At 40.9% G+C, this 288,358-nt stretch overlaps 1 protein-coding gene across 1 annotated transcript; it reads right to left on the reverse strand.

The window, feature by feature from the left end:
• Positions 1 to 28,155: 28,155 nt before the first annotated feature.
• LOC124788455 (sodium-dependent neutral amino acid transporter B(0)AT3) lies at positions 28,156 to 185,195 on the reverse strand. The gene is made up of 12 exons (XM_047255726.1): positions 184,959 to 185,195; positions 157,923 to 158,085; positions 154,376 to 154,599; positions 142,860 to 142,943; positions 137,072 to 137,233; positions 120,739 to 120,849; positions 120,209 to 120,410; positions 116,258 to 116,418; positions 115,800 to 116,001; positions 100,136 to 100,295; positions 60,386 to 60,649; positions 28,156 to 28,345 (listed from the first exon to the last, which is right to left on the reverse strand). The coding sequence occupies exons 1-12, from the start codon at positions 185,193 to 185,195 to the stop codon at positions 28,156 to 28,158; spliced, it is 2,160 nt and encodes a 719-aa protein (XP_047111682.1).
• Between the last annotated feature and the right edge of the window lie 103,163 nt (positions 185,196 to 288,358).

Genomic DNA, 288,358 nt, shown 5'->3' on the forward strand with positions numbered 1-288,358 from the left:
CAGTTACTAATCTAATTCTCTCATCCTTGCATGATTTATTTCAGCCACATTCCATTTTCTTTGTTTTTCTTTCATTGGTGTTTATCTTATAGTCTCCTTTCAAGATACTGTCCATTTTTTCAGTCACTCTTCCAAGTCCTTTTCTGTCTCTGACGGAATTACAATACCATTGGCAAACCTCAAAGTTTTTCTTTCTTCTTCCTTCTCCAAATTTTTCTTTGCATTTCTTTACTACTTGCTCAATGAGCAGACTGAATAACATCAGGGATAGGCTACAACTTTCTCACAGTCACTTCTCTTCCACTACTTCTCTTTTGTGTCACTTGACTCTTGTAACTGCCATCTAGTGTCTATAGAAGTTGTAAATAGCCTTTTGCTCCCTGATTTTAACACTGCTTCCTTCATAATTTCAACAAATGTGTTCCAATCAACAATGCAAATGTTGTCTACAAATGTTATAAATATAGGTTTGCCTTTCTTAACCTATCTTCTAAATTAAATTTTTGTGTCAGTATTGCCTCACGTGTTCCACCATTTTTCCAGAACGAAACTGATTTTCCCAATGTTGGATTCTACCAGTTCATCCATTCTTCCATAAATAATTTGTATTAGCATTTTGAAACCATGACTCTTTAAAACGGTAGTTCAGTAGTATTCACACATCAGCATTTGGTATCTTTGGAATTGGAATTATTACATTCTTCTTGAAATCTTGGGTATTTCACCTGTCTTGTACTTCTTCCATACCAGGTGGAATTGTTTTATTCTGGTTGCTCTCCCAAGGACATAAGTAGTATTGAGGGAATGTGGTCTAATCCAGGGGTCATGTTTGGACTAGATCTTTCAGTGTTCTATCAAATTCTTCTCACAATATCATATCTCCTACCTAGTCTTTATCTATGTCCTCTTCTATTTCTATAATATTGGCTTCAAGAATATTTTCCTTTCATATTGCCTTCACGAATATTTCCCTTCTATATACTCCTTCCACCTTTCAGCTTTCCCTTCTTTGTTTGGGCCTGGTTTTCCATCTGAGAGCTTGATATTTGTACAGCTGCTTTTCTCTTCTCCAAATGTCTCTATTATTTTCTTGTAGTTAGTTTCTATCTAACCCTAGTTACATATGCTTCTAAATCCTTATATTTGTCTTCTAGATGTTCCTGCTTAGCTATTTTGAATTTCCTGAAAAATCTCATTTTTTTAATGTTTGTATTTCCTTTCATCATCTTTATTTGCTGCTTTTTTATATTTTCTCATCTTCTCAAATGAACCATGAACAATGAACCATGGACCTTGCCATTGGTGGGGAGGCTTGCCTGCCTCAATGACACAGATAGCCGTACTGTAGGTGCAACCACAACGGAGGGGTATCTGTTGGGAGGCAAGACAAATGTGTGGTTCCTGAAGAGGGGCAGCAACCTTTTCAGAAGTTGTAGGGGCAACAGTCTGGATGATTGACCGATCTGGCCGTGTAACACTAACCAAAACAGCCTTGCTGTACTGGTACTGCGAACGGCTGAAAGCAAGGGGAAACTACAGCCGTAATTTTTCCCGAGGGCATGCAGCTTTACTGTATGGTTAAATGATGATGGTGTCCTTTTTGATAAAATATTCCGGAGGAAAAATAGTCCCCCATTCCGATCTCCAGGCGGGGACTACTCAGGAGAAAGAAAACTGGCGTTCTACGGATCGGAGCGTGGAATGTCAGATCCATTAATCGGGCAGGTAGGTTAGAAAATTTAAAAAGGGAAATGGATAGGTTAAAGTTAGATATAGTGGAAATTAGTGAAGTTCTGTGGCAGGAGGAACAAGACTTTTGGTCAGGTGAATACAGGGTTATAAATACAAAATCAAATAGGGGTAATGCAGGAGTAGGTTTAATAATGAATAAAAAAATAGGAGTACGGGTAAGCAACTACAAACAGCATAGTGAACACATTATTGTGGCCAAGATAGACATGAAGCCCATGCCTACTACAGTAGTACAAGTTTATATGCCAACTAGCTCTGCAGATGATGAAGAAATTGATGAAATATATGATGAGATAAAAGAAATTATACAGGTAGTGAAGGGAGATGAAAATTTAATAGTCATGGGTGACTGGAGTTTGACAGTAGGAAAAGGAAGAGAAGGAAACATAGTAGGTGAATATGGATTGGGGCTAAGAAATGAAAGAGGAAGCCACCTGGTAGAATTTTTTACAGAGCATAAATTAATCATAGCTAACACTTGGTTCAAGAATCATGAAAGAAGGTTGTATACATGGAAGAACCCTGGAAATACTAAAAGGTAAGAAAGATTATATAATGATAAGACAGAGATTTAGGAACCAGGTTTTAACTTGTAAGACATTTCCAGGGGCAGATGTGGACTCTGACCACAATCTATTGGTTATTAACTGTAGATTAAAACTGAAGAAACTGCAAAAAGGTGGGAATTTAAGGAGATGGGACCTGGATAAACTGACTAAACCAGAGGTTGTACAGAGTTTCAGGGAGAGCATAAGGGAACAATTGACAGGAATTGGGGAAAAAAATACAGTAGAAGAAGAATGGGTAGCTCTGAGGGATGAAGTAGTGAAGGCAGCAGAGGATCAAGTAGGTAAAAAGACGAGGGCTAGTAGAAATCCTTGGGTAACAGAAGAAATATTGATTTTAATTGATGAAAGGAGAAAATATATAAATGCAGTAAATGAAGCAGGCAAAAGGGAATACAAACGTCTCAAAAATGAGATCGACAGGAAGTGGAAAATGGCTAAGCAGGGATGGCTAGAGGACAAATGTAAGGATGTAGAGGCTTATCTCATGAGGGGTAAGATAGATACTGCCTACAGGAAAATTAAATAGACCTTTGGAGAAAAGAGAACCACTTGCATGAATATCAAGAGCTCAGATGGAAACCCAGTTCTAAGCAAAGAAGGGAAAGCAGAAAGGTGGAAGAAGTATATAGAGGGTCTATACAGGGGCAATGTTCTTGAGGACAATATCATGGAAATGGAAGTGGATGTAGATGAAGATGAAATGGGAGATATGATACTGCGTGAAGAGTTTGAAAGAGCACTGAAAGACCTAAGTCGAAAGAAGGCCCCAGGAGTAGACAACATTCCATTAGAACTACTGACAGCCTTGGGAGAGCCAGTCCTGACAAAACTCTACCATCTGGTGAGCAAGATGTATGAGACAGACGAAATACCCACAGAGTTCAAGAAGAATATAATAATTCCAATCCCAAAGAAAGCAGGTGTTGACAGATGTGAAAATTACCAAACTATCAGTTTAATAAATCACAGCTGCAAAATACTAATGCAACTTCTTTACAGACGAATGGAAAAACTGGTAGAAGCCAACCTCGGGGAAGATCAATTTGCATTCCGTAAAAATGTTGGAATGTGAGGCAATACTGACCCTACGACTTATCTTAGAAGAAAGATTAAGGAAAGGCAAACCTACGTTTCTAGCATTTGTAGACTTGGAGAAAGCTTTTGACAATGTTGACTGGAATATTCTCTTTCAAATTCTGGGGTGACAGGGGTAAAATACAGGGAGCAAAAGGCTATTTACAATTTGTACAGAAACCAGATGGCGGTTATAAGAGTCGAGGGGCATGAAAGGGAAGCAGTGGTTGGGAAGGGAGTGAGACAGGATTGTAGCCTCTGCCCGATGTTATTCAATCTGTATATTGAGCAAGCAGTAAAGGAAACAAAAGAAAAGTTTGGAGTAGGTATTAAAATCCATGGAGAAGAAATAAAAACTTTGAGGTTCGCCGATGACATTGTAATTCTGTCAGAAACAGCAAAGGACTTGGAAGAGCAGTTGAACGGAATGGACAGTGTCTTGAAAGGAGGGTATAAGATGAACATCAACAAAAGCAAAACAAGGATAATGGAATGTAGTCGAATTAAGTCGGGTGATGCTGGAGGAATTAGATTAGGAAATAAGACACTTAAAGTAGTAAAGGAGTTTTGCTATTTGGGGAGCAAAATAACCGATGATGGTCGAAGGAGAGAGGATATGGCAAGGAAAGCGTTTCTGAAGAAGAGAAATTTGTTAACATCGAGTATTGATTGAAGTGTTAGGAAGTCATTTCTGAAAGTATTTGTATGGAGTGTAGCCATGTATGGAAGTGAAACGTGGACGATAAATAGTTTAGACAAGAAGAGAATAGAAGCTTTCGAAATGTGGTGCTACAGAAGAATGCTGAAGATTAGATGGGTAGATCACATAACTAATGAGGAGGTATTGAATAGAATTGGGGAGAAGAGGAGTTTGTGGCACAACTTGACTAGAAGAAGGGATCGGTTGGTAGGACATGTTCTGAGGCATCAAGGGATCACCAATTTAGTACTGGAAGGCAGCGTGGAGGGTAAAAGTTGTAGAGGGGGACCAAGAGATGAATACACTAAGCAGATTCAGAAGGATGTAGGCTGCAGTAGGTACTGGGAGATGAAGAAGTTTGCACAGGATAGAGTAGCATGCATAGCTGCATCAAACCAGTCTCAGGAATGAAGACCACAACAACAACATCAAATGAATTCAGTATATCCTGTGATGTCCTAGGTTTTCTATGGACCTTTGTAGCTTTACCTATGTGACGCTTTGCTGCCTCCCCGGCTTCATCTCTCAGCACTTTCCACTTGTCTTCTTTTTTATCCCTTTTCCTTGTTTCAGTCAATCACTGCCTAGTACTTGCTGTGAAACTCTCAACAATTCTGGTTCTCTCAACTTATTCAGGTCCCATCTCCTCAATTTCCTGCCTGTTTGTAATTTCATCAGTTTCAGTGTACAGTTCATAAACAGAAAATTACAGTCTGTATCCACATATGCCCTTGGAAAGTAGTTTAAACTCTGGTTCCAAAATCTCTGTCTTACAATTATGTAATCAATGTGAAAACTTCTGGTGTCATCAAGTATCTTCCATGTATACAACCCTCTTTCGTGCTTCTTAAACAAAGTATTAGCAAAGATTAAATTATGCACTGTGCAAAATTCTAACATGTGCCTTGCTTTTTCATTCCTTCCCCCCCCCCTAGTCAATGTTCATCTACTGTTTTTCATTCTATTCCTTTTCCTACTATCAAATTCCAGTACCCCATCACAACTAAATTTTCCTTTGTCTTAACTGTATGAATAATTTTGTTTATTTCATCATATATTTTTTTCATTTTCTTCACCATTGTGGAGCCAGTTAGCATACAAACATGTACTGCTGTGGTGGGTGTTGGATTTATGTCTATCTTGGCTACTAGCTTACCCACATTTCTAGTTTCTTATTCAGTATTAGACCCACTCCTGCATTACCCCTATTTGAGTTTGTATTTACAACCCTGTATTCACCAGAACAGAAGTCCTGTTCATCCTGCCAATGAACTTCACTAGCCCCTGCTACATCTAACTTCAACTGATTCATTCACCTTCTTAAATTTTCTAACCTACCTGTCCAATTAATGGGTCTAAATTCCACACTCTGACCCACAGATTGCCAGATTTGTTTTTCCTGATGAGAGCATCTTCCTGAGTAGTGCCCATATTTTTTTCCAAGAGAATGCCATCACCATTTAACCATACAGTAGGGCTGCACACTCTCAAGAAAAATAATGGCTGTACTTCCATATGCTTTAAGCTATTTGCATTGCCAGCACAGCAAGCCATGTTGGTTGATTACAACGCCAGACCAGTCAATCATCCAGACTGATTCACCTGCAGCTTGTGAAAAGGCTGCTGCCCTTCTTCAGGAACCACACATTTGTCTGGCTTCTCAACAGATACCGTACCTCTCTTATGGTTGCACCTGCAACCTTAGTGTCAGTTAGACTGTCATTGAGAGAGTGCCATGAGTTTCTGCTGCTAATCAGGTGAGTACACTGTTCATTTATTATATATTTTTACAAACTTCCAATAGGAGCAACTTATTTACATTTACCTGTGTAGTTACTAGTTTATTTTTGTAATTTCTTGAAAGTTCAAGAATTTACTAAGCTCAACCTTTTATTTTAATAACAGTGTAGCATACAGTACCGCCGTTGTTATCAACCCTTGTATCGTACAGGCTTTTGTTTGTTTTGGTTATTGTAGCTCAGTGTCCCTTAGATCATCAGTTAAAGAGCACTTTGAGTTCCTGCTTCTAATAAGTTGAGTACACCATTCGTTTGTTACATATTTTTACGAGCTTCAAATAGGAGGGATCTCAGTAATGGATAGTAACTGTGATTGCTGTGTATGGTTGAGAGCTGAGTTGGCGACCCTTCACACACAGCTCCAGGTTGTGTTGGCTTCCATCACACAACTTGAGGCTGCTGCCAAAGGGCATCAATGTGGGGGGTTGGACATGGGGATGCGAGGGATGTCGAGCATGTCCCACATGTCGCCGATTGCTCCACTGCTATGGCCGTCCAGGGTACTGCCTGCACTGAGGTTGAGGTTGACCGCTCACTCGTGGTCAAGTGGGAGGTCATTCCAAAGTTTGGCATGCAGTGAAAGACATTCTGAGGAGCCGATCGTAGGGCCTCCCTGGTTTGTTTGACGAACAGGTTTTGGGAGTGATCTGTGGCTGAGGAAGTCCCTAAGCCGGATGCAGTTGTTCACCCTCTTCCAGAGGAAGCTTCTCAGGCTGCAAGGTCTGGGCATTCAGAGGGTGGGTTTTCTGGTAGTTGAGAGCTCCAATGTTAGGCACGCAATAGGACCCCTTAGGAGAATGGCCGCCGAGGAAGGGAAGGAAGCAAGTGTGCACTCCATGTGCATACTGAGGGGAGCCATTCTGGATCTAAACGGTGCTTCCAGATGCCTTGAAGAGTACAGGATGCAGCCAACTGTAGATGGTGCCTCATGTTGATACCAATTACTTGTGTCACTTTGGATCAGAGGAGTTTGTCTCTGGTTTCGAGTGACTAGTGCAAATGGTAAAGATTGTGTCTTGCTTGCGAGTTTAAGGTGGAGCTCACCATCTGCAGCATCATCGATAGAACCGACTGTGGTCCTTTGGTGCAGAGCCAAGTGGAGGGTCTGAATCAGAGGCTCAGGCAGTTCTGTGACCATGTAGGCTGCAGATTCCTTGACTTGTGGCATCGGGTGGTGGGTCTGAATCAGAGGCTCAGGCAGTTCTGTGACCATGTAGGCTGCAGATTCCTTGACTTGTGGCATCGGGTGGTGGGTTTCCGGGTTATGCTAAATAGGTCAGAAGTTCACTACACACAAGAAGCAGCTACATGGGTAGTGGGGACTGTGTGGAAGGGACTAGGGGTTTTTTTAGATTAGAGGGTCTCAGGAAACCACAGAAAGTGCATCATCTGAAAGGGGGCAGGTAAAACGCAATAAGATAGTTGTGGTAAAGATCAATATTGTAGTTGTAAACTGTCGTAGCTGTGCTGGGAAAGAACCAGAGCTCCAAGCCCTAACAGAAAGCACTGAGGCTCAAATAGTTATAGGTATGGAAAGCTGGCTAAAGCAAGAAATAAGTTCAGCTGAAATTTTTTCAGACGATCTAACAGTGTTCAAAATGATAGATTAAATGCATTTGGTGGCGGAGTATTTATTGCTGTCAGAAGTAGTTTACCTTGTATTGAAATTGCAGTAGATAGCTCCTGCACAATAGTATGGGTAGAGGTTATACTTGACAGTCAGACTAAACTATTAATTGGATCATTTTACCGACCCTCTGACTCAGAAGATATAATTGCTGAGCAGTTCAAAGAAAACTTGAGTCTCATTTCAAATAGGTACCCCACTCATACAATTACAGTCGATGGTGACTCCAATCTACACTTGATATTCAAGAAAAATTATATGTTTAAAGCCAGGGGTAGGCATAAAACGTCATCTGAAATTGTACTGAATGCTTTCTTTGAAAATTATTTTGAACAATTAGTTCATGAGCCCACTCAAAGTGTAAATGATTGTGAAAGCATACTTGACATCTTAGCAACAAATAAACCTGGACAAATAGGGAGTATCATGACACATTCAGGGATTAGCAACAATACAGCAGTTGCTGCTAGGCTGAATGTCCTAACACCTACAACAATAAAAAAACACACAAAGTATATGTATTTAAAAAAGCTGATAAAAATGCTCTTAAAACCTTGGCTAAGTTTTGCAGAAGTTCGAAATATTTCAAAGAAGGGCAACTTTTAATAATTTCCACAATGAAACTCTGTCCCACAGTCTGGCAGGACCCAAAGAGATTCTAGTCATATACAAAGCACACGAGTAACAAGACACAATCAATACCTCCACTGTGCGATATCAATGGTGAAGTCACTGATGACAGTGCCACTAAAGCAGAGTTATTAAACACAGTTTTCCAAGACTTCTTCACCAAAGAAGACAAAGTAAATATTCCTGGATTCCAATCCAGAACAACTGCCAAGAGGAGAAACATAGAAGTTGATATCCTTGGTGTAGCAAAGCAGCTTGAATCACTTAATAAAAACAAGGCCTATAGTCCAGATTGTATACCACTCAAGTTCCTTTCAGAGTATGCTGATACAATAGCACCATATTTAGCAATTATATACAACCACTCACTTGCAGAAAGGTCTGTACCTAAGGACTGGAAAATTGCTCGAGTCACACCAATACCCAAAAAGGGAAGTAGGAGTAATCTACTGAATTACAGGCCCATATCACTAAAGTCAATTAGCAGGAGGGTTTTGGAACATATACTGTGTTCCAACATTATGAATTACCTTGAAGAAAATGATCTATTGACACATAGTCAGCATGGATTCAGAAAATATCATGCTTATGAAACATAATTAGCTCTGTATACTCATGAAGTAATGACTGCTATCAACAGGGGATGTCAAATTGATTCCATATTTTTAGATTTCCAGAAGGCTTTCAACACTGTTCCTCACAGGCATCTTATAACCATGTACTAAAAGAAATCTGCTAAATTTCGATTATGAGATAAGTCACACAAATCTTAAGGCTGTAAATTCAACTAAATACTTAAGGGATTACAATTACAAATAACCTAAATTGGAACAATCGCATAGATAATGTTGTGGGTAGAGGAAACCAAAAGTGCTATTCATTGGCAGAACACACAGAAGGCGCAACAGGTCTACTAAAGAGACTGCTTACACCATCATTGTCCACCCTATCTGGAGTATTGCTGTTTGGTGTGGGATCCGCATCGGATGGGACTGACGGATGGCATCAAAAAAGTTCAAAGAAGGGCAGCTCATTTTGTACTATTGCAAAATAGGGGAGATAGTGCCACAGACATGATTCATGAATTGGAGTGGCAATCATTAAAAAAAGCCCATTTTTCATTGTGACAGGACCTTCTCATGAAATTTCAGCCACCAGTTTTCTCCTCTGATTGGGAAAACATTCTGCTGGCACCCACCTACATAGGCAGAAATGATCATCACGATAAAAAATTTAACTGCTTGTTTTTCAGGTGTGCCATTTGAGAGTGGAACAGCTGAGAGACAGCTTGAAGGTGGTTCATTGAACCCTCTGCCAGGCACTTTATTGTGTATAACAGAGTAATCATGTAGATGTAGATGTGAATACAGCTGTCCATATTGTTGAGACATGCAAGACACCCCACAACAAAGTCAATGGTTCTTGGACCATGATAAAACTGAAATATCTCCAGCGTACTCTAAGCCAAGTATATACTGAAACTGACAAAGTGGTCAGTGTTTTATCACTCTTATTTTCACTATGTGAGAGGAGTAAGTTAACCACACCTCCAAATCTCCTTCCATCAGCCCACACAGCTCTCTGCTGTTGCAAGCACTGTCTTGTACAGACCATCTCAAAATTGGTTATACATTATAATAGCTCATGTTTAGAAGTAGGCTGCATTGTATTAAAACTTATCAAGTATAGACCTGTGGACAGAACAAAACTTTCATGAAATACACCAAAGGCCACGTCACACATTAGCATGTCATGAATTGCTGTTTGGGAACTAGAGGAGGAGGTTGGAAGCCTAACACTGTGACATTCAGTGGGACAGAAAGTGTATATACACCAAACGCCAAGTCAAACATTAGCATGTCATGAGTTGCTGTTTGGGAACTAGAGGAGGGGGTTGGAAACTAACAGTGTGACATTCAGTGGGACAGAAAGTGCATACTGGAATATATGTGTGGGTTAAATATAAAAACATGTATGGAAACCATACAGAAACATGTTGAAACTTGTTAGACAAAGAATTTTTAATGGAACACTGTGACTGAACTTCAAATAAGTTAAATGAATGTAAAACAGAATTGAAAAGATATCAGTCAGTGAACTGGATTTCCACTGTAACTCAGACCAACAGTCGTAACACCCTAATAGTATTATGACAGTATTGCTGTGCTAGTTTATAGTAATGCACATCATATCATAATGAAACAGAAAAAGTAAGTAGAAATCCTATGCCAATTTGTAAGATGTAGAATGTGTTTTAATAAAGTAGATTTTCAATTAAGAATGCATATGACTTTATGTCAAAGATCAATTATTTCTAGAGCAATAAAATACTGCACAATCATACAAACAGTATTATTATTTTCAATTAAAAATTGTTAACAGTTAATTTGCTTTTAAAAACTGAGCAATTCAGTTGTGTGGCCACTTGAGAGCAACTGGCATGTAACATCTGCTACATGAATGAATCACATCCATGGGGTTCTAAGACTGCCATCACAGTGCAGTAATTTTCAGAGTGTAGCTCTGATATAGGCTGTAATAGTCTGTATTGCAAAAGAAAATGAAAATTTAACATGCAACTCTGTACACAAGAGCTTTGCCGTACAATCATCATTCCTTCCATAACTTCCCCACCTACCTCTCATATAGCAACACAGTACCAATAACAACATGCTAAATACCCTTGTTTTTCATCTTATATGTGTGATATGAGAAATCCTAGTTTGACAGCTCAAAATGTCTTATTTTTCTGATTAGCAATATTATTTCAAAACATTCTTTAATGATTTGAGATTTATTTTTGACCATTGTTTCTCAGCTTGAAGCTAATATTTGGCTATTCTATCTTTAGTCATTTGTCACTTGAGGAGTAAAGGAGAACACTCACCAAACAGTAGAAGCACTGAATATAAAACACACACACCTGTGCCCCTATGTTGTGTCAGGACTGTATTCCAGCAAATGGACTAGGGTGGGGTGGGCGCTGTGTCTTGTGGAGTGAGTAGAGGGAGAGAGACAGGAGGCAGAAGAGGGGACCAGAGTAGGTAATAGCTAGTGGATGCTGAGAGGAAAGCAGCATGTTCATTGTTTAGAATTGCAGGGGGAAGTGGTGGCAGGTGCACAGCCTATGCATGCATGGATATCTGAAATGGTGGGCGCAGTACACAGTGATGAGGAGACGTACATTGGGAGGGGGTCACAGGACAGAGGGAGAGGAAACTGTTGAGTTAAGGGTGTGGACACAGTGAGTTAACAGGGGTTAATGGCAGTGTTGCAAGGATAACTCCCATCTGCTTCGTGCAGAAAAGCTGGTGTTGTAAGGATGGGTACAGATGCCTAGGTTGAGAAACAGTAATTGATATTGAGCTTGTAGTGCTCAGCTGCTTGTTGTGCCACTGAGTGGTCAGATTTGTTCTTGACCACAATTTGGCAATGACCATTCATTCTGGTAGTTGTCATATGGACATAAAAAGCTGTGCACTCATGGCAGCAGAGCTGGTCTATGACAGTGATGCTTTCACGGGTGGCCCTGCCTCTGATAGGGTAGAATAAGCCTGTGGCAGGACTGGAATAGTGGGATATTATTCCTGTGGCTAGGGGTTGACAGTGACAGCAGCATGTTGTGTGGGTGACAGACTACCACTTTACGAGGGCTGGGAAGGACCTTGGGTACAGTGTCCCTGATTTGCGGGCATGACAATAGATAATAATCAAAGCCCTACTGAAGGATATAGTTCAGCTGTTCCAGTCCAGGGTGATGAAGGGGGCGCTCCTTTGTAACTGATTCTTGGGTGGCGGTGGGAGAATTAGGGATGTGTGAGGATATGAAATGGAAAAACTGTTTGTAGACTAGGTTCAGGAGGGCCATGCATATCTGTGAAGGCCCTCATGAGATCTTTAGCATACTGGGCAAGTGAGTTCTTGTTACTGCAGATACACAGTTCACAGACAGCCACACACTATGGCAACAATCTTTTGGCATGTAAAGGATGACAGTTGTCAAAATGAAAGCCACTGTTGGTGGTTGTGGGTTTAATATGAACAGACGTGTGGATTGAGGTATCAGAAAGGTGGAGGTCAATGTCACATGTGGTTGAGGAGAACCAAGTGAAGCAAATGGGAGAGAAAGTGTTAAGGTTGTGGAGGAACAAAGACATGGTGGCTTGCCCCTGAGTCCAGACCATGAAGATATCATCAATGAACCTGAACCTGAACCTGAACCTGAACCTGAACCAGGCAAGAGGTTCACAGTTTTTGGAGGCTAGGAGGTTTTCCTCTAGAAGGCCCATGAAAAGATGGGCAGAGGATGGCGCCATGATGGTTTCATAATTGTGATGTGGATCTTTTTATATATCTTACCCTCAAAGGAGAATAAGTTGTGTGTCATGACATAGTGGTAAGGTGCATAAAGAGTGAGATATTGGGTCTGGAGTCAGAAGGATGTCAGGAGACGTAGGTTTCAATAGTGGTAAGGCCATAATCATAGGGGTTGTTGATGCAAATTATTTTTTGTGGGGACTTCAATGTTGATTCACTGAAAGAGTGTAATAGGAAAAATGACCTAGAAGTCTTGCTCCATTCTTCCAATTTGACATCTGTCATTAATTTTCCTACTCGGGTAGTAAAGGACAGCAGCACATTGATAGATAACACTTTTATAGACCAAGATAAGTTTAAAAACATAAATTCTTGTCCTGTTGAGAATGGCCTTTCTGATCATTGTGCTCAGTTAGTTACAGTATATGACATAGCTCCATTCAGTAATTCAAAACTACACTTCAAAGTTGTGTGTTCAGTTACTGACTCAACAATTAGAAATTTCAGGGAAAATCTTCAGCAGTTAGACTGGGATGAGCTGTACAAGGAACTCAATGCTAATTTAAAATATAACTTATTTCATGACACACTTGTAAGAAAATTTGAAAACTGTTTCGCCAAGAAAGTAGTTAAATCTAATTATAAGAAACCGTGCAAAAAGCCTTGGCTAACTAAAGGAATAAAAATATCTTGTAACCACAAAAGGGAACTGTATCTAACAGAAAGAAAGAGTAATGACCCAGAAACAGCCAAATATTATAAAAACTACTCTGCTACATTAAGAAAGGTTGTTAAAAAGTCCAGAAGCATGTGCATCATGTCTGAGATTAATACCTCTGATAGCAAAATCAAAACAATTTGGAATATTATTGCAAGGGAGACAGACAGGGCAACCAAGAGTACAGGATGATGGCATTACCATCACAGCGAATGGAGACTTGACAAACAACAAGCCGGACATCAAAAACATTTTAAATAATCATTTTTTAAATGTTGTAGAGAAAATAGGATCTAAATGTTCATTAGAAGAAGCAAGGCAGTTAATGGAAGAGACCTTACCCACATCAAACTACAGACCGATTTCACTTTTGCCAGCATTCTCAAAAATTTTAGAAAAAGTAATGTACAGGCAGCTTCTCAACCATCTGACCACAAATAACATATTATCAAGAACACAGTTAGGATTTCTGGAGGGTTCTGATATCGAGAAGGCTATTTACACCAACAGTGAAAATGTACTTAATTCATTAAATAACAAATTACAAGCAGCAGGTATTTTCTGTGATTTGTCAAAGGCATTTGATTGTGTGAACCACAACATCCTTTTAAATAAATTAGAATTCTATGGTGTCATGGGCAGTGCTGCAAAATGGTTCAAGTCATATCTAGCTAACAGAAAACAAAGGGTGTCAGTAAAAGGGACTAGTGAATTAAGTCATCAGTCATCATCAGAATGGGAAGAAATTACATATGGTGTCCCAGAAGGATCCATCTTAGGGCCATTGCTTTTTCTTGTGTACATTAATGATCTCTCATCAGTTACACTGCCAGATGCAGAGTTTGTTTTGTTTGCAGATGATACAAGTATTGCAATAAATAGTATGTCGAGTGTAGTTCTAGAAAGATCTGCTAATGATATTTTCATGGGTATTAATAAGTGGTTTAAAGCCAACTCATTGACATTAAACTTTGAAAAGACTCACAACATGCAATTCAGAACCTGTAAGAGGTTTCCACCCAGCATATGAACAAAGTATGAAGAAGAGCAGACAGATGAGGTTGACAGTCTTAAATTCCTGGGATTACAACTTGATAATAAATTCATTTGGGAGGAGCACACCACAGAACTGCAGAAACGCCATAACAAATCTGTATTTGCAATTCGAGTGTTAGCAGACATAGGCGACATAAAAATGAAAAAGATTGCATACTTTGCCTACTTTCATTCCATAATGTCATATGGTATAATATTTTGGGGTAACTCTTCAAGTCAAACAAAAGTTTTCAGAGTTCAAAAGCGTGTAATACGTATTATTTGTGGAGTAAATTCATGGACGTCATGTAGAAACCTCTTCAAAGAACTGGGTATACTAACCACTGCCTCTCAGTACATTTACTCCTTAATGAAATTTGTCCTAAATAATATATCTCTTTTTCCAACAAACAGCTCAGTTCATACATGCAATACCAGGAACAAAAATGATCTGCACAAAGACTTAAAAGCACTTACTTTAGTTCAAAAAGGGGTGCACTACTCAGGAACACTCATCTTCAATAATTTGCCAGCAAACATAAAAAATTTAGTTACAAGAAAAAATCAATTTAAAAGGACCCCGAAAGACTTACTAGTGGCCAACTCCTTCTACTCCATTGACGAATTTTTTATGGCATTTACAGCAGGATAATAAAAGCTTGTTCCTAAGAGATAAGTGGGATTCTTAACCACATATGTAATAGCTCTCTGAAGCAGGGTATTTTCCCAGCTGGACTGAAGTATGCTATTGTTAAACCACTGCATAAAAAAGGGGATACATCTGATGTCAACAACTACTGCCCATTCTCTCTTCTGACTGCCTTATCGAAAATTCTTGAAAAAGTGTTGTAGAGTAGCTTCACACCTTTATAAAAATAAAGTTTTAATAAAATGTCAGTTTGGTTTCCAGAAAGGTTTTTCAATGGAAAATGCTATCTATACTTTCACTAATGAAATATTAAATGCTCTGAGTAACCGGAAGTCACCCGTTGGGATTTTTTGTGATCTCTCAAAGGCTTTTGATTGTGTAAATCATGGAATACTTCTAGATAAGCTCAAGTACTGTGGTATGAATGGGGCAGCACTCAAATGGTTTAAATACCTAACTGGAAGAGTGCAGAAAGTTGAAATAAGCATTTCACATAATATACAAAAAACTGGTGATTTTTCAAACTGGACAACAATCAAGAAAGAAAAGGGTGCTGCAAGGTTCGGTCTTGGGTCCTCTGCTGTTCTTCATACATATCAATGACTTGCCATTCTATATTCACGAAGATGCAAAGCTGGTACTTTTTGCTGATGATACAAGTATAGTTATCACACACAACAGACAAGAATTAACTGGTGAAATTGTAAACAATGTTTTTCAGAAAATCATTAAGTGGTTCTCTGCAAATGGGATCTCATTAAATTTTGACAAAACACAGTATATACAGTTCCACACAGAAAATGGAATGACACCATTAATAAATATAGACTTTGATCAGAAATCAGTAGCTGAGGTAGAATATTCAAAATTTCTAGGTGTATGCAATGATGAGGGGTTGAACTGGAAAAAACACATGGAAGATCTGCGGAAACATTTGATTTATTAGGGTCATTGCAAATTTTGCTGACATACATCTCAGTAAATTAGCTTACCATGCCTATTTTCATTCTCTGCTTTTGTATAGCATCATATTCTGGGGTAACTCATCATTGAGTAAAAGAGTGTTCATTGCACAAAAGCATGTAATCAAAATAATCGCTGGAACTCATCCAAGATCATCCTGCAGACACTTATTTAGAGGGCTAGGGATCTTCACTGTATCCTCACAATATATATATATTCACTTATGAAAATTGTTATTAACAATCCGAACGAATTCAAAAGTAATAGCAGTGTACATGGCTACAACACTAGGAGAAAGGATGATCTTCACTACTCAAGGTTAAATCTAACTTTGGCTCAGAAGGGGGTAAATAATGCCGCCACAAAAGTCTTTGGTCACTTACCTAAGCATCAAAAGTCTGACAGATAGCCACATAGCATTTAAAAGGAAATTAAAAGAATTTCTTAATGGCAACTCCTTCTACTCATTAGATGAATTGTTGGACATAGTGAATGGGTAACTCCACCTCCCCCCCCCCCCCCCCCCCCCAAAAAAAAATTAAGTGTCATGTAATATATTGTGCAATGTAATATCTTGTATAGACACCTTTTGTTAACCTCACACGTTCCTCGTCATTACAAAGTGTCATATTCATGATCTATGGAACAAGTAATCATCTAATCTAATCTAATCTGTATAGGGAGGTGGCATGAACAGTGACAAGTAGGGATTCTGGAGGTAATGGGGTGAGCATGGTGGAGAGCAGTGAAAGAAGTGGTTTGATCTTTGATGTGAGGCTAGGTTTCAGACAATTAGCCAGAGGTGTTAGCCAGCAGGAGCACAATAACTAGCAGCAATGGAGCATCCAGGATTGTTGAGTTTGTAGATTTTGTGGAGCATGTAGAAAGTGAGTGTGCACTGTGTTGTTGTGTTGAGGAGGCAGATGGACTCAGCGGAAAGTTCTGGGGTGGGCCTAAGGATTTCAGTAGGGACTGGAGATTATGCTGGACTTATTGGATGGGATCAATATGGCAGGGCTTGTAGGTGGAGGAATATGACAGTTGGAAGAAGCCTTCTGTCAGGTAGTGACTGCAGTTCTTCTAGATAGGGGTGGAACCTTTATCTGCAGGGAGGATGATTATGCCAGGATCTGTTTTGAGGTTATGAATGGCAATCTTTCTTCTGTTGAAAGATTAGTGTCACTAGGAAGAGATCTGGGGAAGGATGGTGAGGCCTAGTTGGAGGTAAGGAATTCCTGGAAGGTAATCAGGGGTAGTTAACTGGGATGGGTGGGTGTGAATCACAGTTGGATGGTAGTATGAAGTGAGAGATGCAAGACTCAATTTTGGGATTAGGTTGGCTTTGGTCAGACAGACCGGTAGCAAAGAAGTGTTTTCACTGCATGGATCAGCCGCACAGCCAATTTTAACCATGTGAGACTTTGGATAGGAATGAGAGTTCTTTAAGGTTGAGGTTTTTGGTGGAAAGGTTAACAGTTTTGTTTGTGTCTGTCTGGATTCTGGATTTCTTGGAAGAGGTCAGCTAGGTAGGGTCTGGATGCTATGAAGCAGTGACAAGGGTGTTCACTTTGGGTAGGAAAGGTGATGGTGGAGTGTGGTGCTCCTTGGCAGAAGTAGCATAACTGGTTGGACAATTTATAGAGGTGATGCCTGGAATGGTCTTCCAGATGTTGGGGGGGGAGGGGGGGGGTGTTTTGAACCCTAGCAAGTTTTCTTTCTATTTTTTGTTTGCCTGTCAATGACTCGATGTTAATGCTGTTGGTAAGTGACAAGGGTGTTCACTTTGGGTAGGAAAGGTGATGGTGGAGAGTGGTGCTCCTTGGCAGAAGTAGCATAACTGGTTGGACAATTTATAGAGGTGATGCCTGGAATGGTCTTCCAGATGTTGGGGGGGGGGGGGGTGTTTTGAACCCTAGCAAGTTTTCTTTCTATTTTTTGTTTGCCTGTAAATGACTCGATGTTAATGCTGTTGGTAAGTGACAAGGGTGTTCACTTTGGGTAGGAAAGGTGACGGTGGAGAGTGGTGCTCCTTGGCAGAAGTAGCATAACTGGTTGGACAATTTATAGAGGTGATGCCTGGAATGGTCTTCCAGATGTTGGGGGGGGGGGGGGTGTTTTGAACCCTAGCAAGTTTTCTTTCTATTTTTTGTTTGCCTGTCAATGACTCGATGTTAATGCTGTTGGTAAGTGGTCTCCCTTATGCCTAAATTGTTTATATTCTATTAGAACTTTCCTAATACATTTAAATTATTTATTTCTTTGCTGGAAGTGTTCTGATGGTTTTTAAATCTAATGTCCATTAATAAGTATTGAGAATACGCACATGTGAATGAAGAGTAAGTCACCCTGCCTCATCTGAAATATTGAAGGACACTGAACATCTAAATGATGACAGAGATTTAGATGAGGCACTCAGTATTTCCAATTATAAATCTGGTAACTGATCTACCACAAACTCACTTGGCACATGAATTTATTAGTCATATAAAGAAAACGTGATCAATCATTTAACAGTTTATTTCAGACACTGATTTAACAACAACACATATATATATAGTATTTACAAGTATAGCTGTAACAGTTTCTCACAGAATGCATTCATCTTTCCACATAAAACATGTAGCTGGATATATGAACATCACAGTAGAAACAACAAGAAACATTGTATTGCAGGATATGTACATATACAAATTTTACTTTAAAATATGTAGGTGTTGACCTGTGCCATAACTTTTGGGACAGAATTGAATTACAGGATCACAGTTTTCCTTGAACACTAGTGACATAAATGTTGGTGCTCATTTTGTTTACATACATTGTAAAGTTTTCTCTTCTTAAAGAGTTATTTATACATGAAATATTTTTGAAGGTAGGTCCATATTTTGTAAGTCAACATGTCCTGCTTTCATTTTTCTGTTTAGCTTAAAAGAATCTGCTCTTCATAAAATGACTGGTTACCAGCAGCACACATTCAGACGTCATAAGTACTATCAAGAACTAAGGTATATGGTTTCTAAGTTTCTTGAACAAGTTAAGCGAATATTTCTTTATAAAGTTCAGTGCTACAAATTATGTGGTATTGTGGCATTGCAGTCATTGTACACATGTACTGATAAAAGGTCTGAGAGTGTAGTATCATATAATGGAAATAAATGTGTGTGATCTTATTATCCCATGATCATCACTCATAGCTGAATGGCAGTTTTTATCCATGCTACCCAATAGTACTTCTAACTGCAGCTACCAGAAGGTGATGGTTACTTCATTAACTATGGGAACAGAAATACAAAATATTTTAAAACTAAAACATGCCATACTATAGTTATATATCTAAAAACAAAGATGATGTGACTTACTAAACGAAAATGCTTGCAGGTCGATAGACACACAAACAAACACAAACATACACACAAAATTCAAGCGTTCACAACAAACAGTTGCTTCATCAGGAAAGAGGGAAGGAGAGCGAAAGATGAAAGGATGTGGGTTTTAAGGGAGAGGGTAAGGAGTCATTCCAATCCCGGAAGCGGAAAGACTTACCTTAGGGGGAAAATAGGACAGGTATACACTCGCACACACACACACACACACACACACACACACACACACACACACACACACACACACACACACACACACACACCCATATCCATCCGCACATACACAGACACAACCAGACATTTGTAAAGGCAAAGAGTTTGGGCCTTTACAAATGTCTGGTTGTGTCTGTGTATGTACGGATGGATATGTGTGTGTGTGTGTGTGTGTGTGTGTGTGTGTGCGCGCGCGCGAGTGTATACCTGTCCTTTTTTCCCCCTAAGGTAAGTCTTTCCGCTCCCGGGATTGGAATGACTCCTTACCCTCTCCCTTAAAACCCACATCCTTTCGTCTTTCCCTCTCCTTCCCTCTTTCCTGATGAAGCAACTGTTTGTTGCGAAAGCTTGAATTTTGTGTGTATGTTTGTGTGTCTATCGACCTGCCAGCACTCTCGTTTGGTAAGTAACATCATCTTTGTTTTTAGATATATTTTTCCCATGTGGAATGTTTCCCTCTATTATATCCATACTGTAGTTATATTTATTTGCTGAAGCTTGTATACAATTTTAATCCCACTGCAAGTTGAAATAAAATAAACCGTTTCACAGTGGTGAAGATATGTTGAAGTTGGAGACATCTTCACAAATGTAGAAATAAATTAAAAACATCATCAAAATAACAAAGTTGAAAAGCATTTGAAACTACAATGGAGAAAAATGTGTAGCTAAGAATTTCACCCCAACAGAGATAACACTGGAGGGACAGGCATCAAATCACAATGCGGGAACAACAAGGAAGAAACAATGTTATTTACTCTATCTGTTCTCCGCTGAATCTACTGCAGCTTTCTTGTACCCATTCCTCTTTTAAAGTTTGTCAAATTTTTCTATTCTTTCATTGCATTCACATCTCCATGTACTGAAATCTTCATTCCCGAGGCATGAATTTATTACAGATTATTTTTATCCTACCATGGACTTACACTGTGTGTGTGTGTGTGTGTGTGTGTGTGTGTGTGTGTGTGTGTGTGTGAAGTCCATATTTTGTGCAACTATGTTATTCACATTACATTGAGCATTATTGTTTGGAAGGGAAGTTATTGAGTTGGACAGACATTATGGTGAAATGAGAGCATGCTACTGGCTAACCTACAGCCAGCTCAGCTCACAAGCATATGTTGAGTCACTCTGTTGCAAGGATTCTATTTTTTAGAAGTAGAGATTATTTTTGTGTGTAAGTTTTACAAAACAAGTTAATTTAGGTTCTAAAAGAAATTGATCACTTCAGAAAGTAAGGAGCTAAATGATTTAACCATGTAGTTAATTTTTTTTATTAATCTTGGGATTTATTGAAAGTACTGTTTTTCTAAAAAGATATTACTTTTTGAATTTGTGTTTTTGCAGGTAGTGTGTTTCTGAAGAGAATATTTCAGTGTTGATGGCAGTGAGTAGATATGATTTCTTTTTTAAAAAAATAGTAAATAAATAAAATCAACTGGTGCCTGCTATATTTTACTAATCAAGTTTCATTTTTAAGAGCCTGTTGATTTAGCAGTGATGAATCACAATAGTTAGTTAATGTGATGTGCTGAAATTATATTTTTGCTCTTTTTTATCTGTCACTGTTTTCAGTGTTCAAACTGGATGTTACATACATAGCTGCCTTTTGTGTGGACAACAAACATTTTACAATTGATTTGATCTGTCCTTTACACTTTTGCTATCATATACATTTGTTGCTGCCTTAAGCACAGAACTTTTTAATCCTTTAAATCGTCCTAGTGGTGCCACCATCTTGTACACTAAACTGTCTGCTGTTCTTTACTATGCAGCAACTGGTTGACACACCTGTGCAGAACATAATAGAACACTCTAAGACATTGGATACATCCTTCCTTTGGCATTTTTTATGGATGAAAGAACCCCTGGTATCAAAATTTAATGCTTATGTTCTGTTTTATATATGTCTCCACACAATTGCCATGTTGCAAATAGAGTTCTACTGTGGGGCCACATGTTAGATGCATCACTTCACCATTACCATTTTTCAGCAGTAATTCTGACATGAATTAATTATGGATTGGCATATTGATCAGTGGTATCAATACCACAGGACAGAGTATGACCATGGTGTTGGTAGCTATTTTCTGTATTTATCAACTAATTTTATTTGGTTTTCATACTACACATTGAATCTCACTGCACTGCAGTGATTCACTCAGTTGTCAGAAGTATTATAGTGAGATACTGGAATAAATGTTACTGTTCCTAACTTTGAGATTTGACACATGCAATGCCCAGATATGCTGTACCCATTCTGTCAGTACCTAACATTTTGTTGAAATTAATAAGCAATTGGAACACATTATGAAAAAAAATATTGAACAGAAATGTATTTAAGCTGAAAATTGGTACATATAAACATTATAGCATCTTTTAATTATTTTTTTAGTATGAGATTTTATCGAAAAATAATCCCACATTGTATTTGTAGCTCCATAAGCATCTAAAGTTAACATGGTTTCAAAGCTATTCCTCTTTTGCATGAATGAACAATTTACATGCAACATTTTAATATGAATATAGATTAAAATGAAAGCAGAAATGCTGACTTGTTCTAGTAAAATGAAATAACACACCAGGAATTTGATAATTTCAGAATCACTTTTCCAAATTTTAAACATTCCAAGTAAACAGTAATACACATCATGGTAGATGCTACTGATATGATTAACGCTACACATACTTCAGCTGTTTCTCAATCCCAATGGAAATATTTAGCACACTTCTCAAATCAGATCACAATTATAATTTAAAGTTGTGCTGATTATGATGTATTCACAGACATTTTCAATGTGTATATTTCACCTTATGCAACAGTTTACAGTCAAAGAACTATCGCCTTTCTACACCATTACAGTTCTAGCATACTCTGAACATTCCAAGTTTGATAAAGTTGTTTGAAATTAAAATTTTCCTCAGCATTTTCAATCTATGAGAAACGTATGATTTCCATACAAACACTACAATGCGTTACGATAACTAGAATTTTTGACTAAGGGAATTATGAACAAAAACTATGTAATAGTTTTTCTTGTACATTCTGTATTCTATTTCTAAAATCTTTAAATGTCATAAAAATTTGCTACAACAAGTTTATGTGATTGCATTTCTCACATCACTGTGTGATTCCATCATCTGACTTGAAAAGTGATTTCAGGTACATTCTGTGTTATTCAGTGGTCTTTGTCCATTGGAATGGTTTGTGCTGAAGTTTATTTTGTTGTTTCACAGATAATGAGGAATTATTGTCAGCCATGTGTAGTGCTATTCTTTAGACATGCCCTTCAAGAATAACCTTTGGAAATACTTTTCTTCCTTGAACTGGTCTACATTTTCAAATGGTATCTAGGTTTCCCATTTGTTAACAGAAGACATGTTTATATCATATTAAATAAGTAATACTGGTTCTAACTATTTTGTAGTCAATGTAATTTTAATCAAAATATAGAAATTTCGGAGTTATTCCAAACTAAACAAACAATTTTTCCTTTTTGTTACAAAGTTATGTTGGAGCTTTGAATATTCACAACTTGGTTGCATAATTAACAAAAAGAATGAAAGTATGAAAACCACGAGATAATAGTACTCAATATTTGATTACATTTGTTAAACCTTATTGTCATTTTTTCCATATTTATGTTAACTCTGAGATGCTAAAAATAAAAATGTAATACAAAATATTGTATTAATTCTTGAATAAAGTAACATGTGGCAGCAAGAGTCTTACAAGTATATAGATGATAAGAACTATAATTTTACTTCCACAGAAGACACATGTTAAAATTATTGTCACGGTGTACTTTCAAACAGTACATAAAAGCCACATAACATTCTTAGAAAACCACTTTATTCATTTATTTCTGTCACCTGTGACTAAATTCCACATATTCTTTGAGTCTCTAACCATTTATCCTGAAAAATTATACTGAAATTTCATTTTAGTGTAAACAAGTATGCAAAAAAATATGATACAAAGTGGGAATTATGTCTTGTTGCTGGCTTAAAATTCATGTATTGTCAAACTTGCTCACAGTATGTGTAAATTATCTAAACAGTTACATTCTTTTCTTTTCATGCAAAACTTAATTTCATTCTCATCTCCCAGCTACGTCAGTCATACAGTTGGTCTAGGGAAAAATATCTTTTGTGGTTATCATAATTTGCAGAACCACAGTATGAGGCTGTGTTAAATCATACAGCCCTGCTTCCAGCACAAGAAATGTTATGCTACATTACTCATACATGAAATTATTGTCATCCACCAGAATATAATAAAATGTACATTAGTATCACATTGGCAGTATTAGAATCCTTTCAATACAACAGTTCTTCATAATTATAAATATTACCTTCTGGACTGAAGGAAAAAAATTTAAATATAATACTTAATTATATGAAAATATTTAATGTTGAAATATGATTCTGAAACATTAAATTTTAAAAGTTTACTTCACATTAAGTTGATAATACGCCCAAACCCTGTATCTTCTGAAATAAAGATTTTATTTTATAATATAGCACTGATGCTGACCGCATAGAATTGAGATGAAGATTTTTCTTAAATTTCTTGTAAGTGCCCAAAAGTTTAAGAGGAATTGAGATTTAACTTTAATCTTTAAGAATGGAAATACTGCATATAGCCCTACCATGAGTCTGAATCATTACCAAATTAAGTAAGTTTAACATATAAAATAATCAGTTAACAAAAAAATAAAATAAAAAAATACTTGTGTGACATTTGTGACATGAGCATGAAAACACATGAACTTGAGATATGTATGTGGAGGCATAGGCCGCATATACTCATATCCCTATGCCTCTCCATCTCTGTCACACACACATAAATCTATATGATTTTTGAAAACAAGGATAAAATGACAGGCCTGCAAATTACTGCACTTTTTGGATAATATTTGTTCAGATAGGAAGTCTGAATAAAGTCGAAACAATGTGTGACATTATCACAGAGTTTGGGGTTTTGTTTGTTATTTTATTCACATAGTTTAGTACCAGTTAGGTTATCAAGACTGGTCTCTGTTTTATAATATGATTCTGGCACATGTTCTTTTACCTTCACAGTTCCAAGTATTGGTATCAGTTTTTGCTATGAATTGGAATCCTACATTGAAGTATACAAAACTGAATTGATTATAAAAGCAGGAGGGAACTGATTTTTCTTAACAAAATGCTTTCTTACAGATTTTTATTCCCTGATATTAGTCTAAAGTCTAGGAGTAACTTTTTTAGCATAGATGACCAGTCTTGAAATTGCCTATTAGCATGTTTAATGTAAAAATATTGAACTGAAGTAATGGCATGTATCACCTGTGTCAAGTTTTTCATTTATTTCTGTTTAAGAAAGCATGCAGGCATATAAGTTTTGTGTCGCAGCTAGTGTATTTTCGTAAGTTAAAAGATCACAATTATTAATTCACTAACTGCATTCCTTATATTCACATACATCTCCTATATCACTTTTTAAAAATATTTAGTTACTGATATTTCAACTGCTAAACATTCTTTTCAACCCATACAAGTTGATACAAAACTGAATAAACTTTTTTGAATAGCTAAATAATTTAATTTACAATTAGTCTTCAGTCTATTCTTGACCCTCATCTCTTATCTTGCTAACCATAAGAGAGTCAATGAAGTTTGTAGTACCCTACATGTGTGATATTTTTCCCTTGCTGTTCTTTTCAAAGACCTGCAAATAATCTATATAATAAGCAGATCCTTTCCTCCATTGTTCACACTTTTATAGCAACAGTATAACTTGTCTACAACTTAAATAGTACTAACTTTTCTTACAATCTGTCCTACTAATTACAAAAGTGCTAGCTATGGCTTGCCCTGCAGTCGAGGAAAACAAAATATTCATAATTTCTCAGAAGGTAGAATCTTCCTCCTTTAACATTAATATTCACATTTGATTATGGCTTAATTCTAGGATGATAACCATTTCAAGTCTCATAACAGCTAAAACTATCATTGCAGTTACCTGCATTGTTGATAACTACTTATTTAAAATTAACATTTACTCTCAGGAGCTGTCAATAAATTACACGAGGAGCATATCATTTTAAAAAGAAATTACAATTATTTTAGTATTTTATGCCACACCAGGAAATTAAAAGCATACATTGTCCTGAAGTCTGTTACACAGTAACATAAATGTGACAATAATATAGATGACAAAAAAGTAAATGTACAGAAATTGTTAAACTGGACACTTAATATGACATGTTAGAAAAAAAAAAAAAAAAAAAAGGTCATGTCATCTGTACCAACAGTTTATTCTGAGACAAGCAATACTTAATTCAAATTTTGTTTGATATGAATCTCAGTACAAGCTGCATTAATTTAAGATAACACAATGGGAATTTACAAAAATCTGTAACATTTATAAAATAGTAGCATATAAGGAACACTTCCCATTGGTTTAAATATGTATTTTTAAAAAATTTTAAGATATTGTCAGGCATTTTGGTGATATTTTGCATCAAAAAATAACAAAAGTAATTTGTTTATAGAAATACAGGATCCTGATTGCTTAGTACTATTTAAAACTAGTGATATGCTATAAAAACGATATGCTCTAGAAAATGTCTGAATACATGAGATGTCTGAACTATTAAATATTCGTTGCAAGTCCTTAGGGTGCTTGAGTGGTTTGGGAATGTAATCTGGTGTGTAAGGCAACACATCTTGTACCAGAACATGTAGCAGGAAGTCTTCAAAATATGTGTTTATAATTTAATAAAAAGTATCATATATTTTCTCAATACTAGTTTAGAAAAATAAACTGAAATAATCAAAAGAACAGTAATCCATACTTGAAAGGAAAACAATAAAATAAGGACATTGTACATGTGCAGTCAAATGGATTAATCAATAATTGACTGTGTGGCATTAACAAAACAACAGAATTTTTAGGTTGAAAAATAAGTGTTGCAGTTCCATGATAAGAAATAAAATAGGTAATAGAGAATGTGAAAGGATATTGTGTGGACTATAAGAGATATACATAATTGTATGCCTACAGCCATTATTGATGAAGCACTTATTACAAGCATTTTTTAAACATTCAGTACAAAAATACCATTGTTCTTCAATATTCTAAAGTAATTGAATTATATTTAATTTAATGTGATTATTTTCACATTCTTCTTCCTCCTGATTAGGGATGGTGAAACAAATTTAAACGTTGGGTAAAAATCATTGTGTGAACCTCAATATTTCCATATCATAAGTATTTTTGATATAAATAAAATGATTATTAAGAATTAGGCCAGCAAAGTGTGCTTGTTATTTTGAATTTTTGTGTGAAGTAAGATCTTAAATTTTATTTCACTTTTACTATCATAAAATTTTGAGCCTATTAACTGTCAAATAAAATGTTTGTGGTTTTTGTCTTTATTACTTAGTGTAAATGATTGATCACAAGAAATGAAACATACCTCTTAAGCATCAAAAACATTTTAAAAAATATTATTGTTTCTTAATGGTCATAAGTTTCTGTAAGTTTTTCTGCACTTCATAATATGAAACTTGAGTGAGTGAAGCAATCTTAGACCTCTTCCAGACAAAAGCAATTTCTCTTAGGCACATATTATGTGGGAGATATTATGTTTTGTGATGTTGTGAGTGTGTTAGGTAATTACAAGTGTAACAGACTTCTGTGATGGAAATATGTGTTCACATGGGAAGAGATGTGTTGTATTAAGTTGCAGAAATTAAAATCAATGGCAAATTCCTTGATTTTCAAGAGACAACTACTGTTAAACTGAGTATGTTAAGTACTACATCCATTTTCCTTGATAGATTAAATTCTATAAAACCATCAAATATTTTAAGGACATTACTTTTAAAATTCATTCCCTCTGTCTCTCATGGGAAGGGAAAAGTCAGTTTCTTAGGTTTACAGTATTTCTGTGTAAGCATTCTGTCCCTTCACACATATGTATATAACAGAATACTGTAATAAAAAGTACAGGAACTACAGTTATTGTGCGTTACTATGAATAATCTATTTAATACAAATTTTTAAAGATATCTATGTAGGATATGGGAATATATGGTTAGAAATCAGATGGTACATAAAATGAAATTAACTGCCATTATGTCATAGTTCCAAGTATGAGAAAATTTCAAAATTAAAGACTACAGCCCTGAATTTGTGCTTATATTATTTGAAAACCTGGCCAAACTTCTAGAAGTATATACAATTATGGGAGGGTAGGGAGAGGAAATATATAAATGAGGGAGACTACTTCATTGTTTTTACAGTTGTTATGCTGCTCACCAAATAAAATATAAGAAAAATATTTTACTTTTGTGAATCCTGAAGGGACATGAAATTTATAACAAAGAAAAACCTGAATTAAAGTGACTCATGGAAAAAAAAACCACAACTTGCACAAATATGTATTACATTTTAGTAATTGGTGTTTACAAATGCCTTTTAATTTGTTAATAAAACACTTGGAGCAATACCTAAGATCTGAGAAAGATCACTGGGGTATTTCAGCAAAATATACACCATTTTCTTGTAACTTATGGACGGCTCCTCACATACAGTGTAATTCAAACAAATCTTACAAAGACTTCTCAAACATAAAAATGTGTCACCAGCATAACTTCCTGTAATGATGGTTCAGACTTTCACAGATAATTATTGCATTTGTGTCTATTCTATAATGGTTGGCTTCTTTCAAAGGCCACTATGTGTCATCTTCTTCATCTGTTACTCTTGTTGGACAGCAGAGCCCTTCTGTACCATCATCCCGAATGCAGAAGAGGACTTTCTCAGCAGCTGTTACTTCATGTGGCACAATGCCATGATATTCTCTCAGATCTTCTGATGGAAACCATGCCTTGTCATTATCTTCAATGATAAGGATGCCAAAGGCCCTGAAATAAGAAAATGCTAAGAGCTAGATATTTCACTTACTTTTATTGATACCAGTCCTACAAAATCAATAAATAATAACAAAACTATGAATACTTTCAACTATAATATATATTGGATTCTTCTCATCCTCACCAGTAAGTGTCCCCTGACTCAGGGCTCTGGGTGACTTTTTCTGAACTCTACTCCATTTTATGAAGACAGTAACTGTTCTCAAAAGAACAGATACTGTTAATGACCATGCAGCTTCTCTAGAATAAATGATAATTAATTGAAACCCTCAGCTGCCAACAGGTGTTGTTGATATACCTCAATGGGGACAGCTGAAAATGTGTGCCCCGACCGGGACTCAAGCCCAGGATCTCATGCGTACATGGCAGATGCTCTATCCATCTGAGCCACCGAAGACACAGATGAATAGCACGACTACAGGGACTTATCCCTTGCATGCTTCCTGTGACCCCCACATCGCCAACTGTCCACAATCTACATATGTAATGTTCATAACAGATATTTTCCCATCCACTCATTATTCATGCACACTGTGGTGTTGATTCGTGTAAGAGTTAGGGCAACCTGTGCACATTCTATACTATATATAGTAAAATGGCTAGCCGGCCATTGACCTTTGTCTGTGTGAATGCGTACAGGTTCCCGAACTCTTACAGGAATTGACATCATAGTGTGTGAGAGTAATGAGTGGATGGGCAAAATTCTATTATGAACATTACATATGTAGATTGTGGACAGTTGAGAATGTGGGTCTTACAGGAAGCGTGCAAGGGAGAAGTCCCTGCAGTCACGCTATTCATCTATGTCCTCGGTGGCTGAGATGGATAGAGCATCTGCCATGTGAGCAGGAGATCCTGGGTTTGAGTCCCAGTTGGGGCACACATTTTCAGCTGTCCCCATTGAGGTATATCAACAACACCTGTTGGTAGCTGAGGGTTTCAATTAATTATCATTTTTTCTACTCCTTTTCCTGAACCTAAACAGACCTTTTCCTTAAACCCTCGTCCTTCAACCCTTCTGCCAGAAGAAGGAGCAAATGGCTCCAAAAGCTTGCATGTATTATACCTTTCATATGTGTGTCCTCCTGTCACTACTTGGTGAGTAGTTTTATTTATCTATCCAATATCATTACATTTTCAAAAATTGATTATTTCTGTTGATATACGAATTCACTGTTTCTAAAATTTTTGGCCGGTCCTAAGCTCTGTGTAACACTTAAAGCAATATGTATTTAGAATGGATAATCATGCAGATTTGTCACGTTTGTGTTTGTGTGTGTATGTACAAGTGTGTCCACACACTTGTGCTGACGCTTTGAAAAGCAACTACCCTAGTTTTAAAGCACTGAGCCATAAAATTCTACTTCTTATTTCTGTGTTTCTCTGCTTTCTCATTCCCCAGTTAGTATCCTAAACTATACTATTAAATCACTCATTTCATTAAATGAACATCACACTTCCTTGACTCAAAGTCAGACACCTATGTTACTGTTCATGAAACTCAAACTGGTAACACACTGTCAGCTATTAATGTTGTCAACAAATAAAATAATTATGATAGTAAGTAATAGAATAAAAATTCACATCTCATCCTTGCTATGATCAGCTGCATCCAACATGATTTGATGAATTGTAAGGGCAGGTAGTGAATGATATGGAACAGATGATGCAAAAGTCAATCATAAAGTTCGCTTGTTTGTTCATTGCAAAAATACCTAAAGTAGTAAATGCTCATGAGTAGCTTTATGAAAACATACATTTGAGAGCAGATGACTTGGTTTGTTGTAATAGAATTTCATAAGAAATGCATTTTTTGTAAAACTGAAAGAGGATGAGATTTATCATAACATAAGGTATTGCAAGGAACAGGAGATTCAGAAGAATTAATTTTCTATAATGGAGAAAATATTACTGTGGACATGTCACATGCCAGTTCAGGATCTCCCACTTAGCTAACTGAAAAGTGGATGTATTGTTCTAGCAAGGGGCTGAATTCTACATTGAGCCACACAGAATTATAAAACCATCCACTTAGAAAAACAGGAAGTGTTATCACCTCTGTCACTGGTTTATGGTGCCTCATTGGAGCAAACAAATATTTATGCTACATCTCAGCTTGTGATCAGAAGAAATACAAACCTTTCACAAACACCATGTCAGATTTTGTAGGGTATCAAGAAAGCTTGTGATATTAACTCCATGAATGAGTAATAAAGACAAAACATTTATATTTTCTCAAATTTGAACATATGACCAAAACTGAAACTATGTTCTGCCACTGATGATTCACCTTTATGTCCCAGAAGTACAAATCTAATGAGTTCCATGCAATGTTGCAAGATACAACACTGTGTTTGCCCATGTACTGTCTGCCACAGTTGCAAGGGATGCTATATATACTGTGTATTCACAGTTTTAGTTTGTTCTTTACCAAGCCAAGAATATCTTTCATTTTTCAAGGTGGTTGAAATATGGTCTTGATGTTATTTTTTCCACAGATTCTCATAAATTTTGCTGAAGGAGCCCCAATGTAGGGAATAAAGGCGAGTTTCTATTCCTCTCTCTCTCTCTACATCTTCTTTGCAGATGATTTTATTATTTGCTTTCTTTGATGCAGGTCTAATCTGTGCTTCACTGTACCCATTTTGGTGAAAAATATCTCTAAATGTTGCAGCTCAGCTGGAGGCTTTCTTTGTCACAAATGGCACATGCCCTGTGTACTAGTCATCAGAACAGTTTACTGCTGTGCTGGATGATGACACATGTGTACTAGTCATTAGAACAGTTTACTGCTGTGCTGCATGATGACAGTCTGTTGCAAGAAGGGCCAGATCTGTGGGTCTTCTTTCTGTAGACTTCATGGCCTAGTGTACTGTCTGCTTTTCTTATTATTGGAATGTCCAAAAACAGAAGACATCCATTCTGTCCTGTCTGCATCATGAATTATACATTTTGATAGATGTTTTTCAGGTCATCCAGAACTCATTCAGTGACTCTCTGGCATATTTCAACACAACGAAGGTATCATTCACACAACAGAAGAAATGTTTAGGACTGAGCCCTGCAATTTTCACTGCCATCTCCTCAAAGTGCTCCATACAGTAGTTGCCAATCCCAGAAGCAAGTGGTGAGCCCATGACCACTCTATCAACTTGTTCACAGAACTACCTGTCACATTTGAAAGTTTTGGTGCTGTACATGTTCAAACAGCTTCACTGTTGGGGCTAAAAATGATCTGCTAAGAGTACCAAGGCATGTTGAAATGGTACTTGTGTGATGTTATGTCAAAGCTCACCAGTAGATCATCCTTCCCCAGTCACATCCCCCTCAGCAAGGCCATAAATTTGGCAGAATTCATCACGTGATGACTGCAGTGTCCACTATAAATTTCATAAGTGAGGCTAAACACCTGACCACACCATACATGAGTCCATTAATAATGATCACTAAAGGACTCAGTAGTACACCTTCTTTATGAATTTTAGGCAGTGTACATAATTATGTTATGTCTTCCTTGCATGCCGTTGAACAGAGAATTTAGATATTAATTTATTCTACATCTAATACCAAATATTACAAATAATACATGAATTTTTTGCAGCATCAGTTGCTAACAGTAGTTTTGAATGTTGAAATATATACAGATACAAAAGATTTATAAATCTGTTGCTCTTAGATAGAGTGGCTGTTCAGAAGACATCAGGCCCTAGCCACTATGAATGTCTGTAAATGTTATTTAACTGGCAAACACACAAAAAGGGCTCAGTGCATGAATGTTGAACTTTAGTACACCCAACATTCGAGTTCCAGAGAGGGGATGCTAGTGTCTCATTGGCAATGACGTAATCATTCATGGCAGCACCCTTGTGTCACAGTGATGGCTGTAGGAAACGTTGTGACATAACTGGCAGTGATGTATTAGATAGCACAGCCAACTGGATAATGTCCGATATTGCAGTGTGGAGGTGCTGCAGCTTTTGATAGTATCACTTCATAACTTCTTTTGACAGAACTTATTCATGAAGCAAGCTATTGTTTTTGTGTTATCTTCAATGCTGGGTCCTTCTGCAGCTTCCTTTAGGCCATATCTTGTAGTAGAGCACTTATTTTCTTGTGGCAGTCTTCAACACAGAAAAGAACTGTTGCATTTTCTTTGTCAGCAGGTAGGACTTATTTTCATCTTGTCTTAGCAATCATTAAACTCTCTGTTCTGTTTTTGTCAGTTTTGCTTTCAGAAGTTGGGATTTATTGATGATCTAGTATGTTTCAAGGCTAATTTCCTCCACTTTTTCAGCTGAAATGCTATGGAGTGCACCTTTAACATCAATAATAATGCACTGTTTTGGTAATGTGTTGGGAACACGAAGTTCAGCTCTTTCCAGTGGGCCAAATTTGTAGGGGCATTTAGTTCTTTCTGCATCAAGTTGATAATCATGCAGATATCATTGACACCCTGGGTCTTCATCTGACCTCCCACAAGCCTCTCAAAATTTCTGTGTTGTCTTTTGTCACTGTGCTGCCTTTGCATTTAGCTGTACACAAATAAACATGTTAGATGCTTACATCTGGGACATAAAAATAAATCAGCAGTGGCAGAACACAGTCTCAGTGAGGGGACATACATTCCAGTTTGAGGTAACAAAAAAATGTGCCAAGGTAGCAGCTTTGGGGAGAACATCTGCAAATATTCAATTGAGAGGAGGCTCCAAGACAGTCTTGACAACAGGGATAACAACTATCAGCTAAGTTTGGCATAGAACCTTGCACTAGTATCTGTATGCCAAGAATCCACCCAACAAATGATACTTAATGCATCTGGGCAAAACTGAATGCATCGAGAGTCGAATGGTGGACCATGCACCCAACAGGACACTCTGGGAAAATCTACATTCACATACAACATTCATGATTGTTGCAAGGCATGGATCATAAGGTGATTTTACTGTAGCTCTTACAGTGAAGTAACTGAAGGTTTTTGGGCCCAAAGCAATACTGTTAATGGTTCTTACAGTATGCTTTGCTACCAATCACATGATCTGTAATTTTCTTTCTGTTCCAGAGAAGAAAGTGAAGCTAAATGACTTCATTAATTGCTACTGTAATAAAATATTAAAACAAAATATTTTCCCAAAAAGTATCAATTATCTAAACTGGAGACACTAGAGCAGTGTAACACACACAAAAAAACTACAACAAATCTTTTGCAGCAGCCCTACTTCAGTTCTATAATGGTTAAGGACTGTGAGTAGAAAATTTGTTTTACTTTTATGTTTTGCTGGTCTTCATTTCCACCTTGTTTTAGTTGAAAATGTGTAACATTGGTGTAGGTGCTTGGTTTATGAGGCAAGAGAAAAAGTAAAACAAGATCACTGAAGTGTCATCAAATTAAATACAGGGGGAATTAGATTGGATAATGAGACAGTAAAAGTAGCAGATGAGTTTTGCTATTTTGGTAGAAAAATACTGGAAGATTGGCAAAGTAAAGAGGATATATAGTCAAAGTAGGCAGTAGTAAGAAAAAATTACTGAGACAGAGAAATCTGTAATCACTGAATATACATTTAAATGTTAGGAAGTCTTTTGTAAGGGCATCTGTCTGGAATGGAGCCTTATATGTAAGTGAAATATGGATGATAAATGGTATGGACAAAAGGACAATTTAAGCATTTTAAATGTGGTGTTACAAAATGAGCTCAAGATTATATTGATATAATGAGTAACTAACAAGCAGGCACAACATGAAACTGATGAGAAAAGGGCTTTATCAGGCAGCTTTATTAATGAAAGGGACAAATTCAGAGGACAAGTCCTGAGGTATTGAAGACTAGTTGATCTGGTAATGGAGGGAAGGGTGCGCATCTGTGTGTGTGTATTGTGGGGGTGGGGGTAGGGGTGGGTGGGGGGGGAGGGGAAGGAGAATATGGTTTAATGTTACAGAAGGATATCAAAGATTGATTACAGTAAAGAGATTTTTGATGACATACAAGATGTTTCAAAAAGAATATACATTTTACAAAGCACTATATTGTCAAAACTGTCAACCACTGCACCACGGTTTGTTATTGGAAGAATGAATATATTGTCTAGTTTACATACATTGCTGCTAGAAGTTGAGTATTTTCTGTTTGCTTGGTCACCATCACATGTTGCAGAATGGTTGCTCCACAGCAAAAACATTTTTTGTTCTTCAGTTTGTGAATTCCATGATTAAAGTTAAAATATGTTTCAAGTTGAGGTACCATACTGATCCCCGAAATGGATGGAATGTTCACAGATTGTATTGACAGTTTGCAGACACAGGATATGCAGGATATGCATGTAAAGGAAAGAGTCATGGCTGCCCTTGTGTTGCCAAAGAAAATATTGCACACATCCAGTCTGCTTTTCAATGTAGTCTGACAAAATCAACTCATTGTGCCAGATAGGAGTTACAACTGCTCACAATTATAACTTGGTGTGTTTTGAGACCTCAGTTGGTTATAAAACCATATGAGTTAGAGCTGTTATAGGCTCTACGGCATGATGAAAAACGCGTATATGTAGCATTTTCTGATGCACTTCAGAATGCTATTCACAATGATAACACTTTCACACAATGTAATTCAGTGATGAAGTGCCTTTTCACCTTAATCAGAAAGTAAACAAATACAGTGTTCAAACTTGGGGCCATCAGAACCTACATGCACGCAGTGGACATGTACAAGATTCACCCAAAGTCAATGTGTTTATGGCACATTCTTCTTTGATGAAAACATGGTTAAGAGTCACCAGTATCTTATTATGTTACAGAACTGGTTGTTTCTGATGCTAAATGATGATAACTTCATTTTTCAGCAAGATGGGGGACCCACCACTAGAGGCACCAAGGACATCAATATCTGAATGAAACTGTACTGAGCCATTGATTTGGTTGTCAAACAGCAAGTGACATAGAGTTGAAGAACTGGATCTGTACTGCCATAATGTAAGTGATGACAGACATGCTTACCTGAGTGTGGGAGGAACATCTGCATCTACATCGATACTCTGCAAATCACAGTTAAGTGCCTGGCAGAGGGTTCATCGAACCACCTTCACAATTCTCTATTTGCCAATCTTGTATAGCGCATGGAAAGAATGAACACCTATATCTTTCCGTACAAGCTCTGATTTCCCTCATTTTATCGTGGTGATCATTCCTCTGTTTGAACATCAGTGTCAACAAAATATTTTTGTATTCAAAGAAGAAAGTTGGTGATTGGAATTTAGTGAGAAGATTCCATCACAACGAAAAACACCTACCACTTAATGATGTCCAGCCCAAATTCTGTATTATTTCTGTGACACTCTCTACCATAGTTCGTGATAATACAAAATGTGTTGCCTTTCTTTGAACTTTTACAATGTACTCCGTCAGTCCTATCCGGTAGGGATCCCACACCGCGCAGCAGAATTCTAAAAGAGGATGGACAAGTGTAGTGTAGGCAGTCTCCTTAGTAGGTCTCTTACATTTTCTAAGTGTCCTGCCAATGAAATGCACTCTTTGATCAACCTTCCCCACAACATTATCTATATGTTCCTTCCAATTTAATACCTAGGTATTTAGTTGAATTTACGGTTTTTAGATTAGACTGATTTATCATGTAACCAAAGTTTAATGAGTTCCTTTTAGCACTCATGTGGATGACCTCACACTTTTCATTATTTAGGGTCTACTGCCACTTTTCACACTATTCAGATATCTTTTCTAAATCGTTTTGAAGTTTGTTTTGATCTTCTGGTGACTTTATTAGTCGATAAACCACAGCGTGATCTGCAAACAACCGAAGATGGCTGCTCAGATTGTCTCCCAAATTGTGTATAAGGAACAGCAAAGGGCCTATAACACTACCTTGGGGAACACCAGAAATCACTTCTGTTTTGCTCAATGACTTTCCATCAATTACTACAAACTGCGACCTCTCTGACAGGAAATCACAAATCCAGGACTTTGGGTATCAATGTGGTACTGTTCACATTACTGGTGGAGGACATATTGAACATCTTTAATCTAAATGTGAGAGACTTGTAAATATGTGTCCCAAGTTTCATAGTTGTATGTCTGCCAGTTTAATAAACATATGCATTTGAAGTATGTATATTCTTTTTGAAACACCCTGTATACTGACTGCAGTAGACATTCGGAGATTTGTACAGGAAACACTAGCATGGAGAGCTGAATCAAACAAGTCTTCAGACTGAACATCTGAACAACAAAACAAATAGGAAACTTATTCCATTTTTTGCAAGAAAAGAAAATTTCTGACACGTGGACCTAATGTTACCACTAAATGCACTGCAGTCTCTAAGGTCTGTTTATAGCATCAATAGGATGAATCAACTAGACAAATTCTAAGTAATAGGGGATATATAAGGAAAGATGGGGATGATAAACAGTGTTTAGTAACAAAAACAGTAATGCAACCTGTGAGATAGAATGCATGAAACAATAAATAACAAAAAGTGGAATATTAATGGTCTGTGTGCTGACTTATCAAACAAAAATCATAAAGTTGACAATTTACAAATTATGTTTTCTGGATGTAAAAATATCAAAGTTATTTTTCTGAATAAATGTTGGCTTACATAGGATAATTTTAAAATTCCTAATGAAATCAATAAAGTATTCAACAGTTTTGTTGACAAAAGGAATCATCTAGAGACATCAACACTTCTTAATTTCCACATAATATATGAAATAAGAAATGGTTTTAATTATTTGAATGAGGATAGTGTATTTGAGAGTTACTTTGGTGAGTTAAGGGACCTAAACGTCACAGTAGTTTCTATTTATGGAGTGGTAATTGAAGCTTTTCTTCTCAAATTTTAGAGCCTGTTAAAAAATCTCAATAGAGGAAAAGGAAAGAGATTGTATTAGCTGCTGACTTCACTAATAATATCATAACTGAAAGCAATGATATGTCCAAATCAATGACAAAATTTGAGCTTCAAAGTTAATTTCACTCAAGTCTCTAGAATAATGCTCTGTCAGCGACCTGTATTTTCAGTAGGTACTGTAGGTACTAGGATTCTTTTATTAAAGTGATGTGGCATGAATCAGTGTACAGTATCTGTATACATGATAAGTGTTAATATTAAAAACTACATTATTTTTTAGTCTTACTCGTGCAGCTACACTTAGAAATCAAGTTTTACCTCTCAGGCTATCAGTTTTTCAATAGAAATTTGTCCATGGAGTTGCCCAGGAGAAATGATTTTAGGTTAGTTTTCAAATTTGTTTTTCTACCTGTCAGACATTGTATCTTATTTGACAAATGATCAAATAGTTTTGTTGCTGCAAATTGAATTCTTTTTTGAACCATTGACAACTTTGATAATGGGTAATAAAGGCCATTTCTTGCTCTAATATTGTAGGTAAGAAATCACTTTCTTCTTGAATTGTGATGGATTACTTATGACAAATTTCATTAGCGAATGTATGTATTGTGATGGTGTAGTACTTCTTCAGCTGAACCATTCTGTTACACACAGAAAGTGATTGTTCAAAATACTTGCAATATTACCCACATTATTAGTTTCTCTCAGGACATACATACTTCATGATCTTTTAATGGCTTTCCTTAAAATATATGTATCTGTAATATGCAAGCAATGTTGAATCTTTGCTTATTCTGCTCTTTATATAAATTTCTCTCTTCTTACATGACCTGTTAATTCTCTTAATTATCCATGGGTTACTTGCTTTTTAAAGGAATTTATGAATAATTATTTAGGAAAGCAGCTTTCAAATATTAACAAAGACTTATTACGGGATAAACTGAATTTGACATGACATGAATTTCCCTTATTTCAATAAATGTTGTGTTTGATGATGAATTGAACTTTATTTCATAATAAGTTAAAATAGGTTGAATGGCATTAGACAGCTGTATTTCAAGTACTAGTAAATCCAAGCAATTTTTAAACAGCTCTCTTGAATTATTCAATGAACAAGAACTATATGTAACAAAATTACCAGTAAAAGTGAATGAATAATTCAAGGCATAAAAATTTAAATGCTATCAAAAGGCAGCCCCCAAATGAACTACAATATAACAAATATAGGCATTTTATTCACTATGTTAGAGATTATTGAGTTATATTTTAAAAAAAGCTGTGAACAAAAATAAGTTCATTATATAACATAAAAGTAAAACAAAGGCAGTGAGGTCCATTGTTAAACCAATAAGACATTAGAATTAGTTGCAACAGATAGCTAGGATTAAATGACAACCTTACTGCAAACACAGTTCAAATATCAGAATGTTTAAATCAACATCTTGTAAATGGAGCAAAGACAATGTTAATGTAGTAGAGTATCAGAGTAAAATAAATCCTTTTGGACTTCAGCAAGAAGCTCAGTATCACACAGATTTGATAAAGGTTGTAGAAAACGTTATATTATTAGTAAAAAAACCCAACTAAAGTGATTAAAGCTGTGTATCACAAAATAAGCACCTTCACTAACTCAAATCTTTTGAACAGTGATATTTTCCTGATGTGTTGAAGAATGCTGAAGTCACACATCTATTTCAGTAAGGATTGAGAGAAGACAAGGAAAATATCAAACGGTTTCTATTCTTCCAATCTCATCATCAGTGCTGGAGAAAGTAACTGCAAATGTAATTCAAAATTATATTGTAACAAATGATGTTACTATATGTAGCCAATGAGGATTTCAGCACAGAAACACACTCTGTAGTAGTGAATAATTTTATTGAAAAGATAAGCAAAGGCTTAGATCAGATGAATAGTTTTTAGGTATCTTTTGTGATCTTACATAAACCTGTGACTCACTACACCATGCCTTGGTTATGTAAAAATTAGACAAATATATGATTAAGGGCAATGTTCTAAAACTGCTTACATACTACCTGCAGAATAGAAAACATAGAGTAAATGTCACAGCAAATGAAGTGAATTAGTATTCTAAATGGAGTACAGTATCAGAAGGTGTATTTCAAGTCTCCATTTTAGGCCCAATGCTGTTCCTATGCTACATACTGTAGTGATTCAAGAATTTATGCATAAATTCTAGAACCATTTGGCCTTCCACCATTTTGAACACATGATATTTTAGATGTGAGTGTGAAAAAGGCACCCTATCTACTGCACATCACCTGTCTGTGTGTGCAGGTCTGACGTTTATTGTGAGAAGACTGTAGACACGGTGGTCAAACGGCACTGACAAGTACTTGTCAGTCGATCCATGGAAGTCATAGTGAAAGCACCAAGGAACTTCTTGGTTATTCTGAGCTGTTCTGTAATTTTGACTATTGTTAGTGACAAAAAAAACAGTTGAGTTGAGGAAGACTTTTAAGTAACTCTTAACACAGACTTGTTAGAGGCAAAACATGGTTATGATTTCTGTGGTTGTTAAACCAACTCTGTTGCAAATGTATCTTAATTGTGTCTAATGTGAGACGACATGGGTGACTTAAAAGAAGTTGAATATTTATGTGAGAAATGATAATTTTGTTCTTTGTGGAAGTTGAAATATACCTAGAATGGACTGAAATTATTCTTTAAGTACCAACTTATTTCACAAGAAAAGAGAGAGTCTTATACATTCCTTTAACTACCATCATTCTTTGGAGAAGAAATTTTTAGATATTGTCGTAGCTGGCTATCCAGAGAAGAAGATTGACTGTGCATACCAAGTAAATCAAGTCGTGTAAAAGAAGTGAGAAGGTTGCAATCAAACTTCACACAATCTTGTCATCAAAAAATGTTAGAATGTAGCAAGTGGTGTGAAACGACCAAAGGAAGAAAGGAATTTTGAGACAAAAATGAGAGAAAAAGCTATCAAGTGTTACCATAGCAACCGAGTGTAACAAGACAAGAGAACCATTAAGAGAAACTGGATTATGCTGGAGTATACGAGGGAGAAAATTTGTAAATGCAAATGAGGTAGAAGACGTGAGAAACTCACAACATGAAAAACCGGACAGAAGATCTCAATGTGTTAGACTAAGAAGAGATACACCTAGAACAATGTGACTAAGGAGATCTGGTGCAGGGAGTATACAGCTCCCACATGCATCATGGGGATGCAGATGCAGAAACCAACATCCGACGCCACTGGTACCAATTGCTGTTCACTGGTGCTGACTTGCTTCCACTTCTGCTGACTGACACCTATGTGGAAACCAACAACCGACGCCACTGGCACCAGTTACTGTTACACATCCGCCCATCGATGCAGCCCACATTCTACTTTGGGTGAGCATAAAACTGAACTTTATTGTTTTAATACAATGTGGTATAAACTGTTGAATGAACTTTATTAGTGTAGATATTATACTTAAAGTTAATTTTTAAATGCTCATGAAGTCTAAAGCTTGTAAAAATATGGGTAACGAACATCAAGTTGGCTATGAAAATTAGTAAAGAAGGGCCAGACTGGTCTGAATTAGTGAATCTAATCAAAGCCCAAAGTCTACAATTGAATGCTCAGAGTGAAGCTTTAGAAACACAAAGTTTGCGGTCAACTGCTCAAAATGCTAGTTTAAGTAAGGAATTAAATGCTCAGAATGAAACCCTAAGGAAAGAAATAGGTTTGGTATGTTCTAGTTTAAATGCTCAGAGTGAAGTTCTAAATAACCAAAGTGAAAACTTGAATAGTCAAGCAACAAATATAGGTTCATTAAATGCCAAGGTTGATGCACAGAGTAGAGAATTTAGTGATCTATGCAGAGGCATGGATGCTTTAAAGACTGAATTTGACACCCTACACAGTAAAGTTGAAAATTTGAAATTAGATTTAGAGAATGAACTAATTCTTTGAACATTTATGTAAATCAAATATTTACTGAATTCAACCAAAAAATGAAATCCCCAAATTCATACATAACCTGTACTTTTCAAAACTTAATTGATCATTGTATAATTTACAGCATGCTGATGATAATGCTGTAATCAGTTTAAGTATGAACATTTTATTTAGAGAAATTCTAAAGCAATGTGCACTTCCAAATTTGTCCAAGCTAATAATTATTTGCTTTAGGATTGATGTACCTTGTTTAAAAGCCCTCATTCTCCTTTTCTAAACATTTTACTTTTTTCAAAAACTTAGTATTGCAAAAGTTATCCTTATTTCAGTATTTTTTACTTTTTTGCCTTTCACATTGATATCTAATACAAAATACAATGTATTTTAACATTTCATAATTGTTATGCCATGTCTGTGTTTTTAAATAGCATTGTGCACAAAGCCACAGTCAGTCAATGGATATCATTCAAGGAGTGAAACTACTATGTTAATCAGTCTCCAACACGTAAGGTTCCAAATCAGGCTGGGTCCAGTAATCATAGTGTGAACTTCCATGTCTATCAGAACGTTCTTACAGTCAGTTCGCTATTGAAAATGTTTGGTTGCAATGAATATTACAGTCAAAAGTATGTTATTCAATCCATTGTTTAGTTGTAAAAGGCCACTTATTAAATTGTGCTTGGGCATTTAATGCCTATGCAAGCTGCTGATCTATGTTTTAATATTTAATTTATTATCTGCAAGCCAATTGTGTGTTTAATAACAACGAATATTCTTGAAATGACAGCTAAACTTGAGAGTGTTGTATGGGATCATTAAATAACTTTTTAAAGCACCTAAGGATCATTGGGAAGATAACATTGGCAGAAGGTGTATGAGACTTATGAGACAACCAAAACAGGTCAAAAAACTTACACAGTCCTGCATATTTTCTAATGTTATTTTAGACACCTTCCACAAAAGTTGTTCTCTCTTTTTTTCACTTCTCTTGGAAAAGACCCTCCTTGTTCCACCTACTATCCATTAGTCTGATTAAATATCCTGCTCACCTAAATTCCATTTTTCTTGTAGTCAAGTCAGGATTATGTGCTACTCCAGTCTGTTTCATGATCCATATGATTGTATTTCCGTCTCTTCCATTAATTTACAATATGCAGCTACCCACTGATGCCTCATCTAGCTTCAGTTTTTTAACAGTTTCCACATTAAAAGTCCTTGTCTCACTGTTACAAGCCAGAAGTGATGATAAACACTGACTGTAAACTTTCCTTTTCAGATGCTCAGGAAGCTTACTTCTGAAAACTCTGTCACTTTTCCATAATTACCAAGGTGAATTTTACTCTCCTGTTTATTTCTTTTCCTGCTCATCGAATCTTTGGCTTCAACAGTTCTAATTACAAAGACACAAAAACTGGTTCCATGACTTCACTGGTAATTCATTTTGATGTGTTGCTTGTACATGATTTAAGTATTATTATAATTGATTTTCAGGTCTACTTCCAAACTTGAGCTTATTTGTACTAGTGACAAACAGTAGTGTCACAAGGTAAATCAGGGTTCAAGCATGATCCAGTGATAGATATTTTTTCTTCTTTTTTCCCAGTTTGTTGATCTGAAAACTGCTTCTATGACTATTTAAATTATTTCTGGTGATATGACATCTCTTTACCTAATTCCTCTTTCAATTCTGAATTTCCCACTGTCTAGATGAAGTCTAACAGAATCTGTAGCATGACATTTATCTTATTCAGCATACTAACATATGTCGACTTAATGTCATGTTCCTCAAGGGCTGTTAGTATAAATTTTGTACCTATTGAGTTGAGGGCTTTCCTAGCATCTGATAAGTTGCAGAAAAGGCAGTACTCTGTTTCTAAAAATGAGGTTGTGATCAGTACTCACAGTGCAGTTTTATGATATCATTTGCAACTTTCAAGAGATATGTCCACTTTTAAATTTGACAACTCCCTTTGTTTGAATAAAATCTAATGTATATTTTATGGAGTTGGTGATAATATTTGTATATATTTTGAATATGATGGAGATAGGGTTAACATGTGCACAGTTTTTATGAGGTCTGTTAGAAGAGTAACGGACCTTTTGCTGGGTGAAAAAAACTGGGCTACCTGGAGCATTTGACACCTAATCACCCTCAAAGTAGTTCCATAGGAACTCCACACTCTCATTCTTACAGTGCTGCCATTGTTGCAAACATGCTAAAAAGACCTCTTTTGGAATGGAGTTAAGCTTGGTTGTCATTGCAGCCTGCTGCCATAATGTCCTCCCTCATCTGACATTGCATTCCTTTTAATGGCAACAGGCAAAAGTCACAAGGGTCCACATCAGGAGAGCCTGTTGAAGCATAGGAATCTGGTTTTTCACCAAAAAAGTCTGAATAAAGTGCAAGGAATGTGCTGAAGCACTGTCGTAATGAAGTCGTCAATTTCCTGTTGACCGTAAGTCTGCCTCTTGTGCTGCACAGCATTACATAGGTGATGGAAGACAGCTCTGTAGTACTCTTTGGTGATTGTTTGACCCCTGTGGTGTGTACTTATGGTGTACCACATCGTGGGAGTCAAAGAAAACAGTAAGCATCATTTTGATGTTGCTCAGCACTTGGCGGTCTTTCTTTGGTCTTGATAACAAGAAATGCTTCCACTGTGATGACTGGGATTTGGTTTCCAGGTCACACCCATACACCCAGGACTCATAACAGTGACTATGGTGTTTGTGGAGACCAGTATGTCCTGTGAGAATTCAACACGAAGTTGCTTTTGCTCCACCATCACCAGCCTTGGCAAAAATTTCACTGACACTCTCTTCATGCAAAAATTTTCGGTCACAATGGAATCTGCCAAAAAAGTGCTGATGCCAACCTCTTCCAAAATTTCTCTGATAGTCACACAACGGTCCCGTATCACCACAACAGTCACTTTGGCAATGATCTGGTCATTTTGGCATGCTGATTGCTCACCAGAGTGCGGCTCACTCTCCACTGATGGGCAGCCATCTTCAAAGCAGTTGTACCACTCCTTAATCTGTATGATGCCCATGGCATCATCTTCTGAATAGTTTCCACCTGGCTGTTGCCCATGTTCTGGCCAAAAGTTGATGCAGTAGTACTGCTCCAGTAGTTCCATTGTTTCCCTCGATATGAAAAACTGACACAAGCACTACACACTTCCTCACTCAACTACTGCTTGCCAGCAAACTGGTGCTGTCAACAGGTGGGGAAAAAATTCATGCATGTACGAGTACCTGAAGATTCAAGGTTGGCTCCTGCAAGTGCAGTAGGTTTAAATCCATCAGATGCTCACAAAAAAAAGAAAGAGGTCAGAAACTTTTCTAACAGACCTTGTATGTCTAGTACAATTATAAGATTGCTGCACCATTGTCTTCTTTTGCATGCATTCTGCTGGAAGAGGAAAGAAAGAAGATTTGGTTTAATGTACTGTCACCAACAAAGTCATTAGAGACAGAGCACAAGCTCATGTTGTGGATAGGAGGAATGGAAAAGAGCTTTTTTCAGAGCAATCATCCTGGCATTTGCCTTAAGTGATTCAGAGAAATCATGGAAAACTTAAATCTGACCATTCACCTGTAGTGGACATAAGTGTAGTACATAGAAACATGAACAGAAAACAGTATTCATACTCATTTTCAGTCTTTTGCTCTTTTCTAGCAGAAGTACAGACATTCCCACACACAACCAAACAGACAACCACACACATGCTCCTACAGCTGAGGGTACATTTGTATGTCTCTGCAGTTGTGTGTGTGTGTGAGATTTCCCTAGAAGAAGGACAAGAACTCAAAAGATAATGTGAATATTTTTTTTATGTTGTATGTTTCTATATGGCACACATCAGTCCACTATAGGTGAGTGGTTGTCATTCCATTATTTTACATGTTGTTCCATCAAGAGACTTCCATTTTTGTTATGAAACTTAAATCTGGATCATTGGATGGGTTTTGAACTGCTGTCCTGACAAACACAAGACCAGTGTCTTACCACTGAGCAGCCTTAATCAGTAACAATTTTACAAGTTCTTTGTGTATTACTTTCCTTCCATGTTTAACAATTTCTACTGACATGTCAACTCTAGGTGCTTTTCCTTTCTTCATACAATAAATTGGGTAATTCATCTCATCTGGAACTATTTCTGAAATTTTGTTGTTTTTATTATTCACTATTTCTAAATTATGTTTGAAATTATACAAACATTTGAGGAAACATTGAAATGCTTGTTCAGTTTACTCTCTTTTGTTAGTTACTGATGGAATATGCTGAATCAGTTCTCATAATCTACATTTCTGATTTGTTGTTGTTGTTGTTGTGGTCTTCAGTCCTGAGACTGGTTTGAAGCAGCTCTCCATGCTACTCTATCCTGTGCAAGCTTCTTCATCTCCCAGTACCTACTGCAGCCTACATCCTTCTGAATCTGCTTAGTATATTCATCTCTTGGTCTCCCTCTATGATTTTTACCCTTCACACTGCCCTCCAGTACTAAATTGGTGATCCCTTGATGCCTCAGAACATGTTCTACCAAACAATCCCTTCTTCTAGACAAGTTGTGCCACAAACTCCTCTTCTCCCCAATTCCATTCAATACCTCATCATTAGTTATGTGATCTACCCATCTAATCTTCAACATTCTTCTGTAGCACCACATTTCGAAAGCTTCTATTCTCTTTTTGTATAAACTATTTATCGTCCATGTTTCACATCCATACATGGCTACACTCCATACAAATACTTTCAGAAATGACTTCCTGACACTTAAATCAATACTCGATGTTAACAAATTTCTCTTCTTCAGAAACGATTTCCTTGCCATTGCCAGTCTACATATTTATCCTCTCTACTTTTACCATCATCAGTTACTTTGCTCCCCAAATAGCAAAACTCCTTTACTGCTTTAAGTGTCTCATTTCCTAATCTAATTCCCTCAGCATCAACCGACTTAATTCGACTACATTCCATTATCCTCGTTTAGCTTTTGTTGATGTTCATCTTATATCCTCCTTTCAAGACACTGTCCATTCCATTCAACTGCTCTTCCAAGTCCTTTGCTGTCTCTGACAGAATTACAATGTCATCGGCGAACCTCAAAGTTTTTATTTCTCTTCCATGGATTTTAATACCTACTCCAAACTTTTCTTTTGTTTCCTTTACTGCTTGCTCAATATACAAATTGAATAGCATCGGGGAGAGGCTAGAACCCTGTCTCACTCCCTTCCCAACCACTGCTTCCCTTTCATATCCCTCGACTCTTATAACTGCCACCTGATTTCTGTACAAATTGTAAATAGCCTTTCACTCCCTGTATTTTACCCCTGCCACCTACAGAATTTGACAGAGAGTATTCCAGTCAACATTGTCAAAAGCTTTCTCTAAGTCTACAAATGCTAGAAACATAGGTTTGCCTTTCCTTAATCTTTCTTCTAAGATAATTCGTAGGGTCAGTATTGCCTCACATGTTCCAACATTTCTACGGAATCCAAACTGATCTTTCCCGAGATTGGCTTCTGCCAGTTTTTCCATTCATCTGTAAAGAATTCATGATAGTATTTTGCAGCTGTGACTTATTAAACTGATAGTTTGGTAATTCTCACATCTGTCAACACCAGCTTCCTTTGGGATTGGAATTATTATATTCTTCTTGAAGTCTGAAGGAATTTCGCCTGTCTCATACATCTTGCTCATCAGATGGTTGAGTTTTGTCAGGACTGGCTCTCCCAAGGCTGTCAGTAGTTCTAATGGAATGTTGTCTACTCCAGGGGCCTTGTTTTGACTTAGGTCTTTCAGTGCTCTGTCAAACTCTTCATGCAGTATTGTATCTCCCATTTCATCTTCATCTACATCCTCTTCCATTTCCATAATATTGTCCACAAGTACATCACCCTTGTACAGACCCTCTATATACTCCTTCCACCTTTCTGCTTTCCCTTCTTTGCTTAGAACTGGGTTTCCATTAAAGCTCTTGATATTCATGCAAGTGGTTCTTCTTTCTCCAACGGTCTCTTTAATTTTCCTGTAGGCAATATCTGTCTTACCCCTAGTGAGATATGCCTCTACAGCCTTACATTTGTCCTCTAGCCATCCCTGCTTAGCCATTTTCCACTTCCTGTCGATCTCATTTCTGAAACATTTGTATTCCTTTTTGCCCACTTCATTTACTGCGTTTTTACATTTTCTCCTTTCATCAATTAAATTCAGTATCTCTTCTGTTACCCAAGGGTTTCTACTAGCCCTTGTCTTTTTACCCACTTGATCCTCTGCTGCCTTCACTATTTCATTCCTCAAAGCTACCCATTCTTCTTCTACTGTATTTCTTTCCCCCATTCCTGTCAATTGTTCCCTTATGCTCTCCCTGAAACTCTGTAAAACCTCTGGTTTAGTCAGTTTATCCAGGTCCCACCTTCTTAAATTCCCACCTTTTTTCTGATTTAGCTCCCTAAAATCTCTTTCTGCAGGTTTGGCTTTGGGATGATATCACAAAATTAGAATTAGAATTTGTATGATACTCTAATCTTGTAAGAAATTCTTACGCTTAACTCTAGTAAACTGTGATTCATTGCCATTTAGGATGTGCTTAGGCATGCCAACTCTTGACAGGTAATCACATCACAATCCGTTAATAATTGTTCCATTTACTAGGGATTTCATAGCGTAAAATTTTACATGCTTCATAAAAATACTGCAGAATACAGTACACATTACACATCACACCTTCCGCTGGGCAGAGGGCCACATCAGGGGCATACATAAGGTATATACTGTCCTTTAGTACTAACCTTCTGTGCAAGATACCTCCAATAACTTATCCTTAATCATGTTGACAAGTAGGAAGCACTATACAACCACTGATACAGCATCAGTGAGGCACAAAATTAATTTTGAAAGCCTAACAGAATATGTGATGAAATACGAAGTTCACATCATACAGGATGTGACAAGTAGAACTGGCCCATCGTATGCAATGATAATATTCCAGTGCATGTATGCACATCAATAATAATGGAAAACAAGATACACTGTCCAAACAGTCATGCACAAACTAACCATTTCCTCTGATGTACCAACACTGTGGCAGTGAAACTTGCCAAAACCAGTTGAGAAAAAGGCCTCAATGTGTGAAGCCAGGTGAGTGTGTGATAATTCCATATTTGTTACCCAAGCATGCTGCCATTGTTGAAGCGTTCATTTGCACTGGAGCTTTTGTGAGAACAAAGAATTTGTTTCTGGAGAAATTTTGAAGATGTTCTGTGCCAGCAAAGAGCACAATACAAGAATTGATTGAAAAATGATGGCATACAGAATCAGTTCAAAATGCTCCCAGGAATAGACCAACACCTGTCTGCACACATGAATTAAAGAGCCAGGCCGAACACATAATGACAAGAAGTCCTCATAAGTCAACCAGGAGATCGAGTCAACAGATTCATGTGAGTGAGAGAAGTTGCAGATGTGTTTTAAGGGGACTGAAGTTAAAACTATACCAGATAAGTGTTGTACAAGAAATGAAGGAGCCTGACCTGCAGAAGAGGGTGCATTTCTGTTCATGGCTGTTGAGAAATGTTGCCAGTGGTGTCTTGGAGCCACTAAAGCTCATCATGAGTCATGAAGCATGGTTCCACCTGTCTGGGTACATAAATTCCCAAAACAACCAGTATTGGTCAATAGAAAATCCACAAGCAATCCACCAGGTACCCTTGCATGACAAGAAGATTGATCTGTCATTTATGCCATACACATTATGGGGTTCATATTCTTTGAGATGACAGTGAACAGTGACATGTATTCAGGAATCCTTGAGGTGTTTTACGCAAACTTGACAGCAGAAGAGCATTAGTTATGTTACTTTCAGCAGGATGGTGCAACATGCCACACATCAGCTACACCATTGTCCTGTGTGCATGAGACGTTTACACCAGAGAGGACAATCACCAAAGACTTGTGGCCTCCTTGGTCACCAGACTTGCTCACTTGTGATTTTTACTTGTGAGGACTGTTAAAGGGAAGAGTATAGAAACAAATCAACACACAATTGAAGAACTCAAGACAAGGGTCCAGGATGTCATCTATAGCATCGCAAAACAAGAACTGACAAGGATATAAATGAATCTCCTCAAGTGTACTCACAGGTGTGCTGAAGTGAGTACAGGGCACTTTTAAAATCTACTGCAAAGGCGAGTAATCATATTCAATACATTACATTTTATTTTACGTTCATGTGTTGACTTTATGGGTTGATTTTATGTGCTGCACCCTGTATATATGGGGCAGTCAAACGGAAACCAAACACCCATCACAATGGGACTGTAGAATTGTTTCATTTAAATCCAAACAACACATGTATTCAGATCCCACTGGGAGATGAGATGATCAATTCCTTTTTTGTAGAACATGGTCACCTGCTAGCAGGTCCACACCACACCAACCCCTACACTTCCTCATCTGACTGAAACCTATGTACCCTTGTGTCTTTCTTCAGGTTGCAAAACATGTGAAGATCACACAGTGAACAATTCAGGCTGTGTGGAGGATGTTATAATGTTTGCCTACCAAACTGCTGAAATTAGTCTGTGTCTTATTGGGAGTGTGGGGGCAGATGTTATCATGCTACAGGACAATTCTGTCTGACAGCACTCCTGGATGTTTTGGCTTTATGATGCATCAGAATTTCAGCAAGTGTCTTCATAGCACTGTGCATTGTTTGTGGTTCCACGCTTAAGGAAGTCAATGACCAGAGGGCCCCTGTGGTCAAAGAAGGTGGTCATCATGACCTTACCAGAATTTGTGTGAACAGCTTTGGATTTCTTTAGTAGGGGAGATGTGGGATGTTTCCACTGTTGGATTTGCTGTTTGCCTCTGGGCTTGAAATATTGACACCAAGGTCATGATGACCTCATTTGACTGTACAGGTCCTCTGTTCATTTAAATTCCTTGAGCATAGAAGCACAATCAATATGCAATGCTATGAAGACATTTTGCAGAAACTGCAATGTGCCATAAAGTCAAAACACCCTGTAGCATGATAACACCTGCTCCCACACTGCCAATCAGATGAAGGCTATGCTTCAGCAATTTGCTTTCAATGTGCCATAAAGTCAAAATGCCCTGTAGCATAATAATATCTGTCAGTCATATGCAGGCTACACTTCAGTGATTTGGTTGGGAAACACTGCAACATCCTCTGTACACCCGGTATTCACCACATATTATTTACATCTTTGGTGACATGAAGAAAGACTTCCATGGATATTGATTGCACTCAGACAGGGAAGTGCAAGAGTGGATGTGGTTGTGGATCAGTTAATTGCTGACTGTGTTCTTTGAAACATGAATTCACTGTCTCATCTCCCAATGTGATATATGACATAACATTTGTGGTGATTACTTTTGAATGGAACCAATCCTGTTGTGGTAGGTCTTTGGTTACCATTTGACTGTACCTCATATTTATGATGACATGGAAAATATTATTTGCAGCCTCAGGTTTAGGGTAGATGCTGAGGTTATTTATGTTAATTTTGCAAAATTTCAGCTCCCAGAAGCATTTGCCTCAATGAAAAGGAACTTGGAGACCATGTAAAAAATTACCAGAAATGTGTAATGAAGACTCCAGGGAAATGGTGTCCATTTAGGCCCACAATTGCTTTTTCTTGTGTGATCAAAAGGTAAGGGCTCAATTAATTCATTCACTGAAGAGCAATCACCAAATCAGAAATGTGAAAGCATACACCAGTATGCCTCACTGATTTTAAAGGGCGCATATTAGCATGTAGGTGGATTTGAAAGGAGGAGAGTGACATATCACCCATACTCCATTTTCCATGTAATGACGCTTTGAAACATTTCAAGGAAAATTATGACTGGGTTCAAAACACGCTGAACAAAGTATTGAATGCACAGTGCTCAATCAGAGACTAAAGACAGTAATTTGTATGGGACTACACAAAGTGGCTTGAAAAGTTTGAGAAAATTTGTTTTATATGACAGTTGTAACTGAAATCTTTGAACTGTGTGAAGGTGTGGTTGGATACCTACAGAATCCAAATTTTAATGCAGACAGAATGAAACATTCTATGGATATTATAAAAGGATCTCTTATGTATCTTAGGAATGATGAACCATTTTATATGCTATTAGATATTATTATAAGAACCCAAATCGGAAATACCCCAATAACTTATGGCCTAGAAAAAGTTTTTGATCTGTTTCTGGATGAGACTGATTGAAGATTCATACAAGAAGATCTAAAGTGACTATCCCATAATGTAGAGATACTTGTTACATCCTCCAAAATAGACCCTATGGCCTTTAGGGTTGCTTGGAGTACACACCTCTAAAGGCTTCATGCACAGCTCAAACTGCTGCAATGCATTACAACTGGTGTACAACCATGTAATGTGCCCTATAATGGTAGACAACTTTTTGCTGAATGTAGTAGGCTTAAATAACTGTTTCAGGAAGTTATTTGCTTAATCATTCTGATTATGAAAGTCCCAGTATCATCACCATCATCTGAGAAGTCATTCAGCATCTTGCAGTTATTTTAATCTTGCATAAGATCAACAATGACACAGTCAAGACACATCCACTATGTCTCCTTCATGTCCATCAAGAACAAGTTCATTATGAAAAAGGTCACAGCTGGGAAAATTAATTTTATGGATGACATGAAATAATTCATTTCTCAGACTGTGGAACAGAAAGCCAAATTTGGATATTGCATGTAAAACTTTGGAGTATAAAGTGAAACACAGTAACTGCCTTCTTCTTTTACAATGAAATTATGATTTCTTTTTCCATTAAGGTGTGATGCAGTGTTTCTAAATCAGTATTAGCAATAATAATAATAATAATAATAATAGGAATAGTAATAGCAGTAAGAGGTTTATGAATGGCCAACTGTTATTCCAGTCTACAGAAAATCTGAACTACAGTTTGTAGGTGGTCTCAGAGAAATTTAGAATTAATGTTCTCTCACCTGTGAGATGTCTTTCTCAATATTAAATGAACGAAATTATTTCAAAGAAGCAGGACCTATAAAACTGAGCCCATATTTATGACATTTAGTGTCAATGAATTGTTTCTCTTTGAAGAACCACATAGTACCACCTAACACCTTCCCACACTATCAGGAAACATATTTGCTCAACAGTTTTGCTGAATGACGAATTATTCACATTCAGTGAGATCAGTGAATATATTTTTTTCATCCCCCAAACAACTGTGAATAGGTTTGTTTGCTCAAACAATGAATGGACTTGCTTCCTGCCAGCACACTAAACAATAGTTGAGACACCACTGTGTGCAAAATACTGATCAGAAAAAGGAACAAGATGATACAAGGTGCGATCAAAAAGTAACTGGAATTTTTTAATTTCTCTTACACTTTATTTTCAATTGTTTTTTAATCTTATTGGCTCACATGTTCCAGATTCCTAATGTATGTCTACATTTTCAGCTGTTTTGAGTATTTAGTTTATAGTTGACTGTCAAAGACAAGCATTTTGCAAGTGCTTGCCAAACTTTTACTTTTAAAAAAGATGGATCAATGAATTTGCATTAAATTTTGCTCGAAGAAGTGGAATAAAGGGCAGAAATACATTCAAGATGCTGACTGTGGCTTTTGGCAAACCTACTATGAGCAAATGTTTCAAAGAGGCTCGAGAAGACTGAATATAATGACTGCCCTGGACCCCCTAGTACATCAGTTAGTGACGACAATGTGGAAGAAGTAAAGAAAATGGTTCTCTAAAATTGCCAAATCATCATCAGAGAGTATGCTGATGTCAGCATATCCCTTGGTTCATTTCAAGCAATTTTTTTTGTATGTTTTAGGTATGAAATGTGCAGCAGCAAAATATGTTCTGAAATTGTTGAATTTTGAGCAAATATATCATTGTGTAGACATCACTCAGGAATTGCTGAATGAAGCTGACAACAATCTAGAACTTCTAAAGACTGTAATAAATGGTGAAAAAACACAGGTATATGGGTATGATGTTGAAATCTAGGCCCAGTTGTCCCAATGGAAACTGTCTGAAGAACTAAGACTAAAAAAAATGCAACAACTTTGATTACATGTGAAGGTGCTTCTCACTGTTTTCTTCAGTTATGATGGGATAGTGCATCATAAATTCTTGCCTTATGGTAATACTATCAATAAGTCATACTGCCTGCAAGTTTTGTGACATCTGCATGGTGCAATCCACAGAAATTACCAAAATTGTTACAAAACCATTCATTGAAATTCATCATGATGATGCTCCCTCTCATACCTCAATGCTTGTGCATGATTTTTTGGAAAAATGCAAAATTGTCATGTTGCTTCAACCACCATATTAACCTGATATAGCTCCATGCAACTTCCTTCTATTCCTGAAGCTTAAGAGAACCATGAAATGGCATCAACAGATTGTCTGAAGGAGCTAAATAGCATAACAAAAAGTGAGTTCCAGAAGTGCTTCCAAGATTGGAAAAAGTGCTGCCACAAGTGTATTATATCTGAGGGGGATTACTTTGAAGGGGACAAAGCTGATGTTGATGAATAAATAAAGACTCTTTAAGAAAACAAAAATTCCCTTTACTTTTTGAACACATCTCATAGTCATCGGAGAACATTTTCCATGGAGCCACAGTGGGCAAATTTTTTAGGGGAAGATGGAAATTTGAATATAGTACATAAATAAATGATGATGTTGAGTGCAAGTGGTGCTATGAGATAAGGTGATTGTCACTGGAGAGGAAACTGTGGTGACCTGCATCAAAACAGTGAAACTAGTCAAATGATTAAGGGAGGGGAGGAGGGTCGGAAGTGTGTGGAACCATTGCATAGATGAAAGACAAATCCAGCAGTGAAGAGATTGTACAATGAACCCACTCTCAGGAAAACTACTGTCTTGACTTAGTTGTTATAACTGACTGTCCAACTTCATCTACAATTCTAGCATGATATCGAACTACTACAAGTGTGGATCTTTCTGCATTGTCAGTTTTATGCCACCTGCCATAGGATGGACTGGTGAGATGGATGTTTTATTATATTCAAGCCATAAATACAATACACTGTAATTACCATTACAAAGAAATGAAAGAAAGAATTATCAAGCTTCTCTCCTCTTGACCAGAATGTTGCAACTGCATATGGTTCTGTAACCAGAAGGACTTCTCCTGTGCAAGATGCAGGACATAGTTGACAATCCAGTAGGTGCTCCATGGTCTGTGGTTCTGCACAGTCAAAGTGCCATTTTGGGAGGTTACTTCTAGATCTTGATATTCCACAACAAAGATGGCTGAGTGATCTCCACATGATCCAATAGTGTTCATTCCCATGTGAGAGGGTTTCAGAGGGAGAGAACAGATAGAGTTATTCTCAAATTGAGAGGTCCACGGTTGTTTTCCTACTGTGGCTGCTGTCATTTGCAAGACTTAAGTGATACTGAGGAAACTTGGGGCTGCTGGAATGTATCCATATAGTGGATGGCTTTCCTGGTGAGCCTGATTTGTTCCCTCCACATTGGCAACTACTTGGTGGCGAAAATCTGGTGGCACTATGCCAGTGATCTGGTAGAGTATTACAAGTGGCACAAGTTTCAAACAACCTGTAATAAGCCTATACATTTCATTTAGCACCTTGTCCACTGTGTTTGTATATGGAATTTTAGCAGACTGGGCATACATACTCTGCAACACTGTAACATATCACTAGCAAATCTCAGGATTTGAAGTTGAGAGCCCCACATACTGCTAGTGATCTTCCAAAGGATATTATTGCTGGCTTCCACCTTCATTCTCTTATTCTTACAATGCTGCTTATAGGCCTTACACCTAAGAAGGGTGAATTAATAATTCATGTGAATTCTATTGTATGGCTTTAAATGCCCAGAAACCACGAAAGCCTCAGACATCAATGGACATGTGAACATCTCTATTCACACACCAAAATTTAGTCTTTTTGAGTGATTCCTGCTTCAACGAAGGTCACATATGTTTGGTTACTAATATGCTGATTACAATCTGGTAGGCTGCATTATTGTGATTCGTAGTGGACAATGTCATGTCTGATTATGGTTTGGAGTGTTATTGGATCCAATATGTGATCTTGACTTTGATATATTGAGGTGAATACATGTAGCAGCTACTATATTAAGGATGTTTAGAGCATAAGGTATTAACCCTTATTCAAGCAACTCCGTATGTCATAATAACAAGACAATTCTTGGCAACATGTGTGGAATCACAACATAGACCTAAAGAGCAACACAGTGCAAAAACTAGTTGAAGGTGGTATTCAAGTGAAAAGACCAGTTGCCATCAACAAAGCAACAGTACTGTCAAATGTCAATACTGTTGCATTACAATGGTGGAAGGTTATCTGGCAGCAGAGGTATTATGAAACAGTTGTATTTACAAATGTTTCATAAACGTTACATGTCAAAGATTTTTGAGATTTTTTTGCCATAAGAAACTGTGTTATACAACAAATTTGGCATCTATTGGAATCTTTAGTTGTAAAATTAATCCTGATTATCTGCTGTAGGTGAATGAGTAGCTGTATGACCTTTCTTTTACTACTGATCCAAGTGCACTCACCTACTGTATGAGTCAGTGACTACTTTCCATGGAATATGAAAATAGAGATTACTATCCTTTTAGAGAATACCTACAGTTGAAAATTTTTAAGAATCTGTTTCTTGAAGGATCTTGGGCCACACACATATCAATATTTCACTCATTTAGGGACTGAAAACAATGAGGTTAGAAGAAATCTTAACAGATTGTACAATAAAAATTGCATGGTAGATATGAATGTTCATGTCACAATACAATGAAACATAAGCTACACACTGCACTCCCCTCCTATATAGGAATGTTGATGATTTAGTTAGGCAACAAGCTTAAGCATTAGTACTTTAGTTTTGTTTTTAAAGTGCTGTCTATGATGTCTAGACTCATCAAGAACCACAACTGATGTCAACTGTTACTATACAAGCCTTAGGGTGTGCATTTGTGTATTGGTGCACCATCATCATAAAACCATAATGAAAGATAGTGGTGAAGAACCATAATACAACAGGGACACTTTTGTCATTAAACCATATGCTGTTGTTGTGGTCTTCAGTCCATAGACTGGCTTGATTCAGCTCTCCATGCTACTCTATCCTGTGCAAGCTTCTTCATCTCCGAGTACCTAATGCAACCTACATTCTTCTGAATCTGCTTAGTGTATTCATCTCTTGGTCACTCTCTAAGATTTTTACTCTCCACACTGCCCTCCAGTACTAAACTGGTGATCCCTTGATGCCTCAGAACATGTCCTACCAACTGACCCCTTCTTCTAGTCAAGTTATACCACAAATTTCTCTTCTCCCCAATTCCATTCAGTACCTTCTCATAAGTTATGTGGTCTACCCATCTAATCTTCAGCATTCTTCTGTAGCACTATGTTTCAAATGCTTCTATTCTCTTCTTGTCTAAACTATTTATCATCCATGTTTCACTTCCATACATGGCTGCACTCCATACAAATACTTTCAGAAATGACTTCCTGACACTTCAACCTATGCTTGATGTTAACAAATTTCTCTTCTTCAGAAACACTTTCCTTGCCATTGCTAGTCTACATTTTATATCCTCTCTACTTCGACCATCATCAGTTATTTTGCTCCCCAAATAGCAAAACTCATCTACTACTTTAAGTGTCTCATTTCCTAATCTAATTCCCCCAGCATCACCCGATTTAATTTGAATACATTCCATTATTGTCATTTTACTTTTGTTGATGTTCATTTTAAATCCTCCTTTCAAGACACTGTCCATTCCATTCACGGTCTTCCAGGTTCTTTGCTGTCTCTGACAGAATTACAATGTTATCAGGAAACCTCAAATTTTTTATTTCTTCTCCATTGATTTTAATTCCTACTCCACATTTTTCTTTCGTTTCCTTTACTGCTTGCTCAATATACAGATTGAATAACATCAGGGATAGGCTTCAACCCTGTCTCACTCCCTTCCCAACCATTGCTTCCCTTTCATGTCCCATGACTCTTATAATTGCCATCTGGTTTCTGTACAAATTGTAAATAGCCTTTCGCTCACTGTATTTTACCCCAGCCACCTTCAGAATTTGAGAGAGTATTCTAGTCAACATTGTCAAAAGCTTTCTCTAAGTCTACAAATGCTAGAAACATAGGTTTGCCTTTCCTTAATCTTTCTTCTAAGATAATTTGTAGGGTCAATATTACCTCATGTGTTCCAATATTTCTATGGAATCCAAACTGATCTTCCCTGAAGTCAGCTCCTACCAGTTTTTCCATTCATCAGTAAACAATTTGCGTTAGTATTTTGCAGCCGTGACTTATTAAACTGATAGTTTGGTAATTCTCACATCTGTCAACACCCGCTTTCTTTGGGATTGGAATTATTATATTCTTCTTGAAGTCTGAGGGTATTTCGCCTGTCTCATACATCTTGCTCACCAGATGGTAGAGTTTTGTCAGGGCTGGCTCTCCCAAGGCTATCAGTTGTTCTAGTGGAATATTGTCTGCTCCCAGGGCCTTGTTTTGACTTAGATCTTTCACTGCTCTGTCAAACTTTTCACACAGTATCATATCTCCCATTTCATCTTCATCTACATCCTCTTCCATTTCCATAATATTGTCCTCAAGTACATCGCCCTTGTATAGACCCTCTATATACTCCTTCCACCTTTCTGCTTTCCCTTCTTTGCTTAGAACTGGGTTTCCATCTGAGCTCTTAATATTCATACAAGTAGTTTTCTTTCCACCAAAGGTCTCTTTAATTTTCCTGTAGGCAGTATCTATCTTACCCCTATATATATATATATATATATATATATATATATATATATATATATATATATATATATATATATATATATATATATAATGGAAGGAAACATTCCACGTGGGAAAAATTATATATAAATACAAAGATGAGGTGACTTACCGAACAAAAACGCTGGCAGGTCGATAGACACACAAACAAACACAAACATACACACAAAATTCAAGCTTTCGCAACAAATTGTTGCCTCATCAGGAAAGAGGGAAGGAGAGGGGAAGACGAAAGGAAGTGGGTTTTAAAGGAGAGGGTAAGGAGTCATTCCAATCCCGGGAGCGGAAAGACTTACCTTAGGGGGAAAAAAGGACAGGTATACACTCGCACACACGCACATATCCATCCACACATACAGACACAAGCAGACATGTCTGCTTGTGTCTGTATGTGTGGATGGATATGTGCGTGTGTGCGAGTGTATACCTGTCCTTTTTTCCCCCTAAGGTAAGTCTTTCCGCTCCCGGGATTGGAATGACTCCTTACCCTCTCCTTTAAAACCCACTTCCTTTCGTCTTCCCCTCTCCTTCCCTCTTTCCTGATGAGGCAACAATTTGTTGCGAAAGCTTGAATTTTGTGTGTATGTTTGTGTTTGTTTGTGTGTCTATCGACCTGCCAGCGTTTATATATATATATATATATATATATATATATATATATATATATATATATATATATATATTGACTTACCGAACAAAAGCGCTGGCAGGTCGATAGACACACCCATATTTTTCTCACGTGGAATGTTTCCTTCCATTATATATATCGTTACACTTGTCCTCTAGCCATCTTTTCCACTTCCTGTCGATCTCATTTCTGAGACGTTTGTTTTGTATTCCTTTTTGCCCACTTCATTTACTGTGTTTTTACATTTTCTCCTTTGATCAATGAAATTCAATATTTCTTCTGTTACCCAAGGATTTCCACTAGCCATTGTTTTGTTACCTACTTGATCCTCTGCTACCTTCACTATTTCATCTCTCATAGCTATGCATTCTTCTTCTACTGTATTTCTTTCCCCCATTCCTGTCAATTGTTCCCTTATGCTCTCCCTGAAACTCTGTACAGCCTCTGGTTCTTTCAGTTTATGCAAGTCCCATCTCATTAAATTCCCACCTTTTTGCAGTTTCTTCAGTTTTAATCTACAGGTCATAACCAACAGATTGTGGTCAGAGTCCAAATCTGCCCCTGGAAATGTCTTACAATTTAAAATGTGGTTCCTAAATCTCTGTCTTACCATTATATAATCTATCTGAAACCTTCCATTGTCTCCAGGCCTCTTCCATGTATATAACCTTCTTTTATGATTCTTGAACTAAGTGTTAGCTATGATTAAGTTATGCTCTGTGCAAAATTCTACCAGACGGCTTCCTCTTTCATTCCTTACCCCCATTCCATATTCACCTACTACTTTTCCTTCTCTTCCTTTTCCTACTCTCGAATTCCAGTCACCCATGACTATTAAATTTACGTCTCCCTTCACTAGCTGAATAACTTCTTTTATCTCATCATACATTCATCAATCTCTTCATCATCTGCAGAGCTAATTGGCATATAAACTTGTACTACTGTGGTAGGCATGGGTGTCTATCTTTGCTATAATAGTGTGCTCACTATGCTGTTTGTAGTAACTTACCCTTGCTCCTATTTTTTTATTCATTATTAAACCTACTCCTGCAGTACCCATATTTCATTTTGTACTTATAACACAGTACGCACTTGACTGGAAGTCTTATTCCTCCTGCCAAACTCCACTAATTCCCACTACATTTAACTTTAACCTATCCATTTCTAATCTACCTGCCCGATTAAGGGATCTGACATTCCACACTCCAATACGTACAATGCCAGTTTTCTTTCTCCTGATAACGACGTCCTCCTGAGTAGTCCCCACCTGGAGATCCAAATGGGGGACTATTTTACCTCCGGAATATTTTACCCAAGAGGACGCCATCATCATTTAACCATAATGCTGCATGCCCTCGGGAAAAATTACGTCTGTAGTTTCCCCTTGCTTTCAGTTGTTCACAGTACCAGCATGGCAAAGCTGTTTTGCTTAATATTACAAGGACAGATCAGTCAATCATCCAGGTTGTTGCCCCTACAACTACTGAAAAGGCTGCTGCCCCTCTTCAGGAACCACACATTTGTCTGGCCTCTCAACAGATACCCCTCTGCTGTGGTTGTACCTACGGTATGGCTATCTGTATCATTGAGGTGCAGAAGCCTCTCCACCAATGGCAAGCTTATTACAAATGCGCACATGCACAACAATCTTCTTATTCTGTTCAATTTTTTTAGAATGTCCTACAACAGTATCTCATGTTTTACTGTAAATTACTTCACACTACTACTTAAAATAATTTACCTGCATATGGCTACAGCTGGAATCCACAGAACAGAGATGAGTATCAGAAATGCAATAAGCACAAGTGCCCACACAGGCCACTCATGACGCTCCGTTATTCCTTTGCTGGCAACCCATGCTGGGTAGCCACTGCCATCTACTGCTATTTCCACAAAGCTTGCTACAAGTATTGACAGCATAGCTAGTGGTGACAGGTATTTCCAGCAGATAAGCCAGTACAGGCCTGGCCTCTTGCCTGTCATCATTTCTATATCATCAGCAAACCTGAAAGTCAAATTTGAAACTTATTTGATCATCAAATACAGATTAGTATTTTGTGTAGTTGCTTCAATAATACATTTCTGCATCTCATATTTATGGAGTCGGCTTTATCTAGGTTATCTTTTTCCATAATCTTATTAAGAAACATGATAAAATGAAAATTAATACAACAGTCTGAAAATGATGGATTAATGTCATTTTGGAAAATTCCTTTTGGAATTTACACCCTCAAATGACTGATGATAACCAGACTCTGTAGGGTGATATGCTGCACTGTGAATAGACTTGTAATGAGAATCTGAACATTGCATATGAGCTTTCAAATTTGCAACACAAATCACACATGTACATGTGACATGTGCCCCCTCCACCTTCACACACACACACACACACACACACACACACACACACACACACACACACACAGAGAGAGAGAGAGAGAGAGAGAGAGACAGAGAGAGAGTGAGAGAGAGAGAGAGAGAGAGAGAAAGACAGACAGACACAGAGCACTTTGTTCTTTTGGTATTGTAATTCAACTAGCGTGAGTGGTTTCTGATAGGGAGAGAGTGAGTCAAATGCGAAAGAATCAAAGTGTGTCAGGAGGAGAACCAGCTTAGGATAATAAGGAACTGCAGGGTAAAAGATAGGAATTCAGTGCCAGAGACAGCTCACCTAGGTGGAGGTAGGTTAGTTTCTTTTAGCATATTGAGGGGATGTGAGAAGGGGCACATGGGAGGCAGAATATAATGATCCTTCAAGAAAATAATGTGGATGTAGCTCAATAGACTATAAATTTAAATATAACTAAAGACATTGAGAACTACTGAAAATGATGTGGTGCAAAGCGGAGGGTGGAAGTTGGGAACAAACGTGGGGAGAGATTTATTTATTTATTTATTTAGCCATTCATGGACATTTTAAAATGTATGGATGTTTTCAGTTGCGTACATTCATATATTTATACAGTTTGTTGTTACATGTAGTTAAACATTGTGACATATAAGTTATTTACAATCATTTTTGCTCCTTGTCAAAATATTGTGAAAGAAAAGCTATTTGCTATCATTTGTATTAAGGAATTCACTTATAGTGTAAAAGCAGTTTTCCTGCAAAAACAATTTAAGATTTTTCCTAAAGCGGTACGTGTTATCTGCTTCTTTTATTTTCTGTGGCAGTTTATTATACAGTTTACACCTTCACACAAGAAGCTATTTTGAGTCTTATGCTTATTTTTCCTGTCTAGGTGAAGACAGTGACTTGTTGTTGCTGCTCTCGCTTGCATTTTAAATACTGTTTGTAAATTCTGAGCACTGTTTCCCCAGAATATAATACCATAACTGATTACTGAATGAACATGACTAAAGTATACAGTTCTCAAACATTTGCTACTGCATGCGGATAGAAGGGCTCTAAGTGCATAACACGTTGTGGATATCTTTTCTGAGAGTTTCATAGCATGTTCATTCCACTTCATTTGGCTGTCAATGTGCAACCCTAAGAATTTTGTTGTAGGTACATCATCTACGGAGATGTGATCTAGTTTTAAATTTAAGGGACTCTATTTTCTGTTTATTCTAAAGCATATTGTATTTGTTTCCTTTACATTGAGAGTTTCTTTGTTTTCCTGAGACCATTTGTGAACATCCCTCAGCACTTCAGTAGAATTTCTCAGCATTTGTGCTGGTATCTTACTGGTGATTACTATGTTGCTATCATCTGCAAACAATATCTTCTCTCCATGGCTGATATGTTGCGAGAAATCATTTATATACACCAGAAATAGTACAGGGCCTAGCACACTTCCATGAGGGACCCCAATACTGATATATTGTGGATCAGATATATGTTTCTCAATATACTTTGATGCACTGGAGACATGTGTGATCTCTACTGACTGTACTCTGTTTTCTAGATATGAACAAAACCATTTGAGAACCACTCCCCTTACTCCTAGTGCCTCTAATTTATGCGAGAGCTTCTGGTGGTCAACTGTATCAAATGCCTTAGACAGGTCTAGGAAAAGGTCAGTTACATAGCTGTTCTCATCTAGTGCTTCTAAAACTGTTTTTGTAAATTTGTGCTATTGCAGATTCTGTACCTCTACCAGGCCTGAAACCATGCTGGTCATTGCAGAGGAGGTCGAATTTACTTAGATAGCTCAAAAGCCTGTTTTTCATTATTGTTTCTATCACTTTGGAAAACCATGACAATAGGGCTACTGGTCTGCAGTTCTCAATGTTTTCTACATTACCTTTCTTGTGAACTGGTAAAATTTTGGCATGCTTCAGATAGTCAGGGAAGCAACCAGTTTTGAAGAGTTCATTTATGATTTCTGTTAGTGGAGCTTTGATACCATTTATGCATTTTTTTCAGCACACACACTGGGATTTCATTTAAAAATCTGCCAAGTTTTTGTTATTTAATTGCCTTACAACAATGCATACTTCCTCCTCAGTAATTGGAAGCAATACAATTGAGTTTGCTATACGCTTCTGTTGATTAGCACCTTTTGGAAAAGTTTTCTGTATGTTTGTTGCGATGCTGCTAAAGTAGGTATTCACATAATTTGCTAATTCTTTCGGTTTACTTTCTAAGTTTTCCTTGTTCCTGATTTGTGTGTTTGTACCTCCCTGTTTCACAGTTCCTGTTTCTTGTTTCACCACAGCCTATGTAGCTTTACTTTTATTATTGGATAAATTTAAGAACCTATCATTGGCTGATTTTTTTACAGTGTTGAGTACCTTCCTGTAGATCCTTTTGTAGTTATTGTAGTAGTGCAAAAAACCTGGAACACTATTGTCCTTTCTAATGGAGTTTAGGTATTTACAAATTTGAACACTTTTCTAATTCCTTTAGTAATCCATTTATTGTTGGTGGGTGTTCCAATGGGAATTAATGCTTTGGGGAATGTTTCTTCAAATTTTAATTTAAACTCAGACATAAAATTGGAGAACTTGCTATTCACTTTAGTTTCTATGTATACTCCTTCCCAAATTTTATGTGCTAACTTTAAGAAAAACTCTTGCAAAGCTGATGGAGAGTGAACTCTTTTATATACATTCTGTTTTGATTATTTTTTTATACAAGCTTTTACTTTTATAATCTGACATAGATGATCAGACAGTCCCAGGTTTTGACAAGTACATCACAGTTTTCTCTGCCTACATCTGTAGCTACATGGTCAATGGTAGATGATGAATGTGTGGTTATTCTTGTTGCAGAGTTGACTAGTGATGATATACCAAAACTATGTTGGATATTCATAAATGTGTTACTGGTTTCATCTGTTTTAGTTGTATTCATGTTAAAGTCCCCACACAAAAGCATATTATGTTTCAGAGTGAACACTAGTCCTAGGCTTTGTATAAGTTTTGAAAAGAATACCTCTAAATTACCACTGGGAGGAAGATATACACATAATACAGTTAGTTTCTTGGGCATATTTATAGCAACTATCTCTATTGCTGACACTTCAAAGTCTTTGTCTACACTTAGCATGATAATATCATTTCTGACTTTAAATTCAATGCCATTCTTAACATAAATACATGATCCTCCACCTTTCATTGTTTTTCTGCAATAAGAACATGCTTGGACATATGAGGGTAAATTAATATATAAGATTTAACTCTCTTTACACCAGTGCTCTGTAATACAGATAACAGTGCTGTCTAAGATTTGTAATTCGACTTCCAACTGTTGTACTTTGTTTTTTACACACTGAATATTTTGGTGGAGTACTGTTAGACATTTAATGTTACTTATGTTGGACAGGGTCTAGTAGAGTCTGAGGCAGTGCCACCTGCATAACTGAAGAGTATCCCTTATCTATGCAAATCATGGGAACTGCATTTAGGTGTCTCTATATGACACTATTTGTGAAGCAACAGTTGAAGTCAACAATGTTGTGGTGTTAATACACTCTCATATTGAAATTACTGTACTATAAAAGATGAAATCCTACATTTTTATTGGAGTGTGTAAAATATAACATCTACATCTATGATATGTCTCTACCTTGCATCCAAGTGAAAAGTGTGTGGCACAGGATGCTTCCCACTCTAACACTTACTAAGGCTCCTTCCCATTCCATTTACATATGAAGCAGAGGAAATGATAGCTTGTAGGCCTTTATTTGCATTGTAATTAGTCTTGTCTTTGTGTTCCTAAGGGATTGATACGTAGGAGGTTGTAGAAGGTTCCCAGATTCTCACTTAAATCTGGTTCTAGAAACTTTGTAAGTAGGCTTTTACATGATAGTTTGTGTCTAGCATAAAGAATCTGCCAGTTCAGTTTTTCCAGGATCTCCATGACACTCTTCCTTAGATCAAACAAATCTGTGACCATTTCCATTGCCTTTCATTGTGTATGATCAATATCTCCCATTAGGCTATTTTGGTTTAAAATGCATGAAATAATGTTGTACTTGTGGAAGAGACAGAGAGACCCTTGAACATTTCAGACTGACTACATAATGGTGAGGCACAGATTTTGAGAACAGATTCTAAACTGCAAAACATGTCTAGGGGCATATTTGGAAACTGATCACAATTTTTTGGTAATGAACTGTTGATTAAAACTAAAGAAACTACAAAAACATAGGAAATTAAGGAGAGAGAGCCTGGATAAATGGATAAAACCAGAGCCTATTGATAATTCCAAAAGGACCACTAGAAAATAATTGAATGAAACAGGGGAGAAGACTGAAACACAGCAAAGGGTCAACAAGGCAAAAAGACAAGGCTCACTGATTATAATGTCTGATGTTTTTAAAATAATTATGATTGGTAGGATTAGTGCAATTTCTACATCAAATATCAAAAAGATTATGGCAATTAAGAAGAATCGAAGGGAGAGTAATCCTTGGATAATACATACAATATTAAATTTACCTAACGAAAGGAAGAAATATAAACATGCAGTAAATGAAGCACACAAAAGGAAATTCAGATATCTAAAAAATGAGATTGACAGAAAGTGCAAAATCGGTAAGAGGAATGGGCAGAGAAGAAGACTGAAGAAGCATGCATGACTACTGAAATTATAGAGACCCTTGGAGAAAAGAGAAGCAGATGCATGAATATTAAGAGCTCAGATGTAAACCCCATGCTAGGAAAAGAAGGGGTGACTAAGAGATGAAAAGAATGCATAGAAGGGCTATACAAGTGAAATTATCTTCAAGAAAATATTATAGAAGAAGAAGAGGAAGTAAACAAAGATGAGATGGTTGGTAAGATACTGCAAGAAGAATTTGATAGAGCACTGAAACATCTAAGTAGAAACAACATCGCTGCTGTGAACAACATTCCCTCAGAATTATTGAGATATTTAGGAAAGCCACCATGATAAAATCATTCAACTCAATAAGCAAATCATATGAGACAGACATAACACCTTCACATTTCAATAAGGATGTAATAATTCCAGTTTCACAAATGGAGGTGCAGACAGCTATAAAGATTATTGGCCTATCAGTTAACAAGTCATGGTTTTAAAATACTTCCAAGAATTATTTACAAAAGAAAGAAAAATTGGTTATAGGCTGATCTCAGTGAAGATAAGTTTGTATTCTGGAGAAATACAGCAAGACATGAGGCACTAATGATCCTACAATTCACAGAAGAAGATAGGTTGAAGAAAGGAAAATCTACATTTATAGCAATTGTAGATTTAAAGAAAGGTATTGACAACACTGACTTGACTACACTCTTTGCAACTCTGAAAGTAGCACAGACAAAATACAGTGGGCAAAAGAATATCTACAACTTGAACAGAATTCAGACTGCAGTTACACAAGTCAAAGGACATGAAAGGGAAACAGCAGTTAAGAAGTGCATAAGACATGGTTGTAACCTACCCCTAATGTTATTCAGTCTGTATATTGAGCAAGTAGTAAAGGAAAACAAGGAGAAATCTGGGAAAGGAATTAAATTTTTGGGAGAATAAATAAAAACTTTGAAGTTTTACAATGACACTGTAATCCCCTCACAGACGACAAAGGACTTACAAGAGCATTTGAACAGAATGGGTAGTGTTTTGGAAAGAGGTTATTAATGAAAATCAACAAAATTAAAACAATCATAGTGGAGTGTAATCTAATTAAATTAAGCAATGCTGATAGAATTAACTTAGGAAATGAGTAGGCTGACCAACCATCCTGATTTTTGTGGGATAATCCTACATTTTGGTACATTATAAAAGTCCCAGATTCATCTCACACCATGTGTTTTAGACACATTTTCGTTTTTTTCTGCACATGTATTCAGATTTCAGATAATTGCTTATCTGATGTTACTCATCTTAGCTTTTTGATTGTTGGTTCAGTTGTTGTATTTGTAGACAATGTTACACATATTAATTTAATCTGTTGTAATCTGCAGTTGTAAGTGAAAATGGAAGTTTCATGAGGTGAATATGATTCACAAGAAGATAATGGCAAAAAGAAGAGGACTAAATCATGAAGTATCTCCATAACTAAAAAGTATTTATGAGTATACAACTCGAAGTGGGAAATGAATGCACCATTCTTGGCATCATGTGCAAGTAACTGGTTCAAACCCATATGTATAACATTTAATAAGACATTTAGTGTTGGTCATGGAGGCATTAATGACATTACTAAACATGTGAATGGACAACAACATGAAAAGAATGTGAGCCTCTGAATCAAGAACAAGACAATAACTTCGTTTTTGGGTCAAATTCTGAAAACAGCCTGCATCAGGATAAAGTTACAGCTTCTGAATTAACCAAGGTATATCACAATGTACCACACAATGCACCTTACCATTATTACAATTGTGACTCAGATTCAGAAATTGCTAGGAACATTTCTCTGGGAAGAAAAAAAGCAAAATCAATAGTTACCTATGTGCTTGCACCATTATCAATAACTCCACATATTAAAGACCTCGTTGATAGAAATGTTTTAGTCAGTAGCAAGTGATGCCTCTAATTGTGGACACACTAAAATGTTTCCAGTCATCACTAGGTATTTCAGTTAAAAAAAATGTAGAACAGGATTATTATAGTACGGTAACAATCATGAGTCTGCAAACGCTATTTCTGATCCAATTAGAGGCAGATTAACATTGCACAATTTAAGTCTCATTAAAATTTCTTCATATTCTGCTGACAATGCACATGTCAACTTTCGGAATAAATATTCAGTATGTATTTACTGTGCTATGAAATGAAAATAATTTTTTAATCCCAGTATGTTGCTCAGCTCATAAAATTCATGGTGTATCTAAGTTTGCAATTGATCAACTTCAACTTTTTGATTTAGAAGGTTTTATTACAAAAATTTATAACTATTTCTCCTGCCACTCAAAAACAGTAGTGGGCTTGAAGCAGTATTTTGAATTTTGTGATACTGAATGTATGGAAACTGCAAGACATTTATCCAGCTGTTGATAGGCCACAGCAATACTTTTCAGTCATAATATGTTATTTTGTAACACAGGGGGAGAACTGTCCAGTAGCCATACAAGTTTTTCCAGAATGTATTTAGAACACATTGTTATTTGTTGTTTTTTTCATAATTGTCTAAAACTGTTTCATGTGACTAAGGAGTCCTTAGAAAGAGATAATCTGTTGGTTGTTGAAGTGTTTTCTATAATGGAGTCCCTTAGAAATCAGTTAGAACAATGAATATCAGTTAGATTTTTTGGGTTCAAAACTATGACTTGTCTTAATCTTCTGACAGCATAAAGTATACAACCAATGGAGTTAAGGTTTATTCAGTGGTATAAAACAGCATTGGAGTATTAGATCTCTAGATTTGATTTGTCAGTAAATAACGCATCCTGTAAAATGTCTCTGTAGAAGGAGGTTGATTTCAACTCTGTTGTGAAAATGTTTCAGGGATTACATTTAGAAAATAGAATAGATGTTGGTGAAATGTATGAATGATTTTTTTAATAGTAAATCACACAATTAGCATTACAGTAAATAATAAAAATAACCTCATATGAGTAAATGGATAGCAAATCTAAAAGTTCTTCCAGTAAAAAACAAAATAATGGCAATCTTGCAAAGTTGTTAGAGATTTTATTCTCAATTCCACCAAGAAATGCATTTGTTGAAAGAAACTCAGCCAGAGACAAAGGTTTTATTTATTTATTTATTCCATGTGATCTGATGGTACACAGTGTGATACAGATGTCAGAAAATATCAGTTACCATTGTTAACATACATTAACATATAGTATCCTAATGTATTATATTGCAAAGATTCGTTAAGTTTATTTCACTCCATTGCTCAATGTTTTCAGTTTAAGGGGCTCAAAATCATGAAAAATTCAATTTTTTACTTTTTTGCATTTTCTGAATCTGCAGACTATTACCTTTTAATAGATATATAATTTATTCAATTCCGAAGACTACAACTATTTTTAATTTTTTTTTGAAATGTGTTCTACATGGGCGTGACCCACTGTGGCGCTGTTAAACTGCTGTCAAATGGTGTTATTATTAACATCCGTGTTCATCAGGTACATTTTAGTGATGTGAGATAAAGTATGTATTGTGGCTAACCTGTGATGGTTCAATATATATCGCTGGTGTGATTGTCGATTGTTTCATGTTTATTTATTCTGTTGTTATCTCGAAAATATTCGTAATTAATTCTGTTTCTTGAGTCCCTGGTTTGCTGAAGTATAATAATGAGTAAAAGTAAAGTTATTAGAAATCCTATGAGGGCTTTTAAGAAAAGGAGAAATGTTGTAAAGCCAAAGGTATGTGTTATTACTGTAAACAATAAAGACGATAACCAAGTGAGTGAACCTAGCCTCTCAAGTACACTTGCCCATAGCAGTCAAAGTGGGAAAGAAAATACTTCACAGAAGAAGCTTGGTTCAATGAGTGAAAACTATGAATGTTTTATGGGCGAATCGGATGTGAATGAAATATTTGATATGTCAGTTCTCAAAGGAATTTTTTCAAACTGTGTAAGATGTATTCATTGTAGTGAAGTTGGTCTGGAACTCTCCATAATAAAGCACATAGGACTTGCTAGTGAAATGCAACTGAAATGTGATAAGTGTTCATACATGACCACCTTTTGGAACAGTGTTGCAGTAACTGCAACTGAAGAAAATGGTAGCAAAATCTACGAACACAACAACGAGCGATGCTTGCTTTAGACAAGGAACGCCTTCGGGCTGCAGACAGGGCTGTAAAGAGTCTAGAAATACAAGCAAGAGTAAACAGGAGGAGGAACAAGAGGAAGCTGGAGGAGGAGTTTGCAGAGGATGAAGATAATCCATCCTATGGACCTGGAATGCACTAAAAAGTTAATCCAATCTTTGTCGCTCGATTCCCAAAACTTTTATTTTCTCATACTAATTACATGTTTTCTAAGGATCTACCAAACATATTTGTTTCAAACTTTCAGTAAATGTTACACAGTACCTTCTGCATAATTTAACACAGCCTTTTTCCAAAAAACTGTATATTTTTGAATATATAAATAAAAAATTGCAAAAAAATGTTGTGAATTTTCATTACAATTGAAAAAAAATCATCTTTAATAACTGAACTAAAATTTTGTAAAATCCCTGTGTTAAGTTGTAGCCCATATTCCAATAAATAATCTGTAAAAAGTTCAACTTCCTACCTCAAATACTTAGTGAGGAAAGATGTAATTTATAAGCGTTATTTTAACATTGCAAGTATAGGGCATTCCGGAGCCCCTTAACATAAATAGCAAGATTACTGTTCTAGGTATTCATTTACAGAGTAAAAACAGTGACACAACAAATGTGACTTCATGGCTTTGCTAAATTTTATGTTGCCTTCGTTGGACTTAACACTAGTGGGAAGATTGTTGAACAGTTGGGGGCCCATGTGGAAAGCTCCCTTTTTACACAGTTGAGCATTTGTACATAAAACATGCCGATTTGAGTTTTTCCTGGTGTTGTGTTTATGTATTTCATTATTTTTTACAGCTCTGGAGTCAGTTGGACTATGTGGTTTCTGAAAAATTTTAGAATCTTGAGAATGTATAGGCAAGGCAGTGTAGGGATTTCCAACTTTCTGAAGAAGAGTTTGCAGGAGTCTCTGGGTTTGCTCCCATTAATAATCCTCACTGCTCTCTTCTGGATTTTGAATTTGCTAAAGCAGTTGGAGAATTTCCCCAGAATATCACACCATATTTTAGGTGTGCTTGTATGTAAGCATAGTACATGATGGCTAATGTTTTCAGGCTAGCACATGATTTCAGTACACTCAATGCATAACAGCCAGTACTAATTCTGGCATTTATCTTTCCTGTTTGTGTATTCCATTTCATGTTATCTTGAACCCACAGACCCAGGAATTTCAAAACAGTGTCAGTATCTATTGGCTGGTTATTTACGGTGACAAGTGGCTGAGAGGAATTTGCATTTTGTGTTGTGTGAGAGTTCATGGAAGCTGTCTTTTTGGTGTTGATAGTTAATCTGTTGATTTTAGCCAAGTTGCTGAGTTGTTCAGTGGCCAGGTTCACAGCTTTTTGCACACCCTCTGTATTCTCCCCTTTGAGGAGTACAATTGTGTCATCAGCAAATATTATTGTTTTGTGTGCATCTACATTCTGGGTCAAGTCATTAATGTACAGGAGGAAAAGTAAGGTCCCAATACTGAGGCCTGTGGTACACCTTGCTTTACAGTTTTATTACTAGATAGTATTTTGCTTATTGAGTAGGTTTGTCTATTAGTGTATTTCATGCTGTCTCTCTGCATCTGATTGGTTAGGAATGAAGCAATCCAATTGTTTGCAATTCGCCTGATACCATAGTGTTCTATTTTTTCCAGCTATATTTTGTGGTCAATAGTGTCAAAAGCCTTTGACAGATCCAGAAATATGCATGTTATATGTTGTTTTTTATCTAACAGATCTAATAGCATATTTATGCACTCATATACTGCAGTTTCGGTAGATTTGTTGCTTCTGAACCCATGTTGAGCTAAACTTAGTAATTTTTTTTTCAATGGCTATCAGTTTTGTGTACATTATTTTTTCAAAAACTTTAGAAAATCAGGATGAGATTGAGATAGGCCTGTAGTTATTCATATCTTTATTATCACCTTTTCTGAAGACAGGAATTGCTTTAGAAAGTTTCAGAGCTTCAGGGAAAGTACCTGCCTGGAAAGAAAAGTCACAGAGGTGTGTTAATGGTTCAGCAATTGTGTGTACACAATTTTTGATGACAGCTGCTGGGATACCATCAATTACAGCTGAATATGAATTTTTTTTAACTCTCTGAGGGCTTTTGCAACATCCTTTCCAGTGACTTTGGTAATGAAAATTGACTCTGCACATGTGTGATATTTTTGGTTTGCTGGTTGGTAGTTTGTGTTAGGATTATTTTTACCAGTTTTTAAGCTATGCTCATAAAGAATTTGTTGAAAGGGTTCACCACAACTTTGGGATTAGAAAAAGGCTTCATATGGACACACTCAAAGCAGAGATTAAAGTGAAAATAAATTATAATGTAGAATGTAAAGACTTTCTCAATACAGTTTTAAATGAAAAGGAAATTTTTGCATGTGAAAGAAACAACAAGAAATATTCTTTTAAACATAAACAACATGTATTCAATTTGTAAGAAATAATATAACATTTATGTTCCTAAAAATAAACTAGGTCAAATATGTTTATTGATTTATAATCCTACAGTAATTTAAGTACTGATTTTTATGTTAACTAATATTAAGTTGTATTTGTGGAAACCATTTTTTCTACGAATAAGTGAAAGAAAAGAACTTAACTGTGGATTTAATTTCATGTCATATTGTGTCCCTCAAAATCTTGAAATGTCCCTCCTTTTAGGAACTCTTGTCCCTCATCCTACTGCTACAGAGGTGGTCATGTTAGAAATGAGACACTAAAAGCAGTTCATGAGTTTTATTATTTGGGCAATAAAATAACTGGTGATGGTTGAAGTAGAGAGGATATAAAATATGGACTGGCAATAGTGAGAAAAGCATTTCTGATAAAGAGTTTGTTAACACTGAATATAAATTTTACATTTTAGAAGACTTTTTAGAATGTATACGACTGAAGAGAGCATTGTACAGAAGTGAAACATGTATGATGAACAAATCAGACACGAAGGGAATAGAAGCTTTTGAAATGTGGTGTTACAGAATAATGCTGAAGATTAGTTGGGTAGATCAAATGCCTAATAAGGAGGTATTGAATCTAATTGGGGAAAAAAGAAAATTTATAGCATATTCTGAAGCACCAAGGAACAAAAATTTACCATTTGCTTTACATATGACTAACCCTCTGCGATCATCAAGTTTTGTTGTCTTGGTGATTACAGCTACCTCTCAGTGCCACTGATGCTAATATCTACATCAGTCATTTCTGTAGTGGCACAAGAATTAAATTGGGACAATACTCCTGGATTTTCCTTTGCAAAGGAATATGGGTATCAAAAACAAGGTTTGGCATTTACACATTTGCACTGCTACCTTCAATTTCAGTTCCTGTATCATCCATTAATGTCTGGACACTACCTTTTGCACCACTGATGGTCTTTACATATGACATAATTTCTTTGGGTTTTCTGAAAAATTTTCAATGAGATTTTGTTACAGCAGTCATGAAAGACTCCACACAATAGATAGTGTCAGAAGTTCCATGCGGCTTTTCGCAGCTGATGCTGTAGTATACAGAGAAGTTGCAGCATTAGAAAATTGTAGCGAAATGCAGGAAGATCTGCAGCGGATAGGCACTTGGTGCAGGGAGTGGCAACTGACCCTTAACATAATGTAATGTATTGCGAATACATAGAAAGAAGGATCCTTTATTGTATGATTATGTGATAGTGGAACAATCACTGGTAGCAGTTACTTCTGTAAAATATCTGGGAGTATGCGTGCGGAATGATTTGAAGTGGAATGATCATATAAAATTAATTGTTGGTAAGGTGGGTACCAGGTTGAGATTCATTGGGAGAGTCCTTAGAAAATGTAGTCCATCAACAAAGGAGGTGGCTTACAAAACACTCGTTCGACCTATACTTGAGTATTGCTCATCAGTATGGGATCCATACCAGATCTGGTTGACGGAGGAGATAGAGAAGATCCAAAGAAGAGTGGTGCATTTCGTCACAGGGCTATTTGGTAACCGTGATAGCGTTACGGAGATGTTTAACAAACTCAAGTGGCAGACTCTGCAAGAGAGGCGCTCTGCATCGCGGTGTAGCTTGCTCGCCAGGTTTCGAGAGGGTGTGTTTCTGGATGAGGTATCGAATATATTGCTTCCCCCTACTTATACCTCCCGAGGAGATCACAAATGTAAAATTAGAGAGATTAGAGCGCGCACAGAGGCTTTCAGACAGTCGTTCTTCCCGTGAACCGTACGCGACTGGAACAGGAAAGGGAGGTAATGACAGTGACACGTAAAGTGCCCTCCGCCACACACCGTTGGGTGGCTTGCGGAGTATAAATGTAGATGTAGCTGTAGAATACATTCTTGACAGCGTAATACATTTCATTCAGTACCTTCCTATCAATGTTTTGTTTTACTGTTATATTCTGTTTCTTTAGAAGTTTCTTCATATGATCATATACCATGGAGGGTCCCTCCCATAATGATCTATCATACTAGTTAAATATCTCTCCAGTGCATTGTCAACTATTCTTTTAACATTAAGAAACAATTGTACTACATGCTCCAGAGTTAAATGTTCAAGGGAGAACTCAAAATTGCTTGTTATTTCTCACTCCAAGTAGTTCTAAGTTCTTTGAACTATCAAACAAGTAAATGTATTTGTAAATTAATTACTTTGTAAAAAGGATGTTTCATTATACTTAAAGTACCTATCATCTCAGTGGTTCTTCAATTTGTTACTTGATGGAAAAGTTTCGCTTTGTGTAATGCAATGTTCGAGGGTTTTCAATTCATGAAAATACTACTCATTTCTAATATCACCATGTTCATGTTCTATATAAAACATAACCACAATATGATTTTGGGACATGTTTCTGGATCTTAAACTTGGTTTGATGGGCCATTGCCTGAAGACATTATTGTGAGTTTATGATTAGAACAGACACAGGATGGCTATTACATTCACCAATCTTTAGAATGTTTTTGCACAATCACAAGATGTGCTAACCTTGTCTGTGTATGAAAAACAGGAAAAAATATGAGTCTGGTGAGAGTGTTACAATCTACTTATCAATTTTTCTTTTAAGTAAATGATTGTCCTTTTTTGGAGAGTTCTTTTGAGATGCAATTGTTGGTAGATTCTTGGCCTTGCAAACAGAGCCTGCGGTATTGGGAATTTGTTGTGAATATTTCCAACTTTTAACAGAAGTTACATCCTGTTCTTTGTTCATAATAAAAACTTACAGTTTGATTAATCAAAAGCAATTAATAGAACAAACCTTTCTAAGATTAAACTATTCACAAACCAGTTGGATGTTCTCTTAAATAATTGTAAATAACTAATCTGTTGTATGTAAGGAGAGTATTCATTTGTAATGTGGCACCTTCTTTAAAGGACTTTGTATTGCATTACAAGTAAAGTGTTATTATATCTTTCATGTACATGCGTCATTAAGTAGGGAAGCCATTGCAGATTAACACAGTGGTGGGGTCACAGTATATGCAAGTCGACAGTATTTTGTACTTACTACTACTAATTTTTTGCTTGTGCCAAGCTGTACTAAGTAGTGTGAACCTAATAGTAAATACAGACATTTTTGTAATTAAGTAGCTTAGAGACAGTGAATTTTTCTGTATCTGTAGCATGTAACAATCAATCAAGTGAGGTGAGAATAATTTTTTCCAGTTATTAATTATAGTGGGATTTCACTACAATTATTAATCAGTATATATTTATTTAGAATGCTTGTTTATTATTTTAATTGACAGTTAGCATTCTAAGATTATCTTGCCTTTTCAGTATGGTAAGGACTTGTTATCAAACCAAAATGGAATGAGCAAGTAATAGTAATGTTCAACCACTGATGGAAGAGTTTGGTCCAGTCAGTCCATCTCAGCTGAATAAGGCCACAATAGTGGAAATATTTCACCGATTGGAGATGGGTGGTAAACTGTTCGGAGTAGTAAAGCAGGTGACAAATGAGCCTACCAAGCATGATCCGGTAGACATACCCACCATCCACAGCATTAAACCATCCCACTAAGGAGAATCCACTGAATATGCCAACTAGACATATCCTACCCCATCAGGGGCAAGACCACCTGTGAAAGCAGTCATGTCATTTACCTACTCTGCTGCAATAATTGCACAGCTTCTTAGACTTGTATGACTATCAACCAGATGTCCACCAGGATGGACAGCAATGACCAAACTGTGGCCAGTAGCAATGTAGACCAACCTGTTGCACAACATGCATCTGAAAATAACATGTTTGTTTTGAATGGCTGCTTCACTGCCTGAGCCATCCGGATCCTCCCCTCAATCACCAACTTTTCTGAACTGTGGATATGAGAGTTATGCCCATAACACATTCTCCACTTCTGTGATTATCATGGCCTCAACCTATGGTAACATAATGTCACCACACCCTTCAGCAAACAGCTTCCATCCCCTCTGTCCTATCAAGTCCTCCCCATTCTCATATCCTACCCCCTTTTTGTTTGCTGCCTTCTGCCAATGCACCCACCCATCTTTCCCCAATCTTCTCCTTTTTCACTCTGTTTTCTCCATTTCCCTGCTCCAAAACCTCCAGATGCTGCACCTGTTGGCATTCTAGTTCCTGAACACTCTGCCAGAGTACTCATCTCTCCTCCCACCCTTACACTGCTGCCCCTTTCCTTTTCCCACCCCCTCCAGATTGCTGCTTTCATTCCATATCATAGTTGCATTCTGGTCCAATCTGCTGGAGTTGTTGTTCTTGTGTGTATTAGGTGTTCTTGCTTATGTGAATGAATGGTGTGCGTTTCTCTTTTTCTGAAGAAGGCAATGGCTGAAAGCTTATTTGTAAGTGATTTTAATTGTGCCTTTCTGCAACTTAATGTCTCATCTTTACAATAAGTAGCAGTCTATCTTATCCTACACTGCTGGAATAAAATATGAATTTTTTGAGACTGTTACAGTTTACTTAATGATGTTCATTTTAAATAAATGATATTCCTGATCCATGTTTATTAGAGTGCTGTGGGGTGAAATTGTTGTGCACTGATGACCTTGTGAATAATACTTGCAATCTTTGGAATAATTTTTTGTGAATATTTCCACCTTTAAAAGAAAATGCAATACACATATCACTGGCAATTAATGTTAAAAAGTATCATACATTGCAAAAAGTGCAATGCTCCTCGAACCACAGAAAATGGTACAGTCTGCTCTTGTGTTCATGATAATTTACAGTTTGATTATTCAAAAACAATTAACACAATGGAAATTACAAAGATTTTTAAATAATTCATGAATCACTTGGATGTTCTCTTACATAATTGCAAGAAACTTTTGTATGTAAGAGGCCCACTCATTTCTAAATACTAGTTTAATGGGGCTCACATATACAGTACCTTGTAAGTAAATTAAATGGCCTAGCATTTGCTATGGTAATATTACACATTGCTACCATCCTGAACATAGTATCTCACAGCTACTTCAGATCAGCAATAAGCTATGGAAATATATTTTGGGGTAGCCTGAACCATATGTCTTGAATATTAAAACTTCAAAAACCCATCAATAGAGATGTGCACAATGTTGGGTGAAGAAAATCTTGCCACCCACTTCTCAAATATCTCAGCACATTAAGTGTTCATTCACTGTAAATCCAGGAATGGATTATCTTTGTACATAAGAATGGTGATCTATCTGTAGCAAACCAATTTCAACATCATGAATCAAAGTAACTTTATGCTGTCTACTCATCACTTAAGGCTTTATGCAAAAAACTCTGCAGAATATGAGTATAAAGGTTTATGACAAAGTGAAAAGAAACCAATTGTTTAATATTAACTTAGAATCACTGAAAAAATCTTATATGACAAACTGGTGCAGAAATGTTATTATTTAAATGAAAAATTCATGAAGGCTGATCTGAAAAGGGGAGACACCCACTTAGGATTAAAATTTAAAAAAGAGAATCATGAGTTCTGTATCAATTATGTATCTACTGCAGTGTGTACGTGAATAATATTTGGAAAAAAACTGTAAACCAATTTTAGTGTTTTGATATGTGTCCTGCATGTTAAGTGAATGACTTGAAATTTTATGTTATGAGATAATATTTATTCTGTGTGTTTAAGAGAGGAACAGAGTAACATTAAATGTAGTTGGGGTAGATCACAGTATGCACGTGCTCTGGTGTGTGTGTGTGTGTGTGTGTGTGTGTGTGTGTGTGTGTGTGTGTGTGTGTGTGTTGCATTCAGAAATTCTTTTATGGAGCAAGGACAATATTATGAAAAGGACAGATTGTTACTCGTCATACAGGCACAACAAAAAGACTGCTGTGAATCTAATCTTTTGTCCAAAAGGTCTTCTTCTAAAGCCCGCTGCCAAAAGGTTGGCAGCATCAAAGTTCGGATGCCGTCCGCATAAGCAGCGCCAGCGATACAGGAAATCGCCGCAAGTCTGCGCGCGCCACCGCTGGCTTCTGCCTTCTTAAGCACTGGAATGGCGAGCGCTAGGACAGTTCTGTATTCACCGCTCAGTTGTATACTCGCCACCGAATTGTGTACTTGCTAGTCAGTTGTGTGTTCATCGCGGCAGAGTTGTTGTTTGTCGTCAGCCGACGCTGACCTAGCCGCTCCGACTCGAACTAGACAGATTTCTGTAGCCACCGAGTTCACTACTGTGTTTCTGTATCTTCATGAATAAAGATAAGTACCGACTTATTTAATCAGAGTGTTTGGGGTTTCATCTTTCTGTTTACTGTTCCAGCGGACCGGTCGGCCCGCTATTAAAAGTATGGCGGTGACTTCGTAAGCCATTTCTACAGCCAAGTGTTTGTCGCTACGAACACTGCCACAAAAGCTGGCGACGAGGTCTTCCGAACTCATGTGCAGGGCTGGTTCAACTTGTTCTTGTTATACTAATTATAGAGATAAACTTTTGGGGGCTGGTTTAATTTGTGTTCACTATGTCTGCCGAATTACAACAGTTGATCTTGTTACAGAGTCAGCAAATACAAAGTCTGGTGGAAGCAATCACCAAACAAGTGGCTAATCCTCCAACACAAAAGGAACAAGCACAGGCAGCACCACAGTTCCGGGCTTTTGATGAATCCAGAGAAGAATGGCAAGAATATTTCGCGCAGTTGCAGGCACACATGACAGTCTACAAAATCACAGGTACTGAGCGGCAGCTTTATTTAATTTCCACTGCAGGCGTGGAAATCTATCGACTACTTTGTAAGTTGTTCCCAGAATCCCAGCCAGAAGCTTTAGACTATGACGTTGCTGTTAACAAGCTTGCTGAGTATTTCGAGTCGCGAGTTCATGTGGCAGCAGCCAGATTCAAGTTCTTCAGATTAAAGAAACTGCCACATCAATCTAATAAACAGTGGTTAACAGATTTACGGGGCCTCACCCGTCAGTGCCGATTTAATTGTGTGTGTGGAGCTTCCTACAGTGATGTCATGTTACAAGACGCTATTACTCAAAACATTGCAGATTCTCGTATTCGTGCTGCTATCTTAAAGTTGCCTGACCCGTCCTTAGAGACTGTGATGAACATCATTGAAGCCCAAGATACTTTTGACTATGCTGAGTGTGAGTTAGATCAGCCAAGTATTTCTCAAATTGCCTGTGCTAAGCAAGTTATGTCACGCCCGCGGCCCCACCGGCAGAGTCAGACTGTAAACACTAGCCGGCCGCGGCATGTTAAACACATTCGTCAGCCGCGTGTGCAAAATGATAAAGTTAAGTCTTGCCCTAAGTGTGTTCTTGCTCATCCTCGTGAACGTTGCCCATTGAGAAACGCGGTTTGTCACTTTGTCAAAGGAAAGGACACATCCAGACTGTTTGTTTGCGTAAACGCAAGAACAATTCTAGTGCTGCCCAGCCCATGGATATTCATGTTCTTCAAAGCCAGCCCGCCCAGAAGGTCGCGTTTAAAGACTCTTCCACGGTTCGTGTGGGTAATAAACTTGTTCGCAATAAGCCACCCACCCAGCCCTCTGCTATGCGACCCAAGCGTCATTCAAACGCTGTAAAAAGTGATGTACAGACTGCAAGTGAAGCGGGAGTTGTTGTTCCACCCGCCCAACCCACGAGTTGTCGTAAGCAGCGAACACGCGCTAAACGCGCTGATTTTGTGTCTTCCGCCTCCACTGCACCGATCCAGAGACAGTGTAATAAACTATTTGTGAAGCTACGCATCCAAGATAAGACCTTCAATTTTCAATTAGACACTGGTGCGTCTGTGACTCTCATAAATAGTGCTACGTATGCGGCTATCGGCCGCCCTAAACTTTCAGCGGCAAAACATTCTTTGGCTACTTATAGTGGAGAACGAATTCCTGTGTTAGGTGTATGTAGCGTGCCAGCCACATTCCGTGGCAATACAAAAACAGTTTCATTCACAGTGCTCCGCGCTACAGACAGTGTAAACATTTTCGGATTAGACTGTTTTGACTTGTTTGGCCTGTCTATCCAAGACAATGTGTTGCAAATTAATTCTGTTGTTGTTCCTCAAGACAGCATAACCGAGTTGTGTAAACGATACAGTGACATATTTAAAGACGAACTAGGTTGTGCTGCGAACTTTGCCGCTCATATTACGTTAAAAGATAATGCTCAGCCTCGATTTTGTCGTGCTCGTCCAGTGCCTCACGCCCTCCGGGCACCTGTAGAAGATGAACTTCGTTGTTGGCAAAACAACGGTGTTTTTCAACCCGTTTCAGCGAGCCAGTGGGCTTCTCCCTTGGTTATTATAAAGAAACCGTCTGGCAAGTTACGTTTGTGTGCTGATTTTAAGTCGACAGTTAATCCTCAGACTGTCATTGATTCTTTTCCTTTGCCTAGGCCGGAAGAGCTGATGGATAAGTTAGGGGAAGCTCGTTTCTTTTCCAAAATTGATCTCCGTGAAGCATATTTGCAATTGCCCCTCGACGAGCAATCACAACAGTATTTTGTCATAAACACATCGTTGGGGTTGTTCCGTTTTCTGCGTTTGCCTTTTGGTTGTGCGTCAGCTCCAGCTGTTTTTCAGCGTTTTTTGTCACAACTTCTGGCTAATGTGCCATCGTGTTGCAACTATTTGGACGATATTGTTGTGTCCGGTCGGACGCCTGCTGAACATTTCCGTAATTTGGAGTGTTTGTTTAAAGTGTTGTCTCAGGCAGGCCTACGTTGCAACATTGATAAATGTTCATTTTTCCTTACGGAGCTGGAGTATCTGGGACATGTTATTAATGCTCAAGGCATTCATCCCTCCCAGTCACATTTAGCAGCTATTCGTGATTTGCCCGCCCCTCACAATCTGCATGAATTGCAAGCAGTTCTTGGCAAATTGACATATTATATTTGGTTTATACCTAATGCATCACAGATTGCTGCACCGTTGCATCGTCTCCGCCGTAAGAATGTTCCGTTTGTGTGGTCAGCTGATTGCCAATCAACCTTTCAGCAGCTTAAAGAGGATTTATTGAATGATCGTTGTCTGGTCCATTACGACCCTCACAAGCCTCTGGTGTTAGCTTGTGATGCCTCTTCTTTCGGCCTCGGTGCTGTGTTGTCTCACCGAGTCGGTAACACCGAACGTCCTATTGCGTTCACATCTAAATTGCTCAACAAAGCTCAGTGTAATTATAGCCAATTGGACAAGGAAGCGTTGGCTATTGTGTTCGGTGTCACAAAATTCCATCACTACCTCTATGGTAGACCATTCTATTTAGTAACAGATCACAAGCCCCTGACGTCACTGTTTCATCCGTCTAAACCAGTTCCTCAGTGGACAGCTCAAAGACTACAACGTTGGGCTCTTTTGTTATCACAATACCAGTATGAGATACTATATCGCCCTACAGCTCAGCATGCAAACGCTGACGCGCTTTCTAGATTGCCGATTGCTGCGGATGATGTCTTCGATTCCTCCGAAGACTCTTGCCATCAGATTGACGCCGATGAGCATCAATCCCTCCGGGATTTTCCGATTGATTCTCGTCAGGTGGCACGTGAGACAGCTACGGATCCTCATCTGAGTTTACTATTACGTTTTGTTCAACGTGGTTGGCCGTCCAAGGCAAAGGACATATCGAATCCTGTGGTTCGTCGCTATTATCCGCAACGTCATCTGTTGTCTGTTTCGCACGGAGTTTTGCTGTTACGCACCGAGAATGACCAGCTTCGTGTAGTGGTTCCCCAAGTGCTCCAATCCAAGGTCCTCGACTTGTTGCATCAAGGTCATTGGGGAGTGGTCCGCACCAAGCAGCTTGCCCGCCGTCATTGTACATGGATCGGCATTGATAAGCAGATTACGCAGATGTCTACAGATTGTTTGACGTGTGCCGAACACCAAGCTGCTCCGCCTCAACGCTATTTTGAATGGGCACGCCCTGCCGGTCCCTGGCAGCGAGTACATATTGATTTCGCTGGTCCATATTGGAATTCTCGTTGGCTCATCGTGATAGATGCATTTAGTAATTTTCCGTTTGTTGTGCCCATGCAGTCTACAACGTCTGCGCAAACTATACAGGCGTTGACTTCAATTTTTTGTATTGAGGGTCTTCCAGAAGTTTTAGTGTCTGACAATGGTCCACAATTTACCTCTGCTGAATTTGAACGTTTTTGTTCTGCCAATAGCATTCGCCATGTTCTTACTCCGCCGTTCCACCCTCAATCGAATGGTGCAGCGGAACGTTTTGTACGCACATTCAATGATCACATGGACCGCCTTCGTGCTACGCACTCTCGTAAGCAGGCCCTCATCACGTTCCTGTCGTCGTACCGGACCACGCCACGCGACGGCCCTTCGCCTGCGGAGCTTCTCCACGGCCGTCGTCATCGCACCCTACTCCGGTTGTTGCACCCCCCGGATCGACCCGCCGCTTCTGAGCATCGCACGCGTTTTCAGCGCAACGACGCCGTTTTTTTCAGAGTTTATCACGGTCGCCGTCGTTGGGAACGTGGTACCGTGATAAGTGTCCAGGGTCGCGGTTTTTATACTGTTCAAGGTGCTACTGGGGTGCACAGGAGGCATCAGAACCAGTTGCGCTGCGCTGGCCGCCCGGATTCTGCCGCTCGTTCTTTGTCCACAGATTTGGTCCTCGGCGGGTTCCAGCCGCGCCTTCCGACTTCGCTGCCACCCCCAGGGCAGCAGCAGCAGCAGCAGCCGTCGCCGCTACCACGCCGACAGCCCATCCCATTGATGCCTCCCGCGCAGCTTCATTCAGGAGCGCCCCGCTTGGTCGCTCCGGCGCCTGCGGTCCCTCTTCAGTCGCCACCGCCTTCGGAGCTGATGGACGTCGACCCCTCAGCCGGGCCGCCTTCCCAAGCGGTGGCTGTGCAGCCTGTCCTGCAGCCGCTTTCCTTGGGCACCCCCAAGGAGTCTGACACCGCAGCGCCTTGTCCGGCGCCCACTCAGCAGCCGTCGACGCAGCGTCAGGAGACGCTGCCTCTCTTCGTGGGTCCCGACGCCCCGTCGCGTCCAGTACCAGAAGCTGCGCCCGTGGTCACAGGCGTGCACCCTGACCTCGGTTTTCAGTCGGTGTTTTCCGAGGCCCCGCGCGGCCGATGCTGGGGTGCGGACCGGGGACTGCCACCGACAACAGTCTCCGCCCCGGTCTCTTCTGCTACGCCTGCGGCCAGACCCCTCCCCCGCCGTCGACGCTCACCACGTCATTATTCAACGATGGTGCGGCGATTTGGGGGGGAGGAGTGTTATGTCCTAGCCAGTAATGCCACCCGAGCCCGCTGCCAAAAGGTTGGCAGCATCAAAGTTCGGACGCCGTCCGCATAAGCAGCGCCAGCGATACAGGAAATCACCGCAAGTCTGCGCGCGCCACCGCTGGCTTCTGCCTTCTTAAGCGCTGGAATGGCGAGCGCTAGGACAGTTCTGTATTCGCCGCTCAATTGTATACTCGCCACCGAATTGTGTACTTGCTAGTCAGTTGTGTGTTCATCGCGGCAGAGTTGTTGTTTGTCGTCAGCCGACGCTGACCTAGCCGCTCCGACTCGAACTAGACAGATTTCTGTAGCCACCGAGTTCACTACTGTGTTTCTGTATCTTCATGAATAAAGATAAGTACCGACTTATTTAATCAGAGTGTTTGGGGTTTCATCTTTCTGTTTACTGTTCCAGCGGACCGGTCGGCCCGCTATTAAAAGTGTGGCGGTGACTTCGTAAGCCATTTCTACAGCCAAGTGTTTGTCACTACGAACACCGCCACAAAACTTACAGCAACTGCACTTGATAGGAGAACAATCTGTGGGTGATGGGGATAAGGAGTAGGCTGGTGTGGGAAGAGGGAGGAAAGAGCTTGCAGAGACATGGTGGGGACAGGGTAGAGCTGCTAGCTGCAGTCAGGAGAATTTGGGGGGAGGGGAAAAGGAGAGAAGTAGAGGAGAAGGAAACAGACTAGGGGTTGTGTTGATGGAACAGAAAGTTGTGCAATGCCAGCGTAAGAGCAGGGAATAAAGTAAGTAGGTGAAAGACAGATGCTAGTGAAGATTGAGGCCAGGGGGTTTAGTGGAACATAGCATATATTGCAAGGAGAGTTCCCACCTCTGCAATTCAGAAAAGATGGTGTTGCTAGAAAGGTTTGTAGATCACATGACTACTTTCACAGATGGCCCCACCTTTGATGTGACAGGAGACGCCTGTCCTCGAACTGTAGTAGGTGGTGGTGGGAGGATGTATGGAAATGTCTTGCAGCTAGGCCTATTTTAGAAATATGAACCATGAGACAAGGGGTTTGGAGTAGAGGTGGAGTAGGGATGGCCAGATATTGTATAGGCCTGGTGGGCAATGAAATATCGCAACAAAAATAGTCAATTTTTGAAAATATAAGCAATTTGATAGGTAAAAAAGCAATAGTAGGAGAACACACATATAAAAGGTATTGCAGTTTGCTATTTTTCAGATCCAGTGGCTCCTTCTTCTATCAGAAGAGTTGAAGGGGAAGAAAGAGCGGTGAACGAAAAGGACTGGTGAGTTTTAGGGAAAGGGACAGAGTTTGGAGTTCGGACAAATTGTCCAGAACCCCAACAGATTTACCAGACAGGATGAGAAGGAAAGACTGATTGTTGGGGACTGCACCAGATGAGATTTGAAAACCTGAGTGCATATATGTATTACTTCTCCTATCAGACACTGTTGTTGTACGCAGTGGTCATGTGTTGGAGTTGTGCTTGCATGAATGTGTGTGTGTTTTTTACTTTATAACAAGGCCTTTTGGATGAAACCTGAAATGTATAGCAGCCTTTTTGTTGTGCATGTCTGCAAGTCAACATCTCATGTGTAACATATCAATTATCCTTTTTGAAATATTGACCATTGTTCCATCCTGGATTTTGTGTGGGAACATAATTTTGTGTGACGCACATGACCTGTCATCTGAATCTCAACTTTTGTATTTAGCTTGTAGAAGCACAAAGATAATTCCATTAGATCATTACAACAAAACAACAGAAGGAACACACTGAAGGAGAGGTGTACTGACAGAATGCGACTGTGAGGGTTCACTGGATAACTCAGCTGAACATTTCTCACAAAAGACAAAGGATTCACAATTTTAATTCTTTAGGAAGTTCAGATATAACAGATTTGATAGGAAATAATGAAATCATTGAAACTAACATTATTATGAAGTGAAAGTATAGGAATCCTATGCCAGTGAAAAAATGTATGTAAGAAATCCAGAACTAGATCAATGTGAAAACATCAGCTTATGACAAAAATACAATATCTGTAAACAGCTGTAGTTTTAATGAATATAGAAAAGACTGAGTAATTTGTAACATGAAGAACTATGTAAAATTACTGTAATGTGTCTGCAGTAATTGTACTTGTTACGATAATCAATAAATTTTTTTTTTTTTTAATTTTTCTCTGATATACATAAACAGTGTTTTGCTTTCACATTTGTATTTGGCACACTTTCTAGTTGTTTGTACTGTGCTGCAATCTGGAACTTAGCACAGAGAACTTAGTGGTACAGAGACTACTTTCTTCTTGAAATGTGTATGTGCATCATGTGTCTTACTTTTGTACCTATTTAGTAAATGAAACATTGCCATTATCCTACAATTGAAATCAGTGCTGTCTTGCTATGACACTTTTATCAAGTTATGAGCCCAGTAATAGCTGAGTGACTAGTTTTATGTGACATAAATAAAAAGGACAACTGTGTGCTATTGAAAATGTATGCAAGAAAGAAGTTTTGAGGTTATTTGTGCCATGTGAAAGTGAAAACATAATCTTAAAATGATGAAAAGCAATATTACAAGAATTAAAAATCTCAAAGGTCTTGAGAACTGGCCAACCTGGAAATTTCAGTCACGTATAATCTACAGAGCCATGGGACTTGGGTTACTGTTACAGGCTAAACAATTAAACCAATGCGTAATGACGGCATGAACAATATGGCAGCAAAGGCATGTAAAAAAGCAGTGACAGTGTGGAGAAAGATGGACACTGCAGTTCAGAAAAGTACCCGAATATCAACTGAGGAGGAGTCACTACTACACATTATTAACTGTGAATCTTCAATTACCCTGTGGACCAAAATAATTTCAGCTGAAGAACAGACAAACAATGTGAGCACAAATTTACTCCAGCAGCAATGTTACAATTTAAAAAAGAAATTTCTTGTGACATGACTACAAATATTTCACAGTTAGAAGACCTCGTGCATCATTTGAGGAATCAAGGTGAAAATATTTCTAACTCAGTGGTTACCACAAAACTGTTTATGACATTACCAACGAACTATAGCCATTTTCTCAGTGTGTGGGAATCAGCACATACCGATCAACAATTACTACCAAATTTGACCTTTAGGTTGTTGATGGAATGAAAACGCCTATACCTCCAAAAATACAGGAATTGAGAGGCATTTCTGGAATGAAAACAACCAAGAAACAACCACTTTAAGAATAACTCTCATCTTCAAGACAAAAATTGGAGAAGACCTGGTAAATGCTTAAAATGTAATGAATTACAGTGTTGTGTAACACTGTACACAAGTGATAACTATTCTTAATGATTATCTTTATTTATGTTTTCTCTTTGTTTTAATATTTATGTTAATTCTGTTACTGAATGTGCTTTTTAACTTGGCATGGGATTCTGTTGCCAAAATGATAGAGGGTTTACCAACATACAATTAATTACTCCACCAACAGACACACCTACAGTTGGCATCGGACCTGACATCATGGAGTTAAATTGAACTGGGAAGAGGAAAATGCACAATGCGGTTGACACAGATGTTAGCATGATGAGGCACAATACAAAGTTTTACTGACCATTGAATTTCATGTCAGTGACCATCAGAGATCATGGCAAAGTCATCAATTGTTACAGAGCTAGATAACTAGTTTTATTGCAACATAAAAACTAAACTGTAACTCATTGACAAGTTAAAAAGCACAGTAACAGAATAAACATATATATTAAAACAAAGAGAAAACATAAATCAGTGACTGCACCAAAGATAATCATTAAAAATAGTTAGCACTGGTCACAGGAGAGGCCGTAAAGCCTGGTGTCAAGAACACAGTACATTGTCATTGGAACAGTGGTCCCAGGTTATGTTCATGGATGGGTCCAGGTATAGTCTGAACAGTGATTCTCATCGGGTTTTCATCTGGCATGAACCAGGAACCAGATACCGACTCCTTAATGTCCTTCAAAGGGATCTGTATGGAGGTCGTGGCTTGATTGTGTGGGGTGGGTTTATGATTGGTACACGTACACCCCTGCCTGTTTTTGACAGAGGAACTGTAACAGGTCAGGTGTACTGGGACATCATTTTGCACCAGCATTTCCACCTTTTCAGAGTTGCAGTGGGTCCCACCTTCCTCCTGATGGATGATAATGCATGGCCCCACCAAGTTGTCATTGTGGAGGAGTACCTTGAAACAGAAGATATCAGGCGAATGGAGTGGCCTGCCTGTTCTCCAGACCCAAACCCCATCGAGAACATCTGGGATGCTCTCAGTCAACGTATTGCTGCACATCTTCAAACCAGTACAACACTTCAGAAGCTCTGACAGGCACTGGTGCAAGAATGGGAGGCTATACCCCAGCAGCTACTTGACCACATGATCCAGAGTATGCCAATCCATTGTGTGGCATGTGTACACGTGCATGGTGATCGTATCCCATATTGATGTCAGGGTACATGCGCAGGAAACAGTGGCGTTTTGTAGCACATGTTTTTCGTGACAGTTTTCTCAACTTATCATCAATACCATGGACATAGAGATCTGTGTTGTGTGTGTTCCCTCTGTGCCTTTGCTATTAGCGTCAGTTTTGTGTAGTGCCACATTGTCTGGTACCACATTCTGCAGTTATCCTTGATTTGTGAGCATGAGTGTAGATATCACCACCGCTCACTAGGAAAGTGCAGCTGCTTATCTTTGTTGGTACCACTGATGTTATGGTTCCGAGGCATGGAAGTGTAGCCCACCCACTGAGTGAACAGGGAAACTCAGCAGGAAATCAGTGATTACAGCCACTGGTTCTCCAGAAGGCAGCGATTGACTGTTTGTAATGGAACATGGCACAAAGTCACAGTTTTTGATAGAACGGTTACTGACGTGTCAGTTTATCAGTCTGCTCATCTGCCACATCACAACTGTGATGATTGCCATCTTTTTGTCACAAATGGTTCTACAATTGCACCCTATGGTTGTGTCACATTTGTGTTGAACTTAGGCCTGCAGCACAAATTTGAATGGAACTTTGTCATTGCGGACATCACGCACCCCATACTTGGAGTGGACGTTTTATGATCTTATGGGCTGCTGCCTGACTTCCATCACCAACAACTTCTTGAAACTACTGCCAACCTAGCAAGCCAAGGTGTCGTACATTCTTTGGAAGACACAGCAGTATAGATGATTTCGGGTGATTCTGTGTTCAAAGAGCTCCTCAAACAGCTCCCAGAGATCTCATGTCAGGCTCCCACATTGGTGCATTTGCAGCACTCGATGGTGCACTACATTTTGACTACATCTGAATCACCACTTCCTTTTCGACTGTGCAATTTGACATCCCAAAAAATGAAGATAATTAAATAGGAATTCTCATCAGTGCTTACACAAGGAATCTGCTACCCCTTAAGCAGTAATTTGTCATTTCTGCTACACGTGGTCCCAAGGAGAGAATAATAGATGGCATCCAAATGGTGGTTATAGACAGCTCAATGCCAGAACCATTCCAGATCAATATACAGTGTCACATATCAAAGATCTTATGATCAGTGTCTGTGGTAAGCACATCTTTTCTACATTTGACTTAGTTTGTGCATTCTAACAGATACCTCTGGCACTGGACAATGTAAACAGACCGCTAGATCCACACCGTTTGGACTATTTGAATTTACACAAATGCCTTTGGAATGTTGACCAAACATTTCAATGGTTCATGACTGAAGTCACACATAACAGACTTTCATTATATATTGATGACATCATGGTCACATCAAACTCAGAGACAGAATAACTCTCATATATACAACAGATCTTCACTCATCTGCGGTCACATGACCTGGTCATCAACCCATCCAAGTATGTCTTGGGAGCAGTTGAAGTACAGCTCCTAACCTATACTATCAATGAGCAAGGCATACGGTCATGAAAATGAAAGCAGAAGCTATACTTAATTTTCCACAGCCTACAACAGTTAAAGGATTACATTGATTTCTTGGTGTAAGCAATTTTTACCATTGGTTTGTTCACAATCATGCCCTCCTAGATACACCACTGAATAAATTCTTGCATGGTTCACCAAAGCCAAAGGACAAACTCTAGTGGAATAGTGAGGCTAAGTTGGCATTTACTGAGCTGAACTCTACCATCACAGAAGCTACACTGTTAGTGCACCCAGTTCCATGAGTACCTCTCACCCTAATGGCCGATGAGTCTGTCACTGCAACAGGTGCTGCACTACAACAGCAAATAGATGAGCACTGGCAGCTCTTAGTCTTTTTTGCTAAAAAGTTATCGCCATATCAAATGAATTGGTCCACCTATAATTGTGAACTTTATGCAGCCTATGCTGCTATCAAGAAATTTTGTCACATGTTGGAGGGAGAGCAGTTCACTCTCATCATAGATCACAGATCGGTGTGCCTCTACAAATTACAACAGACCAGCGAGGGCAATTTGAGTCATATTTGTTCAAAGCATTTGCCATCCTACTGGATACAAAGAAAATTAGAATTACAGCTTACCACCCAGCAGTGAATGGTTTAGCTGAATGCATGCACTGCCAACTGAAAATGTTACTTCGACATCACGACTCTCAGCATTTGACAGGGATGCTGCCCCAATCCTCCTGAGTCTCCACACATTGCTGAAAGAAGACCTGAAAGCCACATTGGCAGAACTTGTTTATGGCCAGCCAATATGACTGCCTGGCAAGTTCTTTGACAACATGCCAGATGACTGCACTGACCCATCAAATTTCATAGAAAAGCTGCATACACAAAACCGGTAACTATGTCCTATTGCTCCAAGAGATCAGCAGACACATTGCCCTTTTGTTTTTGATGAGCTATGGGGGTGCTATCTTGTCCTTGTACGGCATGCCACTGCAGCCACCCTTTGATGGACCTTACCATGTCATCACTAGGGAAGACGAGACATTCAAAGTTGATGTGATGGGTATGCCAACTGCTATCATCTATTTTGTACACACCCTACATTGGTATGGACTCATTGCACACACCAAGGAATTGACAAATGCCTGAGTTGCTCCACTGCCTGTTGCAGATTAGTTGCAACAGACATCAGAGGCAACCCCTAATGTGCCATCAGCAGCCTTTGCATGACCCATTGTTACCTATTCTGGACAACATGTCCAGTTCAATAGAAAATATCATTGACAATAAGGAGGGAATGGTGACGTGCAGTGTTATGTGCTGCTTAATGATATGTAGAAGTGATAACTATTTTTAATTATTGTCTCTGGTGCAGTCACTGACTTATGTTTTCTCTTTGTTTTTATATACATTTTATTCTGATGTTGAATCTGCTTTTTAATGGAATTGTATGAGTTACAGTTTGGTTTTTATCTTGCAATAAAGCTAATTATCTAGCTTTGCAACAGTAACAAAACCTGATCATTGGGCAAAAGACTGTAGAAACATCTGTTTGAAATATAATAAACCTCATCATTAAGCAAAACAAAGCAGAAACTGTACATCAGAGGATCAAGGTCATAATAAATATAAATTGAGAGGCGATACCCTGATAAGCAAAACTTTTTCATCAATAGCAGCTCAAGCTTGTAGATGAGAGTGTGTGGCTTTTAGATTCTAGTGTTACTGACCATGTGTGTAATCAAATTGAATGGTTCACAAATTATGGTCCATTTGAGGTGAAGTTGCAATCTTTATTTGTAGTAGTAACTTCATTCCATCACAAGGAAAAGTTAAAAATATTTTAGCCTCAGATGATGAAAGATGGTGTGAGAAACACCTGTTAAATGTTTTACATGTATCAGGAATTCAGTTCAATTTATTCTCACTTGGAGCAGCTCTAGACAAGGGAATAAAATTTGAATCTGAATGCAGTCTCTTCAAAGGAAGAAATGTTGTTTCAGTGTGAGATCATGAAGCAATGTTTTATAGGATGAAGTTTATGATTTAACTGAGTGAAAATGATGCTTTTTCAGGCAAATATGACTACTAAGGCAAATCTTAAAAATCTGGCACAAAAGGCTTGCACATCAAAACTTTTCCCAGGTGAAAAAGATCTTGAAATGCAGATAAATTCAGTTTAAGGGAGATGGGCAAAATTCAAAAGTTGCTCTTCAGCAAAAGTGACTCAGAGTCAACAAGAAAGATTATCTGATCCACCATGTTGTGTGGCCCTATGCAAGTTGATTCTGTTGATGGTTTGTGGTACTTCATTCTGTTAAAAGTTGACTATTTCCATTGAAAAACTGTGTAATTCTCATAATGTAAGTCTCAGGTGGTCAAGCACTTGGAATGTTTCATAAAAACCAGTGATAACCAGACTGAGCATGGAATTAAAGTGGTCAGAAACGATAATGGACTAGAATTCATTAACCAAGAGGTACATAAAAATGCAGAATCACAGGATAGTATATAGAAATCAGTAGTCTACAGTCCCCAACAGAATTGCACAGCTCAACAGTACGGCTGAGCACTAGAATAGAACTTTGGTGAAGAATTCAAGGGCTAAGCTTCATGAAGGTGGGCTGTCAATATGGTTATGGGCTGAAACCATAAACATGACAGCAGGTGCAATCAATGTTGATGGAAAATTACCTCAAAGTTATGGACTGGATTGGACTGCTATATAGACAGACTCAGGAAACTTGGAAAAATGAACAGCCTATTCAAGAAAAAAGCCTCAACCAGACTGAGAAAATTAAATTAAATCACCTGATGAAGGACCAGAGTCTGGAATCAGCTGAACTAAACAGAATGTCAATGAAGATTGACCTGAATTCATGAATCAAATAGGAAGAAGAGTATCACACACTTAGAAGCTGGCCATGCAAGAGGACATGCATGCACATAGAAGCAGTCCATGCAACAAGGCATGCATGCATTTAATGAAACCTGGATCATGAGTGAGCCATCAGAAAACCAATAAATACTTGCCAATAGGTGGATATTCACAGTCAAGAGAAAAACAGATGGAAATGTAGATAATTTTAAAGCTCAAATTGAAGACATAGGATTTTGATGGAGACATGGCATGGACAATATTGAAACCTGTAGTCTAATTGTAAGATTTCACTCCCATAAAAAACTGGAGCATCCAAAGCCATGGAGACAAGGCAGTTCTACGTTAAAATTGCATTTTTATACAGTGCAATCGATACAAAGATACAGTGCAGGAAAAAATTAGTAGTTTCTTTCAGAGGTTCCCAATTTACTCAAGATTTATTGTTGCAACAGTTCATTGGAGTACATGAAATGATTTCATTTACAGCTTAACAGCACAGGCAGTTCTGAGGTATCAAGTATCAACCCATGCTGAAACATATTAGTACACGGTGTAGCCTCCATGGTTGGCATTGCAGGTGCTTACTCTACTCTGGCATCCAGCCAGTTGTACAAATGGCAAATACTGTCCTGGGATACAGTATGCCATGCCTGCTTGATCTGTTCACATAGTTCTGGAGGAGTTGTTGGCTGACGAGTCACACAACTCACTTGTCATTCCATCATCTGCCACACGTGCCTGGTTGGAGACTAGTCTGGAGATTGTGCTGACCGGGGAAATTGCTGCCTGTCATGCAGACAACAATCAGTTTCACAGATACTGTGCAGGTGAGAATATCCTGTAGGAGCAAACACATCTCTTTCCTGTTGCAAGTATGGCAAAAGAATGGTTCTAACAACATTCTGCATGTACCAAGTGCTGGTTAGTGTCCTGCAGAAACAGCGAAGGTGAAGTAGCTTATCGCACCCTGGACCAAAAGGCCTGGGGTGGTGTCAGTGTGTCTTGGATGAAAGCGTTCTATGAGACAGTGCTCACCAGGTCTACATCGAATGTTCATGTGACCACCAACATCAGCACTGTTAAACAACTGATACAAATGTTAAATTGTGCAGAATTCCTCTGAAAAGATGATCCCACCACTCTGAAGGTCATAATTTCACCCCTTTGAAACTCAGTGAGCTGAATGTAGGATGCACAAGTGCATCTCTGTGGCATGGGTGCCTGTTTGCTTCATTAGCTTGCACCACACAGTCTTCTGGCTATGAGCATTCCCTTTTACAGGGGAGACACATATGGCACTCTGGTAGCTATACCATTATGATATCTGTGGGTGGATGATGTTGAAACCATTATTAGCATGTCTACTATCTCCCAGGTGATGTACACTGTCATCGGATCAAAATCAATATCATATTTCCAGGTGCACTAATTTTTTGCTGGCTCATCGACTCAAATGAATGTCAAGAGTATGGAATGAAAGATTCACCAGTGTGCTAAACAAATTTGACCTAATGGTAACGGATGCAGATTCCTGCATTTTTTTAAATGGCATGGGTGGATTCTTGACTATACTAGCAATTTACCATCCTAGCTAAGATGGTCTGGTTGAATCAGAGCCTAGAAAAGTTATCAGTCTGTTGCTCAATGATTTGGAGCAGGAATCTGATGTAACTATGAGCAGTGCCAAGTCATTATCTCCACACCATCGCAATATTGGAAACTTGCTTTATCAATAGCAGCCAGACCTGATATCACTTTTGCAGTGCACAATGCTAGTCAGCAACTTGGAAAATCAGAAAAGACACACTGAAAAGTTGTGAAGAGAATTTTGAAGTACCTAAAGGAAACAATCTCTTATGGCCACTATTATCCAAGAAATAGAGATATCCATTTGTTTGTTTTTAGTGACTCAGGTCATGCAGAATATCTTCTTACTAGAAACCAACCAACAGTTTTGTTGTTAAACTTGGTGGAGCCACCATAGCTTAGAACTGTCACAGGCAGAAGGTGGTTGTCTTGTCAACAACAGAAGCAGAATATCTAGTTTCCTGTCAAAGTGAGATAGAAATCATGTGGAACCAGCCAATTTTGTAGAATATTATGAGGCTAAAGGAAATAACTACCAACGTGCATAAGGATTGTTGAAGTGCCATACAGATGATCAAGACTCCTGAGCATCACAAACCAACAAAATACGTAGATGTGACATGTCAAAGTGTATGAAAAAAAAATCATCTGTGTACGTACCAGCTCTGCAGATCAGTAAGTAGACAGTCTCACTAAGTCACTCACTAGAAGCAACTTTTATAAATTAAGACAGTTACTTTCTGTTGTTGACATTGAAGATCTTAGAGATAAAAGGCAATGAAAGTGTTAAGTATTTATTAATTTAAGTAGGAGTCTTCTGATAATCAATAAAAGATATTTTGTTTTATTTGTTTCTGATATTCATAAACAGTTTTATACTTTCACATTTGTATTTGGCACACTTTCTAGTTACTTATACTGTACTGCTATTTAGGACTTTCATCACAATGAACTCAGTGGTACTCCTTAAAATGTGTGGTTGCATTATCTACATCTACATCAATATTTATACTCTGCAAATCACATTTAAGTGCCTGGCAGAAGGTTCATTGTGCCACCTTCACTATTCTCTATTATTCCAATCTCGTATAGTGTGCAGAAAGAACAAACACCTATATCTTTCCAATCAAGCTCTGATTTCTCTTATTTTATCATGATGATCATTTCTCCCTATGTAGGTTGGCACCAACAAAATATTTTCACATTCAGAGGAGAAAGTTGGTGATTGGAATTTTGTGAGAAGATTCCTCCACAGTATAAAATGCCTTTGTTTTAATGATGCCCATCCAAAATTCTGTATCATTTCAGTGACACTCACTGCCCTAATTCATGATAATACAAAATGTTCTGCCCTTCTTTGAACTTTTTTGATGTACTCCATCAGTCCTATTTGGTATGGATCCCACACCATGCAGCAGTATTCTAAAAGAGGATGGACAAGTTAGTGTAGGCAGTCTGCTTAGTAGATCTGTTACATTTCCTAAGTGCCCTGACAATAAAATGCAGTCTTTGGTTAGCCTTCCTATGTGTTCCTTTCTAATTGTAATTCATAGATATTTAGCTGAAATTACTGCCTTTAGATTTGACTGATTTATTGTGTAACAGAAGTTTAATGGATTCCTTTTAGCACTCATGTGGATGACCTCACACTTTTCATTACTTAGGGTCAATAGCCAATTTTCGCACCATACATATATATTTTCTAAGTCTTTTTGCAATTTGTTTTGATCTTCTGATGACTTTACTAATTGATAAATGACAGCTTCATCTACAAACAACATAAGACGGCTGCTCAGCTAGTCTCCCAAATTGTTTATATAGACAAGGAACAGCAAAGGGCCTATAACACTACCTTGGGAAATGCCAGAAATCACTTCTATTTTACTCAATGACTTTCTGTCAATTACTATGAGCTGTGACCTCTCTGACAAGAAATCACAGATCCAGTCATATAACTGAGATGATATTCCATCAGTGCGCAATTTCACTACAAGCTGCTTGTGTGTTACAGTGTCAAAAGCCTTCCAGAAATCCAGAAATTTGCAGCCAATTTGAAATCCTATGCCGACAGCAGTCAACATTCTGTGCAAGTAAAGAGCAAGTTGTGTTTCATAAGAATGATGTTTTCTAAACCCGTGTTGACTGTGTGTCACTAGACTGTTTTCTTCAAGGTAATTCATACTGTTCAAATGCAATATATGTTCCAAAATCCTACTGCGTATCATTGTTAATGATATGTGCCTGTAATTTATTGGATTACTCCTACTACCTTTCTTGAATATTGGTAGTACCTGTGCAACTTCCCAGTCTTTGAGTACAGATCTTTCGTAGAGCAAACAGTTGTATACGATTGTTAAGTATGGAGCTACTGCATCAGCATGCTCTGAAAGGAACCTAATTGGTATACAGTCTGGACCTGAAGACTTACTTTTATTAAGTGATTTAAGTTACTTCACTACTACAAGGATATCTACTTCTACATTACTCATGTTGGCAGCTGTTCTTGATTCAAATTCTGGAATATTTACTTCATCTTCTTTTGTGAAGGCATTTTGGAAGGTTATGTTTAGTAACTGTGCTGTAGCAGCCCTGTCTTTGATAGTATCTCCATTGCCATCATGCAGAGAAGGCACTGATTGTGTCTTGCCACTAGCATACTTCACTTATGACCAGAATCTCTTTGAATTTTCTGCCAGGTTCCAACACAAAGTTTTGTTGTGGAAACTATTATAAGCATCTCACATTGTAGTCTGTACTAAATTATGAGCTTCTGTAACAGAAGGCCAATCTTGGAAATCTTTAATCTGTTTAAATTTGGCATTTTTTATTCGTTGTTTCTGCAACAGTGTTCTGACCTGTTTAATGTACCAAGGAGGATCAGCTCCATAATTTGTTAATTTATTTGGTATAAATCTCTTAATTGCTGCTGATAGTATTTCTTTGAATTCAAGCCACATCTGGTCTGCACTTACATTGTTAATTTGGAAGGAGTGGGGATTGTCTCTCAGGAAGGCGTCAAATGAATTTTTATTTGCTTTTTTGAACAGGTATATTTTTTGTTTATTTTTGGAAGATTTGGTGGTTACAATATTCAATCTCACTACAAAACCCTGTGTTTACTAATCCCTGTATCCGTTTTGATGCTTGTTATTAAATCAGGATTATTCATTGCTAGGAGGTCAAGTTTGTTTTCACAACTGTTTATTATTTGCATGGGCTCATGAAAACTGCTCAAAATAATTTTTGGAGAATGCATTCAGCACAATTTCAGATGTGTTTTATGCATACGTCCAGATTTAAAGATGTATTTTCCCCAACATATTGAGGGTAAGTTATAGTCACCACCAACTATAATTGTGAGTTGGGTATATGTTTGCTATTAAACTCAACTTTTCTTTGAACCTTTCAGCTATTGTATCATCTGAACTTGGTCAGTAAAAGGATTCAATTATTATTTTATCTGGTTGCCAGCAAAGACCTCTGCCCATACTAGCTCACAGGAAGTATCTACTTCAATTTCGTGACAAGATGAACTACTAACAGCAACAAACACACCGCCGACAACTGTGTTTAGCCTATCCTTTTGGAATACCATTAGGTTTCTTGCAAAAATGTATCACATTTTTGTGCTTGTTTCATGAATAAAACATTGTCATTATTATACAGTGAGACTCAGTACTGCATTACTTTGGCTCCTTTATCACTAAGAATATTTGTAATAATTTAAAAGAATTTCTGCTTGCTCCATCTGTCTATATACCTTCAGAGATATGTTTGGGTCTAAAGCCAGATTAAATTCTGCAAAAATGAAGATATACAATGCCCTTATTTCCCCCATTCTCCTCTATGATTCAGAAAGCTGGACATTGACTAAAAGGGGTATGCAAAAGCTTCTCACATTCAAAAGAAAGCCGATGAAGAGAATCTGGGACCTGATGCGAGATGGAGATATACAGAAAGAATGAAAAAATAATGAAATTTATAAGATGATGAAGGTGCCCACCATTTTACAATAACAAAATAGCAGAGGCCTCCAATGGGCAGGTCCTGCAATTCATATGTCAGAGACCTGGCTTTCTAAGCAAGCTTTCATTGCACACATTACAACAAAAAGACACCTGGTTAGACCAAGAAACAGATGAGAAAGCAACATAAAGAAAGATGCCAAAGTTCTGAATTTAGTCTACTGGGAGGAAACAGCAACAGACAGAATGCAGTGGAGTCTGATTGTTGATGCAGCATATGGTCTACATAGCTGGTGACTGTTGAACAATTAAGTAATTTACGTACTTGAATGTTAAAACTCTACATACTGATACACAGCAAAGCAGTGGTGGCTGGTGTGTAAGAGCACAAGAGCACATAAACACCCTAACTTTGACACCTTGCAGATTTATTGATTATTTTTCTTTGAATACTGTTAAACATAATGCAGATGTGGTAATCTGAAATACATGGCACTAAATCTACTGTGCAGTGCAACATTGCTGCACTAGACTCAGTGAAATTTGGCATCAGGGTTGTGAGCAAACCTTCACTTGTGCATGTTTTAAGAAGCTTCTGCGCGTGCACAATTTTTTGTGACATAATTTCCTTATGGGTCAAATACATACAGATTTGACAAAAAATGTGCACAGTTCACGATGTGCACTGCTAACCCTTACCACTCGACTACAAGTTTATGTCGATGCCACCTGGTAGTAGCACACTGCAGCAGACTTTTATCCACATTAACTTGGCATAAATCCCACTAGGCGGCCACTACACAAATATGCCAGTTCATTCAATATATAGTAAAATTAGATCAGTTATCGGTATATGTTATAGTTATACTGATAGAAAAACTTATTTTGTGGGATTCTGAATGAGATACAGTGCATGAAGTTTTGGATTTTATCACACAGTAATCCATTTGAGGCACTGGGAACCATAAACAGCATCATCATTGATTGTGAGACTGTAGAATTTGTTCATGCTTCTGATAGCTGTTGATCTTATGGTGGGGCAGGTTTATCTGTACTGTAGGCTCACATTCTATGTAAGCCTGAACATTCATGAAAGGCAGTTACTGGTTTCTCTGATTTCCACTTAAATATGGGGGGGTCGTAGACAGTGTGCTTTTTATCCTTAAGGCTCTCAGTGCCTCATTTGTATTCTAGTCAGGTGATCTTGTTGGTAGATAGTACTACTTGACTTTAATAATGTGCAGTATCAACATGAACTCTGTTGAACCTCTATTAAGCGCAAACAGAAAAGAAATTTACTGAGAAAAATCATCCGCAAAGAAAGTAGGGCCTCCCAGACAAGATCCGCTGTCTGAGAAAGTAACGAAATCAAATGAGCATGACTACAAGCAAACATTTAACAAAGAAGTGTATAACAAGTTGAAGTTGATGTGTGGATATAACATAAGAATGTTTGATTTTCAGCATGGAAGTTACCAGTAATTCATTAACTAATACATGAATTAGGGATCCTGTACATTTGGCCAAAAAATAAAAAAAACATGAAAAGTCCCACTTACATAAAAATGCAAAATGGAAAGTAGCAAAAGCTCAAATATTATTTCATTCTTGCCATAAACTGTACTTAAATATGTGCAAAACAACAAAATTCCACAAAAACAATTCTTCCTCTTTTCAGACAAGTTTTGCATATTATTATTATTATTATTATTATTATTATTATTATTATTATCATTGAAAGCAGCTTAAGTTGTATAAATATGTTGATAATCATAACTGTTATACAGCAGATGCTATTAATTTTGCATCCTGATATTTAACTGTATTTAAAACTTTGTAAACACCCAGAATGTATACCTATGAACTGGCACTGCAGCAGAGTCTGTTAGAAGGCTGTCAGTTTATATTTGGGGAACTTATGACTGTATTATGAGTGTGTCAGATGAATTAACCATGAAATAAACTTTCACAATAATCTATGAAGTGTGATTTTTGTTTTATTAAAACCTGTGGATCACCATTAATCAGAATTCGTTTTATTTTTTATTATTTTAATTAAGATGGTGAAGAATGTGTGCTTGTATCACTGCTACCATTGTATCACTGCAATGTATATCTACTAGTACCTGTGTGGTGCAAGTAATACATCATAAGCATAGTGATTAAAATACACCTGGCAGAACAGTTTTAGGATGGCTGTTTTGAACAGTGAAGTGCTACAGTGGATATAGGAGTGTTACATTATACAATACACTATTAAATGCTCTTTTCTTAATAGTTTTCATGTATATCTCAATACTGTAAATAACTGCAATTGCTTTAGTTACCTTAGTTCTTACTTGAAGATAGTACTCTTACCTTTTTAGTCCATATACATAAGAAACACCCACACATTCAAAGAAGGCAATAATGAGCAATGGAAAGTTTCCACTGAAGTTATCAAACAAGATGAATACATAACTGCCAGCACCATGGGCAAAAGCCATAGATATGCCACAACATATAAGACACAGGCCCCCTGAAAAATAAAACAGATTTTGTTAACACAGATGTTGTTGACACAATTTTTATGTCATGCTAACTACAAATTACTACAAACAACATATTATGTACCATAACAACTAGACTTGCATGTGAGACCCTGTGAAATCTGTCTTTGAACAAAAGAAAGAGTTATGTGTGATTTCAGTCTTTGGACAGCTCAGGAACTTTATGTAAAGTATTCCTCTTACTGAACAGCAAACTAATGTACAATCACCTTTTCTTCAGAAACAAACACACAGTTCTTAAAATATGAATTCAAAATCAAAAGTCATAATTGACAACTGCTTATTGCCTTATACATTTACTGGCCTCTGACTTGCAAGATATTATGATACTTTGTACTCAACAATCAATGATAATGCTGTTTTTCTGTTAAGATGTAGAAAAAAAGGACATACAATACGTCCTATTTTCAGATATTTATTAAACAAATGCACACAGCCAATAGAAAAATAAAATTAATTTAAATCAATTCATTTGAGCTTTTAACAATGGGAAGTCTAGGATGGAATAACAACAATATTGTAAGGATAGTTTTCTACTTGTGCCACAGAGGAGATTCTGATTGACAGATGGGCACAATAAGAAAGAATGCTAAAAACATTCAGTTTTGACTACATTCTTCAACAATAGTAGTGTCTGAGATGAACAGCAGTCTAGCTGAGTAGACAGTGCAAGTATGGAACAGGCACAGGAAGGTGACGGAGAGATGGAGGGATTCAGGGTACTCTTGAGGGAAGGTGTAAGTGCTGCTTTGTGGAGTGTGCATTAAAGTGGTGAGTACAGCATAGGGCTGCTGGGTACAGCAGAGGGATGCTGTACAGTGGTGATGGGCAGGGGGGGGGGGGCATTGGGGGGAGGGGGGGAGGGAGGGGGACAGAAGTAGAAAAAGAGAAAGGAGTGTATAGGTGCATTTATGGGGTAGAAGACATTTGCTCCCACCTCAGTACTACACATGCCTTGTATCTCATTACTACCAGTCCAGGGCTACACATGTCCTCCATCCCATCAATATACATACATAGTTCCTTCCCCTTCTTTGCATCTCCCCCCCCCCCCCCCCCCCCCTCCAACAGCACACCGTCCACTCGATGTCCCTGCATGCTCCCACAGGCAGCACTAGCAACTTTCCCCAACCCTACCCTCCTTCTCCCTTCCCCACACCTCTTCCAGACCCACACTGCCTACTCCAGCTAGACTGTCACACACCTCAGACACAGCTGAAGTTGGGACTTACTGCTGTGAAATAATAGGGGACATCTGTGTGAGAGATGTACTTGTACAGATGTGTGTGTTTTCTACTTCTGAAGAATGTTGTAGCCCAAAAGCTGAGTAATTCTAGCATTCTTTTTCATTGTGCCTGTCTGCAACTCAATACCTCCTCTTTGTAGTGAGTAGTAATCTATCCTTTCTATACTGTTGTTCTATTTTTAGGAATATTTTGTGCTTACATTATAGTTTTCTTTTGTTTTATTTGTGGGCCACGATAACTAAATATAAAACATGTTTAACAACAAGTAGTAATGGTGATTACAAGATATGTTTGACAATTCACAATGGTGAATATACTGTGCTCATTTCTTACAAATGTTACCATCACTGATTAATGATGAATTGGTGGAAAAATGTAAAACTTGAATACAGCAAACTTCTTAAATACCGGTAGTGAAGAAACATTGACATTTCATTTTATTAATAACAAACGCTGGCTATGTAGCATCAGTTTCCATTGTCTGTTTGATTTATCTGGTATAACATGTACTTACTGATCTATTAACCACAAAAATAGAGAATATTAACAAAAAAATTTACACATCAATTAATTGAGATAAAACACACACAGTCTCCATTAACGACCATTAACAATATCAAAACTCCTACCATGCAATTCCAGATGAGTAATGATGATTTAGAAATACCATAAATGAACACTATGTGGTGAAGATACCTGACACTTAAAAGTTTTATATTTTCTCAGCACTGACATGCATATGAAACATTTCCTGCACTTTGCATATTCAGGTTATTTGCAGTGGTGAGGTGTGGTTTTGTGGATAAAGTCTGTTAAGTTAAATAAAGTAATTAGCACAAATAATACTGTGCAAGTGTTTTCACAGTCAGCAGTATTTTTTTTTAGTGTGTAAGAATTTTGTAATGTAATGTCACTAAACATAAAACTTTCTATACAACATATGTGCAAATTTGTGCAATTCATAACACTACACTTGAGTGGATGGTGACTTTTTAAAAGCTGCAGTGCATTGTTAATTAAATACATATAACAATGAGTTTAGTCCTTTCTCTAAAAGCAGACTGTAGTGCTGTAACTTGATATGGAAATCTAAAAGATGCTAACAGATTTGTTCAGAAAAAAGAATTAACTAAACACCTATCTATTTATTGCACACACATATATTAAACAGTCAGAAATTATCAGTAAATGCTTCTCTATGTTCTTGACCTGCCACACTTGGTTTGTGCCCTAATGAGTCTCTCCCAACCTAATGCCTACCTCACTTTCTTGTGATGAAGCCTTTTTTCATGGTTGAGGCTCTCGTGATCAAGTGACTCTCTGGATAAGGAGTACCCCACTACTTGCCAATGGCCTGTTGACAAGAGGGCAGAGGAGTGAGAAGAAATAAAGAGTGCTATCTTTTTTATTGGTTGGAAAGCAGCCCATAGAACCAAACAAATTGATTACCTGTAGCTGGGTGGTCATGTGGAAAAAGCAAATTCCAGCATCACATTTCCAAAGGATAAATGTAGCATATGCCACTTACTTTCACGATTGTCCTTTATCAAAAATTCAAGAGATAGGTTAATCCCATATTTCCATTTACTAAGCTAATAAAATAAAGAAAAAAAATGTTGGCGGACAATACACAGATGTACTTGAACATTAGAATAAAAATGTTTAAGCTGTTGTGAGATAAGGCTTTGGATCACACACCACAAACTTTGATCATTTATAATTTAACTGTGAATGAAAATACACATCTGTTATTCTTTGAATGAAATTAAAAGAATGTTAGTGGACAAACATGAGTAATTACATAATAAAGCAGCTTGTACAAACAACAATTTTAGGAATGTGTTAAGAGATACCTTTTGTATCACATCTTCCCTTAAATCTGGAATAAAGGGATAATTAGAAAAGAAAATTAAAGATATTTAGAAGTGAAGGAAGATGTTATTGAGGGCCAATAATAATTGAAAGTGTCTATAGAGCTAAGACAACATATGCAGGCCTGCACACTATTGCAGTTTAAACTGTTAGAAAAGTAGCCATGAGTAAATACAGACCATCATTCCAGGCTGTGAGAAAAAATGCAGAAAGCTGAAAACTAACTGAGAGGACAAATTTTATTTGAGTTAACTTGTATAAATAGCTGTCCACCATGGTTAAATATAAAACATAAGAGACAGTACTACTGCAGTTCCCTGTGGCAGATTACAAATCAATTTTGGACTGAGAATACAACTGGAGCCCCTAGCATCATCTAATTTTGGTTGCATAGGAAAAAATGGACTCAAATTCAGGAGGAGACGCATGATAACATTGGTCCAGGAATCCTGGCAGACATATCCTGTGATTTCCATAAACCACATCAGGAAACTCTATGTTTTTCTCAAAGAGAATTTAGAAATGCGTCATGACTTGTTCCATACGAGGATATCTAAATGAGCAACAAAAGAAGTGAGAAAAATAGACACTAGAAACTGTACTCATCATGACCTTGTTAAAGAATACATCCTGGCACTTATTCAGAATTATTTAAGAAAAACATAGCATTCTCAAATATGAGTTGTTTACCCAAATTTTTATGAAGCATTTGATTAAGGCAATGGTACTGTACACTGATAGACTGATTATATTTCTATTTTAGAGCTAACAAGTTAAGATAAATAACATTGACCTTATTGAGACATAAGCACAGTGTGCAAGAGAGAGAGGAAAAAAGAGAGAGAAAGAGAGAGAGAGAGAGAGAGAGAGAGAGAGAGAGAGAGAGAAGGGGGGGAGGGGGGAGTATATAAGGATTTCAAAAGAAAGAGTTTGTCAAGAACAATTTTAAATTTGAACACAATATTAGAATATTAGAACATAAAAGGTATGTGATGATCATGTTCAATTCCATGGGAATGGCTGTGCCACATGACCGTGATGTAATCCAGGACAGAAAGAAGGGCAGCATCAGTTATAATATCATATGTCTTTTTTGTTGCATTGAAGATCTAGGTTTCAGCTGACACTGCAGCTATCATCTGTGCAATAATGACAAACAATACAAGAATCAGACATAGAAACAGAACACTGATCAACTGCCATGCCACACCTGTACACAGTTACAGTTCCACTGTTACATAACATTGTCAGCAGTCATGAAGACTGAACATCTGTTGCTAGAATTATGTTCAGTCTACATGGCTACTTATAATGGTCTGTAATTATAAAATTGTAATTGTGTGCAACTGTGATAAGGCATTTGGTCAATGTGTTATTTCTGTCTGATTTTTGTATTGTTTCTATTTATAACACTGATGATAGATGGAATGTCAGTTGAAATCTAGATCTGAAATGCAATAAAAAAGTTAAGATTGCAATTTTAATGATTCTCTGTGTGACCTGTGTTAAGTGCTGTACCATCAAAAGGTAAACAGGCATTTTTGTTCGGTTGTTCTGTTACGCCTTTCAGTTTAATAAAAACCATCTAGTAGTTTTTAACTTTACGTGTCTTATGTTATTGTAAGAAACTAAATTACATCAGGTTAAAGGCCAAGATTTGTTTTAAATAAATCGAATCTGTGATAAATACCTGGCCTCAAGTGTACTCTCATGTAAAGTTAAGCCGAGATGGCAACTGAAGTGGAAAAATATTGTATTCCTTTATTTGAGGGAACAAATTTCAACAACTGGAAATTCATGTTGTAAATTCTCCTTGAGGAACTGGAACTATTACCATTTGTGCAAGCAAATTATCTCACAAAGTTGGAATTTGTTGATGGAGAGGAGAACACACTGCGTGCCACAAAGGAAACACGATTGGCTGAAACGGCTAAACAAGATCGTAAATGTAAGTCTCATCTTGTTCAACGCATTGCTGACAGTCACTTGGAACACACAAAAGATAAAGTAACTTCTTTTGCTTTATGGACCTCTCTGTGTAATACATTTGAGAGAAAAGGAATTGCTGGTCAACTTCTGTTGAGAAAACTGTTGTTAACTATGAAATCTAAAGCAACAAATGATTTGCTAGTTAACCACTTAGATAAACTGATTTGTGATTTACATTCAACTGGAGCTACTATTGAAGAAACGGACATAGTGTGCCATTTGCTTTTAACGATGCCTGCGGAATACAACGTAGTGGTCACTGCGATCAAAACATTCTCAATGAAAGACTTGATGCTGAGCTTTGTGAAAAATAGGCTACTGGATGCAGAATCGAAGTGGAAGGGAGTCATTGGGAAAAACAAAAATGATGAAACACCATTTCCTACAGTTTTTCAGACTCAACAGTATCTAATAAAGGGTTCATCAGACACCAGTAAAACAAGAAGTCAACAAGGAACTTCTTTCAACTTTACTTGTCACCAATGCGGGAAGCCTGGACACAAGAACTCAGGAATCAGCAACTCTGTGATTGTATCTAATGTAAAAGAGGAAGATGGGTTTAGTTTTGCAGCATCAAATGAAGATCAGTGAACGAACAACATAATTTGGTTCTTGCGCTCTAACACAGTGGAACATCTGATTAACAGTAAGATACCTCTCACTAATTTAAGGAAACTGGAACAGCCAATTAAAGTCAGAGTAGCTAAGTCAGGCATTTCTCTTGAGGTTAAAGTAAAAGGAGAAATTAAAGTCACTAGTGTGGTAAAAGGAAAGGAAATTCAGATAACGATTAAAGATGTTTTATCTATGCCTGATCTTAATTATAATTCGCTGCCAGTTAGAAAACTGGAAATGAATGGTTTTAGTATCACGTTTGAAATGGTTCAAGGTTTAATTAAAAAGGAAAAGAAACTGTTGACATTGCAAATAGGAACGAATCTCAGTTATATGTTCTACATTTTTTGCAACAAAAAGCCTTATCAGCTGCTTCAACTGCAACTAATGTGAAACTGTGGCACAGCAGATTAGGCCATTTGAGGTATGATAACATTAAACACCTCCAGTCACAAGTTGATGGTATGAAACTGGGCAGTTCAACAATCTCCACAGAACAATGTTTAAATTGTGTCAAAGGAAAACAATCACAGCTGCCATACAATCACAATAGGAAACATACCACCAGACCTCTTCAGTTGATTCACAGTGATCTGTGTGGGCCAATTGCACCAGAATCATTCGATGGAAAGAAGTATGTGCTCACGTTTGTCAATGACTTTACACATTTCACAGTGGCCTGTGCACTGGAATCGAAATCAGAGGTAACTCACTATCTGAAGATGTTGCACCCTATGGCTACAGCTCACTTCAACTTGAAGATTAGCAGACTGTGCTGTGACAGTGACCATGAATACATGTCAAATGAATTGAAACAGTTTTTTGAAGAACAAGATACAATCAGATATACTCCTCAGCAAAATGGTGTTTCAGAGTGAATGAACAGAACTATTACTGAAAAAGCTCATTGTATGGTACTTCACTGTAAAAGAGATAAAATGTTCTGGTCAGAAGCAGTTTGTGCTGCCGTGTACCTGATTAACAGAAGTCCTACTGCGGCTTTGGAAGGAAAAGTGCCTGCAGCTTCATGGTATAACGAGAAGCCTAATTTGAGTAAGCTGAGAGTGTTTGGATGTATTGCTTATCTACTGGTACCAAAGGAATTGAGAACAGGGAAATCTGAAGGCAAGTCCTTAAACTGCTATTTCACTGGTTACTGTCCTAATGGCTACAGGCTTTGGTGTCCATAGGAAGGAAAAATAGTCAAAGGAAGGAACATTGTTTTCTATGAAGGAAGATTTGACTTTGAAAGTAAACCAGCTGTGGACTGGATCCCAGAATCTGTACAGGAATCATCTGAAAAGGATGATAATGAAGAAGACATCATTGAAGAAGATGCCAAACCAAGTGATGGGGGTAATGAAAGAATCCCCATACCAGAACTGACCAGTGACAAAGAGGAAGCTGAAAATTTATCAGAAAAGAAAACTGTTTGATGTTCTACCAGGAAGAGGAACCCTCCTAAATATCTGAAAGACTATGCTGTTCTTGCACTCAATGCTGATTCATTTGTGCATGATGTACTGAAAAGTTATAAGGAAATTGCAAATTGTGAAGATAAGGAATGCTGGTATGTACAGGATGAAACTGACTCTATAAAGGAAAAGAAGACTTGGATCTTTGTTAAATTACCACCTGGAAGGGAGATTATTGGCAGAAAGTGGGTGTTCAAATTAAAAAAGAACAAGGATGGAAATATCATAAGACACAAGGCTAGACTTGTGGCAAAAGGATTTTCACAGAAAAGTGGATATGACTACAATGAAACATATGCACCAGTGGCTTGACTTGCAACTGCTAAAATAATGCTAGTTATTGCAATCAACTAGGACTGGTTCTGGAACAATTTGATGTCACCAATGCTTTTCTTCATGGATTACTCAAGGAGGAAATATACGAGGGGGGGACCCAAAAGTAACCGGAATCATAATGCTGCACATCATATACTTGTAGTAGCAGGTTGTGCCGCCATAGGGTTTTAGTAGGAGCTCTGCTGAGTCATTCTGCCATGCAGCGTCACCCAACAGTGAGAAGTGTGGTTTCTTTGGCAGTTCTTTGAGTGTACATACAGTGCAGACGTGACATGAGGAAATGGCTAGTTCTTACGAACAACGTGCAGCAGTGAAGTTTTGTTTCTTGCTCGGCAAGAACGCAGCAGAAACTGTTGCGACAATTCAGACAGCCTACAAAGACCATGCTCTTAGTAAAACACAAGTGTACGAACGGTTTTCTTGGTTTAAAAAGGGAGAAATGGTGGTTGAAGATCAGCTCCCTTCCAGTCAACCTTCAACTGCTCGAAGCAAAGACAACATTGACAAAATCCATGATCTCATCAGTGAAGATTGATGCAGAACAATCAACCAACTTGAGAACTTGTCTGGGTTGTCATGGAGCTCAATTCAGCACATTTTGACCATCGATTTGAGGATGCAAAGAGTGGCAGCAAAATTCGTGCCGAAGCTTCTTGCCGGAGATTGAAGGGATTGTCGCGTTCAAGCCTGTCTCGAAATGAAGGATGCATTCAAAGATGATCCACATTTTTTCAACAAAATCATTACAGGTGATGAGTCATGGTGCTATGGGTATGATCCAGAAAGTAAACAACAGTCATCACAATGGAAGTCACCTGGTTCACCTCGACCAAAAAAAGCTCGACAAGTGAAATCAAATGTGAAAACGATGTTGACCTTTTTTTTTTTTTTGACATCAAAGGGATCACACACTCAGAATTTTTCCCTGAAAACCAGACAGTAAACTGACAATTCTATTTGGATGTTATGAAATGGCTTCGCAGAAGTTTGTCACGAAAACGTACGGCTTTGAGGGATTCTGGCATGTGGTTCCTGCATCACGACAATGCTCCCACGCACACAGCTCTCAGTGTTCACCAGTTTTTGGCCTCAACAAAGATGACTACCGTGACCCACATGCTCTATTCACCAGATTTAACACCCTCGGACTTCTTCCTATTCCCAAGGATGGAAAGAGACTTGAGAGGGAAGCGTTTTGCGGATGTGGAAGACGTAAAACGCAGTGTCATGAAAGTGCTAGCAGGTATCAAAGAGGACGAATTTAAAAGGTGCTTTGAACACTGGAATGAATGTTTGGACAAGTGTATTAATGCTAATGGAGAGTACTTCAAATGATATTAAGGTTGTTTTTGAAAACAATAAAGTATATGCTTTCTAGAAAGAAATTCCAGTTATTTTCGGGTCCCCCCTTGTACATGACTATTCCTGAAGGAGTGAGTATTCTAGAAGAACTGAAAGACACAACTGGTTTGGTTTGCAGGTTACATAAATCCTTATATGGCATAAAGGAAGCAATACTAGCATGGAATCACTCCATTCATACCTTTCTTATGTCTATACAATTCACTCAGTCAGAAGAAGATAAATATCTTTATTATATGATTTTAAAGGAAGTTGTCATTTATATTATGCTCTGTGTTGATGACATTTTGATGGCAGGAAATAATAGAGAGGAAATGGACAGAGTGAAATTTAAGTTAAAGCAGAAGTTCAAAGTGAAGGAACTGGGAGAACCACAATCATACTTGGGAATTGAGATTTCTATGAACAACAGTGAAATGTATCTGAGCCAAACATCATACTTGAAGAATTTGCTACAACGATTCAACATGCAAGATTGTAATCCGGTCAAGATGTCTATGGAAGTTAAACTGGAATTCAAGGAAGGAAAAATGATCAATAAGCCTTGCAGAGAGTTGATTGGATGTTTCATGTATGCAATGACAGCAACAAGACCTGATTTGTGTGCTGTGGTCAACTTCTTGAGCAGATACTAAAACAATCCATTGGAACAACTCTAGAAAAGCTTAAAAAGAGTTTTGAGATGTATCAAAGGGACCATCAACATGAGACTAAATTATCGAAAGGGGAGTCAAGAAGGTCTTCTGGCCTATGCTGATGCAAACTGGAATAGAAAAGAAGATGCAAGATCTACCTCTGGTTATCTATTAAAATGTTTTGGAAACACCATCTGTTGGGCAACATAGAAAAAGACTAGTGTTGCTTTGTCTTCTAGAGAGGCAGAATATGTAGTTCTGGCAACATGCACAGCTGAGTTACTCTGGGTGAAATATTTGCTGGATGATATTCAAATTCCACTCCAGCTACCAATTCGCATATTTGAGGATAATCAGTATGGTATACACTTACTGAAAACATGGGACCATTGACAGTTGAGACACATCAATGTTAAATATAATTTTGTGCATCAACTTCACCACTGCAGGATCATCACGGTTGAGCATGTACTATCAGAGGACCAGATTGAAGATATTTTTACCAAAGGCTTACCAGCTCCTATATTCATTGCTTTGAGGAGCTGGTTGGGTTTATTTTAATTTTTGTTGGTGTTAAATGTAAAATTATTAAATTGAGGAAGGGTGTTAAGATTGCAATTTTAATGATTCTCTGTGTGACTTGCGTTAAGTGCTGTATCGTCAAAGAGTAAAACAGGCATTTTTGTTCAGTTGTTCTGTTGTGCCTTTCAGTTCAATAAAAACCCTCTACTCGTTTTTAACTTTACGTGTGTTATTTTATTGTAAGAAACTAAATTACATCAAAAAAGATAGATGACGTTACAACTGATGACCTCCTTTATGTCCTGGCTATGTGGTAATATTCACAGATTTCAAATAAGCATACAACTAAACAGCCTTACACTGATGATCCAAACCATTATGACCATTGCACACCACAAGATTGAATGATTTTTTATTGCAAAAAAGCACCTGGGAGTGAGCATCTTGGTCATGAGAAAACTGGATACTGTTCATGTACGACTGTCATGTGGATCTATGGAAACTGATTGAATGGCAGTGAAACCAACAGTAGGCAACATGGTATTGGAAGTCCACACTTCATCACAGAATGTGGAAGTCAGAGGCTTGCCTCCTCAGTAAATGAGCATAGGCAGCAATCTGGCAAATACGGTGACAGAGTACAATGCTGGTTTTTCCTTCAATGTTGACTGAATATCCTCAGCTGAGGCCATCCTTTCAAGTGGAAGATGGCCCAAGGGCTATAATCCAGATAATGTTTTCATCATTTAACAAGCAGATAAGCATATGGTACAACCAGTCAAGAGACCAATACCAAAAATAAAGCATAATCTCAAAATGTGTGCAAACGTTGGGATTATCAGCCCAGAAGTAGTTATCTTTCAACAATGATTCAATCTTTAAAAAAAAGTATGCTAAGGAGGTTTCTCAAATGAACTGGACGATGAAGTTGGAAAACTTAAAGTGTCTCCAAATTAATAAGAGGATTTCATATCTATAGTAGAGAAAATCTCTGGGAAACACATACTTTGTGGATGCAGAAAGCAACACATGTCTGACCTCAACCAAAACTCAGTCAGCTTACTTCAGATCTGTCAAGATAAACACAAAAGAGACCAACTAGCTGAAGACACTATTCAAGCAGGTGAAAAGCTGATGAGATGTCTCACAGAAGGCAGAAGGAAAGAATGGTTACATCCTTTAGCTGATCTAGACATGGCTCAGAACATTACAAGAGGATGGAACTCAATTAAAAATCTAAGCAATTGTCCTAAAAAACCACCAGAGGAACTCACCTTAGTAACACCAAATGAAATAGCTCACCAACTACTTAATAACAGTAAATCACAAATTACAAATTAAGAAATTAACATGATACATTGAGGAAAATAACTTGTTCAGCTTGTTTTTTACAACAACAGAATTGGTAAGTGTCATAAAGCAAACAAATACTAATAGAGATGCCTATCCAGATGACATAAGAACAGAGCAGCTGCAGAATTTTGAACTAGACACTATTAAGTGGCTAATTAAATTAATGAATGAATGTGTTGAACTCACCCATATGCCTAAACTGTGGAGAAAATCACATATCATAGCAGTTCTCAAGCTGGGGAATGTACCTAAAGATCCAAAGAATTTTTTTCCTGATCTCATTTTTGTGTCACCCTTATAAAGTCTTTGAGTGAATGATGCTGACTAGGAGTTTACCAAGTGTGAACATAAAGTTCATTTCAGAGCAAGCAGGATTCATACAAAGGAAGTCATGTTCTAGTCATATCCTTAACCTTATCCAACAAACTGAAGACTTGTATGAGAAACTAGTCACTGATGGTTATTTTATTGCCCCCTTGCTGCTTATGAGGATCAAAAAACATTTATCCAAAAGCTATACGAGATAGAAAGAGATTTCAGGCTGACAAATGTAATCAGAGGTATGCTCCAGAGAGAGAAGATTCTGTGCAAAACTGCAAGGTAAGAAGGGCCACTAGGGAAACCAGAAGAACAGATTACCTGAAAGCAATGTGTTGTAACCAATTCTCTACAACATTTATACAAATGATGCCAAAATACCTGGGAATTACTCTAAATCACTCTGCGTGCATTTAAAAGGAAAAATATGCAGGGAAATAACATTGTGAGAAAGCTGACAAGTTCTTCATGGGAAGCAAACCCATATGTTTTCCAGTCTGCTATTCTGGGACTCTGTATCTCTGTGGGAGGGTAATCAGCATCTGTTGTGGAATATCGGTCCACACCAGGCATGTGGACATAGCCTTATATGAGTCAGTCTGGTTAGTTATGGGGTCCGATAGACAAACCTCGGTCCCAAAGATCTACCCCTCGATTGGCATTGCAGCCCCACACATTAGACACAGGGTGGTGGGAGGAACAGAAAAAAATGAAGCAAACTGTAAACCCATGACACTTGATGTACAATTATACACCTACAGCAAATCCAGGAAGAGATTTTCACAGTAAACTTTACCATTAGATGTCAGGCCAGAGGTTAGATGTGTTTACTTGTGGCACAGCTGCTCTTAAGCAAGATGATTTCATGCCAAGGAGAAAAGTTTAGCTGCAGTTACAATCTACCCTACACCCTTGTAGAACCCAAAACAGATTAAAAAGAGGAATCTCAAGGTGCAGAACAAATTTGGTCTCAAGGGGGTTACATGAAGCTGCAGAGCAGTCCAGACACCTGACCACCTACTAATTTTCCAAAACATGGATGAATCCTATACACCACAAAAGGGAAGAAGATTTATGGAGAAAATATGTGTGATGTCTTTCTCCTGAAACTGAACAGTAAGGACAGTGCTGGTACAGGCACAAATGTTTTAGCACACTGTTCAGTTTGCATAATTCAATATGGGTGCTGCAGCACATAACCCCTACAGGTTCCTACACTGATGCAACTTCATCATTTATGATTACAGTTGGCATAGAGTCACCTACATTGGACTGTAGATCAATGCAAATGTGCCATCTTGTCAGACAAATCATTTTTCTTGTTGCATCAGGTCAATGGCCATGTCCAGCTACGCGAAGCATACACTGTGTCATGGACACAGGCTGTTGGCAGCTGTATTGTTCTATGAAGGACACTCATCTTCACTTCTGTGGTACCTGGGTAGGAATCAAAGGCATGACAATCGTGGGCTGCATGAACATTATTGTAGACAACCTGCGTCCCTTCATGCTTGATGTTTTCCCAAAGGTGATAACATCTTCCAACAGGATAACTGTGACACACAGCTAGAATCATCCTACAGTGGTTTGAGGCACATGATAGTGTGCTTATGTTGATGTCTTGGCCACCAAATTCGCTGGTATGAACCCAACGGAATGTACCTAAGATGCTATATGTGTCAGCTCAAAGACCAAGAACCATCAACTCGTAGTTTATGGGAATTACATAACCTCTGTGGAGATATCTGAGACAAATACATCCTGAAGCCTATCATAGACTAGTCAAATCTATGTCTTGTAGAATCACTGCTGTATTGCATTCCAAACATGGACCAACATGCTACTAAGGTGATGGTGATAATGTTTTGGCTCATCCAAGGTGAGTTTGGAATGCATTCAAAGATAATTAATACAATTAATGAGTAGAGCTGCAGGTATGATACTGGGCGTGAATTCCAAGGGTGTCTAGGAGGGGCATAAAACATGGACAGAGAAAAGGATGAAAAATAAAGTAAAAGCATAAAAACAATGTTTAAAACAAAGTAAGTATCAAATATAGAACATATAAAGATGACTCAGTGGATTGATTTATGTGATTCTTTGATGGAAGAAACTTGAAAGATGAAGAGGAAGAAGAAGAACCAAAACAAGAAAACTCCTATACATTGATTAAAAAAAACATTTCCTTTTCTGGAGGAAGGTTTGGTAACATTTACGTTACATATTAAATTGCACTGGAGAATAATTCTGATCTTATGTGTTTGGATGCAATACAATGTGTCAGATGCAGACAGTGATAAAACTACAAAACACACTGAACACATCTGGAATTGTGGTCCTCATAAACAGTGATAAGACTGGAATGAATTAACAGCACATTAAGGAACAAATGGAAAACTGGCAACTCATCTTCACTGTTGGATGTACACACCTCAGATTATCTAACTAAAGCCACATGGCAAGTCAAAAATGTTCTCAGTGCCACAAGAAGTTTAATTATACAGTGAGTAGCAGCTTTCTTGTTGAATAAGATTTAAGACTTATCTTTAGCCTATAGGGATGTGGAAATATTAAAGGTATACATTAGCAAGGAGAATTAGTTGTCATAAAATACTTCCAGAAGGTATGTTAATGAATAAATGTCATTAATGATAATATCCTGTTCTACGTGCTAGATAACATATAACAAAAGTAGTGCTTGCCTGTTCTTGGAATAGAGTAGCTTATTATGAATGACAAACAAATTGTTGACTTTTTCAATGCACCACTATATGTTTTCATCAGTCACAAGTTCTTCAACAAGGTGCAATATTTTTGTAAAGTTTCATTTATTCCTTACGCTTCCCTTACAGTCTAAACTATTTGACATAATATTAGGTTGTAAATGGTCATATTTCACTATTGTTCATAATATCCATGGTAAGTTTTTACCACTGAATGATTCATTACAGTGTGTAACTTTAAGTTGGCTGATCAGCTCACTAGTTCCGAATTGGTAAAAGTCAGAAGGCTCTGGCTGGTAGTCATTGTTTTAAGCTGTAGCCAACATTACCTAGTCAACAGTACTATGTGAGCTAGTCATTATTGCCCACTGTGATACTTCATTCTGTTCCATATTATTTTCTTTCTTGGTGATAGATGCACTTAATTATTATAGTTATTATTTATATCTTTCACAGAAGGATGAACCACAGGTTAAAATGCCTACACTAGGAGAGGCAAGTAGGTCTAGTCCCCCCCACCTTTTCCCTCCACGCACACACACAAACACACAGACAGCTCTTTAGCCTGTGGCAGCCTATCTGGGGGCTGGGCTTAATTCCTCCATTCCCTGCATCCTCCCCTCTAGCATTGGCCAACTTACAGTTAAGACACTGTACTTTTTGGGTGAAGGGAAAACTGTTAAAGTGAGTACATTTTATTCTAGTACAACACTGGGTGTATGCGGAAGAAGTAAAATGTCGAACTGTGAAAAATCTTGCAAGATACAAAGAGAAATTTGAATGCTTGTTTAGTTTTATTTAAAAAAATTGTGCATGTTTTCATCATGCTTAATTTTTGTAAGAGGTATAAATTGTAACAGTGCTTAAGGAAGAAAAATCACTCAGTGTGTTTCTTACACATTGTTTCTGTGTTCAATGTACAGTGTTTAAAAAATGATATAGCCCTAATGAAGAACAAAACACAAAGGACACTTTATGAAGAACCACATCCAATCATGTTTAAACACAGGTCACTTTGGAACTCACCTGTTAGAATTTCCTTGCGGAGGTTAGGAAATAACTTCATGTCTACTATAGAAGTAACAACACCTTCTAGTGTACCAAACTGAGAGTCTATCCCAAGTGTAAAAAGCATCAGAAAGAAAAGCACAGACCAGAATTGTGCTCCAGGAAATTGGTTTATGGCTTCTGTAAATATGATGAATGCTAAACCAGTACCTGAAGCAGACTGTAACAAATTTATTCTTACAGTGTAATTTATACAAGCATATAACCAATACATCTGAGCAACTTGGAAAACAGAGTAAATTATTTCTTGTTCACTATTTAAACTTTATTTGTGAAATACTAATTTATCTATCCACTCATTTATTCCTTACAATCTATTACAGTGTAAAGTTTCTAAATTCACTTCTAAAAATTCAAAAAATTTCTGCACCTTAATTAAAAATTGTTTAATGTATTGATTAAATGCTAAATCTTACATTGTCTAATTCCTTTTCTAAATCACATTCTGGAAGAGGAGGAGAAATGCTGTGTGTCTCATTAGTGAAATTTGTAGAAGCAGTGCTGCTGCCATATATTGAAGCTAGTATGTTATTTCGTTCTTCTAAGCAACGTTCATGAATCATTGTTGCTTTAAAACCTGAAATATAATACATGTCTTTTTTAAGTGCTCTGTTTGTTGAATTTTCATTTCTCTACATGTTATTAAAGCACAATAATGATGGTAAATTTTGGCATTAGATAAATATGCAACTAAATTTTCAGTCACAGAATCAAATATGCTTCCAAACAATAATTTTTCTTCCAGAACACTGAAAACAAATATTAGAAGACACTAAATATGAAAATTTGGTAAACATTATTAAATCATAATGGTGACATGTAAATTCGTATGAGTTGTTTAAAAAAAAAAAAAAAAAAAAGGGCCGACAGATTCCACGATTCAATACTAGATAGTTATAGTTCACTAAATAATTGAACTCTAAGAAAAATAGAAAATTACAAAAAATAAAACAAGTATCAGTAGTGTAATCGGCCGAAAGAAACACAGAAATACACACTTCCTTTATCATTCTATGTTATAATGGTGGGTTATTTTTGACCCATTATTTAGTAGCATATCAGTCTCTTTGGTGTTATTGGCCTTTGTCTGTCATTTTTTGATTTGTTATTGATGTGATCTTTCAGTCTGAAGAATGGTTTGATGCAGCTCTCCACATGAGTCTATCCTGTGTTATTTTATACATCTCTGTATAATTACTGCAGGCTACATCAATGTCACCCTGTTTACTATATTTGAGTCCTGGTCTCCTGCTACAACTTTTACCCCCATCTCCATACTTTCTCCCATTACTCTTCAATTTATTCCATCATAAATACTTCCATTTCTTTCTTGTAAAACCAAACACCCTATGGTAGTATGTGTGCTATAATGTGGAGGTAATCAAGTAATGTTCTTGCTTGTGTGAGTGCACCTTTACTGTAGCATATGAAATATTTATAGACAATAATTTGTTGAATGGTCTCTTTGTTTTGGCTTCTGCATAGATTTTCCTCCAGAGAACACCATACAGGAATTGACTAATGCAGTTGTAATGGAGATAAACAAGAAAATGTACATTTATGCTCTTTCTATAATCACATGAAAGATTTCTATCGTACAGTTTAAGGTAACTGAACTTGTTTCATCAGGAAAGAGGGAAGGAGAGGGAAAGACGAAAGGATGTTGGTTTTAAGGGAGAGGGTAAGGAGTCATTCCAATCCTGGGAGAGGATATATATGTCTGCTTGTGTCTGTATATGTTATTTCTACATTTGTGAAGATCACATCTCCAACTTCAACATATCGTCACCACTGTGAAACGGTTTATTTTATTTCAACTTGCAGTGGGATTAAAATTGTATACAAGCTTCAGCAAATAAATATAACTACAGTATGGATATAATAGATGGAAACATTCCATGTGGGAAAAATATATCTAAAAACAAAGATGATGTTACTTACCAAACGAAAGTGCTGGCAGGTCGATAGACACACAAACAAACACAAACATACACACAAAATTCAAGCTTTCACAACAAACAGTTGCTTCATCAGGAAAGAGGGAAGGAGAGGGAAGGACGAAAGGATGTGGGTTTTAAGGGAGAGGGTAAGGAGTCATTCCAATCCCGGGAGCGGAAAGACTTACCTTAGGGGGAAAAAAGGACAGGTATACCCTCGCACACACACACATATCCATCCGCACATACACAGACACAACCAGACATTTGTAAAGGCCCAAACTCTTTGCCTTTACAAATGTCTGGTTGTGTCTGTGTATGTGCAGATGGATATGTGTGTGTGTGCGAGTGTATACCTGTCCTCTTTTCCCCCTAAGGTAAGTCTTTCCGCTCCCGGGATTGGAATGACTCCTTACCCTCTCCCTTAAAACCCACATCCTTTCGTCTTTTCCTCTCCTTCCCTCTTTCCTGATGAAGCAACCATGGGTTGCAAAAGCTTGAATTTTATGTGTGTGTTTGTGTTTGTTAGTGTCTCTATCAACATACCAACGCTTTCATTTGGTAAGTTACATCATCTTTGTTTTGAGACATATTTTATATGATTAAATACACAAACTCTTCTATTATATATCTCCTATATTATATATCTGCAGAAATACACACGCTTTCTTCTAGTTTCACATCATAAATGAAATATCTACATTTTATGTGAATGAGTCATTATACATGGCCTTCAAGTTACTTTGAAGATATTCTACTGTTATGTATCAGTGATCATCTTGAAGATGGTAGAACTAGCATGCAGTTGACCCTGATACTGTGCAAATGTACATTTTCTTTGAGATATACAGAGCAATTATACGCTACATATAAAGATTTGGGAGAATCATTTTGTTGAGTTGCCAAAAATGTTTCTTACAAGATTCTTTAGGACCCAATCCTTGAATACATCTAAGTACTTTTTTCTTCCACCTGAATACCCAGTTTGTACAGAACTCCATACTGCAGCTAGAGCTGAAAGAATTCATAATAACAAAGAACCATTAAATTTTGTTGATAGAATATCTTACCTTACATAGCAGAAAATCATGTATCCCATTTGTGTCTTTGGTCCATTATTAGGCCCAACAGTTTGATACTTTGGTTACCTTCTTTTCATACCTTCAGATTAAAATAAATATCCTCTGCTTTTTGCATTTGCATCCTGAATTTTCCATTGTTTGATTTTTGCCCTCTGCTATTGTTTTATATGACATAACTGGTTAGCTTTACACCACTGACTGCTTTTTTAAAAAATAGTTTATTATTTTTGTCTAGCACTACCTGGATATTCTCACTGGATGAAATCATAGTCATATTGTCAATGTATAGGACATTTTTGCAGGCCATTTAGTTTAAGAAGTCATTAAAATAGGCAAGAACAGAGCCATGTAGAGTTTCTCTGTTTTAATTAGTTTTCAACTCTTCTTGTTACCATACATGGATTGTAGCCTGTTGCTTAGGTAAGATCTCACTAAATTTAGTAGTTTATCAACAATACCATAGTATTCTAGCTTTTTTGTAATAATCTCATGTGATACAGAGTAAAAAGCTTTAGTCTGTTTATATACCACAGGTGGTCCATTTCCTTTCATGACCACTATGAATCCTACTCCACATGTTTTCAATAGCTTTCATGGTTGATAGGTTTGGCCTAAATCCAAACTAACTTTCATTATGTAACTCATTATTCTCAAAATGCATGTAAATCTGTATATGTATGCAGCTCCTATGATTTGAGTTATTTTAGGGACAACTGATATCAGTCTACATTTACCTGGTACGGGTATTTGAAAGGCAACCATAGTTTTAAGGCATTCAGGGCAAGTCCCATCACTAAGAATTTTATTTACAAGACAGAGCAGGGTCATTCTGATTTCTTAAACATACATCTGAGCTTGTCCTGCTTATTAGCTATAAAATGGTGTGCAAAAGTTAAAGGTCAAAATGTTTGTTTAATGAAGCTGTTGCCAACTGAAGACAGTAAAAATTTCTACTTAATACGTGGCAGCAGATTTGTAGGCAACAGGTGAAAACAATGCAATGTTTTAAAATGAGTAATTTATTTGTTCAGAAAGGGAGACAAAAATTTGGGAGAAACATGCCTATGGCAAGGAAATCAAATGCTGGAAAGAATGGGAAAGAAGTTAAGAACTGAATGGCAACACGAAGTAATATAGAATTAAAAGCTAACAACAGATGAGTTGTGACACTTTGAGAAAAATGTCACAAAGATAAGGCAAAGAGAAGAGATTCACTGATGCCAGATAAATGCTGTCACAATTAAAAAGCCATCTTCAAAATAGTAGTTATTTATGCAAATATTTAAGTCACTTACTCAAACTACCAGTATTAAATGTTATAAGAATTTTATATAATCTTGGATTTTACCTATAACAGAGAAGACCACAATTCCAGCAAACATTGAGGTGAAGCAGTTGGTAAGTGAGACCATGATGGCATCACGGTAGCAGTTGTTATTTACTGGATTATAAGATGAGAAAGCTATGAGGCCTCCAAAAGCTAAACCAAGTGAAAAGAAAATCTGTGTTCCTGCTTCCAACCACACCACAGGATCAGCAAGTGTCCACCACTGAAAAATAAGTAACAAACACTGTACAATGGTGATCCTTTTTGTTAACTACATGAACAAATACACAACTAATGATCCATATGTATTATAAATAAAAGAATGATACTTTATTGTAGCTAATCTATTTGATAAAATGATACATTTATTGTTGAACAAAATGGTACACAATTTAAAATTTAAAACACATTCAAAATATAAGCTACAGGCAGTGTCTCAACTTTCTTATATACTGTATAAGCATATATCCTGTGTGAAGTACTGCTACATGTATGAGGATGTCTGTAACTTACTTCTCAAATTATCCTCAAAGTATTATTCTTGGAATTACCTTTGGTGTAAACAGATGCCTTAAACCATCTGACATTCCCTTCAATGTCACTCCACGGAAGAAGAATATAATAAGAACAATGTAAGGGAAAGTGGCTGTCACATATACAACCTGAAAGAGATTTGCAGAACAATTATGTACAAGTTTACCAAAAGAAAAAAGATATAAGGTATACGTTGATACAATGTTAGTAAACCTGTCTAAAGGTAATTTTAAACACTTGTGTATCCTAACTTCTTTTTGTAGGTGTTCACAGAAGGAAAGTATGATGACATAATAAAATGATTATGATAGGTACATTTTAGTTGCTGTCATTCTACACAGGTACTGACCTTTTTTGATTCCTCCAAAATGATATTTATGAAGTCTGTCTGCCTGCCTTCATATCTATATCTAAAGAATACATTCAACCCCCATCGGGCTTGGTGGTCCAGTGGAAAGGTGCATACCCAGAAGGTCCTGTGATCCCAACTGGACCTCAAATTTTCAGTTTGCTTATAATCTAGCCTTCATACCACAATAATGTGAAGAGTCATCAGGAATGATACATGGTTTGGATTCCACATTAAACTGCAAGCCAACTTACCCCAGTTGCCTAATGGGGTTAGTTTGTGTGTGTGTGTGTGTGTGTGTGTGTGTGTGTGTGTGTGTGGTGTGTGTGTGTAGGGGGGGGGGGGTCCATCCTTCCATTAATCAGTTGCTATCGAAGACTGATTATTTTAAAATAAGATTTTCTATGGAGGAGGCAGTTACTTTCTTTAATGATACTTGGCTTATTCTAGGTATCTGTTACTTCAAATTTACACTTCTAAATCCCTATTGTGAATTCTATATTCTGCAGAAATGGGAATGATTAAATCTGTATCATCTGGTATCATATTTATACTATTCTTTCTAGGATGAACAGAGCAGTGTGGTCTCAGCTCTCTGAGACTGCAGACGTGTTTGCATGTTGTGTGTGTGTGTGTGTGTGTGTGTGTGTGTGTGTGTGTGTGTGTGTACTGCTGACCAAGGCCTTAATGGCCGAAAGCTTTAATTGTGTGAATCTTTTTGTTGTGCCTATCGCAACTCAGCATCTCCGCTGTGGTGAGTAGCAACTTTCCTTCTCTGGTATTGTTAAATATAAATAAGGCTGTACAAGTTTCACAGATCTAGCACTTTTCTTAAATGTGATTGATGGTTCCACCCAAGAAATTGTCTGTAAAATTCAAGGAATTTTTAGAGAAGGTATTTATATTAAGGTACATGGGAGTGTTGAAACAATAGGTATTTGATGCAAAAGGGTAGATAAATCCTAAATACAGTTTTGCACGTAAAGGGGCTAAGCGAAACAATTGACTTTAGAGAGGTAGCAGTGCCTGATATCTAGATGCCACAGTTGTATATTTTAAAATATCAGTGGTAGACAAAAAATTTCATTATACTCCTTGGAAAAATAATAGTTTGTAATTAAATTTTCATTTGTTTGCTGATGCATGTCGGCAGCCCTTTTACACATTGAAATTGCCATGCCACTACAAGCAGAGCAACAGGTAGTAATTCACTAATGGTATTTGGAGGGTAACAACTCAACAACAATCTGTACTGTGTTAATGGAAATGTGTGGCATTAAAGATCAACATGTGACACAATGGTTAGGTGACACAGTCATTTCCATTGTATCCAAAGAAATTTGAATGACAAATAACAATATGATGGACCATTTTCTGTGAAGAACTTGGAATTACAAGAAAAGTGGAGGCTATAGATGCTTGAAGAATGCGCAAATCAAAACTGAGGCAATATTGGAAAAAGTGAAAAAAAGTCACAGATCAGTTTTCAGAATGTTGCATGACATTTTGAATGTGACAAATGTCACTGGCTACTGGGTTTCACTACTTCTCACACTTGTTCAAAAAGCCTGCCAAACTGAGTAGAAACAAAAATGTAGCAGCTGTTTCACACCAGTCCAGATGATTCCTTTAGGTGCTTAACTAACATAGTTGAGTAATGGGTATATCATTATGTCCCTGAGACAAAGGAGCAAAGCAAGCAGTGGAAACAAATGGAATCACCACAGCCAAAAAGGTGTCGACCAAACCATCGTAGGGAAAGGTGATGCTGTGTGTTTTCTGGGATCACCATACAATGGTGCTAAGATATAATGCTCATATGGGGCAAAACATCACTGGAGCATGATACCAAAGTCTCCTGATGAGGTTATGGGAAGCTGTCCGAGGGAGTGATTTTGGTCCACCACAATCTACATCCACATCTATACTTTGCAAACCACTGTGAAACATATGGTATATGGTATGTCCCTTTGTACCAGTTATTAGTGGTTTTTTCCCATTCCATTCACATATGGAATGTGGGAAGAATGATTGTTTAACACCTCTGTGTGTGCTGTAATTAATCTGTTCTTGTCCTCACAATCCCTATGGGAGTGATATGTATGGGATTGTAGGGTATTCCTAGAGTCATCATTTTAAGCCAGTTGTTGAAACTTTGTAAGTAGGCTCTGTTGGGATAGTTTATGTCTATCTTCAAGAGTGTGGCAGTTCAATTTCTTCAGCATTCCTGTGATGCTCTCGTACCGATAAAAAAGAACTTGTGGCCATTTGTGCTGCCGTTCTCTGTATGTGTTCAATATCTCCTGTTACTCCTATTTGGTATGAGTCCGAAACATTTGAACAATATTCTAGGATAGGTTGCAGGATTGATCGGTAAATAATTTCCTTTGTAGACTGATTGCATTTCCCCAGTATTCTACCAATAAAACAAAGTCTACCACCTGCCTTACCTGCAACTGAGTCTATGTGATCATTCCACTTCATATCCCTACAAAATGTTACTCCCAGGTATTTGTTTAAGTTGACTGACTGCAACTGTGGCTCTTTGATATTAAAGTCACAGGATACTAACTTTTAATTGTGAAGTGAAAAAATTTACATTTCTGAACATTTAAAGCAAATTGACAATCTTTGTACCACTTTGAAATGTTATCAAGATTTCACTGAATATTTACGCAACTTCTTTCAGACAGTACTTCATAATAGATAACTGCATCATCTGCAAAAAGTCTGATGTTACTATTAATATTTTCCACAAGGTCTTTAATATATAAAATAAACAGCAAGGGCCCTAACACACTTCCTAGGGGCACACCTGAAGTTACTTCTACATTAGTCGATGACTCTCCATCCAAGATAACATGCTGCATCCTACCAATGAAAAAAATCTTCAATTCAGTCACAAATTTCACTTGTTACCCCATACAATTGTACTTTTGATAATAAGTGTATTGGGGTACTGAGTCAAACACTTTTTAGAAATCAAGAAATGCTGCATCTATCTGACTGCATTGATCCAAAGCTGTCAGTATATCATGTGAGAAAAGTGTGAGTTGGGTTTAATGTGACTCACGTTTTCAAAATACACACTTGTTGGAATGGAGGAGGTCATTTTGTCAAGATACCTCATTACATTTGAGTTCAGAGTATGTTCTAAGATTCTACAACAAATGGATGTCGAGGCTCTTGGAAGGTGGTTTTGTGGATCACTTCTGCCACCCTTTATGTAAATGGGTGTGACCGGTGCTCCCTTCCAACTGTCGGACACGGTATTTTGTTTGAGAGATGTAGGGTAGGTTATAGTTAAAAGAGGAGCTAACTCAGCCACAAATTCAGTATAGAATGATCCAACTCATTCTGTATAGGACAGAAATACACACATTTCTTCTTTGAGCTATTAAATTTTGCCTCAGCCACCATCCAAATAGTTTCTTGACATGGCACTAAGTGACTACTTTCTTTTTTCTTGGGTGAAGGAACTATTGTGTGGCAGGCATGTCCAGAGTAACAACAATGTAATTTTTGAGGTGCAATATTTCCAAAACACCCAAAATTCAGATGTCTGTCACTAAAGTCTCTGCCAAGTTATCCATCACTGGGAATGTGTGGAGGAGGACTAACACCACGACTAAGTTTCATGGTTGCAACTTGATTTTTTTGAGATAATAATTAATACTTTATGACTGTCTGTACAGGAAAACAACTCTGTTTAAATGGAAGTCTTAAAAACCAAGATAAACTGTAGAACAAAGTGCAACATACAGCAAACTTCCATCTCAAATATGGAATTAAAAACTTAACTATAACATGCTGCAAATATATTAAGAAATATGGCAAAAGACTGCATTAAGAATGGATCCAGTGAGTTAAGCTGTTCAGATCTATAGCTTAAAACACATAGCCGTTAAACTCATGGCTTAAGTCAAACAGACTGCTCATTAATGTAACAAAGACAGTTGATCTAACTTGGATAAATCTCAACGAGTTTCCACCACATTTCTGAGCCTCAACCATGCTGAATTTACCAATGAAACAAATTTTTTAACAGTTTTCATCACTGATTTACTCTGATGGTAATGTTGTATTGACAATACTAGTACCAAACTACTACATTTTAGCAAGAAAAACTTCAGCACTCAAGAAAGGAACTGAGATCAGCACCACCACAATACAAAATGAAAGACTAATAAAGGTTGGTTCCCCACTCTGTGACTCTATGAAACTGTAAAGCACAGTTATTAAATGTATGGTAATAATATTATACAATGATAAGTAGCAGCACATTTGAACAACGTGAGGCATGAGCCTATATCATTTTATCCGAATATGTTGTGTATGGAAGTGTGAGTAAATGGACAACTGATACACAAATTTTATAGTTGTAAATCTTCAATAATGTGATGATGCTGTCTCCAGGGCTCAAATATTCCTCAGTTATTTTCCTCTTTAAATATCTGTCAGTTACATATTTTCTGGACACCTTAGTGTTTTCTCTCAGATTAATACTCATTATATGAAACAATACATGTTTTAAATGTATTCATCACAGCACTTCATGCATATATCATCAAATCATCTAATGGTGAGTCACCAGCAATTGCATCAGCTATCAGAGGAAAAACTCTCTGGTCCGCAGTGCAGCAGTACCGCAAGACTCAGTTCGTTCTGAGATTCTGTAGTGTCCACATGCATGTTATGTATTACTCACAAGTAGTGTGAGTGTTGTGACTCGCCGATCTTTCAAAGTGTCGCCGCGCAGTTACATGTGTCCTCTACATGCAGCACTGTCTGCCAGCCATGCAGCAGCAGTGCCACCTAAGCGGCCAGCCAGCCAGCGGTCACTAGACTCAGACTCAGTTCGGATTTGACTGTTAAAGTGTACACTTGTCTTACTTTGTTTACTTGAACTGTGACTTACATGTATTGTGTCATCCTTGAAATATATTTGTTCAACTTGGCATTATAACAATTGGCGTAGAGGTAGTAAATATTTCTTTTTCATCATTGACCCACAGTTTCCATGGCTACTTTAGAGAAACTATTGCAAGGTCTCATCGAACAGCAAATTCTTCTCACAAGTGCGATTCGTGATTTTGTCATGGCATCCAATGTGGGGCGTCTCTCGTCATTGTCTCTCCCTCCTTTTCCTCCTTAGGATGAGATGGTGGAAGGCTGGTCTGATTATGAAAAACGTCTTCGACAGCACTTCTCGGCATTTCATGTTGCGGATGACCAAACATGTAAGTCTCTGTTCCTTTCATGGATTTCACCTCAAATGTATCGGTTGTTGTTGCAATTGGCTCCTTTGAAAGATCCTGCATCTTTGTCCTTTGTTGAAATGTGGTCACTTCTGTCCGTATATTTTCAAAAGCATACGCATGTGGTAGCCTCTCATGTTGCCTTTTATCATTGTCAAAAACAACTGAATCAATCCTATCGCGCTTGGGCTGCTGAACTTCATGGCCTCAGTCAAAAGTGTCAATTTGTTACTGATGTTCACAAAGAATCCTATGCCGATTCCATGGTACAGGATGCTATTATCCGGTCGGCGCCCGACAAAGTAGTTAGGCAATGTGCCCTTCAGTTGGCAAATCTGACTCTAGATGAAGTCCTATCCATCGCTCAGTCTTTTGAAATTTCTGGCGCCGCTGGAGTGCAAATAGAGGCAGGGGGTGATGTCAGGGACGTACAACCTTTGTGCGCTGTTGACGAAGCATGCGGCATGTCCCCGCCGGCCGATGTGGCCGAAGTATGCTCCCAAGTGCAGCCTCGGCCTAACTGTAAACAAACCTCTAAGAAACTGCAGCAAACCCCATGGCAACTTCCTTCAAGTCCGCGGTGTTTTACAAAACATTCATGAGAGGATTGTCCCCACTGTTGGGCTGTGTGTCACAGATGCAAAAAGAAGGGTCATATGTCATCCATTTGGAAATCCGACCGCATACCTGATGTTGATGCACATGACGCTGATTCTGCTTCTGTGTTGTCTGTCAATTGTACTTCTCCCCTTTCAGGGAAGCTATTCCTCACTGTTCAAATACTTGGTCAGGATGTTCGCATGCAGGAGGATACTGGTTCTGCTGCGACTATCATCAATTCTCAGACGTATCTACAGTTAGGTCCTCCAATCCTGTCACCTATCACTAGGCAATTACGGACTTACAATAAACAGAAGATTTCTCTCTTGGGACAATTTGATGCTGAGGTATCTTACACATCTGTCATTCACACTGTTCCCATATTTGTGGTCGACCATAGTAATGTGGAGAATCTTTTTGGTTTCGATGCGTTTCGCATTTTTGGGTTCTCCATAGATGACTCCGTCAATATCATCTCTGATGCTATTCCTTATGCTCAATTGGATTCCTTGTCAATGACATTTTCATCCCTTTTTCTCCTGGTGCAAATGACTTTGAAGCTCATATCACGCTCAGACACCCTGCTTGGCCTAAGTTCTTTTGGGCTCGGCCCCTTCCTGCGGCCCTTCGTGATCGGGTCAAACGGGAGCTGGATTGTCTCACGGCTTCAGGGTTCTTGCTTCCTGTCACTTTCAGTGAGTGGTCCTCTCCTGTCGTCGTCGTTGCTAAGCCCAATGGTGATATTTGTCTCTGTGGCAATTTCAAAGCCACTGTAAACGTTCAATGCCTCATCAACACTTACCCTATGCCTCGACCTGAAGAACTGTTCACTAAACTTGCTGGAGGCCAGTATTTTTCTAAACTTGACCAGTCAGAAGCTTATCAACTTCCTCTCAATGCTGTTTCCCAGCAGTTTCTGGTTCTTAACACGCTTTTTGGCCTCTATCAATACCAACGATTGCCTTTCGGGGTTGCCAGTGCCCCTGCTCTCTTTCAGCGATTCTTGGAACAATTATTGCTCACTGTCCCTGGGTGTATAAGTTACATGGATGACATTGTTGTCACTGGCTCCACCACTGAAGAACATCTTCAGAATCTCCGCACACTTTTTCATGTCTTACAGACTGCCGGTCTTAAGTGTAATCTTCAGAAACCAAAATTTTTTCAGGCATTTATCATGTACTTGGGGTTTCAACTCTCTCGGGATGGTATTCATCTGCTTCAGCAAACTGTCACTGCGATCGATGCCCTTCCTCACCCTACATCTGTTAAGGAACTGCAGGCCTTCTTGGGGAAAATAGCATACTATCACAGGAATAATGTCTGCTGCTTCGGTGGCTCAGCAGTTGCATCGCCTGTTGCGTAAAAATGTGCCTTTTCACTGGTCCACATCATGCGATGCGGCTTTCCAGTAATTGAAGACTATGCTGAAACAGGCCCCATGGCTGGCTACTTATCGACCTGGCCAAAATCTTGTTCTTGCCATGGATGCCTCTAAATACGGGGTTGGTGCAGCCCTTGCGCACCGTTTTTCTGTGGTTCTGAACAACCCATTGCTTATGCCTCCAAAATGCTCACGGATGCCCAATGAAAGTATTCCCAAATCGAAAAAGAAGGTTTGGCCATTATTTATGCTCTTCATAAGTTTGGTGTTTTTCTGTATGGATCCAAATTTCATCTTGTTATGGGTCACAAACCACTTGTTTCCTTGTTTCATCCATCAACGTCACTTCCCGACAAGGCTGCACACCGCCTCCAGCATTGGGCTCTTTACTTGTCTCGTTTCAATTATGAGATTCATTTCCGGCCGACGGCTCAACATGCAAATGCTGATGCACTGTCTCGCCTTCCCAAGTGGCCTGATCTGGCATTTGATAGGGATGAACTTTTGTGTTTCCACCTGGATGTTGCTGAGCAGCGGGTTGTGGACGGGTTCCCCATCACCGGGGACCGGCTGGTGGCTGCTATGGGTTCTGACCCTACCCTCTCCTGGGTTTTACACTGTATTCAGAAGGGTTGGCCAGATCGTCCATCCACTAAGACTTCTGATCCATTGCAGAACTACTATGCTTTGCGTTACCACCTCATGGCTAGGGATGGTGTTATCCTCCTTTCCACCGACAATGGTTCGCTGTGTGTTGTGGTACCTGCGTCTTTGTGTGCTTTGGTCTTGCGCCTTCTTCACCAACAGCACTGGAGTGTCTCTCGCACAAAATCTCTGGCGCGCCGTCATGTGTACTGGCCAGGCATCGACTCTGAAACCACACACATGGTCGCTGCTTGCGGCCCTTGTGCGTCACAGGCCACCGCCCCGAAGTCATCTTTGTCACCGTGGCCTTTGCCTGCGAAGCCCTGGGAGTTATTCATGCTGACTTCGCAGGAACTTTTTTAGGTACTTATTGGCTTCTCGTTATTGACACCTACTCTAACTTTCCTTTCATTATCTGTTGCATGTCGCCTACCACTGTGGCAACCACAAATGCTCTAGCTTGCATTTTCTCTTTGGAAGGCCTTCCCTCTACTCTTGTTATTGATAATGGTCCGAAATTTGTGTCTTCCAATTCATCATGCATGTCATGGCCCCTCCATTCCATCCACAGTCAAACAGTGAGGCTGAATGACTGGTCCGCACATTTAAGGCTCAGATGAGGAAACTCCTGACTTCTTCATCTGCTACTGATGATGCGCTTCTCCAATTTCTGGCTTCTTACCATTTCACCCCCATGGGTGACCACAGCCCGGCTGAGCTCTTACATGGCCGACAGCCCCGCACGCTACTTCATCTTCTGCGGCCTTCCATCTCATGGCCGCGGGTGCCTTCGCTTGGCCCGTTCACCACCGGCGACCTTGTATGTGTATGGGGATATGGCAGGCGGCCAAAATGGAGTCCTGGCCACATCTTACGACACTGTGGTCGACGCCTGTATGACATCCAGATGGACACGGGTGTTGCAGTGCGTCATTCGGACCAGCTTCGGCCTCATGCGCCGGCAACGCCTGTTCCGGATGCCGCTACACCACTTTCGGCTCTACCTGATGCTTGGGATCCTGGAATCTCTCATTACTCACAATGCAGTCCTCTCACCGTCATCTCGGTGCCAGCACAAGAACTGACGCCAACAGGAGACGTGCCCATGCAGGAACCAGATGACCACCATCTGTCGGAACAACTCTACTCACCTCCTTCTCCTATGGACGTGGACCCATCGCTCATGTCTCCTGTTATAACAACCAGACTTGCCGCAATGGGCAGGTTGGTGCATGGGGCCCCAGCCAATGCGACCCCCACATCTCCTGTCATTTCGACCCGTTATCATCGGGGACACTTCCATACATACGGGAAGCCTCCTCCTCAAGACTTTACAGCCAGTCAAACAAAAGCAATGGACATTAGCAACCCACAGGCCACCTCCATCAAGACATGTGCAAAAAACTTCAAAGGGGCTAAAAGTGTTGTGACTCGCCGATCATTCAAAGTGCCACCACACAGTTACATGCATCCTCTGCATGCGGCGCTGTCTGCCAGCCATGCAGCAGCAGTGCCACCTAAGCGGCCAGCCAGCCAACAGCCACTAGACTCGGACTCATTTCAGATTTGACTGTTAAAGTGTACACTTGTCTTACTTTGTTTACTTGATCTGTGACTTACATGTATTGTGTCGTCCTTGAAATATATTTGTTCAACTTGACATTATAACAGTCAGTCATTTTATCTGGAGCATCATCACCTCGGTCCTCTCTCCATTGGTGCTGGCACAACAAATGTCAGCACCTACTATGAATTATCCTGCATTCTTCATCTCATCTTATATGTCACAGCAATGGAACCATCTCACACTTATAGTGCCAGGGAAGTATGAACACAAGACAGTGACTTATATGATGTTCAGTTTAATGATTCTCAGGTGTCGACAATGCCCCTCCCATGTATCCAAAGCATGTGCACTGACTACCTATCTTTTGAGTGACTTTGGGGGACAAGTGCAACCAGTAAGACTCTTTCAACAATTTGTCACAGGCAGACACAGCAGAATATCGCTTGATTATGTCACACCTACTGCACAGTGTACAATTCTGCTGAACGTAACTTCATCAGGATTTCCTTTGATGTGTCCAGTCCATGAGAGCTGTCCATCACCAGCTGTGGTGTCACATTCATACTAAAATTTCTGGAACAGTTCTTTTTGCTTCAACTCACAACCCAATCAGTCTATGTCTGAAACAACAGGTTGTGGCGTTCACTCTCACCAAGTGTGTACTTTAGAACCATGGCAGTTCTGATGATAGCTCCAAGTATACTACATTACTGAGCCATCTAGGTGAGCACATCAACATTATTAGTGATGTCATGTTGTCAGCCCTGTCTACCAACAAATATGACATGGCAAAATCAATGCTCCTGCAATGGATCATCAGGACAACAGCACAACAGCTGTGTCATGTTATTTATGGTGAACATTTAGGCACCAGGGTGTCTTCTCAACTTTATCTACCAGGATAGCCGAGAGCACTTATGTGTTGTTTCCTGGACTCAGGTGGACGATCCGGCCCCGGATCAAATCCACCCAGTGGATTAATGATGAGGGCTGGTGTGCCGGTCAGCCTGGATGTGGCTTTTGGCTGGTTTTCCACATCCCACCGGATGAATACTGGGCTGGTCCCCACATTCTGCCTCAGTTACATGACTCACAGATGTTTGACACACATTCACACTATTTCATGATTTATACTAGACACAGACAGCTGGGGTACACTAATTCTGTCCCCTTAAAATTAACCGTGCCAAATCTGTACTGAACCCTGCCAACCCTGCGCATGATACAGGACTAAGACAGTAGCAAAAGAAAGAAAGATGTCTTCTCAATTTTGGAGATGCCTTCAGACACTAACCAGTGCCATACTTATGCCAGACCACATGCTGTGGACATTGTGGATTGTAAAGTTACCTCCTCCATTGGAATTAGCAATGATCTCAAATGACAGTGAGATTTATTTTGGCAGACAGACTTCTTGCCATGTGACAACAATGACAATGTATTTCTTTATCAGACAACAATAATAAGCTCTCCCTCAGTCAGAGACGACACTGTGACATGTGACAGCAGAGAGCCATTCGGAACTGAGTGTGCATGGATGCTGCTGAGGACAATGTCACTCACACTCATTGGGTCAGTCACCTCCAGCCAGTCAAAACAAACAAGCATCCAGGTGACAAGAACACTCCATACTCAGATAAGAAACATGGCCATCTGTTTGTTTAAGGCACATTTTGGCTACAAATCACACAGCTTGTGATCACTCATATAGGAAGAATGTTCTGTATTGTTGCACCAATTGTTGCTGCCTACTCAACGCATGAGTCACTCAAGTTGCACACCATACTCACACATGGGTGATAGACTCTACATCCTGGTTCATACTTGCAAACAATATTTTCTTCACTACAGCTGACAAAATCATCATGTAAAAAACAGCAGCTGTACTGATATTTAACATAATTCTCATTTAATGATCCATCTCAGCTGCACATTTTTAATTAATTTATATGTTTCAACACCCAGAATCATCTTCAGACCTAAGTACTTGCATCAGCAACCAGACTTGTCTACTCAGAACAATATATCAGAGTACAGTATTAAAATATATAATCTAATTAGAAATTTGCAGCTGAGATGGAACAATAAAGGATAACTATCTTCAATATGTTCTTGTCAACACTGTGTCTGAACTGAGCACCATGCCATGTAAGCTACCACCGTTAGAAAAAACATTACCTGCTTCCCAAATCTGTGTAGTGAATTATTCATGTACTGCAATATACAGAACCACATCTTGAATTTTGGACCTGGGTTTAGAACACGTATTCCCACTGCAACTTTTCATTGCCCATCAAGGAACCAGTATCAAGTGCTGACTTTCTAAGACATTTTCATCCATGCACTGATTTGGCACATAGAACTCTTCTACATCACAGCAGCGGAGGTGCTGTAACTGCGATAATTGGTGATCCACTGCTATTCATGCTACCGCCATCCATGAACTCCTGCTTGTAAACCCTTCCTTCTGCCAACACTTACAAACAGGATCAACAAATACTTCAAGACTGTCTGGCATCAGTGTTGAAACTCACTCAGTGCTGCCTCAACATCAAACAAGAAACAGTTTGCCTAAATGAAGAGAATCAATCTATATGTGATAAAATTCACATCTCTATGCATGAGCTTATGGCTGTGCATGCACACTTGGAGTAGCTCATCTTTATGACATTAGCATCACAAACAAGTCAGTGAGTAAGGTGCAACTGGCGACAATCACACATACACCATTCTAGCAGTCTGCCCAGTGTACAGCAGCACCAATGCAGGTCAGTCCAGTGTCTTCAGGTACCCACGCACATCATATGAGTGTCTCCCCACCTCCAATAGATTCATGTATGCAGTTTGGACACTGTGCTATATGCAGTGAAACTGCTCATAAATGTTAAAATCAACACCATGTTGGGCCCTCCAGTCCAAAATAAGATGTATAGATTAGCTCTGAGTAAACTTCACACAATCAAACTGCCTACAGAGTAGTTATTACAAGCCAGTATCTTCAAACAGCCTGACAGTCCTTGGGCCTCACCCATTTGTACTGTACCTAAGAAGAATGGCACATGTAAACTGTGTGGTGACTATCTGCTTCTCAACAGCCACATCATCCTGGACAGTTATCCAATCTGTATTTTCAGGATTTCCCTCATAATTTTTCAGGCACCTCTGTGTTCAATGTGCTGGACTGTAAAAAGGTTTTTCTGTAGATTCCAATGAACCAAAAGGACACTCCAGAGATGGCTATTATTACCCCTTTTGGAATTTATGAATTCCTTTACTTAACATGCCACATGGACCCAAAAATGCAGCACAGAGGCTTGGAAAAGTTTCATAGACAAGGTGATATTTTAATCATCTCTGCTTCTCAACATGAACACAATAAGCATCTTAAACTTGAACACAAACCTGGCATCACATCTTAGTCAATGATAGTAAATGTCAGCTGTGACAGTCAGTAGTTATATTTCTTAATCATTCAATCAGCCATGAAGGCATAAGGCCTACAGTACATAGGACTGAGATCATTAGTCAGCTACTGTGGCCACAGAACGTTCAAGAATTATGCCAATTTTTTAGCAGGATAATTTTTTATCACAAAGATCTACCTTACACAGCTGCCATTCAAGCAGCACTGATAAATGTGTTAGCAGGTGAACACAAAGTTGGCAAAAGAGACAATCAATGGACTCTGAAGATGTACCAGGCATCTGAACAAATTAAAGACTGTCTTTCTCAGGCTATGACACAGGCACACTCACTACTCACTGCAAAACTGTCCATCACTTCAGATGTGACCAACTGCTTGACTGGACTAGATCACTAACAGTCAATAGCAGGAATACAACAACCACTATGCTTCTTTTCCAGTAAGTTGACTGAACTCAGCATAAATGATCAGTTTATGACATGGAACTGTTGGTGGTGCACAAAGCAGTATATCACTTTAAAGATAATGTGCAGGGCAAGCCTTTGACCCTGTACACCAGTCTTTAGTGTCTGGCAGATTCCATTCACAATCTCACAAAAGGTTGTTGCCCACCTGCATTTTTGCCATTAGATTATATTGCACAAATCACAACAGACATTTGACACTTTCATGGTACAGACAATTCCATTGCATACACTCTCTCTAGGATCAATGCACTCTCAGTAGATACTGACTATAACAGACCAACAGATGCCCAACAAAAGGACAGGCAATAGTGCAAAATCTTACAAGACACCACAACCAGGTTGTGTCAAGAATAATGCACTGTTCCCAGATCCTCTAAACAAATAGTGTGTAGTGTTTCACAGAAATGTCTTTGACCACTAATACCTATCAGCATGTGGAGATCCATCTTTGATAAAGTACATGGGCTCTACCAACCAGGGATTCACCTGACAACAAAACTTGTGAGAGATCACTTTGTGTGGCTTAATGTCAAAAAGACTGTAAAACTTGGATGCAAGCATGTGCTGCCTGCCAACAACCTAAAATAGGATGGTATGTGCAACCACAGTCCCTAAGGGCCACTTCCAACATATCCACCTATATATCATTGGGACCCCATCATGACTCAGGTGGTTTCCATTATATCCTTTTAGCAATCACTGGGGTAATGCAAGGGTCAGTCTATACAAGTATCTGGCATCACTGCAGAGATCACAGCAAAAGCATTTGCCAGTTTATGAATTTCTCATTTTGGCTGCCCTGTCTCAGTTATGACTGATCAAAGCAGACAATCTGAATCACCACTTTTTACTGAATGCTGTCACTTGTGTGGTGTTCAATGTTTCCAAACCACAGCTTACCACCTCTAAATAATGGACTAGCAGAGTAATGGCACCACTCACTAAAAAGAATTCTTGTGTATCATGGAGGGGAGTGGACAAAAGAACTGCCATGGGTGTTTTAAGGCTTATAAAGAAGACCTCCGACTATTCCTAGCAGAAATCTGTCATGGAGAACCACTAACTCTACTGGTGGACATCACAGGGCCATCCCCACTGAAAACAGAGAAAGAACTTCTTCTGCTCATCCATAAGGTGAAGTGGCACATTGCTTGTCTCAAGATACCTCCCCAGCCCTTCCCCCCAATCACACAGTTCACACAAAATCTTAATTCATCATCAAGCCCTAAAGGACTGCAACTATATAATTTGCCGAGTGATGATATTGTCCATTGGCATTGCAACTATCATACTCATGCCAACACAGAGTGATTAGATGAGACAATAACACATTTGGCATCCTGCTCAAGGGGGAAAGGACAAATGTTACCATTAATAGACTCAAGCCTGCATGTATCCCACAGGATAACTCTGACATGGTAGTAAATAGCACTGACCACATAGAAGACAGTACTCACATCAACCGGTTGACAACATAGTAGTAGTGTGAATAGACAAACAACAATTTCAACCTGAATACATCTTGGTTGGACTCTTTTATGACCTTCTCATAGTAGAAGGACACCATGGGAAATGGCAAAACAATGAAGGGACACATCCGGAAATATACTTTGACCATTACAGGCTTCTGCAGGACGTCAACACAGGCACTTTCTCTTTTTGGTCATGGGCAGATGGAATCCTCATGGTCACAGCTGCTAAGAAACAACCACAGCCTTAACAGTTGCAAACAGAGTAGGATACAGCTGTAACCACTATTTTGCACCTCCACCAGTCAAGGCTCCATCCCTCTTCAGTGCTGATCAGTGATCCAATTACGAGTGAGCATGATGACTTCCTTCTCATCTCATGCAATCATCTCTGCTGACAAGTAGCAAACATGTCTAGCTCCATCCATTTCATGCACAGAGAAATGCCCTGCTTAGGCAGTCAGTCATGGCAAAGTTTGGCTGCATGAAGAGGAACTCAGCAGCAGTGTTGTCTATACCCCCCCCCCTCCCCCCGTGTTCCGCACTGTAAAGGAAGGGGAAGGGGTGGGCTCTATACCAACCCAACAATAATCACATCAGCTAACATAGGAAAATCTCTGTGGCCAGTGGTGCAGCAGTGCAACAAGATTATCTTTGGAGTCAGTTCATTCTGAGCTGCTGTAGTATGCACAAATGTTTTATGTGTTGCTACCAAGCAACAAAGTGTACTATCATGTGTTTGCAGTCTCAGTCATTTTATCTGGAGCATCCTCACTTGGGTCCTCTGTTCTTATTTGTCTTCTATCATAAAGTGTTTCCTGTACAATGTATGAGCTCAAGGACCAATAAAAATACTATATGAAGTGAGCTAGTTTAATGACTGTTCTTAAAATCTTAGTAACTCGAAGTCCAGAAAATAGTTGGGGAGTAAAAGGTCTGGAAATGATAGAAGAAGATGAATGGAGAAAACATTTGGCTATGATAATTTTTGACAGCAAAGCAGATGTTGTATGTGAAATTTTAGAAATGAGAACAGACACATTCATTCACATATGATAGACTGCACATAGCTTTAGAAATTTCAGTGAATTCTGTTTCTAAATTAGGACTCAGTTACAGCCTCTATTATAACAATATGATTCCTTTCAAAGACAGTATCAATCTACAAGATAAATGCAATTATATACCTTCCCAGAAGAAGCTATTCCCTTGATCATGCACATATAAACAAGTAACCAGGCAACAACAAGGGCTAAGGCTATTTTCCAGTTGAAAACTTCAGGGCTATTGATATCCTGAGATACCATAAGTGTTGTTCTGTACCAGAAGTACTGTGTTGGTGTACTCGTCTGTAACATAAAAAACATTATATTACAAATTAATAGAGAGTAAAAAATGGAATATAACTGTGTATAAAACACTAAAACACACACACACACACACACACACACACACACACACACACACACACACACACAACACACAACACACACACAAAACACACCACATCTATGCATATTATCAAAAGTACTACCATAAGCTGTGTGGCTGAAGCGAACACTGCCTGGAGTTATGCATGATGGGTCACCAACTTAGCCCACATCTGCACACAGCAATCACAGTCCCTATCCATACCAAAGACAGCAAAACTTTACACTGCACAGTTATGAGAATGGAAGAATTTGATTAGTAAGCACATTAACATGCAAGAAATTAAAAAAATCCAAACTAGTGTCCACAAAGGTAACTGAAAATTGACAAATTAATGATGTACTTGCCTATATCTGCTGTGGGAACATAAGGTGCTCTCTCACTTATGGTCTAACTAACAATGACCTGGTCTAAACAAAATAAATAACTAAAAGCCTGTATGATATGAGGATTGATACAAGTGCCATACAAGCGAGGGTACCTTACACTATACTGCTATTAAAACAAAAGACTGTGCCTAGTAAGCACACAAACATAGAAAAAATTTAAAAAACTGAACTATCACCTACACAGGTAACTATAAATAAGTCGCTCCTATTTGTAGCTGGTAAACATAAGTCACAAATGGGTGGTGCACTTGCCTTTACCTGCAGTAGGAACGCAGGGTGCTCTCTCATGGATGGTCTAACCAACATATGAAGGGATGCAGAGAACCTTACACTGAATGAAGAATGATAAGCAGTGGAAGGGTATGGAAAGAGATGTAGAATGTGACAAATGCCAAAGGAATAAGTCCATGCAGAGCACGTCAAAGATGCTTCTAGTAATTATAGATATAGTGGAAATGGTATTTGATAAATGTAATGTGGGCATTGGGGGTCTGTTATATAATAACTGGCAATTGACACATCCTGATATTCCATGATGACCTGAGAAAATTCATGGTAGAGGTGGGACACCAGGACAGTGGTGCAGAAATTTGTAGAAGAAATTGTGTTAAGGTACAGAATTCTGTCAGTACTGTAGAACAACCAGGAATTGATTTTTTAAAAAGAAGTGTTCATAGCTGGTTGAATTAATGTTTGGGAGGGATGTAAATATTCCAGGAGTTCTACAGATAGAGGAAAATACTGTTGGATATAATTATAATGACTATGTATATCAGTTGCAAACTATAATGCAAGTAGTATGTGGAGTAGCAAGAGAAATGATAGAGGAGGCAAAAGATCAGTAAGACTCACTATAACAAGATGGAAAGTCCAAGAATATTTAGGACAGGAGATAAGTTTTTTTTGTATGATGAGATTGTAAGGATGGGTCACTCTAAAAAGGTTGATGCACAGTTCTGACGATCCTAAAAAGTGACTCAATAGACTTACCCAACATGAACATTAAGATGCCTATGAATAAGCAATGAAAGAACATGCAAAGCAGTTGAGGCTGTATTATTACGCAACAAGAAAAGTCAAAGTGTGATAGTGACATGTAAAACTGTGACATAAGTGAACCTGAAGAATCCTTGATGAGAAACTGTATAGAATGGCCTGAGTAGGAAACAAGGTTATCCAACAGTGCAGAGAAAAATTAAGCAAATTAAATATCAGTAGAACAGAATATAACCTTTCATGTAATGAAGCTGATAGTAATATAGCCAAATTAAAGCATCAGTGTCTCAGCTGAATCACAGAGCAGACTCTATAGCAACTAATTAGCAAATATTAAAGAACAATATGAATAAGTGGGAAAAATTCATTGCGTATTCACTGAAGAGGACAGATGTAGGTCTAAAGAGAATAGCTGCATTGGTCACCATCAATGAACAGTTGATACAAGTAACCACACTATTCAAACACTTAAGTACTGAGTGTTAGCAGTTTGTAAGTGCCATTGTGCACACACAAAAAGGGATATTCACTTACAATGTGTGGGACTGTTAAATGTTCCACACAAACAGCAAATGTTAAGAATCACATGTATACATTGGGTCAAGTAGAATAATACACACCATTGTCATTAGGAAGGGCATTGTCCCTAGTATTACAATAGAAACCATTTGTTGTGAAGAACTGGAGAAAAAAATTAACTCGTTATGGGTACCACTAGAATTATCATTAACAACACTGGCATTCTACAGCTGGAGCATGGAATGTTAGATCCCTTAGTCAGGTAGGGAGATTAGAGAATTTAAAAAGGGAAATGGGTATGTTGAAGTTAGATGTAGTGGGAATTAGTGAAGCAGAGTGGAAAGAAGAACAGGACTTCTGGTCAGGTGAGTGCAGGGTCACAAAGACTGGAACATTGGCAGAATGCCATTCTAAATGTGTCAAATCTATCTTCAATTTGAACTTTGATATGTACAATTTACATCTTTATTACTGAAACACAACAGTTTTGTGTTGTCATTTAGAAAGGCATTCTTGCTGAAGTTCCAGTCTCTGTGGCCCTGTACTCACCTGACCAGAAGTCCTATTCTTTCCACTGTGCTTCACTACTTCCCACTACGTCTAACTTCAGTGTACCCATTTCCCTTTTCTTTCCTGGTTAAGGGATCTAACATTCTATGCCCCAGCAGTAGAATGCCAGTGCTGTTAATGGTAACTCCAGTGGTATCCCTAACAAGTTAAATTTTTTCTCCAGTTCTTCACAACAAATTATTTCTACTGTAATACTAAAGACAATGCTGTTCCTGGAGAGAATGGTCTGTATTATTCTACTTGACCTGATGTGTACCTGCAATCCGCAACCTTTGCAGTTTGTGTGGGACAAGTTTAAAAGTGATATTCCCAAGCATGTGGTATTTCCAAACATGCTTCTCATCAGTCACAAAGCACATGGTTTTCACAGGGTGCCAGAAGTAATACGAGGTGTACCGGTATGAAATGAGCATTTTTTTGTGAAAATGAAACACTAATTTTGAATTTAAAAGTAAAAACATTTTATTCAAATTACTGACCATTGCTTTCTATACATTTTGACCACCTTTCTGGCAATTTGTGGACATGACGCCAATAGAAATGTTCGTCTTTTGAAGCAAACCAATCAGACACCCAATTTTCGACTTCTTTGTAGGAATCGAAGTGTTCCTCAGCCAGTGGATGTCCCATTGATGAAAACAAATGGTAGTCGGAAGGGGCCAAGTCTGGTGAATAAGGCAGTTGGGGTAGCAGCTTCCAGCCAAGTGTTTTGATTGTATCCTGAACCAGTTTTGCTTTGTGTGCAGGTGCATTGTCGTGTAAAAAAATTACTTTGGCATGTCTTCTGGCCCATTCTGGCCTTTTTTCGATCAATGCATAGTTCAAATTGATCATTTGTTGTCTGTAGTGATTAGTATTCACAGTTTCACTGGATTTTAGAAGCTCATGATACACCACACCTTTCTGATCCCACCAAATACAGAGCATTGTCTTCTTGCTGAATCGATCTGGTTTTGCAGTTGATGTTGATGGTTGTACCGGATTAACCCATGATTTTTCCCATTTAGGATTCTTAAAATAAATCCATTTTTCATCGCCAGTAACAATTGGATGCAAAATTGATTTTCTTTCATGTCTTTGAAGCAAAATTTGACAAATGGTTTTTCGGTTTTCCATCTGTCTTTCATTCATCTCATGTGGCACCCATTTTCCACACTTTTGGATCTTTCCCATAGCTTTCAAACGGTCAGAAATAGTTTGTTGTGCAACATTTAGCATTGTTGCCATTTGCTTCTGACTCAAAGTATCATCTTCATCCAATATTGCTTGCAATTCAGCGTCTTCAAACTTTTTTGGTGGTCGTCCACGTTCTTCATTTCTTACATCAAAATCATTATTTCTGAACTGTTCAAACCATCTTTTGCATGTTGTTTCTGATGGAACATGATCACCATATGCCTTGCCAAGCATTCAATGCGACTCTGCAGCACTTTTTTTCAAATGAAAACAAAAAATTAATGCTTTCCACAAATCATCACTTTCTGATAAAAAATTCGCCATAGTTAACACAATGAAAACATATGATGTTGTTTGTTCCATGACTTGATGTATACTAAATATCTTTGACAGGTGTCATACCAACCAAACAAAAAAAATTCACAACAAATATTCCCTATCGACACATTTGTATCTTAACGCTCATTTCATACTGGTACACCTGCTACATATCTTGTTTCTGGATGTTGACAAACTGATCGCCAGTATTAAGAAGTAAATCAAAGTCATATGGCATGAATGACTGGGAGACCCTGAAGGGTAGACCCATCTGCCTAACTGTACTTGTTTTCCAATCCTTCATGCTCACAGTCACCTTTCCTTCACAAAGTATGAGAGGTGTCTGGGTTATTGTATCTGTTAAGTGTAGACAACTGTAGTGGTGTGTGTATAGTATAATGTCGTGTTTGTGCTGGAAATGATGAGAGAAAGGAGGGGTAAACCCAGTGCCAGCACATGGCCTGCTCTTGAAAATCAACAAGGCAGCCAATGAGCAGAATGTCACCATCTGATGGACAAATCACTGTCAACAGTGTTGCATGCCCTCACTTCATGTGACACTGTGGAGAGGTTTTGAATTGAATTCAGGGCACTGGCACAGAGACTAGTGATCAGGGACTTTACTACCCCTTCTGTCCTCTTTGCCATAAAAGCAGAGGGAAAATTGTCAACAGCACATGACATACCCAGATGGTCACTCATCCATGTACTGGCCATGCCTGACAGTGCTTAACTGCAGTGATCTGATGGGAACTGATAGTGTTAAGAAGATGTTTGTGAAAGCCCCATGAAGGATTTTGACATTTAAGGATATTGCACGAGATACTTGTCTGCCCCTCAGCCTATCATAATAAGCGGAGGAACGTGGATTTCAGCAACAGTTTACTACACTTCAAATTTCCTGTGTATCACTAAGATGGTCATCACTTTGGAGAATGAAGCACCTTGAACTGCACCAGCAAAGAAATTTCTCAAATCTTTGGAAGTGGGAAATGAGGCAACTTCCAGTGAAAATTGTATATGGTGTATTGCAAAAGATGGAGAGTATGCCAGGAAAATGGGGCTCATCAGTTAGAGAAAAGTGTAAAATAGTGTTTTCAAAAATTCATGGTCCTCACAAACTTAGAAACATATCAAAAATTCTACAAAGTGTCAATTCCATTGCAATAGAAATGAACTCTAGAATAGTCCATTGTTTTAGATTTGCTCCAGATACTCTGCAGATGTTGAAAGCCCATTTTTCTCAAATGAAAAAGTTGTTACCTGATAGGAGATTCAACATGACTCCAGAAAATTCTACCTCCCCTACAGCCATTTTTACAAAGCTTGCAAAAACTGATTAGGATCAATGCTGCTACTGTGTGTCTTTCGTAAAAGTGTGAAAAACAGGCCATCATACAGACAACATAAAACTTTAATAGCCCTCCTTATACTACCATTATAATTAGCTCTTTTACTGGCACTGAACTACTACCTCACACAAAACAGTAATATTATGACAATGAATTTTTTAATTTTTTCAGTGTGTCACTGGAATTAGGTATGATGCTGTTTAAAGCCTTTGGCAAGTACTTACAACACACTCAGGTTCCACAGTATATGAACCATTCTCATGGTATCTATTAGGACACGTTGCCCATGGCAGGTCTGACTGGAAACTCTGAAATTGAAAGAAACCACTTGCAAATGTAAGTCTGTCTGTACGAATGCTACTTCGTGCTAAAGCAACCTAATACAGTTTACACTGTGTATCATTGTACAAAATTTTAGGACACACAAATTCTGTATCTTAACTGAATTCATGTACTTCTTTTGTAGAACTGGTTCAAACAAATGTCAAGCAGTATGTATGTCCTGATAGAAATTAATAATGCTGATAATAAGATTAAAACTATATGGGAGATTATCAGATGGGAGACAGGACAGTCTAACAGTGTACAAGATACCATAACAATTAAACTAAATGGTAATGTAGGGACTGATAATTCATAAGTTACCAGTACTTTTAACAATTGCTTTCTAAATGTGGCAGTAAAAATAGCATTATGTGGTTCAGTTGAAGAAGCAATAAACATATTAAGAATATCATTCCACAAAACTAAGCAAGTAGAATTAGCACATAAATCCTTCAGTCAAATTAATAGAATTATATATATAAAAAAAAGCTCATGTCATGTTGATGAAATTTCAAACAGAGTTCTGTCAAGATGCTACAGCTTAATAAGCTGTGACCTGAGTGATGTATGTAATGCATCAGTGGCATAGAAATTTTTCCAGGCTGGTTAAAATATGCAGCTGTTAAGCCTCTTCATAAGAAAGATGACAAGAAAGACTTAAACATCTTTTTCCACAATATTTAAAAAAAAAAATTAATGTACTCAAGAGTAGTCTCACACGTAGGAACAAACAATTTACTTAGTATAACAGTTTGGGTATCAGAAGAGGTGCTCAACTGAGAATAGTATTTATACATTCATTCATCAAATAGTACAAGTGTTAAATAATAAAATATTACCAGTTGGTATTTTTTGTGATCATTCCAAGGCATTTGATTGTGAAGTCATGTTACTCTCTTAGAAAAACTCAAGTTTTATGGAGTTTATTGCTTTACATACAGCTGGTTTGAATTATACTTAACAAATAAAATGTTATGCTGAATAATTCAAACACTTTCATGTAAATTGAAGGTGGATGGGAGGGAAAGGTAAGTAATGAGACGGAACTAATGATATCAGCTGCAATTGGGGCTTTGTGGTGAATCAGCAGCGATGGGTAAAAATGTGTGTCAGACCAGGACCCGAACCTGGGATCTCCTGCTTATTAGGCAGTTGCATTAACCACTGCGTCACGCACACACAATGTTTATTGCAAATGCACAGACTATCTCAGCACTCTCCCCATCAGACACACACACTCCCACCTAGTGCCACCTACTTGGAGTCCCCGTCCATATCCTCCATGCACACTAAATTTTCACTCCTGCTGGAGGTTGAAAGTAAATGAGCATCCGCACTGAAGGTTGTGGATTCAGTCCTCATCGAGGTGAATGTTATATGAATGCATAGTGCCCATTCTTTCAGACATTCTTGAAAGAACAGCCACAACTTGTTCATATAATTCAAACAATATTGGAAGGGAGAGTCCAACAATGTTCAATTTGGGTTAACTACTTCCATGTAACATGCACAAGCAGAACTGGTTCTTTTTGCAGATGATACTTCTGCTACAATAAATCCCATTAGAGGAGAAACTACGGAAGAGATTGTAAATTATGTTTTCCAGATAATTAATAAGGGTTTCTCAGAAAATGAACTCTCTCTAAACTTAGAAAGAAAAAAATAATAAGTAAGTAAATAAAATCATACTATATTCATTTCTGTATAGCTAATACTGTCATATGTACAACTGAAGTGGCATGTCAGTAGGAGACAGTAAACAGGGTAAAATGTTCCAAATGTTGGGCAGTACATACTGAAGAAGCACTGAAGTGTAAGAAACACATTACTAGGCTTCTCAAACAATTAAGTTCAGCTACTTTTGATTTTCGTGTAATAGCTAATCTTGGAAACAAATGAACAAACCTCCTTACATATTCTGCGCATTGCCACTCAATATTGTCTTATGCAATAATATTCTGGTCTATCTTATCACTTAGAAAGAAAATATTGATTGCACAAAAATGAGCAGTAAGAATAATATGTGATGTTCACTCATGGACATCATTTAGGTACCTCTTCAAGGAGCTAGGCATTTCAACCACACATATATTCACTAACGAAATTTGCTACAAATAATCCATTACAATATAAGAAGAACAATGAGGTCTACACCAACAACAGTAGACAGGAAAAAATGACCTTTATTACCCATATTAAAGCTGTGAGTGGCTGTGAATGGCGTTCAATATGCAGCAACAAAAATCTTTGATCACTTTCCCAATAGCATAAAATGTCGAATAGGTAGAAAAGCAAATTTTAAAGCTAAACTAAAATCGTTTCTCCTGGGCAACTCCTCCTAATACACAGATGAACTTCTATTCAAAAACTGGTAGCTTATAAGGGAAAAACCATGTTTTTAAGTGCAGTTGCATGAATAGGACAAAAAATAATGTGTGCATTAATGTTAACACTAATTGTGCATACATATACTGCAAACTGACTTGTTCCACATCATTCTGACAAAAGAATCATTCAAATAATCTATGGAGCATGTAAGTACCTAACTAATCATTTTAGTGACATAGGTCTTGCAAGGTAATTGCTGATGAAGGGCTAGTAAGAAATGAAGATTTTATTTTACTTCTGTTTATCTCAAAAGGACCACCACACTAAAAGGAAAGTTAACTGATACCATATATGACCTAAGTAAGCCACTGACATAAGCAGAAGGTGCAACTTCTTTTATTTTTTCCTATGTATCATTCAATGCTGACAGGTTGCTGTGTCATCCTCTGCAACTGGTATCATTAAGTTGCAATATGGAGGGGCATGTGGTCAGCACTCTGCTCTATCAGTTGTTATCAGCATCTGTGACCATGGAGCTGCTGCTTCTCATTCACTTAAATCCACAATTGGCATCAATGTCCCCATTCCAATCACCCCACTAATGAAAGATTCCTGGCAGTACCAGGAATTGAACCTGGTTCCTCCACATCTTTTCCATATTTCATTCATGTTAGAAACTTGAAAATATCATGTGTTAAATGTCTGTATATTGACACAAATTCTTTTAATTTTCCTGTAAATTTGACCAAACAACCACATCTCAATACTTCACTGTTTATTTTGTAGTCCTACAAGTAGATGGTGGTAACAGCCATAAATTAATATCTGAAATAGGATATCACTAAAAATGTAGCAGGAACATTGCAAGATTAGTTTGATCCAACATATTATTGTATAACAAATGATTAGAAATATTAATAAATATACAACACCGAACAACAACATTTTAATTTCAGTGTCACTCCAGCATGTTTTAAATTCCATGCACGTACCTGGGTTCACACTAGCTACTTTCAGACATGGAAGAGTGTCATGTGAGCTGAAAAGTAAATGCTTTCTGTATGAGTTCCCAGTTCATAACTGATATTGACTTTTTTGGAGGTATATGTTGCGAAGGATTAAGTCAGTTGTTCTGAATACTTTCTCCTTTCCCATATTTTAATAGAAGCCTACTTGTTTTGTGAGTAATTACTTCATAACAAGATATTCTGATTATTGTCTTCCACCACTTGCCATTTCTTTTAAATTTATTTCATTTCATTCCCTTCCATGTAATTCTGTTTCAATATTCTACTGCAGTTCTTTGTTACCTAATACTACTCTTTCTATCTTGCTACACTACCTCAATTCTTACATCTACATAATTGTAGTTTATCTGCATTCATAATGGCATATTATGAATATTGTGGGCTTTATAGTGGAATGCCTTCTTTTTGCATTGGTCATAGACCCTGAATGTCATGCTGGGTGACAGTCAAATTAGTTCTATGATATTTTAAAAGTTGCTGATCATTGTGATGTTTCCCATACAAATGCATGGTAATTTCCTGTTTGTTTTTGTCTTCATACCACAATTAAATTACCAGAAAACAGATTTTTAAGAGAAAGAATTTCATAGCTATAGTGGACCACACGGCCATAAAACAATGACCACTATAACATTGCAGAAACTGCTGCTATTCTGACGCCATAGTACCCTCTTCTGATTGAAAATTATCCTAGTGGGATTCATACAATACAAAGAAGTTCAAAATATGTAAAAAGTTCTCAACTAAGTTCTGGCTGAAACAAAAGAAAAACCCTAATATTGTAAACACTTCATTCTTTTTTTTTGCAAATACCACATTTATTCATCATATGTACTGCAGGTTGTAAGCATAGCTGTGATACATTGTAGGCTCTGTCATCAGAATACAAAACTGCGCATCCTGAAAGTCCTGCATGTGCAAGAGATAATATTTTATTCTTTCTAAACAACTGGAAACTAGAAAATCTGAAAAGGGAAATGCAAAGGCTCAGTCTAGATATAGTAGGGGCTAGTGAAATGGAAAGAAGACAAGGATTTCTTGTCAGATGAGTATAGGGTAATATCAACAGCAGCAGAAAATGGCGTAACAGCAGTAGGATTCATAATGAATAAGAAGGTAGGACAGGGAGTGTGTTTCTGTGAACAGTTCAGTGACAGGGTCATTCCTATCAGAATCTGCTGCAAACCAACACTGACAACCATAGTTCAGGTATACATGCCGACATCGCAAGCTGAAGATGAAGAGACAGAGAGAAGAAATAGAGAAAGTGTATGAGAATATAGAAAGGGTAATACAGTATGTAAAGGGGGATGAAAATCTAATAGTCATGGGGGACTGGAATGCAGTTGTAGGGGAAGGAGTAGAAGAAAAGGTTACAGGAGAATGTGGGCTTGGGACAGGGAATGAGAGAGGAGAAAGACTAATTGAGTTCTGTAATATGTTTCAGCTAGTAATAGCGAATACCCTGTTCAAGAATCACAGGAGGAGGAAGTATACTTGGAAAAGGCCAGGTGATATGCGAAGATTTCAGTTAGATTACATCATGGTCAGACAGAGATTCCAAAACCAGATATTGGATTGTAAGGCATACCCAGGAGCAGATATAGACCCAGATCACAAAATAGTAGCGATGAAGAGTAAGCTGAAGTTTAAGGCATTAGTCAGAAAGAATCAATAAGCAAAGAAGTGGGTCATGGAGGTACTAAGGAATGGTGAGATACGGTTGAAGTTCTCTAAGGCTATAGATACAGGAATAAGGAATAGCTCAGTAGGCAGGACAGTTGAAGAAGAATGGACATCTCTAGAAAGGGCCATCACACAAGTTGGGAAGGAAAACATAGGTAAAAAGAAGGTAACTGCCAAGAAACCATGGGTAACAGAAGAAATACTTCCGTTGATTGATGAAAGGAGGAAGTACAAAAATGTTCCAGGAAACTAAGGAATACAGAAATACACGTCGCTGAGGAATGAAATAAATAGGAAAGTTATGATGAGATGGCTGCAGGAAAAACGTGAAGACATCGAAAAAAAAAAAAAAAAAAGATTGTAAAGATTGTCCGAAGGACAGACTCAGCGCACAGGAAAGTCGAAACAATCTTCAGTGACATTAAAAGCAAGGGTGGTAACATTAAGAGTGCAATGGGAATTCCACTGTTAAATGCAGAGGAGAAAGTGGATAAGTGGAAAGAATGCACTGAAAGCCTCTATGAGGGGGAAGATTTGTCTGGTATGGTAGAAGATGAAACAGGAGTCGATTTAGAAGAGATAGGGGATCCAGTATTAGAATCAGAATTTAAAAGAGCTTTGGAGGACTTAAGGTCAAATAAGGCAGAAGGGATAGATAACATTCCACCAGAATTCTAAAATCATCGGGGGAAGTGGCAACAAAATGACTATTCACGTTGGTGTGTAGAATGTATGAGTCTGGCGACATACTGCCTGACTTTCGGAAAAGCATCATCCACACAATTCCTAAGACAGCAAGAGCTGACAAGTGCGAGAATTATCGCACAATAAAGCTTAACAGCTCGTGTATCCAAGTTGCTTACAGGAATAATATACAGAAGAAAATTGAGGGTGTGCTCGATGACGATCAGTTTGGCTTTAGGAAAAGTAAAAGCACAAGAGAGGCAATTCTGATGTTGCGGTTAATAATGGAAGCAATACTAAAGAAAAATCAAGACACGTTCATAGGATTTGTCGACCTGGAAAAGGCATTTGACAATGTAAAATGATGCAGGATGTTTGAAATTCTGAAAATAGTAGGTGTAAGCTGTAGGGAGAGATGAATCATATACCTATGTACAGCAGCCAAGAGGTAATAATAAGAGTGGATGACCAAGAACGAAGTACTCGTATAAAAATGGGTGTAAGACAAGGCTGTAGCCTTTCGCCCCTACTGTTCAATCTGTACATTGAGGAAGCACTGATGGAAATAAAAGAAAGGTTCATGAGTGGAATTAAAATACAAGGTAAAAGGATATCAATGATATGATTTGCTGATGATGTTGCTATCCTGAGTGAAAGTGAAGAAGAATTATATGATCTGCTGAACGGAATGAATAGTCTAATGAGTATACAGTATGGACTGAGAATAAATTGAAAAAAAAACGAAGGTAATGAGAAGTAATAGAAATGAGAACAGCGAGAAATTTAACATCAGTATTGATGGTCATGACGCAGATGAAATTAAGGAATTCTGCTACCTAGGCAGTAAAATAACCAATGACGAATGGAGCAAGGAGGACATCAAAAGCAGACTAGCTCTGGCAAAAAAGGCATTCTTCACCAAGAGAAGTCTGCTAATATCAAAATCGGCCTTAATTTGAGGAAGAAATTTCTGAGAATGTACGTCTGGAGGATAGCATTGTTTGGTAGTGAAACATGGACTGTGGGAAAACTGGAACAGAAGAGAGTTGAAGCATTTGAGATGTGGTGCTAGAGACGAATGTTGAAAATTAGGTGGACTGATAAGGTAGACAATGTTGTCTCAAAAACAGTCTTTGGAAAATATATAATTCTCAGGTGGACTGATAAGGTAAGGAATGAGGAGGTTCTGTGCAGAATCAGAGAGGAAAAGAATAGGTGGAAAACACTGTTAAGTAGAAGTGACAGGATGATAGGACATCTGTTATGACATGAGGGTATGACTTTTGTGGTACTAGAGGGAGCTGTAGAGGGCAAAAATTGTAGAGGAAGACAGAGATTGGAATACATCCAGCAAGTAATTGAGGACATAGGTTGCAAGTGCTACTCTGAGATGAAGAGGTTAGCACTTCACATTTACTAGTTGCATTAACCAGTTGCGTACTGGAAGAGTGCAGTAGAGAAGGATGTCACACTGAAGTAAATAATTCACTCTACAGTTCACTGCTACTTCACCCCCCCCCCCCTCCCCCCTCTTTCCTTGGATTTTCCATATCTTGAATGCAGTTGAATGATACTGCCTTATCCCGCTTTGCAGAGAAAGGTGGATGTCCATTTATCCCTGGAGAGGAAATAAAGGAAATTGCTGAAGGGCCCCCACACGAGTGACAAATAGCAGCAGTCGGTCGGTAAGTCTCGCGATTGTCCGTACACGTGGGTGCACAAGTAATATATGATAGTACAGGGATTTTTATGGAGTGAGCATTGGTAGCACTACTGAACTTTAGTCGCCAACATACCAGAGTCCAAAAGACACGTGACTACGCTGTGATGCAAGGTTTGGTCGCAGGTGCTCTGCAGTTTTTGAATATGATTACGTCACTACAGTCCGATTAAAATTACTTAATAACGCGCAGCAGTGTTGGAAGCGTCGTGATGACAACGTGAGAAGCTCTGTCGGCAGCTGATTTTTAAGTGATCGGTGACTGAACTGTGGCAGACGACATGTTTTGTAGGCCTGAATTTAAACTCATCTCCTAACCTAACGGCAACCTCGTGATGTGCAGTGCGTCTGAGAAAACGTCTTTCAGCTATCTGTGGCAAAACTAAAATCACGATTACTTTGTTCATAACATTTAAGGCTAAACTCTATGAACAAACTCAAGACAGAAAAATTTTAGTTTCAGCGGTTACCTGAAACTACCATCACACGGATTAAACAGGCTGCGGGATTACCAACCAATAAGCAGTCCTGGTTCGACTTCGTTGCAGATTACAGGCGACACAAGTAGATTCCAAACGAAAAAAGAATGACAGGAAGAAAAAAATAAGACCAAATAAAAAAGCCAATAAGATGGTGAAAATGATGCAGCGAAGCATTAGAAAAAAATACATTTAAACCAATTAACTGAATGAAAATAATACAGAAGTCTTTTGATTACACTTAGAAAAATAAATATTCCACGGAATTTGCCGAGATTCGAACATAGGACCTACCAGAGCTCACGTTTCTACGTTATCCATTGCGCTACGACACTTCACTGCATACTTGCACCCAGACTGTAGTAGTGAAAGCGCACCGGTTAATTGCAGACTTCACGTAGTGTCGGGTGAATCTTATTTAATGTAAGCCGATATCTGCGTTTATAATAACTGTACATGTCACGATGAACTGCGTCTTGTGCAGAAGGATCCAGCAGTGTTTTTTAAGACTGTGATTAGAGCTGTATCACCCCGTTTACATGGGACTCCCTAAACCAGATTTCGTAAATCGATTTCCCATTACCGCTCCTGGATGGGTAAACACTTACAAATCGATTCTGGAAATTCGCTTCTGATTGGAGGTTTCCAATTCCGCTCTCAATGTTTTCTCCCGTGTAAACGCAACCGGTTCTGAAACGTGATTAGAGTATCAGGTATCGTGTTGTTTTTAAAAATTTTCGGCTAATATGGACGGAGCAGCTTTTTTGGCTTTTTGTAGAGTGAAGGATAAGTAGAAGTATTAGACTGAAGCTGTTTACAACTCGTCTGACTGAAGAGAAATAGCGATAGTGCTGACTAAATCATAAACTGTATCAGCTGTTTCTCAGACGCTACATTTAACTGGGTTAGCAAATCCGCTTCGGACCAACATGTAAACACGACAGCGAAAAACGGTTTCCAAAATTCGGTTTTCGTCTTTCGGAAGATTTGCCGCATGTAAACGTTTGTATTTTTATAGCGTCTCTCTCTCTCACTCTCTCTCTCTCTCTCTCTCTCTCTCTGTGTGTGTGTGTGTGTGTGTGTGTGTGTGTGATTATCACGTGTGATGAAACATGAAATAAAAGGGCAGACCTAGGATTCGGGATCCAAATACATCAAGAAAGAGAGCCGGACAAGAAGTTGGAAGTGAAGTAATTAATTGCTGCAGCAGTTTGGCAACGGCGAATTCTGAGGGCACGACGTTGAGCATTCCAATTGGAGAAACCCAGTTACAACGCATTAAGTGTCAACTATCAAGTAATTTTAGTCGGACTTTAGTACAAACAGATCCTTTCCAAAGTACTGTGGATTTTGTACACTGGTTTCATAGATGTCTTAACAATTAGCAGTAACTAACAGGAATCAAATTTGAAACGAACTTGGCATAAGGCTTTGAGAGATAGATACAAGAGCATTTTGCTTGGTTGCGAAAAGTGGGGCAGCTCTATTTATTTATACAGGAAAATGAGGGTTAACAACCAGTATCATTAACTTCAGTGCTGCACTTGATAGCAATGCTAAGTCTCTGTTCAATAAACTATGCTGTGACGACACTGTGAAATACTGTATATAAGTCTCTTGCCGTTTTATATAATCTATGTCTTCCTCGGTAGCTGAGTGGTGCCGGCACGGTAACTCAGCGTGTTCGGTCAGAGGGTTAGCTGCCCTCTGTAATAAAAAAAAACAAACTGAGTTAATGGATCAATAACGAACTGAAACGGGTGTCTTGCGACGTCCGCACCGAGCAGATGAAATGAATGAAAACGAACAACATGGGATTACAAAAAAAAAAAAAAAAAAAAAAAAAAGTGGTCAGCGCGACAGACTGTCAATCCAAAGGGCCCGGGTTCGATTCCCGGCTGGGTCGGAGATTTTCTCCGCTCAGGGACTGGATGTTGTGTTGTCCTCATCATCATCATTTCATTCCCATCGACGCGCAAGTCGCCGAAGTGGCGTCAAATCGAAAGGCTTGCACCAGGCGAACGGTCTACCCGACGGGAGGCCCTCGTCACACGACATTTCATTTCAATTGACAATGTGAGTTGCTGTAGCTTTGCTGTTGATAATATTTTGGAAGAAACATCGAGATGACAAAGCCATAGCGTTAATACACGTAAGTGAAATACAGGACTATGGTAAAAAAAAAATTAAAAAAATGGAACAGGATTTGAGGACTTAAATATATATTTGGAAAATACAGACTAGAAAGATGTGAAGTAAACTTAAAATCTTCTGGATTGTTAGACCGCATCATATTTCCTTCTAAAATAATCGACGTTTCGAGTCCTTTGTTGGGACTTTCTTCCTGATGCATCGGTGTATACTACTGCTAGTGTCGACGTTTCGAGTTCTAGCAATAGTAGACACCGAAACATCCTAAAGAAGATCCTAGCAGATGGGTCGAAACGTCGATTATTTTAGAAGGAAATAAGACGTGGCATAACAACCCAGAAGATTTTAACTTTAGTGACGACGGCCATGAAAACCTGCAGACTTACACAGAAATATGTACGTTACACAACACATTTTGCGTCAATACAAAATGTATTGTATTCTGTAATATAACTTACCAGTTCCCAAAAAGAGGGCTCCTAATAATTTTAGTAAATGATAAACCCTGTTTTTCTAATTACCACAGTCTGCTGAACATAGCAATTCAATTTACATAGCAGAACTTCATGACACAGGCAAATTAAAATGAGTCCTGTACGACTAGTGTTCGGCTGTAACTGGTCGATTTGGTTGTGGTGACAGACTGACGTACAGCATTGTACGTTTCTAGGTTAAGGCTGTGAGTTGGCAAAGCCAATGAATGAGAATGTCTAGGTTGACCTGTATCGTAGCTAATGTTTACTTTCACGCCGTATGTAATCGGCCGATTTATGCCAAACGCCTGTTCTACTGTAATCCTTTTAGTTTCCCCGTGTGTGTGGTGGTGCTCGAAGTGAATATTCAATTGCAGTTATCATTCGGACCTATGTTGCCAGTGCTATATCGCACAAGGGGGGAGGGGGAGCCGGCCGCTGTGACCGAGCGGTTCTAGGCGCTTCAGTCCCAAACCGCGCTGCTGCTACGGTCGCAGGTTCAACTCCTGCCTCGGGCATGGATATGTGTGATGTCCTTAGGTTAGTTAGGTTGAATTAGTCTAAAGTCTAGGGGACTGATGACCTGAGATGTTAAGTCCCATAGTGCTTAGAGCCATTTGATCTCTCTGGGGCTGTTTAAAGGTATATATCTGACGTTTTTTAGCCAACATGGGTGCCAGTGCAACTAAGTAGACGACTGTTTTCTGAATTGAAAACTTACTTCCTAAAAATAAACACAGACTTCACACTACAGTGCGCTGAAGGTATTCTGCACCTGTACAATTAATTATTCTGGAGAAACACTAATGATGGTAACTAAACTGTAGAAGCTAACTCATAAAGAGGTATTAATTAGTTATCAATTACCTGGACGAAATAAAAGAGGCACCAAGCGATGATAGTGTTGTAGTAGAGTGCAACATTGAAGGACACTACGGCACTGCTAATACCAATGCCTCCCAGGTATGGAGACACTTGGTTCCAGACGCCAATGGCTCCTTTCCTCAGTCTCTGTCCAATGGCAAGCTCCAGGTAGAAAATGGGGATGCCCTCTATTGCCAGCATTACGAAGTATGGTATCAGAAATGCACCTGTAACAGATTGCAAAAAGTTACACAGTTACTGCAAAGTGCACTAAGTTATCTGACGTAGAAACTTGACTAATGAACTGTAACAGAAAACGGAGAGAAATACAGAAGATATCACAAAAATTCATTTAGCCTGCAGTGTTCCTTGATTTATTCATACACTAAAATGCCGCGGGTTAAATTCGTTGTGAAGACACTGACAGGTAAGTAATATGCAATTATGTCTTGATTGGTGTTTTAGACATGTTGCTGAAATTGCTGTCCGTGCACTGGCAGGGATGATTCAACCATACAGCACATGTTGCACAATATGACGTCAGCAGTGTAAAGTTTTTAGGGGTAAAATTAGTCATTGGCAGTTTCGAATTGGAGTAAAAATAATGTTTAGGATTATGTGCTTAAGACTGTACTGTACTTTTAAAGCGCTGGAAATAATATGCGGGGGTCGAAAAGTTTCTTGCCTAAGAAATAAGGAATGGCAGAAATTTTATAATACCAATTTATTTTTCAATATAATACCGCGCACACTAATACACTTGCGGGCACGCTCAGATAACTTCTGCAAACCATTCAAACGAAAGGTCTTCAGTTTCGAGCCCAACAAGCTTTCACAGCATCAATCACTGCATCATCATTGTCAAATCTTTGTAGTTTGAGGTCTTTTTTTAGGTTTGGGAAAAGAAAAAAGTCCGATGGAACCAAATTTGGAGAATATGGCGGATAACGTAATAATTCGAACTCGCAGTCACGCAGAGTTTCCAGTGTTGCGAGAGCACTCTGCACGCCAATTTTCCGCGCCTTTTGTTCTTTATATATTCTATCAACAGGTGCAGGAGGGTGCAGTAGTATGATGCATTAATAGTTACGCCATTTTGCAAATAATTCGCCATAATTACCCCTTATGCCTTCCAAAAGACCGATGCCATCACCTTGCCAGCTGATTTTTTCACCCAGAATTTTTTTGGGGTAGGGGATGAAAGATGTTACCATTGTTGTGACTGTTGTTTTGTCTCAGGATCAAAGTGGTGAACTCACGTTCCGTCTATTATCACATACGTTGCAAGAAAGCCATCTTCGTCCGCTTTACTACTAACTCTATTTGCAACACATTTTATTGACAGTGTCCACATATACTGTGAACGTACCTGCAAAATTATATCCTTGTATGTATATAATTTCGTCCGCAGCTCGTGGTGTTGCAGTAGCGTTCTCACTTCCCGCGCACGGGGTCAGGGATATTCCCTGCCTGGAGATGACTGAGTGTTGTGTCGTCTTTATCATCATCATTCATCCCCATTACGGTCGGAGGAAGGCAATGGCAAACCACCTCCGCAAGGACCTTGCCTAGTCGGCGGTGCGGATCTCCCGCATCGTCCCCTACGCCCCTCGGAGTGTGGGACCTCATCATCATGTATATAATTTCATGTTTTATACATGAGAGTTCGATTGTTTAAAGAATCGAAGGTGGGGGTTTATTGATATATCATAAACAGTTCCAGATAAACGATAGCACGCAGACAGGAGATATTTTGAGATTTGGTTAATATGTGGAAATTTTGTACACATAGATAACTACTGATTTTTCGATGGGATAACTTAATCTTTTAAATATCATTTATAGCTCATTTATAGCTGATGAAAGGAGAATACGTGTGGGGTTACGAGAAGATAAATGAAGAATTTATTTATTTTCGCTTTTTTAATACTGACAAAGTGTGTGTGTGTGTGTGTGTGTGTGTGTGTGTGTGTGTGTGTGTGTGTGTGTGTCCTTGAAATGAATAGTTGCTAACATATAACTAAATTATGAGCAGCATGTTTTCATAATCTTCGTATTCCGTCGCATTTTTTTAACACAGAACTGTGCTGCATCTTGGTTCCAGAATAGCAATTCTCATTGAGGGAATATAAAATTTCAAAGATTTAAAGCTGTGAACCTCTAGCTGACTATCTGTCCAGAAGAAATGAATTATCAGTGTCTTTGACGAACTATAAGATAGCCGGCCGGTGTGGTCGAGCGGTTCTAGGCGCTTCAGTCTGGAACCGCGCGACCGCTACGGTCGCAGGTTCGAATCCTGCCTCGGGCATGGATGTGTATGATGTCCTTAGGTTAGTTAGGTTTAAGTAGTTCTAAGTTCTAGGGGACTGATGACCTCAGCTGTTAAATCCCATAGCGCTCAGAGCCATTTGAATTTGAACTATAAGATATTTGAAGGAAAAACGTTGATATCTTCACTCTGACGTGACTTTTTTTCGTGTTTCATAGATCGTTGAAATGCAGAAAGAAAATCCTTTGATAAGTTTCAGATTTAGCTACTCATTAGTAAAAATACACTGGGTCACAGGATTCCCACAATATCGTAACAAAAGTGGCAACTTATTTTCGGCTGACTTGTTAAACTTTTTTTCCTTCAGAGGAATGTCGTTCTAAGAAACACAATTCTCTTGCTACCATGATAATTCTTTCTGCTTTTACCAAACATAGCAGAGTTCGCACAACACTACTTCATTAACTTGCTACTGCATTTGCACTTACGATGGAATCCTATATCATAGTCTATTATTAAAGAAATTGTAACGTCTCTTATGTGGACCTATCTCAGTAAATATTTCTGTCACCTATTATTTCGAACGTTACAGAAGGATACGCTGTCTGAAACACCCTGCACGTGCTACCAGGCCCAGTAGCAATGCTATACGCGAAAAAAAAGAAAAAAAAATGTTCAAATGTGTGTGAAATCTTATGGGACTTAACTGCTAAGGTCATCATTCCCTAAGCTTACACACTACTCAACCTAAATTATCCTAAGGACAAACACACACACCCATGCCCGAGGGAGGACTCGAACCTCCGCCGGGACCAGCCGCACAGTCCATGACTGCAGCGCCTCAGACCGCTCGGCTAATCCCTCGCGGCTGCTATACACGAACAACACTAATGCACTCTGGTGAGCTTCCTACCTGTCACAAAGAACTGCAACTCTAATCATTCATATTGCCACCGATGTTGTGTATTGTATGAAATTACCCTGACATCCGAGCATGTTTTCCGGGCGCTTAACTTCCTTTTGTCAGACAGTTTATATTGAAGGCAGAGTGTCATTGTATACGGCCTTAATAATTAGATTAAAAATTTCTTTCCAGCTTGGAAAAAAAATGGTACTGAATAGTTTGTGTCTCTGCGTGTCCACTGTTCCCCAACTGCGTGTAGTGTCCTGGTTCATTGTAAGAGAGGGCGTGAAGATGGGTGAAGATCAGCTTGAATAAATAAAATAAAAAGTAAACACTGCTATGGCACAAGAGTCTGTATGGTTGGGAAGTGGGCTCACCGCCGCCGTTCTTCTGGGCGAGGTAAGGGAACCTCCAGACGTTGCCGAGCCCGACGGCGTAGCCGACGGTGGCCAGCAGGAAGGTCAGCTTGCTGTCCCACGACTCGCGCTCGTCCTCGCCCGCCTCGGGTCGAAACACCTGCTTCCCTTCCCCCGAGCCCATCTTCAGGCCGTCCCGGCTAACCTGCAAAAACAAGTAACACATTATAATACACTACTGGCCATCAAAACTGCAACACCAAGAAGAAATGCAGATGATAAACGGGTATTCATTGGACAAATCTATTATACTAGAACTGACATGTGATTACATTTTCACGCAATTTGGTTGCATAGATCCTGAGTAATCAGTACCCAGAACAACCTCCTCTGGCCATAATAACGGCCTTGATAAGCCTGGGCATTGAGTCAAACAGAGCTTGGATGGCGTCTACAGGTACAGCTGCCCATGCAGCTTCGACACGATACCACAGTTCATCAAGAGTATGACTGGCGTATTGTGACGAGTCAGTTGCTCGGCCACCATTGACCAGACGTTTTCAATTGGTGAGAGATCTGGAGAATGTGCTGGCCAGGGCAATAGTCGAACATTTTCTGTATCCAGAAAGGCCCGTACAGGACCTGCAACATGCGGTCGTGCCTTATCCTGCCGGGATGTAGTGTTTCGCAGGGATCGAATTAAAGGTAGAGCCACGGGTCGTAACACATCTGAAATGTAACGTCCACTGTTCAAAGTGCCGTCAATGTGAACAATAGGTGACCGAGACGTGCAACCAATGGCACCCCATACCATCACGCAGGGTGATACGCCAATATGGCAATGACGAATACACGCTTCCAATGCGCGTTCACCGCGATGTCGCCAAACACGGAGGCGACCATGATGATGCTGTAAACAGAACCTGGACTCATACGAAAAAATGACGTTTTGCCATTCGTGCACCGATGTTCGTCGTTGAGTACACCATTGCAGGCGCTCCTGCCTGTGATGCAGCATCAAGGGTAATCGCAGCCACGATCTCCTAGCTGATAGTCCATGCTGCTGCAAATGTCGTCGAACTGTCCGTGCAGATGGTTGTTGCCTTGCAAACGTCCCCATCTGTTGACTCAGGGATCGAGAGGTGGCTGAACGATCCGTTACAGCCATGCGGATAAGATGCCTATCATCTCATCTGCTAGTGATACGAGGCCGTTGGGATCCAGCACGGCGTTCCGTATTACCCTCATGAACCCACCGATTCCATATTCTGCTAACAGTCATTGGATCTCGACCAACGCGAGCAGCAATGTCACGATATGATAAACCGCAATCGCGATAGGTTACAATCCGACCTTTATCAAAGTCGGAAACGTGATGGTATCCATTTCTCCTCCTTACACGAGGCATCACAATAACGTTTCACCAGGCAACGCCGGTCAATTGGTATTTGTGTTTGGGAAATCGTTTGGAAACTTTGCTCATGTCAGCACGTTGTAGGTGTCACCACCGGCGCCAAACTTGGGTGAATGTGTGAATGCTCTGAAAAGCTAATCATTTGCATATCACAGCATCTTTTTCCTGTCGGTTAAATATGGCGCCTGCAGCACGTCATCTTCGTGGTGTAGCAATTTTAATGGGCATTCCATCAGCACCACCTGTTGATGGCGGAACGGTTATTCGCAGAAATGTGGAACTTCGAAGACGGATCCGGCTGGACACCCGAGAACCTTGGATACAGCACTTTCGCCGGGAAAGCCTCAGATCACATACAGAGCTATATTTGATCGCATTACACTGCTAGCTATTACAACACCATGAAGGATGTCAAATAAAATTTTACTTGTTTGTATTCTGTTGAGCTAAAACATTATCATCAGTTGCTTAAGGGCGGGAAATTGACCAAAAATGTCAGTTTTCGATTTATTTTTTATTTGTTAGTACAACTCATGGATAATAAGTTCCAAAAGTTTCAATGTTGAAATCACATCCGAACTGCCTGAAAATTAACTAAAAGTGTGACGCGGTCTCCCTGCCACACCAAGCTCAGAGCGATAACAACCCCTACATTCACAAGGAGAGGCTTCCAAATTGTATCCTGGATCTTGTCAAGCCCACTTACAGGTTTTTGGCCGATCCTGCACTTCTCAAAAAGTGTGTTCGTGGCAAAACCCAAAATCCAAATGAGTCTCTAAATTCACTCATATGGAAACGATGCCCTAAAAACACATTTTCATCTGCTAATCTGCTACAGTTGTCAGAATTGCAACTTATGATGCAGTTATTGTATTTAATGAAGGGAACGTCGGGAGGATGGAGGAATTAGAAAGAATGGGCTTCAAGATAGGAAATTTTACTCAAGACATCATGAGAAAAATAGATTTACAGCGCGCCTCTGCAGCTGAAAAGTCAGTTGAAGCCCTGGTGAAGGAAAGAAGACGGACAACAAGGAACCAGAAGAGAAGCCTTGAAGGGAAAGACGACTTACAGTTTAAATGTGGTGCCTTCTGAAGAAGTGCCATAAGGAAAAAAGTTAGGTTGAACTTTAAATTGCGTTTCCTGAAAAGTTTGTTTTTTAAAGTTTATGTACCTTTTCCTCAGATTCTATGAATGAATTATCAAATTTTGTAGAAATATTTCTGTAAACCTAATAAACGTTGTCTCAAGAGCAAATTTTGAAATTCTGATTGCAAGCTGAGATATGGGGCAAAGTACTTGGAATTTTGAATGAATTTAAAACTGTACTTGTGGAATTATAACTAAAAAAATATGAAAATTCTCCTATTTGACCTATTCCAGAAACCTCATGAGAGAAGCTTACACCATATAAAGAGATGAAACAGAGAACTTTTTTTTAGAAATCTCTTGAATACTTTCTGAGAAAAAGGAAGATACATTATTTTTTGAAAATAAAACTTCAAATTTCATTTAAAAAAAGTTGAGTGTATATAATCAAAGGATTTTATATGTAAATGTGTTACTTTCATGTAAAGGGTGGTACAAAATTTCATTGCCATATCTCCAAAACTGTGGATTTGGTGCATTTTTGAAATAGTGTGTGTTTTTCATCAACGTCCCTCCTTAAAAGCGTGTTGGTGCACATTTGGAATTCAATAGAGCAGCTAGTCTGTACGGCATTGATTCTGAAAGTCCTCGAAGAGGTTTCCGGAGATATGTGGTACTAGCTTCTGCTAGCCCTGCCCGAGGATTTAAAAAGGTCTCCAGAACGCACGGACCTAGATGACAGCCGCTAGGCGGCGCTCCTAATACATTGGTGTCCGAAATTGAAGCAACAAACCACTATTTCTCCGTACTGTATCTAATTAACGATGTAGTCATACGAACTGTCAACAGATGTTCGTAAGATTCTGTCCTGCACAGAAGACGGCATTCTGGTCAATGTATAATCTCGCCAACGATGACGTCAGGGTAACTATCAAACGCGATAGTGTTTGCCGGGTAGTCCCAAACCTACTGTCGCAGTGTGCACAGTCACAGACGGTGCAGTATGGCACAGAGAAGACGCCTGCTAGGCTCTCCGCGGTGGAGGGCCATGGGAAGAAAGGAAGCAGAAGAATGTGGCCCGATGGATTAATGTTAGTCATTCTGTTGTTTTTCGGACGTGGCTCGAAACTGTATCCCAAAGACCAGGGCGGCGCTGACCGCATGTAACATCAGAAAGAGAGAACCATTATTTGGCTGTAAGGGCACGACGTACCGCCTCAGTACTGCACGGCAACTGGCTTCTGACTTCGCAGAATCCACTGGACGTGTTGTAGCGAGGCAAACGGTGTACGGAAGGCTTCGGCAGAGTGGCATTTACTGTCGAATACCTGCTGTTTGTGTATCTCTGACGCGTCTTTACAGAAGGTGCGAGGGTACTGGTGTGTAGTATCTGTAAGTGGTTGTTCTTTGGAGGGCGACAATGCCCAGTGGCGCAGAGAGTCGCAAGCAAAGGCAGTTGTTGAGAGGCTGTGGAAGGTGTAGGCTGCGTGAGCCAAAGGCGAAGGATTTATCTATATGTTTAATAGTACTGGCACACAGTTTGAATAATAGTGTGTTTATGTTTGTGCAGTGTGATAAAGGAAATAAATTAAATTTTCCCAGTTCTCTATGCGTCTCCATCAGTTAGTACCACACCATTGCATTTAACAATGAACGAAGTCTGGATATACACGGTCAACTACAACAAGAGGATTGTAACATATTAATCATTAATTAACCCATATAACCTGCAAGATGCAGGGAGCTTATAAAGGGAACGTCTAGAGTGGAGCTGTCAACATGCCACCTGAACAGTCGAACAGTGGCGAATGTTCTTTTCACAGATGAATCCCGATTTGGTCCGGACAGTGATTCTCGACGGATTCGCATCTGGAGGGAACGTGAAACACGATTTCGGGACCCAACCATTGTGGAAGGAGACTGATATCGAGGATGATCCCTAAAGGTGTGGGCAGGGATTATGTTGACCACTCGAAACACCTCTTCATGAAATTGCGCTGTTAAATTGGCAAGGTTTAACTGCTGTCAGGTATCACGACGAGATGTTGGGACCTCATATGCGGTTTCCGCGAGGTGCTGTGTGCCCAGACTTCGTACTGCTGGACGGTAATGCTCGACCTCATAGAGCACGCGTGGTTGATGTTTCATTGGAAACGGAAGATACTGCACGAATGGCGTTGCCTTCTCACTCTCCCGATTTCAATCCCATAGAGCATGTCTGCATCACGTCACCATCCACCAATCACTCTCCAAGACTTGCGAGCAGCGCTGCAGGAAGAATGGGCGTTATTACGTCAACATGAGATTGATGACATTATTCACAGCATGCTCCGTCGTTTTTCAGACCTGTTTTGTTGCCAGATGTGGTCACACCTCATATTGAGTGCATTAATTAGCTATGGAATGTGTGAGTAAATCCGTTACATTGCAAAAAAAGAAAAATATTTTTGTCTACCTTTATGCATGGTGCAGTTGTTTACGTTGTGTGTTCTTCATGTTGTTTATACTTTACTATCACCTGGTTATGCTGTTTTGTGGCAAAATAAATGCAACCTTGCAAAATTTCGGTTTGTTGCTTTAATTTTGGACACCAGTGTATTTGCGAGCGCTGCTGTCGCCGCCCCAGCGCTAGGCGTAGGCCACGTCCCCTATACCAGGCTGTCGGTGTCCACAGCCATGCTATAAAGCAAGCAGCACGGGGGTCCACACCTCAGTCATCTTCGCTTATGCTCTCTTATTGTTCATTCTATTCAGCGTTGCTTAGTTCTTGTGGTTCACGCTGTAGGTTTATCATTCTGTCGAGTTGTCCTTCTCTGTTGTTGTCTTTGTGTGATTTTCAGCCTCTTATCGTTGACGCCCTTATGGCCAGTGTTTCCTGGTCGTGTCCGATTCTGGTCAGTATGCACATGTAATGCAATTCCCATAAATTACGGGTCAGTGGTTTGTGGATGAAGAGCCGGCACCCGATAGCGCCTCATACGTATTCAGTTGGGTTCAGATCAGGCGAATATGGTGGCCAAGGCGTCGCCTTGATTCCGGAATCATGCTCCGTCTGGGTAACGAGTGTATACAGACACGACTATCGACCTGATGTATCAATAACCGTGATTCATTCGATCAGGTGAAATGTTTCTGTTGACGCACCCTTCAGTTACATTCATCATGTACCCACTGCAATCGTAATTATCTCGTTGCGTTAATATGGGAACACACTGGGGTCATCTACTACAGAGCCCCGTGCTCAACAATAGGAGCTTAACGGTGTGTTCCGAAGCACTTGTGCCTGGACCAGCATCATACGCTTTCGTCAAATCTGCCACAGACCGCCGCCTATCATGCTTTACAGAGCAGGCAAGTCTTGGACCTCCACGTTCTGTGGTGAGGCGTCGACGCCCAGCACCTTGTCGCCCACTCGTGTGTGCTGCTTTGTGACACATTTTTGCTGCCACAAACCGTTTGTGAATTCTGGTTCCTTGCCAATGCGCCCTCTAGCTGGCAAAGCAGACGTGTCTGGTGTGATTCTCCGAGTGGAAAGATTGCCTTGCAGGGTAGCAAACTAACCGTCGCAACTGACTAGTGAGTGATGGCTCCGAATGCAGTTCTACCATATGGGAAGATGAGTGGCGTATGGTGTTACTGATTGCAATGGTACGTGCAGCATGCTGATTGTTTTCAACTGCCTTGGTATTAGGCATAGTCTACTGTGCTGTGGGTGTACAGAGCCAAGTTTGTCAACAAAAACCTTGATCCATCTTCCATGAGGGAACATGTAGTAGATAGAAGTGCTCCACTAAAACACGTAATGAATGCAAGTGGTACATTTTGGCTTTTCACCACTCATGGCTTTTCTTAGGACAGGTTCTCGTAGAGACTAAGTTGGGATCATATACTTGGAAAAGGAAGAATTATATCAGGTCTGGTCTTACCCTGTATACTGGGCTCCAATTTTGTCCATAAGATGAGGTTTGTTTCTGACTGGACACGTAATAACATTCATTTCAACAGTAAATCAGGCACTAAGATCTTCTTTTGCCAGTATATTGAATGACGCGCCAAATCTATAGGAAGCGAATGCAAGTAGCCCTGGCCCTGGTACATAGTCCACAGCAACACAAAATGAGTCCTTTGATCGTCTGGATGGCGCGGTTAAAGAGAAAAAGGCATTTGCCACGAGTTTCCCGACCTGTTAAGCTTTGAGCGAGGGACTACCTACTGAGCTGAGGTTAGAGAAGCTATTCTGGAGGAAAAAAAAACTCAGAATAGATTTTCGCCACGGCGAAATATTAAAAGAGCTGATTTACTACATGCTGAATAAGAGGATAATTCGTCCTTCTGCAGCACCTATATTTTCATTGCGCAAGTCAAATGGCAAGAATATATCTAGGGTCGACTGAAGATAGTCAAACAAAAAATCGCTCCACAGTTAGTCCCCTCACCAGATTTATTTTACAGTTTTGGATTGTCTAAGGAGCAAAAACTTTTGCTACCCTGAATGTTAGCCAAGCATGTAATCAAATACCGTTAGTAGAGCAATCTAAGCTCCTTACAGACTTTCGACTGCTGGAATATTTATGAGTTTAATCCATCAACTGAATCAGCTGCACGCTCTTAACTAATGGACCAACTATGTTTTGATATTACATTTTCATGTGTCTGCAATTGTTAGACGATTTAGTCATATATAGTAAGACTACACAAAAACACATTCAGCACTTGACAGAAGTATGACTCTTACACAGAAGATTACAGCAACTAGCCACTTTCTTCAATGCTACCTATTTATTTAAACAGCACCGTTACCGGTTTCGAACCGATAGGTTCATATTCAGACGACTTGAGAGAAGGTTTCACCTATTTCGACAAAGCAGGTCGTATGGTGAACTCAGGTAAAATGAAGTTAGCGTGGCCTATGATGCCGGCCGCTGTGACCGAGCGGTTCTGGACGCTTCTGTCTGGAACCGCGCGACCGCTACCGTCGCAGGTTCCAATCCTGCCTCGGGCATGGATGTGTGTGATGTCCTTAGGTTAGTTAGGTTTAAGTAGTTCTAACTTCTCGGGGACTGATGACCACAGTGCTCAGAGCCATTTGAACCATTTTTTTGTCCGATGATGCTGTTCTGGGGCACGTGATCTCGCCGGAAAGTATTAAAATAAATCTGGAAGCGGCAAAAGTCATCCTGGACTCTATGGCTCCCTAAAATAGTTATAACTTTGTAATATACCACTTTATCGGGACAGCAAACTCTTTTTTTTGAATTTTTTTCTGAATTCGGGCATAAACCGCCACCATAGAATGATTTCTGTAAAAAAAGGTGGGAAGTTTGAGTGGAGCGAATCCCAGAATGCCCTTTACAGGGTTGAAGCAAGAGTTCACTACGGCTTCAGTACTAGCATTACCAGATTTTTATAAAAAGTTTGTCCTTTAAAATGATACGTCCATGTTGTGAATCTGAGCATTATTACCGCAAGAAAGTGATGAATATAGGCATCCTATTACTTGCGCTGAAAGAGCCCTAAATGATTTTAAAGTAATTATTCGGTTTATGAAGCTGGAGCTTCGGCGAAGCTATTTGGTCTGTAAAAATTTAAATAATATTTTGAACATACCCATTTCCTTTCAGAAACCGATAAGCAAGCTCCGAGTCGGGCATTGGGCAAACCCGACAAAATAGGACGCATTGCCAGACGGGTGGTTTGGATATTGGCGTTAAATTTTGAAGTCTGTAACATTTGAGGGACTGGCATCATGGCGCATACTGTTAGTAGTATGTTGGAGCAAGAAGGGCTAAAGGAAGAACAGCGTCTACAATCTATTAGTTTGATACTCACTGATTCGCCCAAGTTATTTAACGATATTAGAGAATCCCAAGATAACGGCCCAAATATTTGTGCAATTAAAGAAAGTTCAAAGGAGGGTGAGGTACTGAAAATAATTCTGTCAAGCATGACGTTTTATGCTGTAGATCTCAATATATTAAAAAAAGAAAAACTAAAATTTTGGTCAAGTAACGGTTCCATATACTTGCACCTACTTTCATGACTCACCAGAGGGAGAGGGTTGGACGTTTAGATATATTTAACACATTATGGAAAAACTTTATATGGTGAAACATGGAAGCAGATATTGGGAACCTAACTGCGGTTTGTAAAACCTGTGATAAGAGTAAACCGGCGCATATTTCAAAAATGAAGTTTTTATTATCTAAACTCACAGGAAACACATCTGATAAAATGTATATTGATTTTTAGGACAATTTCCAAGATCAAAAAATGGTAATTGTTATATATTAGTTTGTGTTGACGCATTTTCGCACTGCTCCTAGTTTTATTCACAAGAGCGGCTACCTTTAAGACTATAATTCAAGTGTTGCAAACCATACTTGTGACTACGATGCTTACTGATACCACAAGGTGCTTTACCTCTTATATGTTCAAACTTTTTGTCTAGATACGGGTATCAACCATAGTACAACAATCCCTTACTATCATAACGTTTCCTATGTAAAAAGGGTAAATAGGAATCTACGCTCTGTGTTGATAGTGTATCACAGTAAAGATCAGATGTCGGGAAATCGCTCACTCCTGTAGTTGATGTCGGACTTTTAACACGACCAGACATGAGTCACCAGGCCACACCTGCAGAGTTTAAGTGAAGAATTGTGACTCCATTCAGTAATCTATGGTCAATTGATGACCTGATGCCAATGAAGGTCTGTCCTAAGCAATTGGTTGCTTAAGGAGAAAAGCAGAAAATAACATTAAACAAACACATGTTCGTGACATGCAGTGATACAGCAGCAGACAACAGCCAAATCCTTACATTTTAGGGGATAAATTTCGGTGAAGAGTTTTTGATAAAATTACTGAAAAGCCTTTACGTCGTTTTAGTGGGGCATGGAAATTGTAGGTTTCTTAACCCCACTAACATTACTGTTCTTAAATGCTGACAAGGGAACCTTCCCATCGCACCCCCCTCAGATTTAGTTGTAAGTTGGCACAGGGATAGGCCTTGAAAAACTGAACACAGATCAATCGAGAAAACAGGAAGAAGTTGTGTGGAACTATGAAAAAAATAAGCAAAATATACAAACTGAGTAGTCCATGTGCAAGATAGGCAACATAAAGGACAGTGTTAGCTGATGAGCGCCGTGGTCTTGTGGTTAGCGTGAGCAGCTGTGAAATGGCAGGTCATTGGTTCAAATCATCTCTGGGATGAAAATTTTAATTTTTATTTTCAGATAATTATCAAAGTTCAGGCACTCACACATAATCAACTTCGCTCTCCAAAATTCCAGGACATGTTCAGATTTGCTTGGACATATACAGAATTTGACGGTCTACGCACGGAAACATTTGAAAACGTAAAAAACATATGTTTTGACAGAGCACAGGGAAAACTGTGCGACTTTGAAACTGTTGCATTCATTTGATGCAGTTTATGTGACAAACTCTTATGTTTTCATCACTTTTTTTGGAGTGATTATCACATCCACAAGAAAACCTAAATCGGGCAAGGTAGAATAATCTTTTTACCCATTCGCCAAGTGTGCAAGTTATGTGGGTCGACAACATATTCCTGTCACTTGACGCACATGCCGTCACCAGTAACGTAAAGAATATATCAGACGTGTTTTCCTGTGGAGGAATCGGTTGACCTATGACCTTGCGATCAAATGTTTTCGGTTCCTATTGGAGAGGCACGTCCTTTCGTCTACTAATCGCACGGTTTTGCGGTGCGGTCGCAAAACACAGACACTAAACTTATTACAGTGAACAGAGACGTCAATGAATGAACGGACAGATCGTAACTTTGCGAAAATGAAGAAAGTAAAATTTACACGCGAGGGAGGATTCGAACCAAGGACCTTTCGATCCGCAGTTGGTCACTCTAACCACGAGACCACGGCACTCATTATCTAATAATGTCCTTGATGTTACCTATCTTGCACATGGACTACTCAGTTTGTATATTTTGCTTATTTTTTCATAGTTCCACACAACTTCTTCCTGTTTTCTCGATTTATCTGTGTTCAGTTTTTCAAGGCCTATCCACTGTGTCAATTTATAACTAAATCTGAGGGGGGTGCGATGGGGAGGTTCCCTTGTGAGCGAAAATGTACCTTCCGAGTTCATCTGTCTCAGGTAAAGCTGGTAAGTGGTAGTATCACTAATGGATGGTATGTTTTTTGGCATCTAGTGTAATGCGTGTACTATCCGATAATTCAAGGATTTTGAGGGGAGTGAGTACCACTTTGTGACATGTTTTCATTGTCACGAGCCTTGGAGATTTTTGTTTCCGAGCTGTAGCGCACTCTAGTTTCTCAACCCGAGCATGAAGGCCAAAGTAGTCGGATGGGAGTCTGGTGTGTCTCCAAGTGGAAAGTTTCCCTGGCTGAGTCGTAAACTGACTGCTGCAAGTGGCTTGTGAGTGACAGCTCCGAGCGCAAATCTACTGTTTTGGGAGAGCGGCAGTCAAGTGGTGTCACTGATTGCCGCAGTACCTGCAGCACATTGTTTTCATTTGCCCTGGAATGCGGCGTAGTGCACTGTTCTGTGGATGTACGAAACTGTCTCAAAGAAAACCTTGGTGCATCTATTTGAAACTGGTCCAATTTCCATGAGAGAATATGTTGTCGATAGATGCACTCTATGGAACGTAAGTGGTACAGTCTGGCTGTCTTCTACATATATGTCTTCTTAATTGTAGACTGTGTGTCTGGCTTTTCCTCTTCAAAAAATGGCTCTGAGCACTATGGGACTTAACTGCTGAGGTCATCAGTCCCCTAGAACTTAGAACTACTTAAACCTAACTAACCTAAGGACATCACACACCTCCATGCCCGAGGCAGGATTCGAACCTGCGACCGTAGCGGTCGCGCGGTTCCAGACTGTAGCGCCCAGAACCGCTCGAACCACTTCGGCCGGCTTTTCCTCTTCACATCTCTCGGATTTATTAGGATGGCTTCGGAGTTTGTTTCCAGACTCATTGCTTATGTTTGTACAAGTGGCCTAGAACAGCGCCGCTCTGACTGTTTACAGTCACTACGAAAACAATTAGTCATACATTGGAGGCAGCGGTGAGATGGAAATAGGTGTCACTGTGGGTATTGTGGGTGAAGGTGCCTTGCTTATTTGTAAGGAATAGTGTACTGGGCAAAAGTTAACCTGGGTGCTTCCTGTGATAAACGTATGTAAAATTTGGATCATAGGAATGGGCAGGAAGTGTTAATATGCCTCCTACAATCATTTATTTCAAGCGAGAATTTTGTTATTGTTAAGAAATTGAATGTTATGATTTCTTGAGGACTGTAAGTTTATGTGATGGCTCTCGTATCAGGTATTTTATGAAACATTGTGTTAAGTTTGTTCATAGCTATGACTATTTAAGTTTTATCTCCGAACTGAAAGTGTGTTATTAACTATTACATATCTTAAATATGAGCTTAGAAGGAGTTCAGTTCCCCAGTGCCTCAGAGCATGGTAGCTTATACCTCGGCCAAATTATAATGTGATACATTTTCAAGACGAGACGAGCAAAGTGTCCATTTGTAGTGTTTAAGTAGGTGATCAGAAGGACAGTATGTAATTAGCTACATGTAAGCTGCAGTGCACCGTTCATTTCCGAAGAGTGAAGACAGTTACTCACTGTATGTTAAATAGTCGTTCTGCACTTTATTTGCCCAGCTATCCCTCCATCTACCGACCAGTGTAATGCATGATTTCACCATCCCCAAATCACTTTCCACAGACGCTCACGACAATAGAGCGTGAACAGCCCACCTACTTCGCCGTTGTCGAAATTCTTGTTCCCAGGCGCCGGGCCACAACTATCTGTTCTATATCACAGTAGGTTTCTCCAGTTGTGTTCCGTATCGTCGCTACACTGAGTCACTATTCGTCTCTGTTCCCTTGTACCCTTCCCTTCCCGCGTAACGTCCCTAACGACATGGCCGAACGGTTGTAGGCGCTTCAGTCCAGAACGGTTCTGCTGCTGCTGTCGCAGGTTCGAATCCTGCCTCGGGCATGGACGTGTGTGATGTCCTTAGGTTAGTTAGGTTTAAGTAGTTCTAAGTCTAGGGGACTGATGACCTCAGTCCCATAATGCTTAGAGCCATTTGAACCATTTGAACCCTAACGACATCTGGTGCCATTCACTCTCTCGATGGGCTGTGGTAACAACATTTTGGCTCATAAGTTTAATGGGAATAAGACGTGAGTGACATGTTGGGTGATTTTGGGGTATATAGAGTGCTACACGAAGTGGCCATCTCTGGCATCAACAATGACTCTAGCCGGGCTAGGAATCGAGTGAAACTGAGCCTGGACGATATGAAGCTATTCTTTCTGCATTACAGAACATTCAGACTTTTAAGTAAAATTCTGCATCTCAGCAACAAGTAAAGTTATCAACTTATTATTCCCTGCTGCTTCAACGCTATGCCAGAGTTCATCAGCGGAGTCATATCAGTCTCTCGGCAGTCCGTAACCAGATGTCCTCAGTAGATGAGAGATATTGAGAACATGCTGACCGGGACAGCAGTCGATTATCTTCTGTATCGATGCAAAGGCGCCCATACACGGCTGTTAGGGGACCGCCCCCCTTCCTTCCCCCCCCCCCCCCGCCCTACGCCATAGCTCTCAGGGAAAGGAAAAGATATTATGTAGACACGTGTTTTTCTGTCAATAAAATAACCTAAAAGTCGCTATGACGCAGGTTCCTAACAGGTGTACAGGGTGGCAGCCAGTCAAGGAATATTTCAGGGAATGGGTTTAAAAAATTTATTTCAAAGGCCCAGCCAAATCTTTACAAGTGCTCTCCCCGAGTAACTTACGCCGTGCCTGCGTGACACAAGTCGCTTGTCTTTCAAAACCGAGGCAGTTGTGTCCAGTTAAAGCTGCTGACAAGAGACGCCTTGAGCCCTCTTCTGAAACTGCTGGCGAATTCACGCCATTGGTTTAAGCCAATAGCGTGCGCAGGATACCGATCACGTGTGTGGACGCTGGAGTGTTCTGCGGTGCAGAACACAGTTGCTTCTCTCTCTTGTAATCCAGACCTCGAGCAGAGCAGATGTCTTCTTGGAAAGCAGAGCCTCTGTCTCTGCTTTTCACGCCCGGCCAACAACCTAAGTTAACATGAACCGCTTCCCCTTTCGTTGCCCATTTCAATTAATTGTTCGAGCTCCTAGACTGGCCTAAACCTGGTAACTCCGACCCTAGGCGCGCCCCTTGTACACCGTAAATTGAAATACATCCTCTTTATTGTACCTAATTTCCTGTTTTGTCATTTATTGGCAGCCCTGGATGCTCACTGAGCGCTCGAATTCCTGCACCCTGTCGTCATGAGGCTTATGCAACAACCACCTGCCCCCTTTCCCTAACACTGTATACGTTTACAACTGGTGCCCAGAAGTGGGATCATATACATTTACAACTGGCGTCAGAAGTGCCCGTATACTCTACTCAGGTTTAGAGTTGGCACTATGCAGGATACTTACAGGTCGCCATTGGTCTTCCACAATATTAAAAATACTCCATAACCTCAGATCTTGCCTCCCCCCCCCCTCTCCTCCTACAAACTATCGAATGGGCGTCCTCGTATCAAGGTACGACAAAACTGGCAACACGTGGTCTTCTGCCATCTACAGGGTTGGTCAAAAATATGGAAACACCACGAGAAATGGAGACGTTAGCCAAGCCTGTAGATTTTGCTGTTGTATCTCACCACGAACGGCTCCTGTGTAATGCCCTCAACACGTTTCATGTGTCAGTCGTGGTCAAAGCAGTGTAGTTGTGCGTGCATTATGTCGGAACTAAGTGAATTCGAGCGTGAGGAAATCGTTGGTAATCGTATGGTGGATGCTTCCGCAACGAAGGTACCGTAGTGTTTGGTGTTTCATGGGACACCGTATCGAAGATATACAGGATGTTACAAAAAGATACGGCCAAACTTTCAGGAAACATTTCTCACACACAATGAAAGAAATATGTTATGTGGACATGTGTCCGGAAACGCTTACTTTCCATGTTAGAGCTCATTTTATTACTTCTCTTCAGATCACATTAATCATGGAATGGAAACACACAGCAACAGAACGTACCAGCGTGACTTCAAACACTTCGTTACAGGAAATGTTGAAAAAGTCCTCCGTTAGCGAGGATACATGCATCCACCCTCCGTCGCATGGAATGCCTGATGCGCTGATGCAGCCCTGGAGAATGGCGTATTGTATCACAGCCGTCCACAATACGAGCACGAAGAGTGTCTACATTTGGTACCGGGGTTGCGTAGACAAGAGCTTTCAAATGCCCCCATAAATGAAAGTCAAGAGGGTTGAGGTCAGGGGAGCGTGGAGGCCATGGAATTGGTCCACCCCTACCAATCCATCGGTCACCGAATCTGTTGTTGAGAAGTGTACGAACAATTCAACTGAAATGTGCAGGAGCTCCATCGTGCACGAACCACATGTTGTGTCGTACTTGTAAAGGCACATGTTCTAGCAGCACAGGTAGAGTATCCCGTATGAAATCATGATAACGTGCTCCATTGAGCGTAGGTGGAAGAACGAAACTAAAATGACCTCTAACATGGAAATTATGCGTTTCCGGACACATGTCCACATAACATCTTTTCTTTATTTGTGTGTGAGGAATGTTTCATGAAAGTTTGGCCGTACCTTTTTGTAACACCCTGTATACCGCATACAGGGAAAGCGGGAAAAATCTTCCGCTAACTCAAAACGCAGACGAATGTGTATGTTAAATGATATTGACGGACGGTCAGTAAAGACGATTATGACAACAGGTAAGAAAACGACAGCTGTAAAAGTCACTGCAGAACAGGACGTCACACTCGCAAATCCTGGCAGTACAAAAAGTACAAGAAAGGGGCTCCATCAGCTGAGAATCGCAGAGCGAGCTGGAATTCCAGAACCAGTCATCAATGAAACAAATGTGATGCTGAAGCCAATCCTTGACTATGGAGCAATGGAAGAACATCATTCGGTGGGATGAGTCTGGTTTCAAACTGTTTACAACTTTTGGCCAAGTTTATGTCCCAAGAGTGAAACATGGCGGGGTATCGTTGAAGATGTGGGCAGCCTTATCGTGGTATTCCATGAGCCACGTAGTTACTCAGAAAGGTCACATTACTGTCAAGGATTAAGTGGCTATTTTGGTTGATCTTGTCTATCCCATGGTATAATATTTGTTCCCAATGGTGATGCAGTGTTCCAAGACGACAGTGGCGCCTGTTCACACAGCTGACATCGTCCAGGACTGGTTTTGTGAGCACGAGGATAAATTGTCGCATCTCCCCTGGAGACCAGACGTCAATAATATTGAGCCACTGTGGTCTACGCTGGACAGAAGGACACGTGATCGCTACCCAGCTTCATCATCATTACCTGAATTTGCCACAATTTGGAGGAGCAGTGGTATAGAATTCTCTTGAAAATCGTACATGGCCTGTATTTACTCATTTGGGGACAACTGGAAGCAGTTTTAAATGCCGTATAAGGCATTGTAAAGTGGTGTGATTTTGGTGTTTCCAAATTTTTGTCCAACCACTAGAATTCAAAGATAATATCACCCAGACATCGAAGTAGTTCGTGTTCGATTACCTTAACATGTGATAGATGTAGCGGCTGCAGTCCAAATTATCAACTATGTGAAAAAGAGTTGTTGTATATCCCAACCACCCCATAAGTTCACTCCTGGTGATGACCAATACGACATTGACAAACGTGATATGTCAGCGTTTACTTCCTCGGAGCTTCCACACACGCTTACGGTTATCGAGATAGAAAGCTAGATATATAGCCTATGTCCTTGTCAGTGCAGTGAAATGTGCCTCGAACGAGCTTCAAAGCATAAATATATATGTGACTGAATAACGTTTACATTCACTGTACAGACTACATGTACCATAAGTGCAAACAGCTCTAAGAATATATATTATTGGCCATGTAAGCATCCAAACATTTAAAAAACGTCTACTTCCATGTTTTTCACACTTCCATCTTGTGTTTTTGTCTCAGTCAAGAAGATATTCCAGCAGAATTTGCATACAGGAATCGTCAGATAGCACAGTTTATACGAAACATTGCCAAAGTAACGTTAGTCTCTCTCTCTCTCTCCCTCTCTCTCTCTTCATAGATGAGGCAACCGATGTCATGAATACTCGAGAATGGGCTTAGGCTTAAACTTACTTAGCTATGCAAACGTGTTTATGGATTTAGGCTGTTCAATAGTTTTATGGTTGTCAAACATTTATCCAGACTTACTTCTGCGCTATACAATGGACACTGATAACATGTTCATCTGATCTCAACAAAGTGACTAGAATACACTGTCAAACCATGATGCATCGTACAGTACAGTGCTGGGTTATATGTGGACTTTTAAAGTCAACAACCCGTCTCTCATGTCATGTTGAGAACTTTTGTGAATGTGATGCGGCTTTAAGGTTTAAATTATTTGAGAATGATGAAAATTGTCATGTTAATATTGATCCACACATCGGAGCTTGGTAGGATAACTTCATACATATGAATGAAAAGTGCTGTGCCCTCCATACAGAAAACAATGCCGAAAACTGTATCTGTTGGAGATCAATGAACATCTGGCACACGGTTCTCTTTCAATATTAATTGAACTCAGTATTTCACTTCAAGAAAATTCACTTAAGATCTATATATATCTATTTCTTCCCATCCTATTTTCTCCATTCTACTCATTCATTTTGTTTTGTATTTCTGTATTTTATGGTATTGTAAACGTATTGCAAGTTGTTGTATATTCTATTGTACCATTATGTTTAAGCCTTACCTAAAGTACAGTGTAATTCTTCATACTTACTGATAATTTAGCTTTTCAATTTTCAACCATGTAACAAATGTCGATGGTTTATTTAAATCATTATTTCCCATGTAAAATACCTTTTCAGATTATTTTCCAATAGTCTTGTATTAATTTTATTTATTTTTATTTTTTGTGTCAGTTTAATTTCACTTGTTATATAGGCTATTCTGCTGTTGTAACACATGCGCATCTCTTCTGTTGAATGTACTTCTTTATATTCATCTGCCATTTGTATAATAGGAAATACTTATAACTGTTACAAATTTAAATTCAGGTGTAGCGTTATTTATCTTTGTTTATATTTTCTTCTCTCTTTATTCTTCAAACACACACACACACACACACACACACACACACACACACACACACACACACACACAGAAAGAGGGAGGGGTGAGAGGGGAAAGGGAGGGAGGGAGAGAGAGAGAGAGAGAGAGAGGGAGAGAGAGAGGGAGAGAAAGAAAGAGAAAGAGAGAAAATGTTTTCCCATTGTTTAGTCTTTTTTTCTTCACGTCTGTATACTGCTTAGCTTAAATATCTTAATTATGTTACAATTGCACTGTCAAAAACGAAATTTGTTCTTTTTTGGTGCCTCAGTCTCTAGCTGTAATATATTTTTCTAAGTTGTGCGCCATTACTGTATCCTCTTTGATGACGAAATTCAGTTATAGCACAGATAGTTGCCTTGTAAGGAAGCACAAAAATAGTTACTCAGTTAAATAACTTAGTACTGTATAGGGCCCATATTTTTGCGCTTTTCATCGATAAATAAAATTATTAATACGAGGGATAGTCATAAGCCTTTATTTATCAATGAGAAAAAATAAATTTAGGTAATTATTTCTTTTTTTGTTTGTAGGTACATGTTTGTAGTTCTGGAGGACATTGAAATTCCCTAGCCTCAGTACTGCAGCACGCCCTAGACAAGCCGAAACAAAATGGCGCAGCCCTATAATGAAGTGTAGTATCGCGCTGTTAAGTCTTTTGGAGGGGAACAACGATGCATCAATCCATCCTGAGATGGTGGAAGTGCGCGGCAACAGTGCGCTATTGTACGACACAGTCGTTAGCTGGCGCAGATGCTTCGACTGTGGACAGACGACTCTGAATGACGCAGAACGAAGTATCAGACCATTTCTCTGTGAAGGCCTGGACATCTCATGAGGTGTGGAGATACTGGTGCTCAAACTCTGGCGTATGACAATCGAGTTGCGGTAAATGTCGAAATCAGTCATGGATGAGTTTCCAACATCTTGCACGATGGTAGAGCACTTGCCCGCGAAAGGCAAAGGTCCCGAATTCGAGTCTCGGTCCGGCACACAGTTTTAATCTACCAGGAAGTTTCATCTTGCGCGATGTTATGAACATCGCTGACCGCTGGATTTTGCAAGTACTCGCCCCCATTTAAACATCCGGTCGAATCGAGGCAGAAGCTATATCAAGCCAATTCAGATGACTTCTTTAGCCGTCTAGTCACTACGGGTAAATGCTTTTTTTGTCACTACGACTCCAAGACAAAGGAGCAAACGAGTAATGGAAACATGTGGATTCACCGCCGTCGAAAAAGGCGTAGACCCAACCATCATTAGACAAAGTGATGCTGAGTATTATACTGGGACTGCCGTGGGTGGTGCTTACAAATTATAATCGTCAGGGAAACTGTCTCAGGAGTGTACTACCGAAGTCGCCTGAAGAGGATGTGTGAGACTGTCAAGACGGAGATTGGCGGTAAGCTGTCTGAGGGGCTGCTTTTAGTATTCGGCAACGCCACAGCTCATTCTGCAATAGGATAAACTGACATACGCTGTGTCAAGTTTCCTGGTCTTATTACATGGCATTACATAGTCTTCTCTTTTCCACGTATGAAGGAAGTGTTGTGTGAAAGGCACTAAAAAATGACAAAGAAGTGGTTTTCCTTAACAGCCGAAAGGCTGCTCATCAGCAATGTCATCCACCATTGGGAGAAATGTTTCACAATACAGGATGAATGTTTAAAGTATGACATTATGGAACCACGAAAAGCTGATGTGATGTTTCTATATTCACGGATAATCGGTTTGGGTTCATTGACCTTCTTCAGTCATGGATTAACATTCCATCAGGTTTCTTGGCGTCTTGCAGCAACTGTCACATGTAGATGTCTGTACACTCTAAGACAAAAGAAGACGACCCACAACGAAGGATTTATCCGAATGGGACGGAAATAGGTAGATATTATGTATATGAGCAAAGAAATGGTCAAATTGGCTCTGAGCACTATGGGACTTAACTCCTCAGGTCATCAGTCCCCTAGAACTTAGAACTACTTAAACCTAACTAACCTAAGGACATCACACACATCCATGCCCGAGGCAGGATTCGAACCTGCGACCGTAGCGGCCGCGCGGTTCCTGACTGTAGCGCTTAGGACCGCTCGGCCACTGCTGCCGGCCCAAATGGTCACAATTTCAGAAAAAAATGGATAATTCATTCAAAAGAAAGAATTTCACAATTTGAACAAGTCAATAACGCGTTGATCGACCTCTGGCCTCTATGAAAGCAATTATTCGGATTGGCATTTACTGAGTTGTTGGATGTCCTGCTGAGGAATGCAGTGACAAATTCTGTCAAATTAGAGCTTGAGATCGTCAAAATCTCGAGATGGTTGGAAGGCCCTACCAGAAATTCTCCAAACGCTCTCAAGTGAGAAGAGATCCGGCGACCTTACTGACAGGTAGGGTTTGACAAGCACGACGACATGTAGCAGAATCTCTTGCCGTGTGTGGGCGGCTATTATCTTGTTGAGACGTAAGTCCAGGGCGGCTTGCTGTGAAGGGCAACAAAACGAGGCGTACAATGGCGCCGATATGCCAGTGTGCTGCAAGGTTGTCGAGAATGACAACCAAAGGTGTCCTGCTATGAAAACAAATAGCACGCCAGACCGTCACTCCCAGTCGATGGGCCGTATGGCGGGCGACAGATCATGTTGGTACCGCACCCCTGTCTGGATTGTCTCCACACATGTCTTCGGCCTATAATTTCATTGACTGGAGCAGAGTTGTCTTCAGTGACGAGTCCCGCTTCAAACTGAAGCCGGATGTGCAGCAAAGATCCGTCTGGAGTCGTTGCGGACAGCTGTGGGATACCAGCATCACCGCCAGAAGCTTTTTCTCTTGAATAAATCATCCAACTTCTCTGAAATTGTAATCGTTTGGCTGTACATGCAAATAGCACTTGTCAATTTCGGTCCCTTTCCGATAACTCTTTCGTACAACATGTAAGTGACAGATGCTGCAATTGAAACCATTATGTTCACTACTGGCCATTAAAATTGCTACACCAAGAAGAAATGCACATGATACACGGGTATTCATTAGACAAATATATTATACTAGAACTGACATGTGATTACATTTTCACGCAATTTGGGTGCATAGATCCTGAGAAATCAGTACCCAGAACAACCACCTCTGACCGAAATAACGGCCTTGATACGTCTGGGCATTGAGTCAAACAGAGCTTGGATGGCGTGTGCAGGTGCAGTTGCCCATGCAGCTTCAACACGATACCACAGTTCACCAAGAGTAGTGACTGACGTATTGTGACGAGCCAGTTGCTCGGCCACCATTGACCAGACGTTTTCAGTTGGTGAGAGATCTGAGAATGTGCTGGGCAGGGCAGCAGTTGAACATTTTCTGTATCCAGAAAGGCCCGTACAGGACCTGCAACATGCGGTCGTGCATTATCCTGCTGAAATGTAGGGTTTCGCAGGGATCGAATGAAGTGTAGAGCCACGGGCCGTAACACATCTGAAATGTTCAAAGTGCCGTTAATGTGAACAAGAGGTGACCGAGACGTGTAACCAATGGCATCCCATACCATCAGGCCGGGTGATACGCCAGTATGGCGATGACGAATAGACGCTTCTAATGTGCACTCACTGCGATGTCACCAAACACGGATGCGACCATCATGATGCTGTAAACAGAACCTGGATTCATCCGAAAAAATGACGTTTTGCCATTCGTGCACACAGGTTCGTCGTTGAGTACACCATCGCAGGCGCTCCTGTCTATGATGCAGCGTCAAGGGTAACCACAGCCATGGTCTCCGAGCTGATAGTTCATGCTGCTGCAAACGTCGTCGAACTGTTCGTGCAGATGGTTGTTGTCTTGCAAACGTCCCCATCTGTTGACTCAGGGATCGAGACGTGGCTGCACGATCCGTTACAGCCATGCGGATAAGATGCCTGTCATCTCGACTGCTAGTGATACGAGGCGGTTGGGATCCAGCACGGCGTTCCGTATTACCCTCCGGAACCCACCGATTCCATATTCTGCTAACAGTCATTGGATCTCGACCAAGGCGAGCAGCAATGTCGCGATCCGATAAACCGCAATCGCGATAGGCTACAATCCGACCTTTATCAAAGTCGGAAACGTGATGGTACGCAATTCTCCTCCTTACACGAAGCATCACAACAGCGTTTCACCAGGCAACGCCGGTCAACTGCTGTTTGTGTATGAGAATTCGGTTGGAAACTTTCCTCATGTCAGCACGTTGTAGGTATCGCCACCGGCGCCAACCATGTGTGAATGCTCTGAAAAGCTAATCATTTGCATATCACAGCATCTTCTTCGTGTCTGTTTAATTTCGTGTCTGTAGCACGTCATCTTCGTGGTGTAGCAATTTTAATGGCCAGTAGTGTATTGTATGCCAAAGAATCTTTCGTTGATTTAATGTAACGCCAATCAGTGACTCGAAGATACCGAATCTCTGTGTGTAAAGACGCGTTACAGTTGCTTCTAGTAGTTTCACGGCACCGTTTTTTAAATGCAACATGGTTCGGGAGGAATAGCAATTATCATATGTGATCGTAACAGAGACTAACCCGAAAAGAAAAAAACTCGTTTTCAAGAAAGTGTAGATAACGAGGCCCGATGCACTTACACAGTAGGAGAAATCAAATATCACACAACACCAAACATTTCGAAAGAAGTGGTTTTGAATATGTGTCTCGACAAAGGCATGTGGATTTTCGTCCGGCCACCAACATAAGTTACAGAGTGTTACCGGTACGAGTGTCGTTGATACCGTCGAAAATAAAAGTGACTTCATCAATAAACAGTATTAACCTGATTGCTCGGCGATTTACAATTAACTGACGACAACATCCAATCGTCTTTTTTCGTCTCCTTCTCGGAGGTGTTGAACCCGCTGTAAATGATAGAGACTAAGCAAAGGTTATGTCTGCCATTTTCGTGTGTGTTGAACGCCGATACCTATAAAATTATATGTGTGTTTGTTGATGACTAAGTTCTACCGGCTGGATAACTTCTTCTACAGCATCCACACGCTTTTTCATTCGCACGTTCTGGTGAGGTGCCGGCAGATGTGGTCTTGCGGTTCTAGGTGCTTCAGTCTGGAACCGCGTGACCGCTACTGTCGCAGGTTCGAATCCTGTCTCGGGCATGGATGTGTGTGATGTCCTTAGGTTAGTTAGGTTTAAGTAGTTCTAAGTTCTAGGGGACTGATGACCATAGTTGTTAAGTCCCATAGTGCTCAGAGCCATTTGAACCATTAATCAGGTGAGATATGATTGCTGAGAGGGGCGTCAGTCTCACACAGTTTAGTGAAGACACAAGCAAACATTCCTAAATGTTTGGTACAGTGCTGTTAGAAAAAAAGCAGCATCAGCCTTTCCATTTTAAAACCCGTTCACAAATACCTAATCGATATACTCAGCATTTGTAGATACGTTGCAGAATTGGCCAACAAATCACAAATACAGTTAAAAAGAATCAATTACGTAAAGTTAATAAAAGCTTGAACTTTCACACAAAAAAGTCAGTAAATAAACCAATAAACCCTTAGGACCTGGAGTACCAAAACTCGAAATGAAAATTTGTCTCTGTAACCAGCTGTTTCACCGTAAACAATAAAATCTGAACACGCCTCATAAGAAATACTGTCAACTTATAAAATAATTACTATTTCTCCTGAAACATCCTGTACATATTGAAGCTGCACACCACAATTTACAGAAAATATTAAGGATGAATATGTTGAAAAAGCGGATAGATAATTCGAGACCAGATTTTAAACCGTAAGACATTTCCAGTGCACACATGTACTCTGAAAATTTTTTGGTTATCAACTGCAGACTGAAACCAAGTACGAGTAGTCGCAAAAAGGTAGAAAGTTAAGGAATGGGACCTAGCTAAATTGAAAGAATAGGAGGTTTCTGAGACTTTCCGAGGGAGTGTTAGGCAACAATGGACTGAAGCAGAGGGAGGAGATACAGTAGAAGTCGAATGGGCTGTTTTGAGAGATTAATTTGTAAAGCCTGCAGAGAATCAAGCAGATCAAAAGCAAAGGTCTAGTAGGAGATATTAAAATACTACTTTGTCTGTTTTGTTTATAGGCCTCTCTTCCACAGTCGCAGTTGTACAAGTAATATAGGTTATACAATATACCATCTTTTGCGATTTTACTAAAAGCCGAAAAGTCTTATTTTGTCTAAATAACACTTTTCTTGCAGCTGCAAGATACGATATATAACATATATATATATAAAACATATATATAACATATAGGAAGCAGGAATGGCTAGAAGACAGATGGGAGACTGTAGAAGCGTGAATAACTTGCTGAAAGATGGATATGACGCACACTAAATTTAACAGATGTTTGGAGATAAACAGCTGCATGAGTATCAAGTGACCGTAAGCCAGTATCGAGTAAAGAAGGGAAGTTGAAAGATGGATAAAATATATAGAAGGGCTACGTAAGAGAAACGAAGACAAATTATAGAAAGGGAAAACGAAGGAGATGAAGATATTATGGGAGATATGATACTTTGAGAAGAATTTGACGTAGCAAAGAAAGACCCAAGTGGAAATAAGGCCCCTAGAGCAGACAAAATCCCTACAGTTTTACTAAGACTCTTGGCCCAGTCAGCCTTGACAAAACTATTCCACCTGGTCTGCAAGACGTATGAGACAGTTGAAGTACCGTCAGAGTTCAAGAATATTCCAAACTACGCATGTGTGGGCAATTGTGAATGTTATCGAAGTCATGGATGTAAAACAATGCCAGGATTTTTTTTTTATGGACGAATAGAAAAACTGGTCGGAGCCGACCTCATGGAAGATCAGTTTAGATTCTGGAAGAATGAAGGAAGTACCGAGGCAATACAGACCCTACTAGTTATCTTAGAAGATAGGCTACAGGAAGACTTTTATAGCAATTGTAGATTTGGAAAAAGCTTTTAACAATGTTGGTTGGAATACAATCTTCGAAATTCTGAAAGCAGCAGGGATAAAATACAGGGCAAGTTTATCGACAACTTGTACAGAAGTCAGACGGCATTTATAAGAGTTAAGGACATGAAAGGGAAGCAGTGGTTGCGAAGAGAATGAGACAGAGCTGTAGCCTTATCTCCGTTGATTTTTAATCTTTTCGTTGAGCTAGTAGTAAAGGGAATACAAGAAGAAATTTGGAAAGAGAATTACATTTCAAGGAGTGTTAAAATTTTCGAGGTCTGCCAACGACATTCTTTCAAAGACGGATAAGGACTTGCAGCTGAATGGAGTGTACAGTGTCTTGAAAAGAGATTATATGATGTACAGTAATAAAAGTTAAACAAGGTAATGGAATGAATAAAGCCAGGCGATACTGAGAAAATTCGATTAAGAAATGAAACACTAAAAATAGTAGATGCGTTTCGCTAATGTGCCACCAAAATAACTGATGGTGGCCAAAGTAGAGGATACAAAATGCCGACTGGTTGGAGAGAAAGAATCATTTCTGAAAAAGAGGAACTTGTTAACATCTAATACAAATTGAAGTGTTAGAGTAATTAATGAATAGGTACTCAATCAAATTGGAAGATAAAGAAATTTATGGCACAACTTGACTAAAAGAAGGGATTAGTTCACGGTACACGTACTGAGGCATCAATGAATCGTCAGTTTAATAATGGAAGAAAGTGTTGGGGTTGAAAGCAGTAGAGAGAGACCGAGAAATGAATGCAGTAAGCAGGTTCAAACACATGTAAGTTATAGTAGTTATTTGGAGATGATGAGGCTTGCAAATGATGTACTGGCGTAGAGAACAGCATCAAAACAGTCTTCGGACTGAAGATAACAACATCAACAAGAACAACATATAGCGAAGGATTAATGCTATCGCCAAGTTTCATGATGGTATACTTCGGTAGCTGCGCGGTCAATGCAGCGGCTTGCTAACCGAAGGGACCCGTGTTCGATTTCCGACCGGGTCGGAGATTTTCTCTGCTCGGGAACAGGGTGTCGTGTTGTCCTTACATTCGTACCATCATAACTGATGCTACACTATTGAGATGACTGTATAGGCGCGTCCTGAAAGCCAAAAAATTAAAGAAAAAGAAAGAGAAAAGTTTCTTGGTTTCGAGGTACATCTACCATCCGTTCGAGGGTGAGTCAAATGAAAACCTTAAATTTGTAATAACAAATAGAAATTTCGCGCCGTTATCCTGTAAGTTGGTAAGCGTGCTACAAACAGCGTGAAGAATGGCCTGTAGGTAGCAGCATAGTGCAGATGCACACATACCGTCGCAGTATCAGTATAAAGATGGCAGCCGCACTTGCGATTTGCACCAGGGAAGAACAGCGTTCTGTTATTCGGTTTTTGCGTAGTGAAGGTATGAAACCTATTGAAATTCATCGACGAATGAAGGTTCAGTACGGTGATGCATGTTTGTCACAGCAGCAAGTCTACGAAAGGAGTAGGAAGTTCGCAAATGGTGTGACTTCACTGGAAGATGCTCCTCGTCCAGGTCAGGCACAACAAGTTGTGACTCCACAGAACATTGCACCAGTTGAAGCCATAGTGAAGGAAAGCCGCCGAGTGACACTGAATGACATTGCAGCATGTTTACAGATTAGTCTTGTGTCAGCACACCACATTGTGCATGATGTGCTCCAGTTTCACAAAGTGTCTGCAAGATGGGTGCCACGGCAGTTGACTCCGGAAATGAGAGAACGACGTGTACATGCTTGTGAAGAACTTCTTCAGCGCTTTGAACGAGAAGGTGATGGCTTCCTTGCAAGAATCGTTACTGGAGACGAAACATGTGTTCACATCCACCAACCGGAAACGAAGAGAGCGAGCAAGGAATGGCGCCATTCCTCATCAACAACACCACAGAAGTTTCGAACAGAACCATCAGTAGGGAGGGTTATGCTGACTCTCTTTTGGGACGAAAAAGGCGTCATTTTGGAACATTACATGCCTAGAGGGTCCACTGTCACCAGTGCATCATACACACATCTCCTAAAAAGTCATCTGCGGCCTGCAATCAAATCAAAGCAACGTGGATTGTTGTCTGCAGGTGTCCTCTTGCAACATGACAATGCAAGGCCCCACACTACCTGTACAACAGTTGCAACAATCACAGACCTACATTTTGAGTGTCTTCCTTATCCACCATACTCACCAGACCTTGTCCCAAGTGATTTCCATATGTTTGGCCTACTCAAAGACCCAATGGGAGGAAAGAAGTTCCGTTCTGATGAAGAGGTACGCCTCGCGGTCCATGAGTGGTTGCACTTTGTAAGCGCTGGAGGACTTGCATTGAGCGTGGGGGAGATTATGTTGAAAAGTGATACAGCTATGTACCACTTCTGCACAATAAATAACGTTTAAAAAATATTTAAGGTTTTAATTTGACTCACCCTCGTACAACAGCTTTTGGGGCTTGTAAGATGTCTTTTCTCATATGTGGAGTTGCGTACCTTCGTGTTGGGGCTGGAGTCGTCGAAGGCGATGTTGGTAGCCCCATAGCTGTTGGAGCCACCATTCTCGACGACGAGGCGTCCGCGCATCTCCTTCATCTCGAGGCGGTCGAGAGATCGCTGGGGATTCAAGTTCTGGGAACTCTGTCTCCTGACGAGATGTGCTGTGTTGGCCATGGCGACGCTTGGTGTTGCTGATCACATGGTCAGCAACATCTGAAACAAGCAGAGGGAAACGCCTTTAGGGCTTAGAGCTCAAAACGGATGTGTGTAACGAGAAAACACATCAGTATACGGTAGCATGTATGTTGTTTGTTGCATATTAGGGGGTCCAATCGTAAGATACTGAAACGGACAAATTGCCTACGACACTTGTAACTGTTGTGATGTACCGTCGTGGACAAAACGAGCGAGACCCCTCGCCTTTTCGTTATGCTGATCCGCACACCTTTAAAGTCTGCTACACAGCATAACAGGCCAGGCGACGAAGTGCTACCAACATACTATGCGCAGGCGTGAAATTGAAAAACTACCCGAACTTTGTCACACTGCTTTCAATCATGTGTGAGACTATATTAACTGCAGATCGTTTTGCGATTTTCATTGCGAAATTGCCGGCTTATTCATGTCTGGGGTAATAATAGAGGGCTGTTTTCCTGGTTTGTCTGCTAGCGTAGTGAAAGGTGTTTGCTACTGCAACGGAGGTCTGGTTTGTTTTCGGTTCTAATCTTGATGGAGGCAAATAGACCATCAGTAAAGCAATTTTAAGAAATTCTCGCGCCCCCAATACGTTTTATTGCTACCTTTATTCGGTACCGGCGCCCTGCGGATGTAAATATGAAAATCTTGTAGAATTGCATACTTGTTACTGCCTACATTTTCCGCTTCTGTCAATAATTGAACTGTCTTAAGTGTGGCACTGAATGATTTTTAACTGAATTTCGTTATGAATCTTCACGTATTGCTAAATTTGCACACTTTCATGGTAGGTCAGCATCGGTAATCCAGTATGACTCGTCTGAACGTTGACACAGACCGTTTCGCGGCCGAATGAGTATAATATTTTGCTAATTCGTAACGATCTTGGGTACTTTGTCTTATTAAAATAGTTATGTTATCTGGATAAGCTGAAATTCAGTTTTATTAGTACAGTTCATACTAATTAGCATTTCTTCTTTCGCTTATATCTTATGTTTATGTGTTGTGTTTAACACACTAATCAGCATTAATATAGTCTCACACACGATTGAAGGCAGTGTGACAAAGTTCGGGTAGTTTTTCAATTTCATGCCTGCACATAGTATGTTGGTAGCACTTCGTCGCCTGGCCTGTTATGCTGTGTAGCAGACATTAAAGCTGTGCAGATCAGCATAACTAAAAGGCGAGGGGTCTCACTCGTTTTGTCCACGACTGTACAGTGACAGAAGTAAAATTTGTTACAGCATCATCATCTTGACTCAACGCTACCAAACTGATACTATAGTATTTCCGTCATGTAGAAAATGTTGATTAACATTCACCTTCATACGAGGTTATTTTCCTATTATATTTATAGGAACAGTGCATTCGTGCAGATAAAGACTGATGTGAGTACATTATGACTATTGGATGTGTCTAATGTTACTGGAATTTTCCAGGTGGAGATCGCAACGTGGCATGGCCATACGACGAGTACGTGCAGCTTCTCAATCTCTTTCGGGATTTGAGAAGCGTCGATTCGTTAGCATGGAGGGCATAGGATCATCATACCTACGGATCACACAGACACCTGGCTGTATTGCAACGACTGAAGAACGAATGCCGGCGAAATGGGCTCTAGACAACAATCTGGCAAGAAGAGTAAGCAGGGGTCGTTCCAGAACGACTACACCACGAAAGGATCGTGGGATTGTCTGAATGGTTCTGACGAACAGGTGGATGGTTCTGACGAACAAGTGGATGTCAACAACCGAAAACCGGGCAGATGTTGCAGGCGAAGCGTCACAACGAACGGTCAGGAACAGATTATTGGAAGCTGAGTTGAGACCTGAAGTTGCCTTGCGTGGTTTACCACGGGCATTATACCATAGAGACTCGCATGGTTTAGAGGCAGAGTCAAGTGGAGCACTGAGTGGAATTCTGTGGCGGTTGACAATGAGATTCGCTTCTGGTTGTGCCGGTCAGACAGACGTCATTGAGTCCACAAACGAAATGGCGAAAAATCAAAGGTAGCAATTATCCTCGACGTCCTTACTTCTCCGGCTTGTGAAAGACATATGTAATACTTCAGTCATATTTAGGTTGTGCGGAATATACGGGATGAGGTACGTTAGACGTAACGCAGCTTTTACTTATCTTATTTCGTGAACGGTTCGAGATATGTAAATGTGGTTTGCGGCAAATGACTGCACGCTGAAGGATACATGAGTGGTTTGTAAGAATAATGCTGTGATCTGTGGTATCAACCTAGGTGTCGAAAACAATGATTCTTTTTAATGGAACTGTACGCTTTTCAGAACTACATTCAGTAGCTTCTGGAAAGAGAATTACTGTGATATAGCGCTTGTTACTATTAGCGTTGAAGCCATTCACAAAATATCCCGAGAAATGTACTAAAACTGGGAAGCAATGCGGCCAGTATTGGCTGCTGCGATGCAAAAACTGCCAAGCAGAACTCTCATGTAAGACTCTGTCTTTAGATGCAGTAGGACAGGCCTACGCTACCGATAAAGGGGCAGAGCCTAGTCATCATCACCGATATCGTCCAAATTTATGGTATGTCCAAGCGTTTTTCTTTTTTTTTTTTTAAATAGCATTTTTGACGCAGGTCGGGCGATGCATGAGGCACATGTGGTAGTGGTTGGGACGTCGATACTAGTACAGAACGATAGTCCGAGGGTCGTAGAACCTACTCCTTGTCCAGAAACTTTTGGGTTCTAGTCTTCCCTCGGGCATGGGTGTCTGTATTGTCCTTAGTGTAAGTTAGTTTAAGTTAGATTAAGTAGTGTGTAATTTCTCATACTCAAACAGCAGTTGATTGGCGTTGCCTGGTGAAAATTTGTTGTGATGCCTCGTGTAAGGAGGAGAAATGCGTACCATCACGTTTCCGACTTTGATAAAGGTCGGATTGTAGCCTATCGCGATTGTGGTTTATCGTATCGCGACATTGCTACTCGCGTTGGTCGAGATCCAATGACTGTTAGCAGAAAATGGAATTGGTGGGTTCAGGAGGGTAATACGGAACACCGTCCTGGATCCCAAGGGCCTCGTATCACAAGCAGTCGAGATGACAGGCATCTTATCCGCATGGGTGTAACGGATCGTGCAGCCTCGTCTCGATCCCTGAGTCAACAGATGGGGACGTTTGCCAGACAACAACCATCTGTACGAACAGTTCTATGATGTTTGCAGCAGCATGGACTATCAGCTCGGACACCATGGCTGCGGTTACCCTTGACGCTGCGTCACAGACAGGAGCACCTGCGATGGTATACTCAACGACGAACCTGGGTGCACGAATGGCAAAACGTCATTTCTTCGGATGAATCCAGATTCTCTTTACAGCATCATGATGGTCGCATCCGTGTTTGGCAACATCGCGGTGAACGCACATTGGAAGGGTGTATTCGTCATCGCCATACTGGCGTATCACCCGGCGTGATGGTATGGGGTGCCATTCGTTACACGTCTCGGTCACCTCTTGTTCGCATTGACGGAACTTAGAACAGTGGACGTTATATTTCAGTTGTGTTACGACCCGTGGCTCTACCCTTCATTCGATCCCTGCGAAACACTAAGTTTCAGCAGGGTAATGCACGACCGCATGTTGCAGGTCCTGTACGGGCCTTTCTGGATACAGAAAATGTTCGACTGCTGCCCTGGCCAGCACATTCTCCAGATCTATCACCAATTGAAAACGTCTGGTCAATGGTGGCCGAGCAACTGGCTCGTCACAATACGCCAGTCACTACTCTTGATGAACTGTGGTATCGTATTGAAGATGCATGGGCAGCTGTACCCGTACACGGCATCCAAGCTCTGATGGACTCAATGCCGAGGCGTATCAAGGCCGTTATTACGGCCAGAGGTGGTTGTTCTGGGTACTGATTTCTCGTGATCTATGCACCCAAATTGAGTGAAAATGTAATCACATGTTAGTTCTAGTATAATGTATTTGTCCAATGAATACCCGTTTATCACCTGCATTTCTTCTTGGTGTAGCAATTTTAATTGCCAGTAGTGTAAACACTCGTCGTGACGGGTGATGCCTGTTGGGAAATCGTTCCCTGTACAGCCTTTCAGCAGCGAGAGCACTGCAATGTACTTCCACATACACAAGTTGCATGTCAGTGATTTCTGCTAAACAGTAGCGCTACAGCTCCATCGTATTGCACTGTACGTCTCTGAATAGCACTGAAATATGAATGGTTCTGTTGTTGATTCACAGCACGTTCTGTATGGGACAAGTAAAGTAAAAAAAAACCTGTATCATGACTTCTTACTAATCAGCCTCGTCCTCCTTGTTTCCTTGCACGACATAAAGAATGTGCATGTGAATAAAGAACACCGTACGTGTAAACTTTTACGCATGTTGGTTGTAAATAAGTTGGAAAACAGTAATGCTAGACAAAGAGGTAGACAAGTTTACCTCCATACCTCCTTAAACTGGTTTCTCCGGCTCCAGGTTCCCTATCTCAAATTGTTCAGTGAAGCATTCGCTATGCCCTCTTACATTTTTGCACGCTCTTACGGAAAGACCCTGGATACACAGTTACATACTTTTACTTTACAGGCTGGGTGATATTCGTGGCAAAAAACAGGTGAAGTAGTAACGGTCTCGGCACTTTCCATACGTTATAAATGCCGCAGTATTACAATTACATGGTTGTTTTAAGTTTCTATAGAAAAAGAAACTTGGTTTAGTTCATAAAAAGTTCTCTCTCGTCGCAAGTTTGGCAGATATTGGCGAGAATAGCTGGCGATGTACAGTGGAATGTATTTTGATGCAGTCTTCTTGGGATGTGATTTCGTCTTCTCTCCCGATGGTCAGATTTATCTGCTCCGGGAAGATCTTGCTGGCGTGCAGCTGCCGAGGTTAATCGAATACGAAGTCCTAAACTCTTTGATTACAATCCATTCCTCAAGATTTATTTGCAGAGTCCTCGTGGACGCTATAAGTACAATCCTTTTTTGGAAATTTATTTGCAATCCCAATATTTCTTTTCTTTTTCTTTTCAAACATTTTATGAATATATCAATCCTATGTATTGATCATTTTTTCTGTTTATTTGTAGCGTAAGTAAAGTAAAAAGTGAAAATAAAAATAAGTTTCCGTGCGGTTCTAGGCGCTTCAGTCTGGAAACGCGTGACCGCTACGGTCGCAGGTTCGAATCCTGCCTCGGGCATGGATGTGTGTGCTGTCCTTAGGTTAGTTAGGTTTAAGTAGTTCTAAGTTCTAGGGGACTGATGACCACAGAAATTAAGTCCCATAGTACTCAGAGCCTTAAAAAGAAGTTTCTGCCAACGCACTCGACTCCACAACATTCGAACTGTCGTTCTGTACTCCTCCCTCTGTGCCAACCGCTGCCTGGCACTAAACTATCATAAATGGCTCATGCCATCTGGTGCTTCCACTTCGACTACTTTCATCTCCGGTCAAGTCCTCCATATGACATATTCGTAGCCGCGCGGAGTAGCCGCACGGTCTTGGGCACCTTGTCACGGTCTGCAAGGCTCTCCCCGTCGGAGGTTCGAGTCCTCCCTCGGGCATGGTGTGTGTGTTGTCTTTAACGTAAGTTAGTTTCAGTTAGATTAAGTAGTGAGTAAGCTTAGGGACTGATGACCTCAGCAGTTTGGTCCCACAAGACCTTACCACAAATTTCCGAATTTCCATTCTCTTAAATTTTTCGAAATCGGTGATAACTACTAGCCCCGGTCCCTTCGTTAGACAAATCTTCGTTTCCTATATAACATAGATGCAGGGTCGTCAGCTATGATTTTTGTATATGGAACTATGGCGTATGCTAGTTTCTGGGGCCTTAGATGGAGCTGAGGAAAACTATTTCAAATGTGTGCACGTGTCCAAATATTTGTCGAACAACTACAGTTTCGTTAGGCAACTTTCCCTTCAAACCCTCCCCATCTCTGCTTACTTGGCAAAGGAAAAACAGAATTGTCGATCGTTCATACTTATTAATGATCAGCAACTCTATTCCCTAAAAAAGAAATTGCTGCATTAACTTTCTTAGATTTCTAAAAATGGAAAGAAAACCGTAAACAGTCTTCGCCTGGAGGCACCTGAACTCTTCGCAGATGTAAAATACCTTCTGTCGGACATAAATAACTGGCGACAAGTGACCCACAAAGTAAATACTTGTCTTAACAAAACGTAGTATTACACTTCATTTAAGCTTTTGCCCAAATTGTTTACCATCGAATGCAAGACACGTTTGAAATCGCTGTTCGAGATATAGATGGACAGATGAAAGACGTTGATGATATGCCGTTGAACGCTGTGGCGTGTCGACGGCGCATATCGTCTGGTGCAGTTTGGCGATTCATGATAGACTGCATCTTTCAGTGCTCCCTACATAAAAGAAATCAAGAGGAGTCAAATTAGGGGACTTAGCTGGCCATTGTACTGCAGCATTCCGTCTTACCCAACGGGGAGGAAACTTTCCATTCTTTTCAGAACGGGTAGAATGTTTGTAAGAGAAGGTGCAAAGTATTTCGATTTAGCACCCCTGGCATGAAGCAAGGTCCCGAGATGGAATTTCCTATCACGTTGCACCATGCGTTTATGCTCCACGGTCGTTCGTGTTGTACTTGACGAAGCCAGTGTGGAGTTTCAGCTGCCCAGTAGTGCATGTTACGTAAATTTACATTACTGTGGTTCGTAAAACCCACATGTGTGGAAAAAGTAATGTCGTCTCCCAGGCGCTGCAGAACAAACCGACAAAATTCTACATGACATAAGAAATCACATACTCCGATTTCCTGATGCAGTGACACATGATAAGTGTGGAATTTATGTCGATGTAGGATTCGAATGACATTCGCCTGGCTGATGCCACATTCCTTGGCAATATGTCTCGTACCACCAAGCAGATCGACAAGCATCGTAGCCAGAACAGCTTCTTTATATGCTCTGTCAGTTGCAGTCTTCATCCTCGGCATATCTGCCTGTTCTGACTAGTGATCTAGTGATCTGTACAAGTACCTGTTGCGATGGACAGCGAGGACCAGGATGGACATCTGGCACAGCACCGTCCCGCGACAACGTTTCTCTGACATTCGCCATATGAAAGTAGAATGTCTAACTTCTCCTCATCAGCGTACATGTTTGCATGCAAGGAATGTTGAAGTAGAAAAAAAATGGCTCTGAGCACTATGGGACTTAACGTCTTACGTCATCAGTCCCCTAGGAACTTAGAACTACTTAAGCCTAACTAACCAAAGGACATCACACACATCCATGCCCGAGGCAGGATTCGAACCTGCGACCGTAGCAGTCCCGCGGTTCCAGACTGCAGCGCCTAGAACCGCACGGCCACCGCGGCCGGCTGTTGAAGTAGAAATAACCTACCTATAGACGACATAGTTCCCACTGTTTATTCAGGCTTGATAGAACGACTGAATCTATCTGCGTGTTTAAAACGCAATAGCCGATTCCGGCCGACTTGACTTCCAATTTTACAATATTTCTGGAATCTTTTGCAAAGAGTTTCAACCTTAAAATTAACAAGCTTTATATCATAGCCGTTGAAAAGTATATCATGCTGTTCAAAAATCATACTTGCTTCAGTACCTCGATCGACACAAGAGTTAACATTCTTTATCACATAGAAAAAGTTGGTACCCCTTACGCCTTTGCGGAAAATCTCGTTCCTGTATCCGGAACCGTTCACGAAATAAAACGGTTGTTATGTCTTACGTGACTCATCCTGTATAATTCTGACAGTAAAATAACTTCTAATTTCTGATCAGTTTGGTATCAGACACACAATAAGCAGGGAGTTCCACAAACGACGCTGCGCATACCCATTGTTCAGGATGCAAATCGACTGGATTCCGTGGCAGTTGCCACATGTGTGCTCGGTACGGCTTCTCTGAATTGAGAAACGGAGACGCAATGTGACTACATTAAGCCTACATTTGTTTACAGCTGATGCTAAAAATGACGCGGAAGAGCACTGTCAAAAACTCGTTGAAATCAAAAACTATCTTCCAAGTCTTAAGAATGTGTGAGGTTTATTGTACCGAAATGCTAATAATTTGCACATTCAAGCATATAGCACACTTCATTTTTTGAACTCCAATATCGACTGTTCTGTGAGTTCACTTACCCACGATAGAAACAGCCGCGCTTCATCACAAAAAAGAGAATTTCAATATCAATTTTCGGACTCTATTCCTCCATCATGTTGTCTGAGTACCACGTCCTATATTACAATACTATTTACCAGTTTCAGCAATATAGGCCATCTTCATATCTGGCTACCCAAAGGACGTGTTGCAGCAACTGTTACGTGTCGTAATGGCAGTTGACAACTTGCAGCTGTAGCTTCGACGAGTTTTTTGGTAACCAGATCATCAAAAATAAATGTATTGTGATCTACACTGTGTTATTCAGACAATTTGAATGTACAGTTCGCTGTGGCGTCTCCTCGACAGCATAATGCCGTGTTTTACACTCTGCTCCATGAACAGACTGCAATAGGTATTTGTGATTGTGAGACTCCGCTCCTTTCAGGTTTGTTACGTAGCTGATCTGACCGGTACAAATACTGTAACAGATCATTCCTCAGGAGCCAGCGCTGATTGATAAAGTTACACAGCGGAATTTAATAAAAACGCGGTCTGCAATAGCGGGCCCTAAGCACTGTACGAGTTTCCTGGGTGGCTCTCATTCAAGTTTCTGTTCCTCTTATTTGTGGACATGGGGTTCACTGACAATGAAACTAAAATCATGAAGTACGATAGACTCATATTTTCATTATTTAGCATATGGCTAATAAAGACCTATCATAAAATTAAATTACATATACATACATATTTACACACAAGATTCAGAATTTATTTCACACACGACATATTAACCTTGCAAGAACTGAATGTTCATTACTAAAACTTTCAACTGAAATAGTACGTGGATGGTTACCTTAATGACTGTAACTAGTTGTCGATAAGGTTCGGAAATGGGCGGGGATGGCGATTTGGTTATGACGATTCCCTATCATGGTTACTGAATCACAAAGTAGTATGGTAGGTAATACAGTGATTGCAGAGCGTGAGGTTGGCAGCGAATAAAGACAAATATCTTACTGTGGCAGAGCACCCGTCAGAGAGGTAACCGCTTTAATCCAAATTAACAAGTTGCTGTGCCTATCCGTCCTCATCATGCTGGTAATACAATGTAATCTTACTGTAAGCTTCGACTGTTGGCGTCGAACGGTAGTGATGTCACTTGAACGAGCCCTTGGACTCTGCCAGTCAGGTGTACGTTCGAGTCCCTCAGTCTCCGCGTCTCCAGGTCCGAACTCTGATCCTGAAATCTCTCTGAATGCATGTGTCCGACAGTCCTACTCAAAAACCTGTATATGAAAGTTTAAAAAGCACTGTCCTCCATGTATGGTGACAGTTGTTTGCACGCCTAACATCTTCCTAGCAACACACTTAATCTGTCGCCAACATTGGCCTATGTCATAATTTTGTAATTTCTTACATTCTCTCTCCATTGGTCCCGTAAAAGATCCTCTCCTAATCAACTCCTTTCCGCTGTTCGCTGTCCAAAGAAGGGAACTCAAGGCTAGCATAACAGGGCACCTACCAGTGACAGAGCGCGCTTTTCCCACCGGCACGATTTCGCTTCCGTGGGAAAATAAAAAGGAAAAAAGCGTTGTACTGTCTCAGCGTTGACTTCACGAGTCACCAGCCACGTAATAATGTCACAGTTGGTCGCGTTTTTTGGTGCGCTTTCTAAAGACGTTTTATGTGTGCAGAGCCTACTCTTTTACACGCCCTGAATAGCGTTCCTCGGAAATTCCTGAGGGCGCGCTACACGGTCCGCAGGTTTTAGTAGGGAGAACATTCGGGGGCTGCATTTTTACCACCGCAGCTGTGTGGTGGCGTATTGTCCTAGGCCGTGGCAGTCTGTGGCATGGCGCCGGTCTACCTACTGTACATCTTCCCGCACATAGCCCATTCTCCTGTTTTCTCACTGGCGTGAGTTCACTGTCCAGCTTATGAAAGAGAACGACCCTTGCGGCGGTCCCTCGCTCCCTAGTGCTTGCCTGCCACGGACCGTACGGCATCCGACTCTGCAGCTTCAGATACGGCATGTATGAAATTTCAACGAAAATGAAAACGCACACGAGGGTAATACTGTCCCTGCAATCACTGTCCTACCTGTCATTGTGGTTCTAAGTCCAATTATACATGTTATTTTCATACTGCTCCACTCCATGTCAACTTAAACGGCTGAATTATGGCTAGCCAGAAATTTTAGTCACCTCTCATGATAACAATTCGGACAAATTGGTGAACGAAGTTCATGTATACAGGGTGGTCCATTGATCGTGACCGGGCCAAATATCTCACGAAATAAGCGTCAAACGAAAAAATTACAAAGAACGAAACTCGTCTAGTTTGAATGGGGAAACCAGATGGCGCTATGGTTGGCCCGCTAGATGGCGCTGCCATAGGTCAAACGGATATCAACTGCGTTTTCCAAAATGGGAACCCCCATTTTTAGTATATATTCATGTAGTACGTAAAGAAATGTGAATGTTTTAGATGGACCACTTTTTTCGTTTTTGATAGATGGTGCTGTAATAGTCACAAACATATGGCTCACAATTTTAGACGAACAGTTGGTAACAGGTAGGTTTTTTAAATTACAATACACAACGTAGGTACGTTTGAACATTTTATTTCGGTTGTTCCAATGTGATACATGTACCTTTGTGAACTTATCATTTCGGAGAACGCATGCTGTTACAGCGTGATTACCTGTAAATACCACATTAATGCAATAAATGCTCAAAATGATGTCCGTCAGTCTCAATGCATTTGGCAATACGAGTAACGACATTCCTCTCAACAGCGAGTAGTTCGCCTTGACAATGCGCTGACACATGTTGTCAGGCGTTCTCGGTGCATCACGATAGCAAATATCCTCCAACTTTCCCCACAGAAAGAAATCCGGGGACGTCAGATCCGATGAACGTGTGGGCCATGGTATGGTGCTTCGACGACCAATCCACCTGTCATGAAATATGCTATTCACTACCGCTTCAATCGCACGCAAACTATGTGCCAGACATCCATCATGTTGGAAGTACATCGCCATTCTGTCATGCAGTGAAACATCTTTTAATAACATCGGTAGAACATTACGTAGGAAATCAGCATACATTGCACCATTTAGATTGCCATCGATAAAATGGGCGCCAATTATCCTTCCTCTCATAATGCCGCACCATACATTAACCCACCCAAGTCGCTGATGTTCCACTTGTCGTAGTCAACGTGGATTTTCCGTTGCCCAATAGTACATATTATGCCGGTTTACGTTACCGTTGTTGGTGAATGACGCTTCGTCGCTAAATAGAACGCGTGCAAAAAATCTGTCATCGTCCTGTAATTTCTCTTGTGCGCAGTGGCAGAACTGTACACGACGTTCAAAGTCGTCGCCATGCAATTCCTGGGGCATAGAAACATGGTACAGGTGCAATCGATGTTGATGTAGCATTCTCAACACCGACGTTTTTGAGATTCCCGATTCTCGCGCAATTTGTCTGCTGCTGATGTGCGGATTAGCAGCGACAGCAGCTAAAACACCTACGTGGGCATCATCATTTGTTGCAGGTCGTGGTTGACGTTTCACATGTGGCTGAACACTTCCTGTTTCCTTAAATAACGTAACTATCCGGCGAACGGTCTGAACACTTGGATGATGTCGTCCAGGATATCGAGCAGCACACATAGCACACGCCCGTTGGGCATTTTGATCACAATAGCCATACATCACCACGATATCGACCTTTTTCACAATTGGTAAACGGTCCATTTTAACACGGGTAATGTATCACGAAGCAAATACCGTCCGCACTGGCAGAATGTTACGTGATACCATGTACTTATACGTTTGTGACTATTACAGCGCCATCTATCACCAAGCGAAAAAAGTGGTCGAACTAAAAACTTTCATATTTCTTTACGCGCTGCACGAATATGTAATAAAAATGGGGGTTCCTATTTTTAAAAAAAATCGCAGTTGATATCCATTTGACGTATAGCAGTGCCATCTAGCGGGCCAACCATAGCGCCATCTGGTTTCCCCCTTCAAGCTAGACAAGTTTCGTTCTGTGTAATTTTTTCGTTTGATGCTTATTTCGTGAGATATTTGGCCCGCTCACGATCAATGGACCAACCTGTAAACAGGGGGACTCAGGTGCTCCTAACCAAGGGTTTTATGCTACCTGCAACACCAAATACCACGCACAAGATTTTCACATTCTCTCGCTCGTTACGCGCGAGTTGTTAATCCTACAGAAATTATGAACAGGACCTTTTGATGGGACATTTAATATAGCAAAATTTTGTACTGGGATACGTTTTTGCTAAAGGACGTAGTTATCTAATTATTCAAGAAAAATGTACAAAAGTAACCTTCAAACTTGTTTTTCCTTAATAACTCGAAAACTGTGACCTCAAGCAAAAACATGTCCCAGTAATAATTTAATCACATTAAATTCTACAAAAAATTTTACTGTAGGAGCAAGTAAATATGTGATGTCCATTTTGTCTGTCATTTCGGCAGATATTTGCAATTAAGCTTTTGCAATGTGTAGTTGGAGTAATCCCAAACAAATACTGGTCATTAGGTCTCTCATGCGACGACCTGTTACAAATCAAGTGATTTTTGAAGCGGAGCCGGCCGCTGTGGCCGAGCGGTTCTAGCCGCTTCAGTCCGGAACCGCGCTGCTGCTACGGCCGCAGGTTCGAATCCTGCCTCGGGCATGGATATGTGTGATGGGTTAGGTTACTTAGGTTTTAAGTAGTTCTAAGTCTAGGGGACTAATGACCTCAGATGTTAAGCCCCATAGTGCTTAGAGCTATTTGAACCATTTTTAAAGCGGAATTTTACGTGCCCATTCGACAGACCGATCCCAAATTGGTCTAACGCGATAGCTGGTTTAACGATATGTGTTAACAGGGACAGCAAAACGCGAAGAATACCCAGTAGTCCAGGGTAGTCCAGGAGCGACTGAGCAGCACTGCTGCATAGTGGTAGCAGTCAGTGCAGGTCAGGACGGTGCTCGGTCGCTGTTGGAGTACTGGGTATTCTTTGTATTTTAATGTCCCTGTTAATGCGTATCGATAATACGAATTTCGCAGTAGACTAATTAGGGACACCCTATCGAATGGGCACATATAATTTTGGTTTTAAAATCGTTTTCTGTAACGGGAAACAAATCAACACTTTCCGTCGACACTGGTGAATAGTATTTGACTGTGCTGACTCCAGATACATATTGCAAAAACGAAATTCCAAATACACTATGTGTTCAAAAGTATCCGGACACCTGGCTGAAAATGACTTATAAGTTCGTGTCGGCCTCCATCGGTAATGCTGGAATTCAATATGGTGTTGGTTCACTCTTAGCCTTGATTACGGCTTCCACACTCGCAGGGTGCTGAAAGGTTTCTTAGCGAATTGTAACCCATTCTTCACGGAGTGCTGAAGTGAGGAGAGGTATCGACGTCGGTCGGTAAGGCCTGGCACGAAGTAGGCATTCCACAACATCCCAAAGGTGTTCTATAGGATTCAGGTCAGGACTCTGTGCAGGCCAGTCCATCACAGAGATATTATTGTCGTGTAACCACTCCGCCACAGGCCGTCCATTATGAACAGGTGCTCGATCGTGTTGAAAGATGCAATCGCCATCTCCGAATTGCTCATCAACAGTAGGAAGCAAGAAGTTGCTTAAAACATTAATGTAGGCCTGTGCTGTGATAGTGCTAAGCAAAACAACAAGGGGTGCAAGCCACCTCCATGAAAAACACGACCACACCATGACACCACCGCCTCTGAATTTTACTGTTGGCACTACGCAAGCTGGCAGATGACGTTCACCGGGAATTCGCCATACCCACACCCTGCCATCGGATCGCCACATTGTATACTGTAATTCGTTACTCCACATAATGTTTTTCCACTGTTCAATCGTTCAATGTTTACGCTCTTTACACGAAGCAAGGCGTTGTTTGGCATTCACCGGCGTCATGTGTGGCTTATGACCAGCCGCTCGACCATTAAACCCAAGTTTTCTCATCTCCCGCCTAACTGTCATAGTACTTGCAGTGGATCCTGCTGCAGTTTGGAATTCCTGTGTGTTGGCCTAGATAAATGTCTGCCAATTACACATTACGACCCACTTCAACTGTCGGCGGTCTCTGTCAGTCAACAGACGAGGTCGGCCTGTACGCTTTCGTGCTGTACGTGTCCCTTCAAGTTTCAATTTCATTATCACATCGGAAATAGTAGACATACGAATGGTTAGGAGTGTGGAAATCTCGCGTACAGACGTGTGACACAAGTGACACCCAATCACCTGACCACGTTCGAAGTCCGTGAGTTCCGCGGAGCGCCCCATTCTGTTCTCTCCCGATGTCTAATGACTACTGAGGTCACGTGGTGGTAGGTGGCAGCACGATGCACCTACTATGAAAAACATATATTTTTGGGGGTGTCCGGATACTTTTGATCAGATAGTGTACCTGCCGAAATATCAGAGGAAATGGGCCGGGGACTCTTAGGCGGCACACCCCTCGCATATTTAATCCATCAATTTCATGAAGGCCGCCGCGTGCCGTGAATACAAGAAGTCAAACAACAGTGCATGTAAATGTACTACCGTTACTTTGCAGGGTTTCAGTTCGAGCTTGTGCATGGCTCTATGAATGCCGCTCACACACCAGTCTGGAGTGCTAAATAGCGGAACGATTTTCTGGGACTCCGTTCTAAGGCAACTCCTTACCAGTCTTGTCTATTCTCAGATAAAGCAATCGTTTTACTAGGTATTTGGTTGTCCAAAGCAGATGAAGTCTCTTGCTTATTTTTAGTAATCTATGTGTAATCGAATCATGTCGTAACGCGTACACCAGGAAATTTTCTTACGAAAGCAAGCCGACTTTGCACATACGACTCTCTTCTTTGCAACGCAAGACCATTCGTTGAGCTTCCGCGTATACCACAGTGACGGAAGCTACGCTCAGTCACAAGTAATAGAAAAAGAAATGTATCTTTGATTACGTAATATCTGAGAAACAGTAGACGCTGTTAACCGATACACAACCAGCCAACACCGTCCCAGAAACCGGCCTAGGTTCGTACAGTGCTCGGAGCCCGCGCATTGGTACCGGTTCCCGCGGAGGCGGAGCTTGTATCGCACGTGGAACGCCCTGTCCAATAAACACACCCTGTGCCCTGTTTTGTACATGTGCCAAACCAGGTTAACGTTGTTTCATAACATTTAGGGCGAATAGCCAGATGTCATTAAGTTGATGCTACGATATCTCGGCGACAGTACACTGAAGTTCACTATTTAAAACTCAACAGGAGCATCCAGGGTGTATCCAGTTATCGCTGAACACGCATTCCTTGAGCTCAGATCTGCTGCAAGTCTGTCCGCTGCTGTGAGCGCCCACCGCGGTGAGAACTCGCCTCGTGGATGTTACATCCATCGTCTTTACGTGGTAAAACCGCAGAACGGCGCCGTCTGCGGAGAGTACGAACTTCTTTCATGACAGGATTCCATGCAGAGTCGACCTGCAAATCGCCGTACCGATTGATAAGAGCCTCAGAGTCTCATACACAACTGGCCATTAAAATTGCTACACCACGAAGATGACGTGGTACAGACGCGAAATTTAGCCCGCAGGAAGAAGATTCTGTGATATGCAAATGATTAACTTTTCAGAGCATTCACACAAGGTTGGCGCCGGTGGCGACACCTACAACGTGCTGACATGAGGAAAGTTTCCAACCCATTTCTCATACACAAATAGCAGTTGACCGGCGTTGCCTGGTGAAACGTTGTTGTGATGCCTCGTGTAAGGAGGAAAAATGCGTACCATCACGTTTCCGACTTTGATAAAGATCGGATTGTAGCCTATCGCAATTGCGGTTTATCGTATTGCGACATTGCTGCTCGCGTTGGTAGAGAGCCAATGACTGTTAGCAGCATATGGAATCGGTGGGTTCCGGAGGGTAATACGGAACGCCGTGCTGGATCCCAACCGCCTCGTATCACTAGCAGTGGAGATGACAGGCATCTTATCCGCATGGTTGTAATGGATCGTGCAGCCACATATCGATCCCTGAGTCAACAGATGGGGACGTTTGCAAGGCAACAACCATCTGCACGAACAGTTCGACGACGTTTGCAGCAGCATGGACTATCAGCTCGGAGACCATGGATGCGGTTACTCTTGATGCCGTATCACAGACAGGAGCGCCTGCGATGGTGTATTCAACGACGAACCTGGGTACACGAATGTCAAAACGTCATTTTTTTCGGATGGATCCAGGTTCTGTTTACAGCATCATGATGGTCGCATCCGTGTTTGGCGACATCGCGGTGAACGCACATTAGAAGCGTGTATTCGTCATCGCCATACTGGCGTATCACCCGGCGTGATGGTATGGGGTGCCATTCGTTACACGTCTCGGTCACGTCTTGTTCGCATTAACGGCACTTTGAACAGTGGACGTTACATTTCAGATGAGTTAGGACCCGTGGCTCTACCCTTCATTCGATCCCTGCGAAACCCTACATTTCAGCAGGATAATGCACGACCGCATGTTGCAGGTCCTGTACGGGCCTTTCTGGATACAGAAAATGTTCTACTGCTGTCATTGTCCAGCACACTCTCCAGATCTCTCACTAATTGAAAACGTCTTGTAAATGATGGCCGAGCAACTGGCTCGTCACAATACGCCAGTCACTAGTCTTGGTGAACTGTGCTATCGTGTTGAAGCTGCATGGGCAGCTGTACCTGTACACACCATCCAAGGTCTGTTTGACTCAATGCCCAGGCGTATCAAGGCCGTTATTACGGCCAGAGGTGGTTGATCTGGGTACTGATTTCTCAGGATCTATGCACCCAAATTGCGTGAAAATGTAATCACATGTCAGTTCTACTATAATATATTTGTCCAATGAATACCCGTTTATCATCTGCATTTCTTCTTGGTCTAGCAATGTTAATGGCCAGTGGTGTAGTTTTACTAGTTAAGTGATAATGAAGTTGTAGAAGTCTGGAGCATGACCCACGATTTCTGTTGCATTGCCCAGTAGAAATAGATGCTTTTGTGATACTGACCTGGAGAATGCGAGATACCGTTGGTAGTCCACAATGCACTCTTGAACAGTGCGTGTCGTTTGCCCTATATACACTGTAGAAAAAAAGAAGAATTCGGCACCCTCAAGGACTGTGTTCAGCGGCACCAGGGCTATGTGCATATTGAGGGGTTGTAGTGTTGGTGAGTCATTTGTCACGGCCATCGGTGAGAAGATGGCGCTATGGAGGCCTATGTGTGTGCTTTCTGTTTTGACCCTGTAGACAGTAACTGCGCTGAGTTTAGAGGTGAACAGTGTGTGCAACATTCATTCTAGAGAACAATCATGTCCCACCGACGAGTACATACTCCTGTTCAATAACTTCAACCATTTGAAAAGGGTCGCATTGTTGGCCTGCGGGAAGGGGCTGAATGGGTTTAACGACGAGTTGTTCCACATCAAAAATCGTTCAAATGGCTGTAAGTACTATGGGACTTAACATCTGAGGCCATCAGTCCCCTAGACTTAGAACTACTTAAACCTAACTAACCTAAGGACATCACACACATCCATGCCCGAGGCACGATTAAAACCTGCGACCGTAGCAGTCGCGCAGTTCCGGAATAAAGCGCCTAGAACCGCTCGGCCACAGAGGCTGGCTGCTGCACATCATTGGCACAATGTACGAGTACCAGTAGTGTGTCGCAGCTTTCAACAGTGGTCTGTGGAACATTCTCGCACCTGTAGACCAGTTTCTGGCGTCTACGTAATTCAGATGCACATCAAGATCGACACCTTTTGAGAGAAGCAGTGACCGACAGAACATAATTCACGGAAGAAATGTGGGAATATGTTGCACCTGATGTTTTACCAAGGACCGCTGGGAACCGTCTGCTTGCAGCAGGACAAAGACCAGGTGTGCTTCTGGTCAGGTTATCACTGACACCACAATATTACCTAGCACAGCTACTCTGGTTCAAAAATGGTCAAATGGCTCTGAGCACTATGGTACTTAACTCCTGAGGTCATCAGTCCCCTAGAGCATTACTGAAACCTAACTAACCTAAGGACATCACACACATCCATGGCCGAGGTAGCATTTCAACCTGCGACCGTAGCGGTCGCGCGGTTCCAGACTGTAGAGCCTGGTATCGTGAAAGAGTTAACTAGAGAGTGGACTGGCACTCTGTTGTCTTCAATGATGAGAGTAGGTCTAAAAGTGAGTGGTGGACGTAGACATGTGTGACATAGAACTGATGAGCTACCTATAGCGGAGTGCATTCTGCCACGACCCACAGGCCCCACTGAGGGTCTTCATAGTGTGGGGGCCACCAGTTACAGCTCGCCATTAATGGACTTCATGTCCCCAATAACGACGAAATTTTTATGGATGATAGTGCACCATGCCACCAGGCCACAGTTGTTGGCGGTTGGTTTGAAGAAAATTCAGGCCAGTTGGGGCACTCGCGGTGACATTTGGTGTTTGTGCAGGGTAAGGTAATCAGTGCCCATTACATTGCGTAGACTTATCCACCTTCCTCTGTTATTTCTTCGACAGGAAGGCGATGTGCATTTTCAGCAGGACAGCGCACTTCCAGATATGCTTGCTGCTACGTAATGTGCTCTTCATGGTGTAAAACAATTGCCCTGACAAGCAGAATCACCGGATCTCTTGCCAATTGCTCACGTATGGCACAAGAAGAAGCGGGAACTTACTCTTTCTCCAGAATCAGTGCCGAATTGCAACAAAATGTGCAAGGTGCGTGGGACAATGTATCGCAGGTTACCATTCGACAACTTTCGGATCGTTTGCTTGCGAGAATACGGGCCTGCGTTGCCGCCAGAGGGCGGCACACTGTGTACTAATGAGACTGTCTGGGTACCCTTCGACGTGCCATGTGTGTTTCATTTGGTCTGAATTTGTTTATTCTCCTGCAATGATTAACCACCTGTCAAAAAAACATCCTTGTCCTTTTTTTACGGCAGAGTATGGTTTCCGCACCCACACGTAATATCAGAAACGCCTGGTTTGCGCAATTCTGTTTTTGACAGATTCCAGAAGGATGGAGGAACAAAGATTACCTTAACGTTATGTTTAGAAATACTCTATTTTCGTGCAAACATTTCTACACTCATGCTCATAAATTAAGGATAATTGCAGAATGTGGTGCACTACACAAAACTGGCGCTAATAGCACAGGCGCATAGGGAACACAAACGCCATAGATCTGTATGTCCACAGTATTGGTGATAAGTTGAGAAAACCGTCCCGAAACACATGTGCTACGAAACACCACTGTTTCCTGCGCATGTACACCGACATAAATTCTGGGATATGATCTCCGTGCACACATACACAGGCCGCACAACGGGTTGGCATACTCTGGATCAGGTGTTCGAGCAGCTGCTGGGGTATAGCCTCCCATTCTTGCACCAGCGCCTGTCGGAGCTCCTGAAGTGTCGTAGGGGTTTGAAGACGTGCAGCGATACGTCGACCGAGAGCATCCCAGACGTGCTCGACGGTGTCTGGAGAACAGGCAGGACACACCATTCGCCTAATATTTCCTGTTTCAAGGTACTCTTCCACGATGGCAGCTCAGAGGGGCCGTGCGTTATCATCCATCTGGAGGAAGGTGAGACCCACTGCTCCCCTGAAAAGGTGGAAATGCTGGTTCAAAATGACGTCCCGATACACCTGACCTTTTACAGTTCCTCTGTCAGAGACATGCAGGGGTGTACGTGCACCAATCATAATCCCACCCCACACCATCAAACCACTACCTCCATACCGGTCCCTTTGAAGGACATTAAGGGGTTGCTATCTGGTTCCTGGTTTACGCCAGATGAAAACCCGGCGAGAATCACTGGTCAGACTAGGCCTGGACTCGTCCGTGAACATAATCTGGGACCACTGTTCCAATGACCATGTACTGTGTTCTTGACACCAGGCTTTACGGGCTCTCCTCTGACCAGGGGTCAGTGAAATGCAACTTGCAGGTCTCCAGCCATGCCTGTTCAGTCGTCTGTAGACTGTGTCTGGAGACTACTGTTCCAGTAGCTGCGGTAAGGTCCCGAGGAAGGCTACGTGGTGTACTCCATGGTCGTCTGCGGGCACTGATGGTGAGATATCGGTTGTCTTGTAGTGTTGTACACTGTGGACGTCCTGTACTGTAGCGTCTGGACACGTTTCCTGTCTGCTGGAATCGTTGCTATAATCTTGAGATCACACTTTGTGGCCCGTGCTACGACCTGGTCTCTTTGACCAGCCTCCAGTCGCCTATTAGGTGTCATCAATATGTGTTCTTTGAGCCATTTTCAACACACAGTCACCATTAGCACATCTGAAAACCTCAGCACACTTACTCGCTGCACCGCACTCTGACGTGCACCAACACACCTCTGCGTATGTGGACTGCTGCCAGCGCCACCGTGTGACGACCGCAGGTCAAATGCACCGCATGGTCATACCTTGAGGTGATTTAAACCCGGAAACCGCCCACCAGAGCGTTGTTTCACCATGTGCAGCATTATCCTTAATTTATGAGCATGAGTGTAGTACGTGGTAGGTAGGCTGTTGTTTTGACGGCCTCATCATTATTCTGTCCCTTGCTCTGCCGTTTACACACTCAGGTGACAAAAATCACGGAATACCTCATAATATCGTGTCGGACCTCCTTTTGCCCGGCAAAGTGCAGCAACTCGACGTGGCATGGACTCAACAAGTTGTTAGAAGTGCCCTATAGAAATATAGAGTCATGCTGCCTCTACAGCCGTTCATAATTACGAAAGTGTTGCCGGTGCGAAAGTGTTGCCGGTGCAGAATTTCCTGCACAAACTGACATCCCAATTACGTCCCATAAATGTTCGATGGGATTCATGTCAGGCGATCAGGGTGACCAAATCAGTCTCCCGAAATGTCCAGAATGTTCTTCAAACCAACCGCCAAAAACTGTGTCCCAGTGTCATGGAGCATTGTCACCCACAAAAATTCTATCGTTGTTTGGTAACATGAAGTCCACGAATAGCTGCAAATGGTCTCCAAGTGACCGGACATAACTATTTCCAGTCAATGGACGGTTCAATTGGCTCTGAGCACTATGGGACTTAACATCTATGGTCATCAGTCCCCTAGAACTTAGAACTACTTAATCCTAACTAACCTAAGGACAGCACACAACACCCAGCCATCACGAGGCAGAGAAAATCCCTGACCCCGCCGGGAATCGAACTCGGAAAATAGACGGTTCAGTTGGACCATGTAAACACAGCCCATATTATTATGGAGCCACTACCAGCTAGCACAGTGCCTTTTGACAATTTGGATCCATGGATTCGTGGGGTCTGCGCCACACTCGAACGAACGCCACCATCAGCTTTTACCATCAGGAATCGGGACAGTGTCATTTCCTGCTCCCTGGTGTACATTTAATAGATGCTCAAAATACGCCCTCCATTTACTTAATATAGCACTGGGGTCTGTCAGTATTCCCCCGGCATCCCCTCGAAGTGCATTTGTCCTAGCCTTGAACCCTGGCTCCTAAGGGTATCGAAATGTCTGGTTGACTCAGAGCACTTGTGGAAAGATTCAGGTGTACATATTTTCCAACGAGCTATCCGAACGTGGAACGGTTGAGAAATAGCCTGCAAGCTGTACTTTGAACTCTTTGCCAAACACTTAGGTGTAAGTTGCAGAGCAGTCGTGTAGATGTAGATGAACATCTACAAAGTTTGATAAAGGCTGGACGTTGTGACAGTTTGTACTGCCGTCAGCAGGGGAAAAAAAAGAAAATCTGGCTTTAACCGGACTAACAAAGTCCCTGTACGTTCCCCTCTTTTCTGTCCCCCACTCCTCGACCGAATGGCGCGATAAACAGTATTCACTGCGTGTCAGCAGCAGTCGGGATCTCGCGTCCGGCGCTGTTGAGAATGGATGGCCGCTCGCAGCCCACCCCGCGTTCGTACCAGGGAGTGGAGATGGGCGAGAGCGGCGGGGGGAGGGGGAGGGGGAGGGGGGAGGCACAGTGCGAGGCCGCGGCTGCACGGCTACGAGAGGAGGCAGGCGCAGCGGCGGTGCGTGGTTGTTTAGGGTGGCTACTGTAGTCATGGAAATGGCGCGCCGCGCAAACAGGACCTCCGATGACGTCAGCCGCCCACGCAGCGGCGCGGGTCGATAGATGCTGGCTCTGACGTCAGCAACGAGAGCAGCGGTGGCGGCGTGGTGCGCGAGGACCGGCAGTGACCGCGGGCAGCCGGACTCCCATTGGCCCCTCGGCCGCCCGCCCCCACACCAGCGGGTGTCAGACCCTGGCTCAGGTCCAGGTTCCAGTTCCAGGTGTCTCTCGTAGGGTGGTTCCATTAATGGCCTTCTCATTACGTACTGTGCTGCAATCGTTCAATCTTAGCGCTTCCTTCTCCACGATTAACTTAATCAGTGGGCATGCGTCCAAGGGCTACACGTACACTGTCTGTTGACAACATTATTTGCTTCATTATATCAACTCTACTGGTCATTAAAATTGCTACACCATGAAGATGACGTGCTACAGACGCGAAATTTAACCGACAGGAAGAAGATGCTGTGATATGCAAATGATTAGCTTTTCAGAGCATTCGCTTCAGACAAATGCTGCGATGGTTCCTTTGAAAGGGCACGGCCGACTTCCTTCCCCATCCTTCCGTAATCCAATGGCACCGAAGACATAGATGTTTGGTACCTTCCCGTGAATCAACCAAGCAACCAGCAGTCAGGGGATTTCCCCACGAATTGGCAACGCTGGTCACGAGTTTGGAAGGTGCCTGTCGGCCGCCTGTAGAAGCTTGGCTTAAAAACGAGAGCGGCCTTGAAATGAGTCGCTGCACATATGGCAGTACAGTATTATGGGCCTCCTGAGCTAAGCAGAAGTGAGGCGCCAGAACATGTTGTTTGTGGACATTGGTCGTAGTGTGTTTGTTTCTCTTTGCATATGAGACACACGGTATCAAGCTAATACATTATGTGTATACAGCTAGCTGCGTCAAGCAGCATGATATACAGTACATTAACAGGTACTGTGATCTCGTGTTTGCTAAAACTGGCATTTTCGAATTACGACTCTTAAACGGCGCTTTGCTATCCTGTGTTAATAGTGAAGATGCTGATGTGGCTGCCCGACGTGTATTATGTTTGGTATATAGGAGGCAGATCTTGTACCGACTGTATATTATCGATTGGACAGTAGGTGAGCTAGATGTTTCTAGCACGTGTTTATGATTAAAGTGGGGTTATTCTAGCCGTGTGCACTGTGGTGTCGATAGCTACGATGCCACAACGTAGGTGCTCGCTCTCGTCAGTTGGCACTACGAGAGAAGACTAAGCACGCCGACCACAGAGCCCTCTGGCCGACGCTGTGGAGCTCAGCGAGTGCCGTCTTGATTTCCCCCATTTCATCAAGAGCAGACGGTCTGGAAATATCGCTTCTACTACCGAGTGAGATAGCTTGCTATTGAGACTTTGAATTAGTTACGTTCAGTTAAAATTTGGACAGCAACAAGTATTTGTTAGTTTTGAGTTTATACAGAATAGTCATCCCAACTTCACAGGGTTAGACATGGACTACGGCTTCACACCTACATGCTCATCCTAGCCAAAGTTATGTATGCATTTGTTATTTAGTTGTGTTTTTGACTCTAGTGAAAAGTGTTGAAGTTACATGCAGTACCGAAGTGCTTCACCTCTCCTGCTCCTATTCACTTCCTTCACTCTCAGCGTATATTACAGAAACAGTTCCCAGGAGCAGACCCACGCACCGCCTATCCAGGAGGGATACAAAATGCACCATGAGTTTCTAGAACTAAACTGTTGCAAGGTAGTTTCTGTGACTTCTATGTGCGGATTTCGACTGAAGTTCGTGTACCAAAGTATATGTTTACGGCTGTGTATTGTAATGGCAGAAAACCCATGAACCTTTAAATTGGTGGTAAGTTCCTATGGGACAAAACTGCTGAGGTCATCGGTCCCTAGGCTTACGCCCTACTTAATCTAACTTAAACTAACTTACGCTAAGGACAATACACACACCCATGCACGAGGGAGGACTCGAACCTCCGACGTGGGAAGCCGCGCAAACCGTGACAGACGCCTCAGACAGGTGCGGCTACCCCGCGCGGCTTGTCTTTAAAAAGGAAGCTCTTGTTCTTAAGTATTTTAGTATTTATGAAAAACATTTGACCTTTTAATTTCCGAAGGCCCTTGCAGCGGCTTGTTTTCTTATCCTTCTCTTGTTTCAGCTATGACGATAAACTCATTTGAATGCCATTTTTTTGTGAGTCTTTTATTAATAATTTGTTGTTGTTGTTGAGGTGTTATTTTGGGTGCATTTCGGCTACGAATCCTATGATCGTAGCTACTTGTTGCTGTGATAAAGTCAAATCTGTATCTGTATGCTGCTATTTGTTGGTTTTGTTCAAAAATGTGTTCAAATGTGTGTGAAATCTTATTGGAATTAACTGCTAAGGTCATCAGTCCCTAAGCTTACACGCTACTTAACCTAAATTATCCTAAGGACAAACACACACATACCCATGCCCGAGGGAGGACTCGAACCTTCTCCGGGATCAGCCGCACAGGCTATGACTGCGGCGCCTGAGAGCGCTCGGCTAATCCCACGCGGCTTGGTTTTGTTAAGAAATTTATAAATATTGTATTGTTGGGCCGAACTTAATCGATCCCATTCCTTCCATCCTAAGGGTCCAGAATGTACAACACAAACATTTTTCAGTTGACCTACAAGTACGTTATTACTACAGTTCTGTGCGCGCTTTAATTGAGAATGTACACTGGATATGTTTACTAGACTTGTAAGGTGAGGAAAAGCTTTCGACATTGTTGCCTGGAAACATTGTTTGGATATCTGAAGGTGACTGTGGTAAAATACGTGAACTGAAAAGCTGTCTATAAGTTGTACACAAACTAGAACGCAATTTTAAGAGTCGAAGGAAATGAAAGGGAATCAGTAGTTGAGGACTGAAATGGGTTTGTACCCTCTCCTTGTGGCGCAGTGGTTAGCACTGTGGACTCGCATTCGGGAAGACAGCAGTTCAAACTCGCGTTCGGCCATTCTGATTTAGGTTTTCCATGATTTCCCTGAATCGCTTCAGGCAAATGCCGGGATGGTTCTTTCGAAAGGGTACAGTCGACTTCCTTCCCCATCCTTCGCTAATCCGATGGGACCATGAACTCGCTGTTCGGTCCCCATCCCCAAATCAACCAACCAGCCAACTGTAGCCTCGATATTATTCATTCTGCATATTGAGCAAACAATAAATGAAACCAAGAGGAGATTTGGAAAAAGTCTTAAAATTCGCGGAGGAGAAACAGAACTTTGAAATTCGCCGGTGACATAGTCATTATATCAGAGAAGGCAGAGAATTTGGAAGAGCAGCTGATCATAAGGGATGGCGTCCTGAAAAGAGGTTATAGTATGAATACCAACAAAGATAAAACGAGAGTAATAGATTGTGGTCGAATTAAACTAAGGGAGACTGGTAGAATTAGGGTACGAAATGAGTCACTGGAAGTAATAGACAAGTTTTGTTATTTGGGCAGCAAAATAACTGATGATGGACGGAGAATATTAAACACGGGCTAGGAATAGCAGAAACGGCGTACCTGAAAAAGAGAAATGTATATAAATGAATATAAAATACGGACTGGCAATAGCTGAAATGGCGTATCTCAAAAAGAGAAATTTGTTGCATCGATCATGAATGTGTTTTGAAGTCTTTCCTGAAGGTAATTTTGCAGAGTGTTGCCTTGTATTAAGTGAAACGTGGACAGTAAGCAGTTGAGACAAGAAGAAAATAGAAGCTTTTGAAATTTAGTGCTACCGAAGAATACTAAAGTTTAAATGTGTAATCGAATAACTGATTAGAACGTAGTGAGTCGAAATGAGGGAAAAAGGAATTTGTAACACAATTTCACTAAAAGAAAGGGTCGACTGATATGACACACACCTGGCATCGAGGAATCCTCGGTCTCGTCATGGAACGGAGCGCGAGGGGCAAAATTTATAGAGATAGGCCAAAGATTGTGTATAGTAAGTAGGTTCAAAATTATGTAGACTGCAATAGTTATGTGGGGATGAAGAGGCTTTCACAAGATATACTAGCGTGGAGAGCTGCATCAAACAATTCTTTGCATTGAAGACTAGAGCAGTAGCATCACAATATGTTGGGAATGAGGCAGATGGAATCACGATGTGGATTGTCTGGCAGAGGATTTCAAATTCCTGCGTTCGCCTGATGACCAAGGGAAACATCCCAAAAATTCTAATATGAATTGGGATGATCAGAACATGGGCATTGGAACTACTTTAATTTAATTCTGGAACAATGAATATCTAGTGCTCCAGATAAAAATTAAAATTTTTTGTAGGTCAATGGATGTACAGGAGTTTTGTGTGCGTGCGTGCGAGTGTGTTATCCGTTTCTGAAATAATTAATCAGCGAGGTCACGAAACTACGGGTAAGCCATGTGAGAGTCTCACAATCTGTAGCAAAGTTCCTGCGTTACACCAACACTTCTACATCTACATCTGTATTCTGCAGGCCACTGTGAAGCGCGTGGCGGAGGGTGCGTCCCACTGTACCAATTATTAGAGCTTTCTCCCGTTCCATTCACGTATAGACCGTGGGAAGAATGGCTGCGCAAGCTATCACTAGTGTAATCTTGTCTTCGTGATCGCTATGAAAGCTATGCACAGGCGGTTGTAGTACATTCCTAGACTCATCGCTTGATGTGGCTCTATAAATTTTTATTGGTTTCACGGGATAGCTTCCGTCTATCTTCAAGCATCTGCCCGTTCTTTCAGCATCTCTTTGACACTCTCTCATTAATCGAATAAAGCCGTGGCCATTTGTGCTGCCCTCCTACGTATCCGTTCAATATCTCCTTTTAGTGATTTTTCGTATGGGTCCCACACACTGGAGCAAAGTTCTGGGATTGGTTGCACAAGTGCTTTGTATGCAATCCCTTTGTAGACTGATTGCATTTCCCTAGTATGAACGCACTCTGCCACCTGATTTATCTGCAGCAGAAACTAAGTGATAATATCCCTTCAAATTGTTACACCTGACTTTGTACGAGTTGACTTATTTCAACTGTAACTCATTGATACTATAGTTATAAGGTGACTATAATTTCGCACCTTACGTACTTTGTCGTGATTTACAAACACAATTAGGTACCATGTGATAGGCTGTACATTGTATGTATGAATATACACTCCCGGAAATTGAAATAAGAACACCGTGAATTCATTGTCCCAGGAAGGGGAAACTTTATTGACACATTCCTGGGGTCAGATACATCACATGATCACACTGACAGAACCACAGGCACATAGAGACAGGCAACAGAGCATGCACAATGTCGGCACTAGTACAGTGTATATCCACCTTTCGCAGCAATGCAGGCTGCTATTCTCCCATGGAGACGATCGTAGAGATGCTGGATGTAGTCCTGTGGAACGGCTTGCCATGCCATTTCCACCTGGCGCCTCAGTTGGACCAGCGTTCGTGCTGGACGTGCAGACCGCGTGAGACGACGCTTCATCCAGTCCCAAACATGCTCAATGAGGGACAGATCCGGAGATCTTGCTGGCCAGGGTAGTTGACTTACACCTTCTAGAGCACGTTGGGTGGCACGGGATACATGCGGACGTGCATTGTCCTGTTGGAACAGCAAGTTTCCTTGCCGGTCTAGGAATGGTAGAACGATGGGTTCGATGACGGTTTGGATGTACCGTGCACTATTCAGTGTCCCCTCGACGATCACCAGTGGTGTACGGCCAGTGTGGGAGATCGCTCCCCACACCATGATGCCGGGTGTTGGCCCTGTGTGCCTCGGTCGTATGCAGTCCTGATTGTGGCGCTCACCTGCACGGCGCCAAACACGCATACGACCATCATTGGCACCAAGGCAGAAGCGACTCTCATCGCTGAAGACGACACGTCTCCATTCGTCCCTCCATTCACGCCTGTCGCGACACCACTGGAGGCGGGCTGCACGATGTTGGGGCGTGAGCGGAAGACGGCCCAACGGTGTGCGGGACCGTAGCCCAGCTTCATGGAGACGGTTGCGAATGGTCCTCGCCGATACCCCAGGAGCAACAGTGTCCCTAATTTGCTGGGAAGTGGCGGTGCGGTCCCCTACGGCACTGCGTAGGATCCTATGGTCTTGGCGTGCATCCGTGCGTCGCTGCGGTCCGGTTCCAGGTCGACGGGCACGTGCACCTTCCGCCGACCACTGGCGACAACATCGATGTACTGTGGAGACCTCACGCCCCACGTGTTGAGCAATTCGGCGGTACGTCCACCCGGCCTCCCGCATGCCCACTATACGCCCTCGCTCAAAGTCCGTCAACTGCTCATACGGTTCACGTCCACGCTGTCGCGGCATGCTACCAGTGTTAAAGACTGCGATGGAGCTCCGTATGCCACGGCAAACTGGCTGACACTGACGGCGGCGGTGCACAAATGCTGCGCAGCTAGCGCCATTCGACGGCCAACACCGCGGTTCCTGGTGTGTCCGCTGTGCCGTGCGTGTGATCATTGCTTGTACAGCCCTCTCGCAGTGTCCGGAGCAAGTATGGTGGGTCTGACACACCGGTGTCAATGTGTTCTTTTTTCCATTTCCAGGAGTGTATAAAGGAAACTGACATTGTCACGTAAGTCTTGTAAACAAATGTTAACGCTTATTGCATGAAAGGCGACGGAGTGTCTTTATTATAAAAACGGCATAATGAATGATTACCTATACTAGTAGATATGGAAGGCTGGGTGGAAGGACCACACAGATGTGTTGGTCCTGCTTAAACACAGGAAATAGCAAGACGGTCGTTGTAGCACCTAAGTGCTGGAGCACAATAGAGTCGCGACCGGCCGGTTGGTAGCCGAACCGGAATGATTATACTTCGGAAACGCTGAAAATCTTGGACGCAGGTGAGAGGAACGAAGAAGCGGCATCTCGGAAACCACGCAGGCTGGGTTATTTCCAAGGATTTTTACTCAGAAGCGCACCATTGTACGAGTATAGGTTTTTCCTCGCAAACTTTCTGCGCTGGACGACAAAAGACTAAAATATGGTTGGTCAGCGTTCGGAAAAATGTGTAGAGAGGGAGAATATTCCGTGGTTTCGGGAATATGATTAGTTTTCGGAATTACGATGGTGGGGAGCCAAGCCTTGCTGGGAAGACAGCGCTGGAGAGACGTGGTCTTCCGTTTTGAGCTCCCGTGTGTGACGGTCACTCAGTATCAACTTCTTGTTGGTACGGACGGACTTGCTGTCTTTGCTCTCACGAGATTTTATAGTTAGAATGGTTAGGCACTGTACTGTTGTGAATTTATACGATTCTGGACTTCGTCTCCGGGTTGGAAGTCGTCGTTGAATACGCAGCGTTCACTAATTGAGAGCACTTCTTCTGTCTATACCTATGTTGAGACGGTATCTGAACTCCTTACTTGAGGCTGGGAGTCCGCGTTTCTCGTCTGTAGAACACAGAGAGGAGAAGACAGTATTATAGTAGTCAGAGGACCGCCTTCTGCTGTCCTAGTGTTTGAAAGAGTTTATCTGTGGCTGGAGTTCTGCCATCGTCTCAGACGAGTACGAGAACCATCACTTCGACGCACCAGACGCAGTACATACGGTGATATGGCAAATTGCTTCGGCTTGTTAGGGCTATAAAAGCTAAACAGCTGTGATCACGTAAGTTTATTTCCTCTGAGGTTCCACAATGCCGTAGATCATCTTTGAAAGTAGTGTCTTCTAGTGTTTGGTACGTATATGATGTCAGTCATTTCGCGTTATTGATATTAGACCGCACAGTCATAATAAGGGGCAGAATTGGGCAATTGATTGGTATGTTTACTTAGGAAATGTAAACTTTGTAATATAAAGTTTTTTTTTAAAATCTGTCATAAAAATATAAGCAGGAACAACGTTTATCATTTAGTAGGAATAGTTGCCTTCATCATTCATTTAGGTTTAGATTGTAATTTATAGAATTAAGAGATCCTAAGATCTGCTTCAGGGGGTAGTCATCATCATCAGTTATCTGCTATATTAGCAGGTCCTTTGCCTCTCCATTTTCTGCGATCCATTGCTTCCTTCTTAAGGCTGCTGTATGTTGTACCGTCCATCATGTCATCCAGTATCTGGAATCTCTTCCTTCCTCGCTTTCTTTTCCCTTCTACATAACCTTCTAAAACTGTTTTTATCAGTCCGTCATTCTTTCTTAATATATGCCCAATCCAATTTCTTTTTCTTCTCTTTATTACATCTAGTATCTGCCTTTTCTCTCCCACTCTTCTCAGTACCTCTTCATTTTTTACTCTGTCCATCCAACTTATTCCTTCCATCTTCCGCCATGTCCAGATCTCAAAAGCCTCCAGCCTTTCTCTGTCTTTTTTCCTCATAGTCCATGTTTCAGCGCCATATAGAAGAACACTCCATACAAGACATTTTATGAGTCTCTTTCTGAGTTCTCTGTCCATACCGCTGCAGAAGATTCTCCTTTTCTTATAAAACGCCTCTTTTGCCATTGCTATCCTTGTTTTAATTTCTGTGGTGCACTTCCAGTCGGTGTCTATCCTGCTTCCAAGATACTTAAAATTTTGCACCTGTTCTAGTTTTTCTCCATTCAGCACAATTTTTAGTTCCTTATTTCCTCCTATTGCCAATACTTTTGTTTTATTTGTGTTAATTTTCATTCCATATTTTTTTCCGTTAGTTGCAATGGTGTCCACCAAATCCTGTAATTCTTTTTCCCCTGTGGCTAGAAGGACCATGTCATCAGCAAATCTCAAGCACCCTACTCTTCTTCCTCCAATTTCTACTCCTTTGTCATCTAATGAGCATTGGTCAATCATATTTTCCAAGTACAGGTTGAAAAGAGTAGGTGATAAACAGCATCCTTGTCTTACTCCTTTCCCTAGTCTGATCCAGCTCGTACTTTCTCCTCTCACTTTAACTGAAACTTTTTGATTAAGGTACAATGAGTTTATAAGTCTTCTGGTTTTCCAGTCCACTCTCTTTTCCCTCATAATAGTCGCCAGCTTGTCCCAAACCACATTGTCAAATGCCTTTTCTAAATCGATGAAGCACATATATAGGTCTCTTCCTTTTTCAATAGACCTTTCTCCTAAGATTCGTAGGAGCCCTATTGCATCTCTGGTGCCCGTATTCCGTCTAAAGCCAAACTGCTCCTCGCCGAGATTCTCCTCTATTACTTTTTCAAGTCTTTTATTAATTATTCTTAACATCACTTTGGCTGCATGTGAAATGAGGCTGATTGTCCTGTGCTCGCTGCATTTCTAGGTTCCTTGTTTTTTCGGCAATGGAATCATTACTGTTGTCAAAAAGTCCTCAGGCCATTCACCACTGTCATATATTTTATTACATAACCTCAATATTTCTCTTATTCCATTGTGGTTCAAGCATTTTAGTATTTCTCCCGGTATTGTATCTGCACCTACTGCTTTGCCATTTTTCATTGCAGCAATAGCAGACTTTACTTCTTCCATTATGATGGTCGGTCCTTTCTCTTCATCACTTACACTGTTGTGTGATTCAAGTTCCAGAGTTTCTGGTTTGCTATTTGTGTCATATAGCTCTTTTATATATTCTTCCCATCTCTGGAGGACATCGTCACGATCTTTATACACTACCTCTTCGTCTTTACTCAAAATTTCCATAGTAGCACTTCCTGCTCTGTTTTGTTCCCATGTCATAGTCTTTACTCTGTTGTATAGTAAGTCGTATCTTCCTTTCCTGTCCAGTTCTTCAATTTCATCACATTCCTCTTTTAGCCATTTTTTCCTAGCCTGCTCTGTTTCTCTTCGCAGTTCGTTATTTAACCTTCGGTATATCTTTCTTGCATCTTCAGTGTTCTTGTTTTTCAATTTTCTTCTCTCCTCCATCTTGGAAATCATTTCTTGTGTGACCCATGGTTTTTTTGACCTTTTCCCTTTTACATATCCTATATTTTGCTGTCCTGCTTTAATGATTCCTTCTTTCAGCATATTCCAGTACTCGTTGGCATTATCAGGTGCTTCTTTGTCTCATAATGTGTTTAGAAAGTCCCGAGACAGCATTTCTGTAATTTGCTCTTTGTTGGACCTTATCTTCTCTAGATCCCATTTCTTCACCATTGTCGCCTTTTTCAGTTTTTTCATTCTTATTTCTATTTCTGCCATAAGTAAGTTGTGGTCACTATTAATATCTGCACCTGGTAATGTGTGCACCTTCTTGATTCCATTCCTGTATCTTTCTTCTACCAGTATAAAATCGATTTGGTTTCTATATTTATCCCCTGGTGATTTCCAAGTGTAGAGCCTCCTCTTATGGTTCTTTAACCATGTGTTTGCCACTATCAGCTGCCTTTCCCTGCAGAAGTCAATTAACCATTCACCTCTGTCATTTCTCTTTCCAAGACCATGACTGCCTACTATGTTTCCCTCTTTCCCTTCTCCCACAATGGCGTTCCAGTCTCCCATTACTATTTTGCAGCATTTTTTATTTTCGTCCATTATTCTCTCTATTACATTGTACGTTTCCTCTACAATTTGGTCATCATGTTCTGAAGTTGGCATATACACCTGGACAAGCAGTAAATCTTTTTGTGCTCCTTTCAGCCTTACACCAATAACCCAGTCATTTGCATAGTCTACATATTCCACACATTTAGCCAATTCCTTTGTCATAATCATTCCTACTCCATTAATTCCTTTTACTTCTCCTCCTGAGTAGTAGAATACATATTCATCTGACTGCAACTCTCCATGTCCATTCCATCTTACTTCAGCAACTCCTACGAAGTCCATATGATTCTTTTCCATCTCTCTTTTAAGGTTTTCTAGTTTTCCTGCTTGTAGCAGAGTTCTGACATTCCAGGTACCAATTCTCGTTTTGATTCTTTGCCTCCTTTCAAGTTGTCCCCCCCGGAGATCCGAATGGGGGACTATTTTACCTCCGGACACTGATTTAACATGAGAGGGAGCCATTTTTTGTGCATAAAATGGAGACTGCATTATGCAGGGAAGATAATCTGCGGTGGTATTCCGTTGCCTTCCGCAGTTCTGGAGGCCGCCCCTAACATGGGATACAGACGCCTTTTGCAGCCGCCCGCTCCGGGTCAGACGCTGCATGAGAAGTATAGGTTGGAAAATGAAAGACCCCTAGCCCTCGAAAACTAATAGCGTCAGGGTCGGAAAAGAACAAGAACTGGCCGAGGGTGGCCAGATAGGAAAGATAAGAGTGAGGAGCCTGGCATAAGTAAGTGGAAGCAATGCCAGGACTCAGCTCGGGGCCCCGTGGTCGCCAGCCACGTATCACTAGGTGTGACTCCCTGAGGTGCGGGTAGTCAGACAGGGCCAAATCTTCATTTTTGCGTAAATTATTTTCTGTTGCCCACATTTAACTTTTACACCCGCCTGAAGTAGCTTCTTGAATATTCATGGATACTACGTTTTTTCGTGTTGTAAAGAGCACAGCTTTACATTTCTGAATATTTAAAGCAAGCTGAAAGTCTTTGTATTACTTCGAAATCTTGTGAAGGTCCGACTGAATATTTTGCGTCTTCTTTCAGACTGTACTTCAGATAACTGCATCATCTGCAAAGAATTTTAGTTTACAGCTAATATTGTGTGCAATGATTATTAATATACAGAGTGAACAGCAAGGGTCCCTGTAGCACACCTGGCATTACTTCTACACCTGTCGATGATTCTCCATCCAGGATGACATGATGCGTCCTCCATACCGAGAAATCCTCAATCCAGTCACGAATTTCGCTCGATACCCAGTATGATCCTACTTTTCTGGTGCTGAGTGAAGTGCTTTTTGGAAATCGAGGAATACTGCAACTTTCTGATTTGGTCCATGGCTTTCAGTGTGCTGTGTGATACATGTGCGAGTTGGGTTTCACACGCTCTACATTTTCGGAATCCATGGAGGTCACTATGTTCAAGATACCTCATGACGTTTAAGCTCAGAATATTTTATAAGATTCTACAACAAATGGATGTCGAGAATATTGGGCGGTAGTTTTGAGGGGCACTTTTGGCACCCTCCTTGTGTGTGACCTGTGCTTTCTTCTATCTATTAGACACGGTTTTCTGTTCGAGGGACTAATGACAGATAACAATTGAAAGAGGGGCCAACTTAGAACCAAATTCAATTTAGAATCTGATTGAGGTTAGGACCCTGGAACTTTGTTCAGTTTTAACGATGTCAGCTGTTTCTCAACGCCACGACACAAGTATCTCTTTCACTCACCTGTTCAGTTGTACGTGAACTGGGGCAATGTTCCTTGGTTTTCATTTGTAAATGAGCATTTGAAAACAGAGTTAAACATGTATGCTTTTGATTGGGGTGAGTGGTACGATCACCCGCTACCTTGTGTCTGAAGTCTCTGCCATTCCACTCCGACATCGCGTATCGTCTTCATATGTTGCGTTTACGGCTCGTCAGCTTGTCAACGGCCCACCCTGTCGTACAAACAGCTCTGTACTGGCGTTGCACACGTGTGCATCGCAGTTTCATGGTACGCAAAGCCGAGTTTACGACGGTCGGCCATTTGACTCTGCTCAAGCTCGATAACTGGGTCGTGCAGCGCCCTTCCGCTTGCCTGAGACACAGTGGTCTTTTATGCGGCATTTACTGCTAGTAGATAACGATGCAGGAGACTGTACGCTTCTGTACGTCCATTTACACAGAGTGTTTTTGAATTCGCCTGACACACCCATACGATGTATACAGGGTGCTGTGCAGCGGATGAATTGTGAGACCTCTCTTTCTCCCGGAGTATGCAATGTTAAAATAACTTAAGGGCAATGCAGCCGGGTGACGTCTTCGACAACTGCAACACACTCTCGCATTTTCAAGGCAAAACTGCAGCGAGTAAGCGCTGTGCAAGGGAATTTAAAAGCTCTGTTTGCAGAAGAGATTTGCCGGCCGGAGTGGCCGAGCGGTTCTAGGCGCTTCAGTCTGGAACCACGCGGCCGCTGATGACCTCAGAAGTTAAGTCCCATAGTGCTCAGAGCCATTTGAACCATTTTGCAGAGAGATTTCGGAAAGATAACACACACACACACTCACACACACACACACTATAAACACTAGCGCCACGATACAACCAATGATGACCGACGTCAGAAAGTTATCGATAGCGAAATTAATAACCAATGAGTGAGGCAACATGAACTCTGTCCCTCTGTTTTTTGACAAGAGAGACAGCAGGATTCCATGTACAATTTAAACAAAAACCATCACCTCTATTTATAAGGCTAGTTTAATTACAACTGCTTCCTTACTGACACTATCTCAATGACTGGAAGTGTATGCCATAATCTCCGTGATATATTCCATAGGATGACCGATGCCAAGACGTTGTTCTGCAGTGGTGGATTTGCTCGGCTGTTGTAAGAATGTGTGACGCTCAAGCTCAATACACCGACGCTCCAAAATTCTGATAGTTTGACCAATATATGACATATCACAAATGCAAGGAATACGGTAGACACTCGCCATACGCGAACCGAGATCATCCATTACGGAACCTGAAAAGACCCGGTCTTAGGCGTCAGTCGAAAAAAATAATTTCACGCCATATTGCTGCAAACTACGACTAATCCTGTTCGAGATGCTCCCCGCGCAAGCCAAAAAAGGGTGTAGACTTTGGTGCCACCTAGTATTGCTCTCACTTACCTGGTGTGCAGTTGGTCAATAGTACCCCCTCATGTTGAACCAGATGGTGACAACCACCAGCCTACATATACAAGTCAATGTGAGTAGCCTTCCTATAAACGGTATGTCCTGACGTATCATCAACCCCTTCCTCCTGACCAACACATCACGGAAGAGAAAACAGCCATCCTTTTCCACTTCCATCGTGAAATAAATATTCGGGTGGACTGAATCATGTGTTCCAAAAAGTCGTTCAAATTCTCAGTACCATGAGGGACAGAGATAATGCTACTTCACCTAGTGATTATAAATTTCATAACGATAACGTCTGATGTCAGTCATTTTTGGTTTTTTATAATGGCGCTAGTGTTTGCATTGTGTGTATGTGTGTATGTGTATGTGTGTGTGTGTTATCTTTCCGGATTTTTTCTGCAAGCTGAGATTTTTAATTTCCTTGCACAGCGCTTACAAGCTGCAGTTTTGCCTTGAAAATGGCAGGGTGTGCTCTTGTCGAAATATCGGTGGGTGTCGATGACGTCAGCGGCCTGCATTCCCATAAGTTATCTGAACAACGAATGCTTCACTTACAACTCAATGTCCGTTAACATATCACTTCATTTCTACGGTGATCATTCCACAGGAAAGATCGTTTTGATTTGACGAGTCGCTCAGTTCTGCCCCCCACCCCTCTCCTTCTTTCCCATGCCCCCCCCCCCCCCCCCAAATCACCTCCACCCTGTCTAAGACCTTCCTAATTGTAGGCGCCAGTATATTAATAGCGGATAAGAGCAGTCGCTTACGTGGATAAAAGCGGTTGCTTACTGTTTATTTGTGCGGTTTTTAAAAATGTGTGATTCCCCCAAGTGTGTGGTTCATAGTGTAATACGGTTTCTGATCACAAAAAAGACCTCCACATCGAAATTTCTTCTTCCTCTTCTGCATTTTCCGTGTTAAGCTAATTGTGACTTGTTACGGTTCCCAACTTTATCTCGATCTGCCATTATCGCCTTTCCCCTTTGGTTTAAAGTTCATTATTTGAGGTGGTAGTCTCACTGAATCCATTCTTCGGAGATCATTCCATTTCTTTTCGTTCTCATACCGTTTTTCTTCCACACTCCAAGTTTTCAACTTCTTTCGAATATTTTCATTTCTTATTTTTTCTATTTTTTACTTCTCTTTCCCGGTCTAAGAAATCTCGTTTTCATCTGTTTTTTGTCTGTTGTTCAATACCCACAATTCAATTCCATATAGCAGGGATGGCAATGCGTTTGTTTTAATAGATTTCAACTTTTTCTTCTCATGCTTTATGGTATAAGGTTTTATTAATTACCCTACAGCCACTTTAAAATCTATTCAACCTAATCTACATATCTTCTTTGTAGTCATGAGGTATTTTACATCCAAGATAATTAAAGTATTGTACGTGTTCCATTGTTTTTCCGTTAACTACTATCGTACTTCTCAATGTATATTTTTCTATTTTGCCTATCGAAACTTTCAAACATAACCGAAGTTCCCAGAATGAGATTTTCACTCTGCAGCGGAGTGTGCGCTGATATGAAACTTCCTGGCAGACTAAAACTGTGTGTCGGATCGAGACTCGAACTCGGGACCTTTGCCTTTCGCGGCCCCAGGCTGTGGCTAAGCTATGTCTCTGCAATATCCTTTCTTTCAGGAGTGCTAGTTCTGCAAGGTTCGCAGGAGAGCTTCTGTAAAGTTTGGAAGGTAGGAGACGAGATACTGGCCGAAGTAAAGCTGTGAGGACGGGGCGTGAGTCGTGCTTGGGTAGCTCAGTTGGAATAGCACTTGCTCGCGAAAGGCAAAGGTCCCGAGTTCGAGTCTCGGTCCGCCACATAGTTTTAATCTGCCAGGAAGTATCATAACTGAAGTTTATGGACGAGTGCTGAATAAAGAAGAAGTTGCATCGTGTTTAATGGCTGATGGACGAATATTCACGATGAAGAAGAATCAGACCAACCTTCAGTTGTGGCTGACAAACTCAAATCAAGGACTTAGGAAAAAATGCGGTAGGTTAGCCGTTTCATTATTGATGAACTGATCTTGTGTTTTCGTGAATCAATTTTTTATCAGATTGTTGGTGGTCGGTTGAGCTACAGAAAAGAGGGTGCCCACTGGGTTCTTCGAGTTGTAACACATGAACACAAAAATAACGGATGGAGGTAACACTGGCTTTTCTCATTCGGTACGACAAGGACGTCTAGAGGTTTTTGAGCCACATTATTGCTCGTGATGAGACATGAGTTTCCATAAAAGTCCAGAAACAAAGCGCCAGTTAACGGAATGGCTTCATTCATCATCCCCAACAAAACCAAAAAAGACAACCCTATTCTGATCACTGGCCACAGTGTTTTGGTATCGAAAGGGCTTCCCACGCATCGACTTTACGCCTAGAGGAGAGATGGTGAAAACAGCAGCCCCCTGTCAGAACCTTCACCGACTACGCTGCGCCGTTCAAAATGGAGTGCATTATTGTCGAGCGACATTGTGCTTCATCACGTAACGCTCCTCTGCTGCGCTGACGAAGCTCAAATGGTTCAAAAGGCCCTGAGCACTATGCGACTTAGCTTCTGAGGTCATCAGTCGCCTAGAACTTAGAACTAATTAAACTTAACTAATCTAAGGACATCACACACATCCATGCCCGAGGCAGGATTCGAACCTGCGACCGTAGCGGTCGCTCGGCTCCAGACTGTAGCGCCTAGAACCACACGGCGTTGACGAAGCATTCTCGTCGGCTGTTTAAGTGATAAGTGTTTGAACATCCGACTTCGAATACATTTTTATATAATTCACAGTGCCTTTAACAACACTTCAATATGCAGCAAGGTGGCATGGTATTTTCAATATGCAGCAAGGTGGCATGGTATTAACGGAAGATCAGACAAATAAAGCACAATCTAGATTACATTTTTTACTGCTAGGCTTGGTTCTGGCTGAAATGGGCCATCTTCATGTACAAAATACAAGCTAAAATACGCCATATTCACATATAAAAAACTAGAAATTAGTTAACATCAGCAGCATCCGCTGACGTGCGTGGTCTGACCTATATTTGGTAAATAAAATGATACTTCATTACAGACTTCTTACTGCGTAATTACAGAGTACTAACATCTGGGATGCTTTAACATTCTATCCAAGAAACTTTCCCTGTTTATTTGTCCAACGACTGCGCTAAGGGCGACAGAACACTGTTACAGAGGAGGTAAACGACATCCATCCATAGACTGTTTCAGCTTTGGGAATGAGTCAAAGGCTAGTGGACTCAAATTCGTACTGTAGTGAGCATAAGGTAACATTGGGCAATTGTTTCAGCGCATATTTCAGCTTACGACCTCACCGATGAGTGGCAAAATGGCTCTGAGCGCTATGGGACTTAACAGCTATGGTCATCAGTCCCCTAGAACTTAGAAATATTTAAACCTAACTAACCTAAGGACAGCACACAACGCCCAGCCATCACGAGGCAGAGAAAATCCCTGACCCCGCCGGGAATCGAACCCGGGAACCCGGGCGTGGGAAGCGAGAACGCTACCGCACGACCACGAGATGCGGGCCCGATGAGTGGGCGAAGGTTTTCGTGGAGAATGAATGGAACAGTCTCGAGCTAAATAGTCCGTGTTTTTATGCATTTTTCTCTGCAGTTCTTACATGAAGTCCCGATAGCAAATTCACGGTGACACTTGTTGAACACGGAATTCTGTCATGATGATTCCTTGGTGGTCGAAGATCAAAAGTTGTCTGATGTTCGATTCCATCGAAAAGGTTTCGGTCGTGGCTCCAAATGTATTTCATATCAGGCTCTAGGTATCTGTCAGTACCGACAGCTGAAATAATGCTTCATTGCCAAAGTCGAGTCTTTGTTTCAGGTAAACTAAGCCTCTATTCGTTTTCTATTCAGCAGTCACGCTATGAGGGACTCATATTGTTCTGTTATTTTAATCCTTCCTCACAAGTCAGTATACTGGCGGTAAAGTATACCTCGCGCTCGCACAAGGATCTGCTCCAATGGCGTGTGTCGAAAGTTAATCTTTTGATATTAGCTGTCTTCCTGGTACTGGATCTCCATTTAAGCTCTCACGACAACTACGAAAACGATTTAAACAGCGGGAAATTGCATTACGGTCCCCTGGTAACACGCCGCTAACTTCATTTCATGCTCTTCGGTTTTCAATAGGATTTTTGTCAGGTGGAAGGTCAATCTTAATATACGACTTTCTGCTCTTCAACACTCCAGCCCCCTAGAAACTTACAAGCCCCATTTTATGCTCTTTACAGCTGAAATGCAGTTTTCCATCAAGCCTTGAATTACTAATCATGTAATTTTCACTGCCGTTGCACCAGGGAATCGTCAGTGTTACTAACCTGTGGGATATTTATGAAACGATATTCGCTATGCACACACGCGTGCATGCACTATCTCGATCTCTCTTTCTCTGGCTGTCTGTCTACCCCTTTCTCTCTCTCTCTCTCTCCCCTTTGCACTCATTTAAATTGCGTTAATAGTTTTCTGTTTCTTTGCTAGTTATTCAGGCCGCAGTCAACTAAATAATATGATTAAAACGTCGAACCCCAAACGCTGTCGTACTGGAACGTTACACGAATCACCAGTGTGTCTAGGCACACCAAGAGATTGATGTGACATGTGAATACTACACGTATCGCAGTTACCTGCGCACACTGCTTATTTTATTACTCATGTAAGAAATACAATAATCACTGTAGGTTACTGTCGATTCATTTCTAAGCAGACACGAAAGAATGGAACACTTTGTTTTAAAGTTTGCATCTACAGTTCGTCTATGGGTATGGATCCGAATCATTATTTGTTTAGGACATACTTAGGAAGACGGCGAATGATACTGAGACTACGAATTATGACAGAAGAGAGCTTTCTTAAACTTAGAAAAAGTTTTTGAGAATGTTGGCTCGAAAACATTCTTTGAAAATCTATAGTTATCAGGTAGACTGATAAGGAATGAAGAGGTTCTGTGCAGGATCGAAGAGGAAAGGACTGTGTGGAAAACACTGATAAGGAGAAGGGACAGGATGACAGGACATCTGCTAAGACCAAGACGTGAGGGAATGTCTTCCACGGTACTAGGGGGAGCTGTAGAAGGTAAAAACTGTAGTGGAAGACAGAGATCGGAATACATCCAGCAAATAATAGAGGACGTAGGTTGCAAGTGCTACTCTGAGAGAAGAACAGGAGAGGAATTCGTGGCGGGCCGCATCAAATCAGTCAGAAGATTGATGATAGGTATAAAACACAAGGAAAAAAAAAGCATCTGCAGGAATCAGACTTCGAGCTAGAATGACATAAAAAGAATGCAGTAATCGAAGAGGTGAGATAGGGCTCAAGCCTATCCACAAGTTATTCATTCTGTACGCAGAGCAAGAAATTAAAAGAAACCCAAGAAATCAAAGTTCTGGGAGAAGAAATAAGAGCTTTAAGGTTTATCAGTGGCACTACAACTGTACCGTAGACACTAAAGGAATTGGAAGAATTGGAAGATTAGCTGAATCGAATGGAGAGTGTGTTGAAAAGAGTCTATTAGGTGAACATCAACAACAGCAAAACAAAAATAATGGAGTGTAGTCTATCTAAATATCAGGCGATTCTGATGGAATTAGACTAAGAAATAAGACACTAATAGTAGTAGCTGATTTTTGCTGTTTGGAGGGAAAATAACTGATGAGTGCAGAAATAAAGAGGATTTAAAATGGAGACTGGCAACTGCTTGAAAAACCCGCCAGGGTAGCCGAGAGCGCTAATGCGCTGCTTCCTGGACTCGGATAGATGCGCCGGCCCCGGATCGAATCCGTCAGGCGGATTAACGAATAGGGCCAGTGTGCCAGCCAGCCTGGATGTAGTTTTTAGGAGGTTTTCCACATCCAGCTAGGTGAATACCGGGCTGGTCCTCACGTTCCGCCTCAGTCACACGCGTCGCAGACATTTAAAAACACGTTCGCACTATTTCACGATTTACACTAGACGCAGACAGCTGGGGTACACTAATTCCATCCTGGAGGGTCCATGGTGACGGCAGGAAGGGCATCCGGCCACCCCTTAACATTAACATACCAAATCCGATTAACCATGGCCGACCCTGCGTAACCGCGGGACAAGGCGCAAGCGATAGATAGAATAGAACCGGCAATTGCTTGGAAGTCTATCCTGAAAAAAAAAAGAAAAATGTCAACACTGATCATAAAGTTAACTGCTAGGAAGTCTTGTTTCTAAGTCTTTGACTGCAATGTAGCTTTATGTAGAAGTGAAACGTGGACAACAATCGGTACAGACGAGGTGAGTATCGAAGTTTTCGAAATGTGGTGCTGATTACTAATAGGTAGATGGAATAACAGGCGAAGAGATGGGTGCATGCCAAAACGTTCTAACCACTGCCCAGCTCAACGTTGGATGCCTCCTTGTGGCGTTGCGGGCACGTGACGCAGTAACTAAAGTATGTACGCGGAGCAGACACGGACGGAGGATCACCCTAGCGAAGATATGGTGTTGTTGTTGTTGTTATGGTCTTCAGTCCTGAGACTGGTTTGATGCAGCTCTCCATGCTACTCTATCCTGTGCAAGCTTCTTCATCTCCCAGTACCTACTGCAGCCTACATCCTTCTGAATCTGCTTAGTGTATTCATCTCTTGGTCTCCCTCTACGATTTTTACCCTCCACGCTGACCTCCAATGCTAAATTTGTGATTCCTTGATGCCTCAAAACATGTCCTACCAACCGATCCCTTCTTCTAGTCAAGTTGTGCCACAAACTTCTCTTCTCCCCAATCCTATTCAATACCTCCTCATTAGTTATGTGATCTACCCACCTTATCTTCAGCATTCTTCTGTAACACCACATTTCAAAAGCTTCTATTCTCTTCTTGTCCAAACTGGTTATCGTCCATGTTTCACTTCCATACATGGCTACACTCCATACAAATACTTTCAGAAACGACTTCCTGACACTTAAATCTATACTCGATGTTAGCAAATTTCTCTTCTTCAGAAACGATTTCCTTGCCATTGCCTGTCTACATTTTATATCCTCTCTACTTCGACAATCATCAGTTATTTTACTCCCTAAATAGCAAAACTCCCTTACTACTTTAAGTGTCTCATTTCCTAATCTAATCCCCTCAGTATCACCCGATTTAATTTGACTACATTCCATTATCCTCGTTTTGCTTTTGTTGATGTTCATCTTATATCCTCCTTTCAAGACACTGTCCATTCCGTTCAACTGCTCTTCCAAGTCCTTTGCTTTCTCTGACAGAATTACAATGTCATCGGCGAACCTCAAAGTTTTTACTTCTTCTCCATTAATTTTAATACCTACTACGAATTTTTCTTTTGTTTCCTTTACTGCTTGCTCAATATACAGATTGAATAACATCGGGGAGAGGCTACAACACTGTCTCACTCCTTTCCCAACCACTGCTTCCCTTTCATGCCCCTCGACTCTTATAACTGCCATCTGGTTTCTGTACAAATTGTAAATAGCCTTTCGCTCCCTGTATTTTACCCCTGCCACCTTCAGAATTTGAAAGAGAGTATTCCAGTTAACGTTGTCAAAAGCTTTCTCTAAGTCTACAAATGCTAGAAACGTAGTTTTGCCTTTTCTTAATCTTTCTTCTAAGATAAGTCGTAAGGTTAGTATTGCCTCACGTGTTCCAACATTTCTACGGAATCCAAACTGATCTTCCCCGAGGTCCGCTTCTACCAGTATTTCCATTCGTCTGTAAAGAATTCGCGTTAGTATTTTGCAGCTGTGACTTATTAAACTGATAGTTCGGTAATTTTCACATCTTTCAACACCTGCTTTCTTTGGGATTGGAATTATTATATTCTTCTTGAAGTCTGTGGGTATTTCGCCTGTCTCATACATCTTGCTCACCAGATGGTAGAGTTTTGTCAAGACTGGCTCTCCCAAGGCCATCAGTAGTTCTAATGGAATGTTGTCTACTCCCGGGGCCTTGTTTCGACTCAGGTCTTTCAGTGCTCTGTCAAACTCTTCACGCAGTATCTTATCTCCCATTTCATCTTCATCTACATCCTCTTCCATTTCCATAATATTGTCCTCAAATACATCGCCCTTGTATAAACCCTCTATATACTCCTGCCACCTTTCTGCCTTCCCTTCTTTGCTTAGAACTGGGTTGCCATCTGAGCTCTTGATATTCATACAAGTGGTTCTCTTCTCTCCAAAGGTCACTTTAATTTTCCTGTAGGCAGTATCTATCTTACCCCTAGTGAGACAAGCCTCTACATCCTTACATTTGTTTTCTAGCCATCCCTGCTTAGCCATTTTGCACTTCCTGTCGATCTCATTTTTGAGACGTTTGTATTCCTTTTTGCCTGCTTCATTTACTGCATTTTTATATTTTCTCCTTTCATCAATTAAATTCAATATTTCTTCTGTTACCCAAGGATTTCTATTAGCCCTCGTCTTTTTACCTGCTTGATCCTCTGCTGCCTTCACTACTTCATCCCTCAGAGCTACCCATTCTTCTTCTACTGTATTTCTTTCCCCCATTCCTGTCAATTGTTCCCTTATGCTCTCCCTGAAACTCTCTACAACCTCTGGTTCTTTCACTTTATCCAGGTCCCATCTCCTTAAATTCCCGCCTTTTTGCAGTTTCTTCAGTTTCAATCTGCAGTTCATAACCAATAGATTGTGGTCAGAATCCACATCTGCCCCTAGAAATATCTTACAATTTAAAACCTGGTTCCTAAATCTCTGTCTTACCATTATGTAATCTATCTGATAGCTTTTAGTATCTCCAGGATTCTTCCAGGTATACAACTTTCTTTCATGATTCTTGAACCAAGTGTTAGCTATGATTAAGTTATGCTCTGCGCAAAATTCTACAAGGCGGCTTCCTCTTTCATTTCTTCCCCCCAATCCATATTCACCTACTATGTTTCCTTCTCTCCCTTTTCCTACTGATGAATTCCAGTCACCCATGACTATTAAATTTTCGTCTCCCTTCACTACCTGAATAATTTCTTTTATCTCGTCATACATTTCATCAATTTCTTCATCATCTGCAGAGCTAGTTGGCATATAAACTTGTACTACTGTAGTAGGCATGGGCTTTGTGTCTATCTTGGCCACAATAATGCGTTCACTATGCTGTTTGTAGTAGCTAACCCGCACTCCTATTTTTTTTATTCATTATTAAACCTACTCCTGCATTACCCCTATTTGATTTTGTATTTATAACCCTGTAATCACCTGACCAAAAGTCTTGTTCCTCCTGCCACCGAACTTCACAAATTCCCACTATATCTAACTTTAACCTATCCATTTCCCTTTTTAAATTTTCTAACCTACCTGCCCGATTAAGGGATCTGACATTCCACGCTCCGATCCGTAGAATGCCAGTTTTCTTGGTGTGCAAATAGAGAAATGCGACTTTCAGAAAGGGCAGATTCTTATTACGCAGAGACTGTGAACGAGTATCTCGAAAACGGCGAAGACGATCGAATGTTCACGTGCTAGTGTTGTGAGCATCTACGTGAAGAGGTAAAAGGACGGCGAAACCACCACTAGACGCTAAATGGTTGGACGTCCACAACTCTTCACGAACGTGGGGTTCGGAGGCTTGTCTGCTTTGTAAAGTCTGTCGAAAGAGCACAATACTGGTACACTACCAAGTGTTTCGGAGCACACTGTTCATCGTAAATTGTTGAACATGGAGCTCCGCAGCAGACCACCCCTACGTGTTCATATGTTGACCCAAATAATCGTCAGTTAAGATTACAGTGCGCACGGGATTATCGGGATTCGACCGTCGGTCAACGGCCACGTGTCGGCTTTTCGGGTGAATCACATTTTTGCTGCACTCTGTCGATGGTCGTCTCCACAAACGCCGTCATAGAGGTGAACGGTGGCTCGAAGCGTGCAGTGCGCCACGGACGCAGGCTGGTGGGAGCAGCATTATGCTATGGCAGACATTCTCCTACGTTTGCATGGGACCTGTGGTAGTATTTGAAGACAAGCTGACAGCTACGAACCACCTGCTTGATGACGTCTTCCTCGACGGCGAAGTCATCTTCAGCGATATAATTGTCCTTGTCTCGAAGCCAGAACCATGCTATATTGGTTTCAGGAGTATTATAGTGAACTGACGTGATGTACTGAAGTCTTATGGAACCCACCTGGGTAGCTGTCGGGCGCCATTACCGCGTAAGCAAATCAGCGACCCGTTATTTATGCGAATTATATGACCTGTGGGTAGATCTCTAATGCCACATACCTCCACAAACCTACCAACAAACTATCGGATCCTTGATATGTAGAATAAGTGCTGTATTTCATCCCAAAGGCGGAGAAACGAGCTATTAAGCAGGTGGTCATAATGCTTTGGCTCATCAGTGCACGTTACGAAGGAGACGGCATCTTCCAGTAGCGTTAACGATCCGTTTCACTAGGTCAGGACAGTGCCACAGTGTTTCGAGGAGCATTATGGTGACTCCCCACCTCCGTTAATATATTGACCACCAACGCCTGATATGAACCCTCTATAACACAACTGGGATATAACACAACTCGCGCGCACAAAGCACCCTCCCGTAATTTACTGAAATTGCGTGACCCGCGCGTAGAAATCTGGCGCCACGTAACTCCGGAAACCTACCACGCACTTGTGGAATCCATGCCACCAGCCGAGGCTGTATTTCATTCCGAAGGTGAACCAGCATGCTGTTAAGCAGATGCTCATAATGGTTAGATTCATCAGCTTGTACACGCCATCTTCTAGACGTCACGGGAATTTGTAAGAGGATGTTTGCATCTTGAATCATTGTTTCATATGTGAATAGAAATATCGTAACAAGGCATTCGAGATACCGGGTGGTTGTAATTAAAATGCAATTGCTCACGGAGTTTGGGTAGTAATTTCCCGTATGCCAACGAACTTGGTATATATGCTAATGCGTTGCTGCGGAACCGATGTATGCTGGAAAAAAATTAGTTCCAAATGTATGCTACCAGGTGCAAATCTGGCGCTGTAATTTGTTCGTATGTCGGTATGACATCCACGCTGTCATTTGACAAGCCGTAGTGTGAGTGAACAGTGTGGATCTCGAAGAAAGAGTAAAGCTGTTTTACGTGAACGGCAACAGTTGCGAGGGTTAGCCAGAAAGTAATGGACTGCATTTTTACTCCCTATCTGTAAACAATGCTACGAATGTAAAACGTAACGTATCTGAAGTCTGCTGAGTGAGCGCGCCAAGTTTCCGTCACTTCCGACAGACAGCGAAGCTGCAGGACAGTTTCAAAATGGCCTCTGTAGGTGATGTACTTTGCAAGCAACGTGCCGTCATTGAATTTCTCACTGCAGAGAAAGAAACTTGGGGAATACTCACGCTTTTGCAAAGTCTATAGCGCATCTGCTGTCGACAGAAGTACGGTTAGTCGCCAAGCACGGAGAATGGGATCATCAGAAGGCGGTTCGGTGGAGCTCCGCGATTTGCAGCGGTCGGGGATACCATCCACTGCTGTCACACCTGATAGCCCTGACCTAGCCCCCTCGAACTTCCACTTGTTTGGGCCATTAGAGGGTTCCATTCGTGGAAGACATTTGGAGGGCGATGAGGAGGTAATTCACACAGTGAAACACTGGCTCCGCCACCAAGGATTGGTACCGACAGAGCATACACGCCCTTGTTTCGCGCTGGAGCGAGGCCAGAGAACGGGATGGAGATAACGTGGAAAAATAGGATGTGTAGATAAAATACCATTCTTTCGTGCATATAATTCTCGCTATGTTCAATAAACAATTGTTGAAGAAAAAGAAGGTGGTGCATCACTGTCTGGGCAACCCTCTTTTATTTCTGCATTGAAAGACTGTCGCCTACTGAAAGGCCTGAGGAGAGGTACGATGGCATTAAATGGCTGAAAGAAGATGGGAATTAAATTCGAAAACACGACTGAACTTGGTGTGGTGCCTGTAAGAGGAAGGCGTCCTGTGCCACAGGAAGTTATCGACGAGGTTGCTGTTGCTGTGACTGACCATGCAGCTCGTGCCCCAGATAGTGGTGTCACGACAATTGTCCATCGCACAGTCAACAGTACGGAATGTTTTAGGGTCTGTTTTACACTGGTACCCGTTCAAGATCAAGACGGTGCAGCAACTGAAACCTCATGATCCGCAACAATGTATTAAGTTTTCTCTTTGGTTTCTGGTGCTGATCGAAGTTGATCACATGTGGCTGGGCAATTATTCTGTGAATTAACGAGGCATATTTTGCACGACAGTGTGCAGTGAACACAAAGAACTGCCGAATTTGGGGTTTTGTTAAACAGTGTGTCGTGCACAAAGAGCCACTGTACCCGCCGTATGTGACCGTGTACAGCATCTGACTCCTGCATTAGAAGAGTGCAACTATGTGGAAACACTATTTTCATGCAAGATGGGGCAACATCTCATGTCACTCGCCCAGCGAATGATCTGCTTGAAGCAATCTTCCACGACCATGTTATCACCTGATGTTTTCCAGATACAGGGCCAGCAGATCACCTAATCTGATTCTATCCTACTTTTGGCTCTGGAAATATCGAAAGGACGCGTTGACCAAAGACACATTCGGCCTCTGCCTGATCTGAAGCCCAATATAGTAGAACACTTTGCTCAGATTCCACCGGAACTGCTGTGAGCAATTGTTGCCCACGTCGTTTTAGGGGACGCAGCATGTGACCGACGTTTCCGTTGCTCATATGGAACAAATTGTGTAATAGGCGCTTAATAACAAAATCCACGACTTTGAACTCTTCTGCCCATGTCACTCTACTAATCCATTAAATAATCCATTACATAGGGAAACATTTCTATACATCTTCTTGCATTCACAGCGCCAGATTTCCACTTAGTGGCCAAAATTTGAATTAATGTTTTTTTTTTCCCCTCAACGTAAATCGGTGTCACATTAGCGAATAGTACATCTGTCAAGTTTCGCTGTCCTACGATAATTATAACTCACACAGAATCTCTGGGAGTAGCTGCACTACAATTATAACCACCCGGTACATGTAATGTACGCGTACGACGTTATGAAACAGCTCAATAAAATAACCTTACTAAATGCGTCACAAGAATACAAAAGAATGCACAGCAAACTGAAGAAAATCATTTGAACACTAAACGTCTGCATTTTTATGTTGCTACTATTGTTTCCCGATTAGTTCAGTTATAACCAAATTCGACAGTTGGACGAATAAGTCTGTGTTCAAATGATTCTTTAGAAATTAAGTTCTGGCAACGTTAAATTTTTAATCCGTTACGCTACATGCAGCAGCGAAGTTCAGACACGGCATTTATATCACCGTCCCACAATACTAATGAATCAGTTCAGGAGAATGCATTAATAGGGTCTCAAAACAATCCAGAACGTATTTTACAACTACTAGATACTTTGTTTTGTAAAAGGCTTACGAAACTGAATAGATTTTTTTTAAAAAAAGTATTATGCTCCATAGTTACTTCCAGATATAATTTTGATATTTCGGTAATCCTACGTGAATAATTTTGCGATTTAGGTTTTGGCTGATCGCAGTAGTGCTTTTATGACACAGTAGCGTACTGTATTCACGACTATTCTAGTTATAAATTTAATTATCGATAAGTCTCGTTCATGTTCGAATTTCGCTTTTCATTGAGGGGTCTCGCGTTCCGAGGACTCTAGGTTCATGAGCAACAGGGGAAGTTCCAGAACTATAACGGCTGAAACCGAGTAAAAATGACTTCCATGTCACATTACATACGGAATTTGAGTCTGAGGTAGCCTTTACTTTAAACAAAAAATTGTGCGCGGTTGTTGGAAGACTGCACAGGTCACACGTATCTACAAGAAGAATAGGAGCAATGATCCGCAAGATTATCAACCAATATAATTGACATATGGTCTCTTCCAAGACAACCTCTGCGGATTCAAAAAACGTTATTATGCGAAACGCAGCTAGTACTTCTCTCACATATTCTGAAAACCATGGATCAGGGTAATCAGGTAGATTCACTATTTCCTGACTTCCGTAGAGTATTTCACTCAGTACGCTTATTATCAAAAGTACGGTCATATGGGGTATCAAGCGAAATTTGTGATTGGATTGAGGATTTCTTGGTATGAAGGACACAGGAATTCATTGTGGGTGGCGACTGATTAACAGTTGTAGAAGTAAATTCAGGTCTTCGCCAAGGAAGTATATTGTCAGCTTTGCTGTTCATGTTCGTGTTAATGACACGACAGTAACTACAGACTTTTTGTAGATGATGCAATTATACTGACTGAAAAAAATCTGCCATAAAATTTAGTGACGTCTTGGTAAGATTTATAAGTAGTGTAAAGTTTTCCACCTTGCTTTAAATATACAGAAATGTAAAATTTTGCACTTGACGTAGCGTTGAAACGTAGTGCTCTATGACTGCATTATGGATGAGACGCAATAAGAATCACACAGCTCGCACAAGTAACTGGATGTAACAAACTGTAGGTACGAGAAATGGTATGAACATATAGGCTCAGTCGCAGGTAAAGCAGGTGACAGTCTACGATTAATTCGTACGACACTGGACAAGATATAAGAAATCTACAAAGTAGACTGCATTGTGAAACACTCTTGTGACCTATCCTAAAGTATTTCTCAAGTGCGTCGGACCCCAATAAGAGCAACAGAGTACTGAACGTATACAAAAAAAAGGCAGCATGTGTGGTCACAAGTTTGTATAAATCTGCAGATTTCCGTGGCTATTGCCGTTGAAGATAACCAAACATTTCCAGGTTGCTAGGCCGCGTCATGTTTCTCTTAAAACTTTTTCTTCACAATTGACGTTCCGACCCGTCTGCTGGGATCTTGAAATCTTCTGGCGTTCCTGGTAAGCCGATCAATGAAAAGTAGAGGAAGGAAAAAGGTCTGACTACTGAAGGCTGTTCAGCTAACTGGAGGTAACAGAAGTTACTGAAGAAGATCCCTGCAGTGAAATCGAACCGTCGATTGCAAAGAAGAAATTTGAAGGGAAATATGACACAGCCTAACAACCTAGAAGTTTTTACCAGTGTTCAGCGACCCAGGGACACCGGAAGATTCTAAGGAAGATCTCAGTAAACTGGTCGAAACGTCGATTGTGAAGAAATTTGAAGGGAAACATGCCGCTGCCTAACTGCCTAGAAGTTTTTGCTTGCATCGATCACAGTAGAGCCGCATGGAGATGCTAAATTATAAGAGCAAGGAGATAGACGCCAGCTATCCCACGAAACACTACTTGCAAGGAACTGCCAAGAACCAGTATTAAGTGAAGGTTCTAGGAATTACGTACAAACCACTATGGGCCGCTCCCATTGGAACTGTGAAGAAAGAATAGCGTAACTAAGGTGTGCACAGAGGAATTTAGGCAGGGGCCTCGGAAAACGTGCCATGCGTTGGGGATACTATCTGCTCACGATAAAATGCACTGATATCACGTTTCTGGTTATCCTGCGTTCTACAAACGTCTCAATTGCCAGGACAATGGCTGAAAATGTTCCATTCGTGTGACAGGTTTAAAATGTTTTGAGAGAGGAAGAGTCACTCTCACTTATTTTCATATTCAAGGGTATTATTTATTGTTTGTTATCGCATACTAGACATCGTTTTTGTGATACAAGAGGGAGTCATCAACAAACATGAGCAAGCATTGATGGGAGCACGTACATTGTTAATGCATGTGGGATCTTTATGGTAGCTCACCTTCGAATTGTACACTACTGGCCATTAAAATTGCTACACCAAGACGAAATGCACATGATAAACGGGTATTCACTGGACAAATATATCATACTAGAACTGACATGTGATTACATTTTCACGCAATTTGGGTGCATAGATCCTGAGAAATCAGTACCCAGATCAACCACCTCTGGCCGTAATAACGGCCTTGATACGCCTGGGCATTGAGTCAAACAGACCTTGGATGGTGTGTACAGGTACAGCTGTCCATGCAGCTTCAACACGATACCACAGTTCATCAAGAGTAGTGACTGGCGTATTGTGACGAGCCAGTTGCTCGGCCACCATTGACCAGACTTTTTCAATTGGTGAGAGATCTGGAGAATGTGCTGGTCAGGGTAGCAGTCGAACATTTTCTGTATCCAGAAAGGCCCGTACAGGACCTGCAACATGCGGTCGTCCATTACCCTGCTGAAACTTAGTGTTTCGCAGGGATCGAATGAAGGGTAGACCCACGGGTCGTAACACAACTGAAATGTAACGTCCACTGTTCAAAGTTCCGTCAATGCGAACAAGAGGTGACCGAGACGTGTAACCAATGGCACCCCATACCATCACGCCGGGTGATACGCCAGTATGGTGATGAGGAATACACGCTTCCAATGTGCGTTCACCGCGATGTCGCCAAACACGGATGCGACTATCATGATGCTGTAAACAGAACCTGGATTCATCCGAAAAAATGACGTTTTGCCATTCGTGCACCCAGGTTCGTCGTTGAGTACACCATCGCAGGCGCTCCTCTCTGTGATGCAGCGTCAAGGGTAACCGCAGCCATTGTCTCCGAGCTGATAGTCCATGCTGCTGCAAACGTCGTCGACTGTTAGTGATACGAGGCCGTTGGGATCCAGCATGGCATTCAGTATTACCCTCCTGAACCCACCGATTCCATATTCTGCTAACAGTCATTGGATCTCGACCAATGCGAGCAGCAATGTTGCGATACGATAAACCGCAATCGCCATAGGCTACAATCCTACCTTTATCAAAGTCGGAAGCGTGATGGTACGCATTTCTCCTCCTTACACGAGGCATTACAACAACGTTTCACCAGGCAACGCCGGTCCACTGCTGTTTGTGTAAGAGAAATCGGTTGGAAACTTTCCTCAAGTCAGCACGTTGTAGGTGTCGTCACCGGCGCCAACCTTGTGTGAATGCTGTGGAAAACTAATCATTTGTATATCACAGCATCTTCTTCCTGTCGGTTAAATTTCGCGTCTGTAGCACGTCATCTTCGTGGTGTAGCAATTTTAATGTCCAGTAGTGTATTTTCTGGAGTTGAGAACAAGCAGGCAGTTTAGTTACGAGGGCAGTTCAATAAGAAATGCAACACATTTTTTTTCTCGGCCAATTTTGGTTGAAAAAACCGGAAATTTCTTGTGGAATATTTTCAAACATTCGCGCCTCGTCTCGTATAGTTTCATTGACTTCCGATAGGTGGCAGCGCTGTACGAAGCTGTTAAAATGGCGTCTGTAACGGATGTGCGTTGCAAACAACGGGCAGTGATCGAGTTTCTTTTGGCGGGAAACCAGGGCATCTCAGATATTCATAGGCGCTTGCAGAATGTCTATGTGATCTGGCAGTGGACAAAAGCACGGTGAGTCATTGGGCAAAGCGTGTGTCATCATCGCCGCAAGGTCAAGCAAGACTGTCTGATCTCCCGCGTGCGGGCCGGCCGTGCACAGCTGTGACTCCTGCAATGGCGGAGCGTGCGAACACACTCGTTCGAGATGATCAACGGATCACCATCAAACAACTCAGTGCTCAACTTGACATCTCTGTTGGTAGTGCTGTCACAATTGTTCACCAGTTGGTATATTCAAAGGTTTGTTCCCGCTGGGTCCCTCGTTGTCTAACCGAACACCATAAAGAGCAAAGGAGAACCATCTGTGCGGAATTGCTTGCTCGTCATGTGGCTGAGGGTGACAATTTCTTGTCAAAGATTGTTACAGGCGACGAAACATGGGTTCATCACTTCGAACCTGAAACAAAACGGCAATCAATGGAGTGGCGCCACACCCACTCCCCTACCTAGAAAAAGTTTAAAGCCATACCCTCAGCCGGTAAAGTCATGGTTACAGTCTTCTGGGACGCTGAAGGGGTTATTCTGTTCGATGTCCTTCCCCATGGTCAAACGATCAACTTTGAAGTGTATTGTGCTACTCTTCAGAAACTGAAGAAACGACTTCAGCGTGTTCGTAGGCACAAAAATCTGAACGAACTTCTCCTTCTTCAAGACAACGCAAGACCTCACACAAGTCTTTGCACCCGAGAGGAGCTCACAAAACTTCAGTGGACTGTTCTTCCTCATGCACCCTACAGCCCCGATCTCGCACCGTCGGGTTTCCATATGTTTGGCCCAATGAAGGACGCAATCCGTGGGAGGCACTACGCGGATGATGAAGAAGTTATTGATGCAGTACGACGTTGGCTCCGACATCGACCAGTGGAATGGTACCGTGCAGGCATACAGGCCCTCATTTCAAGGTGGCGTAAGGCCGTGGCATTGAATGGAGATTACGTTGAAAAATAGTGTTGTGTAGCTAAAAGATTGGGGAATAACCTGGTGTATTTCAATGCTGAATAAAACAACCCCTGTTTCAGAAAAAAAATGTGTTGCATTACTTATTGAACTGCCCTCGTACTTAACAATAAACTTCGCAGTGGACATTTGTGGCTTGATAGCCACGTGCAGCTGTTATGGAGAGGAACATCTCAAAGTAATTACTGGGGACAGAATGCTGGTCTCAAGAATTTCTCGCACGGGTGTGGACACAATGCCTTCGACTGAAGAGGCGAAAAGCTGCCTACGTGGACCTGCCTGTTATGGGTTTCTCGCCACGTCAGCAACGGGGGAGTGGGTGAGAAGTAGGTCGCCTGGCCAAAGGACTTTGACAGTATCGTAAATGCCCATTGTGTAAAGAGATAGCGTCAATAAACATTCGCGAGTTTCAATGTTTACCTTTGACCGGACACTACTGACAGAGTCTTCAGGTGGTATCGTCCCTCTGCCTGCCAAGTTTTTTGGGAAGACTCAGGCTTTGAAGAATTTTGGGATGGAACGCAACATTTATGGTGGCTCTGAAATGGTACATGTTGGGACACAAAAGCACTTGTATTAGTTTAGCTGAACCACGTGGCCGGACATGCTGTAATATTCGGCTTGTCCAAATAATGATCTCTGTGATAGATGTATTGTTCATTTTAGGCCTAAACGGAAACTCAAAACATGCTGCCTAAAGTGCTCAAGGGAAAAACAATCTAGGACCGTAACGTCTTCTTCTCCCTGTGCAGAATTTACGAGTCTGTGATTGGCTGCTCTTCCAGCAGGTAAAAGAATATTATTAGCTTTGGTCAGGATTTGCCAGAGCAAACGAGCTAGAGGGATGGCGCTCATGGAGCCTTGCAATTGGCACAAAGCCCTTGTGGGGGCAGTTGTGTGGGTGCTCTCTCCTATTTTACAGAGGTTTGCTGGAAATGGAGGAGTGGAGAAACATGGCTTCTGAATCATACTCTGGTCTGTAGAGGAGATTCTGGTCTTTTGTTATGACTGGTCTGTACTTGGGACAATCATCCTGAGACTGATTTCACACTGGCACTGGTCTTGACGGTGGAATTTGTAGTGAAGTCTTAGCTGTAGGGACAGTTTAAAGCTCGGTTATATCGCAAAACTGGTAGTGCCAAGAACAAGCGTATTCGTATCAGATCTGCCAACTTGATGTTTGGCCTCCTGGTACACACTGCTGTATAAGTGAGTCAAGTTGGTCCATGGTGTGACCAACGAATGGGAATGTCACACATTGGAATCTGCCGAGATTTCAGGGCTCCATCAGAGAGTAATTGCGATCCTTCTAACAGATCACCAGCCTGTGACTTTGCATATTTCCTGCCTGCGATAACGAATTACAGAAGCCGCACGTCGCTACTCTGGAGTCGCTTTGCACCACGACCACCACCTGAGGCAGCGCTACGCATCAAGAAAGGGATACAGTATTTCTGCTCTGGCTTATTACAGCAAACAGAATCACAGTCTCGCCACTTGTTCTCAGCTGCACCAAAGTAGTACAACTTCTGTGTACAATGAACCATCAAAGCCTATTCAGCCTTAGATGATTTCAGATTGTATTATCCAAGTTTTGAGCGAGCGTAAATAGATTAAACAGATAAACCTTACGTTTTTGTAAGTGACATATTAGTCACCAATCAATAATTGACTACAATAATAACACGGCCACCATTTTACTAAATTATTTGAGCGCTCAACCCTTATTTAACGTTCTAATAAAAGTGATAACCTCTAATACAGACCAGCAACACCAACCACTGTCCAAGGACTGAATCATATTGGCAGATTCATGTCCAGGTGGACAAGTGGAAAGCGTACAAGTTAAAGTGACTGGCACCAGGGTGTAAACTTACAGTCACCTGTAGCCTTTCAAATCAAACCGCAAGAACAGTTTCGCTCACCGTCGCTACTGGAGATCTTTTTCTCCAGCATTGCAGCTCTTTATGTATTGATGAGCCAAAGGTTGCTTAATCGAGCGAGTTAGGCCACCTTTCCAATGCAGGGAAGCTGAGTGGCATGGATTTGACAAGTCCTTGGCACGTTTCCGGAGGTGTGTGGTACCAGATGTCTACACACACACACACACACACACACACACACACACACACACACACACATAGCGCAAATCCCGTAAATTATGGGCCGCTGGTTTGCGGAGGAGGAGCTGGCGGCCAAACGAGTCCCAGATATGTTCCATCAGGTTCATACCAGGAGAATTTAGTGACCAGAACATCAACGTGAGTTCACCATCATGCTCCTGAAACCACTGTGACACGTTTCTGGTCTTGTGACACGGACAGTTATAATAAAGAAACAAAAACGGTATGGACCACAACTTTTTATTACCGACTACCGATTTCAGTCTGCACTGCAGATCATCTTCAGTAATGGCACCCCAAATTGCAGTCTGTCAGCAGTTGGGAAAAACATCTAGATCCTACTTGAAGATGACATCGCCACCAATGGAGAAGACAGGCCAATCCAGATGATTTCTTTACTCGCCTGACCTTTATGGACGAATGCTGGGTAGATCAATAAGAGCCGGAAAGAAAGGAAAAAAGCAAGCAGTTAAAACGTGTCGATTCACCAACGCCGAAATAGATTAAGGCCCAGTCATTATAGGGCAAGATGTTGGCAAGTATTTTTTTGGGTCCACCATGGTATGGCGCTAACAGATTAAGCTCGTATGGGGACGAATCATCACAGGGTTCTACCACTGACGAGCCTGTGGGAAACTGTTAAGATGATGCCTCGTAGAAAGCTGTCGTTCCACAGTGCCCCAGATCACTATCACACATACTATTTCCTCAGGCTGTCTCATTTTTTTCTTTGTTTTCCGAAGCGCCACCCCCCTCCCCTCCTCCCAGCCCCTCAACCTCCCCGACGTCATGGTGCCGAGTGACTTTCATTAGGTGAAGGAATCAATATTGTGTAAAAGGCTTGTTCAGAATGAAGAGGTAATTTTCGAAGTGGAACGTTTGCTGCACTACAAAAATACATTACACCATCAAGGTCCCCGCCAAGTCATCCGACGTTAGGAAAACTGTGTCTCACAGTAAGATGAATTTAAAGAGAAAGAATAATACCTAGTTTCGTGATACCAGCTCGATTTGTTTAGAGGTTATAACTTTATGACAGTCTCTGGTACCTGAGAGGAAACAGCCGTTGGTTAATTGCCCTTAGACGAATATCTGGGAGAATAACAAAATCTTCATCGAGTCGTGTGTGACAGACTGCGAGATCGATGCTCCACCGCCTGGCCCAGACTGCCCCCTCGCTGTAAATCCCACGTAGAGAGGGGCGCTTTACTGGTCACTCAGGTGCCAGCATTGACACTGACGGCACGCGTCGGTACGAGAGTTTCGAGGTGTTAGAAACTACGGCATCCCTGCTGGTGTAAACGGACAGCTGTAATTCAGACGTCCTCTCGAGATGCATGTAACTAGTACACACGGCAATTTCCATCTTTCTTACCTCATCATAACTTATTTGCAATCGCAGAGCGCAGCCACTTATCAGTACTCATTCTATTCTAACATACTCGTATTTAGGACCATGATTTATGAGTAATTTATATTCAACAATACTCCACAAGCCACTGTAGCGTGTATGGTGGAGGGTGCTACTGTATTATAATAATTTCACACCCTTTCTGTTCCTTCCGAGGCAAGCTTCTAAAAAATCCAAGTTTCTCTAATTTTACCGACACGGTCATTAGATAAGATATACACTGATGGGCCAAAACATTATGTTCACTGCCGCCATGAGACTAGTGTCACTTGGTGGCATTGTGAACATGTGACGCATTAAGTATACAGGGTGTTTCTAAAATGAATGCAAAAATGAGAAGGCCAGTGTCGTGCGCCGCCGGGAAAGTAGGCATACAACCCACCATCCCACATCGTAGCGACATCATTTTCAATTTCTTCTCCACATAATATCTGTATATTGAGCAAGCAGTAAAGGAAACAACAGAAAAATTCGGAGTAGGCATTAAAATCCATGGAGAAGAAATAAAAACTTTGAGGTTCGCCGATGACATTGTAATTCTGTCAGAGACAGCAAAGGACTTGGAAGAGCAGTTGAACGGAATGGACAGTGTCTTGAAAGGAGGATATAAGATGAACATCAACAAAAGCAAAACGAGGTTAATGGAATGTACTCAAATTAAATCGGGTGATGCTGAGGGGATTAGATTAGGAAATGAGACACTTAAAGTAGTAAAGGAGTTTTGCTATTTGGGGAGTAAAATAACTGACGATGGTCGAAGTAGAGAGGATGTAAAATGTAGACTGGCAATGGCAAGGAAATCGTTTCTGAAGAAGAGAAATTTGTTAACATTGAGTATAGATTTAAGTGTCAGGAAGTCGTTTCTGAAAGTATTTGTATGGAGTGTAGCCATGTATGGAAGTGAAACATGGACGATAACCAGTTTGGACAAGAAGAGAACAGAAGCTTTCGAAATGTGGTGCTACAGAAGAATGCTGAAGATAAGGTGGGTAGATCACGTAACTAATGAGGAGGTATTGAATAGGATTGGGGAGAAGAGAAGTTTGTGGCACAACTTGACTAGAAGAAGGGATCGGTTGGTAGGACATGTTTTGAGGCATCAAGGGATCACAAATTTAGCATTGGAGGGCAGCGTGGAGGGTAAAAATCGTAGAGGGAGACCAAGAGATCAATACACTAAGCAGATTCAGAAGGATGTAGGTTGCAGTAGGTACTGGGAGATGAAGAAGCTTGCACAGGATAGAGTAGCATGGAGAGCTGCATCAAACCAGTCTCAGGACTGAAGACCACAACAACAACAACAACTCCACATAAAGGCAAAAGAGAGGACCGTGTGAGGTGGCGCAGTGGTAAGCGCTGGACTCGCACTCAGGGTGCTGCCATCCTGATTTAGATTTCCGGGATTTCCCTAGATCGCTCCAAGCAAATTTCGGAATGGTTCCTTTCACAGGCCATGGCCGACCTCCTTTCCCATCCTTCCTTAATCCGATGGGACCCGTCCTCCAAATCAACTAAGCAAAAGAGGGGTATGGTTGACATTTCCTGACCTTTACATGCAAACAGTTACAATAACTACTCGAAATTACGTCGTTCTGCTTGGATGTATGTCGTACAACGACGCCTAAGTAATTGTCGCACCCTTTAAATCACGCAGCGAGGGATTAGCCGAGCGGTCTAAGGCGCTGAAGTCATGGACTGTGCAGATGGTCCCGGCGGAGGTTCGAGTCCTCCCTCGGGCATGGGTGTGTGTGTTTGTCCTTAGGATAATTTAGGTTAAGTAGTGTGTAAGCTTAGGGACTGATGACCTTAGCAGTTAAGCCCCATAAGATTTGACACACATAAATCACGCCTGGCAAAGTGAGGCTCCCATAATTCACGCTGTCAGTTCATCTGCCTCTATAGGTATTCCGTAAACAACAAAATTCGGGTGTCTCAGACGAATAAATCATGGGGCGTCAAATCGAGGAAATGTGCAGGTTATGCCATCAACTCACCGCACCCTATTCAGTTCTCACCAAATGTCTCATCCAAATGACTTCGCACCATACAAAAAGAAATGCGCAGATGTACCATGATGTTGGTGGCACATGTTGAGTGGGGCATGTTCCAATAACTCTGGCAGTTTTACCCTTGAGAACACTAAAAACATGTTTCCGTTCAGTCACTGAGGGAGCGAGTGTGGACCAATCAGATTATCGCCTGTCAAAGCAGCCCAAATGTTGACGGCGAAGGGCTACTGCTGTCCATTAACAAAGGCGGCGTGCAGATTTTCCCATGTCCACACGTGCTGATAGAAACTGTTGAACCCACCTTCCCCTTTAAAGCATACCTTATCCGTAAAAAGTACAAACCGTGGGAATTCTGGCTGAAACACATCTGCAAAAACCATTGGCAGAAGTCAATGCATCACAGAAAATCTTATGGGTTAAGGGGTTGAGCGGAAGGAATGCAAATCATTTTCATTCCACGCACGACAGACAATGGAATTATTTAAACCCACTACTCGAGCAAAACTCCGCGAGCTTGCTCTTTAAACTCTGGCATACGCACTGTGGGTTGACGACTGCGTCAGTACAGCCTTTGCACATTGTCACGAAATGTATTTATCGGATTTTGTGATAGGTCTTAGACGCAAGTGCACCATTACACTACCTTCCCACTGAACAACTCCCTTAAAGTGCACCTGTCTCTGTTAGGGACCTGTTGATGGCGGTGAACGTGCGTAGACCTGGCACTCGACGATCAAGAAGCCGCTGTACAACTGTTGAACAGCAACAGCATTTCCATCGGCCGGCCCTTAAGCACAGTGCATTTCTGCTCTTTCCTCCGAAGAAAAGCGCTCCGTTTACCGTCCACTATGCACAGTACTTGACGCAAGAGTCGCTGTATCTTTATACTGGATGGTTAAGAGACTTGCGCTGTTCAATATAAAATTATACAATGCCAATTCAAAAACACCTTCAGCCATCTATATTTCCAGTTATTATTTATCTGTGCGAGAAGTTTCAGCGTTTCATACTGCATCTTCAGGCCACAATGGTCAGGGGGTCTGAAATTGGCGCACTGAAACTTCGAAACTGGTGGCATAAATAAACTGGAAACGTAGATGGCTGAAGGTGTTTTTGATTTGAAATTTTAAACACATGAGCATCCCCGTTCGTCGACACGGTGATACAGAGCGAACCAGACTCTGTAGTACGTTCAGGTGCCGCTCCGTGTGCGACATCGTGCGAAACAGGTACTTTCACTATCAAACGCGGCGCGCTCGTGTTCCAGCGAATGCCAGAAGGAACTCCGTAGTGTCCTCCCACTCAGAACGCCTGCTCCCATTTTGTCTCGGATGGCGGGTTGTATGCCTTTTTTCCCTGTGGTGTGGGACGCTATTGAATGACGCCAGGCGTCAAACGCTAAGGGATGCGGACGTGGGTTGGTATATGAAAGTTGCTTGTTATGGCGCATTCTGCCAGCTCCTCTCATTTTTTAAATTCATTTCGGAAACAACCTTTATAAGGGAAGCAGTGACGAGGGAGTAATCGTTCTAGCTGACGCTACTGGTCTGCAAGTGGGGAAATCCTCTGACATATGCGTCCTTAACTTGTTACGTGGGAACGAGCGTTTCCGAAACGGCCAGACTGGTAGGATGTACGCTTACAGCTGTCGTTAGCATCCATAGCCAATGGGAGCATTCATAGCAAGTGGTTGAAGGACGACGAAACCATCAGTAGGCGGCAGGATGGCGGACGTCTATGCCTCGTCACAGAATGTGGAGGGCGAAGGCCGACGCGCTCTGTGAAGCCAGATAGGCGGCGATCTGTAGAAGACGTGACAACAGAGTAGAGTCTCCACAGGATATGGTGGCTGGTGCCCGGTGACCAGTTTTCGTCCAAAGCACTGGGCGGTTTCATTCGTTTCTTCGGAAGTGGAGGCCGACACTGTCTGCCACCTTTCAGCCGGTCGGCGGTTAGAGAATCGAGGCGCACGTGATATCGTCTTCCTCAAACGATTTTACAGAAACTATTCGGTAAACAAAAATTCATTTTTGCATTACTTTATATGTCAGGTTCATTATTATGTGCCCATCATTTCGTTAATCGTCATAGTTATTGTGATATTTACGTTGAAGTAAGAAACTGCGCGATATTCGAAAAAGCTAGCAATGAAAATTAGGGGTCACTATTATTTTGCGTTTGGTGCATATTACATAATGTGTTGCTGTGTACGAAATTTAGCTAACGTATTGAATTTTTCTTGAGACTTGGATGGGGGTCTTTATCTGTCTCAGTCTCGAGAAAATAGCACACTCATTTGCGATCGCACCGCGCCAGCCATAAAGTCGTAGTGAAATATACAGAACATTCCTCATATTTCATAAGCGGTTTGAGATGTAGAAATGAGATTTTGACAAGTGATGGCATGCAAAGAGGAGAGAATTTTGCCCTTTGATTATTACGCAAAACTTCATTATCTACCGTTTTATTCCACTAACTACAGACTTGTTCGATTGTAATTTTTTGGGGCCATCGATATCTGGTGAAAGGATAAATGTCGTGGAGTGCTGAACAACAAAAGTGAAGACATTATGCGTTTATTTTGTACCGAAGATGAGCTTTTTCATAAGGTACTGATCTTACTTTTGATCAGTTCCTCACTTCATAAAATTAATAAACCACTGTTTCACGATTATCTCGCAATTGCATCGGCACCACATGTTAGTGGTGTGAGCCTCCGTAAACTCCGCTGTGTTTTGGCAAAAGAAGCAGCTTTTAACATTGCAACAGGATGAATGTGTAGGTTTTAACCAAAATTCTCCACCGGTCAGACTTCTCTGAATGTTACAAATGGTTACCAGGTCAGGCGAAAATAAATCGCTGCATTTTCGGCTGAATTCTTTTTAGATACTAACCAATAACCAAAGCAGAAATGACATACCTTTTTCAATAGTCGCCATGCGACTGTGGGCGTGGTGGGGTCCCACTTAGTATTTACAAAAAATGTGAGTGTAGGCTTCGGTTTAGAATGGCTCTTTCCCTCCAGCGCCCGGCATTTCGCCTACAGTGCGGAGGACAGATTGCTACGAAAGACACAATATCGAAAACTTTGGGGACTCTGAACCAGTGTCAAGTGTAGAACAGGGAGCATCGCGCTCTGTACGACGCCAAAAGAGGAATTTTTGTGTGAACACTGCGTTCAGTTTGGCTGACATTCAGCTAGAAATTAGCCGAAGAGTCGTTAGGCTCCGACAGCGGAGAAACGAAACAGGCACGTAGTTAATTGTTCTTGCAAAAACTGAGAGGGCATTGAAGTACACACGCTGCATCATTTATGCACGTGTAGATCGCCATATTTTCCAGACTAGGCATGAGTGCATGTTTTCTCGCCTAACGAGAAACATAGGACAGTTTCAACTGATAAAATCAGTAAAGATTTTGGTTAACTTTTTATAGGATTTTCAGAGGGCGCGAGCAGCCATGCAGCCGACAACACATCGCAGCTAAAGGTGAATGCCGCTGGCAGAGGCATAAAATTGTTGGTTCACCAGCTTGCGTCCAGTGTGTACTGGAGCAACCTTGAGTAACTTTTGCTCATCTTGTCACAAAAACTAACCGTCCTAAATAGTACCGAACTTAGAACCGGAATCGGATGATTTGTCGTAATATTGTCCAACTTCACTGTGTATAAGTAAGAAAAATCTTGTGGAGAACCATGTATTTAAATTTGATATTCTTGTGTTCAGAACATAATGCGTTATATTGACAACTGACCCGTAATTGTCATGTCACAATCTATGTAAACTCATGTGCTTCTTTAACACCAAAATAGGCATAAACCAATTTTACAGCTAAACACCAATGTGCTCTGTCCTACAATAAGGGTCTACTCCTAACGCCAGTCACTGATTCTGGTGACGCTAACGCACTCACAGGGTGTTTTTGCTGATGTCTGACAAACATGAAAAGCGAGTGGAGTGTCACAACCAGGCACCTGCTGCGGAGACCCATACGCAGCAACGCTCGTTAAACGGTCGTTGAGGAGACATTGTTGGCAGCTCTTTGGTTCATAAGGGCGGTCATTTGCTGAACAGCTGCACCTCTATTCGCCAGTAGATAACTCCGCAGCCCTTCTTCAGTCACCTCTGTGATCTGTGGACCATGGTGCACCACAGCTTCCTCGTCGCCGAATTTAGTTTGCGCCTTTTTGCCATCAAGATATATTTCAATCACAGCTGTATGTGAAGCGTTTACAAACTTAGTAGTTTCGGAAATGCTTCCACCCTTGGCCTCGAAAGCCAATGACCATGCCCTTTTGGACTTCAGATAAACCGCCCCGTTTCCACATTATGACAACGACTGCTTAGTTTCCTGTGTCCCTCCGACACGCTTTATATACCCTCCGCTGCTAGTGCAGTAACGTGCAGTCACCTGCCATTAGTGTGTGGTCAATGTACGATGGCGTAGAACACAGGCGGCGGTCACATTAATGTGACTGGACCATGTACCACTAACGTCAATCTGCAACAACATCCAAACACCTTAGCTAATCGGACACACCTCTACACACTCAATCCTACACTACTGGCCATTAAAATTGCTACACCACGAAGATGACGTTCTACAGACGCGAAATTTAACCGACAGGAAGAACATGCTGTGATATGCAAATGATTAGCTTTTCAGAGCATTCATACAATGTGGGCGCCGGTGACGACACCTACAACGTGCTGACATGAGGAAAGTTTCCAACCGATTTCTCATACACAAACAACAGTTGACCGGCGTTGCCTGGTGAAACGTTGTTGTGATGCCTCGTGTAAGGAGGAGAAATGCGTACCATCACGTTTCCGACTTTGATAAAGGTCGGATTGTAGCCTATCGCGATTGTGGTTTGTCGTATCGCGACATTGCTGCTCGTGTTGGTCGAGATCCAATAACTGTTAGCAGAATATGGAATCGGTGGGTTCAGGAGGGTAATACGGAACGCCGTGCTGGATCCCAACGGCCTCGTGTCACTAGCAGTCGAGATGAAAGGCATCTTATCCGCATGGCTGTAACGGATCGTGCAGCTACGTCTCGATCCCTGAGTCAACAGATGGGGACGTTTGCAATACAAAGACCATCTGCACGAACAGTTCCACGACGTTTGCAGCAGCATGGACTATCAGCTCGCAGACCACGGCTCCGGTTACCCTTGACGCTGCATCACAGACAGGAGCGCCTGCGATGGTGTACTCAACGACGAACCTGGGTGCACGAACGGCAAAACTTCATTTTTTCGGATGAATCCAGCATCATGATGGTCACCCCCGTGTTTGGCGACATCGTGGAGAACGCACATTGGAAGCGTGTATTCGTCATCGCCATACTGGCGTATCACCTGGCGTGATGATATGGGGTGCCATTGATTACACGTCTCGGTCACCTCTAGTTCGCATTGACGGCACTTTGAACAGTGGACGTTACATTTCAGATGTGTTACGACCCGTGCCTCTACCCTTCATTCGATCCCTACGAAACCCTACATTTCAGTAGGATAATGCACGACCGCATGTTGCAGGTCCTTTACGGGCCAGTCTGGATACAGAAAATGTTCGACTGCGGCCCTGGCGAGCACATTCTCCAGATCTCTCACCAATTGAAAACGTCTGGTGGCCGAGCAACTGGCTCGTCACAATACGCCAGTCACTACTCTTGATGAACTGTATCTTGTTGAAGTTGCATGGGCAGCTGTACCTGTACACGCCATCCAAGCTCTGTTTGACTCAATGCCCAGGTGTATCAAGGCCGTTATTGCGGCCAGAGGTGGTTGTTCTGGATTCTGATTTCTTAGGATCTATGCACCCAAACCGCGTGAAAATGTAATCACATGTTAGTTCTAGTACAATATATTTGTCCAATAATACTCGTTCATCATCTGCATTTCTTCTTGGTACAGCAATTTTAACGGCCAGTGGTGTAATTGGCCGTAGGGTAAATTTGCATCATACGATTGATCGGAAAATTTTTCTCTATCCAACATTCTCTATAGTGTTCTGAATGTACTACCAGGTTGGTTTCCTGCTCCGTGAACGTTCGCAAAAACTCTTTTGAACAGTTTATTTTGTTCAATTCTTGCAGTTTCTCTGCACCTTAAACTTACATGTAATGATCACGGGTTCCAGAGGACGCCATAACGGTTCAGCTTTAAATTGGGCTTTATACTTGGCACAGAAATGTCATCGTCAGTATGTTACTCTGCTCCACCACCGCCATCTTTGCAGTCACGCTGCTTCGTGTGGCAGTTCTCGCTCGTACTGTGCAAATGACAGACGCGGCAGCCGATACGTTTACTCAGACTGCCAGTTGCTTGTTTGTCTTTTGGAGCTCTCCCTTCTGTTGAAACTGACTCCCAACCCACTGACTGTAAACCTATTAGTCCAGTGTAGGATATACTACTGCTCGCGCACAGGGCAACGAGGAAATGAAGTGCCTAGTTTCTGTTGACATTATACCATATGTACCCTCGAAAGGGGAAAAGATTGCATGGGATACAAACCCGAAATAGAACAGAGGCGTTAATGAAATGCAGTCGCAGTAAACAGTATCGATCACGTTTGGCTTTTAAGCCTGTTCGGATACGAATCGTTGTCAGTTACATAAGCTACAAATTTCAAATGCTGCACATTTATCTCGTGTGATACGCCTACACAGGCCACTGAAATTGCATAGGCCTACTGCCGGCCTCAACTTACAAAAAATATGCATAATGTATGTGTAATTAATCAAACCACGTAGCAAAATCCATGTTATTAAAACCATGACCGAATAAATTTAAAATGTGTTCGAACGATCAGCTCTGAAACTAACTGATTGTATAATCGCGTTATGCATGGCAGCATTAACAGCTAATGTCTCACCCTTAACGCCATATTGATTTCTTCACAAAAGATTTTCGAAGAGCGGGTTTCAATTCCCTCTCCCTACTGCACCCGCAACCCTGTACAAACTATTTTCATCGACATTTGGACGACATTATTTTAATGTTACACCACTGAAGTGATGCACTAAACCACTACTTGGACCATATGAATTCTATGCACCCGGACATCTGATTTACGATGGAAATACGAGGGCTCTTTGGTCACGAAATGGAAACCACTGCGAAAATCCGACGAGGCTTTTCACAGACGTTTGGGCAGTGTCTCTAGTATGCCCGTCGATCGCTTCAAGACGCTGTTTACAGTTGTGAGCGCACTGTGAGCGAATAAAGGTGCCTAGAACAACAATGTCTCCTGCCAAGTAGGAGGGCCTGCTGAGATGCTTCGCCTTAATGAATGCAGCCCACTTAACACAATTACCACGCACTTCCTTCTTCATGGCAATTCTCAGCCCCACTCTGCAGGGGCAGTGAAGACGCTCCTGCAGCCTTTTCGACGGGAAGTGTCCGATCACCCACAACACAGCCCTAACTGGCTCATCCTGAGTATCATCTCTGTTCACTTGAAATGCTGGATACGAAGAAAATACTTGGGCGCAGACTACGCGCCATAGATCAATGTAGAGAATTATCGGAAAACACAGGCGGCTGCCTTCCATGACGATGGTGTTGGAAATTTGGTATAACGCTCCGAAAAATGTCTAAGTCGGAGCGGTGACTATGTAGAGCAGTACCTGGAAGGTGCAGCTAAATGTGCAAAGAAAACACTTTTGATTTTCACTGTGATTTCCATTTCGCGACCGATTGTTCGTTACTTTCGGAATAACCCTCGTACATTGCTCGCCATTAGACCTACGACACCAGAAAGAATAGTAAATAACGAAACTTTCATGTTATGCGAATACAGTATGGTAGGAAGAATACACGATTAAATGTATAGGTGATTTGGGGATACACTGGGTGTGTAATTTGGTGCACAGATTTGCCACTTCTGGCGGCAACAGTGGCTCTCATTCAGGTAGGAACTGAGTCGAACTGAACTTGGATGACAGGTACAGGTTAGAAATTCCATGTCGTTTCATCTCCATGCCATTCTTCAATCAGTTTGGATCGTACTAGTCTTTCAGGAAACCAAACCCAAATATTTTCAGTGAGAGATCTAGGGAATATGCTGCTCAGGACAATAGCCGAACAGCTACCTGTATCGAAGTGGGGCGGGACACCACGGACGACATGCAATCTTACGTTACGTTGTTGAAGGATAAAATCACTGTGTGACACGACGGAGTTTGTTGACTCGTATACATGGAAGAGAGGGTTTGGTTGCGAGCGACGTTTGAATGGCAAATAGCGCGCGCACCGTGACTTAAAGGCTAGCTTGGGGGTTGGGCTTGTGTGTGTGTGTGTATGTGTGTGTGTGAGTGTGCGTGTGTGCATGTGTGTGTGTGTGTGTGTGTGTGTGTGTGTGTGTGTGTGTATGTGTTGTAAGTAGGCTATTTAGGTTTCTAAGGTTTTTATGTTGGTAACGCCATGTAGCGCTCTATATGAAAATCACTGACTGTGCTGTGGGCAGTCTGTGGCTGGTTTGCATAAAAACATAAACAGCCTACTTACAGTGTTGCTGCGAGTAGGATCCGTGTGTTAACTTGCGTCCGCCCCGTTTTCGCACTCACCGCTGTCCGTGGGTGGCTATGTGTTTCTGTCAAAGTCTGAAATAATACGGACGTGACGTGAGCTCAGCCGTTGAACACACAATGACAGCTTACCACTGTTCGGGTTTGCGCTCATGCATTGCGAACGGTTAGCCACACAACGAAGAACGATACATCATATCTGAGAGGGGAACACCAAGATTCTACCAGTGTTCAGATCTTATTTGTAATCACTGTAAGTAAAAAGATACAGCATGGACAAGTTTTCCTGTAACCATCAATCAGCAAAAGTATGGTAATTTCTTTACTAATTAATGTACAATAAAGATCAGGCAACGAAATTATAGCTCCCGGAGAGGCGCTTCGATTGGTGCACACACGCGATTTATAGCATAGATAATTAATTCAGCAGTGCGACACATTTTAAATTGGAATTAATTAAAATTTAATATTAAATCTCCCACAGGAAAAGTACACATACAACATGTCAGTATGTATTGGCGAAGGTCGTATACACAGTTAGCAATTTTTAGTTCTTAAGATTAATTATATTTGTTGTATGTTTGCTTATACACAAAGGCCAATAAAATTGCTACGGCAAGAAGAAATGCAGAATTATTTAATCGTATGATAATTTTTTTCCCCCCCATGAACCATGTACCTTGCCTTTGGTGGGGAGGCTTGCGTGCCCCAGCGATACAGATGGCCGTACCGTAGGTGCAACCACAACGGAGGGGTATCTGTTGAGAGGCAAGACAAACATGTGGTTCCTGAAGAGGGGCAGCAGCCTTTTCAGTAGTTGCAGGGGCAACAGTCGGGATGATTGACTGATCTGGCCTTGTAACACTAACCAAAACGACCTTGTGTGCTGGTACTGCGAACGGCTGAAAGCAAGGGGAAACTACAGCCGTAATTTTTCCCGAGGACATGCAGCTTTACTGTATGATTAAATGATTATGGCGTCCTCTTGGGTAAAATATTCCGGAGGTAAAATAGTCCCCCATTCGGATCTCCGGGCGGGGACTACTCAAGAGGACATCGTTATCAGGAGAAAGAAAACTGGCATTCTACTGATCGGAGCGTGGAATGTCAGATCCCTTAAACGGGCAGGTAGGTTAGAAAATTTAAAAAGGGAAATGGATAGGTTAAAGTTAGATATAGTGGGAATTAGTGAAGTTCGGTGGCAGGAGGAACAAGACTTTTGGTCAGGTGATTACAGGGTTATAAATACAAAATCAAATAGGGGTAATGCAGGAGTAGGTTTAATAATGAATAAAAAAATAGGAGTGCGGGTTAGCTACTACAAACAGCATAGTGAACGCATTATTGTGGCCAAGATAGACACAAAACCCATGCCTACTACAGTAGTACAAGTTTATATGCCAACTAGCTCTGCAGATGATGAAGAAATTGATGAAATGTATGACCAGATAAAAGATTTTATTCAGGTAGTGAAGGGAGACGAAAATTTAATAGTCATTAGTGACTGGAATTCGTCAGTAGGAAAAGGGAGAGAAGGAAACATAGTAGGTGAATATGGATTGGGGGGAAGAAATGAAAGAGGAAGCCGCCTTGTAGAATTTTGCACAGAGCATAACTTAATCATAGCTAACACTTGGTTCAAGAATCATGAAAGAAGGTTGTATACCTGGAAGAATCCTGGAGATACTAAAAGGTATCAGATAGATTACATAATGGTAAGACAGAGATTTAGGAACCAGGTTTTAAATTGTAAGACATTTCCAGGGGCAGATGTGGATTCTGACCACAATCTATTGGTTATGAACTGCAGATTGAAACTGAAGAAACTGCAAAAAGGCGGGAATTTAAGGAGATGGGACCTGGATAAACTGAAAGAACCAGAGGTTGTACAGAGTTTCAGGGAGAGCATAAGGGAACAATTGACAGGAATGGGGGAAAGAAATACAGTAGAAGAAGAATGGGTAGCTCTGAGGGATGAAGTAGTGAAGGCAGCAGACGATCAAGTAGGTAAAAAGACGAGGGCTAGTAGAAATCCTTGGCTAACAGAAGAAATATTGAATTTAATTGATGAAAGGAGAAAATATAAAAATGCAGTAAATGAAGCAGGCAAAAAGGAATACAAACTTCTCAAAAATGAGATCGACAGGAAGTGCAAAATGGCTAAGCAGGGATGGGTCGAGGACAAATGTAAGGATGTAGAGGCTTGTCTCACTAGGGGTAAGATAGATACTGCCTACAGGAAAATTAAAGAGACCTTTGGAGAGAAGAGAACCACTTGTATGAATATCAAGAGCTCAGATGGCAACCCAGTTCTAAGCAAAGAAGGGAAGGCAGAAAGGTGGAAGGAGTATATAGAGGGTTTATACAAGGGCGATGTACTTGAGGACAATATTATGGAAATGGAAGAGGATGTAGATGAAGATGAAATGGGAGATAAGATACTGCGTGAAGAGTTTGACAGAGCACTGAAAGACCTGAGTCGAAACAAGGCCCTGGGAGTAGACAACATTCCATTAGAACTACTGATGGCCTTGGGAGAGCCAGTCATGACAAAACTCTACCATCTGGTGAGCAAGATGTATGAGACAGGCGAAATACCCACAGACTTCAAGAAGAATATAATAATTCCAATCCCAAAGAAAGCAGGTGTTGACAGATGTGAACATTACCGAACTGTCAGTTTAATAAGTCACAGCTGCAAAATACTAACGCAAATTCTTTACAGACGAATGGAAAAACTGGTAGAAGCGGAAGATCAGTTTGGATTCCGTAGAAATGTTGGAACACGCGAGGCAATACTAACCTTACGACTTATCTTAGAAGAAAGATTAAGAAAAGGCAAACCTACGTTTCTAACATTTGTAGACTTAGAGAAAGCTTTTGACAACGTTAACTGGAATACTCTCTTTCAAATTCTGAAGGTGGCAGGGGTAAAATACAGGGAGCGAAAGGCTATTTACAATTTGTACAGAAACCAGATGGCAGTTATAAGAGTCGAGTGGCATGAAAGGGAAGCAGTGGTTGGGAAAGGAGTTAGACAGGGTTGTAGCCTCTCCCCGATGTTATTCAATCTTTATATTGAGCAAGCAGTAAAGGAAACAAAAGAAAAATTCGGAGTAGGTATTAGAATCCATGGAGAAGAAATAAAAACTTTGAGGTTCGCCGATGACATTGTAATTCTGTCAGAGACAGCAAAGGACTTGGAAGAGCAGTTGAACGGAATGGACAGTGTCTTGAAAGGAGGATATAAGATGAACATCAACAAAAGCAAAACGAGGATAATGGAATGTAGTCAAATTAAATCGGGTGATGCTGAGAGGATTAGATTAGGAAATGAGGCACTTAAAGTAGTAAAGGAGTTTTGCTAATTAGGGAGTAAAATAACTGATGATGGTCGAAGTAGAGAGGATATAAAATGCAGACTGGCAATGGCAAGGAAATCGTTTCTGAAGAAGAGAAATTTGTTAACATCGAGTATAGATTTAAGTGTCAGGAAGTCGTTTCTGAAAGTATTTGTATGGAGTGTAGCCATGTATGGAAGTGAAACACGGACGATAACCAGTTTGAACAAGAAGAGAATAGAAGCTTTCGAAATGTGGTGCTACAGAAGAATGCTGAAGATAAGGTGGGTAGATCACATAACTAATGAGGAGGTATTGAATAGGATTGGGGAGAAGAGAAGTTTGTGGCACAACTTGACTAGAAGAAGGGATCTGTTGGTAGGACATGTTTTGAGGCATCAAAGGATCACAAATTTAGCATTGGAGGGCAGCGTGGAGGGTAAAAATCATAGAGGGAGACCAAGAGATCAATACACTAAGCAGATTCAGAAGGATGTAGGTTGCAGTAGGTACTGGGAGATGAAGAAGCTTGCACAGGACAGAGTAGCATGGAGACCTGCATCAAACCAGTCTCAGGACTGAAGACCACAACAACAACAACATGATAATTTTATACAATATACAGCTGATACAAGGCAAGGGATTTTATACAATATACATATGATATAAGACAAGATTAAACCTTAAAGTCCGTGTTTTTCAACCAATAATTAAGCTGGGTGTGAGAGTGAAAAAGTCGTCGGGATTTCCAGGGTATGAATGAAGTGGACAGCGTTGGACTAAATGATCAATTGTCTGCTCTTCTTGATTACATTCACACATTGGTGAACTGATTCAGCGCCATTTGTAGCTGAAGTAGCTACAACAACCATGTCCAGTCCTTAACCTGTTGAGGCGGCACCAGAGGTTCCTCGGTAGGTCAAAACCTTTTGGCTTCTTTGTGGGATCAAGGTGACGGGCTCTTGTTCCCAATGTTTTTGTTGTCCATTCATGCTTCCAGCTTTCATTTAGATCAAAACCGTCCGCTATGAGTTGTCCTGCAGTAACACATGCTGGTCTTCTTGATCGCAATCGTTGCTGTGGCGGATGACAGAATTCCTGGTGCAGTGGTAGAGAGGGTGATGCAGAGATTTTCCTCTCCTCCCTCAGTAGAGCTTGTTTCCACCCTAAGTGAGGTGGAGGGATGTGACTCAGTACAGGTAACCAGTGGCATGGTGTTGATTTGATAAACGGGTATTTTGGACAAATATACCATACTAGGACTGACATGTGATTACATTTTCACGCAATTTGGGTGCATAGATCCTAGAAACCAGTACCCAGAACAACCACCTCTGGCCGTAATAACGGCCTTGATACGCCTGGGCATTGAGTCAAACAAAGCTTGGATGGCGTGTACAGGTACAGCTGCCCATGCAACTTCAACAAGATACAGTTCATCAAGAGTAGTGACTGGCGTATTGTGACGAGCCAGTTGCTCGGCCACCATTGACCAAACGTTTTCAGTCTGGAGAATGTGCTGGCCAGGGCCGCAGTCGAACATTTTCTGTATCCAGGAAGGCCCGTACAGGACCTGCAACATGCGGTCGTGCATTATCCTGCTCAAATATAGGGTTTCGCAGGGATCGAATGAAGGGTAGAGCCATGGGTCGTAACACATCTGAAATGTGACGCCCACTGTTAAAAGTGCCGTCAATGGGAACAAGAGGTGACCGAGACGTGTAACCAATGGCACCCTATACCATCACGTCGGGTGATACGCCAGTATGGCGATGACGAATACACGCTTCCAATGTGCGTTCACCGCTATGTCGCCAAACACGAATGCGACCATCATTATGCTGTAAACAGAACGTGGATTCATCCGAAAAAATGACGTTTTGCCATTCGTGTACCCAGGTTCGTCGTTGAGTACACCATCGCAGGCGCTCCTGTCTGTGATGCAGCGTCAAGGGTAACTGCAGCCATGGTCTCCGAGCTGATAGTCCATGTTGCTGCAAACGTCGTCGAACTGTTCGCGCAGATGGTTGTTGTCTTGCAAACGTCCCCGTCTGTTGACTCAGAGATCGAGACGTGGCTGCATGATCCATTACATCCATGCGAATAAGATGCCTGTCGTCTCGACTGCTAGTGATACGAGGCCGTTGGGATCCAGCATGGCGTTCCTTATTACCCTCCTCAACCCACCTATTCCATATTCTGCTAACAGTCATTGGATCTCGACCAACGCGAGCAGCAATGTCGCGATACGACAAACCGCAATCGCGATAGGCTACAATCCGACCTTTATGAAAGTCGGAAACGTGATGGTACGCATTTCTCCTCCTTATACGAGGCGTCACAACAACGTTTCACCAGGCAACGCCGGTCAGCTGCTGTTTGTGTATGAGAATCGGTCAGCACGTTGTAGGTGTCGCCACCGGCGCCAACCTTGTGTGAATGCTCTGAAAAGCTAATCATTTGCATATCACAGCATGTTCTTCCTGTCGGTTAAATTTCGCGTCTGTAGCAGGTCATCTTGGTGGCGTAGCAATTTTAATGGCCAGTAGTGTTATTTCCTACTTTCGCCCATAAGTATTGAAATATTAAAGATATTTAAATTCTAAATAGTGCAACGAGGATTAAAAATACGTTAAGTAAATGGTACCAAATTAATAACTGTAATAATATTTAACGGCTGAAGAGAAATAACACTTTGAGCATTGCAACGAATTTTGCAGATACTGAACTTCAATTATTCAGCGAATTATTAGACGTACAACTTAATATATCATTTTAGACTATAATTTCAGCTTGCAGCTAGTGCCGCAGTCAAATTATTCATAAGTACTCTATGTCAAAAGCTGGAAATTGTCCTGGTGAAACTGCGAATCTCATTAAGCGACGCATATGCGTATTTCGCGGATAGGGAGGACCGAGACTGTGAAAAGGCGACGGCCATCGCATGGACGAGAGTTCGGTACGACGTGGTTGAGACAGGACCTCTGCTGGTCGGTAAGGTAGTTGAAGCACTACTTGGGTCATGCTGAGCCGTGATTCCAGCTGCACAAGATTTAGCAAGATAAAAGTTTTACGTGCAGTCCAGTAGCTGCAGTTAGAAAACTCAGTGCATAGTCAGGTGTATTTTTCTGCCGAGTGGCCTTCTGGACTTGTGTTCTCGTGTGATGTGGGTTTCGGACTCTGAACAATGAAGTAGGACTTGTCCAAGTTTTACCTGCGAGGGACTTTTATAGTTTTTACTACAATTCGGCACTTAGAATTTAGCCTTGTGTGTTGACGTTTGACTCTAATTAGGTACGAGTTAGTCTTCGGTTTATTTTTCCTTAATGGTCAGCAGTGAATATAGTTAACGATTTGCAGCAGCTTTCAGTTCAGAAAATTTTATAAGCAAGCTTACGTGCCGCTGTATTGGGGGCTCGAGTCGCTTTTAACCACTTACTAAATTGGTTGGTTTCACCAGCTAATCTTTTGTTAGTGAAAATTGAAGTATTGTAGTTGCCGTTGGTCATTTTACGTAATTTGCACCTGGATAATGCCGGTCAAATGAGTCTGGAACCGCGCGACCGCTACGATCGCATGTTCGAGTCCTGCCTCGGGCATGGATGTGTGTGTGATGTCCTCAGGTTAGTTAGGTTTAAGTAGCTCTAAGTTCTAGGGGACTGATGACCATAGTGCTCCGAGCCATTTTTGAACCGGTCAAATGATGGTCGGGAGGACGACCCAGCGTACAGAAAGGTCAGAACAATATTCGGTGAAGTTAAAAGCAGGGGTGGTAACATTAGGAGTGCAATGGTAATTCCATAGGTAAGTCCAAAAGAGGGAGCGGATGGATGGAAGAGGCATACTGAACACCTCGGTGAGGGAATGAGTTGTCTGATGACGAGGTGGAAGAAGAAGCAGGAGTCAGTATAGGAGAGATAGGGGATCGAGTATTGGAATCAGAATTTAAAACAGCTTTGGAAGACTTAAGATCAAAATGGCAGGAGGGATAGATAACATTACAACAGAATTTCTAAAGCTACTGGGCAAGTGGTAACAAAACGACTTTTCACTTTGGTGTGTAGAATGTATCAGTCTGGCGATACACGCTCTGAGTTTCGAAAAAATGTCATCCACACAGTTCCGACGACAGCAAGAGTTGACAAGTGCGATAATTATCTTAACAGCTCATACATCCAAGTTGCTGACAAGAACAATATACAGAAGAATGGAAAGGAAATTCAGGATGTGTCAGATGACGATCATTTTGGCTTTAGGAAAGGTAAAGGCACCAGAGAGGCAGTTCTGACGTTGCGGTTGATAATTGAAGCATGACTGAAGAAAAATCAAGACGCGTTCATAGGATTAGTCGAACTGGACAACGGCAATAGTTGCAAAAAGTTGAAAATTCTGAGGAAAACAGGGGTAAGTTACAGGAAGAGACGCGTAATATACACTCCTGGAAATGGAAAAAAGAACACATTGACACCGGTGTGTCAGACCCACCATACTTGCTCCGGACACTGCGAGAGGGCTGTACAAGCAATGATTACACGCACGGCACAGCGGACACACCAGGAACCGCGGTGTTGGCCGTCGAATGGCGCTAGCTGCGCAGCATTTGTGCACCGCCGCCGTCAGTGTCAGATAGTTTGCCGTGGCATACGGAGCTCCATCGCAGTCTTTAACACTGGTAGCATGCCGCAACAGCGCGGACGTGAACCGTATGTGCAGTTGACGGACTTTGAGCGAGGGCGTATAGTGGGCATGCGGGAGGCCGGGTGGACGTACCGCCGAATTGCTCAACACGTGGGGCGTGAGGTCTCCACAGTACATCGATGTTGTCGCCAGTGGTCGGCGGAAGGTGCACGTGCCCGTCGACCTGGGACCGGACCGCAGCGACGCACGGATGCACGCCAAGACCGTAGGATCCTACGCAGTGCCGTAGGGGACCGCACCGCCACTTTCCAGCAAATTAGGGACACTGTTGCTCCTGGGGTATCGGCGAGGACCATTCGCAACCGTCTCCATGAAGCTGGGCTACGGTCCCGCACACCGTTAGGCCGTCTTCCGCTCACGCCCCAACATCGTGCAGCCCGCCTCCAGTGGTGTCGCGACAGGCGTGAATGGAGGGACGAATGGAGACGTGTCGTCTTCAGCGATGAGAGTCGCTTCTGCCTTGGTGCCAATGATGGTCGTATGCGTGTTTGGCGCCGTGCAGGTGAGCGCCACAATCAGGACTGCATACGACCGAGGCACACAGGGCCAACACCCGGCATCATGGTGTGGGGAGCGATCTCCTACACTGGCCGTACACCACTGGTGATCGTCGAGGGGACACTGAATAGTGCACGGTACATCCAAACCGTCATCGAACCCATCGTTCTACCATTCCTAGACCGGCAAGGGAACTTGCTGTTCCAACAGGACAATACGCGTCCGCATGTATCCCGTGCCACCCAACGTGCTCTAGAAGGTGTAAGTCAACTACCCTGGCCAGCAAGATCTCCGGATCTGTCCCCCATTGAGCATGTTTGGGACTGGATGAAACATCGTCTCACGCGGTCTGCACGTCCAGTACGAACGCTGGTCCAACTGAGGCGCCAGGTGGAAATGGCATGGCAAGCCGTTCCACAGGACTACATCCAGCATCTCTACGATCGTCTCCATGGGAGAATAGCAGCCTGCATTGCTGCGAAAGGTGGATATACACTGTACTAGTGCCGACATTGTGCATGCTCTGTTGCCTGTGTCTATGTGCCTGTGGTTCTGTCAGTGTGATCATGTGATGTATCTGACCCCAGGAATGTGTCAATAAAGTTTCCCCTTCCTGGGACAATGAATTCACGGTGTTCTTATATCAATTTCCAGGAGTGTACAATATGTACAAAAGCCAAGGGGGAACAACAAGAGAGGAACACTAAGAACGAAGTGCTCGGGTCGTCATTTCTGTTGCACTGCCGTGCAATGAAATCATCTTTTTTTAAAATTAAAATTTACATTCATGTTACTTTCAGTACATTCAGTACTCTAAACATTGTTATTTTTCTGATTACATTTCGTTCATTTATGTAAAAAACATAATTGTTTATAATTAATTTCCAAAACCCGTTGATTTAGAACTATTTCTGTGCAAAATCAGCCAAAAAAATAGGGGGATGGATTTACCCCACCATTTTTGCAAATGGCAAAAATTGATGTTTCTTAAAATACGGATATCTAAAAAACTATTGATGGTATAACAAAAATATTTTGCAAACAGTCGCTCCTTTATATTACCAGTAATTGAACGTTTATAACGTTAAGATCCGACCTCGAATAAGCATTTTATAGCCACAAGGAATTACTAGGTCGGATTTACTGACCTTACCTTAATCACTTCCACATCCAGGCATCCAGTAAATTTCGCGCTATGCCACCGTCATCGTGATCAACGCTTGGAAAAGGAGAACAAGTTCCCGGTTTTGGACGTATTAAATGAACGAAGGATGGACGGGCGACTGGGTCATTCCGTATCAAGTAATCTGACATACATTGATGCTAATTTAAATGAACAGGATTTACATCATCTTGCCCAGAAGAAGTTCCTCAGGAGCACTTTAATACATAGAGCTCTGAAAATTCTAGATCGCAATAATTTTCATACCTAATTAAAACAGTCGTGGGAATAGGTGTTGAAAGAAAAACGTAATAAAGTACACCAAATTAAATCTGCGTTCACTGGTGAACGAAGATCAGAATCTATTCAGCCAATCCAGAAAGGAAAATAAAGTCCAACGGCATTTCAGCCTTTCAGCTGGGAACTCGAGTAAAATGTAACATCAATGTCCCCTTCGCTGTCTGTTGTGGTAAACCTGCACACGTCTGACTGTGTGGGTCCCACACAAGTGAACAATATTCAAAGATAGTACGGGCAATTGTCAGAATGAAATTTTCACTCTGCAGTGGAGTGTGTGCTAATATGAAACTTCCTGGCAGATTAAAACTGCGTGCTACACCATGACTCGAACTCGGGACCTTTGTATTTGACGCGCAAGTGCTCTACCTACTGAGCTATGCAAGCTCAACTCAAGACCCGTACTCACAGCAGGCGGAATTAAAGCTGTCGGAACAGGCTGTAAGTCGTGCTTCGGTGGATCAGTCGGCAGAGCCCTTGCCCGTGAAAGGCATAGGTCCCGAGTTCGAGCCACGGTCTAGCACAAACTTTTAATCTCCCAAAAAGTTTCTGTACGGACAATTGATTCGTAGACAGTCTCCTTCCTACGAGAGCCTGCTGAAACACAATGAGTCCGAAACTTTTTAAATAAAACAAACTTTATTAACGTTCTACATTTTTATTCTTGATATCTACATATTTACACTACTACTGGCCATTAAAATTGCTACACCAAGAAGAACTGCAGATGATAAACGGCTATTCATTGGACAAATATCTAATACCAGAACTGACATGTGATTACATTTTCACGCAATTTGGGTGCATAGATCATGAGAAATCAGTACCCAGAACAACCATCTCTGGCCGTAATAACGGCCTTGATACGCCTGGGCATTGAGTCAAACAGAGCTTGGATGACGTGTACAGGTACAGCTTCCCATGCAGCTTAAACACGATACCACAGTTCATCAAGAGTAGTGACTGGCGTATTGTGACGAGCCAGTTGCTCGGCCACCATTGACCAGACATTTTAAATTGGTGAGAGATCTGGAGAATGTGCTGGCCAGGGCAGCAATCGAACATTTTCTGTTTCCAGAAAGGCCCGCACAGGACCTGAAACATGCGGTCATGCATTATCCTGCTGAAATGTAGAGTTTCGCAGGGATCGAATGAAGGGTAGAGCCACGGGTCGTAACACATCTGAATTGTAACGTCCACTGTTCAAAGTGCTGTCAATGCGAACAAGAGGTGCCCGAGACGTGTAACCAATGGCACCCCATACCATCACGCCGGGTGATACGCCTGTATGGCGATGACGAATACACGCTTCCAGTGTGCGTTCACCTCGATATCGCCAAACTCGGATGCGACCCTCATGATGCCGTAAACAGAAACTGGAATCGTCCGAAAAAAATGACGTTTTGCCATTCGTGCACCCAGGTTCGTCGTTGAGTACACCATCGCAGTCACTCCTGTCTGTGATGCAGCGTCAAGGGTAACCGCAGCCATGGTTTCCCAGCTGATAGTCCATGCTGCTGCAAACGTCGTCGAACTGTTCGTGCAGATGGTTGTTGTCTTCCAAACGTCCCCATTTGTTGACTCAGGGATCGAGACGTGGCTGCACGATCCGGTACAGCCATGCGGGTAAGATGCCTGTCATCTCGACTGCTAGTGATACGAAGCCGTTGGGATTCAGAACGGCGCTCCGTATTACCCTCTTGAACGCATCAATTCCATATTCTGCAAAGTCATTGGATCTAGACCAACGCGAGCAGCAATGTCGCGTTACGATAAACCGCAATTGCGATAGGCTACAATCCGACCTTTATCAAAGTCGGAAACGTGATGGTACGCATTTGTCCTCCTTACACGAGGCATCACAACAACGTATCACTAGGCAACGCCGGACAACTGCTGTTTGTGTATGAGAAATCGGTTGGAAACTTTTCTCATGTCAGCACGTTGTAGATGTCCCCACGGGCGTCAACGTTGTGTGAATGCTCTGAAAAGCTAATAAGTTGCATATCAAAGCATCTTCTTCCTGTCCGTTAAATTTCGCGTCTGTAGCAGGTCATCTTGGTGGCGTAGCAATTTTAATGGCAAGTAGTGTATTTTTCAACACAGTCAACCTGGCGACGGACACATTTCTCCCAACGAGAGACCAATTTGTTGATACCGGCACTGTAGAATGTTTGATTTTGTTGACGGAGCCGCAACGTCATCTCTGCTTCCACAGCTTCATCACTTCCAAAGTAAAGTCCTCGAAGGTGTTCTTTAGATTCTGGAAAGAAATGAAAATGATATGGGGCCGCATCGGGATTGTATGGAGATTATCGATGACAGCGAACTCAAGACGTACGATTGTTGCAGATGTAGCAGCTCTCATGTGTGGTCTGGCATTGTCATGATGTAGCAGAGGTTGATGAACTCTTCTGCAGTTAGAAGCTCCATTACAACATGCAGTTAGTCACGCACCGAGGAAGTACCGTTACACCCCGCCATGTTACACACTAAAATTCTGTCCCTCTATCAGCTTGCGCCGACGAAGCGGGAAACTCGACCGAGAAATTTGCATGGCATGTAATATCTCAACTGGTATTGAGAACATCAAAAATAATTCGGGGGTATTACGTTTGAGCACGGCCTCGTAGACTAAGTGCATTTTCTCCATATGCTGCTAATGAACTGAATTCTACCAATTGCTTTAACCACGACTGAACCTAGGTGATTACTCCATTTCATTTCCATACAAATTTTTATACCCAGGTATTCGTATGAATTGACTAATTTCATCTGTGATTCGTTGGTACTGCAGTCATAGGACACTGCGTTTTGTGAAGTGCACAGTTTTAAATTAATGTACATTTAAAGCTTGTTGCCAATGTTTGTATCACTTTGAATTTTATGTGATCAGGCTGGATATTTATGCAGCTGTTTTTAGATGGTACTTCACCGTGGGTAACTCCATAGTCAGCAAAGTGACGCGAGTGACCGTTGCCTTGCTGTTCCCGGGAGTACTCCGGAAGTTACTTCCATATCGATTGATGAATCACCATCCACAATAACGTATTACGATTTTCATGACAAGAAATCCTGAACGCAGTCAGAAATTATATAGTGCTTGGTTAAATCTTTTCTTAAGTCAAGAAATCTACCAGACTATGGGCAATCTCTTTTAGGGAAGTTAGTATGTACTTGTGTACAATGTTTAAACAAGGTCGTGTGTTTTGAATGCAAGTCGTAACATTGATCTCTCATCTGCAACAATGATAATTTTAATGTATCATTGTGATTGACTGTTAGTAAAATATGAATTATTATATTTGATTCACACACCAGTAACAACAGTAACCCTATGACAGCGTCAGTTTTACTCGCGGGCGGACAACTTTGCCACAAAAGTTGAATGATTCCTGACTTTGGGAGCACGTATGATATAAACCCATACCGCTATTCCCCGTCGTATACTTAACGGATAGTTTTATGTGGACAGAAACAAAACAATATTGTAAGTCGAGCTCGCAAAACTCTTTGATCTTGTTCAACAACGACGAAATTAATGTTTTCAATTTTGCCGGAACTGTCGGCGACATTGGAGTTCCGTCGCTAAGAATTTAGTGGAGTAAAGAAGAGAAGAAGACCGTTATGCGAGTGTCGACAGCCGGCGCCAGCTCCCAGTAAAGTGGCAGCTTGTCAGGCTGTCGTTTCAGGGAAAATCCGTTGTAATGAGCAGACAGAAAGGCGCTGCTAGTAACAAAGAGGGATGGCTTTAATGTTGGGTCCATTTCCTCCGAGGTACAAGGGAGCCAGTAGCTTCGGTGTCCAGGCAGAAAGCTACACCAACTCTACTAGGACTGCAGCCAGTGTCGTTCCTAACAGTGTTTCTTTTTTTGGTAAACAAGCTTCTGCTGTGACTAACCGTGGCCATTAATACGTGGTGTGCCCACCCTTCCCCTTTATAATGGCTTGAACAACGCTGGTGACATTTTCAGTGAGGTGTTCCTATGTCTGTAGAGGAATTCTTCCCCAGGAGCCGAAATCAGACATGATCGTGATATTCGATAGTGGGGTCTGTATCGAAGTCGACCTTCTAACTCATCCCGGAGGTTTCTGCCAAAGAAAAATCACCAAACAGCTGCATGTTTTCAGCAGTTATTTTATTTACACGACCAGTTTCGGCATCTCATTAATGGCATCTTCAGGCCCTTATGCACTCCATGTAATAAGAATATAGGTGGTGATGATGTGCATTTATCCTCCTTACACGAGGCATCACAACAACCTTTCACCAGGCAACGCCGGTGAACAGTTGTTTGTGTATGAGAAATCGGTTGGAAACTTTCCTCATGTCAGCACGTTATAGGTGTCGCCACCGGCGCCAACCTTGTGTGAATGCTCTCGAAAGCTAATCATTTGCATATCACAGCATCTTCTTCCTGTCGGTTAAATTTCGCGTCTGTAGGACGTCATCTTCGTGGTGTAGTAATTTTAATGGCCAGTAGTGTAGTTACGTAACTTGTTGACAGTCAAGCCACAGTTCGTCAGTCGTGTACCATCTTGTACCTTGAAACAGAAGAAGGTCTTTTAGCGTTTAAATTGTGATATTTGAAAATTAATTGAGTTTCGTTAATACATTAACAATGTTGTCTGCCTTGAAAGCATCAATTTGTATTAATTTCCCGTTGCATCAATACCGAAATGAATTTAACTTGTAACTGGTTTTTGATAATACTTCTGCTTAATTCGATTTCGCTTACTAGTTATTGGTGTGTAGCTGGATAATGAAACAAAAAAATGAAATACCGTTTGGCGAAGGTCTCCGGGGCGGGTAGACCTGATCGCCTGGTCCAAGTCTTTTGAGGTAACGCCACTTCGGTGACTTGCGCGTCGATGAGGATGAAAGGCAGAGTAATAATATAAGACAGACGTCTAAATACAGTGCTGAATACAGTTTTCTCTCGCTTGAAATGCTTTCAAATCTCAGCAGAATATTTTTTCTTAGGACATAACCATGTTGAACCTTGGAACATGCTTTCATATTTGGAAAATCTTGAAGTTTTGTAGTTTCAGAAACAGGCAGCAGCACATAAAAAGTGAATGACATCATTTAAAAATAGGATAAGAAAACATATTAAACTTATATGGCAGGACGAAACTTGTTCTATGGTATAAGACTCTCCCCTATGCAGGGTGTTACAAAAAGGTACGGCCAAACTCTCAGGAAACATTCCTCACACACAAATAAAGAAAAGATGTTATGTGGACATATTTCCGGAAACGCTTAATTTCCATGTTAGAGTTCATTTTAGTTTCGTGAGTATGTACTGTACTTCCTCGATTCACCACCAGTTGGCCCAATTGAAGGAAGGTAATGTTGACTTCGGTGCTTGTGCTGACATGCGACTCATTGCTCTACAGTACTAGCATCAAGCACATCAGTACGTAGCATCAACAGGTTAGTGTTCATCACGAACGTGGTTTTGCAGCCAGTGCAATGTTTACAAATGCGGAATTGACAGGTGCCCATTTGATATATGGATTAGCACGGGGCAATAGCCGTGGCGTGGTACGTTTGTATCGAGACAGATTTCCAGAACGAAGGTGTCCCGACAGGGAGACGTTCGAAGCAATTGATCGGCGTCTTAGGGGGCGCGTAACATTCCAGCCTATGACTCGCGACTGGGGAAGACCTGGAACGACGAGGACACCTGCAATGGACGAGGCAGTTCTTCGTGCAGTTGACGATAACCATAATGTCAGCGTCAGAGAAGTTGCTGCTGTACAAGGTAACGTTGACCACGTCACTGTATGGAGAGTGCTACGGGAGAACCAGTTGTTTCCGTACCATGTACAGCGTGTGCAGGCACTATCAGCAGCTGATTGGCCTCCACGGGTACAGTTCTGCGAATGGTTCATCCAACAATGTTCAATCCTCATTTCAGTGCAAATGTTCTCTTTACGGATCAGGCTTCATTCCAACGTGATCAAATTGTAAATTTTCACAATCAACATGTGTGAGCTGACGAGAATCCGCACGCAGTTGTGCAATCACGTCATCAACACAGATTTTCTGTGAACGTTTGGGCAGGCATTGTTGGTGATGTCTTGACTGGGCCCCATGTTCTTCCATCTACGCTCAATGGAGCACGTTATCATGATTTCATACGGGATACTCTACCTGTGCTGCTAGAACATGTGCCTTTACAAGTACGACACAACATGTGGTTCATGCACGATAGAGCTCCTGCACATTTCAGTCGAAGTGTTCGTACGCTACTCAACAACAGATTCGGTGTGTTGTATCCTAGCCAGTAAGGCCAACCGAGCCCGCTGCCAAAAGGTTGGCAGCATCAAAGTACGGACGCCGTCCGCATAAGCAGCGCCAGCGATACAGGAAATCGCCGCAAGTCTGCGCGCGCCACCGCTGGCTTCTGGTTTCTTAAGCGCTGGAGTCGCGAGCGCTAGGACAGTTCTGTATTCGCCGCTCAGTTGTATACTCGCCTCCGAATTGTGTACTTGGTAGTCAGTTGTGAGTTCATCGCAGCAGAGTTGTTGTTTGTCGTCAGCCGACGCTGACCTAGCCGCTCCGACTCGAACTAGACAGACTTCTGTAGACACGGAGTTCACTACTGTTCTGTATCTTCTTTAATAAAAGATAAGTACCGACTTTTATTTAATATGAGTGTTTGGGCTTTCATCTTTCTGTTCACTGTTCCAGCGGACCGGTCGGCCCGCTATTAAAAGTGTGGCGGTGACTTCGTAAGCCATTTCCACAGCCAAGTGTTTGTCGCTACGAACACCGTCACAAAACGGTGACCGATGGATTGGTAGAGGCGGACCAATTCATTGGCCTCCACGCTCTCCTCACCTCAGCCCTCTTGACTTTCATTTATGGGGGCATTTGAAAGCTCTTGTGCACGCAACCCCGGTACCAAATGTAGAGACTCTTCGTGCTCGTATTGTGGACGGCTGTGATACAATACCCCATTCTCCAGGGCTGCATCAGCGCATCAGGGATTCCATGCGATGGAGGGTGGATGCATGTGTCCTCGCTAACGGAGGACATTTTGAACATTTCCTGTAACAAAGTGTTTGAAGTCACGCTGGTACGTTCTGTTGCTGTGTGTTTCCATTCCATGCTTAATGTGATTTGAAGAGAAGTAATAAAATGAGCTCTAACATGGAAAGTAAGCGTTTCCGGACACATGTCCACATAACATATTTTCTTTCTTTGTGTGTGAGGAATGTTTCCTGAAAGTTTGGCCGTACCTTATTGTAACACCCTGTATACACACGTTACACATTACCTCCTGAAGTACTGGATCGATTTCGACTATACTTGGTACACATATCACTATCCGGAAAGAAACACTGCTGGGGTAAGAATTGCCTACTTGCTATAGGGATGAGAAACGGCTGACATAGAAACATTATTCTGAAACTGTTGGAGCAGTTTCAACCAAATTTGGTGTATGCGTACATAACTTATTGTCTGTATTAGAATACTGCAGGAGTAGAAGGAGTAGAGTAACCCCTTACTGCCACTAGGGAATAGCGTGGGGGTGAGAAGGCATGACATGTGAAAATGTTCGAAAACGACTTGTCCGTATTTCTTTCCAGTATTTATTTCAATTGGAATGCTTTAAAATTTGAAGGGCAATATGCCTCTTGCTTCAGTTCCTCCATGCGGGAAAGCAATTTTTTTAAAAAAAAGAAAAGAAAGAGGAAGAAATGTGATTGAAAACGAAGAAATGAGACGAGATACTGACCCTCAACAGGCGTTTGCACACCAAAATGTTGAACCACTATCCTCGACTTCTTTGCATTTTTCGTACCCAGGGGAATTACAAGTTTCCTCACGATATAGATGAAACTACGGGGCGAATTCGCTACAGTTACAGATGAAATGCATGACCAGATATACGGGTGATTCAGTAGTCTTGACCCATAGGAAAAAGTCGTACTCAGGGATACGATAGGAACGACCATTCGAAGCAAAAAAGTATAGTAAGTTTTGGTTCTAAAATGGATACTTCAGCCCTTTCAGACGTGCATTTTTTATGGAAGGAGGAAAATTTTGCTTTATGCTGTACTGCTCTTAGGTGATTTTTTAATGGTTTTAGATGTAAAATTTATACCAAAATATGTACCCGTTATCAAAATATACGTTGTACTCTTTGTTTCTTTTTATAGACTAAAATAACTAATTTAGAAATATTCACTGTTGTGATTAATAAATAAATAAATAATTCAATAATTACAATTAAAGGTAACAATAATCACGTTCATTTTTGCAGTGGAATATACATTCTAGAGCCAAAGAAACTGGTACACCTGCGTAATATCGTGTATGGCCCCCATGAGCACGCAGAAGTGCTGCAACACGACGTAACATGGACTCGAATAATGTCTGAAGTAGTGCTGGAGGGAATTGACGCCATAAATCATGCAGGGATGTCCATAAATTCGTGAGAGTACGAGGGGATGGAGATGTCTTCTCAACAGCACGTTGCAAGGTATACCAGATATGCTTAACAATGTTCATGTCTGGGGAGTCTGGTGGCCAGCGAAAGTGTTTAAACTCGGAAGAGTGTTCCTGGAGAGACTCTGCAACAATTCTGGACGTGTGCGGTGTCGCATTGTCCTGCTGAAATTGCTCAAGTCCGTCTGAATGCACAATAGACATGAATTGATGCAGGTGATCAGACAGGATGCTTACATACGTGTCACCTTTCAGAGTAGTATCTAGACGTATCAGGTGCCCCATATCACTCCACCTGCACACGCTCCACGTCATTGCAGAGCCACCAACAGCTTGAACATGAACAGGATTCATGGATTCATGGAGTTATCTCCATACCCGTACACGTCCATCCGCTCGATACAATCTGAAACGAGACCCGTCCGACCAGACAACATGTTTCCTGTCATCAACAGTCCAATGTCGCTGTTGACGGGCCCAGGAGAGGCGTAAAGCTTTATGTCGTGCAGTAATGAATGGTACACGACTGAGCCTTCGGCTCCAAAAGCCCATATCGATGATGTAACGTTGAACGTTTCGCACGCTGGCACATGATGATGGCCCAGCACTGAAATCTGCAGCAGTTTACGGAAGGGCTGAACTTCTGTCACGTTGAAAGATTTCCTTCAGCCGTCGTTGGTCCCGTTCTTGTTACCAGATTCCTGATATTCAAGGTACACTCGTGAAATGGTCATACGGGAAAATCTCCACTTCATCGCTACTTCGGAGATGCTGTGTTTCATCGCTCGTGCGCCGACAACAACACCACGTTCAAACTCACTTAAATCTTGATAACCTGCCATTGTCGCAGCAGTAACCGATCTAACAACTGCGCCAGACACTTGTGTCTTATATAGGCGTTGCCGACCGCAGCGCCATAATACACATGCCTATACCAGTTTCTTTGGCGCTTCAGTGTAACTAACAAATCACTTCCTTGTATTCTGGCGGTCACAAGCTGATGGGCGTTGCTACATTGACTTGCTGATATTTTTATAGTGAAACCCAATAGTTAGCGGCACTTATACATAGCAAAAATATGGGACATTCACAAATGTGCACATGAGGTTTTCACTGTGAAAAAATGTTTATATTTCAACAAAAAGACAGTAAAATTTAATGAACACAATTGTAGCCAGGGGGTCTGAGAGGGTTAATAACTACGAGCGCTTGTTTATCTTTGATACTGTGAAACAAATCTCTTCAACTGTAAACTCTTGAACTACGGCCGGCCGGAATGGCGCTACAGTCTGGAACCGCACGACCACTACGGTCGCAGGTTCGAATCCTGCCTCGGGCATGGATGTGTGTGATGTCCTTAGGTTAGTTAGGTTTAAGTAGTTCTAAGTTTAGGGGACTTATGACCACAGCAGTTGAGTCCCATAGTGCTCAGAGCCATTTGAACCATTTTGAACTACGCACTTTAGAGCCCATGTTTATCAGACAATGTTACCACCTCCTCCCCAAATACGGAAAGTAAAGAGCTTGTAATGGAAGAGACTCGTTTCACTTTATCGAAGAAGAAGCGCTTGTAGTTCTTAATGTATACATTTTAAAGCCCACGTTTACTTGAATTTTAGCTTCGAATAATCCTACCTGTCATATTCCTGAATAAGTCTTTTTCCTATAGGCCAAGGCTATTGAATCACCAATACGGACTTTGTCGAATGGAACATGACTATTGAATTATCATGTATGTGTGAAATATAATAAATACACTACTGGCCATTAAAATTGCTACACCAAGAAGAAATGGAGATGACATGTGATTACATTTTCACGCAATTTGGATGCATAGATTCTGAGAAATCAGTACCCAGAACAACCCCCTCTGGCCGTAATAACGGTCTTGATACGCCTGAGCACTGAGTCAAACAGAGCTTGGATGGTGTGTACAGGTACAGTGAGTAGTGACTGGCGTATTGTGACGAGACAGTTGCTCGGCCACCATTGACCGGACGTTTTCAATTGGTGAGAGATCTGGAGAATGTGCTGGACAGGGCAGCAACTGAACATTTTCTGAATCCAGAAAGGCCCGTACAGGACCTGCAACAAGCGGTCGCGCATTATACTGCTGAAGCGTAGGGTTTCGCAGGGATCGAATGAAGGGTAGATCCACGGGTCGTAACACAACTGAAATGTAACGTCCACTGCTCAGACTGCCGTCAATGCGAACAAGAGGTGACCGAGACGTGTAACCAATGGCACCCCATACCATCACGCCGGGTAATACGCCAGTATGGCGGTGACGAATACACGCTTCCAATGTGCGTTCACCGCGATGTCGCTAAACACGTATGCGACCATCATGATGCTGTAAACAGAACCTGGATTCATCCGTAAAAATGACGTTTTGCCATTCGTGTACACAGGTTCGTCGTTGAGTACACCATCGCAGGCGTTCCTGTCTGGATGCAGCGTCAAGGGTAACCGCAGCCATGGTCTCCCAGCTGATAGTCCATGCTGCTGCAAACGTCGTCGAACTGTTCGTGCAGATGGTTATTGCCTTGCAAACGTCCCCATCTGTTGACTCGGGGATCGAGACGTGGCTGCACGATCCGTTACAGCCATGCGGATAAGATGTCTGTCATCTCGACTGCTAGAGACAAGAGGCCGTTGGGAATCAGCAAGGCGTTCCGTATTACCCTCCTGAAGCCACCGATTCCATATTGTGCTAACAGTCATTGGATCTCGAGCAACGCGGGCAGCAATGTCGCGATACGATAAATTGCAATCGCGATAGGCTACAATCCGACCTTTGTGAACGTCGGAAACGTGATGGTACGCGTTTCTCCTCCTTACACGAGGCATCACAACGACGTATCGCCAGTCAACGCCGGTCAACTGCTGTTTGAGTATGAGAAGGGCATCATGTCAGCACGTTGTAGGTGTCGCCACCAGCGCCAACCTTGTGCGAATGCTCTGAAAAGATAATCATTTGCATATCAAAACATCTTCTTGCTGTCGGTTAAATTTCGCGTCTGTAGCACGTCATCTTCGTGGTGTAGCAATTTTAATGGCCAGTAGTGTATGTATGAGAAATATGTGTGAGAAATATGTGACATATGTGTACGCGGGTGAAGCCACTGGCAGAAAGCTACTTGTACTTACACAGTTGTACTATTCTATAGTCAGTACAAACCACGAACTCCTGTAACATATTTCATACATAATATGATTGATGTGCACTCGATCAGACTTTTTACACAGCACTTTCCTGACCAACGATTCTGTGTATTGGCAATATCTTCGGCTTTGTTTTGTAGCGCTGTAGTGTCTTTTGTGGCAGTTGTTAGCTGACGACGGCTTTGTAAGTTGCTTTCTAGTAAACAGGTAGTGGTTTACCCATACATAATTCATCTGCTTTCCACCATTGAATACGAAAATGTAATTCTCTATTGATTTAAGAGGCAGATGTACCCAGCCAGGAGACGGAGCTAGCTCGACGACGGGCGCCTCGTTATTGGTTTTTCGCTCGTTCTATAACTGTCGCTGGGAAGGCGGGCTGCTTCCTCGGTGGAGGCGCCCGATGTTTTCTGCCGCTCGGCGGGTGGCCCGGAGATCTGGAACCTCGCCAATACGTGATTCCGCTGCCGAGCCTCCCAAAATTCCTCTTAAATTGAATTCTGTGTGCGGTTCCATAAAGTTTCGCAATTATCAGGGGCAATTTAGGTATGGCGAGTTAGAACAAAAAAGGAAAAGAAAAACCTAGGCCGCGTTCGGGGCGTTCGTCTGCAGCTCGCACGAGTCTGAGTGAGCATCTAGCGGCGATGAAACAACACTAGGGTGGCCAAGCTGAGGTTTTTCTTTCTTTTCCCTGTAACACTCGTTTGCGGTAACTCGTCGCCATGAATCACCTTTTGTACTCGCGAGCAATTGAACTGCAGCTTGTGACACATTATTTCATCTCGTAATCGGCAGCTGAGGCTGCTCGGAACACCAACGGCGGCGGGGAGCTACAGGGGCAGGACAAAGACATGGAAACACCGTGAGAAATGCGTGACTGAACATAAATGGAAATTTAATAATTTTTTCATAATGCGGGGCGACAATCATAATATATTTCTTTAAAGTCAGTACCGCCATTAGACTGTTGTTTATTTCTAGTGTTACATTTACACTTACACGATCATGATTTCGGCTTCAGAGTGCCATTATCAAGCGTTTTCTAAAAGCAGGTTAGACAATAACAATGAATTACATAACGAGTGATAGAACAGTATATCAATACATATTTTTAATGCTTACTTACAAGTGTTATAAATTGCCTAAGATGGCATACTGTCGTATTAAAATATACTATTAGACACATTGTCTAAGAGTCGATATTTCTGGCAGAGTCTACTGCTTCGTTTCATTACTGAGTACACCAGCTTTGACTGAATGACAATTGGCTAAGTGTCAAATTGTCTTGGTCAAAGAAATTCTTGTTACAAGCAGTGACCTTTTTTAGTCTTTGGACTGAGTGTCCGGTAGGATAGGAAAGGTTCAAAAATGGTTCAAATGGCTCTGAGTACTATGGGACTTAACTTATGAGGTCATCAGTCCCCTAGAACTTAGAACTACTTAAACGTAGCTAACCTAAGGACATCACACACATCCATGCCCGTGGCAGGATTCGAACCTGCGACTGTAGCGATCGCGCGGTTCCAGACTGTAGCGCCTAGAACCGCACGGCCACTTCGGCTGGCCTAGGAAAGGTTAGGAGCAATTTATTTTCTTTGGTAGTTGGTCAAGTTGTTAACGTTACTATATCATTTTTAGTCACATAAATAAGATGTCACTACTATAACATGTAAATAAGATTTGTAGCACAAAGATTACAGCCATATGTATCATTACCACCGTCCACTCACGTTTGCTTTTGTATCTCATCAACCATTAACAAATACTGGGATATCCCTACTCTTTGTATTATGTTAAATTTAAATAGTCTGTTTAACATGAAATCTTTTGATTCTTTTATTTCCTTAAGTGCTTTTATGTAGATGACATGTTTCACATACCTATGTTATTTGCACTTATTCCTAAGTAATGTTCCAACACATATAACAGGATTTACGTGCCTGATGATACGTACATCATAAATATCGCTTCAAACCTCACTGGTTAATTAATGAGTAAGTAGAATAAGTAATTGCGCTGTATTGTGTTAATTCTGAATTGAGGCAAAAGTGCACAACTAAGAGTTGGACATGTGTTAATGTCACGTACACAGCTGTGTATTTACCTACTAAAATGTTCTTTAAACAACGTCAATGACTAGCTGGACTTTTATATTTATGAATGCAGCGAATATTATCGAGAGGTTTGTTAGTGTTTATGTTTATGAGCAGTATACTAAGATAAACAGGTACTGCAAAGACGTAACAACTACCAAAGAAAATAAATTGCTCCTAACCTTTCCTATCCTACAGGACACTGAGTCCAAAGACTAAAAAAAGGTCACCTGCTTGTGACAGGAATTTCTTTGACCAAGACAATTTGACGCTTAGCCAACTGTCATTCAGTCAATATGGTGTACTCAGTAACGAAACGAAGCAGTAGGCTCTGCCAGAAATATCGACTCTTACAAGGGGAGGCCGCCAATTGTGAAATTCAGATTCGATTCATACTGCGCATAATAAAAGCTCATGGCCAGAGGTGTAATGTGGCAAAGCACCAAGATGCACTTCTCAGCCGTTGTCGAGAAAATCGACAGTTGAAAGAAACAGTTGCGGTGAAATGCTCTATACGGACAATAATTTTCCACAACGTCGTGGTGCAGCGGTAAGCGCTCGGGTTCGGAATCAGAAGGTCGCCGGATCGAATCTCGCACCATGCAATTTTTTTTATTATTAGTTTTTTGTAGTTCAAATATATATATATATATATATATATATATATATATATATATATATATATATATACGAGGGCTATTCGGAAAGTAAGGTCCGATAGGTCGGGAAATGGAAACCACGGTAAAAATCTAAAATGTTTTATTTGCAACAGTTAGATACACCTTCCAGCTACTTATCTCCATAGTCGCCGATCCGACTTAGACGTGTATCGTAGCGTTGTACCAACTTTCCAATACCCTCGCTATAGAAGGCAGCCGCCAGTGCTTTCCGCCAATTCTCTACGCTGGCCTACGGCTCGTTGTCTTGTGCCAAAATGTTGTCTTCATAGCCAGCGGTTCATGTGAGCAGAGATGAAACTCAGAGGAAGACAATTACGGGCTGTATTGTGGGTAGTCAAACATTTCCAATTGAAAACGATGCAGGAGCATCTTCATTGCCCCTGCAGAATGCGGCGGAGAATGGTCTTGAAGAAGAAACAGCACGACAGTTATGTAATGTTAGCTGCATAGCTTCAGGCGAAATTTCTCACCAGGCCCTCGTACTTGGCGGCAGACACTATTTTCTAGACATCTTTACGCACTCACTGCGAGCTCAGAAATGGGAAGAGCGACGTGATGGTAACTGGGGTTATACTAGAGACACTACCCAACACATCTGTGCAAAGCTTTATCGGACTGTCATAGTCGTTTCCATTTCGCGACCGATCGGACCTTACTTTCCGAATAGCCCTCGTATATATATATATATATATATATATATATATATATATATATATATATATATAAACTATTAATGAATTGCTTATGCATGTTGGTGAAGGCGGATCGCTCTCCAATTTTACCGCCTCCATTTTTCCGTTTTTTTAACAGGGTGTACCAAAACTCTCCCGTCCGCAGTTATTTTCGACGATGTTATAAGTTGCGCTAGGGACCGCATCTACCTTCTTTCCAAGTTAGCAGGCAACTACGCTGTTATGCGGCGGCTCGTTTCGGCCCATTCAACATCTGTCCTTCAAGTGTAACGAGCGAGTAACGGAGTTAATATTTCATACCTGCCTCAGCGAATTTGTGTTCATGGGGTCTCATTTCTAATTCGAACGTTTCACTTGCGTTATACGTATTGGTTTCGGAATATCGTTTCTACGTCTTCCGTTAACTATACGCGGTTAACATTATGAAGACAATTAATAACATTTGTGAAATACAACTTTGTTTGCGGAAAACATAATGATGTTCGAAGTCGTCAGTTTTTCCACGACAAACGACTTTCAACAACTTATTATATGCATAATTGTTGCAACTGATTCCCGGCAATCAGTTGCATCAATTATGCATATAATAAGTTGTTGAAAGTCGTTTGTCGTGGAAAAACTAATAATAAAAAAAAGTTGCATATATATATATATATATATATATATATATATATATATATATATATATTCATCTGAATTACAAAAAACAAATACTAAAAAAAAAATTGCATGGTGCGAGATTCGATCCGGCGACCTTCTGATTTCAATTCCGAGCGCTTACCGCTGCGCCACGACGCTGTAGAAAATTATTAACCGTATAGAGTATTTCACCGCAACTGTTTCTTTGAACTGTCGATTTTCTCGACAACGGCTGAGAAGTGCATCTTGGTGCCTTGCCACATTACACCTCTGGCCATGAGCTTTTATTATGCGCAGTATGAATCGAATCTGAATTTCACAATTGGCGGCCTCTCCTTGTTAGACAATGTGTGTAATAGTATATTTTAATACGACAGTATGCCATCTTAGGAAATTTATAACACTTGTAAGTAAGCATTACAAATATGGATTGTTATACGATTATATCACTTGTTATGTATTTCATTGTTATTGTCTAACTTGCTTTTCAGAAAACACTTGATAATGGCACTTTGAAACCGAAATCATGATCGTGTAAGTCTAAGTGTAACACTGTAAATAATCAACAGTCTAATGGCAGTACTGACTTTAAAGAAATAAATGGATATGCTAGCCAAGCCTGTAGGGTGCGCTGTTGTATTTAACCACGAACGGCACCTGTGCAATGTCCTCAATACTTTGCAAGTGTAATTTTGGCCAGAACAGTGTTCTGTGTAGTTGTCGGTGCTTTACGTCGGAGCTAAGTGAATTAGAAAGTGGGAAAGTTGGTGCTCGTGTGGTCGGTGCTTTCGTAATAAAGGCAGCAGAAGTGACTGGTGTTTGAAGATGCGCGACATCGAAGATTTATACCGCATACATTGAAAGCAGGAAAACATGATCCACTAAGTCACAAAGAGGACGAAACTGTGTATTCAGTGGTCGTGAAGCGACGGTCATCGAAGAGGACTGCGAGGAAAAATAGGACGACAGCTGCAAAAGTCACTGTAGAACTGAATGTCACTGCCAGCAGCAAAACAAGCTGAAATTCCGAAGCTACTGATCAGTGATACAAATGCTCGTAACAGGAAATCGCCCTGCCGAAGCCATAAAACAATTATTCAAAAACAGTCTTAATCACATATATTACTATTATGCCACCAACCGGTTTGAACCAGACGTAGGGGTCGTCTTCTGGGCGTTTACACCATTGGTCGACTGCTGGTGGTGTCACTCCTGTCTACATAACGGCCATGTATGTAGACCAGAAGTCGACCAGTGGCGTATACGCCCAGAAGACGACCCCTACGTCGGGTTGAAACCGGTTGGCGGTATAATAATAATAAATGCGATGAAGACTGTTTTTGAATAATTGAGTAATCATACAAATCGCTGCTTCATCTCTACAACCAAGTTGTCCAAAAAGAAGCTATAAAACCCGGAATATGGAGCAATGGAAGAAAGTCATGTGGTTGGCTGACTCTTCACTGTTTCCAACTTCTCGCCAAGTTTACGTCCCAACATGGTGGGGATTAGGTGATAATTTGGGCAACTATATCGTGGTGTGACATGGGCCCCATGGTTTCTCTACAAGGACACATTACTGCCAAGGATTATGTCAAGGCCCATTTGGTCGGCCGACTCTTGTTTCCCATTTTTCCCAACTTCTTGCCCAGTTTACGTCCCAACATGACGTTCGTTTCCCTTGAAAACCAAACCGGGCTTATATAGAGGGGTCCAAAAAAAATGTGTCCACTGTTTAAAAGTCCATAAGTGGCAAACTAATTGACGGAGTTGTCTCATCTTTGGTAGTGTAATATTTTGTAGTTCCGGCAATTGCCACACAAGCGTTGTATTGCGTTGTTTTGTTTTGTCAGATGACAGTCACCAGACAGTCAGTGTTTTGTTCTTAGTTGCTCCTAGTTACCCGAGTAAACATGGCTGGCGCAAGGCTTACATTCCATGAAAGGGAATCAGTTTTGAAGTGGTATTTTACGTACGAAAACATTAATGAGGTTCAACGGCAATGGCGAAATGAGTATCAAACAGAGCCACCGACACGTTTAACGATTCGTCGCATTCGAGACAAATTTGAAGCCGTAGGCTGTGTTAAAGATGTACACAAACAACGATCTGGACGAGCTGTAACAGTAACAAGTCCAGCTAACTCCTGTCGTGTGTTACAACAATTCACTCGCTCACCACAGAAGTCTGTGAGACAGTGTGCCCGTGAAACTGGAGTGAGTCGCTCAAGTGTTCGGCGAATTGTGAAGACAGCAAAGTGGAAGTGCTACATCCCAAGATTGCTACACGCAATGAACGAGGACGACCTAGATCGTAGAATGGAGTACTGCGAGTGGTTTACTAACATGGTGCGCAACGATGAAGAGTTTGCAGAGATGATTGTGTGCTCTGATGAGGCACTGTTCAAACTCCATGGTACAGTAAATCGCCACAATTGCATTTACTGGGACGCCGAAAATCCGAACGTCCATGTAGACAAAGCCGTGAATTTGCCAGGAGTAAATGTGTGGTGTGGGTTGTCTTACCCGGCTTGATTGCGCCATTCTTCTTTGACGGCACAGTTACCGGTGAGGTGTACTTTCACAAGCTTCAGACATCCATTTTACCTGCCATCCGAGACTTGTATTGAGACGGAAGAGTGCACTTTCAACAAGCCGGCCGATGTGGCCGAGCGGCTCTAGGCGCTTCAGTCCGGAACCACGCGACCGCTACGGTCGCAGGTTCGAATCCTGCCTCGGGCATGGATGTGTGTGGTGTTCTTAGGCTACTTAGGTTTAAGTAGTTCTAAGTTCTAGGGGACCCGAAGTGCTCAGAGCCATTTGAATTTTTACTTTCAACAAGATGGTGCCCCAGTCCACTACCAACATCGCGTTCAAAAATGTTCAAATGTGTGTGAAATCTTATGGGACTTAACTGCTAAGGTCATCAGTCCCTAAGCTTACACACTACTTAAGCTAAATTATCCTAAGGACAAACACACACACCCATGCCCGAGGGAGGACTCAAACCTCCGTCGGGATCAGCCGCACAGTCCAGGACTGTAGCGCCCTAGACCGCTCGGCTAATCCCGCACGGCAAAATCGCGTTAGGACGTATCTCGACGAAAATCTACTAGGAAGAGGGACAGGCCGTAGAGGTGCTGTCGAGTGTCCACCACGTTCCCCAGACCTAACTCCTCTGGACTTTTACCTGTGGAGAACAAAAATAGCTCTGACCACTATGGGACTTAACTTCTGAGGTCATCAGTCCCCTAGAACTTAGAACTGCTTAAACCTAACCAACCTAAGAAAATCACACACATCCATGCCCGAGGCAGGATTCGAACCTGCGACCATCGCGGTCACGCGGTTCCAGACTGTAGCGCCTAGAACCGCTCGGCAACACCGGCCGGCCTGTGGGGACCACTAAAGGACGTCGTTTATCGACAAAAGCCACTCACATTGTATGAACTTCGAGAATCCATCGTACATTCATGTGTAAATACAATTGAACACGTTGCAGTCAGTAGCTCGTGCTGCAGTTTGGCGGCATCGTTTGTGTGTGGATGTTAATGGTGACCATTTCGAACACCTACAGTGATATCTTTAAGATGGACTTTAAGCTACACTTTCATCAAAAATGAGACAACTCCGTCAATTAGTTTGCAAGTTATGGACTTTTAAACAGTGGATAAATTTTTATGGACCCCTCTGTATTTACGCATTGCAGGAAGACTGGTAGGTGTTTTAATTGCCAATTGTTTTCGGACGCCGCATTTGGCACGATAATGTGTTGTGTTTTTGGTGTTTCCACATTTTTATCCACCCCCTGTATGACTGGTCAATCTGCTCTCAAATCTCATGGAGACTAATAAGCGCTAGATTCAAAGCGCATATATCTCTCTCCATGGGACGCCAATGTACTCAAGTAGAGCGAAGTTGGGTGACCGCGGGAGCCAATCAATCAACGACGTTTTCGGGAAAATTTCCTCTAATCGTTATGATCTATTCGAAATGGACAGCGCGGTACATTGTCCCGTTGAAGACACGTGTTGCCTGTGAGTTGCTGTAGGAGAACAAACGGATGCACAACATCGAACAATATGGTTCTCCATCGCTGGAGCGAGGATAAAGAAATCAAGACGCTTACATAGAAAAGTGGTCTACAGGGTAAAATGATGCTAAACGATAAAAAATTCTTGGGATAAAAGGAGGAAGCCATAGGGTTAGACGGGTATCATAAAGTATGTACAAGAATGAATAGGGCAAATTAGAAATGGAAGACCAAGGACCAAGGACGAAGTGTTCGGATTAAAAAGGGTGAAAGAAAGGGATGAACTCTTTCACCCCTGCTGTTAAATATGTACGCCGAAGAAGTAGGGAAGGAAATAAAAGATTATGCAGGGGATTCGAATTCAGGTTGAAAGGACATTGATGATAAGATGCGTGGAGAACATTGCTATCCTCTGTGAAAATGAGGTAGAAGTACAGGTGCTGGTGACTGGAACGAACGGTTTAATGAGCACAGTATATTGGTAGAGAGTAAACCGAGGAAAGTCGAAAGTAATGAGGACTAGTAGAAATGATTGGCGGCAACCTCAACATCAATATTGGGGACGACGAAATAGGCCAAGTAAAGGAATTCTGTTAACCTGGAAGCAAAATAACACATGACAACGATCATATTGCAGGATATAAAATGGCGAGCAGCATAGGCAAGGAGGGTATTCCTAGCCAAAATGAAGTTTACTTATCTCAAACATAGACATTAAATCGTGGAACGAATTTCTATGAGTGTCCTTTTGGAGCACAGCACTGTACGGAAATGAATCACGGACTGTGAGAAAACCGGAGAAGAAGAAAAGTTATAGCTGACCGGTAGGATAAGAAACGAGGAGGTTCTTCGCAGAATCGGCTAAGAGATAAACACGTGGAGAACACTGACAAAGAAGAAGAGACAGAATCATAGAACATGTGTTAAAGCATTAAGTAATTAGTTCCAACGTACTTGAGGGAGCTGTAGTGGACAAAAATCTGCAGGGGACGACAAAGATTGCAAAATATATACAACAAATAGTTGAGGAATTGGGTACTAATCGTATTCTAAGATGAAAAGGTTGACACAGAAGAGGAATTCTTAGTGGGCAGCGTCAGAACATTCAGAAGACTGATGACCCCTCAAAAAACTGTTAGATCATATTTTGCCTTCGAACTTTATATCGCGAACAGCCGCCATCCATTCAGAAAACATCGGTTATGCAAAAACTAGATCGCACTTTTCATACATGCAATCCTGAAAGCTATCGACCAAGGGAATATTTCTTGCCTTCTGAAAAGCGTTTGCCTCAGTAGTACATCAATACAGATTTTTTTTTTTTTTTTTTTGTCATCAGTCTACTGACTGGTTTGATGCGGCCCGCCACGAATTCCTTTCCTGTGCTAACCTCTCCATCTCAGAGTAGCACTTGCAACCTACGTCCTCAATTATTTGCTTGACGTATTCCAATCTCTGTCTTCCTCTACAGTTTTTGCCCTCTACAGCTCCCTCTAGTACCATGGAAGTCATTCCCTCATGTCTTAGCAGATGTCCTATCACCCTGTCCCTTCTCCTTATCAGTGTTTTCCACATATTCCTTTCCTCTCCGAGTCTGCGTAGAACCTCCTCATTCGTTACCTTATGAGTCCACCTAATTTTCAACATTCGTCTATAGCACCACATCTCAAATGCTTCGATTCTCTTCTGTTCCGGTTTTCCCACAGTCCATGTTTCACTACCATACAATGCTGTACTCCAGACGTACATCCTCAGAAATTTCTTCCTCAAATTAAGGCCGGTATTTGATATTAGTAGACTTCTCTTGGCCAGAAATGCCTTTTTTGCCATAGCGAGTCTGCTTTTGATGTCCTCCTTGCTCCGTCTGTCATTGGTTATTTTACTGCCTAGGTAGCAGAATTCCTTAACTTTATTGACTTCGTGATCATCAGTTTCTCGCTGTTCTCATTTCTACTACTTCTCATTACCTTCGTCTTTCTCCGATTTACTCTCAAATCATACTGTGTACTCATTAGACTGTTCATTCCATTCAGCAGATCATTTAATTCTTCTTCACTTTCACTCAGGATAGCAATGTCATCAGCGAATCGTATCATTGATATCCTTTCACCTTGTATTTTAATTCCACTCCTGAACCTTTCTTTTATTTCCATCATTGCTTCCTCGATGTACAGATTGAAGAGTAGGGGCGAAAGGCTACAGCCTTGTCTTACACTACAGATACAGATTAGTGCAAGTAAATATGGAAAATCAAACGAAATTTGTGAGTGTATTGAGGATTTCCTGGTATGACGGATGCAGCATTTATCTTGTATGGAGAATCGTCGACAAATATGGAAGTAACTTTAGCCGTGCCTCAGCGTAGTGTAGTTGGGCCGTTATTAATCATGTTGTATGTTACTGAGCTGGCAGAGCACATCTTTTACTGCTGAAAAAAAAAAAAGACAGTGAGTCAACAAATGAAAATGTAAGGCCGCTTACGTGGTACTGATAACAGTGAAGAACTTTATATGAGCATAGCAACTCGGCAGGAAATACTGTCGCCTCGTACAGGAAGCCTCTGCACGCTCAGAAGTTTCAGAACATATTTTCGCAAGACGTGAAATTTAAACTTATGCAATCACTCGTTCTACCGACCCTACTCTGTCTCAATGTACCGGGTGATCAAAAAGTCAGTATAAATTTGAAAACTTAATAAACCATGGAATAATGTAGATAGAGAGGTAAAAATTTATTGGAACAAAAAACAAAAACAAAAGAAAAACAAAATTCACAAAATATCCGACAGATGGCGCTGGACAACAAAACGTCAGTGACTGCGCATGACAATCGTGTATAAAAGGAGCTGTAATGAGAGAGAGAATCAGATGCGCCAGCAGTCGCAGCATGTTGACGTTACCTGAAAAGGCGCTTTTAGTGAAGCTGTATTATCAGAATGGGGAATGTGCTAGTTCACCGTTACGATCCTATCGCCATAGGAAGGGGATTCGAACGGGTAAAGGTCCGTTGACAAATGCAGCTGTGGCGAGCTTGATTTCGAAGTTCGAAGCCACGGGTTGTTTAGACGATAGACCCCGTAGTGGCCGACCGAGCACAAGGCGTAATGCTGCTGAGACAGTTCAGGAAGAAACGGAGACTGTAGAAGATTCGTCTATGCACGGGGAAGTCAGCGCTCGTGCAGTCGCACGTCGCACCGGTATTCCATACACTACTATTTCGTTGGCACTGAGGCGTACCCTCCGATGCTATCCGTACAAAATCCATCGGCATCATGAACTGTTACCTGGTGATTTAGTGAAGCGGAGGGCATTTGCGGTGTGGGCGTTTCGAAAGATGGCGGAAGATGACGATTGGTTGAGTAACGTGTTGTGGACCGACGAAGCTCATTCCACGCTCCGCGGGTCTGTCAACGCCCTCAACAGTAGAATTGGGGCTACCGAAAATCCTAGAACTGTCGTGGAAACTGCATTGCACGACGAGAAAGTCACGGTATGGGTTGGATTGACCACATCTACCGTTATCGGGCCTTTTTTCTTCGAGGAAATGCGTGATTCAGGTTTTGTAACTGCTACCGTGACGGGTGAGAGGTACGCCGATATGTTACAGAATCGCATCATCCCTAGCCTGGGTGATGAACAGCTGCTGGAACGTACGATGTTTATGCAGGATGGCGCTTCACCCCATATTGCTAGACGCGTGAAAGATCTCTTGCGCGCGTCGTTTGGTGACGATCGTGTGCTCAGCCGCCACTTTCGTCATGCTTGGCCACCCAGGTCCCCAGACCTCAGTCCGTGCGATTATTGGCTTTGGGGTTACCTGAAGTCGCAAGTGTATCGTGATCGACCGACATCTCTAGGTATGCTTAAAGACAACATCCGACGCCAGTGCCTCACCATAACTCCGGACATGCTTTACAATGCTGTTCACAACGTTATTCCTCGACTACAGCTATTGTTGAGGAATGGTGGTGGACATATTGAGCATTTCCTGTAAAGAACATCATCTTTGCTGTGTCTTACTTTGTTATGCTAATTATTGCTATTCTGATTAGATGAAGCGTCATCTGTCGGACATTGTTTGAACTTTTGTATTTTTTTGGTTCTAATAAAACCCCATGTCATTCCAAGCATGTGTATCAATTTGTGCCTCTCTATCTACATTATTCCATGATTTATTCAGTTTTCAAATTTATACTGACTTTTTGGTCACCCGGTACACTGAAGTGACAAAAATCGTGGGATATCGATATGCACATATGCAGATGCCAATAGTATCGCGCACACGAAAGTACTACTGCGTATTCAATGTATAACAGGGCAGCGCATTGGCAGTGCTATCATTTGTACTCAGGCGATCCAGTGAGGAAGTTTCCCACGTGATTATGGCCCCAGGACGCAATTAACAGCCTTTGAACGTGGAATGGTAGTTGGAATTAGACAAATGGGACACTCCATTTCAGAAATCGCAAGGGAATTCATTATTCTGAGATCCACAAAGTCAGCAGTGTGCCGAGAATACCAAATTTCTGGCATTACCTCTCACCACGGACAACGCAGTGGTCTATGGCCTTCATTTAACGAGCGAGAGCAGCGGCGTTTACGTAGAGTTGTCAGTGCTAACAGACAAGCAGCGCTGCGTGAAATAACTGCAGAAATCAATGTGAGACGTACGACGAACGTACTGATTAGGACAATAAGGCGACATTGGCCGTTAATGGTCTATGACAACAGGCAACCGACAGGAGTGCCTTTCCTAACAGCACATCGCCTGCAGCGCCTGTCTTGGGCTTCGTGACCATATCGGCTCGACCCTAGACGACAGTTGTCAAAAGTTAATGGCAGGACTCGAGTGTGACGCCGACCCCACGAAGCCATGGGTCGAAGTTGTCAACAAAGCACTGTGCGAAGTGTTGGTGGCTCCATAATGGTGTCGGCTGTGGTTACATTGAGTGGACTGGGTCCTCTGATCCAACTGAACCGTTTATTCACTAGAAATGGTTATGTTCGGCTACCTGAAGACGATTTGTAGCCATTCATATACTTCACGTCCACAAACAACGATGGAAGTTTTGAGGATGACAATGCGACGTATAATGACTGATTCCCGAAAGTTTGTAA

The sequence above is a fragment of the Schistocerca piceifrons genome, chromosome 3 (assembly GCF_021461385.2).
Source record: "Schistocerca piceifrons isolate TAMUIC-IGC-003096 chromosome 3, iqSchPice1.1, whole genome shotgun sequence".
Lineage (NCBI taxonomy): Eukaryota > Metazoa > Arthropoda > Insecta > Orthoptera > Acrididae > Schistocerca > Schistocerca piceifrons.

Excerpts from the sequence above, each read along its gene's own strand:
- LOC124788455 (XM_047255726.1), bottom strand. The coding sequence starts at position 185,195 with ATGGCCAACACAGCACATCTCGTCAGGAGACAGAGTTCCCAGAACTTG. Across the intron at positions 120,850-137,071 it reads GAATAGCTTCTTCTGGGAAG|GTTGTATATGTGACAGCCAC; the intron begins GTATATAATTGC and ends AATCTCTTTCAG. Across the intron at positions 60,650-100,135 it reads TATGTATATGGACTAAAAAG|GTTTGCTGATGATATAGAAA; the intron begins GTAAGAGTACTA and ends TTTGACTTTCAG.